Source organism: Parambassis ranga, chromosome 24 (assembly GCF_900634625.1).
Source record: "Parambassis ranga chromosome 24, fParRan2.1, whole genome shotgun sequence".
Classification (NCBI taxonomy): domain Eukaryota; kingdom Metazoa; phylum Chordata; class Actinopteri; family Ambassidae; genus Parambassis; species Parambassis ranga.
In genome coordinates this window covers 5231484-5457017 of record NC_041043.1, presented here as the reverse complement: position 1 = coordinate 5457017, position 225534 = coordinate 5231484, and the positions used below count along the sequence as shown (strand labels likewise).

Sequence of the window (225534 nt, the reverse complement as noted above, 5' to 3'; positions counted from 1 at the left end):
CAATTACATATACAGAATGTGCAACACCTGCTAAGCATTTCATATATGTAATTAAGAATTTATTTTGTTTAAGACTGCAAAAACAAACTGGAAGTAAGTGAGAGGTTAACTCATGAATGGTTATTTAACTTGGCATTGGGAACTCAATACTAAAAAAAAAAAAAAATACCAGCATAACCCATTGAAATCCTTTACAATACCTGACAACGAGTGTCCATTTATGGACCTGTGAACAAAATGTAGCCAATTCTGCCTAGAAAACAGCTAGATTTACCCTCTAAAGTGCATTTACAGTGTCAGTATTTTTCATTCTTTAAAACAATGACCTCTGTCCTCACTCACTCAGAGCACCACTTTGATTGAAGAGGAAAAAAAGAAGGCATCAACTATCTATCAAGTGCCCACTGCAAAAAAAAAAAAAACAAAACACAAAAACACACTGAATCTAAATTTAGAAAAGAAACGTTGGTCAGATGGTAAAAAAAATGAAATCCATGGAATAAGTCTTCAGCTCATTTCTGGCTATGAAATATTTAAAAAAACAAACATGAGGAATATTTGTTCGCTCTGTTTCATGCATGAGTGTGTGCAAATGAATATTTTCAGTCCTGTTTTTGGCCCAAAAGTTGTTCTGACTCCACTCTCAGTGCTTCCCTGAATTTCAAGACTAGTAAGTGTGCTGAACGTGGAGGTCAGCTCTTCACCTGATGAGATGTTTGCTTTCACTGCTTCCTTTTTTTTTTTTTTTTTTTAACTCGGGTCCATTTTCAATCAAGCATTGAACTGACGTCTCAAAAAAAAAAAATCCCAAAAGAACTTATTTTTCAGCTATATTTTAAAATTCTCAACACTGTAACCAAAGTGGGTAGACAGTTCAAGAGATTCCAGATATGACAACCCAGATCAGGTCAGCTGTGTCCTCCTCCATCTGCAACATGTACAGTGAATGTGTTTTTTTTTTTTTTAAGCTGGTCCGACATGCGTCTGCGGTTTCTGTGGTTCATCATCTGGGCATGAACAGAAGCATGTTCTGTAGTCCACGTCTGTGTGTGTATATCACTGAAATGATCCGGTGTGTATTCACATCTGACACATTCACAACCACAAAAAAAGAAGGGAAAAAAAGGCTTGCACCTTTGGCACAGTTCAGTCTCCATCCCACTGTAGTTAAAACTACAGCACTCGATATCTGATGTAGCCGTTTCATTCATAATGCTAAGGCAGCTTAAAGTGTCCTTTGATACACCAGGGGAATGTTTCAGTTCAAACCAAAGCTTTTTGTAAGACTCTCTGTGTGTGTGCACCCACACTATGCAGTGAAATACAGTAAAATATGAAATATAAAGATGTAGTTTCAGCTTAGAAATGACTGAGCGCTGGCCTTAAAGTAAGGCTGCAACATTCAAGGCAAACACAAATGTTTTTAACATATAGATCATCTTAAAATGAAGATGTGCATTATGCTATAATACAGAAACATAATACAAAAGAAGCCACCTCAAAGCCAGCTGTTACTCGTCGTTTGGTGCGTGTACTTAGTTGATTTAAAGTCCAGATATTAGTGAGAATGTTAGAAGAGAATCACTTTGGCTGATCTACTTCCTTAATAAAGTCCCTCCGATTATGTTGCCTTGCCAACAAGAGATGAAAATGAAGCACTTATGAAATACGCAGGAAGTAAACTGTCTTTCTGGATTTAAAAAAAAACATCCATCCTACAAAAGAGTGTGCTATCTTCCTTAAAGGCAGATCTTCAGTTTAAGACATCGGGGGCGTCTTCAGAAAAAAAGTCGTCCCACAGTCGTCTGTTTTTTTGTCTTTTTTTAAAGGCATCTGATGTCTTGGCTGTGAGGACAAACTCCTCCATGCCGTAAACATTTGAGAAAGGTGATGAAGAGAAAGAGTAGGGAAGAAGAGAGAATGACAAGTCTGTGTGGGACAGGAAGTACTGTGTTGCCGTGGTCACCTGTGGCCGTGTGTAGATGACACTTCTTGTCTGATTCTACCAACATGTTTAGGACTGCGCCTCTCGCTGTGTGTTGACCAGTCGCGCCTCACCGATCAGACGGCGGGCGTGTCGTTCGTCCCGCACGCCAGCTTCCCACAAACCGCTTTCTGTTAACAAGCCCACGCGGCTCAACGTGTCAACCCCAGCCGCTGCCAGAGAGGTGGTGTACATGGGCAGGCCGATGGAAATGAGCCAATCAGAGACCGTGCTAATGTTACCTAAGGGCAATGGCTTCCGGCACATCTCTGTCAAACCTCCAGAGGGGATCTGAGGGATACAATGGGATAAAAAAAACCATTAGTACACAGTTTTTCCTGTGGTCATGGTGCATTATTTCTATACAGAGATTTGTGGTGTTAACACAATAGAAACAACTTTCATTTTAAAACAACAATGAATGGGCTTTTTAAATGTTTAAAAGTCAGTATTTAAGCTAACATATTATGGCGTCTCCTCAACAATGGCACCAGTCTTGGATTCAGACATAAATCAGCACCACAGCCTGCATTGTCACCTTCTAGGAAAACCTCACAGCATTTATCAGAATGGCTCATAATTGCAGTTTCTCAGGATAATCTGTGTTGTTGCCTTACAGCCATGCGGTGTTGTTTACGCAGCTCTTTGACTCTGAACTGGTCCATGGTGGAGGCCACGTCTTTGACAGGTTGGTCCAAGTCCTCAGAATAACGCTGGACCAGCGGCTGGGGGATGCCACACCGGCCATGCTGGAGGAGGGAAGGAAAGAGAGAGAGGATTTAAACACCAATTTGGTCTCTGGCAGGTTTGAAAACACCGCTCACACCCTGATCAATATAGTGACAATAAAGTTATTAAAAGTTACAAGATATTAACATCTGATTAAGAATTCTATAAGCAGAGACCATGTTACTGAAAATGTTGCTGAACATGTGTTGCCCTTCGCTCTGTGGGAGCTGTTGTGGCAAGTTCCCAGCAAAACCTGGTTTTGGTTAGCCAAGCTGAACCAGAGGTCTTTTAGAGGATGGAAGGATAAAAGGATGAAAAACAACGGAAGGAAAAAACCCTGTTTGACCTTTTGAACATCCTGTAAACTTCAGCTGCTGGTTTGGATAAAGAAAAAAAAAAGATTCTGAATTCAGGTTTGATCATGTGAAGCAGCTGTGATTTGATCAAAGTAAGTATATACCGGTACATGATCCAAAAAAACTGGTTCTAACATGCATCTATCCGGTCGGTCCCTCATTTTGACTGTGACACTGTGCATGGTAAAGAGATGATGATGCAAAGTTGACTGACTTGTGTCTGACTTTAAACTATAAACTAAAGACACTAAATCTTTGGGTGGATATGGTTGTCTTGAAAAGTTTGTAAGTGGAGAATGTTTTTTTTTTTAAAAAAAGGGCAGTTTGTGCACATGAACCACCTGATTTTTATGTCTGAATAAATCTCTTGAACTGCATGCCCAGGAGCCACGGTGGAATATGCTAAATGGTTCATTCAATTACAGCAACAATGTGGCTGTCATGTCTCTGCCAATCCCCTTACATCTGACTGGGATCTGCTGTGCTGTGGTTTGTGGCACCACTTCTCACCTCATCCCTTGATGCCCCTGTTTGCCTGTGTGTTGTGTTTTCCTGCCAGCGTTGGGGAGGGGGCCCAGCCTGGACTCTGGCAAGTGGCAGAAGTTTTTATAACCCTCGTCTGCCTTCAGTAAGATTTAGCTCATAAACTTAACAGTCTGAACCGCATCATAGTGAGACTCAAGCCACACTCTTTCCTCCATAGCTCCAGGCAGTGTATTTATTATTGGTTATATACACACCCACACTCTCACTCACAAAGAAATGCCCTTTCATATAAAACGGCATCTGCACACAAAAACAAACACACACAGACTTTAGACTCTATTAGTGGATATTTTTAACCTAAATGAGTTCCAAAGCAAGCTGATGTTACTGGTTCACACACAGAAACATTTGGACCAAGCTGCAATGAAATTATGACTGAGTTAAGCAAGGCATGTTACAATGTTAAACCAAAAGAGACTGACGCCAGACAAGTACAGCCCCGAGGTGTTTAGGGGCCTATTTTCATATTAACTATGGAAATATGACTTCAGAAGTTTCTGTGACTCATTTTTTTTTAAATTCCCCATCTTATCTTTGTGTCTAATACAAAATGCACAAGTTAAAAAAGGAAAGCTTGATATCAGTTTAAAAAGTAAGTTTTATATTAAATTATTAGAGTTTTTTCTTCTTGTCTCTTGTTTTAGATCTTTCCTACCTTGTCAGAGTAGGGCTCCTCAGTGAGATCAATGCCTTCAGCCTGCAGCCGTTGTTCCAGGAGGGTGAGCAGGTCAGGACTCATCTTGGAATGGGAAACCTTTCTTGTGACAGCCATCTTTCCTCCAAGATCTGAGAGCCAAGGAGGCTGCACTGCTGGCGGAGTGCCTGACTCCTCACCCATGGATGAGGCTGATGAGGTGGCACATGGGCTGGCTGGTGTGCTCAGGGTCTTGGCAGGCAGAGCGGGGGCACCGAAGCAGGGGCTGGGACTGCTGCTGCGGATTATAGGGCTACCAGGTTGAGAGCGGTTGAGGGAGTGGGTAGGTGAGGCAGTGGGGGATGGTGTGGAGGGCAGGGAGAGAGAGGGGTGACGCAGGCCGTTGGCTAGTCTTTCTTTTGATTTCTTGGCTGGGACTGGAGGAGGGATGGGAGGTTTTTTAGGGTGAGTCCGGATGACCCTCTCCCCACTTGCACTGGAATCAGGAGGGCTTGGAGTGGGACTGGAGAGGGGCTCTGGAGGGTTAGGGGAGTGGGTCATCGGACAAGAAGAGCGGAGAGGCAGCTGGGAGGGAATTGGCGGTCTGTCGGCCCTTCCTTTAGGACTCACTGCTGGACTCCCATTCTGAGCTGGAGAACTGTCACCTCTGAAGACCTTGACAGGGCTGCTGTTGCCAGATTTTGGGGCTTCCTTGGTGGATTTAAGCTCCAAACTCAGATCATTCTTCTGCTCAATGTTCTGCTCCCAGTTCAAATCTCCCAGAGAGTGGGAGCGTTTCCAGGGTCCAGCGGTCTGTGGGGGACCATCCAGGTCCTCGCAGCTGCGGCTGGCTGGGATGGGGGAACGTCTCTGAGCTTTGCGCAGCCCCAGCAAGTTGAATCCCTTTAGAGAGGACTTGATGAAAAAGCTTTTTGGGAACTTTGTGCGCTGGTTTTTGCCGTTCTGCTGCAGAGCCTCTGTGGAGAGAGTCATCGGGAGTGTAGGGTAGTCTGGGGACTGGAGTCCTGCTGACGAACGGCTGGAACGGGAAGTTTTCCGGCTTTTACCTGCAAAATAGAAGTCCTTCTTAGTACAGAGACACATTCACTCCAATGCAACAAAGTTAAGACACTAAGACTTTGTTACTGCAGCTTAGTTTGGCAGCACATTTATATGCAAACATGCATACATGACTAAACTTAGTGTTTCTTTTTTCTGGCCTGGCTCTCCTCTGTTTTACATCATGTTTCTTATATAAGCTACATCTTTTGGCAAAAAGTAGAGAAAATAATAAAAAATAATCTAGTTGTTACTTGTGTATTGTTAATGTCTTATCTGTAAGTTGGACAAAGGCAGACATATAAGGAAAGGTTTTTTCTTGTTGTTATAGCAACAATCCCCCAAACAAAGATATCTGGATGGAGACGTCGGAAACAAAAGGATGAAGTAACTTACCATCAATCCTTTGGCTTACAGAGCAGAATGGATAGATGAAATGGAGAAGAGCCACATGGGGAGGCTTGCCAAAGATTTTATAACGCAGTAAGATGACAGAAAGAAGTTCGATAGATGGGATGTCATGAAATGATTTATCTCCCAGACGGGAAAAAAAAGTTACTATTTAGGTGGAAGAGACTGTTAAAGATTTAATTACTTCAATGTTTTAAGAAATAATTGTACCTTATTTTCAATTGTTTGTCTTTAGACAAGGAATCAGACAGGGAGATAATGTAATGTGTTCCTGGACCATATTGGAGTTTTGTCAGTGTTCATTTTTCTTTTTTGATTTCTTCCCAATGATGTGTTTTATATATTGACATATAGAACACACAAACTAATATTTAAGTTAATTAAAGGCTCATATTACCATAGTAGCTAATCAATACACCACCTCATTTCTTAACAGTCATGTGAGATTACAGAAGAAGATATGAGGAAGTGTTACTACATCTAGTGACAGGAATAAGACACATGTATGTTAAAGGAAGGTCTGCTGACTGAAAGAGAATACATTCAGGGCTCCACAGTGACTCCAACCCCCAAGTGTGTATTTATTATTTTTTATAATTTCATCAAACCTCTCCCTAAAGAAATAAATATCCATTAATATCCTGAGTCATATTAATGAATGAGCTGTGGAATCCTGAATGTAACGCAGAAAGCCCTTTTAGGTGTTAAGCAGCCAGTCTGTGGACAGTGTTTAGTGGCATGGATGGAAATAAGAAAAAAACATAAAAACCATAGAAGCAGCACCAGAGTCAAAGAATCTATGCTAAAGGTGAAGGACAGAGCTGCTGCTCGGAGACGGCGCTATCAGTGACGTAAAGAATGAAAGAATCCTCACATGCAGCTAAGTGCCACGGTCACTGATATAACTTGACTTCCCCCCCAGGTCATGTCAAACCACCCAGGAGACAAACATATTGTTCTGCATGTGGGTGCAGCTGATACCAAGAGGGGGAGATCAGAACTGCTTTGATAAACTGGAAGTACAATCATTTATCAGCGAGCTGCTCCTAAACATTGATAGGAGGATAAATAAATTCAGTCGCCTGCTGCTCCCTGTGAGACGCATCTTCATAGATAACTTCAACCTGTTTTGGGAACGTGATGACCTGTTCAAAGGAAGAGGCCCTCATCTGAATGGATGTGAATAAGGCGGCTATCCGATAATTTTCTCCACTCTCTATAGGAACCAATACACTTCTGACCTCCCTCAGGGCCAGCCTAAGGCTCCACTGCAGACTCAACACCAGCTGCAGGTGGACTTCAACAGCACTAAGACACCCAGGGCGTCTGCTGTTTGAGGACTTGTAGCCGTAATAATCCCACTATCAACCCAAGGCCCAGGGGCAAAATTATTCAAAGCATCTTCTCAGTGCAAACAGTCATCATTTAGAGACTTTGCATCATTTGAGTACTTATGTGCTCTCCTTAAATGTGCTGTATGTTTTAGCAATGCACACGGATTAGATCTCAGGGTACAGGAAAACGAACTTGTTGGTAAAACCTGAGGTGAGAAACAAGATGTGGTGAAACAGCTTTCAGCTTCTATGCAGTTCAGCTCTGGAACTTCCAGAAGGTTTCCAAGTCTAGAACTACCATTGTGTATTAGGTGCGCTGTATAAATAAAACTTGCTTTGCTTTTAGAGAAGTGGTTTTATTCCACACCTTAAATGTCTGATATGGCACACTTCACTACTGAACCTGGAGACACATGTACACATAAAGGGGAAGCCAGTCGTACAGATAAAAGAGAAAAGACAAAGCAGTGACTTATGTGTTATGGAGCTGTTAAAAGAATGTTTTATGTAGAAGAGGAAAGCTTATGCAGCAAGATGGAGCAGTCTCACAGAGAAATCTTACAAATAATCGTTACAACCCTCTTACAGTTTAAAAATATTTTCATCCACAACATTTTAGGCATATACTGTTTCATTGTGCAATATGGTCGTTTTTAACTGACAGCTGTGATGGGTTACCTGACCAGTACATTTGTTTGAATCACCACTGCAAAGTAAAATAACACAAACATTTACTAACATACACCTCCGCAAGCTTTCTAATAAAACACAGCTAACAGAAATACTCTCTGAGCTCATAAACATCTTCCAGGAATCCACCTGTCGGCCTTGAAGCCACAGGTGGGACAGCGGTGAACCTGAGTCCAAGACTGGGCAGTGAGTTTGTTCTCATCATAACAGTTCTGTGCATCGGGGAGAATCTCTCCCTCTGTGCTCCCAGCATTGCGGGGTGGACTAGGCTTAGTGGTCTGGGGGCTGGAGACCTCTCAGCTACAACTGGCCTTTGGCACTGACGGTAAAGAATGCCTACAGAATGAAAAGAGCGGTGAAGAAAGTAGCACAGTAGAAGCGTCTGAGGTGAAAGGGGCGTTCACTCTCTAAAGCACCCATACTAGAGGGTTGGGTGGAGGCAGGGTACTGGGGAGCATTGTACCAATGCTGATCCAGAGGAGTGAGATGGGCAGGGTGTTAGGATGCAGAAGCATAGAGATGGAAGCCCAGAGAGGGAAGAGGCGAAGGGGACTAGCTGGGCCTAGCTGGGCTACTTCCCAGTGGGCTTTGGGTAGAGGTGGTCTAGGCTAAGCAAAGCAATCATTACCATTCTCCAGGTTCTCATTGCTCTCATAGCATCCAGAGTCTCGTGGGGAGTCTCCCACCAGGCCCCGACCCTCAGACAGCAGCTTCTCCTGGGAGCCTGACAGACCGCTGCGCTCCGGATCACTGCTACCTGCAACACACAGGCAACAGAAGCATTAGAATTCAGACAAATGTTTCCATTGAATCCAAACACACACAAAAAATGTGGCATTTATTTCCACGACCTTAGAGAAGTGGAACTGAAGGTTCGAATCCTCAGGCGGACACAGAGGAATGTGTGGGTGAACTTACTGTCATACTCCTGCAGCAGCTCTACAGCAGTGAGCAGCACAGCTCTGTGCTGAGGATCTCTGATGTTCAGCTCATCCAAGTCCTCCTCTTCCAGCAACTTGAACGTGTCCAGGTCCTCGTAGCCATTGAACAAGAAAGTGGGCATGTGTTCCTATGCAAGAGAAAGTTCGAGAGTGTTAAGTTTCCTTATAAGGAGCTCAGACCAAAGAAAAATACACATATGATATGAGTCAGTGGATCAACTACTTCGGCGCAGTAGCATAAAAACATCCCGTACAAACACAGAGGCAAAAAGGAAAGAAGTGGTCATCTGCTCATGATTGTGTGTTTTTAAACTGAGCCAAATGTAAGCTTTGATTTCTAGATGGCATGTAATGATGTTAATCCATATCTAATGCTCCTTCAGCTGTCATCACAATTTAACATGGTACAAACGTTGTCTGGATGACAGGCATATTAAAAGTGAGTTGTAGCAACATTAGCGGCTTTTAGCTGAACTAATCAATAAACATTGTGCGGTTACAGTCTATTCTGTGACCAAAAAGGCAAACAGGGCCTGGGAAGGAAACCCACAAACACAATGTGGGCACAACTGGAGGAGGAGAGAATCACATCAAAGCACTGCTCAAGACAAAGTATCACACAGAAAAATAGATTTGTAAGATGGGAGTGCACAGTCCACAAACACCATCATTTACAGTGAGCTGCTACACTTTGCTCTAAGCTTGTGTGACCCGTGAATACATAGACTGTGTGTCACCAGAAAGACCATCAATTACAATGGTGGAGTCCACAGCGGAGAACTGTGTGTCTCTGTTCTATTTCTGCTGGATGATGCAGGACTAAACAAAAGACCACCAACTAACACAAACTCAGGCAGCTGGGTCTGCTCACTCACTCAATCCTTTGTCTTTTTGGCCAGCTGAAAGAGAGCTGGCAGTGAATCCGCTGGACTCAAAGTTATCAGAGTGTGGAGGTTTACACTTTGGCTTCCTGTTTGACTAAATATTGGCTTGGCATTTTAAAAAATATAGAGTAACACCACTTGTTTTAGACTTATGGGAACTGAAGTTTATGTAGTTCCTCTGTGGCCTATAGACCACTGTTGGCTTCATCACTATGAGCACATAAAGAGGACAACTGTCCATCAGAATGATATTGTTTTAATAACAATAAAAAAAACAAATTATTTCCTATTTAACTATCTATTTTTAAATCTGTGTCTGGTGGGTTCAAGATAAAAAGATAAAAAAACTTCTAACGTATTCTTCATCACTGAGTCAGTACATGGAGAATAAGCAACACTGGCTGCAAATTGAAGACTTTATAGTGTTTAGTCTAGCTCCATGAAGTCTAGCAGTGAATGAGAGGACTGAGTGCTTTGATGAACTTGTAACAACCAGATTAGTAACATTAATCTTTAAACTGTGATTTGGCCATTATCTTGGCCAGAGATAAGACAGACAACCTACAAAGTCACTTTTTCTATTTGGGGGATGTGAGTCCCTGCTGGGTGCCTGAGTGGGAGGAGATGCTATCAAGCTCACAGAGATGTGTAGGTTTGGATGAAAGACACAAGCTATTTGATGGGGCGTGGCTGTCACAGTGTGGGTGTTAATGTTTATGCGTCAGTGTCAAATCAAGCATCCAGAGCTGTGCAGCCTGTAATCGAGGACACTTTATTTATCTCTCGCTCATCTGCAAATGTTTTTTAAGCTATTGAGCTGAAACAATGTTTTCATTTACATCAAAGCATTTTGTCTCTCCTCCGGAAGTCCCAGATAGGTGGGTATTTTAAATGGTGTTAAAAAAAGCATTGTTGTTATCTGATATTCCAAACAATGAAATCTGGTATGTCTAATCTACCTTTAGGTTGATGCGCTCTAGGAGCTCCTCCACTGATGTGGGTTTGGGAGGTCGGCCCTTCCTCCTCCTTCTCACAGGCCTTTTGGGCTTCTCCTCTTCTTCGCTTAGCACATCCACATAAATGAACTTGAAGGTGCCCACTTTGTTGTTGAGCAGGCCCATCCATGTTCCCATGGGCGGCTTACTGATGATGTCAATCACATCCCCACGCTGGAAAAATCACAGAAAAGAAAACAAAGTTAATTAGATTCTATGGGATAAGACAACACAACTAAACACAAAGGCGGTCTACCTTGAGTTTGAGGGAGTCAGTGTCGTAGGGGCTGGGAGTGAAATCTGTGTGGACTCGTGCGCGGCCACAGAACGGCCCCCTGTAAGGTGGCTCTTCGTCGTCACCATCCTCTGACTTCACGCTTTCTCTGTTGCTCGCCGATGAGTCGGTGGTACTCACCGTCTGACCACCTGGGTGCAGAGACACACGTGGACATTAATACAAGCCTATAAATCTGTCACTCATCAAAAGTAATGTCTTATCAAAAAAAGGCCACATAACACAGTCAAAAAGACAACATACAAGATTTAAAGTCATGAGTAAAAAATTCTGCTCTTTATTTTTCTACATTTTTGTGTTGGCGGCCAGTGGAAAGCTTTATCACTTGTGTTACAAATCCTTAGAGGAGCTGCATATTTCCCTTCATTGAAATCATGAGAAATGACATCCTAACTAATCATTACCGTATGTTTGCCTTTCTGTGTGTGAAGTTCAGCTAAAATCAAAATTTTATCCACACAAGACGTGGCAGTGTTGAAGGCACCAGATAATGTAATTAAATAAAATGACCTGAGACATCACACATGAGTCAGCTGGGTGTGATCACCACACTGAATTGGTGTTCATGTGATGCCAGAACCAGCAGGAAGTGTGAGCACCATCTAGTGTTATGCTTTCATCAAAACAAGGTGCTTATTTATAAGATATGTGAGGGTGTATTAATACCGTAGAAATGCATTACTATCTATAGTAAAGAACATGTCTTACTCATTGAGCTCTGTCCACTGAGGGAACTTCGCAGGCTTTCCACTGAACCTCCGGCCTTAAGCTTCGGCTTCTCCAGAGAGTCGGTATCAGGCAGAGGGGACTGTGGAGAACCAGGGGTTCCATCCGGACTGGACTAAAAGTTGGAAATGAAGGGAGGGAGATCCAGATGGGTAATGAAAGAAAAGGGAAGGAAACAAAGAAATGTGTAGTGGAGAGATGAAAGGACGTGAGACAGGAGGACATTGCAAAGAAAGAATGGAAACAAAGACAGATTGTAGGTGGGGGGTTGGAAAAAGATGGAGGTGGGGACATGAAAGGGGTTGTCAGTGTTTTTTGTTCTGTCCATATTTACTGATGTCTAAAACAGGTGTGCACATTCAACTAAATTTCAAATTATTAATCAAAATTTTACCAACTGAAACAACACAGACTTTCCTGTGTTGTGTTTTAACCATTAGTGATGACTCTGACTCGAGGTTTATCCCACTAGCTGCCAAGAACACTGTATTTTTCTGAACGGCTTCCAACAACAAACTGTCTAATACATAACACCACATTACACAACTCATGCACTTCCTGTAATCATTTCAAATTAAAAGCCCTGTGGTGTTTTAGTGGACAGAAACCCTTTTTTCTTGTGTACCTTTATTGTGACCTAATATGTAATCACTGAATCAAAGCACATTTAATACCACATATAATGTACTGTCAGCAATCCACTAGGTGGCACTGTGGTATATCAAATGGCTTTCTTCTCAGTGTCTCTACGTGTCACACCAGGATATGTGGGTCAAATTTAGAGACCACCCAGATGAACTGATGTGCGGCTCTGCATCAAACTGAGGGGCTGGACAGGCCAAAGTAACAACCACTGGATGCCCAGAAAAATTAGGCCAATGGAGAGGAGACAGCCCTTCTACTCTCTCACACTTTCACTCTCTGTTTCCTAAGAGCCAGCCTAAGGGAGTTTTGCATCACTCCATGAGCTCAGCATGAAGAGCACACTCCACCCTAGTCACTGAACCCAGGGACGGAACAGCAAACAGAAATCCAAATGTGCTTCATGTTTATTCTGTAACTAACACAAATACTCAAGTCCCACCCACTCACAGCCCGTGGAAAGAATATGTGGCTTACTCTGCAAAAACATCCTCTAGATGTTTATGATCTTTTATTACTTTGTAGTTGTGTTTGGCTCACTGCTGTTAGGATTAAATGCTTCATGTGTGAACCACTTATGTGTTCTCTCCTTTTAAATAAAGTTCAAGTGTTTTTAATGTCTGGTGTTTTAAGTTAGCTTAACTTTTCTACAAATAAACTGCCTCTGTGTCTCAGTGTGTTTGTATCTAACCTGCTCAGACAGTGAACTGCTGTACTTCTTTGACATGCGCTTCCTCATCGTCTCCTTCACTGATTTCACTTTCTTGCCTAAAGAGATCCGAGACGTCGTGGGGGATTTGACCACCTCTCTGTATATCGCCTCCTGTTCTTTATTCTGTGGTTGGATGAAGAATAGAAGAGGAGGGAGAGGACACAGGGCAGGGAGATCACAAAAACAAAAAGAGAAAACAGAAGGTGATTTAGTGTGACAGGAGAGTTCAGCCTGTGCTCCTCACATCATCTGTAGTTTTACAAGCTGCCAGCACTTACATTGGCCTCGGAGCCCGTGTTGACCACATGGAGAGAGCGGTTAGACAGGTCAAAGCCTCCGAAGCTGCACGTTCTCTGTGGGGGAGCCAAAACACAATCAAATGAGTCACGCTCAGAAGGTCACATTACAGAGCGACCCCACCCACACACGCCGAGTCAACTCACAATGATTCATGCTTGGCACGACACAGGCAGCAGTTTGATTAATGTACATGGGTGTATGGTTTGTACATATGTGGGGGCATGATGTCATGTGGGACTGTGGACGGCCAACAGACATGATGTAACAAACTGTTATATGAACTCCTCTTTAGAGTTACTGCATGGTACTCGAGGCAAATGAGCTGTTAAACGGTTGGCTCCAGTGTTCCTTGTGTGCTTATGAACCTGAAAAAACTCCACCAGATTAAAAGCTTACTTGATGTGGCAAAGCTAAAATATACAATTAACTTTTACAAGTAAACTTATACTTATTGCATTTCGGTATGAAAACGTGCACAACATATGGGCTGGTTGCTATGAGACGACAACATGTTGTTCTCATCAGAATCATTTTCATCTTGCAGTAAGAGGTCAAAGGTAAAAAAGAGAGGGGAAGTTCAGCTCCTTGTGTGCAATCATGGCAAGAATACAATTGTAGAAAATGTAGCATTGCCTTAGTTAAGTTACATAATTAGAAAAAATACACAAAAGTGCTAGATCTTATAGATCCATCTAACTGCAACTTTCTTTACATTTGAAATGGTGTAATTCATTGTATTCAACGGGACACTGGCCACTAAAGAAATCTGTTCCGAAATATGGTTTCAAAAACTTTGCATTAGTGAACTGGTACTGACTTTTTAAATTTTCCTTAAACTACACACAGACAAACATGTAGACACAAACACATGCACATGAAGCGTCTGCCAAACAAAAAACGCTCTCCAAAGGTGGGCCACTTGATAGCGTTTCACGTCTACCCTTCATAAGCCATTACAAAAATGCTCAACTTCACCCCGGACGAAGCCTCTGCACATTAGGACAACCATTTTGTATGACATGTCCAAAGCTGCAGTCCACATCACAGTTCCCCAGAAAAATAAGCAGATTGAAGAACAAACATATTTGTAAAGATGTCCAAAAAGAATGTGATGGTGATGGAATGGACATGCACCCATAAGAATCTCAGAAATAATTACAGGAAAAAAAACAACTTAAAAAATCACATCTGCAATAGAGGCACGGGCCAAAAAAAGACAAAAAGCAACAACAGAAAAAGTGGATTCAGAGAGTTTTTGGATGAGCACGACCTCCGGTGATTTCACTAGAACACGATAGGATTCAGGTACCCTCAAAGCTGCAGGATAGCTTCACTACATCACCACACTCTGCTGTTTGGAGAAAATGCAATACAAGAAAAATATTACTACAGGATGTATGACTTTCTCTGTCCTTTCCATATCTTTGTTGCTATTCTCAGCCTTGTAAGATCAATTAGAAAGTTGATAAAGTCCATTCAGTCAGGGAAGCTGACTTAATGAGGCCACTCACTGAATGTCTTTGAGGCTGCTGCAGTTATTAGGATGAGCAGCTCCAAGCTTGTACAACATCTCCCTCGCCCACAGGGATCAGTGTGACTGTGCTCGTGCTCTTCAGGGATCCGACATTTATAAAAAAAGGCACTTATAAAACCTCTGCTGTAACTTAACCCCCAGTGCACATTCCATGATCATTTCATATTCAGCTGAACTAAAAAGGTTTGAAGCCAGAGGCATTCACTTAAAGGTCAGTGAGGAATGTCATTCCTCTAAGGGCAGTTAGGTCTGTGATAGCTCTGTAAGCTCTTGATGTTCTTAATACATGAAAAGAGCTGCAATACTTTCATGTGTTTTTTTATGCACACTAAAGGAAATGGGTTAGGGTTGATCCATTCTGACCTGTTGTGGTTATTGTTTGCTTCATCTGCACCTATAACCTCTGAGCTATTCTGCAACTTTGAAGTACACCGAGTCCTGCTCACACGAGGCGGTCGACTTTAACCTCATGGTCTAAACTCACAGACTTCTGCTGGATGCGCAAGAGCACACGCTTGGTGCAGCGGTCCACGCTAGCCGCCCACTTCCTGTCCACCTCGCGGTCCTCCTCCAATAGACAGCGGCGCTCAGCGCGGCTGAGGGTAACTGGGCGGACCAGCTGGGCCCAGTTGAGGTGACCATACAGGCTCCGTTCTACCACATAGGTGATGTTGAGCTCACTGACTGCCGTTCGACCTCGCAGCCTGCGAGAGGGGAACACCCAGCCCCCACCACTGCTTCCGAAACCTTTTGATTTGGCTACATCACAGCGGACAGGAGAGGAGGGGGTGACAGACAAAGGGGATACAGGGGTCTTGGCATTGCGCGAGCGCTGGTACAGCAGGTGCTTTGTGGAGTATGCGTAGTTGGGGTCAGGTTTCCGGTGTGTCCAGCTGCCATGGTGCCGGTTGGCAGGTTGATGTTTAGGGCTGGATTGAGGACCATCTTCCAGGGAGATCAGGAAGCGGGACTGGGAATGGGGTTTGGGGCGAGGTTTGGTGAGGCCATAGAAGGCGTAGAGGGCCTCGTTGTTACTTACCCCGTGGGAGATGGAGCTCAGAGCCTTCCTCATCTCGCCGTCAGTTGTGGAGCGTGACAGCTTTCCGTCCTCATCCAATCCACAGCCATCAAGCTCGGAGAAGGAGGAGCCACTGCCCGCCACGCCGGAGATGGAGCCTCCGAGGACACTGGTGCTGGCTGGGGTTCTCCTGGGGGGCCGGATCAGACCATGGGTGCTGGACGACTTACTGAAGGTTTTGACCAGCTTGTGTCCGGACCAGGTGTCCAAGCTGCTGGAGGAAGGTGAGGTTGTCAGACTGTCTGTGTCTCCATCCAGAGAAAGCTGGTCATGGGTGAGGGAGGGCAGTGAAGCCTCCTGGGGCAAAAGAGGCTTCTTTAGGACTCCTGTGTAGAGAGCGGTGTTGTCCTCACAGGTGGGAGGGGGGTCTAGATTGAGTAAATCTGATGGAAAAGAAACAGAAACAGTCAATCGGACAGTTAGGAGGATTTAGACATCAGTCCTATGATCTTAGCTGTGGTTTCCCTCACACACAGCAACATTTCCACAACACATTCTTAAACTCTGAGTATCAGCAAAACCAATAATAAATTTGAAGCCTAGTTATTAACTTCACATAAGAGAGGGTAAGTTAGGGAAAAAATATTTTAAAACTATAATTTTCAATGTCGAGCAGGTTAATATTTATTTACCCTTAAGAGTAAAATAATCAAAGATCAGCCAGAGTAACGAACCTTCAGGGGCATGCTTCTTTCCCTCCTCCACCTTGATGAGTTTTTTCCTGACCCGTCGTGTGGAGTTAACCAGTTTGTGAAGCCGTTTAAACTTCACCGAGTCCTCTGACTGCTCATCGTCTGACTGTTCACGAGACTGGTGGGTGTGAGAGAGAGAGAGAGAGAGAGAGAGAGGGGAGAGATACAATGAAAGGGATAGTCACTTCATTTAACAAGAGAAAAGCTGAGAAAATCCTATTCCCAGCTCAGGATAACACTCCTCTGTGGATTTGTTTGAAATTATGAAGCAGAGACGGTAAAATACTTTAACAAATGTACTTTGGGATTTGGAGGACAACACGACAGATGGGAGCTCTTTTTAGAATGGAGACAGTTAGTGAGGTGAGAGATGGAGGGGTGGCACACTGTTTTGTGTGAAGTTTGTATTCATGTGGGAACACATAATGAAAATGCACTGAACCAGATGACATAGCAACTTGAAAGAACTGGTAGACTGAATGAATCAGTACTACAGTAAATGGTGTTATGTTGCCAGCAGACTCATCACTCCACAGGACATGGAAGGACACTCTTTCATCATAAACACACATATTCTTGCCATGGCCTCGATGTGTGCCGATGAGCTGAACTTTGGCGTAAAGACTGCCTGGCAGAAACAACCATCATTATCATCATCATCATCATCATCATCATCATGGATTGTATGTAACCTCAGTTGTTTTTATTTGTCACTGGTTTCCAGAGCAACATGGGCTCTCTGGTGGTCACACTCGCTGCCAGCTCCACGGTCAGTTGCAAAGGAACACACGCATACATGCACACTCACATACACAACACTAGACAGGCCAGAGCCTGCAGGGCTTATCGCTCTGTCAGATAAAATGTAGTCTTATCTTGAAACACTGAAGCTTAGGAGCAAGAAACGGGGCGGATGCGGGCGGATCACCAGCCTGGCTCAGAAGCTGTTGACATACATCAGGGACGATGTTAACAACTGCGGTTTGGTTGGACTAAAACATCTCAGTGTCCGGAAATCCTGGACAGCACTACAACACCAAAAGCAACAGCATGGTATTTTGAGTTCTGCACCTTTTCCCCTTAGTGAAAATGTGCAGGTCTTCTGTTGGACCAGAAAACTTTTATACCCAATACCTCCTTTCTTTATATAATATCCATGCACACTGAATGATGCTTCAGTTTAAGAGTTTCATAAAATGGCACGCAATCATAAGATTCTGTCTGAGAGAACTAGTAGAAGAGACAGCAAAAAGTCTGCAAGTCCAGGAGCTGCAAGTGGGGATAACTGCATGCTGCAAAACTGCCTTAAGAATGTCATCAGCCCATGTGACTCGCTTTTTCTTGACAGTGACATAAATCCTGACCCATTCTTAAGGAGCACCATCCCTGTAAATGACCCGATAAACAAGGCAAGAGAGACACACAGAGACTGAAAGCCTAACATATGAGGCCATGAATCTAGCAGGGCAAAAAAGCCACCATTAAAAGTAAGGGCACAGCAGACATTCCACCAATGTGACCGCCCTTTTACTTCACAAACTACTACTTAAAGTACGTACTCATTCACTTAACTATTGTGATAGTCAAACTTTGAAAACTCAAAATTCTTGGAGTGCACAACAAAATATCTTCTTCAGTAAAAGAAACAATCAAGAGAAATGCTTCGAAACTTACCACCTCACTGAAAACAACAAGCTTCCTGTGTTAATATTCCACAGTTTAATAAGACCAGGACCATAAAATCCATAATGTCCTGACCACATCCTCGTCCATCCACTATCCACAATAATATCTGTGCCCCTGTGCACATGCTGGGCAGTTGCAGATGTTAGTGAATTCAACCCAGAGGAATGAGGGACTGTTTGGAAGTGCTGTGCTGCACAGCTAACAGAGAAAAGGCGTGTTGTGCATGGAGAACAATCCCAGCATTTCAGCCCCTCTGACCCTGCCTTGGCCCCCAAATCGCTAATGGCCAGTCCTGGAATGTGGGCTCTGATCGCCGGGGTAAGACAGACAGCATCAGACACAGGCACAGAACAGCCGACACATTTTTTTATACTGCAAACGTGTCAGCTACCAACATATGCTATGTATAAAAAAACAGGCACAAAGAAAGCTGTTAACTTTTTAAATTTAGGAATGACCTAATTCTATTCACTTGAGAGAAGAGGGGGCAGTATGTGACACCAACACAGGCCCCAGCAGAGTAGAAATATTTCCTAAAGTGGCCATTTTTGGAACTCAGGGCACAGGGAGACGCAGAACTCCCCCTTCTCTGGCCTTGGGGGACGATTCTTTCTGTCTCCCCTGTTTCCTCTCGGCCTCCAGCGCTTGCCTCCAGAGCAAAACAGCCTCTACACAATACTCCTTCAGTCCTCTCTCACATAAAAAAAAAATCCCCAATCGATCAATCAATCTTCATTCCACAGGAAGTGAGGCAACAGAGGTTTAATCCATGAACAATTAAAGCACAAACATCAAAGACTGGAGTTGGGTTGAGTTTGGGCGTGTTGACTGATCAAGTCCTCATGTGGAAGGGAATCATTTAATAGGGATGATGTTATTTTGCATGGATCCTTATGAAAAGGTGTAGATTTAGCTACACCTGCTGTGAAGTGCTGCTGCAGGAGACAAACTGCAAGGGACATGAAAATGACAGAAAGCGCTTTACTACATGTAAAATTAGTATACAACCCTGAAGAGTCAGTCAGCACAAGACATCAAGTAAAAAAACACATCATGTAAAGATGAAATGCAACCCTTGTCAGGATCTGACTCCACGCGGCTGAGGAACTGAAGAACACTTTCATTTAGTTACATACAGGGGATACGGGAGTTTGGAAAAAGTCTGTTGAGTTCAAGTACGGTATTTCAAAATAGCAACACACATGTGCTGGTTTTATTTCCAGAGAACATTTTGTTTGGATAAACTCACTTCCTGTTGAAAATAAAAGTGGGTCAATGTATGAGACTGCAGGCTTATTCCCATGATGCCATACAGTACAACGTAATGAGAAATCTGAATCAGAGTTGGGTCCAATTTTAAAAGGAAAAACAAACCAGCTTATATCAACACACACACACACACACACACACAGCAGAGAGCCAAACACTCCAAAAGGACATCATTGTCTGAGCTCCAGCTTTGCAACTCACAGCGTTCCTTATGGAGCCGACTTTGCTGCACAAAGTTTCCTTAGCTCCCTAAAAAAAGTGAACAGAGGAGATTTTGGGGCCCTCTCTCCAAGGATGACAGCTGACAAAAGCTTATGCTGCTTTGAGAGAGATTTGGGGTGGATTTCTGCCTGCCTTTATATTTTGGCTTTCACAAGTTACAATTACAACTGATTGATGTAAACAGACTTGACCCAAATTTCCACAAGACAATTCCCCTGTCGCTCAGGCAGCCAGTTATGAATTTGTTGGGACAAAGTTTGAATGAGATGCCCGAGACAGGATTAAATTGCTGAATAAAATATGGAAGAGCACTGCCAGAAAAATTGCATATATTTCAATGTGACAGCCTCAGACTGAGGCAACACTAATAATCTCAGGATGCACATGACATGGTGGAGAGAATGTGCACAGGCGGATATAGTGCAGTTTGGCTGATGAATGCAGAGAAGAGCGAAAGATAGAGAACAGGGGAGGAAGACAGGAAGTCTACTTAAAATCTAGTCATCAACACAGTGTAGCTGATTTGATTTATTTTTAGACACACACACAGACACACACACACACACATAAATGCTGTTCTCCATCACAATGACCTTGTCTGAAAAATAACCTTAAAGGTGAGAGTGTTAAGAGAGGTAGAGACAGGTACAAATTGGGAGGCATGGTTGGGGAGGAGGGGTGTACTTACGTTGCAGTTCGAGGACTGGTTTAGATTGGGTGCAGATCCATCAGTCCACTCTACAGTGTCAGTACTGCTGGAGTGTCTGCTGCGCTCATACTCCTTCAGCTACATGGAGAAGAAGAGTTTAGAGAGGCAGAGGAACAGGGCAGGGTCACCCACTCTCACCCAGCATGCTACATCCCTCTACACACTGACAGCTGATGGAAAGACATCAACAGGGTTCATTCACAGGGAACTGTATCAGCTATGAGGTATATGGTTGAGCATGTTGTTGGTGATTGATCAAGGGGCAAGCAACCATCACAATACATTTTAGAACTGATGTGACACTGCTTCATTGATATGATATTATTTGATTGATTTAAAACTAACTACACCATGATAAGAAATGTATGGTGTTACAATGATAAAGATATCCATTATGGCAGTTGGTATGCATTATGGCTACAACATGCATTTGTGTCTGTTAGTAGGCCACACTTCAGTACAGGGGCCAGTGCAGTGTTGGCATACCAGACTGCAGATTATCTCGTATCAAAGAAAGGTAAGCGTGTCTCCATGGTCACTAGCCAACAGCCAATAAAACCCACACTCGACTACACCGATTATTCTGTGCAGGCGTACTATACATAGGAGGTGCTGATGGTGAAGGGAGACACGACGGCACAATTAACCATCATCCTAAATGTCAGTCACAGTATCAGGTCTTTTATTTGTTGGGAGTGGCGTGGGTTCGTACAGGTCCACTCATGTCTGATTACAGTGTTGTTGCTTGAACATCTGGGGCCCAGAGTGCGAACACTGCACTGACTGGTTGTAACCTGGTCGGTGATGAGAACTGATACAAAGCAGCCCACAGGCTACAGCTGCAAACTCTCTTTATACTGTAGGTAGCTTGTTGTTTATCACTAATGTAATCTCAGTGTTCTGAACACCTTTAAATTTAAGACACTGTTGTATCAATTACCCTTTAAATGCTGGTTTTGTGAAATAAATTGTATGTTTAAAGCGATTATCATTTAAATACAACTGTAATATTGTATGTTGTATGTTAACAATGATGCCCTGCTGTTCAACTTCTTTTTATGTTTAGCACATGTATATCTGCCTGTTAAGAGAACATAAATCTTCCTCAATAAATAGTAATGTAAGGTCAATTTAACTTCATTTCTGGACACATTTAAAAGGATGATATAGATCAGTGAAACACTGAACACACTCAGCACAAACAAATACACTATCCACACAGGCTGATTGATTGATTTCTGTCAATCACTAGACAGAGAGATCAAGCTATTCACCAAAATAAAAAAAAATTAATCTAGAGAAAAAAATATATATAGGAAGACAATTAAGATCTGCCTTGTGGAGAGCAATCCAGTTCTCAAAAGCAGCTGGTGAGTCATGCTACCCATGAGGGAAAAAAGGAAATGGAAAACCCAACAGAGAAGGAAGAAAATGAGAAGGAAGGAAGGAAACAAAACAGAAACAATCAATAGAAATTGATTGAAGGATAAAATGAAAGTGCAAGAAGGTACAGGAAAGCCGAATGAATATCCACCATGTCCACCTAGAGAGAAAGACCACAGTGCACCACGGCACCCCCCCCAACAGATGGGGCTATTGAGTTACTAAGACCGCTGCAATTATGAGCTGAACAGAACACTCACACACACACACACACACACACACACACACACACACACACACACACATACACTCCAAGAGCTCACATCCTGACACCCCCTCCTCAGACTCCTGAACCACTGGATACACCAACTGATCTGGGGTTTGTGTGTGTGTCTGTGTGTGTAAATAGGACAATGAATAGTTAAACATCTTAACCATGTTAGTATTAGTGAGTAGTTTTAGTAAGACACCGAAATTGTGGGAATATGAAGCACATGAATAGTGTGTAGAATCTAATCCAGGGGGAGGTGAAAGCACGTCAGGTTATAGACGGGCAGTCCGGGGTGGAGGAAGAGACGAGGCAGGAGATCCCTACCCGAGCCAGAGCTTCTTCCACAGTGATCATCTTCTCTTTCACCATCATCATCAGCTGTATCCGCTCTTCATCGCTCATGGTAATCTCACTGGCCACATAGCCAATATCCTCTCCTGCTAGGAGTAAAGGTGAAATGAAATGAGAATCCAACAAAAAAAATCCAGTAAAATAAACAAAAAGAGCAGAACCACACAAACCTTTGGATGGCTGTCGTACAACGGGCTTGTGCTGAGATTTGCGGAAGTTCTGCCAGAAAGATTTGTTCTTCTTCTTACCGTCCCACTTCCCTAAAGATATGGAAATAATCAGTACACAATAATACCAATTCTGCAATTATCTATAAGCTCCTACACTTCCCATAGTGCAACTACTAGCAAAGTTTAGGCCTAATCTGCCTCTCACTTTACCTCCAGATCCATCTTCAGAGCTGGACTTGTGCAGGGGCATTCTAGAGAGAGAAAAAAGAAAGAACCATGATACAAAAGTCTGTGGTAAGTGTACAAAAAGCACCTTTTATAAGCACATATGTAGTTCTGCTATTCACCACTTGGGGTCAGTAATGGTACTTGATTGATATAGAACCAGGCTCCTGAGGCTTGAGAGGAAGAAGGAGAGGAGAGGAGAGATGTAGACGCAACACCACTCCTGCAGATGCAAGAGGGTAAGTTGAAGATGATGGTAACACATAGTGTTTAAGAGGCAATAAAGAAAAGAAGAAGGTCAACAAGATGAAGGGAATAACAGACAAATATTTAAGAGTGGTGAGCAGAGCAAAGAGTTTGGATTCAAGGAACAGAAGGAGACAGAAGGGAGAGGAGGAGGAGGAGAAACCGCAGGGCAGACTCAGCCTGTTTGTGTTTCCACTTCCCTCCACAGGATAGACATGTCACGAGGAAGAGAGAGGGAAGAGTGGGAGAGAAACTGAGGGCATAGGAGATGGAGGGGGATGGAGGAGATGGAAAATATTTTGAGTGAAAAAATCCCTGACATGTGTATGAAACCTTTCTAAATAACACATCTGAGAAAATAATTTCAAAAAGCTTCTAGTAAAACAAGAGCTACATTCAACTTCCAATCAAAAACGTCATGTTGGTGCAGCATGTTAGCCTTGGCTGACTGACAGAATCCTGTCTTCTTTATATAAAAGGATAAGATAATGTGAAATAACTAGCGATAACACCCTACAGCTACGTTTATGTGTGGAAATGTGGGAGTGACAGTGAGCAGAGGTGGCTGCACAGTAGAAGCGTGTCTGTTCCCACAAACGTGTCCATTAGATTAAAAGTGCTGTTATGTTTAACGGTTTCTTCTTTATGATTTATGATTTCAGCCCATGGCACATATAGCTGCTGAGCCATGCACAAACACATGCGGCTGCCTGTGAAGCCATGTAAAAGCATGTGACGGTATCAAAACAAGATGAACAGGTCACTTTTCCTCTCCGGTGGTTACATGTCAGTGTGTGCATGTGTGTACATATGGTTGTTCGAACATGGCAGCCCTCTCCTTGTTCAATGGGATATCTTCATGGCTTAAATCCCGGCTGCCATGGCAACATAATGAGATGCTAATTGAATGGAGGCCTGTATGGTTTGCTACTCTGCTCATCCCCCCCCACCCACCCCCACCCCTCTTGGATAGTCTAGGGCCAAAGCTAATGCTAATAGAACTCACTCAATAGAAGCTTTTCTGTGGCAGCGTTGCCCCCTCCCTTCATGCTCTATAAATTAACCTCCCATGCTCTGCACTCACGCACATCCGCATGCTCACATTTTAAAAAGGCCTCAATGTCTTCTAAAGAGTGTGTCAGCCTTGGCATTGTGTGGCTAGGCAACTTAATTGGTTTAACCTTAAATCTTTGGCACGTCTTTCTATTTCAATTCTACTCTTTGCATTGAGTAGGGGTACATTTAGCCACTTAGCTTAGTCCATGAGTATTAGAAGCTAACTTAAGTATTAAATAAGCCACCTAATATCATACCTGTGCATGATGGGTGAAAGTGGTTGTGTGACATGTAAAGCAAGGCTGAAACTCCCTGAACTAATTCCACTGAATGAAGTACTTTCTGAAAATAACATGTCTGGCAGAGCTGAGGTGAACTTTTGAAATCAACAGCTGTGTGTCTGTGTGTGTAGCCATTTTTACTGCATTCAGCCGAAACTGCACACATGTATTTGTGCATGTGTGGTTAGAAGGCTGGCCACCTGGTGTAAAAGGGATCCCCGGTGTGCTTGTAGAAACAATGAAAAGGTGACAGTGTGACGGAAGCAGCATCCACAGGAAGAACAGAGGGATGACCCCTTCAGTCACAGGTCATACAGGAGGGGGAGGAAGACACGCAAATGAAAAATGGCACATTTTTTTTAAGTGCATTTTCCTGCCTTGCGCCCACGTCTACTTTGTTCATCTCATAACAGTTTCATGAGGGTGGCAACACTCAGCCACAAGTTGTAAATATGCTGACAAGGTGCTTTAGTTTTCCAACATGGCACTGCTGTTCTGAACAGATTCTTCACATGGCACAGCTTACAAATCCATCTGATTATTACATAAGCTGGGCTCCCAGTAGCACAACTACTCTCTCACAAACTACTCTCTGTTTGACCAACAATTTGTATCTTTTGTCCATGCACATGTATGCTTTCATCAAGATCTATTTACCTCTGCTGTTAGCCCTACTGATAAGCTAACAGCCTCCTCTCTGCAACAATACCCACCAATCAATCACACTGCAAAACAGGAAGTCCCCAGCTTGAACCCTTAGGCTGTCTGAGAAAGTTCTGTCATCACTGCACGCATACCAGGCCTAATGGGGGGCTTTGCCCACCTCATGCCCACAAAGTGACGAGGAGACACTGTGGGGGTGGCACTGCCCGTTGAACGAAGTCTGGGTAATCTCCTCTTGCTGCTATTGTCCTGCAGAGAGGTGATGACGGGGTATTTGCATGTGTGTGATGTATGTGGTTGGGCTCTGAGGAATGTGTCTGAGGTATGGACAGGGTTTGTCTATTAGTCTGTAAATCACTTTACCTCAAGCCTATTCACCAAAGAAAAGTGGACAATAGAAGATGTAATGGAGAAGAGAGCTGCTGTGATGAGGGGCCGGCAGCCAGGGATGGATTACATGCAAAAAGCAGTTTCTAAAGGGTTTGGTACTAGAAACAGTGCCCATTAGCAAAAAAAAAAAGATTTCATAGAAGTGCTGCAAAGCTCTTTATATCTAGATTTCACACCAGAAATAGAACTTGGGGCTTTGATGGAAGATAAATAGAAGGATGACAGGGGTAACAAGATCTGGGAATCTAAAGCTGTTTCATTAAGTATTAACTGAAGACTTGATAATGAGACAAAGACAAAGAGTGAATGTTTATGAGGGCATCTGAGAGAAGCCATGGAAGTCAGAAAGAAGGCAAACTGACAGGAAGAAGACATAGAATACAGTTCGGGGCTCTTCTAGGGCCTCTCTCAAAAAGCAGACGTCATTTAAAATTTTGGCATCTGGTTCCCATCATCCTCAGCATTTGTCTGTGCAACATATACAGCCATGGGAAAAGAGATCATGTCTGTGGTATGCACTTCCTCTGCGGCACGTGGTCATCACGTGAACGTGACAGTTTTGCTGGGGGGGTCACACAAGGGTGATGCAAAATGTGGTAACCCTAAATTTCTGAATATACTTTTGATCCTTAGTCTTAGCAAAGACCAAACAATCGTGCCTATAGAAGGCTCCAACCATGTGCAGCTACCATGTATGTAATTCAGTTAGACAGCAGGTCATTTAGAGCACTGACTTTTGCTGACTAACTTTGAGTGCGTGTTCCATTTTAACAGTGATCTCATGGCATGCGATGGCAGAGAGATTTCATGCGCACAAACAGCAGTGCTGTATTCTTTTGTGCTACAGGAACCAGTGAAAAGGAACCCCACCCATGCCTGCTTCCATCCTGCTCTTTCGTTCATGCTCCTTTGCTGTAATCTTTTGGCCATCGTCCTCTCTGTCTCCCCCTCTACCCCGCAGGACACAAAGGCAGGAAGGAAACACAGACGGCTCGGAGAACAGAGAATGGCCACTGAACTGAGCAGTGCAGGTCAGCAGGAGGAAGCAGTCGCTGGTTTTCCTCTAAACCTCAGCAGGGATGTCATCAAGGAACTGATGAGGACATTATATCTGTGATGCCTTTAAATGATTTAATGATCCACGATGGATCAATGACTAACACCGTCACAGAGTTGGGCATCTCCCAGAATCTAAACCATACTCCAAATGGCTAAGGTGGCAATTTAATTTATTTTTTAGGATGGCAAGGAACTCGTGGACTACCTGGAAAACTGCTACTGCACTAATCTGACATGTAAGAATTCCTTCTTATGCTAGTGACATACTGTTTCTGCTCAAAACAACATGATGAAGACCAAACTGTCTGAGCTTATATGCATTTCCAAGTATGGTAAGTACATCTACAACTGAGGTCATTTGTCACTGAACCCATGTCAACTGCACACACAACTGTGCACATAACCACGAGAGTTTTCCACCTGAGGAGATAACCTCTGCTCCTCCTCAGGCGAGGTCAGCGACCTTCTGTACGAGCTTTTGCATAAGCGATCTATCACTTATATCAGCTGTATCTGGAGGCCTGTGTGTTTCTATCTGTCTCTCTCCATCTTTAGAAGAAGATGGGAAAGGCTAAGTGTGAATTATAGTACTGTGTGCAGGCATGTAAGGATTGATGTGATCCAGACTTCACTGCACATTGTTTGGACATGCAACACACACACACACACACACATTTCAATCCAAGCATATTTCATGGTTCCACACACTGGCTATGGTCACATGAATAAGTGGAAAAAAACATACTTTCTGTCTGTTTCAGGAGTGGACACCTCACTGCTGAAGCCTAAGGACTCCTGTGGACAAAGAGACGGAGACAGACGTCAGTTTGACCTTTAGCCAAAGCTTGTATATAGGTGACACAGAAGAGGATTCTGCTGTTTATTTTATGTGGTAGTTTCCACCTACCTGGATCTCATTGCGGAGCTGCAGAGAAGTGTTGTTAGGATCCTGTTTCTCCTGAAAAAAATGGTAAGAGAAAGATGTTTACTACAACTGGAGCGTGACACCAGTGAAACCAGAAAAACACAGACAAAAGACAGGTGAGTGCAGAGACAGTGGCAGGAATGCTTTACATCTCCGTCATGTGGGAAGGACGTTCTTCGATCAGGTTCAGACACACATGCATGTATCAGTGAAAACAAACAGAAGCACGTGTGCCTTCCTACAACCCTCCAACAGACATGTTAATACCTGCTTTAGGTACCCAAACCTGCAATACTTGTTTCAAATGTTGCTGAGGAGCAGCAGGCTGTGGTCTCAGCTTATGTATACAGTATGACTTAAACAGGTTTACTCATCGTAACATATCCACACAAGCTTCACAGATAGTCACGATGTGTAAAGAATCACATCCAATCTGCAGATTAGATTTTAAGTCAATAAATAGCTTTGAGGAATTGTTTGACTGCATCGTTTTTTTTATAGTGATGCATGTTTTTAAACCAGATTTTCAAAACGTGGATAAGAACAAGGACAAACAGGCCCGATGTCTCAAGGTTTCATCATATTGAGGTCATGTTGCTAAAAAATATGTGCTGTTGATATTTCTAACATGAGCTAGAGGTTGACCTGTTAACCTTATGTTATTAATAGTACTCTTTATTTATTACCATAGCATGATGAGGTTTGCTCAAGATGGTTTAGTCAAAGTGTTATTTATAGAGATGACTTCTTCACAGAGGGCTTTTTTGGGGAAGTGTTCCTGGGTTGCTTAAATTCATCAGGTCCCAATGAGAATAGAAAGCATGGCCTTGAAACTTGGAACTTCAAAGTTGCTGCTTCCACTTTCTGCCTGTCTGACTTCATGTTTTATCAGTCAAAGCAGAATTACAAGAAAGGTTCAAATGCTGATCTTGCACATCTATTTATGTACATGTGAAAATGTTTTCTAAAATGTACGGTACCTTCTGAATTTAAAATCTGTCTAGTCTATTAGGTGGCCAATAAGGCTGGATGTCTGCTTGATAACTGGCTTCCTAAAAACAATAAATGAAACTGGATGCCAGTAAGAAAAAGACAAATGCATTCTGGAGTTTCCTCCAAATGTGGAGCGGGAATAGGAAACGTGCATCATGTTCCACATTCACGCCCAAATATTAGATTGTAGGAGTCACAGGAAAATGAATGTAGAGCACTTCCTATACTTAATTAGTCAGGCTTCCTAATACAAGTGAACTTCAGTGTTTCTTTTTGTTTTTTGGAGAGTACAATTCTTCCACATGTCACCCTCTAAGTGTGAGTAAGTGAATTAGTCAGACGTGACATAACCTCCTTTAAGCGCTCTTTAAGCCTGTGAGTCAAGTGAGCAGAGGATCTAAAATGCTGATGTAGTGGAAAGCCTCCAAATTAGACCAAATCCTACACTTGTCACAACAGTAATCAACTGAGGGCAGACTGTAGAGATGTCAGTGAGACAGTCTGCTTTTATCTTAAATATTAACTTTAGCACTGCAGGCCATTTGTGTATTATGTGTCTGTTACGGTGATCAGATAGAGGCATGCATTCGGACGTTTCCTCGTGAAGTAAATCATGAAATGTCGGAAGAGCCTTGTCCATCCCAGGGAATATGGTGAGTCCCATAAGTCAGAGAGCAGGTACCTGTCTCAGGTCATAAAGGCTTGCCAGACTACAGGGGAAATTCGGGAAAGGACTGTTTGTCTTTTTCTTACAGAGGCGAGCCACAGAACAACGCATCCATCCCTTAAACAAGCACAGCTTTGGCCATTCTGTTTAAACTATACTGTGTACAAGATGTGTGCTTACACGAACATGCACAGTCTAGTCACACACTAGTCACACAGGTAGGGGCACACTGGTTTTGCTTTCAGATCCTCTTTGGTGGCTTCCCTGGACTGTAGGTAGCTACCAGCATTAACATGGTTACAAAGATTGTTTTAAAACTGACACCTTAATGGAAAGTAAACACACCACACATGAATAGACAGTCAAACTAAGACCCTAACATGGTCACATACATGCCACCACAGACATAAACACAGACTGTGGAGCACCTACACACACATGCACACATCTCGCCTCCACTTCCACAGACACAGCTCCACAAAGGCACAAAGCAGCTCTCTGTTCCTCCTACTCATCCTCCGCTTCCCTTTATTCCCTGTCTGTGTGTGCCATCTCTCACATGGAATGTGGTGGGGAGAGGGAAAGGAGATGAAGAGATGAAAAACAAACAAACCTACATCACGTTTACACAGCAAATCTGTGACATTCATTTGCCAAAATGTGAAGAGAAAGTCTGTGTAAAAGGTATATTCACAGACATGTGCTTTGCAGGCAGAGAAGCTGCTAACACAGATTTGAAAAGAGAATATTAGATCAATGTGTTTTTGAGAAGGTGTCTCAAGCCTCAAAGCTTAAATCTCAAAGCCCACTCCCAGAGGGGGCATGCTATCCTTCACATGAACCTACCAGCATCATCTTGTGATACTGCCCTACTTACCCAAAACTAGCATGTATGCATGTGAGTTCATCTATGCACAGTTGTGTGTGTGTCTGCGCGCCAATTCAAGGAACTGATTGCTTAAGCATGACTGAATTAAGTTCAAATGAAAGAGAGATGAGTGAGCTCCAACTAATGAGGATCACGATGTCTGAAGACAGAGAAACTAGCATCTGAAGTGACTAAACAGCAACACACACACACACACACACACACACACTGACTGCAATTCTAAACACCACATTGCTTTCTGTCATTAACCCAGAAACTACAACTTAGCTGCAGCAGTACCAGAGTCTGTTAATGAAAGGGTAGCAGTACAGATGAGTGTTACATCAACAGTTTATTCCAAACATGACTGCAACACCCACCAAAGTCATTCCTCCTGCAGTGGAGTTAATGCCAACTCTCTGAGGCAAAAGTAGGCGGATATGCAGCAAACGGGAGAGAGAGAGACCAGGTGGCATGGTGGAGGTACGCCAACTGGCATGGCTGCCTGAATATGGGTGGGTGAGTGTGAAGCTGCTAGGTACAACTGCGCATGTAAAAGGGAAGGGCTCTGTCTGGAAAACCGAGGGCAAGCCTTGAAATAATAAAAAAAAAAAAATGTTTGTGGTGGGACCGGTATGACACAATGCAAGCCTGCACAACCTGCTCGTTTGAAAGAGCTCCACACATGCAATCACTTATGACTTCACACACAGGCATGCCCTGCAGAAAAGCAAGAAAATCATGAACAGTGAAAGTCTGTCATGCCACCTCTGTAAATGTATTTATACAAACAGAAAACCATCAGCGTACTCAGTCCATCCTCTTCAAGGCCCTTGATAATGTGCACACTTTCAGCACAGGCCCTGCATGCTTCCCCACTGTGGAGCATTCCTAAGCCTGGAGGATCATCACTGTTTTGGTATTGCAAGACAAATACCAGAGTTATTACAAATTCCAATGACAGAGTTCCAATCCCAATACTGACAAATAAATCATAGAATGAAATTACAAATATACCACTTGCTTTCCACAAAGGTTATGCCAATAAGGGAGAGCTGCCAACATCTTTTGAAAGTAATCATACAGCAACAAAAGCTGCTGTTTGAACACATTGACTTTCTGCATTTGTAGGCAAAAGGCTGAAGGTAAGAAGGACAAATAAGCAGCAGAATTCCCAGCAGAGTTTGTCTTTCCTCAGTCTGTAGTTTTAACCCGGCTGAACTGACCCACTTAGAAGAATGAACTCCATGCAGGTCTTAGCACATTAGCCACACTGTTCCTCACCTCATGGCAAAACAAAATACAAGTCTGTACTTGAGTCTTGACCCCCAGCTGCTCAGCTAGAAAACTGTCACAAAGCATTCCCGAGCCTAGCAGATCAATCAGCTGGCATTCCGTATTACCACAGATTATACTGTAAGGTCTCATTATGGTTTACAGCACGTGCAAATGTGTTGGAAAGTTTGCCCCCCCCCCCCACCACAAATTCCAAATTCTTCAATCTGTCTTTGTGGTTAGGAGGAGATGCTAAGATGTAGTGTGATGTTGCTTTACATGATTATTCATCCTAACAACCAGTCACTGCATGTCTAAGGTTATCTCTCCTCCAGCATGATGTCCATGTTTTGGCATGTTTTCACCCTTAAAGCAGAAACTACACTGAGAGCGAGCAGCACGGCCCCACGGCTTACAGTCACACTTACACCCAGGAACAAAATGGATCCATTTCATGTAATAACATGAAGTCATGTCGTTTGTTATAACGAGATATTTTCACATTATTACAACTTCTAAACTCTTCATGTTATAACAACAAACATTTCATCTTACAAAAACATTTCACTTTATAACCTGATAAATAGTATATTGTCATGATGACATAAGTTTATGGTATGATAGATTTGTATGTTAAAATATCTTGTTAAAATATAAACCATCATTGTTTTCTTTGTGGATTGGCAGTTTCTTATTATCTTTATACCATACATAGATGTACATACATATCTGTTAGTCAATCTTGAACATACTGGTGGTATAGTGATGGTATGGCCCCAGCTCCAGAGCTTAGCCTAGCATACTTGTGTCGCACCCGTTCACAGTTCTGAGGAAAATCTCATCCATCTGCAACAAATTCTCTACTATTTTCTTAGCTACCATCATCCTAACGCCTCTGCAATCGCAAGATTCAGCTTATCCCTAACCCCGAAGGCTCAGAAAAACTCAAACGCTGGACAATGATATGAAAATACTGCAATAAACTCTTGTGCATATAGGTAAGGACACAATTTTTTTTATTTATAAAGGCAGTCTGCTAAAATGGACATCAAAGAAGATTAACGTAAACCATAGACTGCAATGATAATATTGTGGTGGATGTACTGTCATAAACTTTACATTACAGATGCATAAAAATATAAAAGCAATCTTTTCTCTTTGACTTGACCTTACATTGACCTTGTTGTTGCTGAACATGTTGCTCAATTTCAGTTCTTCCTGTCACTTCTACCAACAAGCCTTACGTATCACCAAATAAGCCTGCCTATGAGAACCATTCAAGCTCTTGTCTATAAGAGCGGTGGGAAACCGCATGCAGGGAGGCTAATCCATATCCACATTCCCAAAGGGGATGTTTGTTTAACCCTTTTGTGTCCCATCAACTTGTAAAACTAACACAAAGATGCAGCGAAACAACGAAGCGGGGACCAGGCAGGAAGTCGCCGCATCGATAGTCATCTCAGAGAGAGCCTCTGTCATCGGCCCCTAACTAAGAGAGTGTCACGTTCTACCACAACACAGATGGCCATCATTGAAGTGCTTCACAAGCTAAAGCATAAATGTAACATTTATCAGAAAAAGAATCCAAAACCGCCAAACTGAAACCAATGGGTTCCCATCAAAACAAAATCTGGCCTGAGGTCTAAGCTGAGAACATTTTGGAGAACAGAAACTTAAATAAGAGTTGCTTCTTCTCTCTTTTTGATGTTGCCATGTTGACTGTGGTTAAACTAGACACAGGGGGTTTTAAGTGGGAATTTTTTTTTTAAAACAAAGTCATCATACTTTGACCTTAGGGTCCTCTGCTACAGCACATTTGTCTTCGTATAATCTGTGTGAAGACCAGGTAGGGTCAAAGCTGTGATGACCTTTGCTCTCTTTGTGGCAGGCCTACTGCATTGATCTGTCTTTGTTCCTAAAGGTTAAGAGTGATGTGAAAACTTACCTGTCAAAAAAACCTATAAATCTAGAGACAAAAATGTAAACAATGGCCAAAGAAAGGGAGTAGGTCTTAGAAGAAATATTTCCCTGAATGCCACGTCCCTGTGTGGACATGGTGACCTTATAGAACCATGTTTTATTGTTCTAAAGGGAGACGGCTGCATCATGATGTTGGCTTGCGGCCACTAGTTTTTGGACACACATCATACAATAGTCATTCAGTACTCTTTGTGGCTAGATGTCCTTAAATCCAGTATTCTGCTTCTCCATATCTCATGTATTACAAACATTACTACCACAAGTCTTTGTCTTAAACCTGTTTTATCTAAGAAAGCTACTTGAGACCTGAACACTGAACTCCTAATTTTAGAACGGGGCCATACAGAAATCCACCCAAACAGTGTAGGTTGATAGTGCACTGTTAAGAGCTCTCAGTAAGGTGTTGTCTGGCCTATATTCCTTCCTGCTTGTATTGCTCTCCTCTTCTATATTTTGCTGCCAAACTTTGCAGAGTGGCAGAACAGCTGCAGGCTCTCACATTCTCCACTCCTCCTTGTCCTCCTCGCTTCTTCTCCTTCCTCTATTCACATCCTTATCCTCCTCCTCCTCTGCATTGGGCTTCAGGCTCAGGTCCCAGTCAGCTCTTTTTCCACTCTTCTTTTGCACAGGCTGCAAAATCTGGCCCGCTTGCTTCCGTTTCCATCGTTTTATGTCCTTAGGATGCAACCTTCTCAAACAACAAAAATGTCCAGCTGTATATTACTGTTTAACTCATGTATAGGGAAGAAATGGATCAAAAAGTCTTAAGCTACACACACACACAGCTGTGATATTTGATGTTTTCCAATCCCTCTCAACAAAGCTGGGAGAACAGGATGCCTAGCAGCTATCCATCCAAGCCACACCTGTCAGCCCAACTAAAACCGCATGGCTGCCTTCAAGCAGCAGAGGTCTCCTACTACACTGACAAGGGACAAGGAATGGCAGAAAACTAGAAAAGGTAACAGGATGTCAACTGTATGGAACTAAGGTATAGAGCAGAGACTACCTAAAGTAAAGTGTCTATGAATAAATAAGAAGTTAGCCTACTGGGTTGTGTGTGGGACAAAGCTAGGAGCTCTGTAGCAGCACCAGCAGCATTCCATCATACGTTTGCCTGCAGCTTGGCAACCAAAGGGGTGCCCCACTACCCCACATCCGAGTGAAAAGGACCTCAAAACTCCCACATGGACTTCCAGAAAACAACACACTGTGTGTGCAAAAACTCTTACACATTAGCACAAATCAATGCTCCCTCTGTCACTGCTTTTTCCTTCCCACAACAGAAACTATGAGACTACCATAAAGAGGAGGTCTCTTAGGTTTAAAGAAGAAACACTTAAACTAATTCAGTTTCAGTGTGTATAAGGGCATATATTTACCATGTCGAGCTCCTGGGAGACTCTTCGTTTACGTAGCTCCTCCATGCGGTCGCTGACGTCACTAAAGCAGGTGTTGTAGTACTCAGAGTACTCCTGTGCAAGGTCATCTATGTTGCCCAGAGAACCATCCTGTGGGAAAGAAGAGATGGGTCAGTTAAGTCAGGGAAAACAAAGATCCTGCCCAAACTTATTTCAATAATATCATTCATTTTCTTCAATATACAAAAGAAAAACGTATTCTCCAACCAAATTCACTTTCATTATACCTTTCCTTAATCCCTTCAATAATTTACTCTTTTGTGCAGCTTCACTTCCCACCAGTCCTTAGGGGAAGGAAAAACAGTCTAATCCAGTCAGTAACGAGCACAGCCCCTTCTCCATTTACTCCATGCAAGGCGCTGTAAAACCAAAGCCCCATACACTTACAATTAGTGGCAAATATAAAGTACTCACTAAACTGACAGGCATTCATTTTGGTAAACCTGGCATGGCTTGGCGGTGGCACAGGGACACCAACATAATCAGTCACATGTATTATATAGGCCTACAGATATGATTAACTGAATAGGTTCCTGCTTTTCTGAATTCATGTGCTGTTGTTTTGGTAGACTTTTCAACCCTGGTCACTGCACATGGCTGACTCTGTTCAATGTTTTCTGTGTGTGAGCATAAATGCAAAGGACAATTTCCTGCACATTAAAACATATATACAATAAAGATTCTTTCTTTTTTGCTTTTTGCAAAATAAGAAAACATATTAGAAAAGAAATATGTTGTTTGCATTCAACAAACTCCACATAAAACCTAAAAATAACCTCTCATTTAAAGGGCTGTATACTGAGGTAATTTACTCCTTATCAGGTCCCATGTAGTGTCTTTAGAGGACGTTTGTTCCTGGGGTTTTGTCTTCACTGCATATCAGGGGTGCCCTTTACCTCCTCAGACACTCACAAAACTCCAAACTAAACACACTTCCTCCAGCTTACTGTAGTTTATATCAGCACAGTTCCTGTCTTTGTGCATGGGACGTGTTAGGGATAGAGAGAGGAAGCCATGCTCCAAACAGCAGACTTCAAGAACTTACTAATGCAAGCTTGGGTTTTCTGAAAGCTGCTCAACATAAATTATTCCTATAAGACGGTGGTATCATGAAGCAAGAATAGAAAAGTTTGGCGTCACAGTTTATGCTGCTACACAAGGCCAAAAATTTGCTCCCTGAATTAAACACTTCTGCAGGAGATAAAGCACACTCTACAATGTGGGAGAAGGCTACCTCCCATCTCTTGCCCTCCGTGGTAAAAAAAAAAAATGTAGGCCATTCTGGCGGTGATGGCTAACTGCTGAATATTCATGAGTGTTGATCTAATCTGTGCCAGGCAGACAGCTAGCATTGAGTCACTGTGCAGGGTCCGAACAGTCTCTCTCAGTCTCTGTCTTTCTCAACCGGACTCACTATCTGGGTGCCAGGCCACAAATGAATAGATCACTGTGAGCACGAGTAAGAGTGCCACACACACACACAGAGGATCATAGGGCCTTCTTCAGGGATGGGTGTCTAGTCAAGAGAGAACGCACATTAGCATGCACACACATGCAGAGGATCAGACCAAAACAAACCGAGGTGAGCCAATCGTAAAACAACACAGTAAACAGACTTATTACTTATGGGATGAACACAACATCTTTAACAAACACACATGTTCTGTCTCAAAAGTAGAGTTTGGGTGGCTGTGATCCATCCTCCCACCCGCCTTTACTTGAGAAATCCTGTTCTGGCAGACATATGGTTTGAGATGACCGAGGATCCCAGCGGGAGCACTCCCTGAGCAGACACATGCTTTCCCCTTCATTCCTCACATTGACTGAAAGCACGCTCTCATTACAGAACTCCAAAATGTTTTAATCACCAACCACATGCCAAGATTGTGCTGATCTGCCTGCCACAACCAAGTGACAAGAATATAACTTATTCGAAGATTATACAAACACCTAAACGACAGAGAGCTACTCCAGTCGGTGGTAACAGTGATGGATTATGTGGGGCAAAGCTGAGTTAATTAAATCACACCCTCACTCCCAGCAGGATCTCAGAAGGCAACCCTCAGCTGTGTGCAGGTAAAGCTGCATGCTTTTAGCTGCTCTCAAACAGCCTGTGACAGCATGCATCCACATACGTGCAAACATTTGTGTGTGTGTGTGCGTAGATAACTGGGATTCCTTCAATTCTCCAGTGACACTAGCTCATGGGCAGCCAGCACAGATGACCCTCACACCCCACCTCCACCAGCACCTTGTAAAGTGACACTTCACATGCTCTGTTATGTATATACACTTTAGGACGACATGTGAACACGAGCATAAAGAGTGCAGACATCTTTCAGTGAATCGCAGCGAGTGAGGGGACTGGGTTAGAAAAAAGGTGTTTTCACAAGATGTTGGATTGAGTGTGTGTGTCAGCGAGTGAACAAGTGTTTGGCCCACATTTCAGGGAGAATCTGTCAACGTGGGAGTAAAAGGTGGACGACCACAAATCCATTTTACAAACTGGGCAGTGGGTGGGTGGGAGTGGAGGCAGGAGAAGGGAAGATTTGTGGACTCTAGACGAGGGCAGCTGTGATAGTGAAAGGAGAATAAAACATCTGGAGTCAAAAAACTTCATTTATATGATATTCTGTGAACGAGTATTTAATTCCCCACAGCTTGTCTGCGTTTCTATGTGTTAGCATAAGCTAAGCCTTTCACATTTCAACACTCTAAAAAAACAGAGACTATTACTGGTTAACATGATGTAAGAGCTACTCCACCCTGGAGGCCAGCTCCCCCTTTTTGATTTGAACAATAGCAACAATCGTCATACAAAAAAACAACACCCAAGCAAGAATGTGTGAGTGACCGTGTGTATTTACAGTAAGACGCTGTCAGTTCTATCCAAATGGCTACTCCCAATGTACAGCTGAAACATGTCAGACGTGACTAAACTGTTTGTGCAAAGCAAAACAGACAAGTTTCAGAGAAGAGACACTTGTTTAGACTGCATGAATGCCATTTCTGTGACTTAGTGGCTGCCATGTTGGTTTGCCATGAAAACACAAATGACTGGATTTCACCGCAGTAGATGACCATTTCAGTAATATCTGACATGACTTCTACAAAAGACGTTTATTTATGATTGCTGATTGTTTATTGGAGATGAATAACTGCCATGCCAAACATTTGAAAATAAGTAAATTAAATATATGAAATATAATCAGCTCAAGCATCCTGGCCACACACGTGAGAATGGACACAGTCTACAAGCCTCTGCTCAATTGGCCATGAAATTCCTGGAATTCTTACTGACACAGACGTTTGCCTCAGCAGACATTCATAAGGCAGTTTGAAGCAGCATCACTTTAATCAGGAGGCAAGCCTGTAAACATTCCAATGTCTATATTATTAACATACCATTCTATTAACTAGTGAACTAACCAGGTAAAGCTGCGATGATATGACCACACGTCACCAATCTGTTAAAGGTAACTGTGATAATGTGTTTGACTAGAGGCTGAAGTGGCACAGCTGTGGCTTTTCTTAGCCTTGTCACGTTATGAAAATGATCCCTGGTGGACACACTGATCTGAAAGTGGCACTGTGCAAGTGTGACGACTTAGTATGCTAGCAGAAAAGCAGCAGCTAAGGTATAAGCGTTTATTCTTTTTAGTGTATATCTGCTTCAGTTTACACTTTCACCGCTGTATAACTTTGTTCTTTCATAGTGCAGTCAACAGTTTCTTCAGTACAGAATATCTCTGAATGCCACTCCACAAAGTTATCTCTTGTAAAGTTATTAAAAATTCCACAGCCAGCATGTGGGGAGCTGATAAGTTGGGTTTCCTTGCTTAGAAAATCACTGCCAAGGCACACAACTAATCTCTCAATCAAGATTTGTGTTTTCTGCGTCATGTTACAAAGCAAAGACTGTGCCTGTTTCTGGACTGTACAGACAGACACTACAAAGGGTTAAAAGCCTGACATGTTCTGCGCTGTCCTGTGGGCTTGCACATTCCTTGGTTCATCATACCGGGGCTCAGTTACGCAGGCACTGAATAGTAGTGTACATGGCATCATCCATTGTTAGAGGGATGGACTTGTGACTAACCCGTTCTCTCAGGGGAAAGAACAGTGACAACAATTCACAATGGGACCATTGCATCTGATGTAATGTTAGAACGTCAGTAGTATGATCGCTTTCACTCGCAACCTCAGGACGGGAGCGGCAGCTTTAAATTGCCACCAACTTGGCTTGTATTGTGTTGCATTGTACTAAGAAGTGAAGGCACAACAATTCAACATGAGTCACAGACACACAACCTTAAACCTAATAACACAGAAGGAGATCACCTGTCCAAGACTTTTAAAAACAATGGGAAGCCAGCAGTCCTATACTCCACCCTCAGGCAAACTCCTTTCCAAAGATCATAGTAGTAACAGTGATACTGAGATTAAAAAAAAAAAAATCACCCAGCGACGGTACTGCAGTGGATAATTCCAGTGGATGAAGGAGGGTAAGGCCAGGGGCCACAGAGAGCTTCCTCAGGATATCCGTGGCTTGAGCAGAACAGTGCCCTGCCATCCCAGCAGAGGAAACCTGCCAGATCTCCAAGTGACCTCATTAATGAGACTGGTCAGGGAGGGGGAGCAAAGCTGGCCCGGGTAACAATAGCAAAAAAAAATCAGGATATTATAGACTGTGTTGGAGCAGTGTTGGCAAACAAATAAAGTAGCCTAGCTAACCATAGTTTGGCAGAAAAAATACTGAGGCATATGCCGCCACTATGTATGAAGTGTTACGTGGGAGGAAGCACAACAGGATCACATCATCTAACCATATGTTTTCCAGACACGATCAATAATCATGTCTCGAGAGCAGCATCCAGATCCTTAGGTTTACAGATGAAGCACTGTCTCCTACATAATCAGTGTTTTCAAAGTGGACAAACTCCCACCCACACTGAATAAAACAGCACTAAAGTCTCCTCAAACAGACAAGGATTCTCCGCAGGCAAGAAGAATATTTTCAGGGCTTTGGCTCAGGATGACCTTTTTTTTTGTTGGGAGTGACTGTCAGCCGTCCAGGTTAGTGATCAAATCTTCTTCACCAGGAGAGGGCAGGTTTTAAAGCTCGCCCCTAAGGCGAAGGCATGACTAAAAGTGCCTCCTCTGCACTTTATTGAGAAATACAGCAGTTACAGCTGAAAGCCACACTCACAGAAAACATCAGCCAAATGAAATGCAATGGAGAGGAACTGGAATCTACATTATCACAAAGAACTTAAGTCTGTATAGCAGCACATTATGCCCGAGACAGAATTCTGTGTTTAAAGTCAGGCACTTCTATTGTGGCTCAATTAAACACTGAGATCTGAGGGGGGAAAATACATGTCTGCAGAACATGGGAGGGACTAGAAACACGTTTCTATTTAGGTGTCTGTTAATCCAACCACTTGCACCATATACTGTCCTAAACTGCCTTTGACTCTTTATGAGCTCCAGGGCTATTTACTCAGCTTAAACCACAAATAAATGACTGTATTCTTATTAAACACATTCCTTTACTTGTTGCTGTGTATGGTTAACCTCAGACACAGAGGGCCCCTGACTCGGTATCCTACCTTCTGATTTACAGTCAAAACATTATGACAACTTACACTAAAGGCACCGAGGTGGATGTGCTGTGGGTTGTTTTCATGCTTATCATCACTGTCAATTGAATATTAAGAGCAACTCTCAAGTTTGGCATGTGCCCCGAAATGTGTAGCAGAAGAAAGAGTAGCGTATAAGCATGATCTTTATCAGAATGGATATGCATCTGTAAAACTATGTAGACCTCATCTCACATGAGTAGAGCCAAGACCAAAAACATTTGTCACAGTAAGAGATGCTGGATGAATTTAAAGGGCAATCTCACACAGCAAAACAAAAGCCATTGAAAGTCACAATGCCATGTTTAATTATAGCAGATCCAGTTCACCGCAAGTGAGCACAGTATCTCACAATGCCCCTAAAGATAAGAGCCTGAGACCACTGTTAAAGATAAGTTCACCTTAAAGGGCAGTTTCATTTAGATTTCAATGCTTTGGCAACATCATTATGCAACGTATAATAAAGTACACCACTCTAAACAAGAGTAGCCATGATTTTCTGATTAAATACAGATCAGTAAAATAAAAACACAACACGTTTACACAGAAATGCATCTTTTAAATTATAACAAATTGATGGAATTTGTGGAAAAGAGCAACAATAAGAGTCACTGCTGATCAAAGCTAAAGCCAATAAATACCTGTTTTTGCTGCAGCCAAGGAGCACTGACTGCACTCTTTCCCACTACAGAGAACAGCCAAATGTTTTTTGTGGGTTTTTCTGTCCATTGCAAAAAAAAGGCTTAACATTAATATTTTATGCCTGCATGAAACTGATCACCAGATGTCCAGAAAAGCCAACCCACTGGAAATTTAGCATTATCATGCTTGCTAAACCAGTTAGCTCTGAAGTATGAAAAGCTGAACTGCTGAAGACACCAGCTGTCCGCAGCAAAGCAGGCAGATCAGCCGTTACTTTCACACTGCTTAGATTTCTACTGTGGTTTGTAGGGAGATCTGACATGGTTTCAGGCAGGACCATAGTTTTGTAAAGGGATACTGTATGTGCAGCAACATTCAAAACACAGGCCGAGATCAGAGGTTTAGAAATAATATCAGACTGCATATGTGCTGGCAGGATGAGAAGTGAAAGCAAAAAAAGAACAAAAACATTGAAACAGTTATCATTGCTGTTAAGAGTGTGTGTTTCGTGTAAAGGGGAACAGGATGAGCACATCCTCACAGACATTTGCTCCCAGTGCAATAAATCTGGATAAATTGCCTGGCTGGGAGCCAGGTCTCCCACCTAGTGTCAGAGGGAGCAGGACAGCACCATTACCCCCTCCCCGTGTGCACACACACACACATTTACACCATTCACATCTTCAGTGCCAGACCAAACCAAATTAACACCTCTGTCTTTAAACAGACTGGAAGTGTCTGCATTTGGTCAGAAGATCAATCAGATCCCAAGGCCTGTAAAAATCAAAAGTGTCTTGGCAGTCAAACAAAGAGCAGTGTTGCAGATTTGTGTGTTTGTTACATTAGGAAACACAAAGACTTAAAAGCAGAAAAAAGTAGGTAAATCTGACTCTCTGGACTGAGATAACAGAGAAGAGGAGGGGATGTGAACAACTCTTAACCCAGATTATCAAGATACAACTTAATAAAATGCTTTGTCCAATCCAATTATAAACATGTCTAGCTCTACAATGCAGGGAGTACACACATCCTCAGATGAAGACGTCAGCCACTAACTCAGGTTTCACTTGGCCTAGCAGTAAAGCTCAACTGACTTCATTCCACAGAATAAAATGCATAAAATAATCCAAACAAAGGGGTAATTTTTTTTAGTTCATAACCTACCATGACTCCTTTTTGTATAAAGGATCCGAGAAACTCAGCCGTATAAATTCTCACTAGCAGCCTTTGACAAAAACACAAGAGTCCCAGCAGAGACCTGCTGCCGGGCTGGAGACTGTGGGCCTTTAAGAAGGACCTGCAGCCAGGTGTTGTTTGGACGCCTGATTTGCATGCACTGTCTCCTTGGTCAGTCTGCAAAGCACTTTGAGGATGAGGGTGAAAAATCTCCGTTGGTCGTGAGTCTATGATGTCAATTAATTATCCTGTCACCCCTCCCTCCCCCTCTCCCTCCCCCAACAACAATAACAACAACAACAAACTTACCAGCATCCCCATAACATCCGTCCACAGTTGGGAAAAACTGTCGGACGCAGAGGCGCCGTCTGCCTGGGGCTCATCACAAGGCGCGCTGGCTCCCTGATCACCTTCCATGATGTTGAAAACTGTTGACTACAGTCAGACCAATATGGTGCAAAGCCTGAGTCCAAGCCCGCAGGCGAGGACCTGATCACCAGCACTAAACGAGATGTCGGTGCCAAGGCTGTTCCTACAGAAAGTTGCCTTTGACGCACCGGTGAAATTCTCCAACATTGCTTGGCACGGTAACAAGTTTAGTGCGTGCGTTGCGTCCTGACATGTTCACGAAACTCCCACGACAGATTAATAAAACACCCAAAACGCAAAAGAAATCGGCCTTGATTCGCGCAGACACACAATCCGTCTGAAAACTTCGCCGGCGGGGTGTTCCTTGCTCCACAGTCCGCACCGCGCGGATCCGCGCCCGGGCATAAACCACACAACACGCCGGTGGGGGGGGGGAAGTCGACGAAGCGGGCTCAAAAGTTTCCCAAAAGTTCCTGGAATCCCTCGATGACTGACTGAAAACTGTCCAAAGTAGTTCAACAAGCACACACGAGCGTATTTACATTAAAACTTTCGAGTGAGAGACCGCCCGGAACACAGAGCAAGTCCTCCACACACTGCGCCTCGTCTCTCTCTCCCCCTCCCTCCCTCTCTCTCTCTCCCCCGCACCACACTCCTCCCAACAAACACATTACTGCAAGAAAAAAACACTTGAAACAGAAGCTCAGAAACTGACTCACAACACTGACTAATTATTAATAAAACATACTGAATAGTATTCCTGTAATTTCACATTTGTTAAAGGTGTATTGTGATGAACTGATCAGAGGTTTTTATGCTGCTGTGTCTTTCCATGAACATTTTAAATGGTCATTTTATAGTTTTGCTAAAACTCTAAGTCATTATAAGTTTGTCTTACAGTTCATTTAAGGGATTTTTGCCTGCCCAGATATCTTTTTTGTCTCATGCTGACATGCTTTCCACCAATACATCATTCCAGCCTGATATGAATAGGGACTCTGAACAAAGCACATTCTCCACACAATTGTCTGAAAAACAACAAAAAGCGCTTGGGAAAAATGTTTTCATGGCGTTGATGCCTACGGTGCCATGTAGATGCACAAGTCTGTAAGAAAAATGCTGCACAGTGACACAAAACATAAAGCTTCAAAGCTCTGTCATGACCTCATTTTGAGAGTTTCTTTCACAGCTGGTACAGATTGTAGCAGCAAGGTGCAGGTGTCATTTAAATACTAATAGAATAAAGAGAAGCGCTTTATGTACAAGCATGAAATTGCACCGTTATCCTATCTGATGAGTCGTTTGTTATGCTCCACCAGCCGGCCTCTTTATTGTAATGAAGTCCTGAAAACTGTCTCTGGTTCTCCCTCTGTTGTTGTCAAGAGCACATTTTCTTGAGCAGATACAGCTGCCAGGTCTTGTGACAGCAGCCAGGAAGACCAGACGTGGAGAGAGACAGAGAAAAAAATAAAATAAAATCAGGGAGCAACGATAAAACATTCTACCATCCCTCAAGCAGCTTCCTCTTCTGCTTCTCTTTGGTTTCAAAGCTGCTTTTACCTGCTGTTTACCAGATCAGTCTGCAGCACAACACACCAACTCAACCAATGATTAAAAGCACCCAAACAGACAGAGAGCAGAGCAGAGGAAAAAAAAACCCACATTCTTTTCTACCACCATGCAAAAGGCGATCAGTTACACAATAATCCACACAGCTACAGTTTCACTTTTACTGCAAACAAATGTGTGACAGTGAACCCACTGTCAATGATGTATGTCGTGAAGCGCCCCGATGCATTAGGACATGTTTTTGTCATCACAGACCACAGGTCAGCGTACAATGATGTCTACAATCATGGAGAAAGACTCGGTGAAAAAAATTCACTCTCATTGGTTACTATCTTGGCAAATCAGCAGAAGGAGGAAGGAAGACCAATTGATTTTTAAACATTTAAAATGGCGGCCAAAGAAGCTGCACTTATTGCAGTTGAAAAGCCGAACACTGCACCAAGACAATTTCAAGTTACACTCTTATGTAGTTAGTTTTCACAAGGTAAGCGATGTTTATTGGATATTATTAGCACTCTGCAAAGAGCAGCAGCTAGTATTAGTTTGGTAACACTTCACTTCCGAAAGCTGGAGCCTGTTGAAGTTTTCTGGGTTCTGTGAACTTTTCTGCCATAACACACATTTATCCTATGCATGCTAAGATGCTAACGTCATCAGACGGACTCACAAACGACCAAAGTCCATATGTAATCCATGGAAAGATTTTAGTCTGAACCAAAGTGAGGCTAAAAATAGATTTTTAAGTCTTGCATTAACCAAAGGTCCGACTATTTTACTCCTCCTTTCTTGGCACTGGTCATTCCTTTGTACAATATCATGGTTCAAAGTTAGTAAAGAATGACTTTTACAGGCCTTGGATGAGCAGCAGCTGCTCAACAGTGTCCTGCTTACAGTCTAAACACACAGAACACACGCTCACACAAGAGCAGCCTTTGTTGGGTGGCGAAGTTACACTGCAGGGGTCTGAACTGTCGAGCGCACATCTGTGACCTTAGGGTGGCAGCAGCAGCAGCAGCAAGTGGCACTCTGTGTGTGTGCAACATTTTTAAGGATTTCCAACAAGCAGGAAGAGTTATGTCGACTCCTCTCACACACTCACAAAGACACACACCACTCTATGCTCCAACACTCATGCCAAAACGCCCCTTACCCAAATACAAGACAGTGTGACCCCCACCTGCAGCACCTCAAACAGAGGGGTCAAACTGTTAATGAGGAAAGAAGGGGGTCTGTTGACTCAGTACATACTCAAACACTGCTGGTGTGTGTACGTAGCTGCCAGCTTTCACTCTTTTCACACTAAGCACTAATCAAGGTGTCATGTTGCCAGACAAGAGGAAATGAAAGTCACTGTCTAAAGTTATTTCACCAGATACAGAATCGCACATTTTTAACATGTTTCCCTTTTTTTTTTAAAAAATCAGCTTTAGTGAACATTTGGTCAGAGAGGAGGACAGAATGTGCAGAACAGAAGATGTGCCTGCAACCAATTCACTGTGTCTATAAATTTTGTTGTAAAACTGGAACTTTTCTCAACATACATAGGAGGATCATTCATGAAAAGGATGATGTCATAGATATAAATTGCTTTGAACATAGCTTTGAAAGACACAAGACCGACTACCGACTATCATCTGTGTTCTTTCATCTCCTCTCCTGGCTATTATTCTATAATGGTTCTATTCTCATCTGGTGATCTTTGTGGACTCCTGCAGGAGGGTGGGGGATTGCACTGTGATCAACTTTAGGATGGAGCAGGAAACACCTCAAGAGTAGGTGGCACACAAAGAATTTCTATAAGACATCAACCCAGGACAATAAATAATTGGACAGGAAGTGTAGCCCTCTATTTCCACTTGTAGAGAAAGAAACAGCAAAACCCTCCATGTGTCAGCATGAAAGCATTTGCAGAGGCTTTTTGTCTACAAAGAATCAGCTAATCTCCCCCTCAAGACCGCTCATGAACCACTCAAACTCCCACAGGATGAATAATCCTAAAGAAAGGTGGTAGATTATCTGTAACTAGCTCTGGATTATGGAATATAACAGTGTGTAATTTACCACTGAAGATGACTCAGTATCATAACATGTCTGAACATGAACAGAGACAACAACCCTGAGCCTGAGGAGAAAATGGAGACAGAGATAGAAAAAGAATGCAGATGGAGTTAAAGCAGAGCAGAGCTGGACCTCCCCTGATAGTGAGAGTGACCCTTCCTGGAGGTCAGTGACCCCAGGCCTTAAAAATAGCCCCTTGGGGAGCCACACACTGGCAGGGGTGATTAACAACATGGTGGACAGACATCAAGGGCACCACCACGCCATTGGTGGTGTGGTGGCAGCAAAGGAAACAGTAGAAAGCAGACCAGTTACAGCGGTTTAACTTTAATGTTTTTACTGTGAGTGATGTTTGAGTGCTGCTTAAATGGAGACAGATGGAATTTTAGGCTGAGATGGCCAAAAGACACAGGATTTATAGACAAAATATGGAATTGGGGCATGATGATGATGATGTTGATTTTATCCTTCCTACGTAAGACAAGCAGAATGTAAGTGACTGTTCTTCTCAAAATAAGATATTTTGGAAATAAACTCATCCCAATAGTGATATACAGTCAAGCTGCAAGCACCTTTGCCTTTGTTCTAAATGCCGAACCTTTTTCTCACTGTGTTTCTATGTCTTCCTCTTTTCAAGTCAACATATAGCTTTATACCCAAAGCTAATTGGATCGAAAGTCTTGAACTTATCCCCTCGTTCTTAGAGTGTTTTATCTTGGTGAATAATTGGAATCAAGATTTTCACATCATTAATTCCGCTTAGTGGAAGGGTCATAAGCCTGACAGTCCCTTGGCATTTTCATTGAACCATTCTGAAGGTGAGCATTTGTTGTTCCTATGTATGTGTGTGTGTTTATGCTTATGTGTATTCCAGTGTTAAAGAAAATGTGTGTGTGTGTGTGTGATGAGTAGGCAGGCAGACCAGCCCCAGTACGCTTCACACACGGCTGAGCCTTGTGTGGGAGTTATCACACAAGCCCAATTAGCATGACAACTAATTACTGTTTCCTCGGCCCCCTCCCTCAGCTAAGCAAGTCATTAAATTAAATCAACACACTGGCCTTTCCAGTGAAAACAACGCTTTAACAGAGTAATAATGAACAACTGGCGCTTGTTGTTTATGTGTCCTAGGTTTTCTTCATAGTGTGGACTGCTGGTGTCTTTTGAAAGCTGAGGAAACTTCAAACAGCAGCGTAGGAATTACCTCTGGGCAAGAGTGAGAGAGAGAGAGAAAGGAGGAAGACAGAGGATGACAAGAGAGAGAGCGCGAGATAAACACACAAAGTGATATGCATGGGCATTAGGGAGATCACCGAGAACAACAGAAAGAAAAGAAGATGAAGGTCTGCCTGGGGTATGAAGTGCATGCTAACCAGATACGAACAATCAAAACTCCTCCAACAGCTCATGCAGTGAAAGCTATACCAGCCTTTGACACAATAATGTAACACAGTATGATAATTGGTGCTTTTAATGTCTCTTATCCTGACTTCCTGTAATTTCTGCTGCACATAGAAGATCAGAGAATCCATATCAGTGCCAGAAGTGGTGGATGAAAACATGGTTAACTGACTGCAGTGATCATCATTAGAGGCTCCAGCCATTGTTGCAGCCATGGCCGTTGTTAATGTTTTATGTAGCCAACTGTAGATTCTGATTCTCTCATTCTTCACGTTCTTTTAAGTGACATTGAATTGTGTACTCACATACATGTTGGCTGACTACATGTAAACACTCTACAGCCAATCATAAGCTGCCTCCTGTGTCCATGAGCCTAACACGTCATTATCCACGCTGTAACTTGTGTACTGGTAATTGCAGGCCCCCTTTCATGTGCTTAGTGGGCGCAAAAGAGCTAATATAAAAACAAAGCATATTTCTGCTAAGCCCTGGATTTCCAGATTCTCCATGCAGTGAACGCCTCCATGGCCATGTGGTTGGTGATTATGTTACACTATTATACATGTGTGTGTGTGTGTGTGTGTGTATGAACTGAAATTCCAGGGAGTTTTAATCAGGCACCACTGAAAGGACAGATGTTGTTTTGGATGTAAGCTAGCTTCCAAAGGTATGAGCAGCACTGTGTGAAAGGGCACTGTCCTTTAACTGAGTGTGAACTGTGTTTATTGGTGACGTGAGTGTGAAGTAGAGAAAAGGCAATATGAGAAAAATACATGGCTTCTGTGTAAAAACAGCGTCCACCGCAGGTGTGCTTGAAAATAACAAGAAAAGGGTTGTTTTGTTTGTTCAAATGAGGCCACAGGTGCGGGTCTCACGATGGATGGAGGTCACGAGACTCAGCCTGCAGCTGTGCTGGTGTCAGGATGGCACTGCCAGGCTGAGAGCTGATGTCCACTGTGTTACCTCACTCTGCACATGATGTGCTGTGGCAGGACAGTTTCACAACATGTAAGAGCATGTAAACACTCTTCTGTCGTCTGTGTTACCTTTAAAAAAAACACCACATGCTGGTCATGATGATTATTTTTTTCCTGTGCAAGTCAGCACAGCTTTTGTTTTTTAGTTTTCTTATTAATCACTGCTCTCTTGCTTATCAGTAGTTCTTGGGGGATGTTTTGACCTCTTCCACTTTTCTAGTCCTACTACTTCCTTCCTCCGTGTTTCCCTGCATGTCCCTCTATCTGAGAATTAGGCAGTAAAACAGGACATATCAGTTCCCCCTGCTGTTGGCAAACATACTTACAAGCCACAGACACACACACATGCCCTCCTCGTCCATGCAGGACTCTGCACTGTCTATTAAACATCCTTTTGAGTCAAGTCAGCCAGTCTGCCATATGTTAGCCTCTGAGCTAGATACTGTAAAAATAGGCTTGGTCTGGATGTTATTAATGTGACCATGTGTGCTGTGAACACACTGCATAATTATCCCCTGCAGTTTCATCCAAAGCTCAGTTTTATAGTATTCACTTCAGGTTTATGGAGCTCAAACACGCATTCACTGAGATAGAATGCATTTACTGTACGACTCCAAAGCTAACAAGACAGTAGCCAGTGGGGCTCGATAAACATTTTATGGGTCTGTCTCTGCGTTGTTTCTCTGCCTAAATACTCTAACCTGTTGACTCAGCCAATGTTAGCATGGGTAGGATACTAAATATTGGTTCAACAATAAACAAAAGAATATGTTAGTCTTGTTATTGGCTGCATTGCAAGGTGTTTAAATACACTTGTAAAAGATGTATATGTTAAAGCAGCCACTTTGATTAATGGACACTAAAGAGAAACAGCATAAAAATGAATACACTTGTGAGTCAGGTGTGAGAAGGATTCTGGGGTGAATGTGAGACACATTATCCCCACATAAACAGACACAGATACACAACCTACTGTACACTCTGCCATTTATTCACTGACAGAAACTGCAAATCAAATCTAAAAATACCCAAATCCCACAATCATAATCCTTACATATAAAAATAATTCACACACTGAGCTATGTATCATTTACACAGCATCACTATCCCGGTAGATTTATATCACATAGCTGCAGACATGGCTGACATTTGGTTATGTATTAGATGTTATAATAACTTGTTACTCAGCCAGCCGCAGCCTGCTGTGGTACAGCCTGCTGTAATTACTGTCAGTATTCACGCAGCCATCATATATCTCACACACACACACAACCCGCGACACATGATCTGTCACACATCTTTGGCCATTTGCACATTAGAGGCAAATAAACAGCCTTGTTAAAATACATGCTGACACACACACAAAAAATGATTCTGACTTATACTGGTGGAAGAATATCCAAACCTCAGAGTGCAGAAGGATTTTCAACACAAACACGGCTCTCACTGCTGAGTGCTGTTGAAGATATTGGTAAGTACTTGGCCAGTGTGAGAGTGGAATAGTTTCCGAAAAATATTCATAATTTTAAAAGTCCAAAAGGAAAATGTAGCTGATGTTTTCCCCGTTTAACAAAAACAATGTAAGAAAATATTAGCATTGATTTTTAGTCAAACCAAATCATTCCCTTAACACATTAGAGTTATTGTCAGCACTGCACACTACACTCACTCAAACACACAGTAAAGGGACTGAAACAAGTGTCTCCTGTTAAACAATGAGGGACTAAACAAATCCCAGGTTCCCTCGTGTATAAGCTTTACATACTAAAACCTTTTTAAACACACAGTATGATCAGGTCTAGAAGCGTCTTAGTTCTTCAGGTACTTGAGTGTATATAGCTGCTTGGCTCTGCACTGTGTGGAGTGGTCAGAGAATATTATATAAGTCATCCCTGCAGACATCACTAGCCAGTTTGGCCTGGAGCCTATTGACCACAGCACATTCAGCTGCTTCCACATTTTATTCCTCATCATTTATTATTCCTTCTGGCCTCTTCTCTCTCCTTCATCCATCTATTTCACTTTATAAAATCACAGCGAGACTTCTCGTCTTTAGCTTGCATCTGTGCTTTTAACTGATGAATGTCCAATTGAGACTCGTTTTTAAACTGTAGTTTCCCATTTCATTTTTCTAATTTGTGCCAAAAGCTTAAACTTGCTGTATTGCCTAACACGGTTAAGAACGCTTATTTATAAACGGCACAGATGACTGACAGGCGGGACAGCCAATCAGCTTCTACACCGGTGTCTCATTCAATAACACTCCCGTGTGTTAGTGGTTGTGTGTTTGTGTGTATAGCTCTCTTTCAATCTGTCTCTGTCTGTCTGGTTGGCTGCTTACTCAAAACTCAACCACACAACACACAAACATAATGCAAGCTCAGCTCAACCACTGTAGTCCTCCACTTTCACAGGAATTTCCCCCCATTTTACCCAGAGGATCCTGCTTACACTGACAGAATCTGAACCCAGCAGCAGCGTCCGGCCACAAAAAAAAAAAAAAAACACACACACAAAACAAGACGTGTATTTTCCTAATTTACTAAAAGAGGTTCACATGGTGATGCTCAAAGCACTGGACAAACATGATGCTGACTGTGATGCTCATGTAAAGAGAAGAAGAAATTTCTAAGGGTGAATATTGATTAAAAGGGAAATGTTCAATTAGGATTAAGTATTTGTTGAATGAATGTTGCCCTCCCCCTCAACATGAATCCAGGAAAGAGAAACAGCTGTGGCGGAAGCATCATTGGCACCCAAACAAACAAACATCCATAGCTGAAGCGGCCTTGAGCCAGCCCCTTAACCCCTCAACCACTCCCTGAGCTTCCCCTGATCCAGGTATACTCACTGCTCCTTATTTGTGTGTGTTCTAATGGATGGGCTAAGACAAATTTCCACTATAAATATGTTCCACTATAACACATGTTCTTTTTTTTACCCACATAATAGGTTGAGTGCTTTTGTAACAATCCTGCTTAAATGCCTTCTTTAAAAAAAAAAAAAAAAAAAAAACATGAACAATTAAAAATACTATAAAACATAAAATAATCTTTCACTGGTTGCAATTTTGTTCTGTAATTGTCTGACTCAAAACCTTTGAGGTGGTAAAAGGACTTGGGGGTTACCATGGTGACGGCCCAAAGCTTGGCAGTAAGCTGAGGTGATGCTTGCATCAGCCTGACGAGACCTCATTACGGGCCGGTGGGGAGTCCTGTCTGAAATCTCTGGTCCAGACGGTCACTCAGACCTAATTAACACACCTTACTGACTCGCACGACTCAATTCCTCTGTGGCTCTCTCTCTCATGTTATCCAATGTCCCCTCTGATCTTATCAGTGTGCCAACATGCAAACACAAACAACAACAACAACAAACAACCCCACATTCAGGCTGATAAACTGAGACAAATGGAGCGGTCGGTGGTCATTAGCTCTGCAGGTTTAACAATCGTCCTTCCAGTCTAGGTTAGAGGCCAGCCAATGCACCAACAAAGAGTCTGCTCCACTGCCTTCCTCACTCTCCTGGAAGAGCGGAGCTCCTCTGGAGTAAAGACTCTCAGCAGGTCCAGTATAAAGGTCAAAAAGCCCACTGAGTTTTAATGCATCTTGGATAAAACAGTTTATTTTCTAGTTTTATATAGAAGGAGAGGCTGATCTAAGACATCTAATTGACCTAGCAAAAGAAACAAAACATCATCAGGCAGGGCATTTATGGTCAGAGGGATGAGGTCCTTAGAGGATACTCGAACACACAAATATACACACACTCACAGGAGCCCTGTGTTGGCACAGAAGTGTTGTGCCGCAGGGTTTGGTGCTGAGCCCATGCAGGATAAAAACGTATCTGTATCCTGTGGTGCAAAGCTGGCATCCAGCCGAAAACCAAGTAGTATTTACCTTCTTTCAATGCGATTATACAGGAGTTAGTGTCTCTTGCACCAACTCTCTAGAATTTCTCAGTGCTCACCTTTCTAAGAAAATGTCAATTGAATTCCATTATAATAAATGTAGAGATAAATAGTTCCAACATGGAAACAAACTGGAGAAAGTGCTGTAGACCACAAACACCCTACTTTCAATTTGTCTGTTCTCCTTTTCTCTCCTTTGCTCTCTGTGTCAACGGCTGGAATATACAGAGGGACAGCTGCAAGATGATCTGGTCCAGATGATCTCATACCACAAAAAGTATCAGCACATATGGCTTGTAAAGCACAGGCCTGAGATTTGAAAATTAACTATTTAGCTCTCTATATGACACCTGAAAGGGGCTAAAAACCACAAAATTGCGAGCTGGGTAAAGGGTATTTCCAAGGGTGTGTGTGTGTTAGTGTGTGTGTGGCCTCTCTGACTCTGGTTTCAGAGTCTGGGAAGGGAATGTAGAGGTAAGGAAACTACCCAAATGTATGATGTGTAGACAAAATCAAGAATATTTTTAAACAGTGTATAGTGTGTCCACTATTCAAACATATCACCAAAAGCCACACAAAGAAATCTGCAGAATACACATAAACATGGTGATGGCAGGATACTCCTTCAAAAACATGTGAACATCACAAAATTTGTGTTAGCGTTTACTCACCGTACATTGAAGCTCAACCAGACCTCAGGGGATAGAGTGAGAGAGCACAGACAGAGACACACTGAAATGTAACTGCAGCTGGAATAAAGTGAGCCCAGCTCAGTCATAAGCTCCACTAGACGTCTGATTCAGTCTGTTTATGCACACACAAATGACTGGCATTAGAAAGCCATGGACATGTGGTGGAAACATGTTTACAGCTGTGGCCTGAGTCTGGGCTATGATGTCATAGCAAAGGGAAAAAGGTTGGAAAACACTGTCAGGAATGAAAAATAGGGATTTTTGTGTGAATATGTGACTGTACTAAAAGACACAAACATGAAGTCAAACAGAAAATACTGATTGAGTAAATGACAGAGAAAACAGGGGAAGGGTATGCAAGAGGACGGGGCCTAGGGGTGGGTCAGGGCAGGACAGGACAGGGGATTTACAATTCACAGCTGGAGCAACAGCTCCCCCTGGGGCCAAGCTCTGATACATACAAAAGACCTCAATAGGTCAAGTCAAGCCAATTTTGTTTATTAAGCCCTGTGACACAAATCAGAACAGTTTGACACACATGTTCCACCAAGTCCTTAAACAGAACAGATTTTGTTTTTAACAGGGTTGTCCAAAGTCACATCCTTTTCTCTAGAGCTGCACAACAACATGCAGATTTTCTTAGAAACGCAGAAAAGGTGAGGTTCCACTGCTGTTAAGGCAGCAGTCACGTTACAAGAAATACAAATCAATTTGATGTAAATGCTTCCATGCTGGTAAGCTACCAGAACATTGCACATTAATCTCTGCTCCTCCTCTCTTCTCACACTCTGGGTTTAATGTGTTTACCAACCTTTACTTTTACAACAGCCATTAAACACTTTGAGTGCAGGCAAATCCACTGGAGAAAAACAATTCACCCTGGCTCCTTTGATAAGAGTTCACAACACAGGAACAGGTTCGTGCACACAGGGACACACGTATGCTTCAGAAAACATAGTACACATATTCCTGAGCTGTATCCACATGGATGTGGTTGGTACTCCTATGATTATTTTTCCATTCATGGTAAGAGGCACAGATGTCCTGGGAAGAGGCAACCATTCATTTATGGACTGCCTGTTGTTTGAATCAGAAGCAAATGTGAGAGACAGTCCTCTGCCAAAATAGGCAGAACAACCATTCCTGTGTCCCTGTGTCACCACAGTGCTGCAGCTGGTGTGTCAAAAAGCAGGATCTAATAGGGTTAAATATCAGTTTAAACACACAGATGCCAACAGAAGCCCACAACATCACTATGTTAAAAACAGTTGCAGAAAACATGCACCAGATGCTGAAAGCTTCAAACTGTTGCTGAACAGAACGTTCTACACCATGTACATGTTACTGCTGCAAATATAAACACATGAAACCTTGAGACAGTGACATCAAATCGGATGTCAGCTGATACAATCATAGCCATTACACAGATTTTTTTTTATCTGTATGTAAACATAAAATTCTGCTTGGTGACACCATATATTTACATGATGTTTCTGTAAGCAGCGAATCACTCCTGAGCTACAAGCAGAACACTAGAGAGGGACCCATTCATCAAAGAGTTTAGATGACTATTCATTGGCAGAGGTGATTCTACAGTCCTTTATATGAGGCCCCTCTAACCAGTGTCCATCGCCATTATGTTATCAAATATATGACACCAACAAAGACTTTCTTCAGTTTATTGGCTCTTGTAGTGTATAAGAGGACTCCTACTGTAGATGCCATGCCTACTTATTCTTCCAATTTTGAAATTTTGTAAAATATCAGGAAACTGATGACTACAAGCTTTCCTTAAAACATACAGTAAATAGTTTGAACTCACCTAACATGCACAGATGCATGCTGTGTGTTGCACTGTAAGCCTTAAAATGTAACAACTTTTTCCTGCACATTTAGGCCTTCAGGATCTTTCAGAGCATTTCCAGCACTTTTGGAAATGCTTTGTTAACATGTGTGGTGAGAGTGACTTTCTCTTGCATGGCAGAGGTCTTTAACGCCTGTGAAGGATCACATGTAGGTTGTTTCGGTGGGGTCGAGGATCAGGGGTGGGGGAGCTTTAGTTATTAGTAGTGGGTCAGAGTTGTGAGAAAGTTCTGAGGGCAAGAGCTAGCTGCAGCTGATACGAGCCTCCAGGGACTTCCCCTCTGCTGAGGTCATACCTCGCTCTCCAGCGCTCGTACATCACTGCTGACATCACCACTGATCCTCGCCAAGCCGTTGCCACAGGCAACACTAACAGGAAAAAAGCATGTGTGTATGCGCCTGTTTGGTATTAAACAAGATCATCAAACTTTACTGGTGTTTTATTGAGTTAAGACTGACGTGATCTACACCATCATGCAAAAGGAAACCTCCATAAAAATCCATGTGTTCTGTTTAGGTATTAGGTATGTGCCACAGAGCTGCATGTGTGTTTGAAACAGATGGGTGAAATAGAAGCCCTGAAAGAGCTGTGCAAAAATTCATGAAATAAATTTGTGATAAGATTAACCTATGAAGTGCTAATCACTGTGCTTGACGTGTGTCTGCACGTGTGCCTTTGCGTTGGGGAGTGTGTTCCTACAGTGTATCCTTTCCCGTTGCCCCGCTGTGCCAGTCAATGCTTGGAATCCTAGCAAAAGAGGCGGCAGTGCCAGCAGCAATCAGAGCTCTTTGTGTCCACACACAGTCGCACAATAATCAGGGAATGTTCATTTTTTTTAAATAGCTGTAATCCTCCTGCCTCAATATGATGTGCAACCTGTGACACGCTCAAAACTTGGATTTAAAATTTAATGAGCTTTCAAAGGCAGTAACAGCAGATTCATGAAGAATTATGCTGTTTAACTAGAGCTAGTGAAAAGACCAGCACAGAGGGGCAGTGGTAATCTACTGGAGCAAGCTGAGCACTGAATATACTTAATGTATCTATACACTGACCACAAGCATCCATTCATAATGTATAGCACAACAATGCAAGAGAAAAAAGAACCTTAAAACTCTAACATACCAATCATCAACTTGTGTGGCAAGGCCATCAAACAATCTGACTGTAGAATGATGAATCAGGCTGCAGATAATTGGGAATGACAATTTGAGAACAGACTTTTTTTATAATAATTTCCTGTGCCTGCAGCAGAGTTCATAAGCATTTTTACATGACTCACTTTAGGGATACTCGTCCTGTTTGTTCTCAATTTTGAGACTGACATTGAGGTTTAGGTTGCGTGTGTGCCAGTCAGGATTAGTTGAACATTTGCCTCCAACGCATGTTCTGACTGAAGCTACGTTAGTGTCCATCAGTCAGTGATGACATAAAATGTTTTGGCTACCAACCCTGATCTTGCTGTTGTATGAGTGATTACAAACATGATTGGAGCTTTGGAAATAAAAATGCTCCACCGATGTCTAACAAGGGAATGAATACCTCTCTGTAATTGATACCAGATGGAGCGATGAAAGCCTGTAAGTCAGAAAGCTCATGAAATTGTGAAAGAAGAATAGTAATCAGACTTTTATACATATAGAAGGTGATGTGATAGGTGCAATTTTGGCCTGTGATGAAGCAGTAGTGTGGGTCTGACATGGGTCTGGTAGTGTGGGTCTCAGATGTGTGTGAAAAATCTCAGATTCAAGGCAATGAAAATGTGTGTGTGTGGTGCGAGGTCAGGCATCTGCCAAGATAAGAGCAGAAATACTAAAAAGGTGCAGGGCTGGGATCAAAAACTGAGGATAAGCCTATGATGCAGCACAGCAGACTCATCTGCCCTAAAATACAAAGAAGAGTGACGAATGAGAGAAAGAGAAGAGGGGGATCAGAAAAAAGCTCTCTGAAGTCACACACATATGTATTCAATCCATCCCACGAAGCTCAAGAAACAATCTTCTGAAGACATATAAAGACCTTATAAAATAAATAGCCCAGATGGCTGCATTGAAGGATTCTTCGACCTGTCAGAGCTGCTGCACTAACATTTCAAAATGACAAAGCACTAAGAATATGGTAAGCAGACTTTGACCCCTCTTCCCTGGACAAACTCTGATGACACCATATGTGTGTTTTTATGTTTCGTTTTGAACATCATATGTGGTGATATCCACAGCCCTGCTGATACATGTGTCTGGCTCCAGCCTAATGCATTGTGCCCCATTGTGGTGGTTTCTTTGTTGTGAGCTGTGGTCTTAGTGTTGTTTCATTGCTGTGAAAGTCTCCGTTGAACACAGTGTATGTGTGCCACTGCTGAGTGAATGTTTTACCCTGAACAAAACAAACCAGAGCTTTCTCTCCCAGATGAACACATTTCACTCTCCTCCACTTTGATTTGTTGGCTGGCATGCAGACAGTACAGTACGCTGCTTGTTGTGCCAAATGACACCACCTCATTAGCCGCAGCTCTCATTCTGCTTAGTGACTTACTGATGTAATGTATGGCTGACATCAGGCCGAAGGCACAGCGTGATTTCTGTCAAAACACAGACACTGACACAATCTTTCATCCCTATAGTAATGCAATACTATGCAACTATGCAATATTTAACATTTAGAGACACTTTAAACTACAAGAAGAAGCCATATTTTGGCTTCATGTCAGTGACAAAGACCAGCTATTCAGAATGCTAACCGATTCAGCAGTGACCTAAGAGGCGCTCGTGCCACCTGCATTGTAACATCATCTCTTCTTGTTTATGCACCACACAAAGATGCAGGCTTAGCTGATGGCCAGAGTTAAACTGAAGAGAAGCGGTACAGGCAGACACCGCCCAGCTGCACTGACAGAGGGAGATGAGGCAGAATTACACATGCACATATGGCAGAAACTGCACAGTCAAACAATTCCTGGGAGGCTGTCGAGGAAATGAAGGCTGGTGTTTTATCACTGTCCCAAATCATTACCACCCCCAAACTCTACAGAGGCATGTGTGCTGTGTTAAAGCCCTTTAAAGCAGATGTGAGGGAGACTTTCACCTCTTTGAATAAGTGTGTAATTTATGATGCCTATTGCATCATTAAATAAACTTGTTACCAACGCACACACACACACACGACCCTGCACAGACAGGCATACGAGTGCTTGCCCAGTTCTGGTGGGACACTGCACCAGCAGCTGACTTCTGCACTCCTGGCCTAGAAAATGAAAAACAGAATCATAAAAAATCCAATCCAGGCCAACTGATTTTCTTTTAAGTAGAGCTTTTCATTATGGTTTCAACTTCAGGGAGTCTCATCAGAGTCCTGAGCAGTGGACTGATGAGCTGGAAGGCAGCAGAGCAAAGAGACTGACAGAGAACAGGACCTGCTTTGACAGCTGAAGCCTTCTGCCAACACACCCCATTGAAAACTTGACACATGCTCAGGCTAAAGCCGTGCATGGAGCAAATACTACAACAGCATATGAGGCAGCTCAGTGGATTAATGCTGGTTTTAAAGTCAATCACATGTGTGTTTTGGAATGAGTTTGTGGATATGCGTACATAAAAATCCATGTTTTATTGCTTATTAGATGCACACATGTGACCATAATGAGCATGTGTATGAGGATGTGGGTTACTTAAGTGTGTACAGTATTCATGTTTCCTTTCTTACATCAGCCAATTACAATGACAATGTTCTTCTGAATGCAGGGAAGTCTACCAAGGGAACCTTGGCCTGAGCAAGCTCCCCTTCCTCCAATTCCTATTCCTCTCTTTCCCCCCATCATGCCTCCTTCCTCCCTCCATCCGCTCCCTTGTTCCTTGTCAGCTGGTGGGGAGATCCAGATGTGAAGGGGGGACTTGGACAGGAAAAGGACAGAGAGAGAGAGGGAGAGATAGAAATCCACATCCCCATCCCCCCCTGGTGACAGACTTCATTGTCCAAGACCTTTTGGACAAGGCCTTTAGACAAATACACACAACCAATTATGCACACCAAACAATGGAGTCCCTCTAGACGACAAGGCTCGATTGTGTATGTGTGTGTCTCCATGTTTGTGTGTATCTAACGACAAAACAAATCAATGGATGACATCTTGCAGGAGATTTGGTGTTGATATTTAGCTGGCTTATTTACTAGGGGTCTTGGCCAGGCATGAGGCTATTGTTCTTGTTCAGTGAGTAGAGAGGAGGAAATCAATAAGGACCTGAGAGAGTGAAGACAAACAGTGAGTAAGACTTGTATGCCAGCATCCCTCTTACTACTAGTTTCAGTTCTACGGGTTTTACTTACTCCATTAAATTCCCACATTTACGGGCAGAAACACAGGAGCAAATAATTAAACTCTACATGCACACAGACACACTCAGATGGAAGAGGACAGGCAGGTAATTGTGGAGAATTATTCCTGAAATTGTATACAATAGCAAACACATGTACACACACACACACACACTCCCACACAGTGTGGAGCCATATCAATTAAGTTAATAGCGAGAGTCAGCAAAAACAAAGAAAAGAAAAGCAAGTAAGGCTCTTACTACTGAGGCATAACTTTTGCCAGTTTCTCAGCATTCTTTTCACAGGCTGCCAACTACCAACTCAAAATCTCTGACTGCACATGTCCCCTCAACATACAGAAAAACCAAGAAACATGAGGAAAAATCTCTGACAGAGAAAACAAATGAATGAGACAATTCTCCGCTGACAATAGACTTAAAATTAAAATGGCATTACTCACCGCGAGGCTGCCAGAGTATTTTCCCGTCAGTCTATCTTGAGGAGCTAACACAGACTAACTAAGAATGGGAGCAACAAGTAGTGTACAGTGGAGAACAATGCATGTCTGCCGGAGCGCAGCAAAGCGTAAGCAGAGCGGAGACACAGAGAGGTCCAGTCATCGGGCTGCTGCTCACATGGGACATAGAGAGGAGGGGAAAGGAGGGAGCTACAGGATAGTCAGCACTGCCTAGGATCAGGCAGAGGGGAGGGAGGGATTTCATCCTTCACTCTGCATGTCCTGCTCTTTTCCCTCACTTCTACACAAAAATGTTTCAGCAAGTCTCAGATTTCTTGTCTGCTTCAAAATCCAGTCAGTCTGGTACACTCCCCTTCCCTTTGCCATCTCACAAATCGTCTCTTTTGTTTCTGCTGTCTTTTCACACACATGTAGCCTCTCTTTCATGTCTCTGTTGTTCAGTTATGAATAGGCTAGCAGACTTATTTATAGGCGTCTTCCTCTAGAAGTCAAAAACACTGAGCTCCACCTATAGACACACATAAGAAATGCTAAAATAACATGTTTACTCATACAAGTGACCCGGCTAACTGCAGGAGGGAGGACTCGTTCGTCTGTAATGGTCATACATGCAATCATAGAAACAGAGCAGAAAATTACAGGGCTACTGATCCTCTCTCTCTCTTTCTCTCCCCTCTCTGATGTCACTCGTTTTTTCTGCCTTTTCACTCAAAGGCCCCAATTCACAAGTGGCCCAGATACCACACTGTACTGGAGAGAAAAGCAAAGAGAGTCAGAGAAAAGAGAAACCTGATACAGCTAAAGCAACAATTATTTGAATGAGTCACTCAGCAATGAGGTTTGGGTTTTTTTTTTCAATGTTAATTTGGGACAGAGAGACCAAAGAAGAAGAAGATTGGGGGAAAATCTTCCCATTTCGGAGCACTGCACCCCCAGAAGACTCCCCGAGGTCATGGGAGAGGAGAAATGTGAAGATAAAAAAAGGACAGAAAACAAAAAAAAAAGAGGGTTGAAAGAGCAGGAGAGGACAGACATGGGTTTGGATAAACACCACAGTAACTTCTCCTTATCCCAAATCTGAACTCCCTGACATGGCAAGTCTGTCTTGCTGACAGAAACAAATAACAAAGATCTTTTTACTTGACACAAAGTGATGCTGAGTTTTGGCTTACAGTTACATATACATCACAGAAAGTGATATAGACCCATAACTGGACTGACCTCTGTAGCATTCACTACAACCCAGTCCGTTCAATCCAGATACTTCAAACAGTTCAAACAGCATAAATACAGCCATATCCGTTCAGTGACACCGCAGCCGGTGTGTATATCCCTTCTATAAACCATTATTGTAGCTGACCTGCATCCTGTTTAGAGCTGCCGTCACAACATTTAGAGAAGGAAACGCAGAGCAGAAGATTTTCACAAAAAGAGAATCTCACAGATGTGCAGCCTGACAACAATACATAAACAGACACACTGAGACAAGTGGTTTTAATGTTTCAGAACCACTGATACCTCATAGGTCAGATCCTTCAGTAGTAATCAGAACATAACCAGCCTGCATCAGACCCTATGAATAAACAAGATGCAATTTCATTATCAACACAGGCTGCATGTGCATGCAATTGAAAAGACACATTCTAGTCAGAGTAAACTGTTTATTATAGCTGTCTGTGCTGTAGCAGGTTGCATGCTGGCAGGTAAAGGATCAAAGAGTCTTTGCATTCCACTGTTGCTGGAGGCTGAGGCACTTTACTGTTGCTTTGATTGCATGACTGTGCAGGTCACTCTACTTCTGAACCAACCAGTCAGCCTGCAAGCTAATCTGCCATACACTCTAGAGTAGTCTGTGTGTTTTTTTTTAACAATATGTAAATATCATGATTATTCTATGAAAAGTAATGTATTGGACAATGCTTACACGTAAGTATTTAAATGTGAGGACCACCAAAATATTCTCATTTCAGCGTCCTTTAATGTGGGTCCTCACAAATACATCTGGACAAGCATGCATAGCAAATAGACACACCAAATAATGCTTCCATCCCTTCAGATCCTCACAATTTGGTTAATAAAAGTACAGACACACATGTATCAGAGCCAAGCGAAAAGAAACAAAAAAAAACTCATCAGTACACTCAGAATCAATTAGCAGAATGTAAATAGGCAATTCAATTACTTTTAGCACCATCCTTGTTCCTCCCGAGGCAAACAATCAACCAGCAGACACAAATTAACTCTGAACAAGAGTACTTGTCTAAAACCTGATCACCCACAAGCGAGAGATAGGAGCACTGTGTGTGTGTGAGTAAACCTTGTGCACAAAAGAGTTTGATCAGAAGTTCAGAAATGAGCTAACCATGCTGCAATACAGCTGAAGACTTCAAGCAGTATTCAAATGCATTCCATGACCCAGTTTGAAATTTCCCTAATATTTCCTGCCCTTCTAGCACACACACTTTCAGAATACTGATCACTGTGACCGGAGATAATGAGACATACTGTATATTAACACATCCATGCCTGTACACACAACTTCCCTTCACCATCTGCTGTAGCCTGACAAGACTGGGTAATGAGACTGCACACTCGCAAGAAAAGAGAGGAAGAGAGTCGAAGGACAGGGGAAGCTTCAGACAAAATGGGAGAGAATCTCACAAAATCTCAGTACAAATGCGTCGCCACGTGCACACCTGCAGGTTTTTTTTTCTTTAAATGCATCACAGGATTTTATGACAGCTCAACTGTGCCTGACAAAATTCAAAAGCATTCATGAATTTTAAACAAGTGGTTAAGGAATTTAGCAGCAACATCACATTTAAAGCAATTTATATGCAAATGTGTGACAAGTGGCAAAGCACAGGAGAAGAATTAGTGCACGTTCAATGACTTAACTGACCTGCAACACTAATATAGACTCCCAGTAATGAGCTACAGACCTCCACAAACACACACCGCTACAGTGCTTACACAACACTCCACGCTACTCCATGCTCTCTTATACTTCACTCTGATCTCCTTGACCCCACTGAAAAGGTGGTGGCATTCTGCCACTAGATGGCAGTAAAGTTCTGGTCTTACCTACACATGCACGCACGCACACACACACACTCTCTGTACACTATACTGGTAAGCATGCCAGAATAGGGAGTGAACGTGATGAAAGACCACAGCAGAAAGCAGACAACCAGACTCAACCGCAGAGCACGTAGGACTGAGGGTTAGAGACAAACAGTCCAAGGCTTCTCTCTCACACAGTATCACTACATACCACACAAAGTTTACAGCTCCAGAGACAGAGCTGACATGCATGTAGCTATAAAAACAGGGGTTATTTTTTGCCTATCAAGGCCAGCTGATCAGGCTGGTGGTTGAGGAGACATGCTCTTGTTCTCCTTGAGTGGCAGCAGCAAGCTTGGCTGTAAAAATGAAATGAACAACCATTCTGTATTCCATATTAGCATCAGAGCTCCAGGCTATGTGGGGGCTGTTGTGTGTTGATGAAGAGAGACAGGCGAACTGGAAGAAGCAGAACTCCATTAGATTTAGCCTGGAGGGTCGAGAAGTCATGGCGCCTGGGCCAGCAATGTCAGGCTGCATGGAACTTTTTTTCTTTTCCACAGAGTGGCTGGTGGCAGTTCTATCATAGGGTCAAGTCACTTGTGGGCTGCAACATGAAGTCAAGTAAGCGAAGACTGGTATTACAGTATTACTCCACTTTTTGCTGGCTACGTGTGAGTCCTTCCTGACCCTCAGTAAGACATCTTACAGGATTCCTTTTGTGGATCTGTGTGCCTCTTAAAAGGTGTGTTTAACTGAGAGCTGGCTTATTTAAATTACAGGTCTAAAAGCAGCAGCAGTTTCACACAGATGTACAGACACCTGCAGTACATGTTGCTGCCTTCACACTGTAATTCACTGGCTACATACGTCAGTATGACAGTTGGGGCACAGCTGGTCACATGATGTTACTGTATTGGTACATGGATTCTCCTAACATGTGCAGTCCCCATTGGGGCACAGTTGAGGCTGGTTTGGCTATAATATGTTGACAACAGCAAAGAGCAATCTGACTGCTTAAAATTAGCTTGATAGACAGATGGCTCATCCAATCAACTGCCAAGTTTTTAAGAACACCTGTCCTTGCAGAACAGTTCAAGGACAACCTCCCACATGGTCCTGTGTACAAGCCATCTATGCATCAGATTAGTAAACCAAATGGATTTCACTGTTTTAGTTATAAATTATATCCTGATGATAATGTCAAAAATTGTGTCTTTTTTTTTCATAACACTATGTGTTCTAAATCTTCATTGTCATCGTCATCCGTCCTCTCCTTTCCTTTTGTTTCACTCCACCTTGCAGCTCAAATCACAGGTTTGGGACCATGCCGATCAGACCAGAAGAGAGAGGGGGAAAAAAAAACAGTGAGAGAGCTGATGATTGCCTGTGATTACAGTCTGACCATCTCCTCTGGGCTGATCCGGCCACGCAGGCCTGGCTGTGGTAACGCTCTCCACGCTCCAGTCATTAACTGGAGAGAGCCAGAGCGAGGAAAAACTCACCAGGGAGGCACTGACACGTTTCCTTCACCTTGACATTGCCTGGAGGTTGCACCATTCATTGCTAGTACAGTTCTGGGAGGTGAGAATCATGTGAATGAAGGGTTTCTGATACATAAAAGGTCTCTGTGTGAGAGAGTCTTATTCCCTCGGCTGTAGCACTTCAATGTGCTCTGAACTGGTGGAATGTGTGTCGATGAAATATGTGTGAGAGTAACTATGTGTGAGAGAAACAGTGAGAAGGACGGAGGAAGATACGGTATAGACTGTAAAACCCCCAGAGGTAAATTTGTGTTTTGCAATACTGGCCTATGTAAACAAAATCGCCAGTTTGTTGTGGCATTGTTGTGCCTGTTGTGTAAAAATGGTAAAAATGGCGGCACATTATGATGTGCCTCTAAGCCAGTGCCAGAGGTCGTAACAAAATGCTGCGTGAACAGGTGATCTAACACTTCTGACTGTGCAAACCTGGCATGTTCACTGAGTTTAAGCATGTGACAAGCAGAAGGTGGAATAAAGAGGAGGGTCTTAAATGCAGCTGTATACTGTGAAAGCGGCTCATGTGTGTCAGTTTTTGCATGTGAATAAACAGGTGCATGACTTGAACAAAGGCAGAAAACACTCCTGGGCCCAGTCCCATGATCTGCCTTTCACCAATCACAGCTGATCGTCTTTCTGATCAATCATTCATGGCAGAAATACAGAGCATCATGTCAACACAGGCTGTCTGTCAGCAGATCACTGAGACAAAACAAGAAAAAGGCAACGTAAGTCAACAAATGTATGTATGCATGCCTGAGGTCATTCTACATGCTGGACTTGTGAGTCTGCTGGCAGTGATTTGCTGGTAACCTGTACCTATGCTCGACACTTGTTTTCAGTATGTGTCAGTCAAAGTACTGACGAATGATCGACAGCCCTGTGGCTCTTGTAAATGTGTCTGCTGAATTAACCCCTCCACTGCCCTCGGAGGTGCCTGTGATCCTCCGTCTCTTCCCCCCACCCCAACCTCCCCACACTCCGCCATCCCTTATCTTGACGTGTGCTTCAGCTCGGCTCTCAGGGGATTGGAGGCCAGCCAGCCGTGTGTAATTAAAAGCGCATAAAGGCAGATCAAGCTCTGTGTCGCTCTTTCTATTCAAGATTTACCTTGAGGCTGAAGCCACTCCGTGTCCTGTTCCGTCAAGCTCCGGGGAACTCATTCATTAAAATGTTCAATACCTTAATTTTGATGAAAAAATGACGAATACAATCCTATCTGTAAGATTTATCTAATGGAAGGGGAGTTAATTTAGATAAATAAATAAAAAAAAAATGAATGGTATAAAAATGAGAACTCTTCCAAAAGACTGTAATGGAGGTCCATTCATATAACATTTTTTAACAGACTCTTTGGGCTTGATGGAAATTCTCTTTTTAATTACAATTAAAAAGATATGCTCTTCTCTGCCAAGGTCACAGAGTACTGAGGACTATGGCAGATTTAGGTCTGGTCAATAGTCTTTCCTGTCTTCTTCCTGTTCTTTTCTTTTCCTGTCACAGCTTCATGTTGAACTATTGCATCTACTATATAGTCTTCACAGTATTCAGCCTGTCAGGACTCACACCCTTGCTCAATTCCTCACCTTGGTCCAAGTATTTCACTTCACCTTTCCTCCTTTCCACCGACTTACAATTCGGATATTGTATGGCGGCCAACCTGAAAGCTACAATGGAGGGTCTCTTCTTGGAGAGTTATGCCAAAATTGAAAATATTTAAGATTCAGGATAGGCAGCACACAAACAAGACACTATTGGACACTACTAGCAGCTTGTCAGTCAGCCATGTTTTCTGCTCATATCTACCAGCCTGTAAGTAAATTCTGACCTTATCTCTGCAAAGAAACACAGCATTAAATAATTAATAGGGTTAACGCCTATGAAATGCATTTAAACATTTTGTTAAAATCACTGCCACTGGGTTCAATCATACGTGATTTAATGCCCCTAATTAATACTCCCTGGTTTTATTATTATTCTCTGGGGTTTCCAACTTAAAAACTGCTCTTTCATTGTTGAGCACTCTCAGTGTGAGATGCTTTCACTCATTCAGCGTGAGAGCCAAGTCTGGCAAAGATGGTATTCATGCATCTTGGCACAATGCACGAGTCACTTCGCCAGTCACTGTATCTGTTTTAATCTTCCCTTGCTTGTGTCTCAAATTAGTAATTCAGTTTCTCTTCATGAGAACAGCGAAGGCGTGCTGTTTTATCTGGAGTATTCATATCAGACCAATGAAATGAGGGTTCAAAAATTCAATTCTCACCTCTCTCTCCTCTCCTTTCTTGTCACAAATCTGATTATTTACACCCACGGTGAGCAAGGCACACTAACGTCAAAGTGATCAACATGTCTCAGCAGCTGCAGAGGGCCGAGGATAAAAGAGGTAAGAGGTAAAATGCAGTTCATCCCAGAACAAGTGCTGACTTTAGTAGTAAAATTCGGTGGTTTACATGAACTATCTATACCCTCAAGGCTTTTCCAGTGAAGGGAGCGCGCAGACTAAGAGAAGAAACAGTGTATTAAATAACCAGAGGTAGACCACACTTAATGATGTGTTGTATATTTTGCAGACACTGTGATTGTACATTGGTAAAATCTTGGATCTGCAAAGTATAGTGGAACATGGAGATAATGCTTGATGGGGTTTATTCTGGGGTGACTGACATTTTGTTTTCTGTCAGTGGACTGTAACACAACTGGATGGAGAAAACTACCAGGAAATGGTTCCAAAGCTTCCTGGAAAACTGGATTGTTTTGCACAGTTTGGGGTTAGATGATAAATCATTGTAATAAATCCAGCAATTTATATAAATGTGGGTAAAAGCCTTTTTTTTATCCTTACATTATGTCATTCAGTGTGGATAGCTGTTTCTCAGAGGAGCCTTCAGGAGATAAATAAGATTTTACAAACGGCTGTTTGTTTCATGAGCTGCTAATGGTTTCACATTTTTCAAAACCAAATCGAAAGATATCAACCCAAGGATGTGCAATCAATGTATATTTATGAGCGTAATGCGATAGCCATTTAAAATAATCAATATTTACCGCCTTACTGATAAGCAAGGCTGCTTGTTTATGGCGACTGAGCTATGCCCTTGAGACTCTATTGGAGGCTTTGTGTCCCCATACATCACTTGCACAGACTTGTGTATTTGCACCCGTGCACACCTACACACTGTGTGTGATGGCCCCACCGGGTCAGAGACCCCATTACCGCAACAGGTTCCAATCTTGTCCAATTCTAGCCGGCGTAGACCCTCAGACAAAACTGTGGCATGTGGTTACACTCACAAAACACTGGCATTAAAATGTTCAGGTCTGCAGAGGAAAGATGTGAAAAAACAAATAATACTAGGGAGAGATTTCAGATTTGTGAACAGAGTGTGATATTACAGTCTTAGAGTGTGCCGGCAGGATGGAATCGTGTTTATTTATACACACTCACACACACAAAGGCTGAGTTTTTGCACTGTTTTAAAGGAGAGCTTATGGTCCTCCAGTGACAAAACGAGTCCAAAAGAGGAAATAAACAATGATGACCAACACTGTTAAGATAAATTACACAGTATGAATCAGTGAGATATAAACTTTCAATTTGTAAAACGTTTGTAATAATAGTATAGTACCTTATTCTACAGGGGTTCACTGTTGTTTCTGTTACTGAGCCCTGAGATGCTGAAGCCACATTCATCAGGCTGTAACATGAAACATTTGTTTCTGCATATTGTGTTGATGACTTTAGTTGGTTTTATTTTTGCACATTGCTGTAATTGAGAGCAGAAAATAGCAAGAAAAACCGGATGCAGTTTTTTTTTGCCACCTGCAGCTTTTTTGAACTTTTCCTCGCTAAGCTATGGGGACTTGGTGGTAACTGCATTGTAATGGTCTAATTACACATAGCCCTCAGGCCATGGAAAGGCTTGGATTTTTCCTGTCAGCTAGCCTCTGTGTGAAATATGGACACCTATCTTGAGCTCCTCTCCTCCCTCACTCCATCTCCGTTCCCCTTGGCTGCCTTTAATTACAGATAGAGGGATAATAGAACAGCAGAGGGCCAACCTGCCAAAGGAGGGGAAATAAGAGCGACCAGTGGAAGTCACAACAGCCGGAGTGCTAGGATTAGGAATCACCTTTTCCTGGTGGCCCACTGTGGACAAGGTGGGCACAGAATCCACATACCCCCAACCCCCTGTACCCACCTCCCACTAACACTTGTCAAAAAATGATTGATTGCCGTGTCGTTACACAAGACAGAAGCAGGCTTAGGGCCCACAAGCTGTGCACATTGGTGGAGAGCTTAGTGACAGGGTGAACAATGGGATTCTGTCAGCGATGAGACCCTTGGCCGACATTATTCAAAGAAAATGAAACATAGCAGATGAATGGTGGATAATAATTATTGGGCAGCGTAACCCCGATGTTCACATTATGCCGTGTATTATTTCAGTGTGGTCTTTTCCCTTGGTTACTCAAGGTTAATTGATGAGAAATAATAGATTGTGGAGCTGGGGGTTTGTGGTGTTTGTTGGCAGGATGTTTCGTAACCAACCCCGGAGCAACCCACTGTCCCAGAAATTCTATTTAATAAAGATTAGCTTCCTTTCTTGCAGACCTCATTCTCTTTCTTAATTAAAAGATGAAGATAAAAAAAAATCGGTAGGCTTCAAGTATCAAAAAATATCCTCAGGACTTCTTACACACAACACAGCTCAACGCCCACATGAAAGGCTGGGACTAATGCATATTTAATGCCAATTGGAAACAGCTAAGATCAGTTCCTGTACTGAGAGTGCTGGGAAAACTGAAAATACCGTTACTGTAACCTCCTGCTCCCTGGGCTGTATGAACGTGTGCAGCACGTGGTAAGTAGTATGCCTGTGTGTGTGTGTGCGTGCGTGTGTGTGTGTATATATACACACCAGTGTGTGCATATATGAGTGTGTGTTTGCGTGTCTGCAGGGGGTAGGATGGGCTTCAGTAAGCATGATTGCACAGCAGGACTTGGTTCCTGTGTAAAGGAGAGTAACACAGTGGGGGAACACCCACACACACACACATCCACACACAGCTGGACCATTATCCCAGCTTCATGTAATAGATTTCATCCTTTTCATCTAAAGGGGGAAAACAGAAAGTGCATCTCTCATCTCTGCTGCCCACCCTTATTGAAAGATTACAGTGGTCAATTTACGTATAAAACCAAAAGGGGACGTTTTGACCTTTGTTTAACTAAAAAAGAATGCGATAGTTAACCTGAAAATAATGCCTATAAAAATTATATATAAATCCAAAATATACATAGTCAGACTAATACATTGGGACAGACTTCATTCATATAAAAAAAGGACTATTTGTGTACATGTATGCTAAAATAATCCCATCATGCCACATGATTATTTGTATTTATTTTGTGGCCAGCCTAATCATAGCATGAGTTTTTTGTGTGGATATGTCTCTAACCAACAGTAAGAGGAAGACGTAATGATGCTCTTCCACCTCTATTTGCTCTTTGGCTCTTGAGCTTTGCCCTTCTCTGCCCGTGTCTTTCTGCTGCGGTGCCTTCTTCTTTTTTTTTTTTCCTACACCAGTCCCTTCTCTTTTTCCTCTGCCCCTTTATCTCTGGCTTTATCTCTGAGACTCCTTACAGACACGTTGCCATGGCAATCCTCACCAAAATATGAAGGCTGGATATGTGACAGGGAGAGATGAAAGGATCTTAAATACATAATGTCCCTCATCTGGTATCAAACTGATACATTCAGAGGTTATGTATGCTTGTTGTGATGCACACCCAATCAGCTTGGTTAGTTGAGTCTGTTGACAACTTCTTATTGCACTCACATACTTAAAAGTGTCTTGCACCATTACCAACTAAGCTGAAAGACTTTCATCACCATGCAGACCCTCCACATACAGCAGGAAGCTCTCATCAAATCAGGAAAAAAAAAATCAAGCACTCTTTGTGTAGATTCAGCCCCTGTGAGGTGACAATACTAATGAGTAATCCTCAGCGCCATTACACATATTGTGATGTAGATTTAATGTAACACAGCAGGATGGTGTGTTCAGGAAGCAGATGGATGCCTCTATAGACATTCAAGGTCATGGTGTGCCAGCAGCAGAGCTCCTCCAGCAGGTGGCTCTCCTCTCTCCTGGGGCAGCTAGCTATAAAACACAGAAGAACATCTGCTGCGTTGGGTGTTGGTGTGTATGTGAGGAAATGACACAAAACACACCAACAGACACACACACACACACACACACAGCTGTAAATTCTGGATCAGATTTCCACTCTCCCAGAGTGACTGTCTCACCTCATTCCAACTCCCTGAGAGAGTCACCAAATTCATTTTGGATGCATCAAACGTCACACGGGGAAAATAAAGACAAGAAAAAACTCTGCAAACAGCCGAGCAAACAGCCTGTCCTTCATTTGATTAAGAGCGAGAGAACAAATTGAGCTCTGCCGCTGTTTCACGGCAGCAGCCTTTGGTTTGTTGAACTTTACGGTGAATGCAAATCACAGAGGCGAGGAGACTCTTTGAGCAGCTCCACACAAGCTGGAGAGCTTTTGGGGAAACTCCAAAAAGGGCAGACTTGCACAATATTTTTTTTTTTTTTTTTTAACAGAACTTGTACATGTACAAACCAAAGCAACCGAAGACACGTAGTACAAAGACAACCGAGAACCAAAGCAGCTCTATTTATCTTTTTTGTTATCTTTCCAACCAAGAGATCAAGCAGTACAATACATTTACATTCACCAGAGGCAGGGGGGATTATATTAAGACCCAATTCCCTCCTCCAATCCCACTAACTCCATGATAATTATTCAAAAATAGAAACTCGTTAACACAGTAAATATTATGACCTAATTTCATTGAGATTGGGATTTGGAATGATCTGAAGTGTATGTGTGTGTGTGTTAAAGAGAGTGAGAGGACAGACAAAACCTTCTAAAGAACACGATCCACATGTCTGTTGTTACACACAGGAGCACCATGTTTAAACAACAAAAAAATCTTTACAATAATTGTTAACCAAGCTCTGAAACATTTTACATGAACAGAATCAAAGCAAATATTTGTTCAGATGTGTAGTGTGTGGGCAAAGTGTGCTGACTAAGACTGACAGATAACCACAATGTGTACAGAGGCATGTGTATACCTGCACCGCATGTGTGTGTGTGTGTGTGAAAGTGTGTGCAGTAATGAGAGTGTAGGCAGTAATGAGAGGCTTTGTGGAGGTAGTTCCACTGCAGAGCCATGCTGGGTACTGTGTATTGATCTGCTCCACTGCTGGGAGGACTGGAGCTAGATAATGATGACGATCTGTGATTTTTTTTCTTTCCTTCTCACCCTCTATGTCTCCATCTCAGGTTTTTTCCACGCCTGCCTATCTCTTGGTTAAAAAAAATCTTTCATAACTGTCATACACTCAATTTGTACTCGTTAGCATGCATTGGTCCACAGAGCAGCTTGAAATACACATTGTGACAAGTTTGATAGAATTGGATTTTGATAAATATGAAATAAAAATCAGAGCGAAGAACTGTATTTTTCCACTTTATTATAATTTTTTTTTTTTTTTACCAAATTTTGCCTTGTATTTTGTCCCCAGCAGCAGCAGCAGAGCTATGGCAGCTCTGACAAAGTGCTGATACGCACAGTCAGTTCTCCAAAGGCTCATGTCTTCAAAGCACCAGACTGCTTTAATGTCAGCATCAGCCAGACTAGTGAAAGTTCTTTTTATGTCCCATAAGCAGCTAGAATTTTCTGGAAACAGCACAGCTCTGTTTTTTAATGTTTCCCCTTCCTCTCAGACACATTCATGAACGAGAAAGAACTACGCTCATAAACACCATTAATTTGAACCAGGAACATGGTATGGAACGGACCGGGAAAAAAGACATTTGTTTCTAATAAGAAACAAATGGAAACAAAAATGTAAGATCCCAGCAAGTTAGACACGGTTTATCATCTGACTTTTGCTCCATTTATTAAGCAGAACTAGACTTTGATGGTTTTTGCCTTGTTTTTGCCCAGACAAAAAACTGGGACATACACATCCTTGACCCATGTACAAGGATGAAAGCAATCACAGCTCTAGGCAGGTGAAGGTGACTAATCAATTTTTAGATTAATTGATCTACTCTGGATCAATAATCCCATTTGAACTTAGTGAAACCTTCAGCAATAGTTAATGCAAAGGTGCTTTAAAAAGCCTTTAATTCCACATAAAAGGTGCTTTAATACTGTCGCTGTCTTTTGAAATTGCATTATTCAATGGGATGCATGACATAACACAGACATCAGTTTGATGAGCAACCAGCACTGGTCATTTGTCATCCACATCTCCATCCTGTTGACAACATGCTCAAACATCCTCGTCCTGTTTCACCCTATCGCCACCCTCCACTGCTGTTCTAATGTGCCCATCATGTCTGCGTCATGGTTGGCTGGAGCCATCATTAATTGCTGGCTTTGAATGACGATTGGGCGAATAATGTGAATAATTGTTTGCTGGTAGCCAATAATTGCGTGTTTCGCATGTCCATCAAGTACATGCATATAAAATTTTTCCAAACAGAACTAATTGGGATTTCTTTTCATTTTTTAATATTTTGAAACTCACATGTTTTTTAAATAAGAAGTCAGGAAGTGGATGTCAAGAGGTGTCATCAGCTAAGGAAACAGAAGAAGAGGAGGGATGATGATTATTAAAAAAGGACAAACCTCAAATCGTGCTCTCTCCTTCCTGAAATAAGGTCCCATCCCTTGATTTCCTCCACTATAATGCATTCCACAGCTAAATTACATTAACAAAACACAGGCAGTGGTCAGAGGCTCAGTTAGCTATGTTGATCTTTACTGTGTGGTGATGATAAAACTCCTTATTCTAAAAATGGCTTCAATTCAAATTGTAAAAATGAGAGTAAGTGATGACCACTCCAGATGTCAGGCAGTGAGAGAGCACAGCTCTGATGTGTGCAGTCCAAAACATATAACCACCCTCACACAGGCTGCTGATACTGTATACTGAAGGTTCACGTTTCCATTTCCTGTATAAAAACAGAGCAGTCCAGCTTTAATTCTAATGGAAGCATATTTGGTATTGTACATAACGTGGAATGGGTTTATTTAAAATCTGTATATACATACAGCAGTGATCAATGAGAGCTTTTAGAGAGCTCACTCTGATCTGAATCGGATGAGAGGATTGATACTCATAAGGTACTAGCACCTGATAAGGTCACTAATAAAACTGTTATCTGATATCTTCCAATCATTGCAATCATTACAAAAACCGAAAGGCAAAATAAGAATAAATTCTCTATGACCTATGAACCAGTTGACCTCATTTCATTGGCACTTGCTGTACATGTCTAGCACCTTGTCCATTCAACAGATTTCCATCTTGCTCCTAAAGGGCCGATTACAGAAGATTTGATATGATTAATACAGATCAATGATGTAGAAGCATTTATATGAACAACCAAGATGGCCACATCACACCTTTTGTTGCCCTGATTGGTTGAAGGCCTATCCAATCGCGTCGAGAGGGGTTTTGGTCTGTAACAGTTTGTAGCACCCACTGGAAATCTGCACATTTATTAATTAAAAACTTATGTTCATGGCTGAATTTAGCCAATACCAATTTTGCATGTATGCAAAAGTGGGTGAGTGTGTGAGGGAAATTCTCAAACAGACACATGCACACACACACACAAAACATTATTCAGTTTACCTACAGCCATTATAGTCATTACCATCCCCACAATTAAAAGCTTATTCTCCAACCTAACCATGCAGGGAGCATGGTATCAGAGAGCACTTGGGCAGAAAATGGCAAATTAAAAGTGAACATTCATATGCTAATGTATAAATATTCTACCTGGACTTGTGTGTGTGTGTGTGTGGAGGAATGTGTGCAAGGTAACCTGCAGGCATGTTTAAGAAATGTGTGTACAAAAGACGAGGTGTGTGTGTGTGTGTGTGCATGAAGCAGAGTGTGTGAGCGACTGTAGTAGTATGTCCTTGAGGAGCAGAGCAGCGGCGTTATTACAGGAAGTAATCTCATGAGGAAATGGAATATTCATGAGCTTGACGTTGCCCTTAAAACAAAGCTCAGTGCCTCTCAAAAAGTCTCAAATGGCCATCCATACAAATATAAAAGGGGATTGGCATTTAATAAAATGAAACATTCTGCTTGCATAAACATTAAGCACGGTATGAATGTCACAGAAGAGTTCCATTTCAAAATGAGGCATGACCATTTAGAAAAAGGCGAGGATCTATCTTAGCAAAGCATAAAAAGTAAAACCCAGTGCTGAGCAGCATTTGTTATTTATCATGCTCAGCCGAATTAAAGATAACTCCAAAATAACTGCATGCATTTTTAAAATTAAGCCCCACAGACAGTCTGGTGGAGAAAATATAAATAAAACCCTTGAGCCTGTTTAATAAATATAAAAATAGGCCCAGAGAACGTTGCAGGCACAAGAAAACATAAAACTATTAATGGAAGGGGAAGACAGGAAGCAGAATTCCTTATTTATTTCTGTTAATACCAAAGGGATCTCAGCCTTGGAGATTCACAAAGAAGCCCAGAAAATATGAATAGGATGGCTATTCCACCAAAATAAATGACACATTCTCAAAACTATTCAGTTTTTTCCCCATATTGAATCAACTCTTTCTGCCTGCCTCACACACAAACACAAACCCAGGGACCTCAGCAATTACCCCTGAAATAACCCCCTTGATTGATATCTCAATTACGCCATGCCATTCTTGTGTGTTATCTTGTCTCACACACACACACTTCTCCTGTCCCCATTCTCAATTGCTCATTGAATGCTCAGAGGAAGAATGGGGTGACCTTGTTGGGTTTTTTTCCTCGTGGAGCTTCTATCCGTAGGCCTTTGTCTATCCAATTACTTGTGTCTGCGATGCTTTATTGAATTCCCCCGTTTATCTTTATTTGCCTAAATATGTGCTGAATTAGAGAGGTGGACATATCATGAAATGGAAAAAAAAAAATCCTGGATTCATTTTGTTTCATGGTTCAGAAAACTGTTCAGTCAGAAACATCCTCACGTTTGTCTAACTGTGTTCCCGAAACCAGTGAGGCGCACCGAAGTTACTGAAACAGGCGAGTCGCACTGTGGCGGGATCAGCCAACAAGGACAGCATCAGTCAGTGTTAGAGCGCATGTAAGGTGATAATAATGAAAACAATGACCCTCACATTTTTTGCTGTTGGTGCACATCTGTCTGAATACAAGACAAAAGCCTAAAGGGAATAATAAGAGGGGCTCTTACCTGAAGGCAGCGGAGGAGGAAAAGCATCACAGGAAGGATCCACAGAAAGAGCATGGAAGAAACACAGAAGAAAAACATCACATCATCATTACTGCAACATTAACAATTAACGCTGTTTTGAATTAGTGATGCAGTTTGGTGCAAAGTCTAAGCTATTAATGATGCTTGGGATTACTAATTGATTTAAGTTAACTGCAGCAATTACTCTGAAGCCAGGTGTGTCAATAGTCCAAACCAGGAACTGCTTCTGGAGCAGGAGTTCAGCAGCAGTTCAGCAAATGATGCAACTACACAAAAAGTCTTTTTTTTTTTACTAAACCCATCTGGTTTCGGTCCCACTTCGAGCCCCACACAGCCGTCAAGCAAAATACTCCCCTGGTTTTATAAGTGGTTGGAATGGATTTGGATGAAGTGCAGAAACAGGCCAGAAGCAGCGTGGGCCAATATCAAATATTTAATGAGGTATCACCATTTTTAGCTTTACAGAGACACACAGATGTCACAGAATACACTCAGACGGCCAAGTGACACACTGCAAGCTACTGTGATCCCTTTACCAAAGTGGATGAAAATAAATGACATTCTCGTGCACTCGGCGGAGGTAAATTGCTTGAGGCATTTGCTCAGTTACAGCTAACAATTTCATGCTGTCAGTGTGGGTAGGCCCGTATTCAAGGAAAACCTTTCATTTAATTGCTACATTTTTTTGTGCCTACTCTTTATAGGAGCTGTCCCCAGCAAGACAGATCACTAGGAGAAATATGACCTCCTGTTTGTAATAACACACAAGTTATTACTCCCTGTTCACTACAATGTTCTCTGTAGCCTGCTGGCTGCACTGAGCTCCAGCTGGACTTGGCCCAGACCCCAGTACTATTGTGGTCTACTCAGAGGTAACACATTTTCACTGTAATCTTTAAATAAACGTGACTTTCTTTTAGGCAGATTATTCTGACATGTATTTCGGTCCAAACCAAAAACTGACCACCTTATTCTGGAGAGTTCTTTTATCATAAATCAACTTTTGGGCAGCTTATGGCTACACGTACACATCTCCTTTATCCAAACTGGCGACAACAGTGTCCATCCAGAAACACTAATACCTGATGGAATGTAGAATTAAACTGCTAGCATCGACAAAACATTCAGCAACACCTGTGATCTGTTATTGTGGTTGAATGATCCAGCGGTAGTCATGGATTTTAGGGAAAGGGTTTGTTGAATCATAAAAGGATGCATTGTGATTAATAAGACACAGTCATGAAGTGAATGTGAAGTTGTTCTTCATCGTTTCCAAGGCTAGTTTGTTTTGCCCATATTTCAGCTTTTCTAGTAGTTACTAGCCACAGATGGTATCTGTTTTTAGTGGATGCTAGTTAGCCATTAGCAGTGTTTTCCACAAAAACACCATCTTTAGTCAGCTGTTTGATAAGTGTATAGTATGTATAGTACATGAACACAGATTTGAGAAATACTGCCTTACAGCCCTGCCACTGCTCTCCAGTTAACAGAGGACATGATTGACTGGCAACAGTCAACCAGTCCACACTTACATCTCTATTTTATTTCATCAGACACACCAACACCTCCTACACATATTTTTCTGGAGCCCTTTTTCAAAGGCAGTCAGTCCTGCTCAGTCACTAATGATCTGCTGTGTTTTTTTGCTGATGGGAACAGAACAGAAAGGAATAAATGTATCGCCACTCTTATTCTGTCATCCCACTTACAGTAGACTCACATAAATTTCCGTCAGTGCCGGTGCCCCTGAGGCCCAAACTGGTTGATAATAAATTCTCTGGCATTAACATAAAGATCAAACCATGAGGTCAACTGTTCAGGCTTGTCTCTCCACCAGGACTCTCAAACCTGTCAAGACTGTTGCCATGCTTTATGGCCTAAACCCCTCCCCTTTCCAAAACCAGCGTGACACACTTGGATGTACACACACATATACACACACACTCAATGTGACAGTCTGTCATTATAATAATATTCCTATTTAAATGCATGGACTGCTATTTTGCTAAAGGCCCTTGTGTGAAGAGAGGCTTCAGCGTGGACAGATGCAAAGATAGAATTTTGTTTCCTCAATGGATGCCTCATAGGTCACAGTGGGCTGAGGTAATTCAAATGAATGTATAAAGTGACTTTCAGTGCTGGTATAGCAACTCCTGCCTTGAAAAATTATAACAGCAACCCCCATTTATACAGTACAATTTCCTAAACAGACAAAATAAAGTATTCAATTTGTCCCTAATTGAATTATACAAAGGGACACTGTTCATTTCTACAGCTCAGGCTCAGTATGCTTTGCTGAGATGTTACACAACATTACAGAGAAAGTAGTAACCATCACAACAAGCTGGCTGCTGGTTTCTGTCTACCTTCAGGCTTCTTCTTGGTAACTGGAGTCGACTGTGTTTCAAGTTCAAACCTATCTGAGGAAGAAAGTTTCACTTAGATGCTTTTGCTGAACTTCTAAGATAAAGGTCACAACCACAAAAAAATAAATCTGCAACACTCAACACATCGTCTAAAATAACCACAAGGTTATGCTGATAATACAGCCTGTATGATCCTGTGGGCAAGGTAACATAAAGACACACAATGCAGACTAATTATTGTTATTTTGGGATTTTTACCTTTATCTTAAAGGTAGGGTAGGAGATTTTGAAAACTCAGTGAGAGTTTCAGATTCCAGATTTCGAAAGTAAACATAAACTCTCGGAGCTCACCCCGAAGCCACGCCTCCAATCACATGGGCGCATATTACCTGAAGACGAGCTGCGGTCTGTGACTTCGGCCATCATGCACGTACCTCTCGTGTCACGCAGAGTCGTCCCGGAGGATTGGCTGATGTTTTTAGCATTTTATATCTTCCACAGATGATTAATATTCTTCGTTTTAATGTGAAACTGCCAAACTAATCGGATTGTAAAGAGAAGTTACACTAATTTAACAAAAAGTGCATCAGAATGAAATCTCCTACCCTACCTTTAAGACTTTTTGGCTGCACTTCACGTGAATGTAGGGGGAAGGCACGTCGCTATGTAAACAGCCTTTGTTTCAAGTTGATTAAAACTTGTAAATAAATACATTTCACCACTTATACACCACTCAAGCTCTGCTGAAAAGCCGAACAACATTGGCAGGAGAACTCTATTAGACCAAAGTGTTTTTCAAATTGCCACTGCTGACATAATATCTACGTTATTTATTAATTTATTTATTTATTGCCAGATGGCAGAACAGCTAAATGCAACAACGGAGAAATGTTATGTAACATAATCATAAAAAAACACATTACAAGTCTATTTTCTATATAATATGCATTGAACAAAAACAACAGTGTTTGTGCACTACGGCATCGCCTGGAATATGTCACTCTTACTGCTCAAACCGCAGACATGAGCTGCACAGAGGCCACAGGTCACAGACATCCATTATGTAACTATGTATCCTCACTGTGTTAGAAATAATGGAACCATAAAGTAATGTTTGTCTGAGAAATTGTTAAAGCTGTTCTCAACAATAGCAAGTGTCCCCTTCTCCCCAGGTTTCCATTGATTTGTTTATGTTTTCTCTCCACAGGCCACTGTGGTACTGTCCTATTTTTTTCCTATAGACAGGAAGCAGGAAGGAGAAGTACCGAGGAGGGTTAATTCAACAGGAAACATACATCTGTAACTGTGGAGCACTTTGCTACTCCTAACCGTGTAAGGGTGTTTAATCACTGGATTAATATTATGATTCTGGACAAGCTTTCCAAATACTATTAATTGAATGGGAAAAAATGCTGGGCAACAAAAGGGTTTTTCCTACAAGGAGACAAATAAAAAAGTAGCCATGCTGTGAATTTGCATTTCCACAGATTAATTCCAAAACAAGTCCTACTGTCAAAATCTAATGCTGCACCAGGATCTCTGCGTGCCTGATTCCCTGATGGGGTGGAGCACTCTGCCAGAGCGATACCGCTGGGCATCTCTCACCTTTGCCCTGTACGTATGACAGTCGAGAGCAAAACATATGGCGACGCCGGCTGAAGCGTTGTCTGTGTACGGTAGGAAAAGGGCAGCGCCAAGCAGCATGCAACCATGGCCTTGACTGGTCGCTGGCTGGCACCCACAGGGTGATGCGGAGGCTAACACTGGCATGAGATGATACTTTGGTTCCTGGCGCAGAGTTAGGGAGGTGCACTGTCAGAATGACCTTCACACCTCAGCACCCTACAACTACTGCACCTCATGAGCCAAAGTGTGTGCAAAGAATACAAACAAGAAATTAGCCTGGGTTCACCTGGACATGACTCGGATGGCTTGACTTCCTGTTTTTTGGTCTTAGCATCTACTTATAATGCTGTGTGGAAAAAAATGCAAGCAACGTCTTGGTCTATTTTCTCCCACAGGAGCTCAACACAGCTCTTTAGAACCCTGAAGAGCTTTGTTACTGTACTACAGTACAGTACTACAGTACTACTACATACTACAGACAGACAGTCAATGCGATGACAGCTAAAGCTCTGGTAAGCAGCCACTGCAGCTACACCATTATATTTAGCCTAGCATGGACTTCCTAATGGACTTCTGCTTCTTTGTATTGCATTAATGTCCTTTAACCAGGCCCTCGGTGTCGAGTGGAGCATAGCTTATTGCACAGATCATCATAGGGGTTCTAGTGATGATGTCCATATGTGCACTGGCCTTGTAAAGAGGTGTTGTTCCTGATGTATAAGTACAGGCTATTCAGACTTTAACAAGGAGGCCTCATCTGTTACACTCTCATGTCTGGTTGGTGTCATTTTACATCTCACAGTCCTCCTTGTGTGGCTCAGCTGTCACATATAACTTTAACATGGTTGACGATTAACCTTCAGGTTGGAGGTATCACCTGAGGCAAAAGTAGCAAGCCTCTCCAGCAGCAACACAGGATACATGTGTGTCTCCTTCTGCTCTGTCGAAACATCTAACCATCCATCATCATCTCTCACACACTCTGTTCTGACAAGTGATGGATGCTCGTGGAACTTGCAGGGGCAAAGAGGTGAGCGTGTGTGCATGTAAGTGTGAATGAAAATCAGACAGCAGTGTGTGCTTACTTGTTTTAACGCACGTGTTGTTCTCTGTGCACGAAAGAGAATTTCTCCATGCTGGTTTTTCCTATTATGGCTTTAACTGTGTTTTGTCCTTCAAGGTCTGAACTGTCTCCTAGCTCAGGTTTTTAAAATGCTAGCCACACAAACAAACAGCTACATTCATCCCAAGGTTATATCTCTACTGTCATAACAACTACAAACCACTATCTCTTTCTTTCAGTAATCTCATATTACCGCATTGCCTTTGCATCCTGACAAAAACAACATCAGACGCACACTCTCTCATCACCTCTTAGTTTCAATAGCAGTAGCTGGATCTTTTTTTCTGTTGTCCTAGTCATTCCCAGCGTGAGGCTTTGTGATAAAGAAGAGTGGTTTGAGATGAGGTGGAGGAAGACAAGGCCCATCATGTTCAGCCTGTAACGATGACACTTCAAAGAAGAGGCACCGACCCAAAAAGCTCAGGCGCTGTCAGACTGTATCTGCATTGATCTGTGACCCAAGCCAGGCTGCCAGCACTTTCAGCTGCAAACGCTTCCTGCAAATAGAAGAGAGCTCACTCCAACGTGTATGCACACATACGCATATTTTAATGGCAGCATACCCATTTGATAGTGGGATCAGCTTCTGTCAACACATCTAGGCTCTGCAAGGTTTTATGGAACTCTTAAAAATAGCTTCGACGCTGTTGTCTGTTTGATTACTGCTCAACAAAAAGACTGGAAAATGACAGAATGACAACACGAGTCATCAGCTGAGGACAAATAAACAAAGTGGGTGTTCATCTTTGTCCACATGCGGAGAGAAATGTGCTTTTTTTTTTTTACCACAGTGACTGTATTATACTGGCAAGAATGAGACAAAAAAGCTAATGGTAACACATTTGACAAGCCAGGCACCAGCTGCCTGTCTATCACTTTTCTCACAGCCAGGAAGGCTGGACATGTGACAGACAGGCTGGCAGCTCTCAAAGCGCCTGCAGCCATTTCTGAATCGCAACTGACTGGAAGGGGTTCAGTCATAAAGTTAACGCTGTGATCAATGATCCATCTTGTGGGAACGCTTGTTACTTGCCGTACTCAGGCGAGAAATAACATTTCAGCACATGGCTTATCAAAGCAGGGTATAATCACATCGGATCACACCCCGAGGTAATAACATCATCAAACACGGAGGTGATGTTAAGAATGCAAACTCTAATTAAAATTACTGACACATTCGTCAAGCTGTCAGAGTGTAATAGATGATCTCAGTGGTCAGAGCTTTCTTAAAGTGCCTGCTGGATCAAGCCTGGCAGCCTGTCATCTGTTACCAGAGCCAACTTTTGCTGCCCGAGACGCCATCAGGTTAATTTTATAAGCTGTATGCCTGAAAAACTTTACTTTGACATGCAGCTCACCTGTTTGACCAAACACCCCTACACTCCTCTGGCTATGACGTGTGTGAGTCTGACAGATGAGGAGTCATTAAAACTCTATTCAGCCTGAGTCCACTTAGTTTCATAAATCGATACAATCTCATTCCATTAGGAGGGCAATTACACACAGATGTTTGATTTATATGTGTGCGAACACACACGCTTCATGTGAATGAACACAATGTAACTTCTAAAAAAAAAATCAATATCTGAGTGACTACTTGGCATATGTTTAGAGCCATATTGTGCAAGTGAGCATAACAATACCTGCGGTTTGTGAGTCACCTTACTGATGGAGGTCTGCATGCTTTTATGTGCACGTGTATGTCTGCCTTCTCTGCTACAGACAGAACACCCAGAGGCACCAGAACTGTCTCACATATGCTGCTGACCGAAATCAAGTCATATAAAACAATGATCAGATGTGTCAGGTTTTGGGGCTGGCCTTTTGACCCTGCAGATGTGACTTTGTTTCATGAACAATAGTTCTGCCTCACTGACCATGAAATATATCTGAGTTACAGCTATTAAAACCTTCCCAGGCTCCTGCATCATTAATCTGAAAGACCGAGAGGAATTGCCAAACTGTAAAAAGAGTTTACAACAGCTGCTGCACCCATTGTTTGGGTCAATATTACACTTTGAACTCCATACAATTTCGTAATCCCGCTTAGAACAATGTAAGAAAAGAAATGAGTTTAGAGAGCTTGTGAATGAGCCTGTCTGTGAGTAGGAGAAAGTCCGACCATATGGACACACCAATGAAACTTGGATGTCATTATCAGAGAGCCTCACCCTGAAAGTCTTGTCCCACAGTTTGTTGACAGACCACGCTGTGCTCATTAGATTGGACTGCTTAAGACTCAGGAGAAAAGTGGAGGGCATTCTGGGACAATGTGAGCTGAGTAAATATAAAGGAGGAAGTTTGAAAGGCTATGTATGTATCCTCTATCCCCACAGATGTTTCAGGTTCTAGCCATGACTGAAGACTGAAAAAGGTTTATCCATAAAAACACATTGGGAGCAGCTAAGATGTTTGTCTTCTAGCTATTAAGCTTAATCTGCTAACCAGTGGTAGCACAGATGGTACAGTGAGTAGCATCTCGTCTACAGTCAGTTCAATATGAGGAGGAGAAGAAGGAGCTACATGTTTTCTGACTGACCCAATTAAACCGTCAAGCAGAGGAAGTCTTGTGTCTTTTCACTGCAAACTTTTGAACATGATTCCCAAACTTCCAATCTCAAGTCTCCCAATGAATATTTCATGGCTATTCCTATTACAGAACGTTTTTCTCTCAGTTCAAAGCTCTGATCTTTGGGGCAGATTGTGATGACTGAAGACTTCCCTCTACAGAGGACAGGCTACATGTTAAAGTTACCAAAAACACTCAACAAAGGGAATGTCTGATTACAAAGAATAACAAATTACAATCTTTAAATCAAGATGCTTTTAGCACAAATTGAATGTTATACATATTCAATCATAACATTATTAGGATTCATTCGAAACTACGTAAAAAAAATAATAATTGGTTTGGAAAGCGATGTCCTCATACAAGTTACCACCACATTCCACCAAAACAATATAATTACATGATTATTAGCGATGTGAGAACATGGTAATTATCTGTGATTTATGTGCAACAATAAAACATGCAGAATCACACTAATTAAATGATTAATCACATCAAAGGCAATAATACTGCTGGGACAAGCGTACTGTTTCTCGGTTTACCCCGAGTTCTTTGATCCAAAACTGGATCGAGACCAAGGAGGTGCGTTCCAGAGGCATTTTAAGGATTAATCATGCATTCCTCGCCTGCATCCAGTCTTCCACTCCCAGGAGTGCCACTCACTTCATTAAAATCCTGAGGGGGCTTTCTGTGGAAAATTATTTTGGCTGTGTGGTAATTACAATGGGGCATAATAACTATACAGATACAAACTGTTTATTTAATAGTGGAATGATAGGTGTTTGGAAGCTGGGCCTGCTCAGGCAAACAAACTGCTTCTTGTTCTCAACAACAACATAAAAAGAGCACTGACTTCTCCAGCTTTCACCTGATCTGTGCAGATGTAAAAACACAACTGAAGCACAGTGTATGTGTCTTCTGAAACAATACAAGCTTAAAAGGCTAGATGCTTAAACAACATATGCGGTTTGAACACAGAAGCGAGGGTGAGACGCAGCGTGTTAACTGCTCTTTGTGGGGCAGTGGGAGGTGGAAGAGAAGGTGGGATAGATGTCATCTTTCCACCAGCGTGGTGCCGTCCGCTGGGAGGCCCGGGAGGCTTACAGTGGTGCAAGAGAAACGTCTTGACTGGGGGGCCTGCTAACCCCGAGTCCCACTGTGCTCCACAGGCTGGCGGTGCTCAGCCATCCACAGCTAGCCAGAGAGATAATGGATGGCAATGGATGACAGCTCTCTAAGGAGCGCCCCTCTGCACTAAAGAGAGAGAGAGGGAGAGAGAGAATAAAGGGAGTCTGGAAGGAGAGTGGGATAAATGAGCTGCAGTTGCTTTTGTTGAGGCATTGAGCTCAGAAGACAGTGTATAAACTTAATAGCTTTATTTAATACAGTATGTACAGGCGCATATGTACACTCTCCAGTTGGCCATATAAGGAACTGCAAAGCGTACTTCTGCCGTGGTTGCTTTTAAACAGTTAAACACTGTCTGGTAGTACGCATCACATCCATCTTAGGACGCTTCTGCAGAGAAGAACCCACACGTCAGGAGCAGACTTCTTACATTAAATTAATTGCAGAAGTAACTGCCTTAGAATTTGTCAGGTCTCTTCATTATTTCAGTTCACTGCCTTTCACTTTTTTGAATCCCAAATCAAGTTTAAACAAGTGCATGTAATGGGCTGTCCACACTGATGATGTTTTTAAAACAAGAAGCCGACAGTATGTTTACTCACAGAAGCACAACACACTTGCTTTCTTGTTTGTATACTGCAGAGGAGTGAAAAAAAAAATCATACAGTTTGACGGAGATGCTCCCATAAGAAATGGAAAATATAAGTGTTGTCAATAAAATATCCACATGTAGAGAAGTCTGTAAACTTGTGTGTGCAGCAGGCTTATCCCTTAGTACAAGTATCTGCATTTCTACAGACATGTTTGATCATCCGCTCTACCAGATTTAGCTCAGTAGTCATTTTACTAACTACACAAGGGTACATTGAAGCAGCCAGCTTTCACTCACAGTTCCAACATATAATCCAAAATAAAAGCTGAAACCAGTACAGGTGGCCCTCTGTCATTACAGTATGAATGCATCGGAGGTGACAGCACCATCTGCTGCTCCTTCCTGCATGCCAGAGCCTTCCTTCATACATGTAGCTGAAGTAGACGAAGCTTTGAATTTATTTATTTTGTTTAACGACTGAGTTAGAGACTGTGCTTCCTGTTCTCCTTACACAGTTTGCCTTACTTATTACATCATAAAAATGCACCATAAAACTGACAACAGACTGAGTTTCTTAATGTCCCAACCCCTTTCAGATTTACTGTATGTGCCAAAGAGGTCAGAAACAAGACGGCCTTCAGAATTCAGTAAAGCATCCCCGCCTGCAAATCAGCGTCCCACCTCCCTGGGGCCAATGCTGCCATGTCCCACACTTAAGAAGGCACGGCAGTGACAGAGAAAATAAATAAACAAGCACATAAATAAATAAATAACCCTTTCCATTTTGCGATGCTCTCTAGCTTTGCCTTGAGGCCGATTTCAACAGACATCTGTGCTGCTGTAACAATGTGCTGGTGTCGGTTAAGTAGCTGGGATACAAGGACAAGGTCGACCGGGGTGAAAGACGCTTTGTTAAGGCAGGGCAAGAGAAAGGTGATACCTAAAAGAAGCTGGGCTAATGGTCTCTGTAAAGATTTAACATATTTGTGAAAACTTAAATACAGTTAAACAACAACCTTTTTCCCAGAATAATGCATGATCACAATTACCAAAAACTTATGAATAATAAATTAAAACCAAACACACAGGGTGTCTGCCATGGATGACTGCTATACTCATTAAAATCATGATGCATGCATTCTCAGGGGACTCGCTGTACAATACTGAAGTCTAGGAAGAGTATAGAAGGAGTTCATGTGTGGTCCGCAAAATGTTAATCATTTTAATTTCACAGTTGTTAAATAAAATGCCATTTAAAAACATGTTTACCTAAAGCCGAGGATTAAATCCTGCCCTTGGCACTCAGGCTTCTATCACTGGCTGCGCTTCCATAAGATTTCATCATCAATCAATGTTTAAGAATACAGTGCAGGCCGAGAAGAAAGCAGAAAAGACAGAGAGAGTGATCCAGAGAGACACAGAGAGACAGCAAAGAGCAGCTCAAAAGAAAGGTCCATCTCTTCAGACAACTTTTTTTTTTTTATCTGGGAGGCAGATTTTGTCCCAGTTGTCTTCAGTGTTGGGAAGAAAGGAGGAGAATGAGGAGTGAAAGGGAATAGGAGGCCAGCATTGGGCGGTGATGTCAGTGTCCTGTTTCAGCTGGCCTCCGTCATTCAGCCCAGAGCTTCAGTGTCGGAGTGGCACTAATTGGTGCTCAGAGAAGCCATGTGAGGCCAATCACAGAGCCGCTCAAGTGCACGTCGGTGTACTTGTGAGAAAGAGTCGGCATCAATACAGTTAAAACTCCTCTGTAACCTGCAGTGTTTCTAATACATGAGTTGGTGTTAGATTCTCTATATGCTGGAGTGTTGTGAAACATTACAGCTGATGCATTTATGACTTTTGTGAACAGTTGAGTAGAGCTGAAACTCTTCTTTTGCTTATCCACACTATCTACACAGATATTGTGTCGCTTAATGTGACTGTATGTCATTCAGAAATAAACACAAATGTTACTGTGAAAAGAGTTCATGATAAATGTTGTACTATAACAAAATATATGCAGCTATAAAGCAAATCTCCTGGTAGCATGGATGGATGTGGATCTAAACCCATCTGACCCTCTCACACTACACACATTTGTCAAAACTACACACCTTCCCTCCATAATTAAATCCCTCCTGACTGAAACAGCCATGTAAATATAAGCAATCACTATGACACACACAAACCTTTACATTGATTATTAGGACATATACAGTTAACAGTCAAACAATCAATTGTTGCTAGCTGCTCTCTGTAAGTAAGTATTAATTTTGCCGAGGGGTGAAAATTACCAGACGTGTGAACACAGAGTTCACACTGGATGGCTGCGGCATGACTTATTGACCAGTTCATCTGTTCCCAAGTGCTACCATTTTTGATTTCAGCGTAATTACAGCCTCACTGGGCAATCTGTGCCATCGACCGCCTCCTTCAAACAAACAGCTCCCTCCAGGCTGGGGTTGCTGTTGTCGGCTGCCACGAGCGGAATGTCAGGGGTGTAAAATAAACTCAGACTGTGAAAAGGCTGGAGACAAAGAGGCCTGTATCTGCACAAACAAACAAAATGAGCGCGCGTACTTCTGCTCTAAGCAACGGGGGAAATAAATTCTTGAAAAAGCAACGTGAAAAGCAGGTCTACTGGATGTAAGAATTAGATTATTGAGGGCGTGCTGGTTTGATTTCACTCTGCATTGCGATGTTTAAAACAGAGCCTCCGTTCATAGGATGAGGAGCGATACACTGTGTGACCTCACTGTCATATGCAACCACAGCATCTTACACATCCCTTATTAAACAACTGTTAAAAAAGTTAGTGTCTCATCTCTTTGTGTGTGTTTAAACGCAGATTGCATCATGTATTCTATAATATAAAATATGTAACATTTACTCATCTATATTTCATTTATTATGTATAACATCATAATCAGACTTGGACACAACCTCTCCAATTAACGTTGCCTTCAGTAATGACAGAGCAGTGAGAGTAATAGGCCCTTTGTCACATATTTCCACATTTACGTAATCCACTGGTGAAGAAAAAATGGCATCTGCGTTCTTCAGTTCAATTCATCTAAAAAAAAAAAAAAAAAAAAAACATATTTTCCAGTGGCCTGTATGGATCTGTGGTTCAATCGATATCTGTGGGGCTTTGCAGGGCAGACAGGAGCAGAATACATCTACATGTTAAATGTCAGTAAGGTCAGCTTACAACTTTAATAGGCACCAGGGGAATTTGCAATAACTCATCCAGACATTTGATTTCTGAGCCTATCCCCTGAAAAAAAAGTGATTTTCTTTAGACATACTGTTCTGCTGTACACTTCTCCATTTCAGAAATCCACACTTGCAAGAAAATAGTGCTCTCCTAGTTCCGTGCTGTCTCCTCCTCTCTCAGAGGAAATGAACATCTTACCTTGGCAGACTGAACCTGATGGGGGTACAGCACAGAGCTTTCCTAATGAGCTGAGCTCAGGGCTGTTTTTGGCTTCTCTTTCTTCCAGCATGTACAATGGGAGAGAGTATATATGACAGCACAAAGACACACTCCAAATGTTTGATATAGTCACGATGTTCAGCCTATAGCATATGGATCAGATGTTTTGTAAAATGTTTTTACTGGGTTATTCTGTCTGTATGCACACGTACAGCCTGTGGTACACAGAGAGTCCGCTATTAATTGCATGTTTATAAAATATCAAATGTGCTTTATTTGTTTATACTTAAAGACAAAAGACACAGGTAAAAAATGGAATATGATACATGTTTAACCCCTTCCACCCCAAGCCTATTTTTAAGGCTTGAAAATGGCATACCCAAAATGAATAGAATATATCTCAGCAACCACAAGGGGTATTTGAATACTTTTGGTGTCATAATAAAGGGAACACCTGGGAGATTTGCTCAGATGTGTAAGTATTTGTTTGTATGCCTCTGGCTCTTTGTAAATTAAGATGGCACAAAGCAAAAATGATTTCTCATTTTTTGAAAATTTACAATTTTACAATTAATATCTCCTTAAAAATGATGCAGTTGAAGCATCCAAGTTATATCAAGCTGTAGCTAAGCTTGTGGATATTATCTCTGGCAAGTTTAATTTCATTCTAATTAGGGGAAACAAAATTAAAGAGGGTTTAGTCCAACCTATGTAGACATCATTTCCAAGATGGCCGCCACATCGAATTTAACTGCCTTGATAACTTATGTGACAAAAAAGCAGGTGACAGCCCTTCACAGTAAGGGACATGCATAAAATGCTATGAATTTATTGTAGAACACAAAATGTTCCTCGAAATGTTGATGTTTTATGGCTTTTTATTTGTTTAATGATGTCTTGGGGAAAAGGTTTTTTAGTGCAGTGTCCAAATAGTTGTAAATAAAAAACGTTGGAACAGCATCAGACTGGAAGTGATCCAGACCGCATTCCAAAACAGATTTCTCCATCTAACCAAATCAAATTCAAATCACAAATTCTACTTGGTTTTACTGTACTGATGTTCACTCTTCATTCAACTGGAGAATCATTTAGATTTTTCTTCACTGGGCAGAAAGCAGATAGATAATTCTGCTTTTTGAATTAGGGAATGAAAAAAAAGTGTATCCTCCATTATAACCCATTGTTGTAAAATAAATGGATTTGACAAGACTTCCCAATGCCTTTCATTGTGCTCACCAACGGAACGGCTCACATTATTGGGAGCTGTGATAACTGCTTCTGTCAGCACATTGTGGCAGAAGGAGGAATAAGGTTTTCCAGAAGAAACTTGTTTCTGAGAAAAGTGAAGGCGGAGGTTGTAGGGGGAAACAGCATTGGTTTGCTTTGTTGCATTTCTGTAAGACAAATGATCACTATCTGTATCCTGGGCTGGAAAACTTGGATTTCCACACCTCGAGTAAATTGATTCTCTCCTCTGTTACAAATGGTTTTGAGAGAGACAGCGAAGTCCTGCTGAGAACCACATAATAGCACGGTTGGCTGTTCATCGGGAGGGATGCCTATGTCTGTCTGAACCGCTATGATGATGTCACTGCTGAAACAGTCCCTGTGTGCACATCTGGGACATGTTAATACAGGATATTAGGACTCCATTCCTCATCATGGAGCCTCTTCTTTAACCCAAACCTTTCTAGTTAGCAATAAAAGGTTGTTGTGGTATCAATTACTTCATGGCTTCCTCTTTCAGATATATTTAACACAGATATAAATGCACAATAAATCTATATTGAGCATAAAATGAAATATAAAATGGATGACAGCCTGTAAAATTGGCTTCTGCCTCCCTATACACTGCCACTTATTCTGCAAACAGGCTTGCTGTTTTATGACAACCATTAACCAGACAAGGCAGCATGGGACAGCGGGGATCTGAGAGATGGAGATCTCTGGCTGGGAGAGGCATGACTTCAAAGCAGTCAGGATCAATGATGCCGTTTGCCTATTGATCCCCTCTACCTCTCTCAAGAGAGAACAATCCATCAATAGGGCTCAGCTCTGGGCTGGAGAGGGATTAGGCACTCAGCTTCAATCTAAGTCCTTTGACTAAATTTGAGCTAAATCCTCTTTGTAATGAGATGTATAGTGTTCATTTAGATGTTAGAGGAAATTCCAGAATATCAACTGAACAATTGTTTTCTTAGGGATTACAGGAGCCTGCTGGATCAAAAGCAATACAAATCAAAAGCATAATATAGATTAATCTAGTCTACATCCTCAAAATGGTTCTGATATATATATAAAAAATGTCTCTGCCCATGACAACAGCCAAACAAGGCTGCAGGTACACATACAGTAAATGATCTACATTAGACCTGCCTCTCCTTCCTGAGCATGTGTCATCTGCAGACCCTTTGTGTGCTGCTTTTGATTCCATTTCTAAGGTGTACAAAAAGGTATTATACCTCCCAGCGAGGGGTTGGACTACCAAGCTATTAAAAGGTCACATCCTCACATGTGAAGCTGCCCCACATATATATATATCACACTTTGCTCAAAGCATAAAAGTCTGCACTTTGCCTTCCCATGACTGCTCTTTAGGGATAAAAATCATTAATTGCCCCTTTTTTTAAAACACAATAGATATCTCTGCTGTCACTCATACTGAGCCGTTATGTAACAAGTTTAAAGAAAGGCCAGGCCAGATAGATCTCAAATACAAACCGCTTTTGTTAAATGTGCTAAGACTTTGTGATATTGATTCTTCTTTCACCCACTAGGAAGCCCCTCCAGTTGATGATCCATATGGAGGCCAGTGGGTTTCAGACAGCAAGGCTTCCTCTGGAAATGACTGCTCTCAGCTATGGGGGTACATGTTAGAGAATACAATGAAAAGGGCAGCTGAAGGCAGAAACAGTGGATTGGTTTGATTATTATCTGAAAAACAAGCTGCCCAAAATAAAATACAGTTCATGAGAAAGCTTAAGTGATTGATTACACACCACCATCTAAAACTTGAACCGCTTTGTGAGAAATAAACAAACTTTAAATTGAGGTTCATAATCACAGCTCTATTAGTCAGCTGTCAGTGGTTGATGGGAGGAAGAAACCACAGAGATAGTATGCAACACTGGTGTTAGTGGTTATGGGAATTCTTAATAGCAGCTATCAGGGCCGGGCTGGATGGCAGCCTGCTGCCTCTGTCTCTCCTATTGATCAGACTTGGGATCTGTGATTGCCAGGAATAGCAGTTGATTCCAGAAGTTATTAGCATTGCTAGCCTCCCACTGAATCCGGATAGAAACACACACACAAACCCCATCTCTGGTGCTGAGGACAAGGGAGAAGGAATTAGAGAGGACTGTGAGGCAGATAACAATGAAAACAGGGTTACTGTAATAGTATAACACATGGCTGTGATGGTCGTCACTTTGGATTATGCCTGCATGACTATAGAAAGAAATATTTTCTCCACATTCAAGCAGCGCTACTAACCCACAACAAAAGAGTGCATAGTACATAATAACAAATGCACATTTTCTCCAGTCACAGGGGTAGAGAGTGCAGCAGCTCTAAAGGCTCTGAGTGTAGCAGCTGTGCAAAGGTGGCAGTTAATGCATTTAGGGGACAGAGATAATTAAATAAATACAAACAGCACTGGAAGGACAGGGTACAACAAATGAATACACACCGTAATACCAAATCCCCTCGGAGATTTGACATTCAGTGAAGAGAAGAGCTAAACATAACCAAACATCATTACTTTGTTGTAATATGAAAGATATTAAATTCTGCGTTAAACCCTGAGACATCAAGGATCAAGCCAAAAATAACATTCAAAATCTGATGATCCTGCTCTGAATGAGCTACTAATAATGCCTCCCATTTCTCCTCAGGAAATTTAGTGGTGCACTTGAGGCCATTTTGCAGACAACCACATCTCTCTCTTCTTTCATTCTAGCTGGTAAAATGAGTCCCACATAAAATCTGTTTCAGGGCCCAGTGCCTCTTGTAGGCTCCCATTTCTTTATGGGTTTTCCAGCTGCCAGCCACTGATAACAAAAACCATTGGCTCCTGAAGAGCACTTCTCACTGCCGCAGCCAATGGCTGTCATCCACGGCGTCACCTGATTAGCATAACAAAGGATGTTTATCTGCGAGATTTTCATCACAGCACAAATACTTCTTTCTCTGTCATCCTCTTCATCTAAAGAGGGCCTTGAGGTCCTCCCTAATTTAATATTTACATTCCTTCACCATTGCACTTCATTTGATTTTGTCAGTTTGGACAGGTGTAACATATGCTAATGTGGTCGTTATGGTGGTTTCACTTAAGTCACATCAAATGTTGTTTAGATGTTCCTCCACTCTGCAGGATCACAAGTTATTTTTAGTGCTGCATGACAAGAATCCCAAACCGTATTACATGGTTGCTTGTGCGTGAATGGCGGCCCTCAGTGTGTGCTACTAATAACTGTGATATTAGGAACTGCGAGGCAAACAGTTTGTTACACTCAAGAATTGTACTAGCCAGACAGTGAATCTATTAACTCTGTGGGACCCAGCATCACAACAATTTTACAAGGATGCCAAACCATGATGGGGTAAAACAATCCAGGCTGTAGCTATCACGGTTTTTCTGAACTCCCTTAGTTTAAGGGAAAGCTGCTGAGACAGCACCAGAGCAAATCCAAGCCATCTGTGACTAAAGGGAACGGTTCTTGGGTCCTGACATGGGTCACTGGACGTGGGAATGTGCACCACGTGCAAACAGACACACAAAAACACACCTCTGCCCTCACAGTTATGTGAACCCATTAGGGAGTGAAAAATTGTTCTTTAAGTGTGCACAATAATTAAAACCTTCAGAGCTACATAAAAGCCAACACGGAAGTGCCTAAAACTGCAGTTCCCCAAATCGCCACTTGAGGCTGGCTCCAAAAGTGAGTCAGACCCCATATGAATGTTAAAGCTTTGTATGCCACAGATGACAGGTCATCTGCCTAGGCATTACCCACTCACTTCATCTCCACTCATGCTCTACCTGTGCGCCCATCATTGGAGAGGCTGAGAGGTAGATGGAGCTCTTTGACCTTACCAACAAATATGACATAATGCAATGTTAAATGTTTCTATCATCTAAAGTATATTTATGGTTTTGTACAAAACAAAATTAGACTACGATATTAGACTTTGTTGTGAACACTGGTTGTTGTTGTGCTGTGCTGCCTCCTGCCACTGATAATGTCAACACAACACAGTTCTGGTGGAAGGTCGGCTTAAGAGGCTTAGAGAACTGTCATGTCAGCTACGGGCCATCTGAACATGATACACACATTCCTATCTACCACGCTTTGAGATTCCAGGGATTTATTGTCAAACACGGGGCTTTGTGTGCTCTTTGAATGCTGATTAGGTTGTTTTTTTTTCACCAGCATTTTTTTTTTGCACAATGATTTATTCTGCAACAATATCCTTAGAAACTGTACACTGTGGACTAAGACAAAAATCATTAAAGGGTCCCATTTCAAAACAGCACAAGAATACTCCATTAGGAGCTAACTTTGCTGAAACAGGGTTAAAATTAGCACTGCAGAAGACATCTGATAGGTCACACACAGTGTCAGTGTTTTTTATCCAGAATGTGACTCTGCAAGGTCTAATTTGGGACACATGGCCTCTCGGTAGTGTGTTTTTGTTGTGGACACTGAACTAACCTAATTCTAATCCTCTCACCGTGTACATGTCATGTGTGAAAGTGTGCGCGTGTTTACACTAAAACAAGATTATGGAGAAAGGATAACTGACTAGTGATTAAAACTGTGGACTGGCTCAGAGCAAATGTTGTGAGGAGGAAACAGAGATGGGTGTGTGTATATTTTTGGCTGAGGCTTTGGAAAGCTGAAACTGATTATTAACTGACACAGATCTGAACTTCACATGTGACTTCTCTGCAATTTGGACTTCTGTTTAATTTACATGTAGACAGCAAAAACAAATAAGGACATAGGAGACTTGTCAGAAAGTGAATTTAAAAAAAATAGGTGTAAAATTAATACTTTTCAGACAGTAAAATATGTAAATTATGTTGCATGAAGGTTAATGGTTTCCCTGAACATCTTGATATTTATAACACCTGTGCATTCAGGGAAAGGAAATCAATTAAAAAAAGGTCAATCACTAAAATGAAACGATCCTGTTACGTGCTCAAACTGGAATCCTGATGTTTTGATACTGAATTAGGTGCATTCCCAATTTGTCAAACCACATTCCATGCATGTCCTGACCTTCATTAGAAAAGACTCGATATGCTGGAGATTTCAAAACAACCTGACGCTGATCACTTTGTTTTTCTACTTGATGTTTGGCCCAATGTATATCTCATCTCATCAAAACTTCATCAGAACATAGCCTGAGATTATTAGAATGCCATTTTCTTAGCTCCACATCATCAATTCCTCAACTCTTCGGTGTCATGCTGTGTTTGCTCAAATATGTATGTAAGCTGTAAAACATTTACTTTTGGTCTTGATGTGCGCTGTGTGCTTTGGACATGCGTGGCGAAGGAGCCAGCTGAGCCCAACACATGCAGGGCCACGCACATGTGGAGAAGTGTCCACAACGTGACCTTTTCAAATTTGTGTGTTTTTCATTCCACTCACATTTCCACATCTGCTTCCACCTGCTGCACGGGTTGCCTTTTGTCTGTTTTGTGCTGTGCGGTCTCCGGGGAGGACTGCAGTGGATTTTGTACTGAATAAACAACACGTTTCGCACCACGCTGGCTTTGTACTTGGACTTTCATTCAATCGGTATGTGTTCGACCAGACACTGAGACTGTAAATCTGTGATCACAGACACTTCCCATGTTTCCTGATCTCGTTATGGCTGTATGATCTTTGAACCACTTTCAAACTGCACTGACAATTATCTGGTATTGTGCAAATACTAGCATACATAGAGACTCCTGCTGTGCAGCAGTATATTAAACACCAATTGTACAATGGGCCATAAAGTCTATATAACACATGGATTATTTTGTCCTTTGAATGAAGCAGCAGCTGTCAGCTACATTACTGTACTAACACAATCCCATTAATGGTACAGATAGACATATTCCCATCGCTGAATGGACAAATCCAATTCAACAAAAGCTTATGTTTCTGACAAATCGCTGACACCAATCTAACAACTACCCACAATGCACTTTGAGCTGGATGGGCGACTGCTTTGCATCTTTAAACAGAGGAGGTCTTATTTCAGCCCACTTTATGCCTTTGTCTTGCTTGTCAGGTTGTCTGCTAAACAATTATTTCACGTTCACTTTGTGGTGAGCTTTATCTGTGTGTCACTCACAGGATGAGAGATGCTTCCTGCACACTCATTAGCTTTGTTCAGCTTTTTGGTTTGAGGATTCAATAGTGATTTTCTTTTTTTAGTGGACAGGAGTTAATCCCATGAGAGAATGTGTTAGAGCACAAGAAAGTGTAATTGCAGTCTTATTCAAGCAGTCAAGCTACTTTATTAAATTTAAAAGGTCAGCATTTTATATACACAAGTCATATTTAGTTTTTGAAAAGAAGAAGCTTTCTGAATGTGCCAGAGGGAGTCTGTGAAAGGATGTAGGTGGTCAACTATTGACAATAAATTCAAGCTAGTATTGTCTTTTGTCAGGCAACACAAGCAAAGCAGGCAAACCATCTCCACTGTCTGACAACAGACAAAATCCATTGCCTGCCTATATATTTGATTAACTTCAGGTTCAGTGAAGGGCCCTTGATGTCAACTAGAATTTACCACATTCACATTCTAAATTTTACTTTTTTCACCTCAACACAAAATGTGTCTGCTTTGAATGGAAAGTGATTTAGTGTAGAGCTGAAAGCCAAAACACTGCAGCAGTTCATTCAGGGTGCCTGGATATAAAGAGGACTGGGACCATGTCCTGTGTTGAGAAATGACTCTGTGTTCAAAATGATTCTACACTTACCACCCCACAGCCTCTCGGACCCCTTGCGGCAAAACACATCCACTTACCTGCAAGAGAGGAGAGACAAGAAAATCAATGACTGCACACTCAATTATATTACAACTTACCAAGCAAGCGCTCCCTTTGTTTCCTCTGGAGGAGATAGAACACCACTTTATATCTTCACAATGTGGCTTATTGAGATTTACACTTAGGACCTTAATCAGCTGCTTCATTAAAAAAAAAAACAATACAAACCAAACCAAAAAGGGTTCTTTAGAAAAGGACAATCTGTATTCAGGCAGAGGATGCGTCTCATTTTTCCCATCCACTGGGCCTATGTGCATTTATCAAGCACTAATAAAATGACTGCCTTTGTTATACTATAAAGGACAAGGATCCCCTTAAAAGGTGCCTATAACCTTGAGTCTGCTCTTTCAATCAAGATGCTATACAACTAGATATGAATGCCTATTTGTCAAATGCAGAGTGATGAGAATCCAATGTAAACACAGTGAACAAATGGCAGGGAACACAGCCAGAGTAAATGACATCCAGAGCAGCTGGATTTATCATTGCTGCCTGTCCCGCTACAAAAGGGGAGTTAATGGGCTGAAAGACCCTGACCTGGTCAAACCGTTCCACATCCACACACCAGCAAGGGGTGCAGGTGATATTTCCACAGCAATGTGAGGACACATTCATTCCAAAAAGTCCAAAGTTAGGTGCCTTAACCAGTGCTGGTTCACAATTATTCTTGATGTTTGCCATCAGGTTATCTGACTCAGTGTTAGTGGATATAAGGAGCACACTTTCATCATCATCTCATGACACTGTAAATTGTGCTGACCAATGACATAGTTCAACACTGACAATTCCGGGACAAAGGCAGTAATAATTCATTAAACACGTGCATAGAGCTGAAGAAAACCACAGTGGTTAGAAAACAGCAAATATTGTTCATTGATATATAGATAATGGAGGTGACAATGGAGAGAGAAAAAAATCAGAGTACAGGGACATTTCCAATAACTTTGTTCTGGTTGGTCTGTTTTACTGAACCTTGTAATAATGAAGTGAAAAAGGGTCTTCCATTACTGTACAACAAACAAACAAAATGCAGTTCCTCATGTGGCCACTAGAGCCTAGTCCTAAACTGAGTGAATCCATGTTGCCCTCTATCTTGACAGCAGAAACTACAGCCTAAAACCAGACCTAACAAAACTGTAGACTTGCAGTGATGCCTAATTAGGTTTGTGTCCATTTTAAATGACACCTGGGTGCTGTTACAGCAAGCTAACCTAGCCTAGGCCTGCCTGTGCTTCACTCTCACTCCACCTCTTCCCTATGCCTATTGCCTAATTTGTGATCAACTGGGTGTTAGATGGAGCTTAGCACTCAGCTTACTTAAGAAATCTACAGGCCAGGGAGGGTTTGTCTGTCTTCACAAAACATCCACAGTTGTGACAGACCTGCACTTAACACCCATTAACACATTAATAAACCACATGGTCTCTAGAGTTAAACTGAAACTAAGTGAGAGATGTTCGTCGAATACGTTAAATTTACATTAACACTCAAACTAATGCAGTCAGATGTGAGGGTAAACAATGATTAACAGTTTCTGTGTGCGTGTGTGTCCCAGCAGGAAGAAGTGCTGAGTCTCAGAGCCCAGCATGTGGCCTTTAGTGAGTGACTTATCTCTGCATAGCTGATCAATAATTAACCATGGGACATGCTCTAATGAGGATGATAATACACTGTTAGTAAGATAACACCTTAGAGTGAGGTACTGGACCACTTCTATTCATTTACATCCACTCATCACCCTATTAGTGTTTGTCACTTGGTTGATTAACACACTTCCGTTTATCGCGTTGCTGATTTTACCAACTGTTCTTCTTAGTCCACTGTCAGCCCCCTTTTGCCTCTCTGAGTTGAATCCTTTGTTTCATTTGACATTCTGTTCCTACTTTCTCCTCTCTCACTTCTTGATGCAACTGGCTAAAACTGTTCTGAAACCCCTCCACACATCAATTCATCTCCAGATGCTCTATGACACATGCGGTAAGGACCATTTCTGAGACCATCCATCAGTGGGAGGACAAGCCGTTGCCCATCCCCGCTTCTTGTCTCCTCTGCCTCCTTCCACAAAGCACGTCCAGCAGACAGGTTTTAATAGGGCCCATTAATCAGTGGGGTCGTCTCGAAAAAGGCCAGCCTGTTATTCAGCAGTGAGAGACTGATCCTTAAAGGACTTCTTTGGCAATGGAAAGCCCTACACATTTAAGCACAGACATGGGTGGACGGCTTAGAGCATTCAGGAGTGATAATTAAAATTTCACATCCCTGATGGGACTACCTTAGTCAGACCAGTGAACAGCAGCAGTGACAGGTGATAAATGCCTGGATGTGGTTCGAATATCTGCATAGGGTCCATTAGACCAATGTACGAAGAGATATCACCTATTCATTCATTAGAACCAGCTTTATTTATTAAGGCAATATGAATATATATTTGCAGTAGGAGAGTACAGACTCAGACACACAAACAGTATATCGATCCAAAGACTAGTAAGAGTAGCACATGCACTCATGCACACACACACAAACTAGAGTTCATCTTGAATGAAAATAATCTCCCTCCGACTCGCAGCGAAGCCAGGACCTCTGTTTGCTGAAGATACCTCAGGCTTTTCCAATGCCATCTGCTACACCAATACCTTCTCACAATGGAGCTGACTAAGGGCCAATTGGCAACGAATCTGAGTACAGCGAGACTCGAGAGATGACTGGCAAGAGAAAAACGCAGAAACTTGAGCCGGCCAAGTTTCAGCTAACATAAAATCTGTTCCCTTGAAAGATAAAGACTTTCTGTTTAAGGAAAATCTCACTTAGACATTCCTCCCCATCTGTGCAGGTGCATTGGTTCATTTTTCCAAAGATTTATCCTTCTAGACATCATGCTATTTCCAGTTTTTTAACATCTGCCAGTGGTCATATTTTGCCTGTAAAAACCAATACAGTTAGATCACCTTAACAACTTCACCTTCTACACAGGCCTCAGGCAGAACACACAACTTAAACAGTAGGAAATGTGTATTTCTGAATTTTATCAAACAAGTTTGTGCCTTTACACAAAAAGCACAATTGAATTAAGTTGGGCCAATGAATCATTTAGAAAGAAATTAATTCAGGAACCTTTACATTCAACTAAATGTTATTAGTGGAGTGCCATGGACCAATCCACATGTGCCTCCATATCATACACAAACAACAACAGAATACATCTGTCAGGCAGTTCAGTTCCCAGAGGAGCTGCTTATAAAGACAGACGGTTAGCCCATCAATAATTAAAACAGATGTAATTCCCATTAGCCATGGGAGCATACCCATAAATAGTTAATGTGCTCTTTGTGTCCCTCCCCCATCTCTTCACGTCTTATTCCCTCTGTCCTCATGGCTCTGCTCCTCCTCTCATCTTTCATCTATAGCATTTTCCTTCTTCTGCTCCTCACAGTTTCTCCTCCACCACCCTCCCTCTACTTCAGAGAACAGCACAGAGGCAGCGGGCTCCATCACAGACACATACTATCATACTCATTATTATGGTCCCAGTGGGGAGGTTGGATAGGATGAGGAAGGAGAGAGTGTGCAATGAGGAGGACCAGAGGCCACAATTTATGACCTGGTGTCATGGGACTGGTTAGCTGGAGTGGGAGGCCTTTGTGTCTGCTTACACTTCAGCCTCTCATCCTGACAATTTAATAGAAATCACTAAACCTAGCTTCATATATGAGGAGAATTTTTGTGTATACTTAAACCTGTTAAAAGGTCAACAGGCCACATGGGGGAGAAAGATTCGTCACTTAGCTGAAAAGATACAAAGATATGAGAACGCAGCTGGACAGATACTGTAAAGTGCTTTGAGTGGAGGAGTAGAAGAGTTTCTGTCTGATGAATAACATAGCAGGATGTAGAGTGGGAGGCTGAAATTGAAACAGCCGTCTACTGATGTCGCCCCATCAGTCACCAGACGCCCCTCATTAATCCAGACATTTCTCCAACGTCCAACCTCTCCATCCATCCTCCCCACTGCTGGCGTGTCTCCCCTGTTGAAAGAGCCGCCTGTGCAACTGCGGCGCTATCGGAGCGCCAGCTGAGCAGCCACTCTCCATCCATCTCCTTGACGACTCAGGGACTATAATGCGCTGGTTTCTACACCAGCCAGAGACAGGCCTCGGGCAACAACCACTAAAGAGGAGGCCAGAGAGGTTTGTAGAGAACAACTCAGAAAACTCTCAGGAAAAAAAACCATCTGACAGCAGCTACAAATTTGATCAAAGACCTTTTCGTCTTCCTACTAGATCAAAAGTGACTCTAAATAACTGGGCTCATGGTAGTTAAATGTGGTCATATTGACATAATGAAGTCATGTCAGCATTTCTTGACATGCAGTTAACTGCTGACAGGCAACCTGCTGCTAAAGCTGTGCACAGTCACAACTATGTCTAAGTGAAAAAGCCCTGATTTAATTTGTCTGACCTACATAGCCAACAGCAGGGGCATGCCAATCCATGCCGTTAATCAACCTAACATCACAGGGTTCCATGGCATCTGTCGGAGACGAGGTCCCCTGAATAATAATTTGCTCTCCACCTGCTTTTGTGTGATGTGTGCATATTAAAAGCGTTCCACAGATAATCAGGGTAATTAAAATATGTTAGAAAAGCTGCAGGAAGTTGTGATAAGAGTCTGACCATTGATAAATAGAGACAAGGCATTTTGTGGACGACACTTTGTAATACTACTGTACAATATCTGAGTGATGATTGTGCTGGAAAATGTATCAGAAAGTCTCCAGGTTTTCCAGGATTTCCAGGATTCTTGTATAAATTATGAGATCAGACACACTCATGCAATGCTGCTTCTTTTCTCTGAGAGGATTTTCCAGTGTTACGTTAAGCTTAAGTGTTTCATAACCTCATCATACTGTAAGCGCAACTTAAACCACCTTGAAAGCCAGCTTGTTCGGTACCGACACTCTTCCGCTTTTGCCACCAGAGTCTGTATTCCACTCTCTGGGGCCAAGATTGTTCCCGCTGGAGGGGAGTTGGCAACTCTAAGCACCACAGAAAGTCATTCATCATCTCTCAAAGGAGTGAGCACTACATCAATCTGTCTGTCAGCAGCCCTCCAGACCAATACGCCTCTGCCTGCTTCTGTACATTCCACTCTAGTTCTCAGCAATCCATGGATTTCACTTCCTGCATATGGCTATGCTCATTATATGTCCAAGGAGCTGTGAAATATAAGCATGTCAATAACCAGCATCCCCTCAATTCTAGTTAGCAGTGAAAAAACTCCACTTTGCCTATGCATCAATGCTCTAGCTTCCCTCGATAAACTTTAAACTTTTCTCAATTTGAACTACTGGACTGCATAATTTCCATTTTCATTTCAATATTGACAGATGGTTTAATTACGCAGTGCTATGCTGTTTTATTTAGATTGACAGACAAAAAGCAACAGTATACAGGCCATAGAAAAGCTGATGATCTCTATGTTTTCTGCTTGCCTTTCCTGCAATTAAGATTAGAAGCTATAGAGTTAAATGAACCAGCACAACCAGCGGTCTGAGGACTGGTGGGTAATGCTTCTGTTAAAGAGAGCGTGGAGGGTGGATGGGTGGGGGTGGGACATCAGCAGCACCTCTGCTTACCGCGTATCCACTCTTTGCCAACTCAGCATCCTCCCCTGATTAGCAATCTAATAGTGGCCGTAGTACTTGCCAAGACACACACACATGCACCCCCCCCCCCTTTGGTTCAGTGTCAGGACCTATGAAATGCTGGTTTAACCAGAGAGGAGCGCAGCAGACACGCAACCACATTTGTTGTCAGAAAGGCTTCAAGCTATAACATGACACTAGTGTCAGACAGCTGACAGTGAAAGACAGCTTTTCTGAACAGGATGTCATGACAGATCAGCCTTTGTATAGTCTGAAAAGAATAGGACAACATCAGGCCCAACACAACAGCATTTCACTGCAGATAGTGGCTTATTGATTTATAATGGGGTTGCACAATATTGGACTTATATGCTGATATTTGTTCAACTAAGGAATATCCACTTTCCTCACATATTGATAAACCCTTACCTGTCATTACTTGTAGCTTTGATTAAAATGGACGGGCAAAACAAGATATGTCGTGTAAAGAGTGTGAAAGCAGAATCCAAACTGGACAACTACTGGTTCATTAGCTTACACTGTTATCCACACATCAACCTATTATACAACCTATTTACTCTTTAATTAACACTGTCATACATCAGGGGATCAATCTTCCAGCCCTGTGTTTCTCAAACTGCATACCTTTGTCTTTGTACTAGCCAATTTTATAATTTTAAGGTACTGTCAGTGTCAGTCAGAGTCAGATCATGTAGAAGGACCACTCTATTAGACGCTGCTTTCAGTGCTTTTGTCACTGCTTAATAGAGGTATGTCTGTCAGAGCAAGGAAGTTTGGCAGACCCTGTTATAGCCCATTGTTTTCCTCCAGGTCTGCCCTCACATCAGTGCACCAACAGTCAGGTCAATGTCCTAACATATCACTAACTAGCCATGAAGTGTGAGTGTCTGCATGCCACCTTGCAACCTCTGTTCATCACTCCTAGTCAAGCTATGAAGACTTTGAGTCTCACTTTGGCGTTGGACCCGTACACCATCAGATCAATGACAGCTTTGGAATCAAACAGTGGAATTAAGTAAGGGACAGCCACAGACCTCCACTCAGCCCTTTATCTTCCACTTTCTTATTCCCTCACTTCAACTGTCTGCCACCGACCGCCACAGCCCTGCAGCGACAGATGATTTGTGCAGCGTCTTGATTCAGGCCTCTGCTCCTTCTGTTTTTTTTTTTAAGCCCCTGACAGAGCAATGAGAGCTTTATGTTTCTGAGGCGCCGATAAGCTATGGGTTTATCACTTAAGGGCAGTCTGAGCAGGGAGGAGAATAAATATGACTTTTATAGGTATTACTTATAATGAGTCCCTCCTCCTATTTTCTGAATAACACCCAAATGCTGACAGACAAGGGCATAAGTGCAGGTGGGCATGTCTACACAGTGCAGTGTGGAGGACAGGCAAATTCTTGATGATTCGGTACACCACCCAAATCCTGGCTCGGCACCCCCCCTTTTACCACACATTCTTGTCAAAAGTTCATTTATACTTCCATGATTAACCAAGTTAATACGGCTCTAAATGGTGTACTTTCAAAGGCAGAGTTTTATTCCCCACTGAGTCTGGCCTTTTATTCTGTAGAAAAAAAAATGTAGCGGGTAAGATATAACAAGAGGCTAATCCAATGGGATACTCCCAACAATAAAAATACCTTAGTGGCAGTGCCTGCTGGAATGACCCATTTTAATTGTGCATGCACTAATCTATCCCACAGCAAAAAGTGCTGCAGTTAGATCCAACACTCTCTGCGGCTCAGTGGTGTATTGTGTGGGTGTGTGAGGTCTGGAGGATCAGCAATATTGTTTTTGTGGGTCTAGGAAGGGCTCAGAGACATGTTTGCGCCCAAAGGGCTGTGCTAAATTTAATCCTGGTTTTAGGAACAGTGCGATGGGTGATCACGGTTGTGTCAGATCATTTAAAGCTGTTATAATTATGCTATGACATTAAGAAAACACAGATTTGGAACCTGAGACTTGAATAAAAGAAGTACAGATATTCTCACTTTGTAGACTGACAGGCTGTGCTAATTTCTGCTGGCTAGTAAAGGAATATTTATTTTCTGCATGCATTGATTTAGCAGCCGAACCAAAGATGGAGTCCAAGGTTAGGGCAGGACAACTATTAGTCTGAGAGGCAATAAACCAACAGCATTTCTGGGCAATAAACACATTATTAACTGGCCAGTGGCTAATAGACTATTCTTTTCAGATTTAAAATACACTTCCTCTATAAACTGTGGGGACATTTTGTTACAGAGCCAGATAAATCCTATGATCTATCTATCTATCATTATGGATTTTGCCACAGAGCTATTGCTTTTGTCACAAAGATACTGCAGATGAAGGGTAGAATGACACAGTTAATGATGTTGAACTTGGAAAGAATTATGTTTACAATTCCCAGAAGGGGGCTATAGAGAGATGTAAACTCAGAAGACACTTCACTAGGCAAACAGATTCAATCTGACTCACTGTTGCTATGCAAACTGAGGTTACAGCATATGAGAAATATACTGTGTGTTCCTAGAGGTGCACAGTAGTGAATCAGCATGGTTAAAGAGGGTAAATAAGAACTTTGCCCTTTCTGTTTGTAGAATTCTCACCATATTGTTGCCGCAGGTTGTTCCTGACATTTGGCACCTCCCATTTATCTTGCTAAAGGTCATGAATTGTAGCAGGTTCTGTAATGAGTCGTCAACAGAACGGATCAAAGTTCACACCAATACCAGAAAGGTCAACTGACAGGGCATGTTGCCCCCAGGCTCTCTGTTGCCCGTCACCCATCAATAAATAAATGATTATTGTTATTGAGGGGAATTTATGCACATGCAGACTCACATGTCATTGCAGTGACAGACCCCACACCGTTTGTTGCATCAATTCTTTTAATAATAGATGGTGTCCATGCTGTTGTTTTTTTATGCTAAAGGCAAGAAAAAGCAAGATGATATTCAAACATGTAACTTAATTCAGACATGTTTCCCCCTGGCATACTGGCTTTGGAATTAAATGCCTAGCATACATCACCCTCAGTCACATGATAATCATCGCTGTCATAATGAACACTGGTGGCGAGCGCTTATACAAGCCTACAGGCCAACTAACATAAAGACGAAAAGTAAAATGAGAGAAATGATCACACTTTGAGCTGAGTGTGTCTTGGAGAGCAGCAGCTAGACAAACCTCAGTGTTCTGGGCACAAATATTACACCTGTGTAATCAAATACACTCCAGCTACCGTGCAGCAAACATTTGCTTTATACAGCTCCCATTATAAGTACATTTCAGATGAGAGCGTGTGACCGGTGCTGGCTCTTATTCAAGGTGCAGTTTGACCTACTGACTGCTTGATAGTGTAAGCAGCTTACTGTAACATGAATACATTATAGCCCTGACAATGACACACACACACAAGCATACACAGCACTGACCACAGAGGCAGTTAATAATCTCATTGGTATCTTTTCAACAGTAAGCTAGCTAGCAATCAAGCCTACAGATATACTGCTTAGCCAGTGTTGAGCCAGCATCTGTGTTGCTCTACATCCTGTGTCAGAGATAAGAGCTAAAGAGGAGTCCAGGCCGGTGCCACCAGTGCAGGCTGATAAGCACTGCTACAGGCCTGATGATCCCCTGGCACATCACCGTCCACACCAGACTTTAGTAACAGATAAGACCACATCCTCACAAGACATTTGTGAGAAACAGATGGAGCTAATGATAAAAACAGAGTGCAGTAAAAACCCAAGTCACAGATTCAACCTGATAAATAAGGAAGTGAATCCTCCATCCAGGATCTAAACAAACAGCTGATTCTGCGGCATATATTGGAATCTGGATGAGCAAACAGGATACAGTGACACAGGCAGAAATGACAACAAGATGGCAAGAGTTACATCTGCAGTGCTCCGTGCTGTAAACCAGTCTCTGCTGAATAGATGTCACATAGTTGCGTAAGCAGCATCTTTGCTGAACAAAAGTGGGGCACTCATACCTGTGCTATGTGGATTTAAAGTGAAGTCCTCTGGGAGCTTCATAAAACTTTCTTACAACAGACAAACATCTGAAGAACCTCAAACAACAAAGCCAGATTCTTTCTGTTTGAACCTGTAAGCCCTACTTCAGAGATCGTCTGTGCCCCCTAAAATACACAGAACTACAAATATATAAAGAAAATTGAGAAGCCTGCAGAAAAACAATATATTAAGGCATCAAATACATAATAGACATTTGGCTTGATGTCAAACTTCTGCCTCTCTCAGCTAACTAGTATATGATATCTGCATTTGTTACATTGCCTGTTCATGGCTCTTTAATCAAAGATGTGTGATTAAAACAAATCTAGCAGCAACTGGAGCCAATCTTTACCAAACCACAATCTATTTCCCAGCAGCAGCAGTAGCAGCTGTCCAGCAGTAAACCAATACACAGAACTATAATTGGGTGAATCTCATTGGAAGAAGAAAATTGGCTCATTGAGATTTAACAGCAGGCTATCAGCAGAGGTGTGCTACCGCATCACAGATAGGCACTAGCCGGAGCGGCTGAACGAATGAACATGCGCTTGTGTGTATTGTAAGTGTACATTTTTAGGACCGTAGGGTGCGAATGACGCTAGGCTACAGAGCAGATGGTGTGTGGAGTCATTCAGAAGCCAATCTGAGGTAAGATGGCATCAAATGATTGGAATTTTATTCAAATGTAGCATGTATAATGACAGACCCTGTTGACAAATCACAATTGTCTGCCTATTATGGTTAATTTATAGAGAATCTGGTGGGTAATGCATGAAAAGGTGCCAAAGGTGTACACCCAGCGTTCTCTAATTACTAGGTGTGATTTTCTGCATTCCTACCTGCAGTGTGGTCAGGCCTTTAGGGAGTGACGGTTTATTTTCAGATCCAATTTACTATGTATTTTGATGTGTTTCAACTTGAACTTAAGAACTTTACGTACTACTTTCCTGATCATAGGTCTTACGATATTACCAACACAGCAAAGTGGGTGGCTAATGCTCAGAAACCACAGTGGTGAACTGCCTGGTGGTGAATCTTCGCGCAACAACCTGGCAGGATACATCAGCTCCCACCATCACCCTCCATCTTTCCCTCTGTGCCTCTGCATCTGTTGCAGTCTGAGAGGCAGATGTTCCTATGAGGAGAGGCAGCAGGCAGATAGAGCCCCCATCTCCTCTCCACCAGCCATCCCCCCATACGATTACCTCTCTATCTATCCAACTGCAACAATATCCCACCAGCCCCCCCATCCAAGCCAAGCGCCACCTCTCCCTGCAGCAGCCCTTTGTGTGAGCTTCATTGACCCTCATCTCTGCACAATTAGGATGGATAACTGGAGGAGGTTGGGGGTCCACGCTTTGCTTGCAGGACCAACTGATAGCAAAGGATAGTAAAAGCCACTTTCAAGCAGAGATGATATAACCACATAAATGTACAGACTGGATCAGTTGTTTACACAGCACCCTGATGAACATCAATTTAAATTGCATTGCTGCACAGTTAGACATTTACAGTAAAGGTTCAACAAGCACTGAAGTACTATGGGACTCTTGCCAGGTTGCAGCTAAGCAGTGAACATTACTTTCTTTTCCTTTTTTTATACCTCGGTGGGTTTTGGTGGCAGAGACCTGGCCCAGGGCCATATCTGACTGCTGTTAGGGAGAATAATGATGAATATCTGAGGTGCCATTAATCTTGGTCAGGTATGTGTGAAGCAGGCTGTGTGTGTCCTGTGTCATGCCACATTTCCCCCTGGAGCCAGGTGGCGACTAGACAGCACAAGGTCAGGAGGAAAGGTCAGAGAGCATTATGGGACCCCTCATCAGTGAGAGTGACAACACAGCCGACATGCATGAAAATCACTTCAAATTATCACTTAGTTCAATTAAAAATGGAACAAGTATCAACATTTTGCTTAAACACATCATCATACTCTGGTCTACACAAATAATTTGTTTAGTTAAAGAAGATTCGAAGCAGGGTATTTAAATGTTTAAATAAATTCTTTTTTTTTAAGTTTTACTAATCTGACTGGAAAAATGACAAATGAGGTTTGGTGGGTGCCGAGTAGTGCTCATGCCTTGACGGGTACTGTCATACCTTTTATGCTTGCACACAGTAAGTGAGCATGGACAGTTTAATCATTGAAATCTTGGCTTGGGCTCAACCTGACTAGTCCTGGAAAACATTACAGTACGTGTACCCATGTTTCTTTTTTCCCCCTGTCTGCCAGAAATCTGAGCTAGCTGGCACACGATGAAGTGAAAGAACTCCAAAGCAAAGATGCAACAACATGACTTGGGTAAGGTTTGTCATCTTGTATTGATCACAGTGAGGGGACAGAGGTGAGGAGAACACATCTGCTCTAATAAGTGCTGCTGTATTGATGCAAAACTCACAGTTGGACATGTCAGGTATTGGGTGTCATTGTGAAAAGCTTCCATTTCTCTCTCCTCCTGCCGCAGGCATATGTCAAAATGTACACCCACACAGAAGCCGATACACACAAACAAATTCACAAAACGCATGAATACACATTCGCTTAGAAAAAAACAGCAAAGGCAGCTCTGGTTTGGGTTATTGGTTTGCAGAGAAATTACTTTACACCTTTCCTAACCATCCACTCTTCTCTGTCAGGATTTCAAAAGATTGATAATTCTCTTTGTTAACACCCAACTCCCAGCTCCCACAAGCCCTGCAGCTACATGTAATCCTAAAATGAACTCTACATCACCTCCAACTCAGCCAAAGGGATTGAAATAGTGCTAAAGGGAAGGCAAGAAAAGTATGCCAACTTCCCACTCAACCAATCACGCGTAGGATGGCAGCAGAGAAGGATGTCTTGTGGGATTGGACATGGAGGCCCATGGGGGACTTATAACCCCGTTCAAGATATGCTATAAGCTACCAAGATGCCAAGAATATATGTATGAGCCGGAGCATCAATAATACATAGGAGGAGGAGAATGCTGTTTTTGATGGATGGACATGTTTACCCCTATTTTCAATGTAATAATTATAAACAATGTATATATACTTAAATTTGAGGAGTTTTTCTATGTTGGTCCTACTGCTAAAAGCTGTACAGAATGCTCAAGCAGTATGTTATTCATAGCTTCTATTATTCCTTTAAGTAATTCAAGGTAGCCTTAAATCACGCTGAAGAAAGAAGAAAACTCTGCATTCAAGTGGCACCAACTATACGATAAAAAGTGGCTTGTGCTTCAACTTAAAAACATCCTTTTCTGTTCAATGCACTCCCTCATTGTTAGCCCTTTTCTAAAAAACCTGACTCCCGGTGAGAGAAATTACAGCTCTGTGCCCCAGAACCACCTGGTCCAACGTGCCCTGCATGTTAACTATACCTGACGCACAACTAGAATACACAATCTCTTCAAACAGCAGAAGAAGGAACATTAGTTATCTTTAATGCAGAAGAGAGCATGGAGGGAAGATGAATGGGGAATGGAGACAGAACTGAGCGTGCTCATTATTATTGTGGAATTAAACTGCAAGGTGCCACTTCTCCCTCTCTTTTCCCCCTGTCCATCTGGTGGTCTAAAAATCTGGCCACAACCCTTCCGGTGGAATTAGCTTCATTAACAAATAGCCACGTTGTTTTTTTTTTTTTAGCACAGACCTCTGGCATCTACAGGCTGGTAAGAAAAGCTTGGCAAACTTTACCACAAAAAAGGTGGTTTGATTTAGAAACTAACTTCTACAATCTTTCTTTAATCTTAACTTTATTTTGAGCTATTTCACAGATGAGGAAACAAGAACAAGCATTATTAACAGCTATTTGGATGCTTTTGTCTTGACACTCGATTAAACTTGAATACTCTCCTAATATGACCTTATCACAGGAGTAACTTAAAAGAGGTGTGGTCACCATCTGTTGAGCACATTTTATTCAATAAAGTCAGGCTTCAGCATGAAGAGAAATGGTTCTATATTTTGTTTACGCTTGGTGTATATGAGCAGGTGATCATATACACTGCAATCAAAGCAACATCTGGAGAAAGCAGCAAAATGCAAATGGGGCTTCATCATAGTCTAATGTTAAACAGGCATTCATGCTCATGTTCATTTATCCAGGATTATTCACCACTGGATCCTCTTAAGCTGCATTCTGGGCACATCCTGGAGTAGCTACAAGATTCTGTAAGTCACGTGAAACTGTGACAGAATTTTTTATTTTTTGTTCCTGAACAGCACTTGATGGTTCAAGGAGTGTTTTTGAGGCTGTTTTGTCACCTTTGAGGCGCCTATGTGGTCAGGAGCTGGTCAGCATTTGAGCGACAGACATCTGTGTGTGTGTGTCTGTGTGTAGGGGAGGCGGGGGAGGCGGGGGAGAACAAGGCAGTGCACTGGATGAGGCAGTGCGGAGATAATATAGTTTGTCAGGAGGTGTGAGGTTGAAGTGATAGGTGTGAAGAAATTTGTCTCACAAGAAAATAAAGAGCAGAGTGGTGGAAAGTAGAACTAACAGGAAGTAAAGTAAATGGAAAGAGACGTGTGGAAATTAGGACAACATTTGTATATGAAATATGTTCAGGATGTGAAGTAGGGCAGTGGTCCCCAACCACCGGGCCGGGGACCGGTACCGGTCCGTGGGTCATTTGGTACCGGGCCGCACAGAACGACTGAGCAAAACATATATTATTCATTATCTGAGTCTGACAGCTGTTTCATTTATAAATCGATCAGATTCATCCGCCTGTGCCTTTAAGCACCTGCCCAGACGCTTGTCTCGGTCACGGGATATGGCCCCAAAATTAAGCCCACAAGCAGCAAAAATAAATAAAAAACAAACGTCTTTGGAGAGCTTCTTCGGAAAGGGGAAAAGGCCTAACGAGGAGACAGAAGAAGAGGAGCCTACCCCTTCAAAGAAAAAGAAACCCGCATTTAAAAGACTATATCAGGAGTCCTATTTATACGGATTTATTGCAACAGGTGATTCTCACACACCAAGTCCGCTCTGAGCGATATGTGGCGACAGACTCGCAAATGAGGCAACGAAGCCTTCAAAACTGCGAGACCGAGCACCCTGCATTAAAAGACAAGCCATGGAAGAAAACATGAACAAGAACGACTGAAGCAATTAATGACGGCCAAAACAAAATTACGGAGTGGACTGGACATAAGAAACACACTTCGGGTGTCATGTCTCCCATTATCCCCAGATGGGACCGCCTCATTGCTGAGAAAGCTCAAAGGCTCCCACTAGTTAAGCATAAGAGTACGAGTCTGTTTATGCACTTTGTTTTTTTTTTTTTTTTTTTTGTTTCTGTGTCGGTCCGTGAAAGTATTGTTTTACATGATACCGGTCCGTGGTGCAAAAAAGGTTGGGGACCGCTGAAGTAGGGGGATCAAGATGTACAAGTGTTGATGTGGAATTTAGAGATGGATGCCTACATGCTTTGAAATTCTACTTCTATGCAAACAAGTGAGAGAGAAACAAGTCACAAAATTAGAGATGAGTTTGGTTGATGATAGCAGTGATAATATTGTCATTGTGAGTAATAGTGTAGAGGATTACACTGACAATGAAAATCAACAAGCCAAAGTGTTCCTCCTAGAAGATAGATTCACCCTGCTGCACAGGGAAAGTAAAAACAATAATAATATGCATTAATTCTATGTGGTTTGTGAACCCTAGGACAATTCTGTACCTATAAAACATTAACTTATCTTCATTCTTGGAGGAAGAGTATCTAGAACTACACAGAAATAGATGACTGTGTAACTGTTTGACTTGGTTAATATAGTACATCTTGTGTGCAAAGCCAGTAGAGGTTGGTCCAAAGGCAGGAGTTAAACGATTTATTAATGAGTATCTATGGCCCCATCTATCAAGTCTAGCTTCTGTTTGCAGTGTGTGTGTGTGTGTGTGTGTACAGCCTGCCTAACAGTATGAATCTACCACTAATTGTTTTAACAAAAACATTTCAATTAAATAGACGCAGGCCTGCATTTAAAAGCTGCGATATTCCCTCACACTCAGCGGCACAACCACTTGACTAACCATACGGCTTGGTCTACAGCAAGCAGGACCTGATCGATTTAGGATCACCGTGTTAGCATTGCAGATGGCCATCATGTGAAAGGTATCATGTGGGAATCAATCATGGCAGCAGCATTTGAGCTCTGGAGATTCCACAGGGATAAGTTCGCTCAGATCTGACGGTCTGGGATTTGGCACTCCAGAGCTTTTACTTGTCACAATATTGATTTAGAAATAATTACCCAGACTGCTTAGTGATTCCTTGCATGTTTGCCAGTATCCTGCTTCAGCCTCAGCCTCCTTCCTGCATGTCACTGCAGTAAACCAACTCTTGTTTCTCCTCTGATTAGATGTAGCAAACATAATCTGTGAGAGAGCTGTCTGTTTTGAAATACAGCTGGAGCAGTCAGCTCCTCCTGCCGTGAGGGCTAACAGAGCTGCTAGTAAGTAATTACCATCAAAGCTGCTAGGTTAGCATACAAAGTATGACTGACAGCTATAAGCTCCCCAGCTGCTGATTAAATCACCATAGATATGAATTGCTGAAATACACTAACAAGCTAACTGATAAGCAGCTGTCATATGTTTTCCTGAAATAACTTCCACTAAAAAACACACAATATAACCTGCTTAGATCAAAGAGAACTTTGAATCACTCCGTTTGTAACATTACCTCTATAACCTTCAGCTCTATGATGCACTAGACCAGAGGCCCCTGCTGTGATTTCTCAGGTTATTATGTTGTACCTCGCGATGTTAATATACAAACTGCTACATGTCATAAATGAAAACAAGAGCATGTGCTGTATCAGCATGTATCTCGAGCGCCGTGGTTTGTGTGGTTTTCGGGGCATCGACTCTGCTTAGAGAATCTGATAAAGAGTCCATGCAGACCATCCAGCATAACTGCTCAGCAGGGTAAAATGAGTGGGAGACATGCTGACTTTAAGTGCTCTAATAGCACTGGATCATATAACCCATTGCTGCCGCCACGCTGTAATAGACTAATTATGGCTCGCTGCAACGCATAAGGCAGCAGCTGAGCACATTCTGTCTGTTGCGGTTTCCACCCATTTCTCACACTTTCTGCTGTGTTAGAGCCCAAATTAGAGGCGGTGCAGTCTATCGCTCCTTCAAACGTCTCATGAAGTGGACAGGAAGAAAAGAATGATGAATGTCTGATTTGAGTCTGCCTGCTGTACCTAATGGGACAGAAAATAACGAACAGATAAATCATACAAATTGATACCTAATTCCACCAGAATCTACAGCTTTTGGCGTTTTATTTGGAGACACAAATTTGGCATTACTTTTTCTGACACCAGGAGACCGAAATCCATTTCCCTAAAAATAACATAGATAAGATTTAGCGGTTTGAATTTTAACATAGGGCTTCTAGTGGGAGAACTGTTTGCTTTGTACATTTCCAAACTAGCCTGCACACCTGCTGCTCATTTTTCAGGTCGACGGTGTGGCCTTTGGATTTGATTGTGACACCAGTACATCATTAAATGCAAGCGAATGTAATGCAGTATATAAATACTTATGTGTCAGACAACTCAAAACAGGAATATTCTACCCAAAGTAACATCTACTCTTTACAGACTTACAACAGCCTCGTTGATTCCTCACAAATTAATTTGAATGTTTTCAAAATGTTCTCCACCAGATGCTCTGCATGTCGTATTACCACACATGCTTCTAATAATCAGAGTGAAAGGGCCTGAGAGCATGTCTAGTCTTGCAGAAATGTTTCTGTTAAGGAGGACTTTCTTCTTTTTTTCTTACACTACGAGCTGAACTGGAGAGTTTGAGATAAGTCAAAATCCCTGATGAAATTTACTAGTCTCTTTGAACTCAACACCGTGACCAAAGATTAAGCACCGACTCCCAGGCTTGGAAGACACAGTGGGAAGAAAAGCTGTGGTTTATGCAAATTCTTATGTGGCAGGTTGATAGTTAAGTCACAGAATATTTCCATACTCGGGTGCCATTTAAAAGACTTAACTTTGGTCAATTATTGAGTAAGTTTGCTTGCAAAACCTCTCCAAAACACCAGGTCCCAGTTAGCATAATAACAATGTTGCTTTCATGCTTGCTGAGGACTGGAGGATTTTAGGTTCTAATTCTTCAGCATAAGACTCTTCAACTCCACTAACAAATCTTGTTATCCATAATTAGACTATATTTACCGTAACTATCCTATTAAATCCTCTGTGTGACTCAGCCAGGTTTGGTGAGAACAACAATCGTGGTTTTTTAACCTTTGCCAACTCATCTGGCAGGCCAATCGGCTCCGCTCTGAATCCATCGCAGTGAGTCCAGAATAAGTGAATCATCGTGGTCCCAGCCTCCCTTTGCTCCTCATCTCAACAAAGAGTGCTATTAACTGTATCTGACTAACAAGCCTCACGATGGAGCGGCACCACCTCTGTTGCCCTGGCTACTCAAACTGGCAAGTTAATGACCACATCTGTGCAAACACACGCTCACTGAATGATCAACCTCAAGAAAGCTACAAGCTAATTTGCTTGACTGGGTTCATCGTTGTTAACCAAACTCTCTTTTCTCTGCGGTAATAGGACACAGCAATACTGACAGATGGTTACTTAACCTATTATGATCTGGAAGAAGTAGGAAATCCCAGTTTTCTGCTGTTCCGTGAGTTAATCATCCATACAATCAAAGTGAACACAGAGCCGGTCCAGTCAGCTATAAGGGTTCAAATAAACAATCCATTAACCCAAGACTGATGCTGGGTCCATTCTTTGTATGCCTCTTATAGTGCCATGTTTAACGAGGTGTCATCTATTCTCATACACTTTCTATTTTTCTCAGAACTATATCATGCACATTGGACTTTAATAATCTTTTAAAGATTAATTCTACAAACCATGGGAAGCAAAAGAGATGTGCACCCTTTATTTGTGGCTGTGTGGCAGTTTATTGCAGAGTTGAGCATAACGTGTGCAATTTGTGGTCCAAATATTCTAACTGATTACTAATTACAGTCGATGCTCAATTATTGGATATGAAAAAGCATTTTAACATGTCATGGTCCTAAGGGGACCTATGGGAGAATATATTAACCCTGCAGAATAGATTTGGCATAAACAGGACACATAGAACAATTATTGTCAGATAGAAGTCAGTGAGATGAGGCTGACATGAGGTTTTCCCTTTCTTTTATCTCAACGTGAGAAATCTGTATGCCACTGCCTTTAATGCAGGTTTACCATGGAGCTGCCTGACACCTTTCAGCTGAGCATTATAAAATAGGAAAGAAAAAAAACAAACCGCTGATGAATAGACTGAGTTTTTTTTTCTCCTCTAATTGGAGAGCAGAATGAGCAATGTCAGAGCGAGGCTATGTAACTTCCCCCTTTAGCCTGGTTAGCGCCTGTGCATGACCATGTGGCCATTGCAGCATTAGAGAGCTTTTCACGGAGGAGATGGAGAGTAATGAAGAGTTCTGACACTAACGTCTGGCCATTCATACAAAATAATGATCACAGCATTTTAGTGCCATGGATATCATTAGCTCTAAATGGGTACGGCATCAACGCCTGCTGGGAAAAAAAAAATAAATAAATTTGCATGGCCAAGATGTCTGTCCCTCAATAACATTTCTAGAATCTGTGTTTTTATCCAAACTTTAAAAAATAAACTTTAGTGAGAGGACAAAAACAGATATATGCTTTACATCACAGAGCGAAGCCAGTGCAGCCATTATTCCTGCATACTGTGCAAATTAAATGATTCGCCTTCACCTAAGGCAATGAAATGAATTTTAAATAACATACATTTTTTCCATTTTGCTAACTCTCAAAAGCTGCTATTCCTCTGACATGCAGTAAGACGGGTCCCTGCTGGTGCAGCTTTATCTGCATCATGTCACTTGGCGGTGACATAATTGCAGAGCTGCTGTCATCTGAGGTAGTAATACGGTATGAGTGTGCGGCTTTTGCATTCAGGAGGAGAAAAGTAGAGCAGAGAGGAGGCAGCCAGAGTTCTTTAAGACATCTGCACAGCTCTGTTGTCACATTGTGACTCATTTACTCTCAGCAGGGTTTTCAATTACCAACGATTAAAACCCCTTTCGGTAGTCCTTTTTTAGGACAAGCAGGAACTACTTTAATGATGAGATGAAACCTAAACTGGATGAATGACATTTGAATTGCCCATCTTGATGTTTCACATTCATGTGGCATGGCCGGGAAAAAAGATATGTTGATTTAGAACATCCTGAAGTCTGATTTAAATAGTCGGACTATTAGATTCATGCGAATAAAGCAGCTTATACTCTCTTATATGTGTGGCAGACACAGATACTGACATGAGCGTACCTCTGTTGTCACCTCCACCAGCATGGTCACAGTGTACAGGTGCTCCTTGCATGCATTTGCATTAATGCACCTGATGCAAGCTAGAGTAAATCAATACAAAGATGTGCTGCACAACATAAATTGTAGCTCTGACTGCTCTTGTGAATCACAGCCTGCTGTTTTGCAAGCAAACAATGTTACTTTCATGTGCACTAATACCATTTCTAATTCGTCACTGTGCAAGCCAACAAAATGAGACCAGACACAAGAGAGAGGCTCCTCCTGTAGAAAATGTTACTGTGACCGATATAACACAGATAGCATGTCACAGTGTGATGAGGACATGCATGCAGTGCTGTCTTGTTTACAGTGACCTGCAGCTGCGAGGGAGATATTCCTCCCCGGGCAGTCATATTACATTTGTCATTATGAATCACAAGTTAGGAAAGCCAGAGGGAGACGGTGCCGAAGCGAAAGCTGCTGCTGGTAATAAAACCTCCTCAACAACACAAATCTGAACCTTTTTGTTTTCCTAAGTGCCTTTAAGCCTAGTTTATTTGAGCATTCTGATTGCCGAGGATGAGTAACATGGAGGTTAAATTTGGAAAAACAAAAACAAAAGCAGCGCTGCCAACACAACACAAATAGAAAACATGTGCTTTTTGGCTTCCTCCTTCTCTATCTTGTGGCGCCTCCCAACCACAAGTAATCTGGAGTTATTATTTGCCCCAACAAAACTGCAGACTGAGTCAGCCTTTCACTGATCTGGCCTGGTCCCACTTATCAATTAGGGAGGAAGCATGAAATAATAAACCATTAACACTTGTACAGCAACACAACATGAAAACAGTGTAGACAATGAGCGCACAGTGAAGGCAAACATTTGACAACACAAATAGAATTTTGATACAGGGCCATGCAAAAGCACATCTGCAAAATCTTCACTGACAATTGTTGCCATGGTAAAGCTGAAGCATTTGAGTCAAGGATTTGAGTCTACTCACTCCTGGCGCGGTTCTGTAAAACCTTCAGACGATTTCATGTTGGCCAAAGCACAAAATAACTTATTTCTAGCAAAGGTTGCGTTAACAAAGAGGATTTTTGGCTTTTATAAAGTTTAGTAAAGGACACTGTAGTATTCAGAGCAAATTGTACTAGTACTACTACATTTGTTTGGGTTAGAGTCATCAATTGTTAAAGGGCACATGCATACCAATACACACATTCAGACATATATATATTGTTGAAAGAAATATCTGACTAGCAGGGAAGTGTGATTGTAACTGAGCAAAAAGTGAAATAAAGAGTGGTTGTCCTCAATCAGAAGTCAGGCTCAATGCATAACAGCATTAAAGTAAACTAGGAACGAATAATGCTGTTCACCGCCTAGCTGTAATGTATGGAACCATGGAGAAGACTAGATCTTTGTTGATGTGCATCTTTCTCAAAGGCACATATGCCATTTAAAGGAAAATAATATTACCCGAACAAACCGCTGTTGTTTCTCCCAACACTCAGAGCAACCTGACAAAACTGTCCATTCATACAGAAAAATGTGCAGGGCTCAGCCAAAGCCTCTTAACACAAACATCACAGTATAGAGTGAAGCCCTGAACTATACTTCAGGGCGGCTAAAAAATGTCCACTTCAGTGGCAGGTCTGCCTGTTACACTGCCGTGCCAGACCCCTGTGAAAAATGGCACATGAGGAGAACTGAACATTTGTTTACAAAACAGTGTCAGACACGAGTGGAGGGTGTCAGGATTGTGAATGGGTTCATGAATGAGGTCACGAGTGGATTTAAGCAGCACTATGTAAATGACCCCTCCTATAGGATTTCAATGAGCACTAATCTGCCTGTATGACCTAGTCTCATCTCTCACTCTCCCCACTATTAACAAAGAGCCTCTGTCAGCGGGTTTTGCTCTGCAGAGAGAGAGAGGGACAAGTGAGACAGAGAGAGAGAGAGCGAGAGACTAGGCAAAGTCAGAGCAGACATGCAGACAATAGATAAAGCTGCTCTGCCAGGAAACGGGTAAATAAATAAACCTAGTTTTCTCAATTCATCTTAGCTTCACTGAAATTCTAATGAAGAGACAAGAAAATAAACAGACTTAAACACAGAAACAAAAAGCACGGATGTGTGTAATTGTTGCAAATGATGCTCAAACTGCCAATTAGCATCGCCTGCATAAATCAGCAAAGTTAGTTACACACTCGTACTTATGATGTTAATCAAATACTGTATGGCTAGTGTGTAGTTAAGGAGTAAAAACATACAAAGGCATGTGGAAAGATTAGAAGTAAGAGACAGTATCTTACCTATGTGGATCAAAGTGTGTTGTCCATCATAGAGAAAAGAGAAAAAGAAGAATTATTATTAAGGAGTCAATTCCAAAACAAGTACACATCATGCAATATTTGATGCACTTTTTATCACAAGAGTTTTACATCATACAGTGAGATAAAAATACTGTGTGAGTGGGTTTCCATGGCGTGAGTGTCCATCTCTCAAATGCATATAAATAATGAATGAAAACTTTAACAGTGATCTCCCTAATGCCCTGGGAAAAAAAAAAAAACAAAAAAACATTCTCCCCTCCCGCCTGTCTCTCCATCTCTCTGGATAAGAGGAGTATTAATAATAACTTCCTGCATGCGTGGAAACAGGGGGCTTTGCATGTTTGAGGCCCCTGGGCGGATCACGTCACCCAGCGCACGCCACACTTCCCCTTTCCCCGCTGCCTTGGAGACCAGATGAATGATTCCACTCAACCTCTGACCTTCGGTAGGAGGATACGTGACACGCAGTTAGGAGAGCATTAGCAGCTGAGAGCCTGCGGGCATGCCAGGGTTGGCTGAGTCAGGATATTCCTACAGGACATGCCTGAGTCCAACCCTTTAGGATTGAATGACTGAGGGTCTTCATCTATAGTAATGCATTCCTCCATGGAATGCAGGTCTTGCTGTTTAGCAGAAAAGCTTTCAGGGCCTATAGAACATACTTCCACTCAATCTTTCAATACATAGTGACCTACTTCTTTAGCTCTGGCTTGCTTAGGAGTGACATGCGAAATGAAAAGGCAGTTTAGAGAATTATAGCACTGGGCCTAAGTCACCTCAGGAAATGACACACCGACAGCCCTGACTGTGGGCAGCAAGACCTGATCTCACTCATTATGAATACTACAGCAGGCAAATCAGTGATGCCTGTTACTGGGCTTATTGTCCACAGGATTGCAGGAGAACACGCCACCAAAAACCCTCAGCGGTGCTCCTACATGTTGCCATGGAAACCTATTACAGATTTAATAATAATGAAAAAAAAAACACTTCCAGAGTTTTGAAAAAAAGGAAGGATGGCAGACTTGACATCCCATAATGAGCTGGCTGTGAATGGGGTTCAGTGGGGGGCTTCACTCAGGGCTGTGGAGACTGTCAACATAAATACCCAAGGCTTCATGCTGCTTTTCAGGAAGGGGAGAATACCCAATAGAGAAGTTTCCACAGAAGACAGCCAAACACTAAGAGGCTTCCCAGCATCAAAGTATTGTACTAGTTCCTAGTGTAGGCTTAAGTTGATGTGGTAAAATAGAGAAGATGTACAGACTAGATAAAGGTGACAGAGGCAAGAGGACTCTGGGAGGGCAGAAATCAAACTGGCACTTCCATTCACTCTTTCTTTCCCCCTAGATCTTGAATAGACCGTGAGCAGTATGTAGAAAAAACTTTTGCAAAAGATTTTGAAGTTAGAAAAAACAAATCAGCTGACAGGCTAATGAGCCATTCAGCAAACCAGTAAGACAAGCAACTTGGCTCTTTGACTTGGCTGTAAAGTTTCCATCTATCTATTAACACATGGATTTTTTTGGAATGTTCATGCAATTATACAGAAATATACACACACTAATCAAAGCTGTGTGGACAAAAGACAGGAGTGTGCTCACATAGCTTCCCCTCAGGGCCTCTACAAAAAGCTTTGTCACACTTCTACTTGTGTTTTTTATCCCGCTCCAGTTTCCATCCCCACTCCAGGGAGCCAGACTGCTGACTCAATTAGAAGTGTCCTTGGCCAAAGCAGACATACTATTACTTACTGGACTAGACAGGTAAGGAAAGGCTGGATTGCTCAACGTGATGGGGTTTAATTTTTTTGGCAACAAATCTTCATGATGCAAATATCATTTCTGCTTGTTACAGAACTGACAAAAACACATAAACAAGACTGCAGTACACCAGCAACCTCCCAGAGAGAAAATAAACATCCTGCTAGCCTAGCCTCATCAGACTCATTCTGACAACCCCCGAGCCTTGTAGATATCAAGTAGGTTACATAAGATGGCTTCAGAGACCCCTGTGGCCTACTGGGATCCTAACTGGTACTGAGATGCATGTCTACTTTCTCACGCAGCAGTCACAGTGATGTGCATCTATTGTGAGTATCTGTTTCACAGCAGGCATGACATGAACGTGATAGGACAGCCATTACAAAGCAGTCAGAACAGAAAAAAATATGCAGCTTCCTGTGATTGGAGGAGCAGCGGACTACACATGTATCCTTTGAGTCGGAGGGAAAATAAGTTACAAACTAAGACAAAAGATGTTTGCCCAGTAAATCCACAGCCCTGTAGCCGATTTCAAAAACGAATTCTTAAACATACTGGCGACCGCAGCAAAAACACTAAACTTAGGCCAATGTTAGCAGACACGGTGTGGTCATGTTGTGTGATCATTTGTGTGCAGGGCCTTTGCAGCCACTTACACTGTGGTTCAGTGATGCCATTTCCTCCTCTGTCAGTGTTTTTATGGCTGACATGGTGGATTATTGTTCCTGTTCCTGTAATTTACCTCAAAGGAAAACAGTTTTATTGTAGGGCCTAATGCGTTATGTTGTGTTTGATAGCATATTTAAAATGTTTTGCAGAGACAAAAGTGCCTCAACAAGTTATTTGTCATCTACAATTGTGTGCGTGGCTTCATCCTCCAGGATTGGATGTCGTGTGGCTCTCTATATCATTTGAAGCTATTTCTGTATACAGAGTCGTTTTTCAGCTAAGTGAAGCTACAGCATGCATATAATGTTGGGCCGGGGCAGGAGCAAAACGCTAGACCGCTCTTTTACAACAGCACAGGATTAACACCTTAATCTTAACATCTGGATTAAACTGTTGATAATTAGTTGTGATCTCAGACTTCTGTCCTTTTTCAAAACAGATATTGGATCAGCTGTCACAACAAATTATATGTAAAGTCAAACATATTTAGTGTACGGTAAACAATGGACCAGTGTCACTTGAAGAAATTGAATGTCTAATTCAACACTCACCTTGCAAATCAAACTGGTTGACTGTATCCAGGGCTTGGAGGTTCTGGATTATTTAGTAGATCTTATATTTTTTTAAGTATGCACACACAGGAGATCAATAGAGATTCAATGTGCACATTAATATTGAATGAAGCTCTTTATGGTAATTATTCCAATGAATTAAGTGCATTTCCAAGCAGCAAACCAAAAACTGCTAATCCACGCAAAATTCCTATAGACCTACATTTTCATCGCCTGGTACAAACATGGATTTGGTCTGTTCACAGTGAAAAATGACATCCTATAAATGGGCCAGAGTTGGACGTTTAATTAGTTTAAGAAGCAAGGCAGACATCTCACAAACTGGTTCTTACAAAAACACATCTACCAGTCCAAATGAGAAATTCTCTCTGTTATGCCGTATATATGAACAGCATGGCTCATGTGACTGAAATAACCAGGCACAGCCTCTGAGGGTATAATGCCATTTCATAACAAAAGCCCCCTCAAGCTTTCCCTCCCTAAGTGAAGAGGGTTCATCATCAATACCCTGATTAGGATTACAGGAGAAGTCTTATCCTAATCAACAATAAGAACACTTGAGCTTTGTGCGCTCTGTTGTGATTTTGCCGGGTAATGATTACGGAAGCGGTGAGAGGCTTTGATTTCTAGACAAACATATTTAAGACATAAGATGCTGTGTCTGCCCTCCATTTATCTGCAGTGAAGGAGGGACAAAAGTGCTTTGTTCAACAAAAATAAACAGCTGATGATTAAAAAAACATAGATTTGTGAATGTATGCAGATGTACTAATGTACTCTTCTCAAAGAAACACGGCGGCAGAATAAATTCTGGCTCCTTTTTTCTCCTCTATATAATTTCTATACAAAGCCCAAACTAGGACCTCAGTTCAGAGCGGACTGTACAATATAAACGTCCACTTTACATAACAATTGATATAAGCCAAAGCTGTGGAATTCCTGCATGACAATGAAGCCCGTCTCCACACATAATAACTACCCTAAACTTCCACTGCCGCATCCTAGTCTGCTTCCCAAACAAGCCTAAGCATGGCTGCCAATGGGATCAGCAAAGACCTTTTGTCATCTTCTAGGAAGTATAATGTAGTCGTCTGACTCAGCTCTACCTGTTCTAGTTTGGGAACCTAAGGACGAAAAGGTGCCAGCTGGTATTTTAAAGTTTGGCTGTGGGGGTACTGCTTGCGATTGAGGGTGGGCGGGGTGCACTTGATGAGGGGGGGTACTAGGGGGGTACTAGCATTTCGCTGTTCCATAAATGGAGTGGACAGGGATCAGAGCTGCAGGGGTTGCTGGGAGAAGAAGCCTGCTGCCAGAGCCCATTGTTCTGGACTGACAGTGTGTTCTCATCACAGGGGAAAAAAAAAAACAATGTCTTCTCCAGGCCACGGACAAGGCTAAGAGACCATAACAAAGACTCTCAATCACAATGCCGTTTGCCTGAGAGACGACCAAAGCCAAGTGTTCCCATGCTGCTGTCCAATCCAGAGCACACATTTTGATGTAAAAGCCCCAAAGTGGCAGCGATAGCAAAAAAACTGTGCTGCATTTTCACTTCTTGTACACATTGTTTCCACAAGCTGCATCTTTAAAGAGAGAAATTCTTGCAAAACATTATACCAGAGGAACTTCTCTCAGTCACTGTATATTCTAACCTCAGCCATCATTCCTGCATAGTTTATGGAGAGACTCATGATATCATTTCTTTATTAATTATTCAACTCTTAGATGCTTTGGAGCATATGTAATGACAATTGCTTCGTTGTACATACACATACATACACATACACATGAAAGCTCATAAGAAATGTATCATGTGCTTCAATTAAAAGGTTTCAAAAAGGAGAATGCTGCTGAATTTCTACCCGCCTCGTTTGAGTTTTCATGTGTCTAAAACTGCCTGATTGTCCGCCTGCCTGACCAACTGTCGGCCTTTATCTCTTCCTCTCCGTCAGTTTGACAGGTCAGCCAGTCTGTCTATTTGTATTTCAGCCTGTCTTGCCTGTCTGGAAGTAAGTGAGAATGAGGTGAAACTGGGTGAGGATGTTCGGTGGAGCAGAGAAAACTTGTGATGCATGACCCCTTCACTCAGGTTGGGATGGCGAGCTGTCAGCGAGGGCCCTGTTCATTGTTTGGCTTTTGTGTGTGACATCAGCTCTGAGCTGCATGGATTTATAGTAAAGAGGTGATTTACAGGATTAACGGCACTTCCCCTGCCACCACGACCACTGCACGTTAGGGGCACATGATCAGGGGGGACCAACAAATATGCACAAAGGTGTCAGACCTCAGACCTCACACATTCTTTTCATTCATCCGTACATTTTCTATGACTCAAACTAAGGCAATACAATTCTTGTAAGAAGCTTATAATGTTGTAATATTTCTTCAAAGACTCCATGTTATAATAAATATGGATTTAGCCTAATCCTCCTTTAAACAAAGCTGACTATTAGAAGTCTGTCACTTGACCAGTTACACAAGCTAGTCAGCAGAAGTCACACCAGGCCAGCAGAAGACAAGTTTTCAGATGGCTATGTTTACAAATCTAAGTACAGCAAGTTTCTTGATGACTCTGTTCACACATTCAACTCAAGCCAAGATCTCAGTTGACTGTGTAACATGTCAACTAAACTGAGTTTGAAATGATTTCTCAGCACTGAAATCCAAGCCCATCCTGAAAAAAAAGACATGAAGACACTGCATATTTCCAGACTTGACTGAGAAATTTTCCTTTAGAAAGAATCCTCAAGGGCTATTAAAGTAAACAGGGGTTGGTTTGGCACAGCATTGGCTTAAAGATCTGCTGACATGATGAAAATTGTGGTTTTGCGGTTGGCCCATGTCAGACGAAGCTGCACCAAGAGTGCTAGCCTTATAAGGGTGACCTTAGATGGCTACACAAGCATCCCAAAATACAAAAAAAAGTGCAGCTACAACAAGTTAATGAAGGATTTTGCTCTCATGTGGGCACACCGTTACCAGCAGCAAGCAGCCAGCAGCAACAACAAAATAATTAATTTTGTGGTTTCAAAGCAGATTGAACAGAGGTGGAGGCACTGAATGATAACCAGTTCCACAAATGTTCTCAGCTTATACAGTATATATGCAGTGTCTCTAGAGAGGTTAATAATGTATTGCAAGGTTAAACCAAATGAAAACAACCAGACTTCTTTGTGCGGAGGCCAGAGAAACCCAGCTTTAACAAAGACAGACTCAGATTTGAAGTCTGACAAAGACAAATGAGGGGTGTTTTGGGGACAGTCTCAGCAGCTACAGTGGAAACTCTTCATCCCTGCATGAAGCAGCATGGTGAGTGATTAACATTTAATGAATAGAACTATTAACTCCAACATGCACAGCGGTCAAAAAGCAGCAATTAGCGTGATGAACTCTAGCCTTCTCTTACTGGGCATGTCTAGATTGATCCACTAATGATGACTTTGACTAGCTGGCAGCCTCGCACATGGACGGAACTGCCAGAGTCAGCTTAACCTTCTCGTGAAGGAAAACAATACAGAGAAAAATAGATACTCTTTTCACTTGTACATATTCGCAGTAATATAATAATAATAATTTAGATTGGCTACATTTGTACAGGGGATAAATATTTCTCTTCAACGTCAGGGGTCTGATATATTTAGTCTACATTGGTGTGAACAAGCTTATAATAATCATGGAAATGCAGTTGTTTGGATGTTGTTATATACATATATTAATATTGTGAGGGTTTGATGGGGAGCTTTGCTGCTGGGTTAGTGTACATGAAATTTCGGTATGCTTCGCCTAAGGGTTAGGGTCAGACTAAATTCCATAGTATTTCTACCTGCAGATACTGTAGATACAAGTAACAGAACACACACATGCACATAGCACAGATTAAACTTTGTGTTGGAATGTGCAGGAACCCATAAAATGCTTTCAATATTAAAGGCAGAAAACCACATAAGACAGAAGTACACCTACGAAATGCTGGCGGCACTTTTATAAAAAAAAAAAAAAAAAAGAAAAGATGTGCATGTGTGTGTTTTGTGTGGGTGTGTTTAAGGAATGTAGTAACCACCGGGTAATTAGGGTTCAGATTCAGGTATGTGGAGCCGCAGGGAAGCCAGAGCAAGACAGACTGACAGACACTCAGTGGGTTTAGTATGGCTTAATCCCCTGCCGGGCACAGCCACTACAAAAGCACTCAGGTAGGGACATATCGACAGTGGTGTGGTCTCAATGATCAAAGCTTTCAGCGTAGCCCTGCCCTCATGCCTTGGAAATGGACCAATTAGGGTTAAGAGACAGATAGGGGTGGGGGGATGGGGGGTGTTTGAGAGTTGGTTGCGTTGTGTTTCACACACCAAGCTGGCAGAAGCCTCAGACAAGGTAATTATACGCACTCCTGCGTGTCTCTCTAACACTCATACTCTCTACTATCATGCCTCACTCATCTCTCTACACCCTGACATTACATCCCTTAAACACAGCCTGTGATAATATGGGCTGACATGAGCCAAACTGCAGCTACATATGGGACAATTAAGCTCTGTTGCAGGTAGCTCCCCCCCAAAAAAAATAACTGCTCACTGCCTAAAGTTGTGGTTAACGTCAAGAAGACTAACCACCAGTGCACATCTCCACCCTCATCATTCTGATTTATGGAGCATGTCTGAGTCCCGTGCTTTGCAGGGAACGCAGTCATTGTTCATCCTTAACAGCATCTTCAGGAAAGAGGATTATTATATCTAGGCAATGTGTGGAAGGAGGAGAAAAATGCCTAGAATGTTCTTTGTCAGGTTTTTTTAAGGGGTTTTCAGTCATGAAATGTTTTCTTTTTTTTCTCTTGTGCACACAGAAGCACATTTATACCACTGGCAAATCTGCTGAAAATTTCACTATGTGATTAGTCAACATAAAGCTACACAGCTGTGACATTACATCAAAAACCTATATGTACTGTGTTGGAGAGAGGAGTTTAGCAGCTACCACAGGAGTTGCATGCAACACTGCAACACCACTGGGCACCACTAGATGGGCTAGAGAAGAGGAGGTACTTTTCTTTTTCTTATACACTCTGTAAGTTGAACCACTTGTCAGTTATGTTGGGGTCAACACATGAACTGAAACATAATGATAGCTGAAGCACAGAACCTTTGACAACCTTATAATTTCCACTCCCAGGGCCACATCATCCATCATAGTTGTTGCTAATGAAAGAAGGTACGAGAAAAATCAAGAAATACAACATAAAAAAGCACAGGGCAGCCTCTGAATGGTAACAAAAGCAAGCGCACTACTAGAATCTGCTGCTTTTAGTTTTATATCGTTGATATATCATGTTGCGTTTTGTGCAGGTTGTTATACAAATCAAGAATTTGCAATAATACCTGGGGATCTATTCAGAAAAGAGATCATAATTTGCAGGCTTTTTGATGATTGCATTTAACCTAAAGTTATGGCCGTTCCAATCTCTTGATTATTTTTGCTTATGCTGAGCCAATCCTTTAAGTACAATGAATTATAATTTGCAAAAATAATGCTGCTTAACCAAAAGGCTTGTGCAATTTTTAAATCTGGTAGAATTATAGCATTATGAAATAATCCTTGCATCCATGTCTACATTTTGGACAAGCAAACAGTGCCAGAGTGAAATTACAGTAAAACATATGTGTTTAAATATCAATCTGTTTGTCTCCATGGAAACCTTTAACAATGCTCCTCTGGTGTGTGACCTCCTGGCTCATAACTGTGTGCGTCTCAAGAGGTAATTAGATTTCTTGTGTCATAAGGTGACCACAATGCAGCTAAATCTCAGAGATGAGTGACAGCACGGCTCCTATACAGTGCACAGCTACACAGTTCTAAAACACTTCTATCATTTTTTAAGTGAAATGTTGAGGATAACCTCCTGCGTAGTCATTAGTAATGAGTGTGTGCAGTAAGGGGATGTGGAGGGAGAGAAAACACAGGTTGATTTGCAAGTGTGTTTGCAATCTGGATCCTGACACAGACAGATGCTCAGGCCTGCTCTCCTGTCATCTCTCTTGTCTTCCCATCCTGTTAGAGTACTTGATAGCTTCATTTTCAGGACTGCAGGGTCATTATTGTGCACATACACCGTATGAAACACAGAAACGGATGTTGTTGTAATAGGATTTCTTTACACTTCCACGCAAATTCTGGATAAAGAGGTGAGCAGCTGCTCATGTGCTTCGCTCTCGCCAGCACTGACAAAGACTATGTGAAGAAATGTGTAAAAACCAAACATTTGTACAGAAGCAACGCAGCATCTAGTTTCTCTGTTTGCTGTGGCTGACAAGAAATCTGCCTCCTGTGCAGTCAAGCCTAATATGCAGTGGTGTGTTAAAGGGCTTGACTTATATGTTTTTATTCACCTCTAACTTTGCATACAATTTTTTTCTTCTTCTTCTTTTCTTTTATTCAATTTAATTCCATGCTTTAGGCTAGTGTTATACTGTGAGAGTCCAGAGATAACACAAATTTCATCATCTATTGTAACAGCTTCTCCAAAGTTAGTGTTGAGAAGTACAGAAAGACAACCTAATGAATAATAGCTCATGTGCAGACATAACTCAGATTTTAAACCAAGTAGGAGGTGTGTTTTGGAGGTGGAAGTAAAAAAAAACAGACTGGAGGAGAAAAAGACGACACTAAAGAAAGAAGCCGTGCAGTAGGTGTAAATGATTGAGGAGTATGTTAACTAGGGCTGGGTATTAACATCAATTTCCTAGATCGATTCGATTTCGATTCTTAGGGTTTTAAATTGATTAATCACGATTCGATTCGATTCAATCTGAATCGATTCAATCTGCTCTTAAATAATGAAAATATACAATACGTTGCAAAATACACGTCTTTATTTTGTAAATTCAACAGTTCACATGTAACTGTAAACAAAACTGTCTTATCCTACTGTATTAAAAAAAGTGCAAATGTAAAAAGTGCTCATGAATGTTGCAGAAAATTGCACTTTTTACATGAAAAATTTTTTAAAAAAGTATTAAATATTAACAATCGTAGACAGTAAACTTAAACTGTCACACAGAGATCCTTGTTGAGGAAAAGGAGCTCATTGACATTTGCTGACTGTATTTTCATTCGTGTCACATCTTTCACAGATGTATACATCACGGGGATCACAGTTTCATTCAGATGTTTACGCTGCACCATAACGTAGTGTGGTTCGAGCACCTGAATGAGCTGCCGGAATCCTTCAGTTTCCACTGCCGAGTATGGGCGTAAATCTCTGCAAACAAAAGTTGCGATGGCCTCTGTTGTTTTTATGGGCCACGGAGACTCTGATGGTAATGCTGGCAGGTCCTTCAGTTTCTTTTGTTTTGCTCCGGGCGGTGTACTGTCGGAAGCTAAGTTTAGCGTAGTGTGGTACCTTGTCAGGTGGTTTCTGAGGTTTGTAGTAATCCTACAATAACTGAGCTCTGCTTGGCATATCTTGCAAACTACCTTGGTTTTATCAAGCTCTTCGTCCTTTGTCCTTTTAAACTTGAAATGATTCCACACTTCGGATTTCATTTGGGATGGCTTGCCGAGCGGTGTTTTCCCTGCCTTAGCCATTTTGGCTGCGTGCCTGAATGACGCGACGTACGACTACGCAGCTGCGTCATCACGCACCAGAGCGCTGAGGGAGGAATATCACACAACACAAAAAAACTCGATCTCATGCCCTGTGAATCGATAGTGCAAAATTTAAATGGAATCGATCCGAAATCGATTAAATCGATTTTTTTACCCAGCCCTAATGTTAACCCAAACTATGTCCGTTTCCTAAACCTAACCTAGCAACACCTGAAAGCTGGAAGCTTTACCCTTAGTCTTGACATGAGGATTTTTTGTTAGCCTTTGTACCTTCTGGTAAACATGCTTACAAAAAACAAGGCAAAAAACATGCTTTACAGCTGTATGCTTTTTGTTGTGATGGTACTTGCTCATAGCTACTTCCCATTTCCAAGTAGTTTGATAAGGAGGTGTCTATCTATGGCGTCCGCATCCCGCAAATATGAATCTGTAGCTGAAGACGCAGACTATAATGAGATTACACAAGAAAAGTGTGAACACCAACAACAGGCCAAGAAAACAAGTCAAAAAAGGTGCAAACATATGTTGTTATTATAAATGGCCGCAGTCTTCCTTGATGCAGATTCTCTGTGTGCCATGTAGACAGCCCGTCTGGAAGCTGCTGAAACCTTGGACCAGAATAGCTCTGATAATGTATCTGTCATGCATGTGTGTCATCAGGACCTGGTCCCCGGCACACTGCGGAAAATGAACTGGCTCTGATGACTGCCTGGCCTGCTTTATTTAAAGCTGTTACCATGACTGCATAACTTTTAGTGTTACAATATACTGAACGTCACATATGCTTAAATAAATCTCAGAAGATTGGAGGGACATTTATTCCAGGAGCATAAATTCAATCTTTCAACACGGACTAAATGTCTAAATGTTGAGATTACCACGGCTGACAGCTCCTGTTAATAAACGGAGAGAATATTCAGCACAGATCTGCCGAATTGTAAATCTGAGCTCTGTGAAATGTCATCTTTTCAAACCAAGTTCACATGGCCTGGGAATAAAAAGTGGCTTAGTTGATCATGTGAGAAACAGCACAGTAGGAACAAGGCTTTCTCACTCCTTCCTGGAGAAATGAGAAAGCCAGCTGCATATGAAGCATAAATGTTGCTTTCCCACATTTGCACATACTCCCAGGAGATGGGTGGTTCAGTCTGTCTGAACGAGGGACAGACAGAAACTCTCTGACTCACAGTGCAAAAAGTGAAAAATAATCCAGGGGGTGCACATCTCTCTGCACTGATAACATTTATGGAACTGCTTTTGCAGGTACTGTTTTTGGCCTCACAGGAGGAAAGAAGTGAAAAATGTCTCATGAATTATTATACACCATATTTTCTGCAAATGGGAAAGTGATCACTAGAGCTACTTGAGACAATATAAGCATCCCCAGCACCCACTGAGAGCTATAAGGGTGTGCAGCCCATTTCATTGTCTGGATGAAAAGCTGTGAGGTCAGAAGGTCAAAGTGAGATAGCCATCAATCCTCTGCTGCTTTTTAGATGCTTTTCAGAGATAAATACAGGTACTTGCACTTTACGCTTAACAAAATGGTTTAAAAGGGCCCTAAACACGGGTTGTTTACAAAAAGTGCCACTATGTGTAAAATGTATGTGACTATCAGACAAACATCCATTTCTGCAACTCCATATAACGTAAACAGCAGCATGGATTGCTAATTCACTTTCTCCAGTCCTCTCAGGACAATAGGCCGGTCCTTGACTTCTTTATGACTTCCTCTTTATGAGTCCTTATTGTGCCTTTAAGGAGCCTTTATTAAAACCTGAGCAAACACTGCTTTCAGCAGAAATCTCAGAGGTTCTTGTCATTCATGAAGGTGCATTTGCATTCCTCTCTGTGGCACTAGCACTAGCTTTAATGAAAAGATCATGAAAGCTTAAAGTAGGTAATGGAATAAAAACTGCCATGTAATGGTGCCACATTTAACAAAACCAAGTCCAACACAAGCACATTGGGATAGCATACATGGTATATCAGCTTCAGTAAATCTGTCACTTGTAGAGATTCAGTTAAATTATATTTCTGTTTATTACCTGCACCTTGGCAGCTGTACATGTTTTGGCAGCACAGCAGAGGGAGAAGCTTTAAATTTGCAAAAATTATTTTTTTCTCACCAAGTCTTGGCAGCCGTCCAGCAAAGCCAGAGGGCCTTCAACAACCACAGAGGGTCATCTTAAACAAAACCCCAATTTCCTGTTCAACGAGAGTGTTGGGATATTAAATCAAGATAAGACGCCTGGAACAGGAAGTGAGGTGAGTGTTTTGCATGTAAGGTGGTGAACTTGCTCTTTTTTGCTGAAGAGTTAAAGGCAGTCAGTTGTTACAGCACCTCTCTGAAAGACACAACACCTCTGGGGGTCCTCTGCATTTCTTACATTCTTAAGGCTGGTTAAGCTGCATGCCTCTCACCAGTGATGCCTGCTATATACTGTCAGCTGTTTCATGGGTTCAGAGAAATGACCTCAAAGTCAACTTTTCCCCACAACCTGACAGTCTGTCCTCACCCAAATGCACACCAATCCCACTCCGGCCTTCAAAAACAATGTGCCCATCTATTTACAACTGTCTCCCTCTCTGTATGATACCCAGGATTTTATCACCCACCCATCAGCACAATGCTGGACACTTGCCTCTGCAGCCCGTTTCAATAGACGGAAATTGGGAATGCAAAACAGCCCAGTAGTGAAAGGACATGTGGCTCCATCAGCTTCCATACAAACAATGGAGAATCTCCCTGTGTTTAGCTTCTACTTCCTCCTGACACACACCGCTAACAATGAGGCGCTATTATGACTGTGTCTGCCGCTTCCAGCACCAGACTCTGGATGAGCCAGGATGAGAACACATCATTCCACAAAGTTTAACACTGAGCAAATTTAAAGTAAAAAGACATGTTTCTGTAATGATAAAAAAACCACAGAATCCTCGGAGATCAATGGGGCTGATAAAGCACAAGGAGACATTTTAACATAATGAAAAAAAAGACTTTGTTGTTGAGGACTGACCACACACAGACAGGAAATTCAGACATGACATAGAATGCATTAAACCAATAAGCACAGCCAGCCTCAGCAAAACAGATAAACACACAAAAAAAACCTCCAGGCAAGCTTTACAGATACTCTGAAATGAATGTTGGACTTAAACAGCATTTAAAACATCAATGTTGATTTGTTATTCGACACCAATAATCTATAAACTGCAACAGCTTTCATTTTAAAAGTGTAACTATTTGATATAAAAATGTCAGTAAAAGCTGTTTCCCAGTCCTCAGCACATTGTGCAGTGTTACCACATTGTACCAGTGTAGGTTGCCTTAGACCTGGATTGATTGTTTGTTTTTTATCCTTAGGCTCCATCCGCAGTTTTGTTCCAAAAAACAATGTTTATGCCTACCATTCAAATGAGATTTTTGTGAAGAATGTCAGCCCCCTCAGTTTAGTTCTAAAACTCTAGGATTATCCGTTTGTCTGAAGGCGAAGCTGAAACCAAAAACGATGCACGCCCCCATGTTTGCCTCCTGATTGGCTGGCAGGAGTGTAGGACTGTTTCTGAAACGATACTGTCATATTATATAGTCTCAAATATTCAAAACACTAACCACATCTCAAACAAAACCTCAAATATCCTTTTAATATAAATAAAAGAGAGGCACAGGTTTACTGTTCCACCCCCGCCAACACAGCAAACAACACTCTCTGTCATGTATCTCTCACTGGAAGAAAAACAAAGCACTATTACTATTCAAAAGGCAGATCATCAGGTATGTATATGTTCTCAGCATTTCAATCAAAAGACAGAGGAATTCTGTGACTGCAGTCTGTTAACAACAACAAACAGACTGCAGCATCTTCTCTGTTGATGCTGTTCCCTGATGAGAGACACCATGAGACCAAGTGTTTGTTTACATCAAAAGAAATAATACTGCCTCTCAGACAAGGGGTCTCTGTGGCCTTGATAAGGATCGCGGGTATTTAATACACCCAGCAGAGCTGTTTCAGTGAATAGTTTGATAATGTGTTGTCTCACAAGAAGACATTCAGCGCGCACTAGAGAGCATTTCTGTATCTTACTGCTTATTTTGTTTAATGACAAAAACAACTGCAGACAAAGCCAAACGGGGAGCTGCAGTTAGTGGAGGTTCCTGTGTGCTGAGAGGACAAAGGACACCGTTTAAATGTGGATGGAGATCTTGGTTATGCGATAGAATGACCATCCCTTGAGACCGACATTGTGTGTCATGTAATTGCCCGGAGTCTGTCTCTCTGGTCTCTGTCTCCACTGGGGGTGACATCTCGTCTCAAGGGCAGCAAGAGCGAAGATATCTGCAGACCAATCACAGCCCAGTTAGTTCAAACTATCCGCTGGTCACAGCTCCATCAACCACACTCCTCTCACTCCTCCTGGGGAGAAAAGCACTGGGCTGGAGCCAATTCAAAACTACAGGGTTACACACACACACACAGTGAAAGAGACAGAAGGACCTTGACCTGCTCATTCCCCTCCAAAGCCTCAATGCCAAAGCTTTGGCTCTAAATAAACACAGCCTTCAAAGGGAAAGACTGGTTAACCCTCTGGAACCAACACTTTGTTTCAGGCCTAGTCTGATAGTTAATCCCTCACAAATCCCAATTCTCTGCGGGATTCACAGTGGCAAAAATAAACAGCTCACAAAAACATGCAAAAACTGCAGTCAGAGCTGCCAAGCTAACTTGGAGGCAATAAAGCACTAAACATGGTTAAAAAACACAAGTTTGAATCATGCAAAAAATATATTATGTATACAGATATTCAAATATACACCATCTATCTAAACTGAAAATGGAACATATATGTTGCAGACACAGAATCCTACTGACAGCAGGCTGTAAGCAGGATGTTACAAATACATGAGGTGCTGTGGTGGAAAATGATGAAGCCTTGGCTGCACATCCATACATCTCAGAACCCACTTAATTACTCACAGCACTTAGTTCTGCCTCTATTGGTCCTGCTCACCTCACACCTGAAGAGGACCTCAAATCTGCTAATTCAAGTGTGCAAGTACCACAAATATTAATAATTTAGTAGTAGCAGTTCAGCAGCAGCACATGCTGTTATTATAATGGCTTTGTCTGTTCTGCTGCCTGCTGTTAGTCTGGTTATGGATACTAAAATAACAAGAGGCCAGGAGGCATTTCACAACAAGCATATTTGTCAGTTAAAACATTAAAAGTCCCAGAACTCATCGTCATTTCTAAATTAACTGATGTAAATTATTCCCTTAAATAAGTTAAAATGATAAAAGGGTGGTCACAGCCTGTGTCTGCCTTGTGTGTTTCCTGATCAGGGCACAAATTACATTACCTTAACATTAACACTAAATGTAAACAAAGACAATGTGTGAATCTTTGGAAATGCCAAAAAAGTTTCCTGGCCAGCCAGACTCTATCAACTCTATCAACCAATTTGGCCTGCAGACCATATGTTGACGAACACCGTTACAACCTCAAGCTGCACATGCAGTGTCAAGTTTAGTTCTTGCAGTGCAAAAGTTCACGTTAGAGCCCGAGAATAAAAATACAGCAGACACGACCTCTGCCTCCTCGGTGGCCTGCAGGCACTCCCAATCAAAAGCCTCCCTGTATGTAAACAGCAGAGCCCACTCAGCTGGTGAGGCATATGATTCGACCACTTCTGAGGAAAGGTCACTATCAGTCCTGTGAAAACAAGAGCCCCTCTCAGCCAGCCTCCAACAGCAAACCCAGCTGGGTGCTCTTCATTTACTGCCCATGCAATCGACAGCCCCATTGGCCATTCATCACAGCGATGCGTTGTGGGTTTACAGGCCCGTGGGCCTGCTTGATCCACCCACGCTGAATGCTGAGGCGAGTCAGTGGACAGGTGAGGTCAGAGCAGATTAATAATCAAAGTGTACATTTTTCCCACAGACAGGGTGAAAGCTTCTCAGGATCTCTTCTGTACTGTCTGCTTATTGATCTCCCGCAACTTCACTCCCATCATTCAGCATGACAGCAACCACTTCAGCAAAGTGCAATGGTCCTGAAAATGTTTAGGCCTCACACTGGCATTTACCAAAGGATCAGCTCTTTATTTGATGTCTGACACGTCAGGTATACTTTCATCCAAATGCTGGAAGATGATGAACAGGTGTCTGGACTTTTTGTGCACCTTATGAACACCAAAAAAATGGCTGTTGTTTTGAAAACTCTGGTTTTAAGACAGACAAGTTTAAAGAGCCAACATTGATTTAAGTGACTTTTTTGTAGTGTTTTCTTTTTTCATTCATGATGCTGTGTGTGACCTCATTCATACTTTTGGCAGGTGATGGTGCCATTTTAACCGTCATCACCTCCTCTTACCTTATTAGAGTATGGCGGCTTGGCCAGGTTGATGCCGTCTCTGATGAGTTTATCCCTGATCATAATCTTTAGCTTCAGCTTGGGGTAGATCACCAGCTCCCTCCTGTTGCCCAGCGTCAGGTTCCTCTGCGCGCCCATGTACCCACCGTTACGCCCGACCCGGTCACTGTTAGGTTCGGTCCAAGACTTGGATCCCCGCAGTTTGGACTCGTACTCCACCATGTGCCCAGTATAAATCTCAGCTGCGGGAGGCATCGGTTCGAGGGTGAAGTACAATCCACTTGCCGTCTCTTTGGCTTCCTCCTTCAGCCTTCGCACCGCGTCGTGAACCCTCTGCCTGTGGTGAGGGATGTAGACCCCGATGGCATCCAAGTCGGGGTCTCCGATTTGTTTGCAAACCTCCAGGTCATCATAGCCATTATCCACGAACGCCTCCACATACTGGGAAAGCTGGAGGGTCTTCAGCCACTCATAGACGATGACAGGTCCGTTGCTTGTCATTTTGGCTGTTGACAAAGCGGCACCAACTCGGGAGGACGAGGAGGACACTGAAGTGATCGTTACTTTCCCATTCGGCGTTTCAAACGCATTATAATGCTGGTAATTCCAATGCAAGTGGATTAAACAATGTGTGGATTATCCATCCCAATGGTTTGGTTACCATAACCAAACATACAAGTCAGACAGAATGTGTGAATTAAAAAGAATGACGGTAACACCTGTCAATATGAACGAAGCCACCTCTGAGTTTCACTTCAGACAGCTTTCACATCCCACACGTTACTCAAACATCGATTTCTCTGGTCCACGGCGGCTTAGCAGGCGCAGCCGGGTAAAAAATAATTAGGCTTCCTTAAACAAATATAGATCAGACGCCTCAAACTACTGTCAGTCAAAGAGCTGCTTGGTCAGATTTCATCCGTTACGCACGGCGGCGTTTAACAGCTCCTTCCTCCAAGTCCTCTGGATCACCAAGCGGCAGCTAAAAGAAGAAATAAATCCAAATAATGCTGAGCGGGCTTCGAGATGACAGAAAGTCGGCTGCCGACGACTAACGGCAACCGCAGGATTCCGCGTCCAAGTGCTCAGTCTACGCGCAGTCCAGTTCTTCCAGCCGGCACATCACTACGCTGGAACTGCAGCCAAGAGCCAACATGCTCGCTGCTGCTGCTGCTGCTGCTCCTCTAGCGTCCACGCCCCCCAAATCTCACCGTGCCCATTTAAAAATAGTGATACGAGTCCTTTTCTCCTCCTCTCCCAACTTGTCGCGCAGCCTTGGGGTATTCAGCGGGTCACCAGGTTCACACAGACTTGTCTAAAGTTGGTCCGAAACAAAAAAAGTGTGCGTTAGACCTGCCGCGCAGTCCAAACGGAAGTCCCTGCTGCTGGTTTGTGTGACATTATTTCTTCCTAAGATGTGATTTCGTCCACCGCACCTCTCTCTCTCTCTCTCTCTCTCTCTCTCTCTCGCTCATACACACACTCTCTCACTCACTCATTCAGCATTTCCACGCTTTGGTTTCTCAACATGCATGAGCTCCCTCTATGTGGTGACTGAGGAACTGAAGATTTCAGCAGCACTGGAGCTGATGTAAGAGGAGAAAACAGACTACTAGCCTTCTACTCATCCACCTACCCACTATCAAGATGAACAGACCCAAGCTTTTGTTTTTTCTCTCACTGTACAACACACAAACTGCAGCGCAACTGGGTGCCATCATCATCATCAGTATGAAGTCCAACTGTTAAGAAAAAGGAGACTAAGAGAATAAACCTGCCTGAATAAGATCTGTCTGCTCTGTCCAAATGGATGCCAAGCTGGTCAGTACTGATGCATGCTTTATCAAATGTGAGCTGACAGCTTGTTAGGGGTCAGTTTGGTACAATCGCTATCTCAGCCCCTAAGCTGGAAGTGATTTGCCTCTGCCCATTATGACACACGGCAGAGCTGGAGAACAAACACGCCAGTCAGGGAGGAGTGGGGAAGCATATCAAACAGCTTTCTTTTGGAAAAGCAGCATGAGAAATATGCCAAAAATGCATGTCAGGATGTCAGGGGAAGAGGTGTGTGCCAGAGTGGATCCTTCATCATGTTCCCGGTCCAATCAGACTTCAGTGAGCAGACATTTGCAGTGATTTACCTGTCTGCCGCTGTCAAGGTAATTACTCAGAAATGCTCTATTGTCCTCTGTCCTTTGTAAACATCCACATAAAGTGCTTTAACTGACATGAGAAGTAGAGGTTAGGCAAGCAGTGTAACACATTAAAGCATAGTTACAGAACACCAACACGACCAGGGGTGAATATTAATATAAACATGGGATATCTATACTTATACTGTAGAACTTTTTTTATTACAGCTGACACGCACTGCTATATTAAGATAAGAGGTTGGGACATAATAAATCAATAAAACCCCTCAGATTACAGGGACTGTCGATCAAGCTTCAGTGTCATATAAAGTGGTATTACCCTTTAACATTCTTTCTGAACACATTTCTCCAACTCTCCATTGTTCTGGGCAAAGACATGTCATTAGATCAGTTACAGGAGCAGGGGATTATGGGAACAGAGTGACAGATGGAAGCAGGGATGCTGGAGCGCTCTATGGTGAATGAACTCGCAGTGTGTTAGTGGCAGCAGTGCCAGGAATGCTGTGTTTCCACTCTGCTGCCCAGGGCCATGGTGAGCAATCAGCGGGCTTCAAGACAGCCAAGGGTGGCAACCTCACACAAGTTGTCATGCAAGCTTTATGGAAATACAGAGACATGTTTGTGAAGATATCATGAGGGTAGCATACTGAAATGTATTCATTCAAGCCACCAAAGCACATCTATGCACCTATTAATTAGATTAGGATAGAGGATTATTTTCTCTATGAATTAAAAGTTAAGCAAAGTGGTTCCCAATATTTCAAGCCTGTGGCCTTGTTAACAGAATAAGTCTTCTTCCTCCTTTTTCTTGCTGAATCCCAGCAATCATCCAATTATTTACCAGAAAAAAGGAAAGATTATGCAGGTGTTAGACATCTCAACTCTGAGGGTCTGTATGATAACTTGTTTTTGTAAGCCTTTGTATCCACATACCCCCACAGTGTGTCTGTACAGCATGATTTGTTGCTGCCTCTCACTGTACAATTAGTCTGCAGGGAAACTTAACCACTAATCATAAAGAAAACAGTGTGCGTCAGTGTGGAATATGCAATCCAGACACTGATCTTGCATATAGAGGTGTGGAACAGACATACTAGGGAGACTTGAAAGGAGTGACACAGAAAAAAGGCAGCCCGTGTCCATTTTAAGCAACAGAGCGGCTGCTCTCTGAGTGCAGCAGGTTTGCCCTGAAGCCAGCGAGCTGCTGCCACATCAATAACATCTCAATAAGCATCTCTTAACCAAATCTGAAATAGGGGAGCTGTGACGCTGGTAAAGTATAAGCCAGTGAGAGTGCGCATTAACATTGGAACTTGTAAATATGTATATGCTGCTTTGACTGTGCTGATTGAAAGAGTGTGACTGCAGCAGGCAGAGGGAAGAAAAGCTCCAGCAGGCAGGTGAGAGAAGATAGACACAGCAAGACAGACAATGGCAGCGCTGCAGACAGCCAGGCTCTCTCTATGCTAATAGTTTTGTGCTTCTGTTTCACTCTCAGACAAGGAAGACTCGGGATATTAGAAGGCGGGGATTTCTGTTAGGGGGAATGTTAGTCTCTCTTCGGTTTCAGACATCTAGGTTCCACCTTTCAAGACCTCAATTTTAAAATCCTTTGAAGCAGAGAATGGCTTCTGTCCACCTAAACGCAGAAGCACCATGAAGGTCATGGATGTTGGTTTCTAGGTCGAGGCTTTTGGTGGGCTGGCTATCTGTCAGGCCCTGATAGATATGTAGACTCTTCTGCAGCAAAACACAGCCTAAGTGGGGGAAAAAATAAAATACAAATCAAAGTTCATGCTAGAAATTGAATGTGGCCTCAGTAAGCATGTCATGTTTGTGCAAACATGTTTTTCATTTCATCTTCTAGCCTTAAGATTTTTTCTCTCTCTACAATTACTGTGCATAAAACCCATATTTCTGCAAAATAAGTGTGTCTATAAATGCAGTTTTTAACGGCAGTATAAGAAACGCATCAAATGTGACCTGAATGTGATATGCAGTCATGAATTTCTTTTTATTTTATTATTATTATTCATTTTTTTATATAGATATATGATAGAAGAGAAAGTTTTTCTATTACTGTGAGTAAAAAAAGAAGAAAAACTTTAGGGAATTATTCTAATCAGGAGTTTTAGGGTGAACCTGAATGTTGTAACAGCACAAAGTATACACTGCCTATTGTCTTGGGATGCAATTAAGAGAGAGAGAGAGAGAGAGAGAAAACATCTGCTACTTTTTTGCAGACTTAAAAATAAAGGCACACACCCTGGAGGCTGGTGGTCCAGGGCATCCAGAAGATTCTTTCAGTCTTCTGGTAGTTTCAATGGAATGAGGAGGAAAAGAGCTTGATCTGTCTTTATGAGCTTTTAATTACGAATGGCTGGCTGGTCTGTGGCCTCCAGAGACCTGAGGTGAAGGAAGCACGTCAGGACCAGCTGCCACAGGGCTGGCAGCTCAATATCAACCTAAACATCCCTTAACCCACGGGGAGGAGGGATGAGGAGGAGGGGAGGGCGGCAGCTCAGGGTTAATGCAGGGGTCGCATATCTAAACATATCAGCTACAGACACCTGCCAATCACCAGACAGAATCTGTCAGTAAAAGGAACAGGTCAGCTGTCTATGTTAGCATTCCCACTGGAGCAATGAAAGTGACGGCATCAATCAAACCGCTAGTTTGAGTTGTAGCGGGAGCCAACATCTTAACTTCTCCTGGGGTCTGGTTCAATAAGAGCTGCGGGAGGTGATGGACGGATCTCCGATCAGACAGTAGTGGTGATTACCCTGAGTGAAACACACAGGCTGAGTGAGAGCAGACTTCTTTTTAAATCAACCTCTACACTCCTGCAACTTAGACTGCGCAGCCCCATGATAAGACTGGAAGGAGCCTTGTAGCAATGAATACTTGAAAAGGAAAAACAGCCCAACAGTGATGCAGATCTTTGTCTGTTCTTGTTGACTCTGCACAGAACAGAAAGTCTTTGGCATCCCGTTTTATCCCCTCTAAACCTGATTATAAACTGGCTGTCTACATTAATAGCTGAGAGTTTCTCACAGGGAAGAAAACAGGAGGCACATTAAAGAGATGAAGTTTGTGTGGAGACCCACTGTAACAAAAGCAGTGCTACTTAAAATCACTGCTGTTACAAACCAGCAGTTAAATTTAATTGTATTTATTGTGCAGAGAATTAAAAACTCACATGGAAGGCTAATTAGCAGTAACCGTTTAGGTGTACACAGACTGCAACTCCTTTCATAACAGGTAATAAATGAATTTCTGCAAATGGGTCAGACTGTCTTCAAACAGGCTTCTTGTGTGCAAAAGAAAACACAACTCTCACAAACCAACCAAAGAAATGAAGCTGCAGCTTTGTAGTAGTTAAGCTGTTATCATGGAGACTCAGGCTTTACCAAAGAGAGAATTATCAGTCAGCAAGACTCCTTGTTGCCTCTGGCGATACTTTAATAAGAAAACCTGTGACCTGAGTTCCCCGTAGCACAGGTAGTTGTAGGAGACTCAAAGGACAGTGACATGCCCGTAGGAACTGCCACTTAATTCCTAGTCAACTGCTCCGATATGCCATGGCGGTGAACCAGAGTCCATGTAATTAGTATGGACGGCCATGCAGCGACCAAGCACAGCAGCATAAGTAGATTATGTATATATGCAAATTTTTTAACACATGGCCACTGGAAATTTGAGACATGCAACTGTGAACAGTGACAGAAGGCATATATTGTGACATCTTTTCCTTTCACAGTGATGTAAACTAGACAACATTTGCAAACTGAAAGTCAGATACACAAGTGTATAATAAAACACAAAGGCAGGAGCACAAATCTACAGCCTTTACCACTTGTTGAAATAAGGCTGGAGATAGAGCTGTAGTGGTCTGTCAGTCCGCCTCCTCTCTTCTCCACAGCAGACTTTAATTACAGACACAAGGATAATATGGGGGGGGGGGCATAGTCAGACAGGCTTGAGAATGTCTGACAGGAGATATTGACTGAAAGAACTTCCAGCAAGCCCCATCGCCTCATGATCTACAGCTAACCTCAGAGCACAATGGCACCCAGAGGCATATAAGGCTTAACCGCCAAACCGGGCGACTAGATGAGAGATGAGAGATGACCGCTGACCTGAACATTCAGACGATCGCTTACAGATTGCTTCATTGCTGAGGACGGATGAAATGCAACAGAGATGTAATCAAATCCTGAGAGACAAGAAAATGGAGACATGGAAAAACATATGTAGGAAAAGACTTGTGTGCTGACTTCAGTATGACAGTCGTCTGTGTGTGTGTGTGTGTGTAGCTCTGTACACTAAAGGGAAGGCTTCCAGCTGATGATAAATGAAGCGTCATGTGACTTCTGAGAATATTTTATAACAATCCCCACAGCAAAGCAGCGGTGCAGAAAGTCCAATTAATAAAGATTAGCTTTTTTTTTCCACAGACCTCTTTTTCCCCTCTTAATTAAAACAAGGTGATTGAAAAAGAAATGAAATATTATGCAGATATGTGATCCATGAAATAGCTGAACAGACAACCTAAATATGCATGCTACTACAGATAGGAAAATAACTTTATATTTATATAGCCTTATAAGCATGAGCAGCAAAGAAATTATTTAAACATCATTCGTCACATGAACGTGCAGCTGCTGAATTTAAAAGCTGCCAAGAAGGCCTCGAAGATGACCCCATCCTAAAAGGACGATCAACCACCATCATGCAAGAGACTACAAATGACCCTGGTGTCAACCTACTAAGTCCTGAAACCTTTTGGGCCTGATGAGATTCTGCAAGATGCAGTTTCTCAATTTTGAGGTTGATCCTAAGAGATTGTAACAGTGAATGAGACCTGGATCCTTCACTTCCAGAGGACAGAATAATCAAATTGAAATGGAGGAAACAGCTACAGATGCCATCACATTTTTTGGGGAGTGTGGGATGGGGTGAACTACCAACACACATCATTATAGGTGCATACTACACTAATCCCATCTAAACCCATCCAACACCTGCCCTATTCACCTGACACCCTGTCCCAAGATAAAGATGGGGAGTGGTTGCCACTTTGACAGTAATGAATCTCATGACAGCTGTCATTCACTTTCTGCAGTGAGGACTTGTATAAAGAAGGGAACCATTTGGTCCCTGTGGAGGTGACTATGTTAAAAAATAACAGTTTAACTCCTACCTTACACTTATCATACCAAAAGAAACTAAATTAATAAATGGAATAGCAGAAAAAGCGAAACAGAGTGTTTCCACTCAGCTTTCCCAGCACTGTTGCCTCAAGAGAACTGAAGATAAAAGACCAATTAGACACAGCAGCCACAGTCTCACTACAATAAATCTAATCTCAATAGGAAGGGAAGCTGATGGCTGCCAGCCCAGGTTAGTTAACATGTTATATTAATGAATGAGGCTCTGAGCTTTTGACCCATCCTGCAGGTCCACAGAGTCTTTATCGTGTGATGGGGAAAAAAAACACACACACACACAAAGAAAGTGCTGGATAAACGATGCTTGTTAGATGAGAATAACTGAAAATGTGCATAATTAAAATAATTTCATTAGCCATCTTATCCATCTCATTGCACAGGTCAATGACAAATGAAAAATGAGGTAAAGTAAATGGGTTATCGAACACGAGGTTCAGTAGCTGTATGAATCTGTGCAGTGTGACAGAGAAGACAGATGGAAAGAAAAAAAAGGTCCAGGGGTCATTAGGACTGACAATGATGGCTGTGGATGAGGATTTCATCATAACCCAAATGACTTCCCAACCAGCCAATGACAAATCAATTCGATTCGATGTCTCACTATAAGCCTGGCCTCAGGAGGGTCACCTCATCTGTGATGGCACAAAGATAACAATTTACCCCATTAAACCTAGAAAAACAAACAAGTCATCAAGACAGAAATGTCAGGTCATTTTGGAGAACAATTAAGTCTTTGGGAAGAGTGGATGCTTTCTGTTTTTACAGAAAATCTAATGCCACAAATGCACAAAGAAATGACTCTACAAGTGGCGCCTTACTGCACATGTACTTAGATACATTCCTGCACATACACAAACACACAATCTAAAATTCTACCAGTACAGAAGTCTTTTTTTTGGTTTTGCTTCAAGCCTGACAGATTCTTTTTGATCTCTTCTCTGCTGGATTGCAGGAGCTGTTTGGACAGATAAGAAACTGATGCTATGATATTCCATGTAGCTGTTGGATGTACCTCAGTGTTGAAATGATCTCATCCTTTTGTTCGATGAATGTCAGTTTGCATCTCTTTCATTTCAATCAACATGGAGGTCTAGTTAACTTTCCAAACAAGCACTTTTAAAGGTAGGGTAGGAGAATTCATTCTGATGCACTTTTTGTGTAACTTCTCTTTATAATCCGATAGCAACCAATTAGTTAAGCAGTTTCACATTAAAACGAAGAATATTAATCTATCTATAAAATCTATAAAATGCTAAAAACATCAGCCAATCCTCCAGGACGACCCTGCATGGAGTATTGGCTGGTTGTCACTCTCTTTAGAGCGGTACGTGCATGATGGCCGTCTTCAGGTAATGCACATCCATGTGATTGTGGCTTCGGGGTGAGCTCCAAGAGAAAGGGGCATGCGTTTACTTTCGAAATCTGCCCGACTCTCACTGAGTTTTCAAAATCTCCTACCCTACCTTTAAAGTACATGGGTTTCTGGCCTATAGCAGCTCTTTGAGCCTTTGGTGCAGAGGTGAGTTGGCTGTGTATCCAAAGCCTTATATCGTATATATATCATGCAGTAGTGTTGCACTACCTGACATTTTTCTTGATTGTGAAAAAATAACAATGAAGTTGATTAAGCCACACATATAGCAGATACATTACATTGTATATTCCTATAGTGAATGCTTATTGTAACAGAGTAATGACAAAGATCCTCGGATTTAAGACCATGAGGGTCATAAATCCGATTACTTATCCTGCTTTAGAGCCCTCTACGCTGACTTTCTGCAATGTGCCATAATGTGAATTTTCCACATCTTGACAACTGTAATAGTTTCTCTGTAAAGTGCCTGCATGAGTAGGAGATTGAGAGTGGAGCTAAAACAGAGAGTGAGCGGCGAGTGGGTCAAATGTCAGCTCATTTGTTTTTTCAGGGCCTTAACACCCACAAACCAATTACAGACTAATGTTCACTGGCATGTAGAAGAGTTAACAGACTGGCAGAGAAGCAGAATCGGTAAGTAGGAGGTATCCATCATTATAATAATATTCCTATTTAAATGCATGAACAAATGCCTTGCCACTGGGATGTCAGATGCATTTATATAAGAGTTTGTGTTCTGATTGCTGCACAGATACTCTTTGTGATTGTAGTCAAACAGTAGCTATTGTGCGCTCTGTTAGAGAAGGGCAAGACTGTAATATTTTATGGAAATGTCACGGTAAAAACAACTTCAACAGGAAATTCTCAACAGGACACAAAGATAAAGAGCTTTGAATTAATTTGCCCATACACCCTACATCTTAAGCATTAACAAAAACATTTCACAAATCAGATAAGAGTATTAAGAAATAATCAATTTCATACTTCTTCACCTCACTGCAGTTTCACGTTAAAAAGTCAGTTTGATTACAGATGCCTTGAGCACTAAACCCCATGCCTGTTTCATGTCTAAGCTATCGACCTGCTGCTTCTCCTGTTCCTGCAGCTGTTGACTCATTCAAATACTTTTTCAAGCAAATTAGGTGAGTCATTTCTCCACCTCTGGATGTGGGTTACATATCACCTCTGCTTCATGTTCCTGTTCTCACTGTTTGTTTTTTTTTCTCCAGCACAAATCCTGCACAAAGCTTCGTTTCTCCGCTATGGCTCATCTGTTGGCCTTAACATCAACCTTAAAATCAATTCAGCCTCTGTCCATTTCAGGACAAATGTGCAAATGTGCGAAATGACTGTAATTCTTTGTCTCAACGTGTTATGTATTTGGACAAACATCAGTGAATATGAGTGGAAAACACTACAGTCAAGCAGGAAAGGAGTACACGGGACTAAGGAGATCTCCAGAGAGATGATAAGATGAGGCGGTAAATAAATAAAAATAACTTTCTCTACAGTAAACATCTTTAAGAGTAGCTTTTTAATCTAACATTTTAGGAAGCAAACCAAGAACAAACAAACACACTGACAGATTACAGTCTACTACTGTAGTGGTCTGTTTGTTAAAGAACGTGTGGCCGTCCCCGGCTGTCACAGGCCATAAACCATTCCCTGCAGAGGGCCAGCTATTTACAGCAAATAACGGGCTTTATGTGGAGGTTGAGTTATGCAGAGTCACACAGGAGAAAATCCCCCTCTCTGCAGAGGGCAGATTAAAGAAAGGAAAGGATTGTATTGTAAAGACTGTGTTTCAAGTACAAATACATGAATTGAGATTCCAGCAACACAAAAATGTCAAACAAAGCATGTTTTTAAAAATCCTATCATAGTATTTGTCAAAAAATTCTATCCACACTTTTCCTTAGTGGTCCTGCAGACCGCTGTTTAATAGATCACAATGAGCAGCACTTTTAGTAAGTCCCACAGAGACGAGATTATAAGAAACAAATCCAACATGAGACTTAAGGTTGGGGTTATGTTACAAACTGACCTTGTATGAATAATAGGCAATTTAGATGCAAATAATACTGCTGGTATTTGCTATTATCACCATCTGAAAGGACACAACTGCAGGGATGGAAAAGGAGGGAAAAAAAAACATCAACGGTGGGCTAAAGTGATCTTCAGTATTCAATACATTGCTTCATCATCTTTTGTTACTCCGTCTGATGATGTATCAGTTTCTAAAGAACCACATTAGACGTGTTTATCTTTATGATCTGTTCAAGCTCAAGCACTTCAAGTAGCAGCTGTATTGATTGAAAGGCTGCAAAAGGCCCATGTTAGCCTGGCCAATCTCATCTGAATACAAATCATTCTGATCACAGGCTGGTCCAAAAAACATACTAAAAATACCTTATACTTAATGGATGCATCATAATTTCAGTGAGATGAAAGGTTTTGGTGTGTTTATGGGAAGCAGCTTTCTTTCATCTTTGAGATGTAAAAAGCAGATACAACAAACAGACATGCAAAAACAAGACAGGATCCTAAGCCCACACTCCCACAGGACCAATAATTTATGAAAATAACCAAGGAGCTATGATAAAATCAACATTTAGCATATACAGCACTTCCTAAACTTGCTGCACAGGAAGTGAAGAAAATGCTGAACCAGGATTCTGGTACATTTAAGCTTGAATGTATCTGACCAGGAGGAGGACAGTGAGTCTTCTTGTTTTGTCTTAAGTTGCCAAAACATGTCACACAAGTAGCAAAGAAGAAACTGGAGGAGAAGCTTGTTGGGAAAAGTTTGTGCTTAATGAGGTGAAGGTAGACATGAGAGACAGCAACCCCACCTCCTCCATTTGACACTTGATTTAGATGATGTCAACACTGCAATTTGGTAGGTATAGGCCTACACAAGACCAGGTCTGGTAGGTGTATCATCAGCTCATCCTAAGCACGCACGCACGCACGCACGCACACACACACACACACACACACACACAAGGTGTATTTGCCCTTAAATGCTCTCCTGTGCTGCTACATCTGTGTGATATTGATTCCTCAATTGATTTAGCTGAGACATTGTTCAATTTTCTCATTATTTGATGTATCTGCTACTTTCAGTGTGACTGCTACTGCTGCTGTATGCAGCCTTCACCTCCCTGTTCCCTGTCCCTGGTGGGATGGTTATAGCTGAAAGGAGCTCTGCCTCAACAACATGGCAGATGTGGGTTAGGGGTGCTGGAGCACCATTGGAAAGAAAAGGCCATTTCTAATGAGCTGCTCTGGGATTATTTTGGTGGTAAAAGTGACCAAAAATGAAACAAGAGGGACACAAATTCTTATCATGACATATAGATGTCGGACTCATTAATTTTTTTTTTTTTTTACGGAGAACATGCAAGACAACACAGTGTGGATAAACTACAAGAATGTCTTTGCTCTGAAGGTGTTCAAGTTTTAGACTCCAAAGGCATATCTGAACAACTGACAGCAGAAGGAGCTTTTTGTTTCTTTACATCTTTGATTTTCAGTCAGAGCTCACAGCAGCTTCTTTTGGAGAGGAGGAATGTCTTATGAGCTCCATGAATAATGCATCTGTTTAGAGCACTTTCTTAGTTTGCTTTCTGTTTTTAAAGACATGTCACAAAGACAATTTCTAATTCAAGCTGTTTCACAGGCAACAAAGGATGTCTGCCAAATGCCCGCTCTGTTGAACATTACTCTCTCTGAAGAGTAAAAAAACTAATTTAACTTTCTTAAAATGAAAGAAAGTTAAGCTGATTTGAAGAACACCTCAACTAAAACTTTAGATTGGAAATCCAAATATTCAAGCTACAGTGCAGGACTTTTACACAGAAAGTAAATAACCTTAAATAAGGCCTTTACCGAATAAGTATACTTTACAGGTTACTTTGTTTTTCTAAGGATTTTTAATCCGGTGACATCACATTATCTCGAATTTTCCAGGATATTTAGACTTGTGCTAGTAGAGGCCTGTTGTACATGCACTCCCAACCATTAGAAGATAAAAAGACATGGAGGTGTTATCTTATCACAGCATGCCTTGTAGTAATTATTGATTATTTTTACAGAGGTAAGACAGTAAGGGTGGGAAGCTTCCTGCTGTGCTGACTGGCCACATGGCATCTCGGTTAGCGTCGCCAGGTTGATATCCATGTTATCTGACCATTAAAGGCAAATCAACGTGTCTAACATAAACAGCTCTGTCTATTGAAATATTATAGGCTCCACTATTAACAGGTTTTGTTTTGGCTTCCAGTCCAAAATTACATCTGACAAGGGTGCTATCAGCCAGAAGCTATAGCTGTTAGTGATTAGTGATGCATTTTAGCCTTTGACTAATAGTATGAGAGTGCAAGAGACTTTGTCACAATCAAAAAACAAAGCATTAGTCACTGGTTTGCAATCAGATTGGGTAATGCAGGGGAGAAGCACAGCACTGCGCTCTCATGACTGTGTACGAGCAATGTAATACAATAGCTTGGATGCTAAACTCCCATGACATGTGTGAGCATGGCTGTCAAAACAAACATAATTTGGTATAAATCAGGGGAGTGGTGAGGCACCCCAGGAAACAGACAACCTGCAGTAAACTAGGACGAAACTAGAGTAAAATGTGCTGTAGAAATGCCCCAGAGAGACATAAAGTCTGAACTGAGATGACATAAGCCAGAAAACAAATATGAATACCAGTAACGATTAAAAAAACATCAAAGACAAGCTAATCCAAATGCAACACATTGCTTGTGTTCAGCACAATCCAAACCACTGAAGCACAGAGCGCCTTCACTCAATAGATCTCCCATAGGGCAGGATACTGTACAGTACATGGTTGTCTCAGCTGTTAACCTCCTCCTCTTCTCTTTCTCTCTCCTCCAACTCTCCCATGCTCCATTGTGTCTGGTTGACTGCTGCTAAGACAGGCCTCTGGGTGGGCAGTTCAACAGTCAAGTATCTGAGCGCACATCCTCTGACACCCAAGTCAAATGCCTTGTGTTTGGAATCTGCCGCCAGTTCTCTAGAGACCGTGGCTGCCTTCCCCACATCCCACACAATAGACCCAGACAAACACAGCTGAACTGAACAGGAACAGACATGGAGGGAAATAAAGAAAAGACGCCGGTTTAATGTGACAGAAAATAATAGTGACAACGGAAACATCACACTCTGACCGGCCTGATGAAAGGCTTGCTGATAACCTTGTGCGAGATAAATCAGAAATGTCACTGAAAAATGTCAGTGTCTTTTTTTTTTTTATTTGAGCTGAGAATAGGCTTAGTCTCCCAAGCCCTTAAAATCTCTGGATTACCCCAGTCGTTCTAATTTAGACGTAGCCTCAAGCAGAGAGCAAGCTAATTTCCTCGTATGTCGAAATTAATGAAGAAGATAATTTGCTACAAAGGCTGAAAACACACATGAAACTGCACAAGCTCCCTGTAAGACACACACACAATTACACATACAGCAAGGCTGACACTATCCTTTAAATGAACTCCAAATGGGGCCAAAAAAGTGAAGCACGCACACAGTGCAGCTGTAGCAAAACTAGGTTAGATACATCAGCAGTGAAACATTTATGATTTGACACATACGAGGGTCTAAGCATTCAGAAGGGATGAGAATCAGTTCCTGGGACTGATTAAATATAACCACCTGAAATGTAAAGTTTTAGTTATTTATGTCAAACTTTATGTAGAAAAAATGTATGTGGAAGTGGTTGGGGGATGACTCGGCTCCATCTCTCAACCTCTATTGCACAGGCTCTGGTTCCAAGAGGGCATCTTTTTCCAACATGGCCCGTACACAAGATATTTTGGCCTCACTTTTGTACAGTGTGCAGGGGCGGAGTCACATCGTCCATCTTTATAAACAGTCTATAATGTAACTAAATGCACAGGAGGTAAATTATTATTAACATCAATAAACCCCTGTGACATTTATTAAGAGTAGCAATCTTCATGAGCAAAAACAGCTGATCTGTTTCCACCAGTCACTATTTAATCAGAGCCAATCAGGCAGGCAGACTATCTTTTACTAGCATCTCTAATCTATTACTCTTTTAAAGCCATTTGGAGGTAAACAAATAGAACCAACATAATTGAAAATGTTTCTTTGCAGCAGACAAGCACTGAACTGATTCAATTTAAACCATTCATTAGAGGATGTTCCACTCTGGAAGGCAGTGACAGGCAGTCATGGTGGACTGCAGACTACACTGAATGGTGTATGAGAAGTGTGTGAAAGAGAAAAGCATGTTAATACCAGAAATGTATTATTGCTAGAACAAAAAGAGTGTAAAGAAGTACTTCCATGTTGCACCCCCAGTGTATTTTTAGCAAAGCCCACTGCCACAAATCTGTACTTTATTTAACAGGAACGGTGAGGTAGACAGAGGACCTACAGGAGTCAGACCATCTCGTCCCCCCTCTGTGGATCTACATCTGTTACAGTCTGAGAGGCAGCTGTTCCTATGGGGAGAGCCAGCAGGCAGACAGAGCCCCTCCACTCTCCCTCCATGCCTCTCTCTACACTTTCTTCAGCTATCTATCAACCATCACACTCACTCGTATCCTTCCTTTAATGCCATCCTGTTCCTCAGCACTGATACACACCCTCTTGACACCGGCACCACCCACCAGCAGCCATTGTTTTCCACTATTACTCCCGACAAGAGTCACACTTTACCAGACATTTTTTGATCTGAAATATCAATTTCCCTTCTATCCTCGGTATAATTAAGAAGCAAGTAATATTAAAACAAAAAGTTGATCATAAGGTTATGCACACCTTCAATTAACGCTGCCTTTTTTATTAAGTAAAGTTTTACAGAATATTGCTCATTACAAACACATAGTGACAATGCACACACTGCTGTCTGTCTGGTTCTTGAGCACAGGCAATGGCACTAACATGACAGTGGGATGCAAGGTCAGATGATCACACTGGTGGTCAATGTGGCTTACATGCATCATTGAGCAAAGCCAAGTCAAACTGTGTTTCGGCGTTCAGCCATCTGGAGATGACCGCTAGCATATAGCAGTGGACCTCTGCTGCATAAGATCTGAAATTTCTTACCCTCGAGTGATGCTGCTGCTAAACATCAATGTAAACACAACGTCTATCAAGATTACTTCTGTCTCGTTGGGAGATGCAGACACCCAGTAAATTGTGAGAAATCACCAACACCCATAAGCAATGCACCCTTACCCTCTCCAGCTGAACCTTCTTTTCCTTATCTGAGGCTCCCACATGGCACATGCAGTAAGAGGAGGATTCTCCACGGCCCTTGTCTGATTATGAGGTTAAACTGGTGAGCTAACTTCTGTTCACACAAGGAAATCCTGTTCATAATTCTCTCTTTGTCAACAACCAAGGTCTGCTTTAAGAACCACACTCTGCCCAGGTAGTGCTGTAATCCTAAAGTGAACCCTACATCACTGCAGCCACTGCTGTGTTAGGTACACTGGGTATCTGATACATACGACCATAGAAGCATTTAGGTGGTACGCATGGTTACCAGTCCCTTTGAAAAGTCCAGAAAGAGAGAGTAGCTTAGAGTACACAAAACAGAGAATTTGTGAGAGATGTTGTACTGATGCTACACTCTGAGCACAGGAAAAAAAATAAGGACCAATGTGCATTCAGATTCACACAACTCCAACTGTGAATGGCGCTCAAGTTTGTTTTAGCTGAGGCTGTGGAACACGCAGAGTTAAAAGCAGCACAGTGGAAGCGGTCTGTAACCGCTTCCACTGTGCTGCTTTTAACTCTGCGTGTTCCACTAGCTGTCTCTTAAAATACATAGAATTCATGCTGAATGCCATACATGCAGCATGAATTCTATGTATTTTAAGAGACAGCTAGTTAGGCAAGATGATGCTGCAGAGAGAGGCAGGTAATAAGTTGTGTATTTATGAGGCGCTGTGGTGTCAGTGACATCTGCATAACCTATTCATGAGAACCATGATGAAATCTCAGTTATCCTCCACCCCAATCCTACAGGTGAAAAGAGGAACGCTGAGGTGAGGGTGGAGAGAATGGTAATGAAGATGAAAATAAAGAAAGGAAGCAAGACAGAACTGCCTGTGGACAAGGAAACAGGGGTAGTGGAGGGAGTAACAAGGGATGTGCCAAATAGCAGGAGACAGACTAGAAAAAATACTAAACTAGATGAGAGAAATTGAGAGACGCAGTGTCAAGAGATGGAGTGAAAAAGGAAGCAGAGGAGCAGATTTAAAACTGAGCAATTACCGGGAGAACGAGGAGAGTATTTCAATAAACCTGTGCATGTCGATTATGCCCGGCACATCCGCCACTTGTGCCCCGCACTCTGAATACCAATGACTCAGACACGCCATAACTGGAATTCACAATCTATAGAGACAGCAAGGGCAACGGCATTAGATATTCCTCTAGAGCATGGAGGAGAGTGGAGGAGGAGGGGAAGCAGAGCTACATGTTGCCTTCCACAGAAATGAAGGACAGAGGCCAGAAAGAGTGTATTACACCTAACAGGCTTTTCTCCTGTCTTTGTTTACATTTGATTCACTGTCAGCCACACACCTCAGACAGCTTCTCCAAAGTCCAGCTCAAATCTAATTGTTCTTTTAGCGTGCAACTCATTAATTCACAGTCAGCATGCCTATCAGATTGCACTATAAATACCTGTTGATACCTGACCTGTTCCCATCCCGCAGGTAAGAGAAGGCCAGGGACATGTTCTAGACCCCAGGAGATTTTCCTGTCGACAGATGGCATTCCACTGTGCCTGAGCATGACGTCAGGGAGACTCAAGGAGGGCCACAAAAAAGCGGCAAGAACCCAGGGACGTGCTAGTTGAGGTTTACCACAGGGTATGGCCAAATGTAGCGAACATCTTGTGCTTTATGTCCCTACCAGGATTCCCAAGGACGCAGAATGCCGGTCAAGAGCCTCATCACATAGTAATGGCTGTCCTTGGATATGAGGACAGAGTTTGGCAGGCTCCCAAACACACACACACACACCATCTTTTGTACCTGCAGTATCCCAGAGGACTTGAGGTCACTGACTTTAGAGGTAGAAGTTCCCCAAACAGAAGATGATAAATGTGATAAACACAAAGGAATGTGTTACATAAAATGGACAATTTATTTTTATGTAAGAAAGCCCAAAGTGGTAGATGCAAAGTTTTAGTTCCTTTAATGAGATTCACTTTCATTTGACCTACTCAGCATGGTAAATGTCCAAATGTGACTCCAAGTGTAAAACCTAAAATTGAGATAATCCTAAAGATCATCAGGATTATTTTCTCTGATAACACTCTTCACAAACTGTCTGACCTTCTGAACAAAAGGAAGCCAAAGCAAAAGCCCCAAAATTGTAGTTCATCAAATAACACTTTGACATTGGTTTGACATACCTTGTCGATTACCACATTAAAATGGCCGACTTGCCTGAGCAGAAATAAACATGATTTTACTACCTGCTACCACACTGGTCTTTACCATTCATAGAAACTGTGCAGAAAGTTAATTTGATAACTTACCCAGTTAAAATGGATGCTTGGGATGGCTGTTGTGTGCCGTCACACATATCTGGCGTCAAACCCAACCTCAGCTTCACTCATGTTCACCCAATTTGGATCAGGTAGGCCACCACACAGATGTCTTCTCAAAGAACCTCTGGATGACACATCACATAGGGTTTGTCCAGATTACACTTTTCAATCTAGCATTAAACCTTCAAATAAAATACATTTGGTGGATTTGTTTACTGTTAATAAAGTTGCACAGTCACCAGTATCTGACCTGAGGACACCTCGTTTATTATCTTTGCACTGCTCAGCACCATTTGTCCCTGTGATCCATAGCAACAGCACCTCTGCTCTACTGTTACACCCCAAGGCCTATAATAAAAACATTAACACTAATAATGGGTTATTGATCATAATGAAGTAACTAGCTTTAAGCTAACGCCAGCTCCTGTTCTGCTGAGCAGGAAGGTTGAGAGGTAAAAGTCCCAGGAATTCCTCAGTGCAGCAGACACAGGTAGGACCAAGACCATTAGCTTGTGTCTGGATGATAAATGGCTGCTAAGAGAAAGCAGTAGGGACCTCTGTAGTCTGGGAGAGAGCAATGATGCTGGGCAAAGGCCACCATGCTTCATAGACACTGATTAAAGTGAGCCACATGGGGTTAAGCACATAGGTGCACACAGTGAAGAAGCCGTGCTGAGAATTAGCTACGTTTAGATGATTTCTAGGTAAGACCAACTTCCCTGCGTTGACTCTGGTCACTGGTAGAATTTGCATAACCTAGGGCTAAAAAAAAACACAAAAATGCTACATTAACTAGGTTTCCACCATTTTGTTAATTTATGTACATTTTTAGTATCAAATCCAAAGTGAGCTGGAGAACACCAAGTTTCCATCTTACTGTGGATTTCTTTACAATCTTTACCACTATTAATAACAAGAAAACATCAACACATGTTGCTGCATGACAGTATTGAGAGACTAAAAAAAAAACAGATTCTTGCCACTGTGAAACTTTCCAAGGTTGAGAGGTCTCCATCCCAGAAAACAACCTGGGTGGTTAGAGTGGAGAGGTAATGGTCTCTCCACTTTCAACAACTATCATCATGACACACTTAGAATGGCCTTCTATGCTCACTCCAAATGGTTTTTACACAGGGCAGCTCAAAGATGTTGATGTGCGCAGCAGACCGCAGCTCAAATAATGGATACAAAAAAAAACAAAAAAAAACATACACACACACAAAACATAAAAGCTGCTGGATGAGGAACAGAGCAGAAAAATTAAACTGTCCTGGCCCATTTTCACCTTGGCTGCAAAACACCACAACTGGACAGGAAATTGACAATGTAATAGCATATTTTGGAGCATATTTTGGGCAATTTGTCATATTCTGACAGCACACACTGTCCTTAGGAATCGTGCTACTATCCATACAAAAAAAAAACTAAAACCATGGCACTGAGCTGACAAGAATGAATTTTCTTTGGCCAAGCTAGGAAATGAAAGACAAGCGTGTAACACAACTAAAAGAATTTCCCCTTTCATTCTGACAGGAAAGGAAAATAATGGGTGAAATATACACAAGCCTGAATTCACCCACAACATGCATGCATTTCCACCCATTTTACGTGTCCATGTGTGCAATATGGAAAGGTGTGGCAGAGTTAACAATTGTTTTTGTACCTCTGGGGAGGAATGAATTGAACAAGAACAAAGGCATGTCATGAACACTCCATAAATAGAGCAAATTTTTCAGTCCCTAATTTGTTTTAATTTAATTTGTCTTGCCTTACTTTATCTTTAATAGTAACGGAACACCATTATGTGGACTATAGTGGAGTGATTTATATGCAGATTCTGCAGCTTTTCTCTGCTGTTTCCTACTGTTATTAGAAAACAAGGACTCATTTTGTATTGTGGTTTGACCATTGACAGAATCCTGGCTACAGCTGAGCTGAAGCCATGCACCATGTCTGCTTTAGTCAGCAATGCCTCCAGAGATACTTCTCCCAGTCACGCACCAACAACCCCTGACTGAAAAGATGGGTAAATAAATAGGCCTGGCTTGTTGTCTTGTCTCTTGCTATACATGAGAATACACAAACCCCTGATTGCACAAGAGGGAGAAAATAGTAGGAGGGCAAATTAAAAGACTTGGCAGTCAGTTTCTGCCAAACCAGCAGCAGAATGTTTTTGCTTGCCTGGACACATTCCTCAGTAGTCCCACCCTATTATTATTAGAAGCATGTCTGTGTGTGTTTGTGGAGAAACAGTGTGTCTTTGCCATGATGACCCACTGTATTTAGGTTGTGTCCTACAGCTGTCATGCTTGACTTGGTATATTAGAAAATAGAGCATTAGTCATGTGGTGATGATTTTGAGAAGGGCAGTAATTCCACAAAATTGTAAAATGATTAGAACTTGGCTGTCCAAACTCTTTCCTTTATACACGTTTTCCAGGAGAGAAAAGCTGAATTGTGACCAGAGCAAAACTTCAATTGATGGACACACATTACTGAAGGTTGGAACTTGCATCATTTCCTTTAGGTGGGACGGGGAAGTGATGTGCATATAAACAATATTTGCATTTGGAACATCAATCCTTAAAAAAACTGTGATTTAATAAATGAATAATATATAATGTTAAATAGATGCAATTATTTGCTAGTTTTAGAAAAGGACTTCATATCACAAGAAGAAAAATACACTTAAAAAGAAACATCATCCTAAGCAAGGAAACTGACATCATCATCATCATCTCCACACACCCTCATAAAGAAAAAAAGCCACATTTGGTTGATAATACAGCCATTAGATGCAACACGCAGTTATGTTTCTGCTAATGGAACATATGGACGCATTGCTGAACATTATGTTCCATCATCCTATGATGGTCCGATACAGCCGCAAAACTAAAGAGGTGGTTGGATTTGGCATGGCTTAACATTAAAAACAGGGTGAGGCTTTATGTAAAGATTACCTCCCTCATCCACACATACAGAACATAGTCAGCAGCACTTTCTTTACATTCTAGAGAGAGACTTTTCCTGTGGACCACATTGATTTAGCTTTTTTGGGGGATCCTATCCATAGTTACAGATTGCCAGAGGATCCACCTCAAATATGGCAGATTGTCCCTCAACATGTTGGCCTAAATCTGCTTCTTATCCATCCAAGGTAGTTTTAGGACACAGGAAGCTGACACCTGTCAGTGGTGACAGTGACTAGTCTTCCAGAACAAAGTCTTCTTCCGGGCTCTTTCACCACACATTAATTAATTCAGCCAAACACTTCTTCATCATGCAGTGAGGAACACTCTCTGCTGGTCTTACCACCATGTCCCTTTATCAGTGGCCTACTTCGGTAATAAGCTCTTTATTCTGAGGGGGGAGACTGGACCAGAGTTTATGTGCAATTATGCAATTTGGTGTAAAAACTGGGCTACATAGCACTCAAACAGAGAAACACAGTATTACTGTTGCCTCATCAGTAATGTGTGTAAATCAATAAAAGAAGAGGTCTGAATTCCCTTTAGGCTTTCTCCTCTAAAAACCAACAAGCTATGATTTGGCATTCCATAGCTGGTTCCATTACAATATTGATTAGAAAATAATTGTCCATCCTTTGTGTGTTTAGCATGCCTGTGTCTATTAATCTTTCCTTTGCCCTTTCCATAAAAATATTAGTTTTAAGACCATTCTCTACATGGCCACCACAACCCTGCTGTCATTCTCAATTTAGTCTCACCTGTACCAAACTGTGCTGATTTCCGCTCACAGCCTCATGGAAATATTCCATTAGACAGCCAGCGTTTGGTCTCTTTGTGTGTGCATGTGTGTACATCACGATTTAGAGGCAAATTGAAATAAAACTGTGCTGATAAATGGGCTTTCTTCAGACCCCCCAAGCCTCATTAAAGTGCTACAGTACCAGGAGGCCATTTGTCTCTGAATGGTAAATACACAGCGGAGGCAGAGGAGCGCTGGCACAGCAAGCTGTGTGGTCTCTGCCTCTGCTGGGGAAGAGGTGGGAGGTGTTTTTATATGGTGTGAGAGTGTGTTTGTCTGTATTCACACTTTTCCATCCACATTCTCGCTTTCAAATTCTCCCAGCTGAATGATGTGCCTCATTTGAATCCAAGGTCAGGCAGCTTCCATTAAAATAAGGTTAGAATAGCTAGAGCCAGTCAATATTATCAAGACTTAGAGGATTGCAGATTCCTCAGGGGGTGAAATTAATTTTGTTTGTAGCCTAGTATTTTGCATAGACATGCTTTAATGCACTAAACCTGTGTCCTGCATCATCTGAGCATTTTACCCAACAATTGCTCACACTAAGTCTAAATCCCAAAAACTGTACGGTGATATAACCCATCAACACATTCAGCTCTTAAAGAGGTCGAGGCAAAGATTCTAATACTCGATCAGAATTGCTGCTAAATAACTAATTATTTACTCAACATACTGCGTTAGCACTTCCATTCTGATCATTTCACATACAATAGTGCTATGCAGCATGTGTGTGAGACTTCATGAGAGGCCTTGGTTATAGGTTCTGTCCAGAGCTGACAGATGAGGCCACAGCTGGCCATTAAGGAACCACTTACTGTAACTTCCTCTCTGACAAATCCATCCCATCAGCCATCATACCCACATTTAGACCACAGACTTCCATCTAAATGTGCATGAAACCCCCTCCACACACAGCCAAGCAAACACAACCGTGCAATCACACACATCGGATCAATTAATTAGTCCTTGACCACTCATTTATCCCCCTCTTATTCAGCCATCATTTTCTCCCTTGTAGTATGAACACAACTGTAATCCCTGTAATATGTGTATGACCTCAGTCTCGGGCACAGCCATTTCATTAGTTCGATCAATTAGCCCTTACATTCGTTCCAGTTTGCTACTGGGAGGGATATACCTGACACAAATGGAGAGGAAGGAGGAAAACTGGCTGGCAGAAATCTCTTCAACATGAACTGACAGCTCCAACCTGAACATATGGCATCTAGTTCTCTTGGAGTGTAATGCTGTTAGTATAAACTGAAGGACTGGCAGATTGTGCATGGCAATTCAATGAGATTACACATAAAGTAATTAAGGTCCTAAAGGCACAAGTTTATCTTCATTCAGATTACCTGTCCGGTGGGATTTCTCACCATGGTACCTGTAGCCCAAACATGGCCGACACTTCACCTCTATTATATAATCAAGCTGATCGATTCAGCAGGGATGTGTGTGTCTTGGTGTCAATGGATTATGACAATACATGGAACTGTTTCAGTGCCATTCAAGTTTAGATATTGGTACAACTGTATTTTATTTCTAAGACTATTTTATATTTAAGACCTGCAATATAAATTCCAACAGCTCCAATAGTGACCTGCATGATGTTGCCAGGTTGTTGAAAGCCCAGGCTTTATTCTCACAGTGTGTGCCTGATTGTGGACATTAATAGTATAATAGCTGGTGTCTTAGATCACCCACTATTAGGGGTGGGACGGTTCAGGAAAAAAATCTGAACCGTTCGGTACACGTGTTCGGTTCGGGGCGCGTGTTTTGTTCGGTTCAGGCCATGCGCATCAAGTAATACAGAGAGGCATTTTTACCACAGCATGGAGACAAGTGTTGGTAACTTGGCGTCTCTCTTGCTACATTCGGCGGCTTTCCAAACCTTTTTTTTTTGTCAAAAGCAACTAGTGACTCTCTGGTGACTTTTGGAGACTGACGTGATAGCACGTAGCATTCTGCAGTTAGGCTGCTTTCCTCGACAAGCAGCGACCTTGAGCTCCTCCCCCGCATCAACACACTCACCAGAGCCTGGCACAGGTCAGTCAGTCAGTCACTGTAGCTTCACACAGCCGTTTCAGCTGCAGGCAGAGCAGAGAGACCCACACCACTCTGCGTCCGAACGTGCGCAAAGCTGCCGAAGGTCCCGTCATGGCTTACAGAGCGGGATGTAAATAGCAAAAACACGCACATCAGTACCGTTAGCTTAGCCTGGCATAGTCATAGAGTTCAGTCCAACTAGCATGTCATGAGCAACGGTGGGCAAAACAACACACGTTCTCTGTCTGAGGCTGGGAGTATGTGCGCACACATGTCTGTGTGTGTTTGTCTGTGCATGTCTCTGTGTGTGTACGCACATCGTGTCTCTGTGCGCAGACAGAACCATGCAGAACCATGCAGAGACAGAAATGACATGCTGCCGTGCAAATAAGATAAATAGCATGAGCTGTTTAGTTTGTTTAATAAAAGAACAAGGTGTAGACCTGTTCTATAGGAAAGGTTATCTTAAATGGCTTCTGTTATGATCTGGTGCTATAGAAATTAAGAAGAAATGAAATTGACTTGACCTGATATAATACTATGGGAAACACTGAACTGATTCTTAAATATGTTGAATGTTAGATAAATATGTATATATGGGAATATATAGGTATATGAATATGTATTTTATGCTCATCTGGTATTTCCAGAGTGTTAAAAGTAGAAAAAACCTCAATGTGAACCGAACCGAACCGAAAACCGTGACCTCAGAACCATGATACGAACCGAACCGTGGATTTGGTGAACCGTTCCACCCCTACCCACTGTGTTTAGTGATTTCTGCTCCCGTTTTTGTTTGTCCTGTTTTTGTTGCTCAACCTCCAGGAAAGCAGTGAAATGTCTTCAAAAAGCTCAAACAAGTGCATATCTGACTTGTTTATGTTTATGGATCCAAACAACATGTGTAGTCTAATAAATAGAAGTCAAAGAATCTGTGTTTTGATATATTGTGTTGTAAACATAATAACAAATCTGATATAATTTGATTTGACTGCAAAAAGATCATCACGGAGGTCCCACACCTCCATTTCTCACTCAGTCTGAGTGCTACAGTACAAAGTTTACTGTTTACAACAGGTCTCCCACACAAATGTGTCAAACCAAGTATCTTGTGTATTCTTGCCACTTGTTGTTAATGAACTGACACAGATTCTGGCAGCATTTCCCTGGCTCACACAGGCTGAGCTTCAGCCAAAAAGCCAAGCTGCCTTTGGAGAGTGTTATTGCTGACCGCCAGCTGGATTAGAGGGTTAACCAATTAGCAGTAAGAGGATGGGTCAGAGTAGTGAGTCAATCCCAATCTGCGGTGAAGCCGGCTGAGAAGCTACTAATCCAGCTGCAGGTTATAACCTCCAACACTACAGAGACTGCAGAAGTCACTGAGAGTAAGACATATTTTACTACCACTTCATATATAATAGAGCAGTTTAAAAGTTAACCGATTCCTGCAACAGACAAAGAAGCTAAAATATGGAGAGGAAACTGAGACAAATAAATCCATTAATTCCATTTATTCATTCACTCTTAGCTACAGTATATTGTAGTTTTTGACCTCCCCTTTATGCACAGCTAACTTATCCTTATTGTACATAAAAGTCTTGACATGGTTCATGTATGTACATGCATCATCACAACAAAAGCTGAAATGCACGAACTCCCACACACAATAAACACCAGGTACGCAGACATAAATATACCTCAGGGAAGACATTGTGTCACAGTTTCCTTACATTTTCTATTTTCCATTTTAAAGAAAGATGCCTGCTTATTACACACAATGTTGTAATTTGCCGTCAACTAGCTCATTATGCTTCCACCACAGCACGGCTTTGATGAGAAAGCACACAGCTTGTTTTTTGTGTGTAAAAGCATAACAACTGTGGGGTGCTGACACCTGCTTTAATCTTTCTTTGAGGAAATCTCATCCAGTCTGTGTAAAGGTGTAGACAGCACAATACTAAACTAACACAACGTATCCCAGCTCTAATACAAAACCCAAGCTTAATTTGATGGATTAAGCTTATCTATAATAAAACGATCAGATAGGTTATGCTTGTGTTAACAAGATTTATTTTTCATTTTGTCCATAGCATACCGGGAAAGACTGAATCTCCATGGAGACCCTGACAATGTCACCTCCAGGTTCAGGAAATCCACTGTTATCTGATCAGTTTGCCAGCTGATTTCCCTCAACTGGAGATATTGATTATCTGACTGACAGTAACATACAGATTTGTGGCAAATTCTACTCATACAGGACTCCATGCTGTGAAAAATATCTAAGTACAGCAATGGCCCTTAAACATTTTAGTTCGATTGCCCACTCATACAAACAAATATCACCACCAGCTTGACTAGCAGCGGCAAGCTGGTTTCCACTCACATGTCCCAGTTCCAGTGAACCCTGCAGAGCTAGATGCTGTTTTTTTAGTTTTTCAAGTGGAAAATTATTAGAAAACAGTGAAGATGACCATTTTTGGTTCGAAAGCTTTTAGCCCAACACAGGCGACCATGTGGAAAAAGCAGAAGCACTCACAACACCTCTTTTTTAGTAGGAGGACACACACAAGGCCCTTCACATGCATATATGCAGGCCCACACAGCTGATGTTGTCACTTCAGACCTGCAGGTTATCCAAGCTAATAGCTTGAAGTGTTTACATCTATTAATGTATTATGTGAATTAATTATGATGTGTGAATATTGAAAATGTTTATTTTACTATAGGTGTTTCTATAGGGGTCGAGCTGTTTTTTTAATCTGTGGCCTGTCTGTTCTTTCAGACTCTGTGTAAAATTTGTTCATACAGCAATATTTCCAGACATGACAGACCTATCCTTATTATGACCTTTTTCAAAATGTGATGAAAATGAAATAAACATTGTTTGAGAAAAACGTTGCCTTATCTTTTAATTCACGTTTGCCCTCTTATCTTTAGATTTTTTTCAGTCCTGTTTCTTCTCCTGCTGACTGAGGCACAGGACTGAGGAGAGAATATAAATTCTGAGCTTATCAGTCCAATGGGATGTAAGTCAGAAGGGTTTCACCTCAGATGATTCATGCAAAAACGGCAGATAAGACAAACTCTGAATTGAAAATGTATTATCTGAAAATAAGTAAAAATTTCTTTTTGAGAGTGAGACCAGGGAAACCAGGGAATCCAAATCATGAGATATGATTAATGATGAATAAAATCCTGTCTAAAACTGATGAAAATACTCCCAATGAGAATAACAAGAAGAAGTTTCAGTAGTGCATTTGAGAAGAGAGCGCCATAAAAACAACTTTAAAGCTTTAACACAGAGCTTATTCAAAATGGGTTTAGCATGAGCTAAAGTTCCCACAGGAATCATACACGCACAGGCCGACTCGCCAACACAACTGCAAAGCTACTAACAGTTCTATAAATCCTGCTCCTATCTGCATTGCACTAAATGTGCCATCCAAATGCTTAAGCCCCCTGTGCTAATAGCACGCACTCAGCTGTCAGATTAAGGCTCATTTACTCCCAGCAGGGTCTTCAATTACCAGTGATTAAAACCCCTTTTGGTGTTGTGTTTTAAAAGAAACAGGATCTGTCTAGATTAAGTCCAGGGACACATGGAGAGACGGAAGATCCAGTAACAGATCACTGTGCACAAAGTAAAAGCAAGACAACATGCTTATGACAACTCTGAAATATGATGATATGTGATATATGCAGTCCAGTGCAGTGAGGAATGCTCTGATCTGTACATTGGAGAAACTAAACAACCACTCCACAGAAGAATGGCTCAGCACAGGAGAGCCACCTCTTCAGGACAAGACTCAGCTGTTCACCTCCACCTCAAAGACAAAGGACACTCCTTTGAGGACAACAACGTTCACATTTTAGACAGGGAGGAAAGGTGGTATGAAAGAGGAGTCAAGGAAGCCATCTATGTTAAGCTGGAAAAACCTTCCCTTAACAGAGGTGGTGGCCTCAGACATAATCTTTCTACCACATACAATGCAGTGATTCCATCCATTCCCAGGAAGTTTGCACATACTCACAGTAAGAACAAAGGGCTGTCAACCAGTCCCCCTCCGGCAGTTTCATAGTCGTTAGCCAGTCGTTAGACACACCTGGCCCAGTCAGCCAGAACATCACAGGTAAGTATGGAAACATTTAGTGCTATTGTTTGTAAGTTTTTTAAAGTTTTACCCAGACCCACCCACTGAGGTCTGTAACCACATATAAACCATGTTTCCCCACCAAACAGTTAGAACTGATGAAGCTGCTTGGATGAGCAGCGAAACGTCTTCTAGAAAACTCTACAAGTCCAGACGCCTTGCTTCAACCTTCTCTACGTATGATGACCTGGATGACTGAGAATCTTCATCAACAACTCTGAAAGCATTTTCAATTTCTAAAAGAGTTCAACAAAGAACATTGGCAGCCCAATGAACTTTACAATAAGGCAGACATCCACCCCATTTTGATAGACTTCCAGACGCTGTGTGACCTTGTACAGCCTACTACAGAGCAGGCCAACACATCCATGTACCCTAGCCACAGTGCATCCAGAAAGTATTCACAACGTTTACAGCCTCATTCCAAATTCTATTAAATTAATATCTTACCTCAAAATTCTACACACAATACCCCGTTTGACATTTTTTGAATTTATTAAAAATAGAAAACTAAGAAATCACGTTTACATAAGTATTTACAGCCTTTGCTTAATACTTTGTTGATCCACCTTTGGCAGCAATTACAGCCTCAAGTCTTCTGAATCTGAATATGATGCCACAAGCTTAGCACACCTATATTTAGGCAGTTTTGCCCATTCTTCTTTGCAGTAATTCTCAAGCTCCATCAGGTTGGATGGGAGACGCACAGCCATTTTCAGAAGCCAATCCTTCGAGATCTTGGCTGTGTGCCTCAGGCCATTGTCCTGCTGAAAAATGAAAAATCTCTGTACATTGCTGAATTCATTTTTCCTTCTATCCTGACTAGTCTGCTGAAAAACATCCCTATAGCATGATGCTGCCACCACCATGCTTCACTGTAGGGATGGTATTGGCCTGGTGATGAGCGGTGCCTGGTTTCCTCCAAACATGATGCCTGGCATTCACACCAAAGAGTTCAATCCTTGTCTCATCAGACCAGAGAATTTTGTTTCTCATGGTCTGAGAGTCATTCAGGTGCCTTTTGGCAAATTCCAGACGGGTTGCCATGTTTCTTTTACTAAGGAGTGGCTATTTTCTGGCCACTCTACCATACAGGCCTGATTGATGGAATGCTGCAGAGATGGTTGTCCTTCTGGAAGGCTGTCCTCTCTCCACAGAGCAACACTTGATCTCTGACAGAGTGACCATCGGGTTCTTGGTCACCTCCCTGAATAAGGCCCTTCTCCCCCAATCACTCAGTTTAGAGCGTTCCAAATGTCTTCCATTTACAAATAATGGGGGCCGCAGCAGAAATTTTTCTGTTTCCTTCAGACAATCCTGTCTCACAAGTCTACAGACAATCCCTTTGACTTCATGCTTGGTGTTTGTGCTCTGACATGCACAGTCAACTGTGGGACCTTATATAGACAGGTGTGTGCCTTTCCAAATCATGTCCAATCAACAGAATTTACCGCAGGTGGACTCCAATTAAGCTGTAGAAACATCCCAAGGATGATCAGTGGAAAAAGGATGCAGCTGAGCTTAATTTTGAGCTTCATGGCAAAGGCTGTGAAGAGATTCATTTAATGTAATGTATTGGTATTAGTAGTGCCCAATAAGAGACATGTGGTTCACTATTACTATTTCATACAAAGTTGCATGGTAAATTTTCATCTTTATGACAAAATGCAGTTAAAAAAAATATAACAACTATACAAGGGCTGACCCTCAACAGACTCACTGTAGATGATGTGTATGGCTGGCTGCACAGCACAGATCTTATATTATTTTAATATCAGGCTGTCTGATCTAACCCCAGTGAGGACATAACAACTAAGTAGCTCTGCTGTCTACTCACAGTCAAACGGCAGCAGATAATACAGTGGTAAACAGATAAAACACAGGACACAGTTGCTCTATTAGTGCAGAGGACGCTGTTATGATTTAATTTGTCATCCAGAGAAAACAGAGCCACCCATCATCTGAGGAGCCTGCTTCTGTTCCGCTGTGTTTGTGCACGTGTCAGTCTCTCTTTCCAGCTCACTGTTTACATCTCTTTTACTTAAACATACCGTACACACACAGCAAGCAAGCACTAGAGGTCATTTACAGTACGCTATGTGGCTGTAGCTGCTGTACAGATGAAAGCAGGTTATGGGTTGTGGTTGCTCTAACATCAACTCTAAAACAATGGTGTTACAAGAGGTCACAGAGATAGTAGCGCTCGTGTCAGTGCCTCTGCAAACAAAGCTAGCAAGAACTGTGGTGTCACTCCATAGTGGGGAAGAAGACAAAAACCACTAGATCAGTGGATTGCTCAGATGTTTTTGTTCTCTTGCAGTCAATGAACACGCAGTTAGATGTGTTTTATCCATTTAAGATCATTTTTTATACACAGATTTCAAAATGAAACTATTAATTATTAATCTCTCTCTCTCCCCCCACTCTTTCGCTTTCATCTTTCTTGGTCTGCTGTTTGTCCTGCAGGAGCATGCAGACAGTGTAGACACTTGCAGACAGCTTTTGTTCCAAAACCCCTCCCACAGCTTCATTTGAGATAAATGAACAGAAATGGTTCAGCTTTTGATTAGCCAGTTTCCAGCAGGGCCATTACGGTGTACAGCATTAGAATTAACACACTTTCTATTGGTTTAAGGTACCCATGTAGGACATATCTCCCTTGTGGAGGGAAAGTGATTTGTCATGTTGCATTTTCCTTCGTAGTGAGCCTCAGTCAAGCTCTCACAGTTTTATATACGACCTGTACACACAGTCAAGTATGCAAACAGACATGCAGCAGCAGCAGCAGCAGCAGCAGCTTGCTGTTTATCTGTGTATGACTCTGTAGGGGAGGATTTAAGTGGGCAGGAATGATCATGTCCATGGGAGCATTGAAGAGAAAAATAGAATGTGTGTACTCACACAGTCACATCCCCATTTCGCCCTGAAATAGGCCCACCAAGCTTGGCTGCTTGAGTTAAGCTCCTTTTAGTCTGTGCTGTAAGTCCAGTGGACCTGCAAGTGACCTAGTTGGCCCACAGCTCCATCTAGAGATGTGATACAAAGCTTGGTGTTGTAACTCAGCTGGCTATGGACGTCTTCCTCCAGCTGAATATTGCTAGGTAAATCATCTGTCATTTGACTTGTAAATAAGTTGTCTTTCCCCTTTAAATGAAGATAAATGATGTGGGATATTAAGGCAAAATCTGCACCATAAATCAACATTAAACAGTTTACAGTGAGTTCTGCCTCTCTCTCTTGGTGTTTGTGTTCTAAAGTGATATCACGGTGTGCCAGGGGTTACACACTCACCCCACCCTGCCTCCCATGGCATGTGATGTTTTTCTAATTACTCTGAAAAATGATGGAGCGCGTCTCCATCGGAGTGTGTCGCCGACTATGGCACCACTGGCTGCCGAGACATACATCACTCTAATTGGCTCAAATAGCTCTAATATATGCCACCATGTTGCCTTCATGGATCAGCGGTGTCGCCTTTTGAGAATCAATATAGGAACAGCACGCTAGGACATAAGAGTGTTACGTTCAATAAGCAGCCCAATGACTTTGGTATTTCAACATTAATCCTTTTGCCATCCACCAGTGCTGAGAGCGGTAATTGGCAGTAATTAGAGGAACGTTAAGGCCTGATAGGGAGACAGGAAGTGTTGGAATATGTCAGGATGCACCATGTTGTGTGTCTGTGGGAGTCAGTGGTTACCTTAACTCATGTGTGTCCAGTGAAGTACTTATGAATTATAGATATAAGTACAACAAGGATCTGGAAATACGAACAGAACAGAAGGTTGGAGATTGACGCCGCAGGAACTGATGCTTAAACATATGGTTTAATTTTCCAGCGTGTGAGTGACATGATGACATCTGTAGTTTCTGAACTGGAAAAATTGCATGATGTGAAAAGTGCTATTTATTGCACTATTGAGCATCAGCCATGTATGTGGCTCAGGCTGTGCAACACCAAGAAGTCAACTATTAAAAATCGTAGGACGTTCAGTGAAATATTGTTATACATATCTTGAAAGTGAACTATAGAGAGGATGTCCATCAGCAACAACTAGAAACTGGCACAGGCTTAACATAAACATGAGTCATAAATCATTAGGCACAAGCTGCATTTCACACAAAGCACTAAAGAAAACAAGCACGTCTAGCTCTAGCCTCAGTTTCTAAAAAAATGCAACACTCTCTAAACTCCTAATGTATAGTCTGATTGATTCATTGCACTTGGAACATATACCCAGAGCAAGCACAGAGCTTTGCTTCTGAACATGCCTCAGCTTCTCAAACACGTATATGTAGGTATGTTTATGACCATTGACAGTCATCGTGTTACTCACGCTCACATCTGGCACACAGCTGTGGTTTGGTAATTGATCTTTACTGTGTATTTATCTAACAAATCCAGTATCAGTCAGGGTCTAAAATTGATGTACATAAAGCACTATGCAGCTAAAATATTCAGGAAAGTCAGTACATCGTTTACACATTTCGTGATTGAGCATCCTGAACAGTGTAAAGCATGATCTGCAATACAGATTCAGTCCATACAAAACTAGTAAATGAAAGGCTGGAGACCATTAACTCTCATTGTGCAAAAATGCTGCAAACAACACCGAGAGCATCCCCACAATGTGATGCACACCATTTTTATGTTTGACAATAAACTGACACTTTTGATCATCAGCATCTGCACAGAGCTGCAGGTGCTTCATCTGCATCTGAATGATCTTCAAAGGGACATCAAAGTCATAATTTTAATAAAAGATAGTAACAGCCCTGAAAGGTTGCAAAAAATAAATATGAAAATCCACAGTAGTCCTCACTGATTGAATCTGGTTTATGTCTAGATAATTTGTTTTATAGTGACAGTGAGTAAAAACAGATATGGTTCTGCTACCTTTACTTGTCACACATACACAGCACATCTGCATTATGAGACTGACTAACTATACTTTTTCTATCCAGTGCAGCTTTCAAATGTGGAATCAAGCAATTGGTGCAGTAGCTCTGTAATCCTACAGTGCCTTTTTCTGTGTCCTACTTACAACACTGATTATAGAATGTTTGGAAACCCCAAGTTTATTTTTTGGACTCAGTATAACAGACCAACTGCCAGCACAATGTCCTTGATAAAGCACAACTGGGGGGTCTGCTCATCATTCCTTGAACTGATATGTTCTATATCTTTATTTTCAATCTGAGATTAAAGGACAGAGGGAGAAAAACAAACTGCATTTCCCCCTACGACACATAGATCACTGTCACCATGGTGGAAATGGAAGGTGGCCTTGCAGTAAGGACAGGAAAAATTCTCCATTTTTCTCTCCCAGTCTCTGTCTTGTTGTGACTTCCTGTTTTATCAAGATGATCTTTAAGAGATTTGTACCATTGGTCTTCATTTAGTGTAATAAAAGGGTTAGAGGAATGATAAACATGGGTTCGGTAGCGAGGCACCACTGTAGTGCAAAAACCTCCGTCACACTGGGATTCTGACCATGTCTAAAAAAATAAACCAGCACCTTGGATTTTTGCTACCTTATCACACCATTACAGCTGTTCATACTCAAAGAGGCTCAGCTGCCTTACATTGTGTGTGTGCGCTGGTGTGTGTGTGTGTGTTACAGTAACAGAGGGAGAATGAAGCGTAAGAAGGTGAGGTAGGAAAAGACAAAGAACCAACAGTACTGAGATATGGTGGTTTTTACCATGTAGGTCTGCTCTTCGCTCATCAACATTGTTTTCCATGACCAGTTTGTTTATTGTTATAAACATGTTTTAAATGTATACTGTACGTTTGTTCTGGAATTGCGCGTATGGTTACCAGTTGTTTGTGTCTTAAAAATATCTTTCAAAAGAATTTGTGTGTTGAAACGTTTTGTTATGTCCTATATTGAAGCATTTTCTAGTTTATTGAAGCTTCTCCTTTCATTTATTTCAGTTGTATTCCCCTAAACTAAAAACCATTTGTATGTGTTTGTCAAACCTAACAAATCTAACCCAAAAAGCAGTCTACTCTTAACTTAACGCAACTGCTGTTAAAAAAAAAGACCTTCAAGGGCTGCCTAAAATCAACAGAGCAAGCCTAGAGTAGAGATATTTAATGCAGACAAAAAGATAGCTTTTAATGTGAAGAATGCCATACTAGCCTTGTAGAAACCTTAATGTTTGGGGTTTGTGTTGCTGCCACTGGGACAGATGCACTCAGTGCTAGAGGATAACTTGGTCCATGTGTCCAAATGTTGAACCAGAGGTGGACGTTTTTTTAAAGCAGGACAATGACCCTACAGACGATTCATCCATTCATAAAAAAAAAGAAATGTATGATTATGGAATGACTATGTCAAAGCCCAGAATTAAAGCCTTACAATAATTAATCATCAGTACATGAAAGCACATTCAAACATTTGAAACCAAAGGAATTCGGCATGGAAGAGTGGTGAACAAATGCATATGTCTGCAAGACATTTCTTTCTTTCTCCGTCTGAAGCCATGGGTGTCCTTATTTTTGTTTTCCATAGAACATTCATTATATCATATCAGCACTTTCATAGATTATATTTGTTTGTCATTTTACTTGTAGCAAGACACGCAGCAATATACAAAATCCTGTATTTTTCATAAAAATAAAATCGGCCATAAAGGTTGTAGACTACACCTGGGAGGCTGCTCCAGTTGGCCACAGCCAGTGTAGCTGTGATTTAATACTTTAAGTAAGAAGTAGCACAGAGATACACAGTGGTGTGCAGAGGACCCAGCAAGGCACATTTAACAGAACGCCTGTTATGGTAGCTGTGTAACATTTAGACCTTGGAGTAAATAAACCGGTTCCCAAGGGAGGACAAATGGCTGGAGACCTCTCAGCACATGCATACAAAAGGCTGGGAGAGCTGGCACACGTATACACAAACATGAATTATGCATGATTTTATCACCAATTCACTATCCGTGCATGCTGCTATATTATGTAATTTTTTTGCAACTGAGAAGAGAACAAATGCTGCTACTGCTACAACTAAGTCACTGAGATACGTTCTTGGCTATAGATCTCATTCCCCAATAGGGAAAGTAAATCACTAATGACAGCAAGTGTCAACTCCCAAAAAAAACAGCCTAAACACAGTCTCTCTGACAGTATATTTGGCCTGCAGTCCCTGTTCTCCATTTAGAGTCTTTGTAGATAATAACAGGCCACTCAGTGTGGCTCTTTTTGTAGTCATCAAATATAAGTCTTTTGGAAACATTTTATGCTCCTCAGGGAAAGGAATATTGCCAGCTCACATGCTGCCATGATTGATGATGATTTGTGCCTCCATGGATTTGAATTCAAATCTTGAAAATGACATTCGGAATTAACTAAATGATGGAATTAGGAGTCTATTACAAACAGAAGGTAATAAACATTTCTCCACAGGCTATTTACACTTGGCTGTGATCAGTGTCATTATGGCTAGTAGGGCAAATAGACTAATGTAGTAGGACTAGATGGTGCATTAGGTTATAGAATGACACCCGGAGTGTACCTTTTCTAAAGTATTTTGCTGACAACCTTAGATGCAGCAAACACAACAGAGGGCCAGAAGTGGACTGCATGTAATCCTCCATGTCATCAAAACCATGTCCTCACTGACCGAAAAAATATATATTTTGAACATCTGCAGGACACTCCACTTAAATGTTTTAGTTCTAGTTTTTCTTCTTTTTCTTTCTGCTGACATTTTTGCTATGTACAGTAGAAGCCTAATCACTTTAATGTCCCAGACGCCAACTGGACCTTGAGGAAATATTCCCTGAGACTCATCAATCAGCTCTGAGCATTTAACTGATAACATTTCCAATAACATGACCCATCCTGTTCCCTTAATATTCTCAGCCCATTTCCTAAAGGATGTAATTCAGCTTGTCTGACCATTTATTTTATCCATAATTAACTCCTCTCTCTTGACTGGCTCCATTGTTCAGCTTCTCCTTAAAAACCCTCCAGAGTCCTTCATTCTTTGGGCTGATTAGAAATGGAATGATCCACTTGTGTTAGGCAGAATAAAGATGTTCTATTCCTTGGATATACAAAAGGTGTCATAATTTGAGTTTTAAACAATATGTAGATCAAGTCGTGCATGGCTGAGATTGCATTAAAGCACATAAGAATATATTTCCTGTGCATACTGTAGGCATCAGGAGAAAAGCCCGGCGATTACAAATCAGTGTTACGTACATGCCTGAAAACATCCCAATACACAAAACAGAAAACAAAACACCAACTGCATGTTTTTAGGTAGAATAAAGAGGAAGCACCCCTTAAGGAAGTTCTGCAGGCTCCATATTAAGTTGGAAGAGGATAGTGATGCTATTGTGCTGAAGAACTGTTCAGCTGTGTGGAGTACTGCAGCACCTGTTTAACCAGAGCCTTCATCTTCATCCTGCTTGGTCCCAGTGCCAAAGAAGAACCACCCTGTGGCACCAAATGACTACAGGCCAATAGCACTGACCTCACATGTTATGAAGGTCATGGAGCGGCTGGTGCTGTCTTACCTCAGATCCCTGGTGAGCCCCTTCCAAGAGCCACTGCAGTTTGCATATCAGCCTGAGGTCGGGGTTGATGATGCAGTGACATATCTGCTGCAGAGGGCTTACTCCTCCCTGGACAGACTGAACACCACAGTGCAGGTCATGTTCTTTGACTTCTCTTCTGCTTTCAACACCATCCAGCCAAGACTGTTGAGGATTAAGTTAGAGAAGATGCAGGTCGATGCTCCCCTAGTCTCGTGGATTGAGGACTACCTGACAGGTAGACCACAGATTGTGAGACTGCAGAGCTGTGTGTCTGACACCCTGACTAGGAACACTGTGGCTCCTCTAGGAACTGGGCTGTCTCCCTATTCACCACCTACACAGCTGACTTCCAGTACCGCTCTGAGTTGTGTCACCTTCAGAAGTACTCGGATGACACAGTCATAGTTGGTTGTGTGGAGAATGGACGGGAGGATGAGTACAGGGGCCTTGTGGAGTGTTTTGTCAGGTGGTGTGGAGATAATCACCTGCAGCTGGACAATAACCTGGAGTGGTCCACAAACACTGAGGCTGTGTACAAGAAGGACATGAGCAGACTGTACTTTCTTAGGAGACTCAGGTCCTTCAATGTCTGCAGCAGGATGCTCCACATGTTCTACCAGTCTGTCATGGCGAGCACCATCTTCTTTGCTGTGGTGTGCTGGGGATCAGGCATTAAAGCAAAGAATGCCAACAAACTGGACAAACTCATCAAAAAGGCGGGGTCTGTTGGTGGCTTTGCCAACCTGGAGGAGGAGGCGAGGGAAAGAGTCATCACAGGTGCATTTCAAACTGCTCAGTTACATTAACTGTGTTTTTATGCTTCTTATCTTCTTTGATCTGCTTTATGTGTGTGTATGTACATTTTCTTCTTCTTTTGTTGCTGCCATGTGCGTGTATGTGTATATAAGAGTTTTTGCTTGTGTTTATTGTATTTATTGTTTTTTGATATGCTGCTGCTACAACTTAATTTCCCCACGGGGATTAACAAAGTTAATATCTATCTATCTATTGCTAAAGGCCTGCAGGATTATTAGGCCTACAACTTTGTCCCAACATTCTCTTTCTGAACTGCAACCATTAAGAACAAGGTCACCTTTTTTAAATTTACTTGCACAAACTTCACTAAACGGTCCTGCTGTGTTTACTTGTGCTGCCACACAAGAATGAAAAGAGCACTTTGCAGGGCTCCATATTGTTTTAATTTCAAACATCAATAAAGCCCTTCATGGCTTAAAAGGGCTGCAGTATAAAACATGAAACAACAAAAACAAAAGCTTACTCAGATAAACTAAGGGTTAATTGGGGGCAGAAATCCCTTCAATCATTTCTACAGTCCTTCCAGTCTTTACAAATACACTGTAAAAGCCATTTGTTGCATTTCATACTGAGGCTAAATAGTTAAAGAATAATGAAAAAATTAATCACAGACTGGAGAATAATACTGTAAATATGTCCTTTACAAACTCTGAACTCCATATTTTGACCTTTATATCCACAGTGAATCAAGCTGAAATGTAAATCAGCTGTCTGAGTCCCCTCTAAACACAATGCAGGCCGACATGACCCACAGCAACAACCATAAAATACCTTCTGGCATGTGGTCAAGTTTTACTTCTGTCTCCCGTAGCAATACACAGGAGAAACTGTATTTTATAAACACAGAATTCATGTTATATCTTTAACAAATCGTCTCATGTGTGGATTCCCATTTTTGGAAATGTTTCTGTATATGCCATGGTTACATATAGTGGATCTCCAAAGTATTCTCTCTGGTTATTGTTTGGCTACATCCTCAACACCAACATAAAGTTGTGCTCTGCTGTAGATCCTTTAAATAATAACAGTGTTGGTGACAACAAAAATCTTTGGATTTATCTAAGCTGAACTTTTCAACTTTAACATCTGCCTCACTCACACTCAACATGTTCCTGAGCCTGGCAGTTTCTGCACACCAGTAATCTTCAACAAGATATACATTTGCAGCACTAAAAGCTTTGGACAAGGAGAGGTCAGCAAAAAGGGGTTATCTGGGTAATGTTTTTAGGATGTGATTGGAGGGTCTGGCTGACAGCCATGACCTCACAAACATCTCCACGGCTGTCAAAACAAGCAAACATGATGATGTGAGCCTCTGCAGAGTTGTTTAGGGTTCAAAGTTCTGCATAAACTTTCGGTTTACAGGAAGCAAAATAAATGTTTTTGAACAGATTATCAGAATTTTTTTTTGGCATGAGATCAGAGAGGCTGCATGAAAGCCTGATCTGCACACGGACAAACACTTAATGACAGGTGAGCATCAAGCGAAATGTGGAAAATGTCCAGCACCCAATGGAAACAAAGTCTTAGAGACAGTTCTCAAGAAAATGCAGTTATTAAAATGACAGCTTCCAGATAAGGAGAAAAGTATGGGAGGACAGAATGTGGACTTCTGGAGAGCTTGTCTGTTATTTATTTTTATAATTTAAAAGTGTTATATGGCCAGACTTCACCTTCATATATAGGACATCAGGTAGACAGCGGCATCATTTCAACCGAGGAAAAACTTTCTAAGAACCAGAACTGTGCTCATACTGTCTACAACAGTTATAATAATTACCATCAGGCTGTCATAATGAATCAAAACACAATCTGCCTGACTGCCTATGCCAAAAACCTTCATTGATTAAATGTTGTCATCCAGTAGTAAAGTTCAGTGCCATTCAATCCAAACAAAAATGAAAATTATTTCAATCCCTGCTGCTGCTGGAAAAACCCGCTGATGCTGTGTGTGGTCTTAGAGATTTATGTTTATATGTTTTTTATTTATAGCTCTGAGAAAAGAGGGTTTCATGACCCCCAGGGCCCATGAGGCACATTCGAAACATATGTTAAAACTGGAGAACTGCTCGGTTATAAATCTCTTATCCAGTTCTTGAAACATATAATCGTGAAACATTTAATCCAAGAAAACCTCCTGACATCTGCAAATGTGAGTCATTAAATATTATTTTCCAAATGAACTCTACACACTTTAGGAAGTGATAAACAGTAATGTAAAGAGTCAGATACATACTGGCGAAAACAGAGGATGATAAAATAAGATCAGATGAGTACAACACTGATTCCAACAGAAAGGTTGACCTTGGATAACACTGTAGCCAGTAGGGGTCTTCTCTACCTACACTACCTACAAGACAGAATATGCATTATAATCAACAATTACAAACTAGATATAACTAGATAAAAGGGGAGAATCTATGGAGACGAAAACAATAATTTCTGCTGTGAATCAGGCATTTTAACATGGGGGTCTATAGGGACTGAGTCACTTGGATGTTATAAAGGACCAGAACAGATTAATGATCAGGATTTTGCTAAAGCTAACTAAAGGTAAGTAGTCAAATTCAGCATTCACACGTGGGAGTTTGTCTCTTGTTATTTTAAGCTGTAATCATCAGAAAATGCTTTAAATTCATTTTCATCTGTCCTGCATCATCTAAACTAACAACAGATCATAGAGCAGAGAGGAAGAGACTAGTGGTGACCTCATCCAAGGTCTGTTCTATTCTAATTAAAACCTCCAATCAATTCATTTGCTCCCATAAGGAGGAGATGGAGGCTTGATTTAAATGAATGGAGGAAGTAAACACAGTAACAAAAGGCTACAGCTGAAGATAACGGCACATGAAAATGTAGCTCAATTGAAAGTGACATCACCAACATAAACAACTTTTTGAGTTTAAAGTGCATCCTGAGTCAGATGCCCTGCTTTCAGAGGAAGGAGCAGGGACGGTTTCAATGGTGCAGTATGTCAATATAATTCAAGCACAGTTTATTAGTGATTGCTGGAGTAAACTGGACTGGTGGGGGTTATAGTTGCAATTGCTCATGCTATGTTTGTTGGAGCAGACAACTGCAATGTCTGGAGGCTATGCAACAACTGGTGCTGTGTGCGCAACTGGGCGTGTGTGGTTGATATGATTAGGGTTAAAGCCATATAGAATATCTAGGCCATTGAAGGGATATTGTATAAATACACTCACCCTGCTTCTGTGTAAATAATAACTGGTTTATGAACAGACAAAGACAACCCAATGGACAAGCCACTTGTAATTTGTTTGTTTGTTGGGTGGCAAGATTCGATTAAACAATGCCTACAGGGACACTGGGTGCTTCAGCAGTGATATTAACAACGACTGACTGCAATCCAAATGTTAAACGCATTCATTTCTTCAGCCACCTTTGACAAAACATTTTCCACTCATTAATTAAAGTACACAAAGAGTTACTGTATTTATTAAATAAGTGTGCAAACAAGTTATTACGCACTGAAAACTGTAACTAAACAAGTTTATTGTGATGCATAAACTGGAACTAAAGTACTAGGTCACTCGGGCAGCACAGTGGCACAGTCGTTAGTACCATTGCCTCCAAGCCTTTGGCCTTTCTGTGGTCAGGTTCACTGGTAACTATGAACTGCCCATAGGCATGAATGTACAATATGTACAATAGTCTATACATTATAAACCCTGTGACTGACTGGTAATCCCGAAGTATCCCTGGCCTGACTCTTAATCTCTGATGGGACCAGCCCTGCGAACCTCTAGTTTCCGCAGATAAAAACTAATGGATGGAGAGACTCATTCACAACAGTAGTTTATTGCACCCAACTCAAACAATTAAGCTCAGATAAGATACAGAGCTCTCATGTTAATGCAGCAGGATATAATGGGTAAAATGTAATGTACAAAAATTATTATGATAAAATTTACAAAAATAATTAGTTGAAAAGCTTTGATAATGTAAGAAAATAAAAAAATTCAGAAAAAGAAATATCAGGTGTGTTCAGCTGTCTCTTTGTCTCCAATGCATTGTATGGATGGCTGAGTAACTGCACCAACTGATACCGTCCCCCAAGCAGACAGAGAGGCCAACATGAAAGTATAAAATAGAGACTGGAGGGAGGATGTGCGGCTGGTTTTAGCTCTGTGGACTGAAATGCAAGTGAAACAGATGACACATTCCTGTGCATCTGCTGTCATTATTTAATGGGATCTGGCTCCACATTCATAGCTTAAAATACAATTAAATGGTGTGCATGTCTCATTAAGTATAGGAGGTACATGGCACTTGCATACGCACATAGTAGCAGAAAATACAGTATGTGGCTGCCTGGAGACAAGTGTTCTTTACGCCATGTAATGCAGCTGAGGAATGGCTATGTAACAGAAGGAGAGCAGGTCACTGGTTGGTGTGAGGATTTGTGGCCTGCATGGGTTCATTCTTAGCAAGTATATTTTTTGATGTGTGTGCACACCAATGTAGGGTGCTGATAAGCGGATGAGACTGTAAATGTAAACAGTAGAAACACAAAATGGACACAAGATATAATATTCTAAAAACATGTTTTTACAAGTGTAAATTTCTACAATAAAAGACCGGCCTCTATGCTTTTAACACAACTTGTGCACTTTGCTGATAATTTTCAATCAGTGTGGACCATCTGGAAATAAATAAATCCACCTGCAGTCATAATGGCACCTAAAGGACGCATATCAAAAGACCAGAGAGCTGTTTTAAGATAGACTAGAAGTATGCTGACAAATAATCTGATGTCTGTGCTCTGAAGACATCAGATTATTTGTCAGCATACTTCCTAGTGATTTAAAATTGATACACAGTGACAGGCACTAAGTGTCAAGTTTAACAATGTAATCATAATGGTTCATTACTTTTAGGTAGACCAGATATTACAACAATCTATCCTGCTGGATATACCCAAAGGAAATATATACCAAAAGACAGCCCCTGTGGAAAGAGATGCATCACACCAATGGTCAGCAAATATAGTAGTAGCCAAATCAATCTGCCTCACTCCGGTGGGCAACCCCACCAGATGTTTTAGAGTGCAGAGGAGATCTCCATGCCAGAACGACAAGAAAACCAGCTTCACTGAGTCCACATTTAATGTGTATTGATGTGAAACATAAGCCCTATGCATTGCTACCAGGTCCTACAGCTCTAAATCATAAAAAGTCACGGCCCCGTCTATACCTGCCTGGCTATTAACAGATCCATTGTTCAAAGCCAACCTTTAGATTAAAAACTCAATTTTATTAAGTGCTTAACCCACTTAGTTGAAGCCGTTTCAGCCACATCACTGAATTTATTTAACAGCTGGGATTATAGCAGTATTTACACAAGTACAGGGTGGTCTTTATGGGCCATTTCACAGCAACATCTGCAAGGTAGCACTATATTTTCTGACACTGGGTGCCCTCTGAAGGTGACACGTGAAAGTTGTTGTATCACAGCTCATCTTGTCACCCTGTTCCCGTACAGCTTTCTGGATCTCATTTCCCTGGACACTACACACAACAAAATACTTGCAAAAAGCTTTATATGCCCTCGGAGTCACACCTGCACCATTTGCTCTCACTCTACTCAGGGCTTAGTCACCAACATGCCCCTTTTCTTGTTTTCCGTCTCTGTCTTCTCCCTTTTCTCTTCCATCTTTTTGTAATCCCCTTCTCTCACATTTTCTCTTGTACTCATGCTTGAGCTCTTCATCCCTCTCATCCTGCTTGTCATTATTCTTTCTTGTGTCCTTGAAATCCCCTAGTCAGGGAAACGTTTAAAGTAAAAAGTGCTGACTAGATGGGATCTTGATGACCACAGGACTGGCACAAACTAGTTTGCAAGATGCTCTAAGGTGTCAGGATGGCAGAGATGTAGAGGTGTGTAAAGCTCAGCACTGTCAAATAATATATGAACAACGTCTGGACAGACGATTAGGTGTCGAGATTGTAAATCAGCAATGAATGAGTATTAAATGCTGTCTGTATAGTATCTGTGATTCATTTTGGGGAACATTACATAATGGTGCATGAGCCTTATGTTGAATCACGTATATTTGTTGACCTTTTCGGATACACTTTTCAATATTGCAGATACTGTGGAAAAATGTTGCATAAAAAAAAAACCTGTATTGACACATATTATGTAAGCATACAGAATGCGCTATTCAAGCTCTAAGATAGCGTCGGATGTGCAAAAATCAACACATTAGAAGGTGCTCCTTTTCACACATCGGCTCTGATATAACTGCCTGCACATGTCTATCTCTGTTCCAGAAAAAAAAAACCTCAGTAAAACCTGTGTGGGGGCAAATTATGCAATAAACACCAATCTATTGGAATAAGACTAGTCTAACTGGTCCTACATTACACACAGTACATGTTATTGTTGATGTACAGCAAATGGACACACGGTCACAAACACACTCATGACATTCTCCGGCAGAAAGCTACTTAATACATTAGTGTTGGAATGCATTATAATGATAATACTGCTTAATTGCATAAGTGTGCATAATCAATGTGATGTTCAGTTGTATCTTTCTATTCTGTTGCCAAGCTCTCAAGTGAACCTTTAATGATAATTATTGTGATGGTAGATTTAAATTAATCAATAATTCATTTCTATGAAAGATTAATATGCAGAAGCTAAACATGCACAAGGAAAATACTGTTTCAGTTACCATATTAGGAGTTTCCAGGTTAAAAGGCCATTTGCCATTCATTGTAATGGGTTTGGCATATGTAGCAGCTCTTGCTCAGAATACATATTGTCTCATAAATTTGCATCCAAATGCATCAAACATCATTTCATGCTCCACACCAGCATATATAACACAATGCACAAATTGACCCATGGAAAATTTCGACTACTCATCCAGGAATTAGAATTGTATATTGTATGAATCTTAAGCCACAGACAATGGCCTCAGTAAAAGCATAAATACAGAGAAAAACAAATCGGGAGGATTAAATTGTAGGCATATCTACAGGGATCTTTTTCCTTATCCCTATTGTCAGAGAGGGATTATCACAATATGTTCCTGCTTACAGTATGGCAACACATAAAACAGAGCAACAGCACAACATTAGAAAGGGTAGCTGTGTTCAGCCCTGGAACGCGCTTTTAGAGACAAATTTACCAGCTGGGTTAAGAATTGTTTGGTGGTGTGCTAATTTGTGTGTTGCTCTCATTGTGGTCAGCCAGATAGAACCGATATCTAACATATCTATAACAAAATATAGGACATGTCTTCATCTTTAATATGTACAAAAACACATCTGCAACCAGGGTCCATACTGTGTGACCAAGGTTTTTAGGCAGTACAGTTCACAAGCTCGCTCTCTTCAGCCAAAACTCAATTACAGCCACATTTCTACTAGATCTTTGGTTTATTTCAGCACTGATCAATGTTAACCCCTCGGCCTGCATACCTTCATCAAGACTAAACTCCCTTTAATGGAACCAGGTCAAAAAGGGATGCCAAACCAGGAACATTAATGTTCCCAACAATCCCTGTCCATATATTTGGGTGCAATTCTGGCACAGTGATTAAGAATCAGACACGATCCCAGCATCTAAGACCGGTTCAAATATTGTTGAAAACAAATAGTGGGTTTGGCACATGCAGGATCTGCTGACACCAGAAATACTGTTTTTGTGGTTGCATCTTTGCCCATAAAATTGCATTCAAGACTCAGAGTCTACAGCTCAATTGCTGCTGTTAACAGAGGGTCCTGAAATAGCCCAAGGATATGTAAACACTGACCTAGTTCACTACTGGATCTGACTGGAGCCACAAAAAAAATACAAGTCTACAAACAACAATGGCACCGATATATTAGAAGCACACAGAGCCAATTGATGTTAGAGAGATAAGTGTTTTAAAAGACCAAATTAGATCAACGGAGTGGTTTAGGAAAAAATGAAAAGCATGGATTGACATGAGGGAAGCTGCAAGACTCTCACATCCGATTCTCCCTCATAATTACAGCCCATTTTCTTGCACATGGTATCTGCTTTTGACTTCAAGGAAGATGCTAGATCTGACACAGTTAGTGTGTAAGGCAAGGCTTTCTCAAACAAAGACGCTAGATGAAGACTTGAGGCTGCCAATATGTGGTTGCTCTGAGCAGTGAGACTTTTAAATATACGTCAGTGTGCAACTGTTTGAAACAGAAGAGGGGAAAAAATCTGGTTTTCTGATCCAACAAAAGTCAAATTAATTCCCAAAGAAAATATTTTATGGCTGCCAACACTGTAGCAACAGTGTAAACTACAGTCTCAGTCATTCACTGTTTTTCCTTAATTAACAGAGCTTTCTGTTAGTAAGTACCATCTGATCATAATATACAACCTGACCAGTTCTTTTAGGCACTAGTACATGTTAGACCATACTTTTAGTTCTAATCTAAGCAGCTTCTCATTAGCCAACAAGTTCACAACACAAACTAATTAGGACTTACTAGGTAACTAACTGTTAACTCTGTGAAGTCTTGCCTTGTGCCCCATGCTGACTGTTTAAAAGCCGACTGAATCTAAATGTAAATTTTCCCTTATTTTTTAAACCCCTTGCTGGCTCACTTACATCTGCACAAATTACAGCGAGCATAAACAAGCTGTGAAGAAAAGTCTACCTCTTACAACTCATCCCAGTTGCCTTCTCATTACTGACAGCAGCCATTTTCCATTCTCATAAATGCTTCCTAAATGGATCATGCAAATAAGGCTATGAATTAGCAGGAGGGATCATGATGATGTGTTATCCATCTGTGGCATTGCATGTCCCTGATAAAACGTCTGTAATTGATGATCACTGTCATTGTGCTGTAATTCAAAATGAGGTTTAGAGTTGGCCCCAGCCGCATAAATTAAGACACGTGCTGTTACCTAATTGTTCTGATTAGCATGGGCTCTGTGGCAAAACAGAGATACTAATCATGGTAGGAAATCTGTTCAAAATGGATTCAGAAAGATGAGAGTCAATGGCTAAATATCAGACAGTAATCCTTCAATGATTTCCTACACTAATAATTCTATCAGCCCAGTTTAAACACATGATAAATTTCTTAAACCACATTTCACATCAACACATACCCTTAGAGACTGAGTAGCCAATAGCGGGCAGTAGTCTAGAGGGCGACCCAAAGCTGAATTAGATTTTTTTTTATTATCATATTTATGTTACTATTTCTTTTCAACTTACATCTTTGTTTAAAAAGTGATGAAAAGACATCAAATCAATTAGCATTTCCAAGAGTTTAAATCAAGAGAGGCGAAACATCTTCATACTAAATCCTTGAGTCCAGTTGCCTCGATTTAAACTCTTGCAAATTACTATGACCTGAATGAATGAGAGCATCCACAGACACATCAATTAGCATTTCTGCTAAGTAATTATAACCAACTCATTCCAAAAATATACATATTTAGCATTAACTGAGTCATATGACTCAGTCATGGAAGGTGTCAATCACAGGGTGTGAAATATGTTCATTGCACCTATAAGTGCTTAAAAGGGGAGGGGAGGGTTAAAATGGTACAACACAAGAAATAAAAACAATCAAGTCTTCTGCATAGACAACAGGAGCAATTAATTAGATACAAACACGACTGAGGATTAGAGGAAAACCCATTTTTGTTGTTTTAACTCATATTCTTTGTAAATGTTCTCTTAGGCAAATCCTGAACAGCTCAAACGTGATTAGCTGACACACCTCCAAATACTACAATGGCTGGACTTGCGAAGATTTTTCTATAAAGTCACCTGACATGGTCATTTATTCATTATCATCCCTTTGATGAAAACAGCATCTGTGACAAAGAGATACAGCATAAACCTTTACAGCCAGTGTCGTAGGAGACAATGAATAATGTCTCGCAAGAAAAGCAGACACAGCAATATCACAAGGGTCTCAGGTCTGTTTCGCTATCTGAACCATTGTTAACACACGCCTCTTTTATGGATGGCGTGAATCCATGCACACCTCCAGTAATTGATTCAGTGCGTCTCATTCGGTGCAGAATATAGACATAAGGAAGTGCTGATAAGACACTAAAACAGGCAGCGATGTGAATCCAGGTGAGAGTGACATGCGAGGGAAAGGAAAGAGGGGGCCTCTGTACAAATACTCTGACATTGACAGATTCACAGTTTTTAACCACTTTTGGAGCAGTCCAACTAGCATAGCAGGCTAATGAAGTGCAGACAGATTAAATGATGAGGGATTGTGAAAATGCTGATGAGCCACATGGGAGGCTAGGAGGGCAGAGGTGACAAGTTATTAACAGAGGTTACGTAAACTAATCCTAAACCAGATTATAGAAGCAGGTTTTAACAGATTATCCATGATATGTAGTGAAAATGTGTTTTATGCCAAAATCAAGCAGCTGTAACTGAACCAAAGCGTGTACTATAACAAGAACCACCCACTTATTTCTAAACCTATTACTGTGCCATTTAGGAAGGACATCATGCCCCACATCATTACACCTAAAAGTAGATTATCAGCAACAGCACCAGGAAAACAAGAGTAGTGGTTGAAATTTTGAGGCCACGTGCCCCGTGTAAGTTTTCCTTGGAATATATTTAAATGTAAAAACCTGAACCAAGTTAGCCCAACCCTAACATGTGACTGAAGATGAAGGTGAAGTAAAAGAGTTACACTGAGCTTAGCTGGAGCCTGCCAGAGCCGCCACACTGAGCTTCAAAACCACAATACAGAAACATCAGGAAAGCTTTATTTACAGTCTGATCAACTTTTCTAAGTATTTCTTTTGTATTATGGAAGAGGAAGGAAAGACACAAAACAAACGTGCTCCATAAATGTCCTGGTTTGTTACAGCTCTGACTACAGAGTATCAACATTGTGACTGCTAGGGCTGAACAAGGCTAACAGCAAACATATGTCAATGACAAAATTTGATCTGATTTGCTCATAATGGGATCATTACGATACATTGCAATGTGACAATAATAGCAGCTGGCGACGCACTTGTGCATCTGATCCACCATGAATGATTCAATTACACCACACAGTGTTATCAATGAGGAACATGCTTCAGCTTCCTCTATCGCAGCGAGACACAAAACCGGCTTTTGTGCTTTAGTTGAAGACAGGCGGCGATCAACACCCTAACCCATTGTGTGACACCAGTCCAGGGATGTGCGTGTATGTTGTTCAGCCTCGATTAAATTCAGCCATGACAGAACAGGCAGGATCCAGCAGCTGCAGACATCAGCAGCAGGGCCAACAGTGAATTCTGCTGACAGCAGAGAACAAGGCGACACAGGGCCACAGCTCTGTTTATACACAAGACACGTGCAAGATCCAACGTGATAAGACAGCTGAAAGATAAGAAGAGGAATGGCAGATGGTAGTTCTATCTTAAAATAATTACAAAAAAAAACTTCACAAGTAGAGAACTTGTTTGGCATCAAGCACTGTGCGTCATGTTGTGCGTCATTTAAATGGAAGGTGACATTGTGGGGAATTTATGTGACAAGAATGTCCTGACAATGTGTTGAAAGAAGTAGCAAACATGATAAGAAATACAGAAATAGTTACATAAATCTGGAAAATAAAATAATCATGGCATTGTTCTGAATATTTAGCAGTGCTGAGGCTGAATAAAGGTTTCTAATCTTCTTTGTGCACTCAAAACTCCCAAGTCCCTTTTACTAAGAAAGCCTACAGATATGACATGTGTCACAGTGCTCATTTCAGACAAACTGAATATTTTTTTCCATTCGAGAGTGATTGTCTTTTGAAGAACTTTCTGTAGCTGCCTTATCCGCCGCTGCTCCTTTCCCCAGAGAGAAATCTGACATACAAGCTGTCAGACGCAAAAATGACAACCCACACTGTACCTTAGAAGTGGGGTGCTTGCTCTTTTATTTGGCACAAATTTTCTACCACTAGATCTTTATTCTGGTGCAACTGCCTAGAGGGATATGACATACTTCCCCATGATTTGCAGAAAAATGTGTTTAGTATTAGTATATGAATGAATGAAGTATAACCTGCTAATTTGAAGACTGAAGGAAGCTGCACACGACAGCATGGCAAAGACACCTGCAACCTATCAGTCTGACGCAAGTACCACATTCTCCCTCCTCACCAACTATAGAACTGTAGAATACCCACACATAGGGCTGGGCGATATTGCCTGCAATCAAAACCGCGATTAATTGATGCTTTGTCCTCGATCTGTTCTTTATGCCATGTGTTATTATGCCGGCACCAAAAGGTGTGTGTGGGTGCGTGTCAGGGCACCGACATTTCAAACCCGCGACCTGTTGCTCCCAAGCCACTGACAATCCCGCTGCGGCCTAAAACACATGATTAATCACCATGCGTTGCATTGCAATGGTTACTGGGCATAAATGTTGATGTTTCGATATATTTTCGGTTAATTGCCCAGCCCTACCAACAAACATGACATCATTCATAAGTTTGACTTACAACTGTGGGATCAGCCATCTCCCAAATGACAAGACTGGGGCAGAAAAAAGGAACTGGGTAGTAGATCTGTTTTTATATCTAGTTTTGATATAATGAAACAATAAGCTATTCTGGTGTGTTTTAGAGACAACTCATGGTGCAGCAATAAAAGGAGAATGATGCATGCATCATGTATTGATTGCCTGCAAAACTCCAGATCCCAAAAATGCCAAGCATCTTACATTAAGAGGCCTAAAAATTGTCCTGCAATTGTTTCCCACCAAAAAAAGTATAGCTAATAAAGTGATACCACAGCAACTGCAGAAAGTCAAAGAACTTGCAGAAACCTTTAACAATAAAACCTTATTTGACTTCATTATGAGGTCATCTCTGCAGGCTAAAGGGATTACTCATGGAGGTATTATCAGGGCTCTAGACTAACTTTTTGCACTGGTTGCACCGGTGCGCCTAACCTTTTTTTCTTGGGTGCACCGGCACAAAAGTTAGGTGCACCGCATCACACATCACACAGCAGTTTGTTTTTTAAATGCTGTCCATATATGTTATGGATCAGGCCTTAACTTGACACCTATCCTAACGCAGAAGTTCTTTTCATCTTCTCTCATCATCTGCAGCTACATCTACTGTTTACCTGACGGCCTCGCAGGGCTGTAGCCAAAGTTTTAGAAATACTGAGGTCCAAAAATTGATCTCTAGGAAATATGAACGGGCTTAATAATAACATATCATCCTAAACTGACTTTGGACCTTGTTTAATGAACACAGGTAAATAAAAATAAACAAATACATGTACCGATAGTACTCATTCAAATTATGGACAAACTATCCAACAAGTCTGCCTGTCAGAAATCCATGATGAAGATTCAAAGTTACAGCACTCTTCATTTCCCTGTTTGCTTTCTCTCTGTATTTTCTGGCTGTCGCTCCTCACTTATCTATCTGGCAATGGGAATTAAAAATTATTTAAATTATATACACCTTTATTTATTTAATAGCTGTGATTGAGATTCACGTTTCTAATGCAGCTACAGTACTTCTTCTCTCATCTTCCTCACCTCTCTTCCTCTCTGCCTCTGTCTCCTCTCTTTCTAAAGCTGAGCTCCAGCTGACAGACTCTTCATTCTGTCTGTTACAGTTTAGCTGTATGCAGACATCATACTGACAGACAATGCTCCACTATAGCAGGATAATAACAATACTTTTTAAATGGGCGTTCGTCATGTAACCATGTTCTATAACTCCTTAAAACCAGCTGACTGCTGTCATTCAGAGTGACTCAGCCTTCATGGATGAACCTCACAGGTCAGATAACACTGTCCTCAGACCTGCTGTTCAGTCTGTTATGATGCTACGAGCACGTCACGCCCCCTCCCTGAACATTACCGGCTCGTTATCATCACTCATTCAGGTCAACAGCAAATTATCAAAACCCGCATAGTAGCAACAAATCCTGCTCCTCCGCTGCATGTTCACTTAAACTGCGGTTTCTGCAGCGAAACGTCTTTAATACCTGTCTGTCTGTGTGCGCGCTGCGCGCTACAGTCAGAGGGCCGTATGAGTTCTGCACACACGTTTTAAAAAGTCCGGGCCGAAACGGACTTTGTTCTCGTCACCTTGGGAACACGAACAGATCTCTCTGTTCTCGTGCTGCATGGAACAAGCTTTATCACACAGCATCCGCTCTGCGCAGCATATGTCCGCGTTCTTCTTCTGAATTTTCGGTCTCTGCTGACCGCAGCAGACACGTTTTCAAAGATACACACACGGAGGTCCCTCCCTTCACCGTCTCTGATTGGTTCAGACCACGATATGAGCCCAATGTGTGTCTGTTGTTGGAGACTTTTGAGAGTCGCGGAGAATGTATCTCCCTCTTACAGCTGGTCGTACTGGTGCGACCTCTGATATTTTTTGGTTGCACCTTTGAGAAATTAGGTCGCATGTGCGCCCAAAATGGTCGCACTCTAGAGCCCTGTGAAGTCAGATTAAAGATTAGCAGTGATAGTTAGCTCATGTGAAAGTTTTTTCAGCATATATAAGACAATGCAACTCACTACAGTATAAATACCCCTTTAAACACCACACAGATAGATGTTTAATCTAACTCACCTTTTCACGCCAAGGCCACTTGGAATCACCAGAGTTGAAATCAGTTTCAGTTCCAATTTCTATGGCCTGAACAGCAAAGAGGCACAAATGTGGCCTGTCCTTTACTATTATCTTTTTTATTACACAGTTTGGTGATTTGTGGTTGTCATTCACTAATCTTCCCAGGGATCCATCTTCTTTGGATGCATCAATACTAAAAGCCAGAGAAATAAAGTGAACCTTTGAAATCATGTAATACTGAATCATCAAATGTACACACTTACAATGTAAAAACATTAAATAGCACATAACACAGAGGTCAACTTAAACTGTAGGATAACACTACACAGATAAATCTCTTCTCATGTCTCAAACATGTCAACACTGCTTCATTTGTTCATCCATCAGTTATTTAAAATATTTGACTCATGAGTTAATAAGAATTGCCTGAATCTCTACACAACATGTGATTTGCTTACCACCAGCGGTGATTCTGCCATTCAAATTCATACAGAAATGTACTCTCTTTCTCTGAGTAGTGTCTTGACTGGCATTCTTCCACTGATATGAGTTCACCCCTGTACTCCAGTACAAAAGCCCCTGGTTCAATGGTCTGGGCTGCAAACACTCCTCTTCCTATAGAGGCATTTTAATAGAAATACTGAGCCAACACTTAATTATAGACCATATAATCATACTAAAATAACAACTCCATACCTTTATTACTGTCAATAAATGTTTGTATGCAACCTGACTTGTCACTGGAAGACTGAATGTACACCTTTGCTTCTTCAGCAGGCCGAATCCTTTCCTTCCTTTTGATCATTATGGCTCATATCATTACATAGATAACCATAGTACCAATGAAAACAGCTATGCCCTCTCTGAGACAGAGGTTTATATTGATATTAAACCAATTTAATTCAACCTGAATGTATCTACAATATTATTAAAAGAGAAACATCAGATCCATACCAAAGGTACAAGGTAGTCAAATGATGCTTCTCCATCTGTAACACTGGACTGGTACCCACTGTCAGAACACTGATGTGGCACTAAGTGAGCCAGCAGGTTAAACACTGTTTACTCACATTGGTGCTCATACAAAGTCAGGAGTTCACAGCATGTGCACCAGAAAAACATCCCTAGCAAACTAAGTTACATACATCAATAAATGCTATTCATAGACTCATATTACAGACTGCTTTGATTGAACTGTTCCTGATTAATGTGCTTTGCTGTGCATATATGGCAGTGCAGCAGTAGCTAGCGGAAGAAGCTAACGGAAGTAGCTAGCGACTTTTAGCCCACAGTAAAGGCTAGCGATTTGTAGCCGACAGTAAAATGCATTGATAGATACCAGACAGTAGACGTTATTTGGAAGAAGTAGCTGACATACGAGCTATAAATCTATGTAATTGCACTTCAGCTGCAGGCGATGCAGTAGTATCTAGTGGAAGAAGCTAGCATGTGGAGCTAGCGAGTTTTAGCCGACAGCAGAAGCTACCAATTTGTAGTAAAAGTTACTGATAAGTACCTCACAACAGAAGTTAGTAGCGAGAAGTAGCTGATATATGAGTGCAGCTCAGCTGCAGGCAGAGTCCAGAGAAAGACGTAAAATCACAGAAAGAGTCAAATGAAGCAAACCTACCTGTCGCTGTTGACATTAACGTTGATATCACTCCGCTGGTACCAAGCGGAATAAGAAAATAGGCCCATGTCTCGAACTGGCAATGCCAGAAGTGAAGTAGCCTATCAAATGTCCTCCTTCGGTAGGCTGCGTGTCTCATTGGTTCAAATGACACACACTTCCGGAAGTGTGTGTGTGTGTGGTTGATTTTGGACCCCACGAGGTTGCTGCATGGGCCCCTCACTGTTGGTGGGCTCCTTGGGAAGAGAACCCCCAAAGTAATATTTACAAGTACACACACACACACACACACACACACACACACACACACACACACACTGACACACACACACACTGACACACACACACACACTGACACACACACTGTGACTGACTCTCAGGCCAGCTGCTGTGGCTGCTCTGTTACAGAGAAATAATCCCAGAGTTCAGTCTGATTTACAGTCACTTTATTCATAAGCATGAGGTCATTTAACATGAGCCGAGACCACTTCAGGGTCAGTGGAGCTGAATACTGGATTCTGATTGGTCAGTTGCGTTCTGCCACCTCTTCTTTCTGATAAACAGAGGATCCTGACCAATCTGTGAAGTTATGATATTGAGGATGTGTTTACAGCAGTGATTCCAGATTCAACCCCCCAACCTGCATATGGCTGAACAGCTGTACTTCCTGTTTCCTGTCAACAGGTGTCCTTCAGTCCAACCAGACGAGCGCTCTCCTCCCATACACACACACACACTCTGACACACACACACTCTTAACCTCCTGTGTTTCGTGTCGCTGGTGTGCTGTGATGTTTTACCCATGATGCTGCTGGGTTTGTGGCTTTCAGGGCTGCAGTCAGACGTTCAGTGATTGGCTGCAGGAGAACTCCCTGACCATCATCGCCATGGACGTCGCCCTGCTGTTACTGCAGGTAGTAACACTGCACTGCCTGCAGAGGGCGCAAACACGCCTTTGTCACAGTCTGAGGGTTTGTGTGTGTCTTCACTGAGTCACCAGCAGATCACTTTGACGTGTCAGCACTTCCTGTCTGCTTCTGATTGGATGGTTTTGAATCAACATGGCGGCCTGTTTGTGGTTATATGACATAAATATTTATTAAGGGTGAAGAAGAAGGAAGATCAGCGCAGCTCTGTATCTGTTAGTAGATGAGGTACTGAGGTAGGTACTGAGACCAAGCAGCATAAACTGCAGTTCCTCCAGTGTCCACTAGAGGCTGTCTCATACAGTGAGTCTGGACGGTAACTTATGTTACTCTAGCTCCATCACACTGAGTGTTTCCGCCTCTCTGCAGGTGGCGCTGTTCGTCATGGCGGAGTATCTGTACCGTGCATTTGGAGAAGGCCGCGCTCTGAAACGGACCGATCTGCTGGCTGGCAGAGACCACACCCCCACCGATGACCTGGGGGAGCTGAACTACGCCTACCATGACCAGGTTGGAGCTTAAATGGACCCCCATCACCTGCCTTATCACCACGACGACCACGGCCAGGTGTCTGTGGACCAAGTGCAGAGCTACTAACCTGCTGCAAACATTATAGGCTCAGGTTCTGGTTCTGGAAACATGAGCCTCCAACCAGCCTGCGGTCTTTTACCCTCTGTTATCTAACAGACAGCTTCTCAGAATACTCACACACATCTTAGAGCAGGCACAGGCACAATCATACTTCACAGTAACATATCATGGATGAGATCATCGGAGTGACATCACATATATGTCCATAGTAAGACATATGGACAGACTGTCTCCACAAAGTCCAGCAGGCCATGCTGCTGACACAGGTTCCTTCGAGAATTCTTCCAACACAGCCTGTGTTCAGAGGGAAACCAGAGTAAGATGAAGCGTTTAGACAGAAGACTTCTGGTCCATGATTTATTTAAACATCAGAATCAGAATCAGAATCAGAATCGTGTTTATTGCCATGTAAGTGAAGGGGGTTCACATTACTAGGAATTTGCCTTAGTGATTGGTGCATACAAAGAACATATAACAATTAACATGCAATAAGATAAAAACTAAGATAAAATTAAGTAAATAAACTACAGTAAGGCTAAATTTACATGACTGACATGGTGTAACAGACATACAATGAACAGAACATAAAATACTGTGCAGATGAAATGGTAAACATAGACCCTTATATGATCGAATGGAACAGTGTAATAATGTAATAATGTAACAGGTACCACATGGATCGGTGAGGTGGTACTCGTGTGCAAGTAGTGCAAGATGGAGTAAACAGTGCAAATAGTCGTCATTGTGCAGTGACTATACTAAAGTGACCTTCTGAAGACAGTGCAGAGCAGTGCATTAATTACAGTTTAACAGTTCAACAGCAGAGGGGAAGAAGCTGTTCTTGTGGCGTGAGGTTCTGGTCCGAATGGACCGTAACCTCCTGCCTGAGGGGAGTGGCTCAAAGAGTCCGTGTCCAGGGTGAGAAGGGTCAGCTGTGATCCGACCTGCACGCCTCAGAGTCCTGGGGACGTACAGGTCCTCGATAGATGGCAGGCTGCAGCCGATCACCTTCTCAGCAGAGCGCACAACACGCTGCAGTCTGTGCCTGTCCCTGGCAGTGGCCCCAGCGTACCACACTGTGATGGAGGAGGTGAGGATGGACTCAATGATGGCCGTGTAGAACTGAACCATCATCCTGGCTGGCACCTTGAGTTTCCTCAGCTGCCGCAGGAAGTACATCCTCTGCTGGGCCTTTTTGATGAGGGAGCTGATGGTGAGCTCCCACTTGAGGTCCTGGGTGATGGTGGTACCCAGGAAGCGGAAAGAGTCCACTGTGGAGATGGGGGTGTCTGTCAGGGTGAGGGGGGGTGATGGAGCTGGCACTTTCCGAAAGTCTACTGTCATCTCCACTGTCTTCTGGGCATTCAGCTCCAGGTTGTTGTCAGCACACCAGGACACCAGACGGTCCACCTCCATCCTGTAGGCAGACTCATCCCCGTCTGAGATGAGTCCAATGAGGGTGGTGTCGTCAGCAAACTTAATCAGCTTGACAGACTGGAGGTGCAGCAGTTGGTGTACAGGGAGAAGAGCAGAGGGGAAAGTACACAGCCTTGGGGGGGTACCGGTGCTGATGGTCCTTGTTTCCGAGACATTCGCCCCCAGCCTCACATGCTGTCTCCTGTCTGTCAGGAGGTCAGTGATCCACCGGCAGATGGAGTCTGGAACATGCAGCAGGGACAGCTTGTCTTGGAGGAGAGCTGGGCAGATTGTGTTGAAAGCAGAGCTGAAGTCCACAAACAGGATCCTAGCATAGGTTCCCGGGGAGTCCAGATGCTGCAGGATGTAGTGAAGAGCCAGGTTGAGTTTAGCTGTGAACCAGGGTTTGTCATTGTTATAACTCACCCTGGTGCGTGTTGGCACAATACTGTCCTCACAGTACTGTATATATGACGTCACAGTGTCTGTATACTCATCAAGACTATCAGTGGCAGCCCTGAACACCTCCCAGTCCGTTGTCTCAAAACAGGAGCGAAGCTCCTCCACAGCCTGGCTGGTCCACTTTTTAGATGTCCTCACCACAGGTTTGGAGAGCTTCAGCCTCTGTCTGTACGCAGGAATCAGATGGACCATCACGTGGTCAGATAGTCCAAGAGCTGCACGGGCCACTGCGCGATATGCCTCGCTTATTGTGGTGTAACAGTGATCCAGTGTGTTCTCCTCTCTGGTCGGGCATTTGATCAGCTGTTTGTACTTCGGGAGTTCTTTGCTCAGGTTTCCTTTATTAAAGTCACCAAGGACAATAATTAAGGAGTCCGGATATGTTTGCTCCAAACACAGGATCTGATCCGCGAGTGCACGCTGAGCCTCGTGCACGTCCGCACCGGGCGAGATGTAAACAGCGGCCAGAATGAATGAAGCAAACTCACGTGGACAGTAAAACGGCTTACAGTGAATGAATAAGTATTCCAGAGCAGGAGAGCAGTGCTGGGAGATCACAGTCACATCAGTACACCAACCACTGTTGATATAGAAACAGACACCTCCACCTTTGGTTTTACCGGAGAGTTCCCTGTGGCGATCCGCTCGGAGGAGTTGGAATCCCTCCAGCTGCAGCGCGCAGTCCGGTATCTGTTCACAAAGCCAGGTCTCCGTGAAGCACAACACACAAGATGAAGAAAAGTCCCTGTTCCTTCCCATCAACAGTGTCAGCTCGTCCATTTTGTTGCTAAGTGAGCGGACGTTAGAGAGAAAAATCCCAGGTAACGGTGTGCGCGTCCCACGTCTCCGGAGGCGCACCAGCTCTCTTCCCTCTGCGCCGGCGTCTCACCTTTTTAACTAAAACGTGTAGTAAATCGGCAGCAGATGCTAAAAAAACTGGTGATAAGTCCACAGGTATGGTAAATCTTCATGAGCTCTTCTCTGGTGTAAGAGCATGCAGACACACAGTTTGTGCACAAAAACAAACAAAACAGAGCGCACCAAAACACCAGGGCGTCCGTACCCGGCGCCATCTTGATTGATTGATTGAGAACCTGAACATGAACAATATATCATAAGATTACATGAGGTTTATGTATTGTTTTGAAAGGGGGCGTGGCCTTTTGAAAATATGACAGCACGAATTGTGATGCCTTTGAAAGTCACCCTCATGTCATGAAGTGTCCCCCTGAATGTTTATCGGGCGCCCCTGACTACAGAGAGACAGTGTCCGGATTCAGGACAAGTTCCAGGACTTTCAGGATTTTATTCAGAAGAAGACGCAGAAAGAATCTGAAGGCTGATGTGAAGGATTCTCTGAGTTGCTGGAGAATCTGCGCTCTGAACTTCATTTGCTGAAACACAGGTAAGAACTTAGAAAGGTGAAGCTCTTGGCCCGGATTCATTCCGCACGGAGAGCGCGGCGCGGCGCTGTGCGCATGTTCTGTCATATTAAAGCTGCTTCTCTACTTTTCAAACGGAATCTCTGCTCGTACATGTACATCTGCGTCTGTTTGCACCGACTACATCGAGCAGACAGGAAGTCAGTCACCAGAATAAAACTCGCTGATTTCACATCGCTACCGGCGGAGAAACAGCCACAGACATGTACGAGCAGAGATTCCACGCTGCGGTATAAACCGGGGTCATAAGTAGAAAAAGTGCTGCAGCTGAAGCGCTGCTTTACTGCTGATGTGAAGGATTGATCTGAACTGATGGAGAATCAGAGCGGTTCAGAGCTGTGCGTGCCTCTGTGTGTCAGCCTGTCACCATGGTAACAGCAGAGGAGACCTCAAACACCACTCCAACTTTGAGAGCCTGGCGCGTGGAGACGATCCGGAATTAGAAACTTCTGAATACAAGTTTGATAGAGCAGCATGTGATGAGCGTTTTAAGACTGAACTGGAGTCTGTAGGAGCAGATACATTTGGCACATGAGCCTCGTTGAAGGGCTCCTAGAGACTCCCATGTTAGAAATGATGCAGAAACTGCTTAATATTTGGAAAACTAATTTTTTGAAAAAAACTATAAGTTGAGCAGGAACGTGCTCTGTGAGATGAACACGGTGAAAGTTGAATGGCTGATTTTTAGAGGGTGTTTTTACATTGGAAATGCATTAGGAGGGGACAGAGAGAGCGGATACAGGTAAACATACCGGTTGCCATGGATATTCAAAGATCAACCTTTGACCTTTGAAAATCCATGGCAACCTGATCAAAGGCAGGTCCTACTCAGACCGTTGTAGGAGTGAGAGCGCAGCTCAGAGCTTTAGTTGTTGTTCGACTCTGCGCAATAAAGGTGTTTGTGAACAGTTTCAGACACAGCAGGATATTTTGGGGAGCTCTGTGGAAACAAACCTGCCTGAAGTGCAAAGCAATAGGCGTCCTAACGGAGAATAATCTCAAGCTGATTACTGGACTAAACACAGAACAGAAGGATTTAGAGAGGAAGAAGGAGACACAGCTGCAGAGGAGGCTAACATCTCAGCAACAGGTTTCTTCATACAGTCAGATTCGTGGTGAGTACCAACAGTAGTGAGCGATAAGTGCAACTTCATCGCGTTTATTCAAAGAGAGAGAGGGAGACAGAGTCGTGCGCATTTACGCACATGCCGTGTGTGTGTGTGTGTGCATATTGGGGCGAACTCCATTCTGTGTGATAGCGAGACCAGAGAGTGTAAACCCAGGGACTGTAGAGACGGTGGAGCTCTCTGTGACGTTACATTGATGTTAGACTCAACTTAAAGAAAACGCTGGGAGGAAGCTGTTGTCTACTCAAAGTTACAGTAGATGGTTTTATTTGGCTGATGATCTGTTGTTCGCCATATCTGCGATGGACATGAGGAGAAGGGTTACAGGCTGGAACTAGAAAAGGGCTTTTCCTGAAGAAAATGCAAGTTTGATTGCTGCAGCTGAATTGTTGCTTTGAATGCTGATGTGAAGGATTGCTCTGAATTGCTGGAGAATCAGAGGAATCGCCTAGCAACGGCAATCAAACTAATTAAAAACCAGCCTGTGAATACACCATATGAAAGGTCTGAGGCTGGAATAATACCATAAACTTATAAGAAGCTCAGGCTGCGTGATGTGAATGTGGAAAAGTAGTATACAGCTGAAGGACGATCAATATGACAGATACAATGCTTAAAGTCTGATAAAGACTACAAACATGGCTGCTTTGTGTGCTTCCTGTGTGTCAGCCTGTCACCATGGTAACAGCCCTGCCTGCCTGCCTGTATCCTGGCACCTGAATGGTTATCAAATGTATAGCTCTCTCTGTCCCCCTCCTAATGCATTTCCAATGTTTCCATGCAGGGTGTGTCGTGTCCCCACAGGGTATACCCCGCCTCTCACCTCCTCCGCCTCCAGCCCCCCCGTGACCCTGCACTGCAGGACAAGAGGGTTAACAGAAGATGGATGGATGGAAACTGCTGTTTTTGTCCAAACCGAAGCCTTCAGACAGAAAACACGAAGAGAAGCCTGAGAAGAAAGAGCGCCAAGAACGAGAGAAGCGTGACAAGAAAGAGCGCCAAGAACGAGACAAGCGTGAGAAGAAAGAGCGCCAAGAACGAGAGGAAAGAGAGAAGAAAGAGCGCCAAGAACGAGAGGAAAGAGAGAAGAAAGAGCGGCAAGAACAAGACAAGCGCGAGAAGAAAGGACAAACGTTGAAGCAGTTTATTGTGGAATCAGTTGGCTTGATCACTAGACCGAAAAAAGCCAAGGGGACCGTCCTCACAAAAGAAAACGAAAACCTCAGAAAGGCTGCCGAAGAACTTACCCAGTGTGAGGAGCTGGCCAACGAGGTCTGCACTCTGAGGAGTGACCTACAGAAGGCCAACAAGACCGTCCAGGAAAAAAACAGTGAGATAAACCAACTGTCAGAGGACAGGTCCTCCTTAGAAGATCAGCTGAAACGTGAGCAGGAAGCAAGAGAAAGCGTTCAGATAGACCTTGATGAGGTCGAGAAACGTAAAAGCGATTTTCATTCAGAGGTGGTTCGTCAGGTGAATTTAATCACTGACCTGTCTGTTGAACACATTGATGTCTGCAACCAACTGGCCAAGAGCAAGGCCAAGGTCAGACAGTTGGAGAAAAAGGACCTGGAGTTTGAGCAAACACTGAAATGTTTACACCAGTCTCTGACGCAGCAGCAAAAGGAGACTCTAGAGTTAGGGGTAAAGTGTGAACAGCTCACAACAGAAAACGAAAACCTCAGAAAGGCTGCCGAAGAACTTACCCAGTGTTCTTCCAAGTGTGAGGAGCTGGCCAACGAGGTCTGCACTCTGAGGAGTGACCTACAGAAGGCCAACAAGACCGTCCAGGAAAAAGACAGTGAGATAAACCAACTGTCAGAGGACAGGTCCTCCTTTGAAGATCAGCTGAAACGTGAGCAGGAAGCAAGAGAAAGCGTTCAGATATACATTGATGAGCTCGAGAAACGTAACAGTGAACTTCATTCAGAGGTGGTTCGTCAGGCGAATGTCATCACTGACCTGTGTGTTGATTTGTGGGCAGCAGTGGCGCAGCGGTATACCAGGGTTTTCCCGTAACCGGAAGGTTGGTGGTTCGACTCCACTCTCCATGTGTTTGCTTCATTCTTTCAGTTCCACTCTTTCATATCAGGGTCTATGTTTGCAGCTACAGTCCCCACTCATGTTCTGTTCTGGTCATTGTGGGTCTGTCATGTCAGTTTATAGCCATACTGTTAGTTCACATTGTTCACCTTGGCTTTTACCACTTTTATGCAGGTTTTATCTTGTTTCCTGTACTTTGATTATTTTACTTTGATGTTATTCATACATGACTGACTCCTGTCTGCAGCACTTTGTTGTTTTTTAAATGTGCTTTATAAATAAACTTGACTTGACCTTGTTTACTTGACCTGATCTTTTTGTTACTCACTTTCAAATTTACAGAACCAAACCATTCAAGAACACATCTTCATTTGTACAAAGTGAGATGTTAAAATATGTGTTTGTAAAAAAATACAAAGTATTATACTTACAGTACAGTGTCATAGATTTCTTTCTGGAAACACTGTAACAACCATTTGAATGTGCAGGCTGCACCATGCTTGTGTACGGCTTTTAATAGTTGCAGTGTCAATGAGTGTGTTAATGGGAGGCGCTTACAAAGGTGCACAAACAGCTGCAAAGTTATTGTTATTCACAAGTGAAGTTATCATCTTAAACACACATGTTTGACTATGACTGTATTATTTATTTATGATATACTTCCAATATATATATATTGCCATTTATTCATTCTTTGATATGCTTATTTAAATATACTGAAGCTCTAACCCCAGATCAAATACTGCAACTCAAACTCCACACCAAAAGGGGGCGCTACATGTTACTACACTACGTTTGTGCAGAAGACGAAGAAGAAATCAAACGCACGGAGGAAACGGTTTGGAGCCTGTGGAGGAACAGAGGGAGGTGGAGACGTCACGGAACTTGTCGAATTAGTATCGCAAGCCATTCATGTCACATTTCGCCAGCACTTAAAACGTTGTTTTTTACGTCATACACATTGACAGTAAAAACTATGGACAGAGCTTTGTGACATCATCCTTTTGTTTCTGAAGAGCCGTTCTGAGGCTCGGTGGGAGGTTCCAGGTCGTTGATGACCGCCGCCATGTTGGCAGCGTCATGTCCGCCAAAACTCCAAATATGGACAAAAAGGGGGGGGCACGAGCGGGGTTTAGGGGGGCGGGCGATCGTGGAAGCAGGAAACTCACGTTGTGATACGTCTGTCACTCAAGCGGCAACGCCCATAATTATTGCGTAATTTTAAGTCAGAATACAACTGAAACCAGTGAGTTGTAAAAAAATTCACCCCCCCTACAACTGACACTAGAAGAGAACCTATCATCTGAGACCAGAGCGGTTTTGGTACCAGGCTGTAAACATGTTTTTTTCTGCTGTGAAGTCGGCCATTTTAACATGGGAGTCTATGGGAAATGACTCGCTGCTGGAGCCAGCCCCCAGTGGTTGCAGCGTGAACTACAGGTTTTGACACTTCCGCATGGGCTTCAGGTCTGAGCCCCGAAGGTTGCCGCTTGGTCATACACCATACGGCGTTTTCTAACGTTCTAATGATCTCCGCCCCATAACTTGCTCAGCCACTAGTTCCCTCTTTATCAGCAGAGAAGAAGGACGGACCGCGCTGATCCAGCACCGACCTCCTTTGCTAATGTGGATCCATTCAAGATTCAAGATCCAAGACGTTCATTGTCAAATGCACAGCAGAGGTCACGCAGAGCACTGACCCTCTGACTGTGCCAGCTCCCTTCACATGACTTTGTCCACAACATAACTAAGATCAAAGAAAACAGAGCAAGAATCAACACAAATAAGAATAAACCAAGAAATCCAATAAGCAAAATGAGCTGATGTGCAGGTCTGTGTACAGAGGGTGAAGTGCTGTCAGTGTTGAAGGTTCATGTGTTGTTGTCAGAGCTCGGACATTCAGAGCGTGCAGATATCTTTGTAAAAAACACACTTGTGCAGGTACTGATGTTAAAAAGTACTTCAGTAAAAGTACAGAATACTCTCCCCAAAAAGTACTCAGAGTACTAGTTACTTTCAAGGGTTGACGTAATGATTTATCAACGTCCATCTTCTAGCGCTGGTCCGGGGGCTGGAGTTCTGCTCGGCGGTCTGGAGCACCGTGTTTCTGGTGAGTCCATCTTCACTTCCTTCAATAAGCTCAGAGGCCTTTTTCATCCAGGACGTCCGAGGAAAGATTCCTCTGGATGAATCAGCAGAATCCTTCTGATCATCACTGATACATGTACACACACACACTGACACACACACACTGACACACACACTGACACACACACACAAAGACACACACACTGACACACACACACAAAGACACACACACACACACACACACACACACACACACTGACACACACACAGACACACACACACTGACACACACACACTGACACACACACACAAAGACACACACACACACACACACTGACACACACACAGACACACACACACACACACTGACACACACACACACACTAACACACACACTGACACACACACACACAGACACACACAGACACACACACACAGACACACACTAACACACACACTGACACACACACACACAGACACACACTGACACACACACACACACAGACACACACACACACACACTGACACACACACTAACACATAGAGACACACACTGACACACAGTAACACACACACTGACACACACACTAACACACACACTAACACACACTCAGACACACACTGACACACACTAACACACACACCGACACACACACTGACACACACACTGACACACACACACACAGACACACACTGACACACACACACACACACACAGACACATACGGACACACACACACACAGTCACACACAGACACACACACACAGACACACACTGACACACACACACACACTGACACACAGTAACACACACACTGACACACACACTAACACATAGAGACACACACTGACACACAGTAACACGCACACTGACACACACACTAACACACACACACTAACACACACACAGACACACACTGACACACACAGACACACACTAACACACACACCGACACACACACTGACACACACACTGACACACACACTGACACACACACTGACACACACTGACACACACACACACACACACACACACACACTAACACACACACCAACACACACACTAACACACACAGACACACACACAGACACACTGACACACACAGACACACTGACACACACACACACAGACACACACAGACACACACACTGACACACAGACACACACACACACACAGACACACACACACAGACACACTGACACACACAGACACACTGACACACACAGACACACACAGACACACTGACACACACAGACACACACAGACACACTGACACACACAGACACACACACAGACACACACACACACACACACACACACACACACACACACTAGAGGCTGTCTCGTACAGTGAGTCTGGATGGTAGCCTTATGTTACTCTAGCTCCATCACACTGAGTGTTTCCGCCTCTCTGCAGGTGGCGCTGTTCGTCATGGCGGTGTATCTGTACCGTGCATTTGGAGAAGGCCGCGCTCTGAAACGGACCAATCTGCTGGCTGGCAGAGACCACGCCCCCACCGATGACCTGGGGGAGCCGAACTACGCCTACAATGACCAGGATGGAGCTTACATAGACCCCCATCACCTGCCTTATCACCATGACAACTTAGCACCTTATAGCTCCAGATTTGTATCCATGCATCATATATTGTGCTCATACTGTGTACTGTACTCTGATTGGATTATAGTGACACTTATACTCTGTACTTAGCTGCATATACAGTTTTTTCTGAATGCTTAAACACTAACAATGATTCTTATAGCACAATTTCTAAAACTATTAATAGTTATAGCAAAATCACTCACTGAGTTTACAAAACTAAAAACAAAAAAACTGCTTTACACTCAGTTTGCACTTTTGTAACACACAATTTGCAATTGTATAAATATAATCCACTTCACAGCATCTTTTTGCTGAACTGTAAACACAACTCACTGCTTTACACACAACTTCCAAATGATCAACACACTCCTAGTAAAACTACACACATGTATGGCTGGTGTTTACACTATGTTGCCAACTGTCTGGCTACACTGTCACATGTGAGAACTGTTTTACATCATTAGTTCACTTTGCAATCAGCATGAGCTGTAAATAAGCCACAGGTAAGCTTCAGTGTGGAGAACAATGGAGGGAGAAGAAGACTGAGAAGAGTGAGAATTAGAGGAGGATGAGGACATGAGGAAGCAGGAGGAAGAGGAAGAGGAAGAGGAAGTAGTGTAAATACTAGCCATACATGTGTGTAGTTTTACTAGGAGTGTGTTGATCATTTGGAAGTTGTGTGTAAAGCAGTGAGTTGTGTTTACAGTTCAGCAAAAAGATGCTGTGAAGTGGATTATATTTATACATTTGCAAATTGTGTGTTACAAAAGTGCAAACTGAGTGTAAAGCAGTTTTTTTGCTTTTAGTTTTGTAAACTCAGTGAGTGATTTTGCTATAACTATTAATAGTTTTAGAAATTGTGCTATAAGAATCATTGTTAGTGTTTAAGCATTCAGAAAAAACTGTAATACCATCAGTGTGTAGTTGGTACATTGTGTGCTTAGTAATATGATGGTTTGTGTTAACTGTGTGGTACAAAAATACCATTTTTACAAAGGTTTGAAGAGTTAAGCAAGATGTATTAGCTTTTGCAAGAGATCTGCAATGTTTTGCTGATTTGGTGTAAGGTTGTTTTATTTGTGTGTAGAGTTTTGCACAAATTTTTTATTTTTTGTCTGAGTGCTTCGGTTTGGACAAAAGCAGCAGTTGTTTAGAGGGTGTTTTTACATTGGAAACGCATTAGGAGGGGGACAGAGAGAGCTGCAGTTAGGGGCAGTTGAGAAACATTCAGGTTGCCATGGATACAGGCAGGCAGGGCTGTACCTTTGATGACTCAGAGATCAAAGGCATACAAAGATATATAAAGGTCCACCTTTGTGCAATAAAGCTGTTGGTGGAGAGTTTCAAGGAGAGACAGCAGGAGATTTTGGAGAGTTCGTGTAAACGAAGGAAAATAATCTCAAACTGATTACTGGACTAAACTCGAGAAGAGACGGATCAGAGAGGAAGAACGAAACAGCTGCAGAGGAGGATAACATCTTTTACACATTTCTTCATACAGTCAGATTCGTGGTGAGTACCAACAGTAGTGAGTGATAAGTGCAACTTCATGGCGTTTATTCAAAGAGAGAGAAAGAGTGTGTGTGTGTCTGCACTAGGGTTGGGCGGTATCCAAATTCTGACACCGTCAAACGGCCTCCACATTTTACCCCACTGTACGTGAATACTGTGCCGTGCACGGCAGGTGAAGTGCATTATAAACTGCCTGAAACTTGACAAGCCATCTTTTTCAGTTAATATAGTTTTATTGAGGCCGTTTAAAAACGCATATAGCGAACAGACTTTTTTAAATTCCATGCTGGCAGCACACCGCGGTATTAAACTGGTATGAGCCCGTCCCGATGTGTTTCTGTTTGTGTTTGTAATTTTACCATGTTAAGAGCCTTGTGCAGTATTTATGGTAAAAAAAACACTTGTCCGGTAAACTGAAAACCTGCCGGTCACGTTTTCCGCTGCCAAGTTTTTCTAATGGAAACAATTCAAATTCTAAATGTGGGCTCAGACAGAACCAAACTTTTCAGAAACTAAACACCATCTCAGCTGAGTTCTTCTAAGGGACCCGGTCACAGGTGCGACTATAGCTCTGTCTCTCTCTGTCTCCCTCTCTCTCTCCCCCTCTCTCTGTCTCTCTGTCTCTCTCTCTCTCTCACCTCATGTTCATAAACTTTATCAAAGGTCTCCAAAAGTAAAATATATTATACATTGACATTTGTAGGAGCAGATGCATTTGGCAGATGACCCTCGTTGAAGGGCTCTCTCATAGACTCCCATGTTAAAAATGACACTGCTTAAAAAAACTGCTTAATATGTGAAAAACTTGTTGACCCGGAATGTGCTCTGTGAGATGAACATGTTGATATTTGAATGGCTGATTTTTTAGAGGGTGTTTTTACATTGGAAATGCATTAGGAGGGGACAGAGAGAGCTGATACAGTTAAACATTCAGGTTGTCATGGATACAGGCAGGCAGGCAGGGCTGATCCCACGGTGGCAGGCTGACACACAAGAAGCATACAAAGCAGCCATGTTTGTAGTCTTTATCAGACTTTAAGCATTGTATCTGTCATATTGATCGTCCTTCAGCTGTATACTACTTTTCCACATTCACATCACACAGCCTGAGCTTCTTATAATCTTATGGTTTTTGGCAAGCAATCAAAATAATAATTGTTCTTTTGTTCTTGTTTTTCACCCTCTTTCTTTCTTTCTTTCTTTCTTTACTGTCCAGGAAAAAGACAGTATGGTAAACCGACTGTCAGAGGACATGTCCTCCTTAGAAAATCAGCTGTCCAAGAGCATGGCCAAGTACAGTCCGTTGGACCCCGAACAGCTGGTGGACATCTTTCTGCCAATGTGGTTAAAATCACAGGAACCACAGAAGAAAGAACGTGTCGCAGAGACACCAACACAGAGCAGGGCCAAGGTCACACATTCGGAGGACAGTGAGATGGACAGCCTCTTTGCAAGGATCAATGCAGACATCTGGTACTACCATGACCGTGAGGACTACCGGAATAGCTGGTACTACCAGGTCTGCCAGGCTGAGCGAACAAGTGTGCAGACCACCGATGGACTTGTCTCAGAGACACCAGCACAGAGTAGGGCCAAGTACAGTCCGTTGGACCCCGAACAGCTGGTAGACATCTTTCTGCCAACGTGGTTAGAATCACCGGAACCACAGAAGAAAGAACATGTCACAGAGACACCAGCACAGAGCAGGCCCACGTACAGACCGTTGGACCCCAAACAGCTGGTGGACATCTTTCTGCCAACGTGGTTAAAATCACAGGAACCACAGAAGAAAGTACGTGTCGCAGAAACACCAGCACAGAGCAGGCCCACGTACAGACCATTGGACCCCAAACAGCTGGTGGACATCTTTCTTCCAACGTGGTTTAAATCACAGGAACCACAGAAGAAAGAATGTGTCGCAGAGACACCAGCACAGAGCAGGCCCACGTACAGACCGTTGGACCCCAAACAGCTGGTGGACATCTTTCTGCCATCGTGGTTTAAATCAAAGGAACCACAGAAGAAAGAACGTGTCGCAGAGACGCCAGCACAGAGCAGGGCCAAGGTCACACATTCGGAGGACAGTGAGATGGACAGCCTCTTTGCAAGGATCAATGCAGACATGTGGTACTACCATGACCGTGAGGACTACCGGAATAGCTGGTACTACCAGGTCTGCCAGGCCGAGCGAAAAAGTGTGCAGACCACCGATGGACTTGTCTCAGAGACACCAGCACAGAGCAGGGCCACGTACAGACCGTTGGACCCCAAACAGCTGGTGGACATCTTTCTGCCAACGTGGTTTAAATCACAGGAACCACAGAAGAAAGAATGTTTCGCAGAGACACCAGCACAGAGCAGGCCCACGTACAGACCGTTGGACCCCAAACAGCTGGTGGACATCTTTTTGCCAACGTGGTTTAAATCACAGGAACCACAGAAGAAAGAACGTGTCGCAGAGACACCAGCACAGAGCAGGCCCACGTACAGACCGTTGGACCCCAAACAGCTGGTGGACATCTTTCTTCCAACGTGGTTTAAATCACAGGAACCACAGAAGAAAGAATGTGTCGCAGAGACACCAGCACAGAGCAGGCCCACGTACAGACCGTTGGACCCCAAACAGCTGGTGGACATCTTTCTGCCATCGTGGTTTAAATCAAAGGAACCACAGAAGAAAGAACGTGTCGCAGAGACGCCAGCACAGAGCAGGGCCAAGGTCACACATTCGGAGGACAGTGAGATGGACAGCCTCTTTGCAAGGATCAATGCAGACATCTGGTACTACCATGACCGTGAGGACTACCGGAAAAGCTGGTACTACCAGGTCTGCCAGGCTGAGCGACAAAGTGCGTAGACTACCAGGACCGATCCAGCCTGGGCAACCCGAAGAGTAGGGATAGTTGTGGAAAGGAGCTTTTACCATTTTTATGCATGTTTTATCCTGTTTCCTGTAATTTGATTATTTTGTGCTTTATAAATATACTTGACTTGACTTGATCTTGTTTACTTGACCTTATTTTATCTTATGAGAGCTATATGTGTGTGTGTGTGTAATCTACTGTGGCGGCAAGCCTGGTTGTAAAGTCTGACAGCAGCAGGGAGGAAGGACCTGTGGAAGCGCTCCTTCACACAGCGTGGATGGAGCAGCCTGTCACTAAAGGAGCTGCTCAGTGCTGTGCATGGGGTGGGTGGTGACAGCTTTGCCAGCATCCTCTGATCTCCCACCTCCTCCACAGGATCAAGGAGGTGGAGTCTGCTCTGGCCCTTCTTGTAAAGTGCAGCTGTGTTGTCGGTCCAGTCCAGTTTCTTGTTCAGATGAGGTCATCACAGACACACAGAGCGATCATCTACATCCTCATCATCTGCTCTAAAGCTGCAACAACGATCAATGAACGGAAGTTTGAACCTTTTCAGGACGTTGTCCACTGTTTGTCCATCAAATGTCAGAATGCACTGATTGATTAATCATGGGCAATCAATCAATAATGAAACAATCATCAGCTCTAGAAAACTGCAGCATTAAGGTTTACATCTGAACACAGACTGCACATGGCGTCTATTGACTTTGTTTAAAATCATGCCAAATGTCCTGTCATACTGGGCCTCGGCCACCAGGGGGCTGCTCGTGTGACCTGCAGGCGGTCCTTTCAAATCCTGTTTTTGGTGTCGCTCTTCCTCCTGCTGTAAACCCCCCCTCCGCCTGGTGGTTCAGTCTCAGAGGCCTCCGTCCTGTGCACTGAAACCACTGCGGTGTTTTCCCTCTAACTGAAAGTGAGAGTCCGGACTTTCCTGTCAACAGAAAAACACCCCCACAGCTGATTTAAAGGTGAACAGGAGCACCATGGTAACCATGTAATACCACACCGAACCAGCAGGCGGTGCAGTGAGTCAGCACAGGCTCTACTCCGCCCTCAGTCCAATCAGAGCGGAGGATTGAGAGTCAGCAGGGCTGCTGTGTGTATAGAAGCCTCCATCAGCAGCCTGCATGCTGATCTGCTGGATGAACTTCCTCCAGTGTGAACGGGGCCTCATCAGTTTCTCCCTGCTCGCAGTCATTGTGCTACTTCCTGTGTTTGTGCTTCCAGCCGGCTGAGCAGACAGTATCTCTCCTTACAGCGTTTGTTGTGTTGGATAAACTCTAAATTATTCTATTACAAAAAAACAGTCCAAAGTAAATGAGCATGTGTCTCATTCAGCAGGTGTGAGCAAAGAAGAAGAGCTGGATGAAAAGCTTCAAGGCTGATCTGTGGGGGATGAGACCCCAAAAAGATTTAAAAAGGACTTCTAATCAGAACTCTCAGACCTCTGCGGCACACTGCTGAAATGAGCCCGAAATCAAGAACAAAGTGGAACACATCACATGGCTGACAGCAAAGTCGTTCTGTTTTAGTGCTGTGATCTGTGTGGGACTTAAAGTCAAACTGCAGATTCATTAACAACAAACAACAAATAAATATCACAGCACGGCGGTGCAGCAGATTCATAAAGACTCTTATCTTTACAGGCTCCATGCCTTCGGTGCTGCTGGACATGACGCCTCAGTGTGAGTTGGGTGCAGGCTAGGTTAGGCTAACAGTTTCTCCCTGCTCCCAGTCTGTGTGCACACTATCCCTGAATCCAGGCCAAGCTAAGCTAATAGCAACCTCTGTGTGCATGCAGTGCAGAAACGCTAACGCTGCTACGCCTCTGCATGGAGGCTTAGGTTGTGTTAGCTGGGATGGTGTTGTGTGGAGATTAGAGGAACGCAGCTGCTGCCCTGTTTGTCTGCAGCAGCTGATTGCTGAAAGATAAAAAACTACAAAAGTGCATCTGAGTCGCCTAAGGGTGCTCAGCACACTGCAAAAACAGCTCTACTAGAAAAAAGGAAAATATTCTTATAGTCAATCAAATTATCTTGTATCAAGCAAATGAATCTGCCAATGGGGTAAGCTTTTTTTTCTTGACAAGAATTCTTAAATAGGCCCAAAATTCTTGGCTCTGTAAGACTAAAATGAGACTTAAAACAAGACAGAAAATCTTCAATTAATCCATTTTGTTCTAAAACAAGAAATGAAAAACCACTAATTAACTAAGTAAGTAACTTAAAATTAGAATTTAAGTCTATCTACTAAATTAACTTTAGGAAATGACATACTTAATCTGAGATGGATAATAAGCATGAAGGTAGTTAAAATAAGACATCATTTCTTAAAACAGTATAACAAATATAAGTGAAGTTGTCTTAAATCAAGCCACCAAAAGTTTTTCATTCAATATTGTGTATTTAATTCAAAACAGGACCACTTTCACATTCCAAAAAACATCAACAACAAATGTGAGGAATGTGATGAACTTTTCTTTAAAAAATCAAATACAAGCTTCTACAAACAAAGGGGCTCACTCGCTCAGGGAATGACTTCCACTCACCAATCGCTTCTTTGTAGTGGGGGTCAAATCCTGCTCGTGGATTGAATGGTGAAGTACCTCTGTTTGCAGTACTGACAGGAGTGTAGAAATGGTAGGTCATGTGCAGGGCATAGTAATATGCCATGAGAAGTCTGTCCATGGTGAAGGTGCTCAGTGGAGTGTTTCCAACGGCGATCATGCAGTTGTCCTCAGAAACGAGCGGAACAGGAGAAGACAGGCCCTGCTGCCGCACGAACCCATCAGGATCCTCAGAAGTCTGGATGACACAAATAAATGAAGAAGATTAGAAAAGTAACATACACTTTGACCTGGATGAGGACATTAGTGAAATTCTATGGTCACAATAAATCCCCTGCAAATGCTGAATGCAGCACAGCTAGAGCCAATGAAGTCAGTACTACATTAAGCACACTGTAGGAAACACTTCCCCTTCCCCTGGAACCATGGAAATGATCAAAGTTTATCTCAAAGTAACTAAACTAAATATAAAATGTATGAAAAACAGGAATATATTATGAACAATCTTACCGAAAGGACATGGAAAAGAGCCTCGCTGCTTGAGCCCAGTTTCTTTGGTGGCATAGTGCTGGACGGACAGAGCAGTGGCAGGGCTCTGAAGACAGCTGTGATATGCTCCACTGGTTGAATGGAAATGGCACAATACAACGTGGTACTATAAGTAACTCTAACATAAATAATTGAGACATTATTATGTAAAAAGAACTAAATGTGTCATGACTTCACCTCCATTCAAAGTTTTTGGAGGCTTCATGGCCTTCTTCATCACACCATAAAACTGGACCTTTGAGTAGAAGCTTTTCCATCTGTTCTGCATCTAAGTGGGACCAACATTACTTACGTGATCCAGTTCCCTGAAACAAGGGTAAGCCTCTAGAATCTTTGTTGCTCTGTCTTGCTCCTGTAAGACGTCAGAGGTGATGAAGGGTCTTCGAGACTCGAATTCAAGGTTCAGCAATTGAGTTACCGCAGCTTTGTTTGGCTTTTTGGACTTGTACATTTCTTGGAGGGTCTTGTAGTGTCTTGCTTGGATTTTCTGGCTGTCCATGACATCAGCTGAACAAGCTGAAGACATTACAGGGACATTATGATGGAAAGATTTTAGTGGTGAACAGTAGAAAATGTCAAATGTAACTATTTTTCTCCAAAATGAAACCCTTACATCAAGAAATGCATGGTTATATGTTGTTATAGCTATGATATTAAAAAATGTAGCATTATAATAGGAGTTAATGGGACCTGTAGGAGCCATGAAGTTAACATGCAATTGCCTTTGTTTGTCGCTAGATGGCAGGTTAGGGTTGGTGGGTAAGGCTTAAATGAACACAGGTGATTCAGGTGAGCAGATCAGACAGGTCGTACAGTTTTTACCGCCGACACGTTTTTTCTGTTTTGTAATCATGATCAAATACTTTGTTAACAATAAACGGGAACCTCAACCAAAGAGTACGATGCATCAAATGATTCATTTTGGAAATAACAGCACGTAGGAAAACAACATCCCCTGCACCCAACCGAGTGGCTGAAGGCTGGTAAAATCGGCACTACACAAGTAAAACCCTGATCTCATCGGGAGGTTGGAAAAAGGACGCGCAGAAATGCCGACTGGAGCGGTTGATCGAGTGGCAGCTTGTCTTATGGAGAACGGTAAATCATGCTCTTTAATTGAAAAGAAAAATGATTATGGACATTGAAAGAAGATAAAGGAGGCCCGGTTGGTGCATACACTAGGAGCAGATAAAGGGATTGTGTGTTTGGATCTTGTGCGCTGCCGCAGTGAGAAACTACAATGACTACGGTGTGCTGCATTCAAGTCCAATGATGAGGCTCGGACTTTTCAACGAGTTCATGGAAATTGAATGGAGTGGATGATCGTTCGCTGTGATGGTTGTATGGACAAAAACAAGCTGATATGAAATGTTTCTGTTTGAATTGGCACTCGTGATTCATTGACAATGGAGGATCAGCAACATGTTGTGGAACCTGAACGTGCCGAGGTGCAATGTGATGTTGTGGAGAAAAGATCAAGAAAGCCTACTTTTAAAGGAATCACCATAGTAGTTGAAAGGCTTCAAAGGGAAAGAAGTGCCTATTTTAAACAAGCAAACAAGTTAAAAGTACAAATCACCTCTCTTTTGGATTCTCAGGAAAATGTCCCCATTGTTTGGAAAAACTTCAAAAGTTTTGGACAAATGTGTCAGCGTGCCTCTGAACTTCATAACACATTGCTCTCTGAGTTTCCCTCATCTCCAGAGGAGGAGAAAAAGCAGAAGGCATGGTTTAAGTCAAAAAAGGATGACAATGATGCATTTATGGAAAAGATCACAATGTGGTTAAAGGACAATGGAGCTTCATGCGATGATGATGAAGAAACTGTGAATAAAAGTGCAAATATTGATGAAGATGAAGATGCAATGGGTGATGGGAATGTATTGATTGATGAAAATGATGATGATGGCAAAAGTGCAAGTAATGAGAGTCAAGTTGAAATGAATCCTGGTGACAGTGTGTCAAATGTATCAAGCAAAAAATCGAGCAAGCAAAGTCATTCTAGCAGATCATCTGTGTCTAGGACGTCATCGGCGTGCTTGAGGTTGAAATCAGAAAAAGCAGCTTTAATGGAGAAAGCCGCTGCTCTGCAAAGGAGGCATGAACTGGAGGAACAAGAAGTGGAGAAAAGCCTCCATCAGATGGAATGGACAGTTTCAAGATCTAGCAGCATGTTGATATGTGATCCTGCTTCATCTACACACGCTCTGATCATATAACAGCTGATTAGTCCCACTGAAGGAGACAAACTGTCTGGAAGCTCTGCACTGTCACTTAAAATAAAATGTAGAATAATGTAATAAAAGGTAATTATTTTTGACTTCCGGTTGAGTAACCATGATGTAGGCAGCACAAACGCAGGGCTCCTCGGTCTACGAGAACAACGCCGTATTTTTTCAAAGAATTTTTAAGTAATAACGACAAAAAGTGAAGAGGCGTTTACAATATGCCCAGGAAAAGCAGGAAGATCAGTCTCCTCCCTCAGCTCAGCTCATCCATCATCAGGGTCATGGCGGCTGCTGTGAGCAGCACTCATCTGTTTTGACTGGTTTTTGTTTTTTTGATTTTTTCTTCCTTGTTATTATAGTTTATATGTATAAACTATACACGTATGCACAAAACGTACTTTACTTGTTCTGACACTACAATCGATGTTATCTCACTGTTTTGTTATCATTTCTATAGCTGAGTTTACATATATTCTTTGTCATATCACCATGCTGTAGTGGTGCACCATCTACACCATCTAGAATGCTACACACTCACACCAGTGTAGTGTAGGGCCGGTAGTGCACCATGCTGTAGTCCAGGAGTCCACTTCCTCTGTAAGAAACCTTTCTGATTATAAATATGCTGTTCAAACAGGAAGATATAAGGTGAGGACGTGCATTTAAGAATCCTCTGAATATGTGGATGTATTTCCTCAGGGTTTAGTTAAGCTATTTTTAATGAAACCCTTCAGTGATGGAGTTGCTGCAGCTCTGTGATGTCATCCGTGACGACACGTTACCGGAGCTGGGAGTCCGACTGGAAGATCATGAAGGTAACGGCCTTCAGCTCAGACACAGAACCCTGCTGGCTGCTGAGGAGGGCAGCAGAAAGCAGGCAGAGGGAGACAGGTGAACTGACAGGCTGACTACGTTGCAGGCCTGCCCACGGTGGTGAAGCTGGTGGACAAGCAGACATTACTGAAGGAGAGAGAGGAGAAGAAAAAGGTAAGAGACAGCATGGGTCCGTACTTTAGATCGGAGGTAATTCCTCCCAGTTAGGTGACACTTAATAATGAGAACATGAGGTTTAGGGTGGTGAGATGCTGCTCATCCCACTTCTCCCAGTCTCCAGCCTGCAGCTGTGATCAGACACATGAGCTGAGCTGTTTCTTCACAGATGGAGGAGGAGAAGAGGAGGAACAAGGAGGAGGCTGCCAGGAGGAAACAGGAGCAGGAGGTCCGTGTGTTCCAGAAGCTTTGACCTCCTCGGTTTGTGAGCAGGATTCTCATGTGTTCTCAAAAAATAACGCCTCAGCCACCTAACTTTTGTTTTGTGGAAAACAACTCACTTTTTGTGTTTTCTTCATAAAAAATTACTGTTGCATCAAGTAATCAAACTGGCATTTAAAGGGTTAAATTCCTCAAAATGATTTAATGTTTGGTAGTTTTGAGCAGGGCTGAAGTTGTTTAACATATTTATGCAGAAGAAAGCAGAAAAAAACATTAATCTGTTAAGTTTTTATAGCGGTTTTTTGTAAGTGGACATTTTTGAGTCCCCAATGACGCCCGAGGGTTAAGTAAATAAACTAAAGTAAGGCTAAATTGACATGGAATAACAGACATGCAATGAACAGAACATAAAATGAATGGTGGATGTAATGGCAAACATAGACCCTTATATGAACGAGTGGAACAGTGTAATAATGTAATAATGTAACAGGTACCACATGGATCGGTGAGGTGGTACTCGTGTGCAAGTGGTGCAAGATGGAGTAAACAGTGCAAATAGTCGTCATTGTGCAGTGACTATACTAAAGTGACCTTCTGAAGTGACAGTGCAGAGCAGTGCATTAATTACTGTTCAACAGTCCAACAGCAGAGGGGAAGAAGCTGTTCTTGTGGCGTGAGGTTCTGGTCCGAATGGACCGTAACCTCCTGCCTGAGGGGAGTGGCTCAAAGAGTCCGTGTCCAGGGTGAGAAGGGTCAGCTGTGATCCGACCTGCACGCCTCAGAGTCCTGGAGACGTACAGGTCCTCGATAGATGGCAGGCTGCAGCCGATCACCTTCTCAGCAGAGCGCACCACACGCTGCAGTCTGTGCCTGTCCCTGGCAGTGGCCCCAGCGTACCACACTGTGATGGAGGAGGTGAGGATGGACTCAATGATGGCCGTGTAGAACTGAACCATCATCCTGGCTGGCACCTTGAGTTTCCTCAGCTGCCGCAGGAAGTACATCCTCTGCTGGGCCTTTTTGATGAGGGAGCTGATGGTGAGCTCCCACTTGAGGTCCTGGGTGATGGTGGTACCCAGGAAGCGGAAAGAGTCCACTGTGGAGATGGGGGTGTCTGTCAGGGTGAGGGGGGGTGATGGAGCTGGCACTTTCCGAAAGTCTACTGTCATCTCCACTGTCTTCTGGGCATTCAGCTCCAGGTTGTTGTCAGCAAACCAGGACACCAGACGGTCCACCTCCCTCCTGTCCAGACTCATCCCCGTCTGAGATGAGTCCAATGAGGGTGGTGTCGTCAGCAAACTTAATCAGCTTGACAGACTGGTGGCTGGAGGTGCAGCAGGTGGTGTACAGGGAGAAGAGCAGAGGGGAAAGTACACAGCCTTGGGGGGTACCGGTGCTGATGGTCCTTGTGTCCGAGACATTCATCCCCAGCCTCACATGCTGTCTCCTGTCTGTCAGGAAGTCAGTGATCCACCGGCAGATGGAGTCTGGAACATGCAGCAGGGACAGCTTGTCTTGGAGGAGAGCTGGGCGGATTGTGTTGAAAGCAGAGCTGAAGTCCACAAACAGGATCCTAGCATTGGTTCCCGGGGAGTCCAGATGCTGCAGGATGTAGTGAAGGGTCAGGTTGACAGCATCGTCCACAGATCTGTTAGCTCTGTAGGCGAACTGCAGGGGGTCCAGGAGGGGTAAAATAAAAATGAATAACTACAGAAAGTCTCCGCAGCGTTTTAATAGGTCACTGTCATTCATAGCAGGGCTCTAGACTAACTTTTTGCACTGGTTGCACCGGTGCGCCTAACCTTTTTTTCTTGGGTGCACCGGCACAAAAGTTAGGTGCACCGCATCACACATCACACAGCAGTTTGTTTTTTAAATGCTGTCCATATATGTTATGGATCAGGCCTTAACTTGACACCTATCCTAACGCAGAAGTTCTTTTCATCTTCTCTCATCATCTGCAGCTACATCTACTGTTTACCTGACGGCCTCGCAGGGCTGTAGCCAAAGTTTTAGAAATACTGAGGTCCAAAAATTGATCTCTAGGAAATATGAACGGGCTTAATAATGACATATCATCCTAAACTGACTTTGGACCTTGTTTAATGAACACAGGTAAATAAAAATAAACAAATACATGTACCGATAGTACTCATTCAAATTATGGACAAACTATCCAACAAGTCTGCCTGTCAGAAATCCATGATGAAGATTCAAAGTTACAGCACTCTTCATTTCCCTGTTTGCTTTCTCTCTGTATTTTCTGGCTGTCGCTCCTCACTTATCTATCTGGCAATGGGAATTAAAAATTATTTAAATTATATACACCTTTATTTATTTAATAGCTGTGATTGAGATTCACGTTTCTAATGCAGCTATAGTACTTCTTCTCTCATCTTCCTCACCTCTCTTCCTCTCTGCCTCTGTCTCCTCTCTTTCTAAAGCTGAGCTCCAGCTGACAGACTCTTCATTCTGTCTGTTACAGTTTAGCTGTATGCAGACATCATACTGACAGACAATGCTCCACTATAGCAGGATAATAACAATACTTTTTAAATGGGCGTTCGTCATGTAACCATGTTCTATAACTCCTTAAAACCAGCTGACTGCTGTCATTCAGAGTGACTCAGCCTTCATGGATGAACCTCACAGGTCAGATAACACTGTCCTCAGACCTGCTGTTCAGTCTGTTATGATGCTACGAGCACGTCACGCCCCCTCCCTGAACATTACCGGCTCGTTATCATCACTCATTCAGGTCAACAGCAAATTATCAAAACCCGCATAGTAGCAACAAATCCTGCTCCTCCGCTGCATGTTCACTTAAACTGCGGTTTCTGCAGCGAAACGTCTTTAATACCTGTCTGTCTGTGTGCGCGCTGCACGCTACAGTCAGAGGGCCGTATGAGTTCTGCACACACGTTTTAAAAAGTCCGGGCCGAAACGGACTTTGTTCTCGTCACCTTGGGAACACGAACAGATCTCTCTGTTCTCGTGCTGCATGGAACAAGCTTTATCACACAGCATCCGCTCTGCGCAGCATATGTCCGCGTTCTTCTTCTGAATTTTCGTTCTCTGCTGACCGCAGCAGACACGTTTTCAAAGATACACACACGGAGGTCCCTCCCTTCACCGTCTCTGATTGGTTCAGACCACGATATGAGCCCAATGTGTGTCTGTTGTTGGAGACTTCTGAGAGTCGCGGAGAATGTATCTCCCTCTTACAGCTGGTCGTACTGGTGCGACCTCTGATATTTTTTGGTTGCACCTTTGAGAAATTAGGTCGCATGTGCGCCCAAAATGGTCGCACTCTAGAGCCCTGATTATCATGATCAATTTCTGACAGCCTGCATTTGGACAATCATTTCTCACTATTGGAGAACAGATGAGGAGCTTTTAACAAATTGTTGCCACATCAAGAAGCTGCTGGATTCCCAACATCCTACAGCGCTTCTTTGTTCAAACAGATTAATAGTGTCTGGCTTCTGTGTCAGAACACAATGTCATTCTGAATGGTGCACAAATATTTTCATTTCCATCTCTAAATTGAGCTTAAAATCCAGTTGATTTCTTTCACTTTCTTTTTACAGCCTGTTCTGGTATCTACACTGTCCTCTGGAATAGGAAACCATTTAATTGAAATGGCAAAGTCTGCAAGAGACAATATCCTATTTCAGGTCCAAATTGAACACAGCTGCACTCCCTGCAGACGCTGTTCTGTTAGCATGCGTTCAACAAGGATCTGATGTTCCTGCTCATGATGCACTCGGGTCTGTGTGCATACATGCTGCCAAAGTGCCAAATGTGCAATGCATAATATATTAGTCACTCAATATGGGCAGATCAACAGGAGTACCGCACTATGGTTTTTAAAGGCATTTCCCCTTCTTACATGCATGCTTCCTCTACTTGTCACAACTCCCTGTTCATCTGAAGGATCCTGAGTATTATTTAAAATGTCTTGACTCTTTGGGTACTTTATTACCATGGTAACAAATGCAGCTTAAATAATGTAAATTATATGAAGCCTGCAAAATCTTCACATTATGGTTTAATTCCAGTCTTAAAAAAAATCTGACATTTCAATTGCATTAATTTTACCCAAAGACAAAGTGAGCAGAAATTTTCATATGAGCATCAGCAAAGGAAAAAAAAAGGCTTTTTTCTCAATTATGACAAAGGCATGTTGTTGCTATGTACCCAAGAATATGAATGACAGAATTAATAGAGAGTTTTTACAGTTTTTCCTCAGCCCACCAAATAACAGCAGTTCTAATCATTACCATTGTTCTGCAGTGATTGATTGTGAAACAGAAGCCATCTCCAAAATGTGGTGCAAGGTCATATTTCATAAACCTGCAGGCAGCGACTGGGCAAAGTCTTCAATATAGTGCGCAAATGTCTAATTTGCATGATTTAATTAGACGGCTGCGCGAACAGAAGAACGTCACACAGGCTTATAATTACCTTGGTTGTGAATCACATGCATTGAGTAAAACACCCCCACTCATACAGAGGCTATGAAATATTTTAAGAAACAAAGCTGCGGTGTTACAAAGATGGAGGCAGAAGGAATGGCCAAGTGATTTATTTAGAACTGGATGAAAAATACAATTCAGATTTTGCAGACAAATAAACAATCAATACCAATTATTTTAATCACAAGTCACTCACAGTCTATATACAAGTCCTTTGCAGAGCAAGTGAAGAAACCAAAGAGGATCTTGGATGAGGAAACAAAGAATAGAAAGCATGAAAAGAGGCCAAGCAAGAGCAAATACTGGACCAGCTCACATGAGGTGAGAGCCGAAAGATGAAAAGGGATGCAAGACAGAGAGCTTTGTGGAAGAAATAGTTTGCTTAGCTTCTTTGACATATACCTTTGAGCTTTCTTGATGTTGGTAAAGTTAGCAAAGGTGTCAAACATACGTTTGTTTAGTCAAGTTCTACCTTATCTGTGCACATTTTTTTTCAGGATACGCTGGATCCTTTTCCATCTGCATGTAAATAAATATGTATTGCACCGTTCATGGTGGAGGCTAATACTGCTCCTCCCAAATGTAGAGAAAGCCAATAAGCAATTGCCCCATTAAACAGATGTGCTGCTTTTTTTTCAAACTCCTGTAATATCAGCCTAACTTATCTTTTTTTTTTAAGCATGACTAACCTCACCATGAACATAATGCCCATTCAAACAATGACCCCATGTACCAGCAAAATACAAGTTTAGAGTTTTTTGATAGTAAACATGTTCTCCTTGATGCACCCTTTAACCACTTCTGATGTTTTCACATGTTTGCACTTGAGCTCAGTCCTCCTTTCTCCTACTTCACTTCTGACTACACTTGACTGAGAATTGGTTTGCCTGGGGTGAAAGATGTGTTTGTAGTGTTTAAAAATCTGTGACAGTATTTTAGTAGTGATAGGGGTTTGGCACACATGTGAGAGGAATTCTTTGTTTACTGCAAGGCTGGAAGCTACAGTACAAACAGCTTTTCAGATAATTTCCCTGCTGAATGAACCTTGAAACGCATCGGTGTTGACATGCAGGCATCTTCTGGTTGAACAAACATATTGGCCCAGTCTGTTTTCCATTTTAAATTCTTTAACAGACTGAAATAACCTTTTTGTTTTTTTATCTACAAGTTGGAATAGACGTAACTTTAACCTGTACCGTCTCGTGAAAATCAGTTTATGTAGTTGAGTGATTTCACTGACCTCAGATTGTAAAGGGTGATGAAAATCTGTACACTAGAAAGGCTCTTTAGAGCTGGAAATGTGACCCTGGCCCTTTTCGTGAATAGCAGCAGTGAATCCATAGCTCAGTAAAGCTGCTCCTACCTTTCTATCTGGATTAGTGCTGAGGTAAGCAGACATGCTCTTCACTAGAGAGGGAGTTTTAGTCTGTGTGAAGAGCTCACACTGGGACACAGATATATGCTAACAAACTCCTCTTTCATAACCATTTCTTTGAGGACACCGTTTAGAGTAACAGTTAATCATTACTAAAAGTACTGCTGCTTATGGGATTTGTGTGTGTTTGTGAGCATGTCTATAGTCTATACTGTATGTCTTTGGGCAGCTCTCTAAACAGGTGTCCATAGAAAGAAGGCTGATAACTGTCATCATGTTCAAAAGCTAATCTATCACTGACAAATTTCAATGCATTTTGCATTTTGATTTGGCGAGTTGATATCAAGTCAAAGTCAAAGAGGCATCCAAGAAAAGCTTCCATATTATGCATTTAGAAGAATGATTATAGACAATTAATGGTGAGGACCCACTAACTAAATAAATATCTAAATACTATAATAATATAATATATAATAAATAATAATAAATAACTAAATGCAACATGCTACAACTGATCTGTCATTCAAATTCACTGATCCATCACAGATGGGTTCACACCTTTGTGTAATTACTGTAGCACTGCAGCTCTGAATATATGCCTCTGTATTATATACACTACCTAAGTGAGGTTCATTTGATAATTCTTCACACAAACTAATTATGTCACATCATAAAATATGAACATGAAATTATGATTTATCACCAGATATGCAGATGTTCCTCTGTCCCTGCAATGCACTCATTAGCTGCTAGTTTGAAAAAGATGACACATAAAACATCAGTGGACACACATTGCAAAGTGTCTTAAGTGGCATTTTCAAACAGATCAGTGTCAGAAAGATAGTCTGCACTTATCTCTGTTTAAATTCTTCAAGATGTGACCCTAGACTTTTAATATGTTAAAAATCAGTAGCTCAGTTCATTTGATGGAAACTGTGTAACTAAATGAATTGAATAAATCAAAAAATGGATTGCCCGGTCAGACAAAACATAAAGAGCAATAAAGACAGCATTTATTAACAATTTCCAACATTGTTTATGTTTGATTTAATGCAAACCTCTGCTGTGAATCACTACATACTGCCGTTCATTCCCTTCACATCACATCATATGACAGGATGACATCCGCCTCTTTAAGCCTGCAAGCACTGGAAGTTCTCTTTATTTACCCTTGCTTTGTACTGCCACACATTCATCACACATTATAGTGCAGCTCAAGAAACCAGGAGGCGGCATACTGCTTTTAATGGAATACAGAGAAGGCAAGCAACATGGAAATTAATATGCCACGCCAGGGTGAAGACTTAATAGAGGCTTATGATTGACCCACATTTAACATAAACTCTCACAGGGTAAAAATGTATCCCTGTGGCAGCACTCAATTTTCCTCACTGACAGCAACCATTCAAATCCCCTTTCCCAATCACACCGTTGCCTAGGAGACGCCAGCAGCTGCCAGGCAGTCGTTTGAAAATTCCAAAATGAAACGACTGGATCTGTGGAAATTCCAGCAGTGGGAATATCCTCTGCCAAAGCAGGAGGGTAATACACCTCAAAACATACTGTTCATTTCTTTTCCATAGCACCTTGTTTTGTCAAATGGTGCATTAAATGATCACCTTGGATAATCTGAAATGACACAAAGGAAAATTGAATGAGGAAGCAGGACTTAGCTGTGTATTTAGTGGTTTGTGTTTTATGGAGTGCTTTCGTGCTCCAGACCCGTCCCTCCCCGTTTGTGCCTGCAGTATGCTGAGCAGCTGAGAAGGTTCATTCTAGTTTTTTCCACTGCTGTTGTGGGAGAACAGAGCAATTTACTGGCCAGACATGTTAATTAGACCCTGTGTGCTATTCAAGCAGAAAGAAGAAGTTTAAAGACTCACTATGTACAAACAACTCAGACTCCACATTAAGGCTCAGCAGTCTGCATCTGTTAAAGAGCAGACTCTCACTACAGGGTGCATCTGACAGCTGTCCAAGAGACTTTGATTATATCACATTGTCATCATTTAAAACGTCAAATATAAAACCTCTAAAGGACATTGTTGCACTGTTGTATGGTTCAAATGATCCAATGAGCACAATAAGAAGCAAGTATCTACTGCAGTCAAAATAATGTTCCAGGTGTTCAGGGTTCAGTTAAACATGAATGATATAAATCAAGGCTAACCATCAGCATCAGGTTTACATTCCTAACTGACAGGCCAAGATCAGCAAAGGTTTTTAGAATCCTACTGAGAAAGCTAGAAGGGGCAAATGACACAAGAGAACAATAAATAACACCACAGCACCTTTTCTCAGCACCTATTATCCTAATAAACTGATAAGAAAGGCTGGCTCTGTCATTGGCTGGGAGGAAAGAAGGGGACATTAAACAAACTGTTATCCATCATGGAGAACCCCGACCATCCCGTCCACCATGTAGGGGACAGACAGAGTGCCTTCTCCAAAAGGCTCAGACAGGACCACTACAGGAAATCCTTCCTGCCTCAAGCCACAAGATTTCACAACACTTCATCACGTGACACATAACACTCTGGATTGACAGCAGTAACAAATTCTGCACACAGTTACTTCATTTTTAATATTCAATAGCTTATAGTATGCCATGTGCCTGTATATTGTTTCTGCAACAGTGAAACTTCCCAGTTTGGGATCAAGAAAGTACATCTATCTATAAAAAAAAAAAACATCCCTCAAACTGCTTCGGCCTGATGGGAAGTGGATTTAACACAACATTTCACAGGACTATCTGATATTTTCAGCCAATTTGTGAACATGGATGCAACTTGAGACCACCACTTCCAACAACAGAGAAATAAAAAAGAAAACGATCAAAACACCCAGTGTCTCTATATCCCACAAAAGACAAAATGGTAAATTCTGCAGACGAGGTGTTGTCTTGAATTTAATAGGATGAACAGAGAGTGCTGCTTGTGGACTACCTGGAAAGGGGTTGGATATTTACAATGGCCTGCCATACTGAGCCCTTGAGACAAGTAGATTCAGTGTGAGAATCTGACAAGAGGGGTGCTCCTCCACCATCACAGTGCTCTAGTCCACTGTCCACAGTGGCGATTGCTGTCCATCGCTCACGCGTCCACTACAACCTGATTTAGCACCTCTTTCCAGAGAAGACGCTCCGTTTCACGTGCACGGGAGAACAGCAGCTGGCCTACACCGATAAAACTGCACAGTAACAAAACATTGAGACTAGATTAACTCTGAATACACATGCCAGCTCATCCACTTTTTCATGATAGTTTCACTCTCTCTAAGCCTATGTTTCTGTTCATCATGTCCATTATCAAGGTCTGATGTGGGAATAAGCTGACCAGTTTCCTTTTATCACACCTACATTTTACTGCATAAAGCTTCATGTCCTTCATGTCCAGCAAAAAGCTCTTCACTGTGTAAACCTAAAACTGAAAGTCATGAGTTGCATATTGATACAAAACCCTTTTCTGGGATGTCAGATTTAAATTGTTTAACTGTATCTAAGAGGGAAGGTGATGCAGTTTACTGTAACAGGTCTTTGTCAAACAATTTGTCAGATATGTTCCACTGGTTGTCTCACTTTTATCTCAAGGCCACGCCTTTGAAAAGCCAACTGCGTCAGCAGTCATGAAACATGTCATGTCGCTCCAAATGATTACATACACTGTTGTAGCAAAGAAATGCCCGGGCTGGACTAATTGCAGCTCTTCCTGTCCTCAAAGACCACAAGACGGCCCAACAGCAAGTTACCATCCAGATTTGGAGCAGCCTGTGCTTGGCCTGACAAATTAGGATACCCAGTGGGTTCCCTCCCTGCTCATGAATGGCTTTGTGGCATTTTGATAAAAGAGCACCCCAGACAGAGCAGGTAGGTGTATTTTTAACAACTCTCCTTTTATGTCATAATTATCTAATAACATTTGGGCTCTTAATGTTGAGTTAAACATACAACCTTGCAGAAATTGGTCTCCTTTGCAGAGCCTCTGTGAATGCTCAATGATAATGTGAGGATAAAAGGCTACGTGCATGTTCCAGGACTGGATAATCATTACTTGTGTGTGCGCTGTAGGAGGCTGCACAAGGCTTTTAAACTACCCATTGTTCCCTGTTGGGAAATGACAGGCATTTCCAGTTGGACCAGATGAGTGGTGTGTTTAAATCAGAGGAATGATAACCTCTCCACTCCTGCAAAAGGGGGATCTGTGTGGCCTAGATAAGGATCATGGATATTTATTACTCCCAGAAGAGCTCTTGGACTGCACCTTTGGATTATGAGTCTCCTAGGAATACTGAACAAATATTTGAGAAAAGACCCAGATACAGGGTAATCTGAGCAGCAGAGTAGAGAAGACACATATTGTCATTATAACCAATACTGCACAATATGCTAGGAGCTGCTTATGCTAACCGCAGAAACACAGCCAGTTGTTGCCATACATGAAACATACACAGATACCTGGCAGAGGCGGTTAATTATTGATGGGGTGCAACCGCCATATTAATTTCCTGGTATGATCAAATATGCATTATGGCAGACAGAGTACATCCTTAATGAATTTGTGATGGTAACCAGGACACCATGAAAGTGGCTGACAGATGGTGTAATAACAGAGTGCAACTCACCTGAATACCCATTAGTTTTGAAAGAAAGATACTACACTGCTTCACTCTTTATAATAAGTCTAAATTACAACGTAATTTAAAAGAAAGTCAGTACAAATGACCTGTATATTTGATTTAGAGTGAACTGAGTGAACTTATTGAACTGAAGTCTCTTTGCTAAGAAGAAACTAAAGAATGTAAACCTGGCAGACACATTTTTACAAAAATAGACTCCAACCATAACACTGCCATCAAACAAGAACTTAGGCCCAGCAGGATAACAGATCAAAACCACTCTGGAAAACACACCGACACTCAAGTCAAGTTGACAAATAAATAAAAGCCAACAGTCCTCAACTGGAACACAGCTCTCAATTCAAAAGTCTCAGACAAACAATTGCATGTGCATGAAACTGCCGTCGAACAACCACACGGTCTTCCACTATGTTCCCCTCGCCAGCACCAAGTCTTCCATCCCTTAGTCATGGCTCACGGAACCCGACTGATTAAACACCAGTTCAGTGCTTGTTGTAATTACACACACAAACACGTATGCAGAGACCTCAATTTGTGTTATTAGGTGGCTGTGGTATTTCAAACCACATATTGCAGCAAACTGAAATTGGCCATATACAGGCTGAGGGTTTGGATGGTGGCCATTTTGTTTTAGGTGCACATTCCATGACGTTACCTCTCACATGTGTGCCTGCTCCCTGTATGCATACAGTGTAAAAAGACAGACAAAAAAGACTAACCAATGAGAGGCCAGCAGGCCACAGCTCCATCACCAGGCCTCCAAGGGGAAGAAGCACTGAGTCAAAGCCATTTTTTTTAAATTACAAGGTCAGAGTTTCAACCACACCCATGTTCATTTTAAACCCCTCTTCTCTCACTTTACACAAACGCAGACAAAGAGAGAGAAAAAACAAAGATCATCTTCAACTCACTTCCAAAACACAGATGTTTCTCAGCTTGACATACCACAACACTTTAACACTTCTCTACTCAGATACAGTTAAACAAACATGTATGTATTAGCTTTTTATTTTTAGCAGCACAGAACTGCTTGAAATCAGACACAGCTATCTGTTTGGCCTCATCCTATGGAAATAGAAAGTGAGGCAAGATGTTTCTAATTTTATACCTTCAAACCTCTGTAAGGAAGAACTGCAATGTACTGTAGGAATGTCTTCACAATCTCAACATGCTTTTTTTTTTTTTAACTAAAAGCACACAAATGTAGTGACTGCTTACATATTTACAAGTAAACTTAAACATACAATCAAAATATAATTTATATTATGCAGTAAGCCACCCAGCTGAGCTGACATGGAACTTATTGACAAAGATGTGCACATTTGATCTTTGCAATAAGGTACGCACAATAAACACACTTTGCCATGAGCACCTCTGCATGTCAGGGCCCAACTGCTGTGGGGCCATTTACAAATAAAGCAAAGGGGGAAAAACAAATAGAAGGACACATTTTACACCAGAAAGAAATATAGCTAATGCGCAGAAAGCTAAAGAGAAGGAATTCCTGCATGCCTCCAGTGGCCTACAACTATTACACTTTGACGTAAGAAAACAGGCCAAAACTAACACTGCCCATGATACTGAAAGCAAAAAGGCTGTAGGATCCATACCAACACTATATAGCTGCTTAAAGACTCGATGTAAACACAGGGCAGCAGACAGACAACAGCATGTAGCACAGCTAGCAGCATACTAACACTTACCTCGGTGTTGCGAAGAAACGTCACTTGTCATGTCAGTAAATCCAAGGAAGCACACAAACGGCTAAATATAAACTTTATAAAAATATATAGGATTAACTATCTAAACGCGCTGTACAGCAGGTGAATAAATAACGTTTCCACACACAGCCGCCATGACTTAATTGTCACAGCAGGAAACAGGTGAAAGCACTTTTCATTATTAATGAGGGATGGAGTTCCGTTTAGCGTCCCCCAGGGGGCGCTCTAAGGGAGTGATTGTCATTATTAAGCGCGTTTTATGCTGCCAGCTTCCTTCACAGGTAAAGCCCTTTAAAAACAACACTGAAGAAACATGTTATTTATTTACTAAACAGATAAGTGTTGTTAAAAACCCTCTTTTAAAGTAATGTTGCACTTAAATTAAAATATAGGCTATGTTTTAAATCCAGAAGGATTAAAATAGATAAAATAGTCTTTTAACTAAACAGACCTCATCTGTCAGCCAGTGTTTGCATCACTCAGGCCATTTATTTGTCATTCATTCATTGGGATTTTTTCATGAAATGAAAACATGTTTAAGAATGAAATCTCTTAGTTCCAGATTAAATATATGAAATATTGTGAGACATTGAGTATATTTTAATTGATGGGTGCATTAAATCAAGTTAAAGAAGCAGACACCTCCTGGCATCACACTGATTCCTGCTGCGCAGACACGGCTCAGGTCATTCATGTTTCCATTCACCACGGCAACAGTTACACTGACGTGTCACTTGCTGAGCAGTGTGTGCCCGGCTCTGGATTGCCTAACCTCATATCTCAGTCAGTCAGTAGTTCAAACGGCATGCATCAACAAACATTTCTCCCCAGTGACCTTCTCTTCATGGCTACATACAAATTGAACCACATATTTTTTTTTTCCCACACACACACTCCCGTCCCTTTGTCTCCCTTTAATTTACCCGTCAG

At 42.2% G+C, this 225534-nt stretch overlaps 1 protein-coding gene across 8 annotated transcripts; it reads right to left on the bottom strand.

Annotated features, from left to right (window-relative positions):
* Positions 1–686: 686 nt before the first annotated feature.
* On the bottom strand, positions 687–137214 carry sash1a (SAM and SH3 domain containing 1a). Of its 8 annotated transcripts, none has more exons than XM_028396589.1 (20): positions 135889–137212; positions 34614–34742; positions 27431–27481; positions 27269–27318; positions 22814–22854; positions 22604–22693; positions 22407–22522; positions 20408–20506; positions 16525–16660; positions 15812–16233; positions 13217–13291; positions 12918–13061; positions 11567–11699; positions 10820–10989; positions 10528–10737; positions 8662–8812; positions 8372–8500; positions 4271–5316; positions 2602–2733; positions 687–2275 (listed from the first exon to the last, which is right to left on the bottom strand). In XM_028396589.1, the coding sequence occupies exons 1-20, from the start codon at positions 136387–136389 to the stop codon at positions 2015–2017; spliced, it is 4086 nt and encodes a 1361-aa protein (XP_028252390.1). In that variant the 5' UTR covers positions 136390–137212; the 3' UTR covers positions 687–2014. The 8 variants fall into 8 exon arrangements, with proteins under 8 accessions (XP_028252390.1, XP_028252391.1, XP_028252397.1 ...); XM_028396590.1 differs by having other exon boundaries at positions 22407–22519; positions 135889–137202; XM_028396596.1 differs by lacking the exon at positions 135889–137212 and adding an exon at positions 59721–59819.
* Between the last annotated feature and the right edge of the window lie 88320 nt (positions 137215–225534).

Excerpts from the sequence above, each read along its gene's own strand:
- sash1a (XM_028396589.1), bottom strand. The coding sequence starts at position 136,389 with ATGACAAGCAACGGACCTGTCATCGTCTATGAGTGGCTGAAGACCCTC. Across the intron at positions 34,743-135,888 it reads AGCCGCCATACTCTAATAAG|GATGGTTCTCTGGGCAACAT; the intron begins GTAAGAGGAGGT and ends TCTTTCCCACAG. Across the intron at positions 8,813-10,527 it reads TAGAGCGCATCAACCTAAAG|GAACACATGCCCACTTTCTT; the intron begins GTAGATTAGACA and ends TCTCTTGCATAG.